Source organism: Dendrobates tinctorius, unplaced genomic scaffold (assembly GCF_039654945.1).
Source record: "Dendrobates tinctorius isolate UK_male_01 unplaced genomic scaffold, ASM3965494v1 ptg000102l, whole genome shotgun sequence".
NCBI lineage: Eukaryota > Metazoa > Chordata > Amphibia > Anura > Dendrobatidae > Dendrobates > Dendrobates tinctorius.
The window spans coordinates 15,464,657-15,753,014 of record NW_027361770.1 but is presented as its reverse complement, the minus strand read 5'-3'; the positions used below and the strand labels follow the sequence as shown (position 1 = coordinate 15,753,014).

General features: G+C 43.6%; 1 protein-coding gene across 7 annotated transcripts; it reads right to left on the bottom strand.

Annotated features, from left to right (window-relative positions):
- Positions 1–88,142: 88,142 nt before the first annotated feature.
- TMEM245 (transmembrane protein 245) lies at positions 88,143–255,259 on the bottom strand. 7 transcript variants are annotated; one of them, XM_073587757.1, is made up of 18 exons: positions 254,562–255,258; positions 238,004–238,121; positions 220,488–220,589; positions 214,928–215,041; positions 213,789–213,983; positions 193,418–193,587; positions 191,614–191,637; positions 170,828–170,932; positions 170,214–170,296; positions 153,543–153,633; positions 151,806–151,904; positions 151,298–151,429; positions 150,034–150,156; positions 143,467–143,612; positions 129,977–130,077; positions 110,546–110,720; positions 92,669–92,863; positions 88,143–90,881 (listed from the first exon to the last, which is right to left on the bottom strand). In XM_073587757.1, the coding sequence occupies exons 1-18, from the start codon at positions 255,183–255,185 to the stop codon at positions 90,830–90,832; spliced, it is 2,649 nt and encodes an 882-aa protein (XP_073443858.1). In that variant the 5' UTR covers positions 255,186–255,258; the 3' UTR covers positions 88,143–90,829. The 7 variants fall into 7 exon arrangements, with proteins under 7 accessions (XP_073443858.1, XP_073443859.1, XP_073443861.1 ...); XM_073587758.1 differs by having other exon boundaries at positions 213,789–213,980; XM_073587760.1 differs by lacking the exon at positions 191,614–191,637 and having other exon boundaries at positions 213,789–213,980.
- Between the last annotated feature and the right edge of the window lie 33,099 nt (positions 255,260–288,358).

Genomic DNA, 288,358 nt, shown 5'->3' with positions numbered 1-288,358 from the left:
TGTTATCAATCGCCACTACAGGAAAAGGGGATGATAAAGGTACAGACTCAATCTTATACTTGTCTAGAAATTGTTGAGCAATCAAACTAAGTGCAGAACCACAGTCCACCATCACATGAAAATCGATAGAATGGCCACGAGAGGTAGAACTACCAGAAAAAGAAACTCCTGCGGATCGTAAAAATGCAATACGAACAGGAGGGTTACTCTGATTGACCTTTTTTCTTCTTGTTTCCTTACTTATGTGTCCTTGATTAACAAAGAAAAAAGAAATAGGCCACAAAGCAGGGGATCACCCTAGGCAGGAGAGAGCATAAACAATTCAAATTTTATTCAACACAGAAAAACAGACAAAAAATTGCTAAAAACATTAAAAATGGTCAAATATATGACACATATACACATTGCACAAAGCTCATAGAGCATACCACCTACCACTAAACACTCCACAATGGGAAAATGACCCTAGGTCCATGTAAACAGCATACCAGAGTGTGAAACAATACACCCCCTCAAATAGAAATATTTAACCATGCAGAAGGTAGAAAACACTCTCTGTGTAATAAAGGTGGACAATAAATTAATTACCTGAAAAGTGGGTTAACACTAATACCATAAGTCACCACAGATAGAGATATACTGTATAACTCATGGAGTGTCTTGTCCGAATGCAATAAAAAAGAGAATGTTAGAGGCAAACGGTTTAAATCACCCCCTTTAAGAACATATATTGCACTGCTTCAGAAATACACATGAAGCATACAAATAACCCACATGGTCTAAGCCCCTGAAATAAGGAGAGAGAGGTATAGGCTAAAATAGCCTCCTACAATGGTCAGCACACGTTCACATTAGCGATATACAAAACCCATGTAGAGAAAGGTATGGGCAGAAATAGCCTCCTACAATGGTCAGCACATGTTCACATTAGCGATATACAAAACCCATGTAGAGAAAGATATAGGCTGAAATGGCCTCCTACAATGGTCAGCACATATTCACATTAGCGATATACAAAACCCATGTAGAGAAAGGTATAGGCAAAAATAGCCTCCTACAATGGTCAGCACATGTTCACATTAGCGATATACAAAACCCATGTAGAGGAAGGTATAGGCTAAAATAGCCTCCTAGAGTGGTCAGCACATGTTCACATTAGTGATATACAAAACCCATGTAGAGAAAGGTATAGGCAAAAATAGCCTCCTACAATGGTCAGCACATGTTCACATTAGCGATATACAAAACCCATGTAGAGAAAGGTATAGGCAAAAATAGCCTCCTACAATGGTCAGCACATGTTCACATTAGCGATATACAAAACCCATGTAGAGGAAGGTATAGGCTAAAATAGCCTCCTACAGTGGTCAGCACATGTTCACATTAGTGATATACAAAACCCATGTAGAGAAAGGTATAGGCAAAAATAGCCTCCTACAATGGTCAGCACATGTTCACATTAGTGATATACAAAACCCATGTAGAGAAAGGTATAGGCTAAAAGAGCCTCCTACAATGGTCAGCACATGTTCACATTAGCGATATACAAAACCCATGTAGAGAAAGGTATAGGCAAAAATAGCCTACTACAATGGTCAGCACATGTTCACATTAGTGATATACAAAACCCATGTAGAGAAAGGTATAGGCTAAAATAGCCTCCTACAATGGTCAGCACATATTCACATTAGCGATATACAAAACCCATGTAGAGAAAGGTATAGGCAAAAATAGCCTCCTACAATGGTCAGCACATGTTCACATTAGTGATATACAAAACCCATGTAGAGAAAGGTATAGGCTAAAATAGCCTCCTACAATGGTCAGCACATGTTCACATTAGCGATATATAAAACACATGTAGAGAAAGGTATAGGCTGAAATTACCGCCTACAATGATCAGCACATGTTCACATTAGCTATATATAAAACCCATGTAGAGTGGAGCAGGCAGAGTGGAAAGACCCACGCTTGGTGGCTTCGTCAGGGGTACTGACTGCCTGTCTGCTGTGCCAATATACAGTGGCATGCAAAAGTTTAGGCACCCCTGGTCAAAATTACTGTTATTGTGAACAGTTAAGCAAGTTGAAGATAAAATGATCTCTAAAAGGCCTAAGTTAAAGATGACACGTTTCTTTTGTATTTTAGGCTAAAAAGTAATACACATTGTCATTTTTTCACATTTTAAAAATTACAAAAAGAAAAATGGGCCGATGCTAAAGTTTGGGCACCTTTGGAGATTTCAGATAACTTTGACCAAGGTTTCAGACCTTAATTAGCCTATAATGGATATGGCTTGTTCACCCTTAATGTTAGGAAAGGCCAGCTGATGCAGATTCCACAGGTTAAGAAACACATAGCCTCCTCTAACCTTGTGCGAAAAAACAGCCACCATGGGTTCTTTTAAGCAGCTGAATAGCACTCTGAAAATGGTGGAGGCCCACAAAGCAGGAGAAGGCTATAAGAAGATAGCAAAGCGTTTTCAAGCTGTCCTTTCGTCAGTTCAATATGTAATTCAGAAATAGCAGTTTACAGGAACAGTGGAGGTCAAGATAAGGTCTGGAAGGCCAAGCAAAATTTCAGAGAGCTGCTTGTAGGATTGCTAGAAAGGCATATCAGATCCCCCACTTGACTGCAAAAGACCTTCAGAAAGATTTAGCAGATTTTGGAGTTGTGGTAATTGTTCTACTGTTCAGAGACACCTTATCAAATATGGCCTTCATGGAAGAGTCATCAGAAGAAAATCTCTCCTGCACCCTCACCATAAAATTTTGCATCAGAGGTATGCAAAAGAACATCTAAACAAGCCCAATGCATTTTAGAAACAAGTCCTGTGAATCGTTGAAGTTAAAATAAAACTCTTTGGTCTCAATGATCAAAGGTATGTGCAGAGAAAAAATTGCATAGAATTTCAGGAAAAGAACATCTCTCCAACCATTAAGCATGGGGATGGATCAATCATGCTTTGGAGTTGTGTAGCAGACAATGGCACAGGGAACATTTCACAGGTAGAGGGAAGAATGGAGTCAATGAAATTTCAACAAATTCTTGATGCAAACATAACACCATGTGTAAAAAAGATGAATTTGAAAACAGGATGGCTTCTACAAATGGATAATGATCCTACACATCAAAATCCACAATAGACTACCTCAAAAGGCGATAGCTAGAGGTTTTTCAATGGCCCTCACAGTCCCCCGATTCGATCATCATTGAAAATCTGTGGCTAGTCCTCAAAATAGCAGTGCATGCAAGACGACCCAGGAATCTCACAGAAATGGAAGAATTTTCCAAGGAAGAATGGATGAAAATCCATCAAACAAGAATTGAAAGACTCTTGGCTGGCCACTAAAAGCGTTTACAAGCTGTGATATTTTTAAAAGGGAGTGCTACTAGGTACTAACTATGCAGGGTGCCCAAACTTTTGCATTGGCCTATTTTCCTTATTGTAATTTTTAAAATATAAAAAATGACAATATATAATTTTTTTGGCCTAAAATACAGAGAAAATGTGTCATCTTTAACTTTAGCCCTTTTAGAGATCATTCCATCTTCAACTTGCTTAACTGGTCACAATAACAGTAATTTTGACCAGGGGTGCCCAAACTTTTAAATGCCACTGTATGTGATTATTTAATTAATTAATCAGGGGCAGCTGCGCTGCTGCTTACCATTGAAAGACCAGTGATATGAGACATCTGATAGCTGGTAGCCCATTATCCCATGGTATCGGCGTGTTACATCACAGCTTGTGTACAACAGCGCAGGCGTCGGCGTCCCGAGGGCCAAACACACTTCCAAAGAGAGGCGGAAGTGAATAGACAGTCACTGACTGCGCAGGCGCATACAGCCATAAGAACGAAAATATGTCATTTTGTTTGCAGCTCCATCGCTGTGGCGACTGACTGTGTGGGCGGAGAGCAAATAAACACTCAAAAGGCAGGAATGGGAAGCCCAACCACACAGGCGCCAGAAATCAAACACAAGGGAGGCGCCACAGAATACAGACCCGCAAAATATCAAAACAGATTAATTCCATGATGCAAGTGCATATCCAATATCCAAATACAGCATTATGATTTTTATAAATAGCACTGTGTACATAATAGTCAGAATAGCATATAAATGGTTCAATTATACAGGCGCCGATAATCTAATAGAAAGAACATTCCATCAAAAAGTCATATAACGTTAATGTAAATAATAAGAACGAAAATACGTAATTTTATTTACAACTTCATTGCCATAGCAACTGGCCATATGAGCGGTGAACGGGAAAATACTCCAAAATAGGGGTGAAGAGCCCAAACACGCAGCCGCCAGATGTAAGTGCAAGCCAGAAAAGTGCCAAAACAGATTCCATTGCGCGAGCGCGGCGCACGACCATCATACAAGCACCAATACACAAATAAGGCATTATTGTTCTGATAAAAAAAAAAAAACTAACATCAGATATACAAAACCCATGTAGAGAAAGTTATGGGCAAAAATAGCCTCCTACAATGACCAGCACAGGATCACATTAGTGATATACAAAACCTATGTAGTGTGGAGCAGGCAGAGTGGAAAGACCCATGCGTAGAAAATGTTATACTTGTACTCAGTTGTGCTACACACGCACACCATAAAGTCAGACATACGTTGTTGTATTATGCAGATACCAGTCTCAAGCAGTATAAAGGCGCCGAAAGAGATATAGTATAGTATGAACATAGGGGGGAAAAGGGTATATTGTCAAATATACAAACAATGTTAATATTGGGGTTGACTCCACTATAGGTGAAACAATAATATGAAAAAACTACTCCACAAATGGTTCTTGAGGTTACACAATATGCATAGATTTATATAGATACCTTAATCAGGGACTATTATCCATGCCGAGGAAGCCTGGAGACCCTATGTGCTATAGTTAAACATATCTATGGATGAGCGGAAGCACAACAATAGATTTAATAAATATAATACATAGAATATTTCAAAAGGCCTCACTATAGATAATTATGCCCAATCTCACTTAGAAGAAAAGAGGAACCCAATATAATGAACCAGTATAATAAACCACCCCGAAGGCGACTAGGCCAGACCGCAACTGTGCACACTCAGTTAAAGAGACGCAATATTAATGGCCAATATGCAATGGCCAAAGTTTTAATAGCGCATAATGCTGTTCTAGAAAAAAAAATAGACATAATCCGTATTTAGAAACCATAGAAAATAAAATGAAGGCTACGCAAGCCGTGTACAAAAACTTGTTGCAAACACTTTACAACCATCATTCACAGGCATTGATGAGAATAAAGCACGAATATTTGGGCTAAAATGACAAATTCGGGCAAAAGGTCAAACCACATAGTACCTTGTTCACAACAGGTACATATACCGTGCTCATATGATCAAATATATATCCAGCACTATAGCAAACCTCTCTCCCAACCAAGGGATAGAGGTAAGAAAGGAATATTCAATTTATGTGTGACTAGGGTCAGGCTGAGTCTTAAATGTTATGTTATGGACATAAATCAATGGGTATACAACCATAGGACAAACCTCCCTCACGAAAGGTCCACAGAAAAACAATGGAACCCAGGAAAGGGGTAATGAGGAATAAATAAATATTCCTATGTATAGCCGCCTCAGTGGGAAAAAAGACCTCATAAGGTGAATGATAGAAAAGGCATACTTTATATTTATGTGTCCTTCACATTGCTTAATAAAATGGTCAGCCTTACCACAATAAAGGCATAGCCCCTCAGAGAACCTTCTCTCCCTTTCCTGGGAACTAGAGGACATCGCCCCAAGTTGCATCGCTTCCTCACAGTCAACGGGGCTCTCTTGAGAGATAGGGTCCAGCAAAATTGAAGCCTTCTCCTCATTCTGCCTACCTCTCAATCTTCTATCCACCCGTACAGCTAACTGCATAGCAGCTTCCAGCGTAGCAGGTGCAGGATATGCAATGAGTAAATCTTTAACCCTGTCATTCAAACCTGCTAAAATCTGACTCTTGAGTGCTGGATCATTCCAACTGACTTCTGCAGACCATCGTCTGAACTGGGTACAATATCTCTCAGCACTGCCAGAACCCTGTTTCAGCCATCTCAGTTCTGCCTCGGCTGTAGTGACCCGATCAGGATCATCATATAATACCCCCATAGCAGAAAAAAACGCTTCTACTGACATCAAACAGGGGTCATCCGGATGCAATGAAAATGCCCAAACTTGCGGATCTCCTCACAATAATGGCATAATAATCCCCACACGCTGTAATTCATCCCCTGGAGACCTTGGTCTAAGGCGAAAATAAAGTAAACATGCATTTTTAAACTGAAAAAGTTCCTGTCGTTTACCAGAAAAACATTCGGGTAAACCTACCTTAGGTTCTTTTGAGCGGATTCCAGGGCACTTACTCACGTGCTGTTGTAAGCTGGCAACTTCCAACGTTAACTCTTGCAGGAGTTGAGCAAGATCTTGAACGCTGTTCATATTGCAGAAATCCGGGAGGGTTTTGTTTTCTTTATACTTTGTTGGGCTGGACAAACTGTTACGGATCTGCAACACAGGACTAGGGTAGAAGGGGGAAAACTGACCCTGCACTATGACTAGGCTGATACCCTACGATGGAGTGGGTGACCCATTCCTTGCGAATAGACTCACCGACGATCCTAGGTTAATTTCAAGCGAAAACCTATAGATAGGGGGAGGGGGGGCCCTGAAAGATCAAAGGAATGGGCACAAAAACGGGTCACCTCCTAATAGAAAACACAGAGAAGGCTGCAGAAACCAACGGAATACAGGAACAAAGACTAGCAGAGCCAGAGGTCCCAGCACTGCACAAATTACATACACAGAAGCCAAAGCAAAGCACCAAGCCAGAACTCAAGCAAAATAACACTGTTGTCCAACAAGGACTGGGAGGCAGGTGCTGGGTAATAAAGAGAAATACCATCACCTGACCCAAGACAAACCCAGCACCAGAGGAAAAAGACCAGCAGCCAGAACACCACAAGAAAATGGCGGATAGTCACAAACTAAACATATTCTAACACCAGGAGGCACGTGGATACTGGTGTATTAAATTATTTGCCCAGGGCAGCACACAATGATGGTGAAGAAGCATATCCCCGAGCCTGGCCTGTTACCTCCGTTCAATACCCCGGGAGGTCAGGCTGCGTGCCCGTGTTGCAATTCAAATACTAATTGATGCCTGCACACCCCCCAATGACCCCACCCGTTTTTTTAATATTTGGAACACTGGCAACTTTCAACCAGAAATCAGCTTCAAATGCCGGGAATTTCCCAAGTGCAGGCTCAATCAGTATCTGAGTCACCTCCTCCCTATGTGCCAACACCACAGCCACATCCTCCCCAAACACTAAATTGGTCTACACAGGGCCAAATGTCAAGCTATAATGCACCTGCCCAATATGGCCACTTGATCAGACCCTCTGTGTTAGGAATGGCAGAGCGCACTAAATAAAAATAAATAATAAAGTGCGTTCGCCACTTGGGGTCCATCGTGCAGTAGGTGTTACACCGCTGCTAGGTAATGACAGACGAGCAATATGGCGGTATAATGCGCACGGGTTAGACTTCACCCAAAGTGCGCAAAGCGGGCTCTGTTCACACACAGAGGCGCCGCAACATAAACATACAAAAACGCTGAGCCTGTTAGTGTCAGAGACCACAGGGAAATGCACACATGGTATCTGGTCACAGGAGCAGGACCCAAGGCAGAGGAGCTGCATCCGTCTAGACCTACCGTGTGTGCGGCGTCGCTACTGCAGATGCCAAGGAGGGCTGCAACTGCAGCACGGCGTAGGGCACGGCCGCTAGTCGACAAAACTAGGAAACAGGCGCAATGTCGGATGCTAGAGTAGAGGTGCGGTGTGCACAGTGGCCTAAGGCTTGCCACTTACTGGCGCTGACTGCTGCACTAATTCCCTCTCCACATACGTAATATCAGAGGGAAGGCGTTTCAAATGAGTCAGTCACCAGAGTCATACATCCATCACCATTCACACATTTAGCTTGAAAAGTCTATACTAGCGCATGGCCGAACGGTCATGCGCGCTTTTTATAGCCGTGCGGGACCTTCCAGATCTCCGAGATGGACCAATGAGATCTGGAGCAGGACCTGGGCACATGACTCCCAATCTCCAATGGGAGATCGCCTCGTGAGCATGCCCAGGACGAGCACAGAGGAACTTACTCTCTGGAGCAGTCTGCTGCAAAGTAATCTTCTCTGCAGTAGATAGACAGCAGGAGACCGCAGAATGTGAGGCTTTGGATTCCTGCAGAGCAGACACAGAAACCAGACGCCTATCACTCTGTTGGAGGCTGGTCCCAACATGGGTATGGTCACATGGCCAAATTGGGGGTATGAACCACGTGGATACTCCAATCCACAGGAGTATCCTCTCCAGTATCCAACCTCACATTTATTGCCTCCACCACAGGATCCTGCCCAGATCCATCATCCGGGGTCATCATATGTTAATACCCCAAGTGAGATTCAAGTTGCGCCTCCAACGCAGCAAACACATCACCACCCCCAACGCACCATAACTTATAATTTATGTTTATTATGTTTTTTATTAAACGCAACTTTCTTGTTTATATTCTGCTCTAAGTTTTTTTGTTGTTAGTCGTCCCATTTGTATTGGGAAAAGAAACAATATGCTGCTAATATTGTTTTGTCTTATGACTCACAGTTTTGACAAATTGACAAATGTGTAATGGTCAATCTTTGCATTGTAAGGTAGCGCTCACTGAGGGTATTGGGGAACACTCACTTGGCTGCAGATAGACCAGATACGGCACAGGCTTTTTCATATAACATAGTCCATACGTTTTATTGTGCAGTATAAACCATAGCAGCATGAGGAAAATGATAACAGTCTTACAGCAGACAAAAACGAATGTGCATAGTGGAGCTCCGCTCCCTTAGCCCTGTGTTCACACAGGCTGTGCTTTATCCAGCAAACAGGTGCTACAGTCTCTCAGACAATTCCCCCCTCTGTCTGGGGTTACCTCTTAGTTGCTTCTCAGTCCTGACGTCCCTTTCCTCCTGAGGACTGGCCAGCACTCACAGACTGTTACACACAGGCCACACACAGTCAGCGGCGTCCACATGTGCGTATCAGAGAGGTAGCACACCTTCTAGCACGTCTGCCTTCCGGGACCTTCCACACAGACCAATCAGATCCAGGCATTCCCTCACGTGACCTACCCTGGTTCTTCACAACCACACACATAGGCTTTACTTCAGACCCACGCCTCAGGGTGGGTTTGTAGGTGACTGGTTCCACCCATCTCACCAGCCACCTGGAAGCTCTCCCTAATACAGAGTAACCAACCTTCAGCAGAATAATAGCGGTTCCAGCTTCCATCACAAGGCCACCCACCTTGTGATGCATAACGGTCATTTACCATCCTTTCTCCATTACAATAATGGATATGCCTGAGTGCATGACCCATACAGCGCCCTCTAGCTGTCACAGTGGTCACTGCACCACAGCATATAAACATTTGCCACATTATAAGGGAAATACAACACACACTTGAAACCAAAAAATGATTTTACTTAAACTACATAATTCAAAGTTACAACATAGAAATAGCATTGTGTTGCCATGGAGTAGCTTCATCTAGTGTAACAAAATAATTCATAAAAACATCCCGCACTTTTAATCCAGAGGGCTGACGACGGAGAGGTATCACATGTGTAATAGGCCTCACAACATTTGACAACACAACTTCATCACCTTCAGATGAGGAGCAGTCATGTATTCTTGTAAAGTTATGAAGGATCACACACGCTTTAATCACCTCATTTACATTGGATTCACTAAGCTGAATGGCTGACTGCAGGAATCATAGAATCATAGAATCATAGAATCATAGAATCGTAGAGTTGGAAGGGACCTCCTGGGCCATCTGGTCCAACCCCCTGCTCAAAGCAGGATTCGCTAAATCATCCCAGTCAGATGTCTGTCCAGCCTCTGTTTGAAGACTTCCATTGAAGGAGAACTCACCACTTCTCGTGGCAGCCTGTTCCACTCATTGATCACTCTAACTGTCAAAAAGTTTTTTCTAATATCTAATCTGTGTCTCCTCCCATTCAGTTTCATCCCATTGCTTCTAGTCTTTCCTTGTGCAAATGAGAATAAAGTTGATCCTTCTACAATGTGACAGCCCTTTAGATATTTGTAGACAGCTATTAAGTCTCCTCTCAGTCTTCTCTTTTGCAAACTAAACATTCCCAAATCCTGCAACCTTTCCTCATAAGACAGGGTTTGCAGACCGGTCACCATTCTGGCCGCTCTTTTCTGAACTTGCTCCAGTTTGTTGATGTCTTTTTTAAAATGTGGTGCCCAAAACTGGACACAATATTCCAGATGAGGTCTGACCAAAGAGGAGTAGAGGGAAATAATGACTTCACGTGATCTAGACTGTATGCTTCTGTTAATACATCCTAGAATTGCATTTGCCTTTCTTGCTGCTGCATCACACTGTTGACTCATATTCAGTCTGTGATCTATTAGTATACCCAAGTCTTTTTCACATGAGCTGTTGCTTAGCCCTATTCCTCCCATTCTATATATGCTTTTTTCATTTTTATTGCCCAGATGTAGTACTTTGCATTTCTCCCTGTTAAAAACCATTCTGTTAGTTGCTGCCCACTTCTCCAGTTTATTTAAATCTTTTTGAATCCTCTCTCTCTCTTCTCTAGTATTAGCTATCCCTCCTAGCTTTGTGTCATCAGCAAATTTAATCAGTTTACCCTCAATTCCTTCATCTAAATCGTTGATAAAGATGTTGAACAATACAGGGCCCAGGACAGAGCCCTGTGGTACCCCACTTGAGACATTCTTCCAACTGGATGTGCAGCCATTTACGACCACTCTTTGGGTCCGATCACTAAGCCAGTTATGAATCCACCTAACAGTTGCCTTGTCCATTCCATACTTAGTCATTTTTTCAATAAGGATTGTATGAGAGACTTTGTCAAATGCTTTGCTGAAGTCAAGATATACTATATCTACAGCATTTCCTTGATCCACCCAATCAGTGATACCGTCATAGAAGGAAATTAAGTTAGTCTGACATGACTTATTAGTTACAAACCCATGCTGACTCTGTTTGATCACTTCATTCTTATCCAGGTATTGACATACATGTTGTTTAATAATTTGTTCAAAGATCTTTCCTGGTATAGAAGTCAGACTCACCGGCCTATAGTTGCCTGGGTCCACCTTCTTCCCCTTTTTGAAGATAGGAACAACATTTGCTCTTCTCCAGTCTTCTGGCACTTCTCCTGTTCTCCAAGAATTTTCAAAGATTATGGAGAGGGGTTCAAAAATTTCTTCTGCTATCTCCTTCAGTACTCTGGGGTGTAATTCATCTGGACCTGGAGACTTGAATTCATTTAAGTTAGCTAAGTGTTTCCTCACTATCTTTCTGTTTATAGATATCCTGGATTCTTCTATTCCCTTAATAGGACAGTGAATAACAGTTGGTGTTACATTTCCTTTCTGAGAGAAAACAGATGCAAAATAGGAATTTAAAAGTTCAGCCTTCTCAACATCCTGTCTTACCATTTCATCATTTTCATCCTGTAAAAATCCTATAGCATCTTTGATTTTTCTTTTACTTTTGACATATCCCCAAAATCCTTTATTATTGCTTTTGACATCTCTTGCAAGCCTCAATTCATTTTCAGCTTTAGCTAATCTGATTTGTGCCCTGCAGGTTCTGCAGACAGCATTATATTCTTCTTTAGATATGCCTCCCTCTTTCCATTTTATAAACATTTTTTTCTTCCTTTTTAGCATGTGCTTAAGTTCTGTGTTCACCCATCCTGGTTTCCTTAAATGCTTCCTATTCTTCCCTCTTTTCGGAATTGTTAACAACTGTGCTTTGAGAATTTCATTTTTCAAGATTTCCCATCCTTCCTGGACATTTTTGTCTTTAAGGATATCCAGCCATTGGATCCCTCCAATTATCTTTCTGAATCCCTTAAAATCTGCCTTTCTGAAATCTAACCTTGACGTCTGAGTCTTCACAGGTCTTCCACCTCTAGTTATCCAAAATTCTAAAATAGCATGGTCGCTACCTCCTAGGGTTCCAGCCACTTTTACCTCCTCAACCATTTCCTCCCTGTTTATAAGGATTAGATCCAAGGTAGCAGTTCCCCTTGTTTTCTCCCCTACCTTTTGGAAGATAAAGTTGTCAGCAAGAGAGGATAAGAATTTCCTTGACCTGTTAGTTTTGCCTGAGAGAGATTCCCAACAAATGTCTGGATCGTTGAAATCTCCCATGACAACTATGTCATATTTTTTGGAGAACTTGGCCATTTGATGCATAAAGAGTTCATCCATATCTTCAGCTTGCACAGGCGGCCTGTAGTAAATGCCTACAATGGTGTCCTTTCCATTTTTCTGTCCTTGTATTCTTACCCAAACAGTTTCCACAGAACTCCCAGTCTCTGAAGCTTCAATCTCTGTGCAGATATACGCGTTTCTAACATACAATGCGACACCCCCTCCTCGTTTATCAAGTCTGTTTCTTGCAAATAAGTTGTATCCTTCTAGTCTTGTATTCCAATCATGTGTATCGTCCCACCAAGTTTCAGTGATTCCAATGACATCATATTTCTTTTCCTGTGTTAGTAGTTCCAATTCTCCTTGTTTGTTGCCCATGCTTTGTGCATTAGTATAGAAACATTTTAGTTTGTGATTGGTTTCTCTTTCTCCAATATTTTTATTAATTAGATTCTTTCGTCTTTGTTCTTCTTTTCCACTTCTAATAGCAGAGTTCTATGCCAAAGGCACACTCAACCTTGCGCGGGATAGGCGTAAGTTAAAAATTCTGTGCCGTAGTCTAGGCCTCTGCGGGGATAGGGCCTCATGACATGACGTGTTAATTGAAAGGCCTCATCAGAAACCAAAAGATATGGCACAGCAGCCATAGTGGACCCTGGTAGATCACATTGGGGTGGTAGGTCCAGCTGATTATTGCGCAGCCGCTGACCCATAATGGAAGAATTGAAGACTCTGGAGTCTCCCATTCTTCCAGAGGCCTCAACATCTACAATTATAAAGCTGTAGCCACTGTCGACCAGGCCAACAACACTACAGAAAAATATTGTTTATAATTATAATATTGGGACCCTGAGTTTGGCGGCTTACGCACACGGATGTGCTTCCCATCCAGGGCTCCAATACAGTTTGGAAACTGGCATGTTTCCTCAAACCCACGGGCTATATGCAACCGATCTTCCATTTTTGTCTCAGGCCTAGAAATCTATTGGGGCTGCAAAAACGGCACGCAAAAACACTTCAAGTGTAAAAGAACCATAATAGTAGATATTGGTGCCTATGGAAGAACTGGAGATTCTAGAATCTTTAATTCTTCCGTAATGGGTCGATGGCTTATAGCCAATCAATTGGCTGTACCACCTCAAGGATACTCCCAGGCTCAAGTGGGGAACCAGTTCCTTTTGTTATTGTGGCTTTTCAGCTCACACGCCATTTGATGAAGACTTATCTGTAGCATAGTCTTGACTGATGTCGTCGGTTTTTGAATTACACTTTGTTACCAAGGTTTTGTCCCTCGCACAATTATGAGTGTTCCTGATAGATATTTTCCTGCTGATTTCAGAAATGACTTCAGATTTTTCCTATCACGTAAGGTTTTTGAGAAATGATATGAAACATTATAATATTCTGTTATAATTCTAAAAACTCATATATGAACTTTTTCTAAAACAGTATATTCTGAATTTTCCACTGAAATAACATAAATCGCTGATCTACACATATGCAAGCACTTATTATGCGAATTCCGCGCAGGCGCAGTGAATCATTTGGCTGACCGTGTACAGAGCATACCATATCTCCTGGGCAGGGGAGGAATCAAAAGACAATACTGACATACTTAAAGCATGGCTGAATGGATCATGACCTTCAATGCCATTGACTGTCCCAATGATATGGAGAGAGCAGAGAGATCATGTAACAGATTGCTATTTCTGCCTTACAAATGTAACAGGATATTCAGCAAAGAACAAGAAATCTATATCCTAATCTTCCTTCAGCCATAAGACCAGTGCCACACGATGAAAGTCTTAGTGTTCCAAAGCCGCCCAAAGTATGGAAAATGGAGGACGATGAAGATGAACTAACAATCTCAGTGGAAAATGAAACTGCTGCAGATACAGAGTTGAGCCTTCTACATCAAATCCACATCTGTTCAGTCAAACTGATGTGAGTGACTTTGTCAGAGATTTGAAATTGTCAAAGAGGCAGGCAGAATTTTGGGGATCAAGGCTACAAGAGCGGAATCTCTTTTTGCCAGGAACAAGAGTTTCTATTTTTCACAGTTGTCAAGAAGACCTTAATCAACTTTTCAACCATGTTGACAGTTTAACCTTTTGCAGCGAAGTCTTGGGGTTGTCTGGTGCTCTTGGACGCGAACATGACCTGAAGGAATGGCGACTGCTCATTGACTCGTCAGTTTTAAGTCTGAAGGCTGTTTTACTACACAACGGAAATATCTATCCTTCTATACCTATTGGACATGCCGTACACATGAAAGAAATGTATGAGAATATGGAGTTGCTGTTAACCCACATTAATTATAGAACAGATAACTGGAACATATGTGGTGATCTAAAAGATACAATAAAATTTTCTCAGGGGACAAGAACTTCCCTGAAATTTGTTGCGCAGTGTTACAGGTTTACTCAGGTATGACATCTGGTTGAATGCGCCTTCGGCATTTTGACCGCTAAATGGTGGGCTTTGCTTACTGCTCTCCAATTAAGTGAAAATGTCAATGATATCATTAAGTCCTGTGTAATTCTACACAATTTTACCTTATCCACGATTCGCCTGTGTCTGTGGATGGAGGAGGGAGGATTGGCTACCAATCCTGGTCCAATTGCACAGGTTTTGCCCACACTCAGGGATTTTTCAGGCCTCAGAGTCTGTGAAATTGTTGCAGTTTATTTTTTGACTCCTGAGGTATCCATACTCTGGCACGAAAATGTGGTGATATGATATTCACACTCTGATTTGTGTTGATAATGACTCTTGTAATAATCCTACTATGTGTAATCTTTATTATTATTATTATTATTATTATTTTCATTTTTATAGCACCATTTATTCCATGGCGCTTTACTTGTGAAAAGGGGCAAATATAGACAAGTGCAATAAACATGAGCGAAACAAGGCACACGCAAGTACAGAAGGAGAGAGGACCCTGCCCGCAAGGACTCACAGTCTACTTTATTTTCACTTTTGTGTGCACAATACAGACAGCACCTATTATGAAATGTGACAGTTATTTTGCTTATTCGTTACCACTATACACTTATGTTCCTGTCAAATTTTTGACCAGACCTAATAAAGTCTTGATTTTTAGCTAATTTAAGTATTTCAATTGAATAATTTTCGCATTTTTATATTGCATGTGAACCTGGTTGTTTATAAACAAATGAAAAATGGAAAGAACAACTTACTTTTTATTTTTTTGTGTCAAAACATTTAACATGGCTTTATTGGAATATTTATGCATATTGCATATTTAACGATGATGCTTCAGAACTCTGTCTGTATATGTCCTCTCTGCTCTCTCCAGCTGGACTGAAAATGAAACTGGATAGACTACTATGGCAATTGTCTACTGATAAGATAGAATAAATCACCCCCCACCCTTTAGGATAAGAGCTCAGAGTAAAGCAAACACACTTTTTGGACAGAATTTATTAGTTCTCCTTCAGGTCAGCAATTTACAGAAATTAGATCAGGGAACAGAAGTAAAAAAAGAGATTATGTTCATTTACAGTATTAAATGTTGAGAACTGAATTGAACTATTTTACATGAACAGCAGGGTAAAAATATTTGGCACATAACTATACTGGAAGGTAATCCATCAGCAGTATTGTAATGAGAAAATGTATGTATGTGTAAATCTGCATGGACCAAAAGGACCTAAATAAATTGATAAATAGTAGTAGATGTAATATATAGTCCAAAATGAGATTATAGCTCCTTTATTTTACTCATAAAATGGCTGGAGATCACTATAAAAGGCTATCGGTCATCTTTGACCGAACAGCACAAGTGTATAGAAAATTGTGGAGCAAAAAGTAAACAAAGGAAAAAAAGTACCCATAGTAAGAACCCCTCAAATGAGGAAAAGTCAATCAACCACAAGTTTCAGAACCACATCATGAATATTTTAAAAAATATTAAAGTTCAAAATCGGTCGTTTTTGACCGAACATAACAGCAGGGTTAATATTTTACAAAGTTAAAACAAAAATAAAGCTTTAATTTAGGCACATTTGTCAATTTGTAAATTTGGACAATGTATGTGATGATGATGTAATGTGGAGGGAGGGTTGACTGGAGCATGCTTGGGGTTGGTTAGTTTGCTAAGGGCTTGGTTGATATGGCACAATGTTTGCCAGGGTGTTGTTGAGGGGTGGATTTTATGGTTGTTGACTGGGGACAAAATCAACCAAAGCAAAATAATACCAATCAGGATCCCGTGGAGTTGGCTAAAAGGATATTTGGCTGCGATGGCCAATATTGTAGGAATGGTGGAGGGAGCCATGATTCCAGCCGTCGCCTTGCCTAGCAAACTGTGGTTGTATGCAGGGTGGTGCATAGAAGTAATGCTGCCCATAATTTGTTTGTGGTGAGCCACATGCTGGCTGAGTTCCTGTGTGTGGCTTTTGTCAAGAGGAGGTTTCGTTAGGAGAGCTCCCTCACCGCTAGAGCGCAAAGACTGGAGCCTGGTCTCCACGGTGGTATGGATACTAACGGTCCTGCCACAGATACCAGAGGAGAAGGAGGCTGTAAATGCCCTGCTCTCACCAAAGACTTGGGACACAACAGCAATTGAATAGAGAGCCAGGACTCAGGAGAGGAGTCCCCGAGAGAGGCTACAGCTGTCTGTCATACAAGTAAAGTTCTAGGAACATCTGAAGAGAGGCATTTCAGAGTAACTAAGTACTGGAGTGCTTCACACTACAAAGCGCTAGGAAGGAGACTGCACAGCCCTTCTGCTGAGAGAGAATCCTGATCTGCTTCCAGGCTAACCTGCTCAAATACCATCTGTAATCAGGACTCTGGACTGCATATACTCAGTAAAGGTACAGAAACTACAACCGCTGTGTCTTGTCTGTTCCCTACGCTTTCGGGCACTGCTACATCCCCATGCCAGCTACACCTACACTGCCCTGGGACTACAGTTCCACCTGTGGGGAGCTTTACCATCTAAGCTGCACATACCATCAGTCCCAGCGGATCTGTATGCAGCGTTGGCCTAGCACCATATTTGCCAAACACCACGGGTGGCGTCACAAACTATTCTACCACTAACTACATCTCCCCATTGCTTGGGCGCCCAGGGTCACGGACCGGGTCATGGACCAGGTCACCGCTGCTGTGACACAACCCCCTGACACCGGTCCGGTACCGAGTACCCCACAGCCCTGGGAGGGTGACCCAATTTGGCATCACGAACAGGATTACGGATCCCGGTATCCCCGGGTCCTCTGTGCCATAGACTGTGATTGTGAACTGTGTGAATTTGGCGCCAGAAACTGCCATTGCCGAGCTGCTTGGCGCGCGTGGGAAGAAAAAGGGACGGCCTTCGTGGTCGGAGCCTGCCGCAGAGCGCGAAGAAGAGAAGTGCCGCGCGGGAAGAGAGGAGAGCTCATGAGAGGAGGAGGAGCTGAGGCCTACAGCCTGGGGCGTTGGGCCTGTGAAGCGGCCGCCAGAGAGCTCACGCAACCCCCCGGCCCTATTTAACGTTAACTAGGGGGGAGAGAAGATGTCGGCACCAAATGGCGATGCGGCAGGCGCCATTGCTAACCCTGCGGTACCGCCAGGAGGAGCGCCTGCCGTACTGGGTCCCATAATGCTGTTGACCATGCCCTACATACCGGATCGGCTTGGCTACCGCAGTACTCGGGTGAGTCGCATACCCTGAGTGAATTTAAAGTTTACCCCCTGTCTGAAAGCCAGAAAGTGAATATCCTGATTGGACAGCTAACGGGTGCCGCACTGAGGAGGAGGCGCGGTGAGCAGTTAAACAAGTTGACCCTGACAGTGTAAAGGAAGAAGATCAACTGTTAAAGGAGCAGTTCATTGAAGGGCTCCTGTCCAGCACCCACAGAGGGCAGTTACGTATTCTAACCCTGCAAGACCATGATCTGGACTTTGCTAATTTCAAGGACAGGGCTATCCGGGTACTGCAGGAATCCTCTGACAGCCGTCCAGCGCCCCCTAGGCACCCAGCGATCACCTACTATCAGGAAGCTACATCCTTTCCTTCCATCCCTGTGGAGGCTGATGCCCAGACCCTGGATAAAGATCCAACAGAGGAGCTGCGTCTTCAGGTCCAGGAGCTGACCAAAGGAATGGCTGCACTCACCAGAACCGTGCAGTCCCTGCAGGATTCCTCCAAAGAAAAGGTCCAGCTTGCTTCCAGTCCAGAGGATGTCCCGTGGCTCTGGAGGAGGAGAACCCCGCCACTTCGAGGAAGGAACAATGATCGCTATGACCAGGACGGACGTCCCATCTGTCGGCGCTGCTACAAGGCAGGTCATCTGGCCAGGTACTGTCCTTTAAACGAGCAACCCCTGGGGAAAAGGGCCAACCCCCAGGAGTAGGATCACCGGGCCCAAGGAACTGGAGAGCCAAGTATGTGGGAGGGAGACCGATCCTCCCTGTGGTGTTTGACGGTATCCCCATGAACGCTTTGCTGGACACTGGCTCGCAGGTGACCACTATGCCATATATTTTGTACAAGAGGTACTGGGCTGATTCTGAACTCACCCGTGGCCCCACTGATGAACTAACTGTAGTTGCTAGTAATGGTCATACCTTGCCGCAGATTGGATACAAGGAAATTTCTGTTAAAGTGGGACCGACGTGAATGTAATCCCATGATGTCTCTTGGTACAAATGTAGTTGAAAACTGTCTGTCCGAGGTTATTGTCTTGTTACAACAGGTGGCTGAGACTGCTGGTTCCGGTGAACAATGAGTCCTGCAGAAGGAGATCCGAGCCCTGATGCAAAGGCAACAGGTAGAACTCTCTGGCGGAGAGATTGGCAGCGTCAGAGTGAGTGATGCTTTTCCCATTGTAATACCCCCCACATGTGAAATGTTGGCTTGGTGTCGGGCTGCCATAGGGCTCAGAGGGCAGGATTACCAGGCATTGGTAGAGCCACATAAAGAAAGGAAATCAGTGCATAGACGTCCAGGATAAGGTGTAAAGTCACAAATCTTTATTAAATAACACAGGTTTAAAATTGGCACAAATGGCGAAGGGGTGACACAAAAGAAAAGCCGAGCAGCAGGGACCCCAGTGTCTATAAAATCCCCATACCCATAATCATGTGTAATAACAACTGGTAGGGTGAATACAAGCAGGTCTATTTGCCTAATATCTGATTACAATAATCCCCCGCCACCATTGGAGGTGACAAGCAAGCCAGTGTAAACCATAGTACGGAGTATAATCCCCACCTAGGCTGCACCGTTCAAGGGGTGAAGAGATATGGGCAAGGAGTAGAACAGAAACCTACCAGGGGGGAGGACACAGGACCCCAAGCTCAGCAAACACCGACGTACGTTTCGGGGTGTGTCAATAAGCTGTAAGGTGCAGTATATAAAGGGAGTCATAAACTACCGTGCCAATCAGTAGGGGAGACGCTAACAAGCCCCCCACATCCTCCCATGCTGCCTGGGCTGGTCGCTGACATTACATGGGGCCCCGTGACGTCAGACGCCAGACCACAAACAGACGGAGGCGGGGCGGAAGCGCGTCAACCCGCACATGCGCAGATGAAGAAAGGGACAGCCGCGGCCATCTTAGATATGGGAAAACAGCAGGGAAAATCATGAAGCTAAATGTGAAAACATATCACGCTCCACATACACAATAAGGGGGCACAACAGGAGCGTCAGGCTAGAGGGTAGAATAGGCAGCGCATAATAAAACCGCATAATCAAAATGAAGATACACAGCAAGAGCTAATTGATGTAAAATACAACATAAAGTAGAACATAACAATGAAATGAGCAGCGTATAATATGACCACATAAATATATACAGTCCAGGGGCACAGCAAAGGATAATTAATATGAGATACATCACAAAATCAGACTTAATGATAGAATAAGAATCGCATAGTATAACCACATACTATATTAGCAGACATATAGAATAATTCGCCAATATATAGTGCCTGTTCATGTCGTATCATCCAATATATAAACAAGGATATAAACGAGAAATAACGAAATTTCCCAATACAGGAAGAAATAGCCCTGAAAGCTCAAAAAAGCTGTACCCACAAAAAAATAGAGACGCATGACACCAAATAGCCGACATACATACTATTATCCCCAATGTATATATTTTTATATAAATACATATAAAAAGACAAATTCCTAAGTACAAAAGCCCACATATATAGGAAAAAACATTTTAAAACACATTAGGGAACATATGTGCCACCAAATATATCCAAAGAACCCCCCCTGGGCCTAGTCATTTCTTAAGAAGATGAAGAAATAGGGCCGCCAATCTCCGTCTTTATATTCCATCCCGTCCACCGGAAAAACCGCAGCCCAGCCAGGAAAACAGTGCCAAACAAGAAACTGAAATAAAAACAAAAGATAAAACAAAGACACAAAAAAGTGACACCCTAATGATAGCAGCAAGGATTGGGGAGAAGGGAAAACATAGAAGAAAAATCACAAAAACGGAGCAAATGATAAACATTCATTGAGACCCTTAGGGTGGACCGTTTTCAATTTCCAGATCCACCTTGATCCAATTGACCCAGCCTCTTGGATAGGCTTCCACCACGTATATCTATTCTTAGGGCCTCAATGCCCCATACTTTTAGTAGCGCTGAGTCACATCTATGGTAATCTTTAAAGTGTCTGGGAATAGTTCTCAGGGTGGAGTCATCCACATGGCCCTGTGCCGCCTGGATCCCCAGTACATGTTCCCTTACTCTGACTTTTAGTTGACATGTAGTTAAGCCCATGTAGATGAGATCACAAGGACATGTTGCGTAATACACCACATATCTTGATGTACACGTAATACAGTCATGGCCAAAAGTTTTGAGAATGACACAAATATTAATTTTTACAAAGTCTACTGCTTCATTTTTTCTAATGGCAATTTGCATATACTCCAGAATGTTATAAAGAGTGATCAGCTTAACAGCAATTACTTGCAAAGTCAATATTTGCCTAGAAAATTAACTTTATCCCCCAAAACACATTTCAACATCATTGCAGCCCTGCCTTAAAAGGACCAGCTAACATTGTTTCAGTGATTGCTCCATTAACACAGGTTTGGGTGTTGATGAGGACAGGGCTGGAGATCAATCTGTCATGATTAAGTAAGAATGACACCACTGGACACTTTAAAAGGAGGCTGGTGCTTGGCATCATTGTTTCTCTTCTGTTAACCATGGTTATCTCTAAAGAAACACGTGCAGTCATCATTGCACTGCACAAAAATGGCCTAACAGGGAAGAGTATCGCAGCTAGAAAGATTGCACCTCAGTCAACAATCTATCGCATCATCAAGAACTTCAAGGAGAGAGGTTCCCTTGTTGCCAAAAAGGCTCCAGGGCACCCAAGAAAGACCAGCAAGCGCCAGGACCGTCTATTAAAAGTGTTTCAGCTGCGGGATTGGGCTACCAGCAGTGCAGAGCTTGCTCAGGAATGGCAGCAGGCAGGTGTGAGTGCATCTGCACGCACTGTGAGGTGGAGACTCTTGGAGCAAGGCCTGGTCTCAAGGAGGGCAGCAAAGAAGCCACTTCTCTCCAGAAAAAACATCTTGGACAGACTGATATTCTGCAAGAGGTACAGGGAGTGGACTGCTGAGGACTGGGGTAAAGTCATTTTCTCTGATGAATCCCCTTTTCGATTGTTTGGGACATCTGGAAAACGGCTTATTCGGAGAAGACCAGGTGAGCGCTACCACCAGTCTTGTCTCATACCAACTGTCAAGCATCCTGAAACCATTCATGTGTGGGGTGGCTTCTCAGCCAAGGGAATGGGCTCTCTCTCAGTCTTGCCAAAAAACACAGTCATGAATAAAGAATGGTACCAGAATGTCCTCCAAGAGCAACTTCTCCCAACCGTCCAAGAGCAGTTTGGCGATCAACAATGCCTTTTTCAACATGATGGAGCACCTTGCCATAAAGCAAAGGTGATAACTAAATGGCTCAGGGAATAAAACAGAGATTTTGGGACCATGGCCTGGAAACTCCCCAGATCTTAATCCCATTGAGAACTTGTGGTCAATCATCAAGAGACGGGTGGACAAACAAAAACCTTCAAATTCAGACAAAACAAAAGCATTGATTTTGCAAGAATGGACTGCTATCAGTCAGGATTTGATCCAGAAGTTGATTGAGAGCATGCCAGGGAGAATTGCTGAGGTCCTGAAGAAGAAGGGTCAACACTGCAAATATTGACTTGCTGCATTAACTCATTCTAACTGTCAATATAACCTTTTGTTACTCATAATATGATTGCAATTATATTTCTGTATGTGATAAAAACATCTGACAAACACACATAAAAACCAGAGGGCATCAGATCATGTGAAAATATAATATTTGTCATTCTCAAATCTTTTGGCCATGACTGTACACTGTTTAATGGTATAGATTTGATCACCATCAGAATTAGTAAAATTATCACAATGAAGAATATTGGGGCAAGCAACACAGTGGCCACATGGAACACAGCCACCCCTAAAACTAAAGCCATCCAAAAATGTGGGTTTATGTCCACCAGTATAATGACTGGAGACCAAATGATCTCTCAAACTTCTTGCCCGACGAAACGCCAAAGATGGTCTCTCTGAGACATATTTACTAATAACAGGATCAATCCGGAGGATTGGCCATGCCTTTTCCAGGGCAAGTCGAACCGCATTAGATCTAGAATTAAAAGTGGTAACTACCCTCACTAGCTGTCCACCCCTAGACTCCTCTGATGATCCGGATTTATATAGCAAATCCTACCTAGAGGTATATTTAGCCTGATTAAAGGCTCTCTTAACTGATCTACGACTGTATCCACAATCTAAAAAGCGTTGGCGAAGCTCTTCCGCCCGATGTAAAAAGGTATCATCAGTGGAGCAAATACGTCGTAGTCGTAAAAATTGTCCGATAGGGACTGCTTCAATAATATGCTCCGGATGTGACGATGTAGCGTGAAGCAAGGAATTAGTGGCAGTGGTTTTCCTAAAGATGTCCATCTGCAAAAACCCGGCAGGGTCCCTCCTCACAGTGACATCCAAAACATTTGGATTATAAACAAACGTAAGATGAATATTGCGGTCGTTGCCATTCAAACTGGATACAAGCTGCTCAAGGTCGACGGGCGTGCCCTGCCAGATGAAGAAAATGTCATCAATGTACCGCATGCAAAAGGGGACGCGGCACATTGACACACCCTCATCTGACAGAAAGAGGTCCCTCTCCCACAGCCCCAGGAATAAACCAGCGTAGGTGGGCGAGAAGGCCGCCCCCATAGCGGTACCCTGGAGCTGCAGGTAGAAGGACCCCTTAAACAAAAAAAATTGTGTGTGAGAGTGAACTCTAATAGCTCCAGCAGATGGTCCCTCAGGCCCAATGATAGACCAGATGTACTGAGAAAAAATCTCACGGTTCTCAGACCGTCAGTATGTCTAATGTTCATATAGAGGGATTCGACGTCTGCTGAAACTAGAAGAGTGTCAATCTCAAGGCAAAGCCCGTCGACCCTGCGCAGCAAGTCTCCAGTATCACGGAGGAAGGAAGGGAGACTAGTGACGAGAGGCTGAAGATGATAATCTATCTATTAATGTTCTCCAGAAAATTGCCCCGTCCAGATACGATAGGTCGCCCGGGTGGTACGGAGGCGTTTTCATTAATCTTAAGGAGTAAGTACAACGTAGGAATCATTGGTTCAGATACCAATAGTGCCGAATATAATGGCTTAGTGATAATGTTGTCCTGTAGAGATCTTTTCAAAATAATTTCCAGCTGAGAAGAATATGGAGAGAGGGGGTTGTATGTCAACTTCCGATAGCAAGTCTTAGCCTTTAGTTGATGGAAAGCCTCCCTCTCGTACATCTCAACTGGCCACAGGACGACATTACCACCCTTATCAGCCGGTTTAATTAATACACCTGGCAATTTCTGTAAAAAACTCAAAGGACGTCTTTCCTCCCTAGAGAGATTGTCTCCAACAATGAAGTTGGGGATTTTATACAACTCCCCCATAACCACCCGGACAAACATGTCTATATTGGCACACGAAGATAGAGATGGAAATTTAGTAGACCGTGGACGGATTGAAGGAGGAATCTTACCTCCATCAGGGCAATTTTCCAAGGAGAGTTCCTCAAGTATATTCAAAGCCTCTTGTTCCTCCTCTGTGGGAAACAATGAACAAACATCATCAGTATCAAAACGTTTTTTGAAAAGCAACGACTGGGCAAACAGATGTACATCTTTGATAGTTTCAAAAAGATCAAAGTGGGATGCCGGACTGAAGGAGAGACCCCTGCCCAGGAGACGCAGATGAACATCAGACAGATTCAAACCACTTAGGTTAATCACCTTGTTATCACGCTTCATAGTTGGATGATTCACGTTCCTCCTACATGGGTGGAATGTATGATCACGTAGCCTTAAAATCTCGTTATTTGCCGTAGTGGATACAGGAGAAAGATCCGAGCATCCGCTCAGGGATGACACAGAGAGAAGAGGATGCCTTACGTAGATTTGAATGTTGAGCCACATTCTTCCTCCACATATATACCTTTTTGGACTGATAGTCCTTAATAATTTTATTATTTGATTATCTTGAATTTTTTTAACCAACAAGTCCATAGATTTATCTAGATCCTCTTCAAATTTCTGCAGTTTGTCGGCAGGACACCCACTACGAAGCTCACTGAGTGCTGAATCAATGGACGTATCTAAACTAGCAATGGTGGAAGTGTTATGTTCAATTAAACACTGTATGAGAAAAAATGAACAATTGTTACATGACTCCTCCCATTTGGTTATAAAAACCTCATCCTCAATGGGAAATGAGGGGATAATCTTTACCCTAAGGCCTCTTGGAATTATTTTGTTATTTTTATATTTTTCAAGAAGTGTGCGATTCCACCATAACTTAGATCGTTTAGCTAATAGTGTTTTAACTGAAATAAATTTATCTTCAAATTCCATGTCCCCAGATTGCTGCGATCCAGCCATGTTGGCACCAAACACCTGGCCCATTTGCGTCAGCCAAGATTTTTCTTTGGCCCGGAAATCCATATGGTCAGTCAAAGGTCCTGTGCATAACACAGCAAAAATCAATAATAAGTGAAAGTGACAGACCACAGGGCTGAAGCAGAATAACATCCTATATCATATATAAATATCAATAACAGTAAAAAGTACTTGTGTCAGCCCATAATAGATCAGTGTGGGACACACTGCAAACAGATACACATAAAGAGCCAGTAGAGCCAGTATATTCAGATAGCAGGCCCACTGTCCTGACAGCCAGAGGGGTGGTTGATGTATGAAAGGGGAGAGTACCTGTACGCCTTCTGAAGTGTGGGGAGGAGGAAGCCACAATACCTCGGTACGCCACAGTTGCTAAACTGCTCACTGTTAATAACAACTCATTGCAGGCAGCAGAGCCTTTGGTCTCATCCGATCCAGTGGAGGACAATGGCCCTGTGAAGCAGCTAGAAGAGTGGTGCCAGCAACTGCAGGTGGGAACTGACTCTACACCTTCATACCAGAGAAATGGGGTTTACAGAGTGACACAAGAGTATGAGTGGGTATTCAGCAAACACCCACTAGATTTTGGGCAGGCAATAAGAGTATGTTGAAAGAGATGATGGAAGCTGGGGTCATTAGGGACAGTTGTAGCCCATGGGCAGCTCCAATAGTGTTTGTAAAGAAAAAGGATGGCACTATGAGAATGTGTGTTGATTACAGGAAAATTAACTTTATCACACATAAAGATGCCTACCCATTGCCTAGAATTGAAGAGTCATTAGCTGCACTTAAAACTGCTAACTACTTTTCCACCTTGGATCTCACCAGTGGGTATTTGCAGGTTCCCGTGGCAGAGTGCATTTACCACTCCGATGGGTCTCTGTGAGTTCAATTATTTGCCCTTTGGACTCTGCACTGCTCCAGGAACATTTCAGCGGCTGATGGAGTGTTGCCAGGGACACATGAACTTTGAAACAGTCCTGTTGTACTTGGATGATATCATTGTTTTCTCCAAGACCTATGGAGAGCATCTGGAACACCTGGCCGAAGTGTTTGAAGCTTTGTCCAATCTTGGCCTGAAAGTGAAGCCTTCAAAATACCACCTCCTGAAGCCTAAAGTACAGTACCTCGGTCATGTGGTCAGTGCAGAAGGTGTGGCACCAGATCCTGACAAGGTCACGGTCATCCGGGACTGGACAAAGCCCAGCAACCTCCATGAGGTACGCCAATTCCCTGGGCTGGTAGGCTACTACTGGAGATTCATCAAAGGCTTTACTGAAATAGCCACCCCGATGCAAAACCTTCTGGTGGGGCAGTCCAAGAAAGGCAAGCAGAAGAATTCCACATTTGAATGGACTGAAGAGTTGGAGAGGTCTTTCACAAGACTGAAGATGACTCTCACAGGTGACGAAGTTCTGGCCTACCCAGATTATGACAAACCCTTTGTGCTGTACACGGATGCCAGCAATGTGGGATTAGGAGCAGCACTGTCGCAGGTACAGAATGGAAAAGAGAGAGTGATCTCCTACACCAGCAGGAAGCTGCGTCCCACTGAGAGGAACCCTGATAATTACAGTTCTTTCAAGCTGGAGTTCCTTGCCATAGTCTGGGCTGTCACCGAAAGGTTCAAGCATTACCTAGCTTCGGCCAAATTTACAATCTTCACGGACAACATCCCGTTGACCCACTTGGACACTGCCAAGCTAGGAGCACTGGAGCAGCGATGGATGGCTCAGTTATCCAATTATGAGTTTACCATCAAGTACCGGGCAGGGCACAAGAATGCTGATGCGCTATCCAGGATGCCTAATCTGCCAGATGCAGGAGAAGACCCTGAGGCTCTGGAAGAGGTAGAATTGCCTCCCTTCCACCGGCCACTGGTGGTCCAATGTGCTCAAGGAGTGAGAAACAGGCGGCCTGGCTTGATGGAAGTCACTCTTAATCCGTTGCCCCATCATGATTGGGCAGAAGCACAAGATAATGACCCTGCAGTCCGCCTGGTGAAAGAGCTGCTGACACAAGGTGTCTCACGCCCAGAGTTGAATGCTCCTGAAGAAACTCATCAGTTGAGGAAGGAAAGAGGTCGGCTGTTCATTTATGAAGGGAAGCTGTGTTGGAGGAGTATCAATGCCCGCACACATGAGCTGGTCTGGCAGGTGGTGGTCCCAAAGAGAGATTCATCAATGGTCCTAGGAGCATACCACAATGGAGCTGGACACTTTGGATGGAAGAAGTTGGAAACATTGCTCCGAGAGAGGTTCTACTGGACTGGCATGCGGAAGGCCATTGAGAGGTGGTGCTGGGAGTGTGGACAGTGTAACCTGCGCAGAAAGGTTCGAGACAGCCAGAGTGCTCCCTTACAGACAATCATCACCAAACAGCCCCTGGGGTTGGTAGCCCTGGACCATGTGAAGCTGGTTCCAAGCCGGTCAGGCTACCTCTATGCCCTTACCATTGTGGACCACTATTCAAGATTCCTGGTGGTTGTGCCCGCTAAAGATCTAACGGCCAGGACAACGGCCAGCGCCTTCCAACAGCACTTCTGTAGACCACATGGTTATCCTGAGAGGGTGCTGACAGACCAAGGTCCAGCTTTCGAGGCAGAAGTGTTCCATGAATTTTTCAACTTATATGGGTGTAAGAAGATCCGGACAACACCTTATCACCCACAGACCAACGGCATGTGCGAGAAGATGAACCAGGTAGTGATTGATTTACTGAAGACATTGCCCTTGGAGGAGAGAAATCTGTGGCCAGAAAAGTTGCCCGATCTGGTGGACCTCTACAACCATATCCCAGTGAACTCTACCAACTGTACTCCAGCGTACCTGATGAGAGCAAGGCCTGGTAAGCTGCCTATTGACTTGGACATGGGAGTCCTGACTAGTGTTGAGCGATACCACCCGATACTGAAAAATATCGTATCGGAATGGATCAGCCGATCTAAAAAAAGTATCGGGTATCGCCGATTCCGATCCCGGAAGTCCCATTCAAGTCAACGGAACTGAAATATCAGAATTAAAAAAAACCCTTTCTTTCCCTGTAGGTTAATTCTACATGAAGAAACACTACTAATAATAATGTAGAATGTATTGTGGGAGGTGTAGGAGACATTAAAGCCATAGAGGTTTAGCCCAATCAAATGGAATAGCAGGAATTAAACTTTTTTTTTTAAAGACGTTTGGAGTTACAAAGATATTTACTATGTTAACCTCTTTTATATTTTGTCAGATATGTATGTTTCACTACTTCCATGCTCTTCACCTTCTTTTTTTACTTCTCCCACACTTTCTCCTTCATCATCCTCAGCAGCTTCTTCTTCTTCTTCTTCTCCTTCACCTTCACCTTCACCTTCACCACCTTCTTCACCTTCTTCACCTTCTTATTTGTGTCAGGCATTCCTGTAGTTGTAATCTATAAAAGTTTGAAGATTACACCTTCCGTTCAGCCTGTGACAACAGATTTACAACAGGATTTGTCCGCGTTCAGTTTGGCCTACAGCAGCAGGCCTTTTCCAGGGGCTCCACGAGGAGGAACGGACTCACCCCATACACTGCTTAGTCTTCTTCTGCTTATAAATTAGATAATATCATTTGCTCTGATTTTTAGTCTTATGCTTAATGTTCTGCTTTTGTTTTTTATGCTTCTTGGTCTTCTGTCTCTTGTTGTTCTGCATCTTGGTGGTTGTCTTCCTGTTCTTTGTCCTCTTGGTCATCTTTTTCAGGGTCATCTTTTAGGTATTCTTCTGTGTGGTCTTCAGGTTCGTCGTCTTCAGGGTCATTGTTAGGGAGATCCAGAGTGAGAATCAAAAACCATTTCCACAAGCTTGAACTTGGAAAAGTAGCAGAAGGTACAAGAAGGCTGAGGAACTGCCGAGAACCAGCTGACGGTACTGGAACCCGGAGGGGCAGCAGAATGAACAAGAGCCAATGGCACAACCGTGGACCAGCTGATGTTGCTGGAACACGGTTACTAAGCAGGAGGTACCTGTGCTCCAAAGCACTACCAAGGACCAGTAGACGTTGCTGGAACTCGGATACCAAGAAGGAGGCACCTAGGTCATAGGCACTGCCGAGAACCAGCTGACGATGCTGGAACCCGGATGGGTAGCAGAAGCTGCAAGAGCAAATGACACTAGCGAGGACCAGCTGACAGTGCTGGAACCCGGTGGGGCAGCAGAAGGAAAAAGAGCCAATGGGACAACTGTGGACCAGCTGACTGTGCTGTAACACGGTTTCTAAGCAGGAGGTACCTGTGCTAAAAAGCACTACCAAGGACCAGCAGACATTGCTGGAACTCGGATACCGAGAAGCAGGCACCTAGGCCAAAGGCTCTGCCGAGAACCAGCTGACTGTGCTTGAACCCGGATGGGTAGCACAAGGTACCCATGATCAACAAAGTTGCAGGGCAGCGAGCAGGACGCAGTTTTCGAAACCCACAGTCCTACAGGGGGTGCTTGTCCTATTGGCACTACGGAACCAGCCTTTATTACCAGAACCCACAGCCCACATAGGAAGCACCAAAACTGCAGGCACCATAGACTCGGCTAACCCGACCGCAACACGACAGGACAACGTATCGGTGGGAAAGTGACGTTGACACTACCCGGAAACAGCAGGCGTGCTGGAACCAGGCTGGGCAGGAGGGAGTGCCCTGCCAAAGACACTTCCGAGAACCAGCTGACGGTGCTGGAACCCGGATGGGTAGCATTAGCTACAAGAGTCAATGGAACTACCGAGAACCAGCTGATGGTGCTGGAACCCAGAGTGGCAGCAGAAGGAACAACAGCCAATGGCACAACCGTGGACCAGCTGACGGTGCTGGAACACGGTTACTAAGCATGAGGTACCTGTGCTACAAAGCACTACCAAGGACCAGCAGACGTTGCTGGAACTCTGATACCAAGAAGGAGGCACCTAGGCCAAAGGCTCTGCCGAGAGCCAGCTGATGGTGCTGGAACCCGGATGGGTAGCACAAGGTACCCAGGAAAAAAACAAAGTTGCAAGGCCGTGAGCCGGCAGCAGTTACCTAAACCCACAGTCCTACAGGGTGTGCTTGTCCTATTGGCACTACGGAACCAGCCTTTATTACCAGAACCCGCAGCCCACATAGGAAGCACCAAAACTGCAGGCACCATAGAATCGGCTAACCCGACCGCAACACGACAGGACAACGTATCGGTGGCAAAGTGACGTTGACACTACCTGGAAACAGCAGGCGTGCTGGAACCAGGCTGGGCAGAAGGGAGTTCCCATGTCAAAGACACTTCTGAGCTGCAACTGGGATGTTGGAGCCCAGGGGTCAATCATGTAGCAGGCTGAGGCCTACTTGGAGCGAGTTTTATATTGTTTGTATACAACTACTGATTTTAACCGGGCTCCACTTAGGCCTCTGGCTCTACTATCTCTAGTATTTCCCCTGGCCTCCAACCCCGCCAGTCGCTGCTCTGAAGTGGCGTGTGCACAATACACACTTGTTCCTGTGTGACTGGGGCTCATTTACATCAGTTGATCCACTGATGTGTGTCTGGCAAGGTCTCCTGCTCTGTCCACATTCCCACTACTAGTAATGGGAATGGGGACAGAGCGGGAGACATTGCCGGACACACATCAGGGAATCAACTGACGCGACTGAGCCACAGTAACTCAGGAACAAGTGTGGATTGTGCAGACGCCACTTCAGCGCAGCGACTGGCGGGGTTGGAGGCCAGGGGAAAAACTAGAGACAGTGGAGCCAGAGGCCTAAGTGGAGCACGGTTAAAAATCAGTAGTAGTGTGAGTTTGGAGGCAGCAGGAGACTTTGCCATCCACACAGCAGGGGAACAGCTGGTGTTACTGAACCCCACAGACACTGGAGCGAGTGTTTCAATCTATGCAGACGGCACTTCCAGGCTACAACTGGCTGTGTTGTAGCCCAGGATCAATGCTCCGAGCAGGCTGAGGCCTACTTGGAGTGAAGAGAAAATACGATGTAGTGTGAGTTTGGAGGCAGCAGAAGACTTTGCCATCCACACAGCTGGGGAACAGCTGGCGTTACTGAACCCCACAGACACTGGAGCGAGTGTTTCAATCTGTGCGGACAGCACTTCCAGGCTACAACTGGCTGTGTTGTAGAGCAGGATCAATGCTCCGAGCAGGCTGAGGCCTACTTGGAGTGAGGAGAAAATACGATGTAGTGTGAGTTTGGAGGCAGCAGGAGACTTTGCCATCCACACAGCTGGGGAACAGCTGGCGTTACTGAACCCCACAGACACCGGAGCGAGTGTTTCAACCTGTGTGGATGGCACTTCCAGGCTACAACAGGCTGTGTTGTAGCCCAGGATGAAGCATGCAGCAGGCAGAGGCCAACTTGTGGCTGGTTTTATAGAGGTTGTAGACTACTACTGATTGTAACCGTGCTCCACTATGGCCTCCGGCTCCACTGTCTCTAGTATTTCCCCTGGCCTCCAACCCCGCCAGTTGCTGCTCTGAAGTGGCGTCTGCACAATCCACACTTGTTCCTGTGTAACTGTGGCTCAGTCACGTCAGTTGATCCCCTGATGTGTGTCTGGCAAGCTCTCTTGCTCAGTCCTCATTCACACTACTAGTAATGGGAATGTGGACAGAGCAGGAGACCTTGCCGGACACACATCAGGGGATCAACTGACGTGACTGAGCCCAAGTAACTCAGGAGCAAGTGTGGATTGTGCAGACGCCACTACAGAGCAGCAACTGGCGGGGTTGGAGGCCAGGGGAAAAACTAGAGACAGTGGAGCCAGAGGCCTAAGTAGAGCACAGTTAAAAATCAGTAGTAGTTTGCATGTGGATGGAGCAGGAGACTTTGCCGTCTACACAGCAGGGGAACAGCTGGCATTACTGAACTCCACAGACACAGTAGCGAGTGTGTTTTTCTCTGCGAAGAAGGCACTTCTGAACACCAACTGGCTTTGTTGGAGCCCAGGATGAGGCATGGAGCAGGCTCAGGCCTGATGTTGTTGGCATGTGGAGGCAGCATTAGACTTTGCTGTCTACACAGTAGGGGAACAGCTGGCATTACTGAACCCCACTAACACAGGAGCTAGTGTGTTTTGCTCTGTGAAGATGGCACTTCTGAACACCAACTGGCGTTGTTGGAGCCCAGGTTGAGGCACGGAGCAGGCAGAGGTCTGATGTTGTTGGCATGTGGATGGAGCAGGAGACTTTGTCGTCTACACAGCAGGGGAACAGCTGGCATTACTGAACCCCACTAACACAGGAGCTAGTGTGTTTTGCTCTGTGAAGACGGCAATTCTGAACACCAACTGGCATTGTTGGAGCCCAGGTTGAGGCATGGAGCAGGCTGAGGCCTGATTGTTTAGGCATGTGGAGGCAGCAGGAGACATTGCCATCTACAAAGCAGGGGAACAGCTGGCATTACTGAACCCCACTAACACAGGAGCTAGTGTGTTTTGCTCTGTGAACACGGCACTTCTGAACACTAACTGGTGTGGTTGGAGCCCAGGTTGAGGCATGGAGCAGGCAGAGGTCTGATGTTGTTGGCTTGTAGATGGAGCAGGAGACTTTGCCGTCTACACAGCAGGGGAACAGCTGGCATTACTGAACCCCACAGACACAGTAGCGAGTGTGTTTTTCTCTGCGAAGATGGCACTTCTGAACACCAACTAGCGTTGTTGGAGCCCAGGATGAGGCATGGAGCAGGCTGAGGCCAACTTGCAGCACATTATATAGAGGTTATAGACTACTATTGATTGTAACCGTGCTCCACTTAGGCCTCAGGCTCCACTGTCTCTAGTATTTCCCCTAGCCTCCAACCCCGCCAGTGACAGCTCTAAAGTGGCGTCAGCACAATCCACACTTTTTCCTGTGTTACTTGGGCTCAGTCCCGTCAGTTGATCCCCTGATGTGTGTCCGGCAAGGTCTCCTGCTCTGTCCTCATTCACACTACTAGTAATGGGAATGTGGACAGACCATGAGACCTTGCCGGATACACATCAGGGGATCAACTGACGTGACTGAGCCCCAGTAAGTCAGGAACAAGTGTGGATTGTGCAGACGCCACTTCAGAGCAGCAACTGGCGGGGTTGGAGGCCAGGGGAAATACTAGAGACAGTGGAGCCAGAGGCCTAAGTGGAGCACGGTTAAAAATCAGTAGTAGTTTGAATGTGGCTGGAGCAGGAGACTTTGCCGTCCACACAGCAGGGGAGCAGCTGGCATTACTGAACCCCAATAGCGCAGGAGCTAGTGTTTTTCTCTGTGCAGACGACACATTTGAGCGACAACTGGCTGTGTTGAAGCCCAGGGATTATAGTTCAGGTGGTAGAAACATGAACACAACAGGAGACCTGGATACAGTTGCCAACCAATTATTTAGTCGGGAAGAGGACTGGCAAATTCTGGGGAGATCCAGGTCTTGTTCATTTTCAGAAAAGTAAGCCGGTCGACGTTATCGGAAGAAAGTCGCGTGCGACGGTCTGTTAGTACACCACCTGCGGCACTAAAGACGCGTTCCGGTAATACACTGGCAGCAGGGCAAGCCAGCACCTCCAATGCATACTGGCTAAGCCCTGGCCATGTATCCAGCTTAGAGACCCAAAACTTGAAGGGGGAAGAGCCATCTGGGAGTACACTCACAGGGCAAGACATGTAGTCTGTCACCATTTCACGGAAACGTTGCCTCCTGCTGACTGGAGCTGTCAGTGATGGTGTAGACAATTGTGGCAGACACACAAAACTTTGCCACATTTGGGCCATAGTGGTCTTGCCTTGTGCTGAGGCGCTGCCTCTGCTCCCTCTTTGTGCCGAGTTTCCTCCACTGGCTCGACGCACAGAGGTGCTTTGTAAAGCACTAGCACCACTGCTGTCGGGTGGAATGGAAAACATGATGGACTGCACCAGTGTGTCTTGGTACTCCCACAGTTTACGCTCCCGGTTCAACGTTGGTGTGAGGGTTTGCAAGTTGTCCCAGTAGCGAGGATCTAGGAGGGTGTACACCCAATAATCAGCCGTGTAGAGAATCTGGGCGATGCGGCGGTCGTTTCTCAGGCACTGCAGCATGAAGTCAACCATGTGCTGCAGACTCCCAACTGCCAAAGAACCGCTGTCCCCTGTTTGAGGCGTGATCTCTGCCTGCTCTGCATCACCCCATCCTCGCTGTACACACTGACTAGAGCTTTGTGTACCTCCCTCCTCTGGAGAGATGTCTTCCTCCTCCATCGACTCCTCCTCATCCTCCTCACAAAGTGTCCCCTGCCTAGGCCTTTGTGAGGAAGCACGTAGCACAGACTGTCCAGAAGCAGATGGCATTTGGGACTCCTCATCCTCCACCTCTTCCAAAACCTCATCCCTTAGTGCTTGCAGTGTTTTTTGAAGCAGGCAGATAAGGGGGACAGTCATGCTGACTAGTGCATCATCTGCACTCGCCATCCGCGTGGAATCATCGATGGCATGCAAAACGAGGCAGATGTCCTTCATAGAGGCCCACTCAGTGGTGCTGAAGTGTGACCGGCGCACAGTGCGACTTGTTTGCGCCTGATGCAGCTGGTACTCCATGACTGCTGCCTGCTGCTCACACAACCACTCCAACATATGTAACATAGAATTCCACCTGGTGGGTGGGTCACATATGATGCGATGTTCCGGAAGGCGTAATCGGCGCTGCAGAGCAGCAAGGCGCGACTTTGCCGTGCTGGAACGTCGCAAGTGAGCGCACTCTATGCAGACCTTGTGCAGCAGTGCATCAAGATCCAGATAGTCCCTCAGAAAGCTCTGCACGACCAAGTTGAGCACATGTGCCAGACACGGGATGTGAGTGAGGTTGCTAAGGCCAAGAGCTGCCACCAGATTTCGGCCATTGTCACACACTACCAAGCCCAGCTGGAGATTCGCTGGCAGAAACCACACGTCGCTCTCCTGCTTGATGGCATTCCAGAGCTCCTGCGCTGTGTGGCTTCGATTCCCCAAAGAAATTAATTTCAGTACGGCCTGTTGACATTTGGCCACGGCTGTGCTCATATCGGTCGTAACAGGCTCCTGCTGCGCTGTTTCAGAGGAACTTGAGTAGGAGGAGGAGTCAATGTTTACAGACTGGATTCCTGCAATCTGTGGAGTTGTCAGAACACGTAGAGCGCCACTCTCCAGATCTGTACCCGGCTCCACAACATTGACCCAATGGGCAGTGAGGGAAAGGTATCGTCCCTGTCCATGGTTACTGGTCCATGCATCGGTGGTCAGGTGGACCTTGCTTCTGACGGCGTTTAGTAGCGCATGTTTTATGTTTGCCTCCACATGTTTCTGCAGGGCAGGGACGGCTCGCCTGCTGAAATAAAAGCGGCTGGGCACGGTGTATTGTGGGACTGCCAATGCCATGAAGTCGCGGAAGGTGTCAGTCTCCACCAGCCTGAATTACAGCATTTCAAGTGCCAGTAGTTTGACAATGCCAGCATTCAGAGCCTGTGCTCGGGGATGGTTTGCCGAGTATGGCCGCCTATTCTCCCATGCCTGTGCTACCGATGGCTGTCGAATGGCCTGGGAGTGTGAGGATGACTTGGAACATGGTGCTGTCGGTGGAATGTCTCCGGACAACAGTGCCAGAGGTTCTTCCTTGGCGATCCTGTGAGGAAGCCGAACCAGCTGTGTGTGAGCTGGAGGAAGAGGCCCCAACACGAGTTGAAGAGGTGGTAGGTGGTGCTGTACCTTGGCCTACGTCTTCAGTGTGTCTGTGTAACTCCACCTCGTGCTTGGTCCGCAAATGTTTCCACATATTAGTGGTATTGAGGTTGCTGACATTTTTCCCTCTTTTGACTCTCTGATGACACAGCTTGCATTTGACAAAGCAAATGTCATCTGCAACTGTGTCAAAAAAGGACCACGCACTGCACGTCTTGGGAGCGCCCGTTTTGCCTTTTGAAAGTGGAATGCTCCTAACGGGTGCAGAAGTGGAGGCTACAGGCAACCAAGTCTGCCCCCTCCCTCTCCCTCCGGTTTTGGCCATTCGGGGAATCTCTTCCTCAGAGCTGCTCCCACCACCTTCCTGTTCCTCACGCCATGATGGGTCAAGGACCTCATCATCTACACTCCCCTCTTCAAACACCTGCTTTTCCTGGGTTGTCTCGCCAGCACCATACGCAACAGAAAGTGGCAACTGTGTCTCGTCATCATCTGATGCGTACTGAGGTGTGCTGACCATAGGCACTGGCCCACCCGCCTCTTCAGATTCAGAGGGACAAAGAAGTTGCGCATCACTGCATACTCCCTCTTCTTCACATTCTGGAATGCTGCTTGGCTGGCCCCCTCTTTCCAAACCAACAGATTCCGAGAACAGAAGTAGAGACTGTGATGGCTCCTGTCCAGGGCTCTCTGACTGCCTGGGCACTTTGGCAGGTGGTGAAGAGACAGATGGTTGCTCTTCGGTGCTCTGGCCCTGAGAGGATGTGAAAGTAATTGAAGTCGATGCGTTAGCTGCCATCCATCCCACAACGGCTTCAATTTGTTCCTCCCGCAGCAGTGGGGTATGGTGAGGTCCTACAAAGCTGCGCATAAAGGACTGTTGACTGCTAAAACTGGGGGATGCTGACTCACTGGTGCCAACAGCAGGCACAGAATCCCCACGTCCTCTCCCTGCAGAATCCCCACGTCCTCTCCCTGCTGAAAATCCACGCCCACGCCCACGTGCCTTACTCCCTGCCTTCTTCATCTTGCTAGACTGAGAAGGATAGGCAGAGAAGTACAAAGGGGGGCCTTAGTGTGCTTATTCCTGAACAGCTGGTTACAGGTTTAAGAAACACTAATTTTATGCAGTGTGTGTGTGTCGACTACACTTTAATGGGAGCTAATGTGACCTACACAACTTTCAAATGTAGTGTTTGGTGAACTTTGTTTTTTTTTGGGGAAAAAAAACTAAAAGGATGTGACCAAAGATTTGAAAGTGAGAGTATCACCAACTTTTTGGAGCTATTACAATGCAGGCAGGTAACCTACAATGCAAAAGATGAGGCTCCAAAAAAATTGGGTAATACTAATCTGGCTGCAGCTGAAGGGCACAAGCCAGAAAAAAGGCTCCTCTATATACTCCTATATAGTGTTTGCAACCAACCAATGTAGATGGATATGGATGGATGCACACTAATAGGAGAAGAAAAAATGAGCTGCAATTAAAGAAAAATATGTGTGAGGCAGTGACGCACGCTGAGCGGCCTACAACCAGACGTAGCTGCAGGACACACTACTCAGCATGAGCTGTACTCACACACAGTCAGAGACCTCTCAGACAGCCATGAACAGTGCAGCTAAGTGGGCACTAGCACTGAAAGGCTGCAGAAAGGCTCCGCTGTCTACTACTAGTGTTTGCAACCAACGTATATGGATACGGATAGAAGCACACTAGATAGAATTTTTTAAAAATAAGCAGCTCAAAAAGAAAAATATGTATGAGGCAGCAGTGAGGCACGCTGGGCGGCCTACAACCAGACGTGGCTGCAGGACCCACTCCACAGCGTGAGCTGCACTCACACAGCCCTTGCAGACAGCTGTGAACACTGCTGCTAGGGAAAAGAAAGCTACAGTGGTGGTTTATGTAGCCTGGGTAAAGCACAATATTGTTTTGAGAATCGCTATTTCTAACTGTCCCTCAGTCTTCAACAGCAGCCTGTCCCTAACTGAATTCACAGCAGAGTGACCAGAAATGGCAGCGGCGGTGGCTTTTATAGTGCATCATGACATCATTTCAGCAGCCAATCACAGCCATGCCAATAGTTAACATGCCTACATGCCTAACAGGATGTGCCCACACTTCTGAGGATTCCCATTGGCTGAATCAAAGCGAGCAGGCTGATAGCATTATGGGAACTTCCGATTCCGGTATCCGATATGAAAAAAGTATCGGAAGTCAGTATCGGAATTCCGATACAGCTAATATCGGCCGATACCCGATACTTGCAGTATCGGAAAGCTCAACACTATTTGTAACATTTCAAAAGTACACCGGTGGTGTACAAGGTAAAAAAACACAACACTTGGTAACATTTCCAAAGTACATTGGTGGTGTACAAGGTAAAAAAAAACAACACAACACTTGGTAACATTTCAAAAGTACACCAGTGGTGTACAAGGTAAAAAAAACTCAACACTTGGTAACATTTCAAAAGTACACCGGTGGTGTACAAACACTTGGTAACATTTCAAAAGTACACTGGTGGTGTATAAAGTAAAAATAACACACTTATTACCCACAATTTGTACAATTTGTATAAAAAAAAAATTATACCATGTCATCTTGCCAGTCAAGTTTTCGCTCTGGTGTCAGAAAATAATCTGCAAATGTGTCCCCCATTCTTGCCACTGACCCAGTACTCCAAACAATACTTGGGAGATGTTCCAGCAACTTCGACCAAAGGATGAGTAAGGACCCTCTAGTCCGAAACGCGTAAGCGTCTGTCACATTGGTGAACCATATGTTTTTTATGCATTTATTCTGTTTTTAATCATTTTTTTGGAATAAAGTCTTTTGATTTTAACCATCCTTTGGTCGAAGTTGCTGGAACATCTCCCAAGTATTGTGCCTACAAGATTTTCCGGAATCCAAGTTCCCTGCACCGCCCAGGATTGATTGCATTCCTCCAGACTTCGCATTTGCTACGGTTTGGTGAGCTGACAAAAAACTTTTTCCTTCCAGTACTCCAAACAGTTGGCTGCTGACAAGGTGGTTTCAGAAAGATTTTCTTCCATGGAAACAGGTTTCTTTGAAAGTACAAAGTTGTGCAGGATGACACATGCCTTCACCACCTCATCCACAGTCTCTGTTTTCATTTTTATGGCCATTAACAGCACTCTCCATTTTGCAGTTAAAATCTAAAAAGCACACTCCACCACTCTTCGCGCTCTGGTCAATCGATAGTTAAAAATTTTTTGGCGGTGTGTCAATCCACGACTACCATATGGCTTGAGAAGGTGTTTGGACAGCTGAAATGCATCATCACCAACACACAAATGGCATTGGTGGGCCTGTTGTTCCAGGGAGTGGTTTTGGAGGTGGGAAGTCAAAATTGTCTCCATACAAACGACGGCCCATTGCGGACATCTTGAAGACCTGAGAATCGTTTGAACGCCCATACGCACCAATGTCCACGGCAATAAATTTGCAGTTGGCATCTGCAATGGCCATAAGTACAATGGAGAAGAATTTCTTGTAGTTGTAAAATTCTGATCCAGATCCGACGGGTTTCACAATCCTGGTATGCTTCCCATCTACAGCACCAACGCAATTTGGAAACTGGCAGATTTGTTGAAAGTTGTCGGCAATCTCCAGCCACCTCTCCTGTGTTGGCTGTAGGATGTATTCCTCCTGTAGACAATCCCAAAATGCCCGGCAGGTCTGTTGTACAATTCCAGATATAGTTGAAATACCAAGGCAGAACTGGTAATGGAGGGAGGTGAAGGATTCTCCAGTTGCCAGGAAACTTGTAAAAAAAAGGGAAAAAAGTAAAATTAATACAAACTACAAGCCATAAAATAACAATAAAAGTCTGCAGAATCTGAAAACTTTTAAAAAATAGATAACTTACTGAAGGGTCACCATCAAACGCTCCGCCGGTAAAATAGAAAACCGCATGTAGGTGTCCCTTCTCCGGATTTGTGCTCCAACACGCTCCACCAATATCTCGAACAAGTCCTGCCTCATGCACACACAGTTAAAGAACTTGTCCGGGTTATCCCTCAATTCCAGGTATAGTGTAGAAAACACGCCAAAGGCAAAACTCTGTGCATTTATCGGATGAATCCACTGCCGTCGTCTCCTCAGACGCAGGATTCGCAGTCTTCTTTTCTCCCTCTGGAGAGCAATAATTGCCAACTGATTGCAGTGAAGATCAAAGTCCACACAGAAGCTGGTAATACTCGCAATAACTCCTTCCATCGCTGCCACTAGCTCTAAAACCTTTCAGAGATTTTGTATTACAACACCCTAGATTTAGTTTTCCCTAGTTTCCAGTATCCAATCACATTTGGGATCATTTTCCAAGAGCCAATCATATTTGGGAGCATCCCATTTTGGAGGTGTGGAAAAACGGATCTGCCAGAAAACGGATCCAACGGATGGAAAAAACGGATGCCAGCAGATGGATTGGATCCGCTTTTTGACGGATCCGTACAAAAATCCGTATAGCGGATCCGTCAAAAAATGGATCAGTACCATCAGCTGGCATTCGTTTTTACACATTTTTAGCGGATCCGCCATTTTCACTTTTTGGCGGATTTTGACTGATTTGAAAAAACTGATGTGTGAAACAGGCCTAACCTAGTAGCAATAGCAACAGTAGGCATGGAGGCCACGATAAAGATGTCACAGATTGCAATAACACAAGATCACTGCAGTACACTAAAAACTACACTGTTGCCTAGTCTGCTCAGTCTGTGACTGGGATGCAAAAGCCATTGGAGAGCCATGACTTGCTCATCTTTATGAAAGTTAGGCAGTCTACACTTTCAAGAGACAGCTGGATGCGCACCATCAGTAGCGTTGAAAAACATGTTCTGAGAGAATGCTGGCTGCCAGGCATGGAAAAACCTCCAAAGTATGACAGGTGAGCTCAGGTGACTGTTCTATTTTTGAAGAACAAAATGCAAAAGGGTCCATGCTCCCCTAATGGCATTGATCGTTCACAACGTGTCACAATGTGTCAGACTTGTGCTCTGTTCTGCTGGTGCACGGGCTGGTCTAAAAAATGTGTAAAATAACTCATATATTGCTTCTGCCACTTACATTGCCACTGGTAATGTTTTTGCATTGACGACTAGACATTCACGGGTGTAGAAGTCTATAACGGTGATGCACACTATGTGGCTCACTGCTGTCTTGGGGAAATCCACACTTAAGATTGTCTACAGCATGCGCGCGTCCCTTTTCAGGGAAGAGAGTATCCAGCAAAATTTAGTTTTGTACTGTGAATCTAACAGAGTGGTAACCCAGTACTCAGCATTATTTCTAACCCTAAGAATACGGCATCATGTTGCAAATAGTGCAGCAAGAACGTCCTCATGTGTCAGGTGCTTCCATGAGGTTCAAGTCCATGGTGTGTTGGTGGCGAGGTAACATTCAAGCTTGCTTCCTTCGTCCCCTCCAGCCAACCAGGGACAACAGTGAAGTGATCATTATCCTCTTCATCTCCTGACTGTTGCGTGCCCACCACCTCTTACTCCTCATTGCCCTCCATTTGTTCCTCGACTCCTTCAATAACAGTTTGTTTGGTACCATGGGGCCTCCTTAAGCGCTGTAGTCCATCCTCCCATGGCACAAGCATGCGTGATGACAGTCCGCAACTTAGAGATATTATTATCCCTTCCACATCCTACTCTGCTTACACCTCTACCTCTGGTACCACCACCTCTTTCCACAGACTCATCAAAGTGTGTTCCAGCATATAGATGACTGGAATAGTGATGCTGATGATGGCATCATCAGTGCTAACCATCTTAGTAGCCATTTCAAAACAGAAGTGTGCAGAGGTACTTCAACTGTGCCCACTCGGCAATAGTGATTTGCACCACATCTGTACTGCTTTGGCCCAGGCTATGCAAAAGGCCATACTGCACCAGGGCTGCCACAGTTGCTGCAACATGTGTGGAATTCCGTCATGTTGGCACATCGCATGTCAAACAGTTAACTAGTAGGCAGAAAGACCTCTGAAGCAATGCAAGTTCGACAACCTGTGGGGTGTGAAGGGCGGAAGTGAGCACACAATGACCATGCTTTCTGCAGCAGCACATACAGTCCAGGCCGGGATGATAGTGGTGGACAAAATGCTGCACCACCAGGTTGAGGACATGATCCATGCAAGGTTGCCCTAGAATAGGGCCGCCACCAGATTTGAACCATTATCACACATGGCCTTCCCTGGCTCCAGGTTCAGTGGAGACAGCCAATGCTCAAATTCAGCCTGGATAGCTGTCTACAATGCTTGAGCTTTGTTACTGTGCTCTCCAAGGCATATTAATTTAAACACTGTCTGATTGCAGTGAGTCCTGGCTGCACAGTACCAAGGTGTGGGGGATTCTCTCTGCATTGTTGGAATGTGTATCTCATTAAGGCCGGCGTCACACACAACGTATAAAAATACGGACCGTATTGTACAGCCATAATACGCATAAATGGTCCCTAAATAGTGATCCGTATGTCATCCGTTGTCAGGGTGTGGCCGCGTATTTTTCCCATGTAAGCATCCGTATGTAATCCGTATGGCATCCGTAAGCCGAGATTTTCTTGCAGGCTTGCAAAATGGACATATAATGGAGCCCAATGACAGGTTTTCAAATACAAACGAAAGAATAGATATAGACACATAGAATGCATATTATATATATATATATATATATATGTTATAGAGACACACACATATATATATATATATATTTCCAGGACGTCCACCTGACAGCACCATGGAGGACGTCCTCCTCCTCCTTACAGGGACAGGAAACACACGAGAGGTTAAAGGTCACGTCCCACCCCCTCTTCCTCAGTGTTTTTCCTGTCCCTGCACGGAGGGACACACGAGAAGCTACCGGAGGGGCTCAGGGGATCGTACGGCCAGTCCAAGCCTTCCCCTGTCAAGAGGTCCCGGGGCCGAAACTCTCCAGGGGGGAGTCCCTCTGCCCCAAAGGCCAGGAGCAGGACGACGCTCCTGGAGGGAACCGTTCCTCCCTATGGGAGGCTCTCGGCTCCAAAGACTCACCGCATGGCAGGTGATCATCGGCTCCCCGCAGGCTGCAGGCGGGGCGGGCACCGACGGACGACCGGCGCAGCGGCACTGGGAGGCAGGAACGAGGCCTCCGCAGTCCGCCATTGCAGGCGAAGAGGCCGGAGTGGCAGTCTGACGCTGACAGATGGGGGTCGGCTCCCCACGGCGCAGGACAGAGGAGGCCGCCATAGTCGCGCGCAGAGCAGGAAGTGGGGGAGGCGGCCTAGCGCGAGAGGCCGCGCGTCACATCCGGTGACGTCAGACGCCGCCCCCTGAATCCCGGCGCGCGCTTCTGACAGCCACTGAGCGCTCGCCTCTGAATGCCAGACAGCGCTCGCTATTGAGACTCGCCACTGAACCACACATCGCTCGCCTGGGGGGTCCACATCGTGTGCTCCTAAGGCAGAGCGCGCTTCTGGAGCAGGGAGCAAGCTTCGGTGACTGCGCCAGGATGGAAGGGGTCGCTCCAGCAGGTGGAGGGGTAAGTGCGCATAGCACAGACCACCCTCCCCCGCCCATTACCCCAACCCAGATCTGAATAGGTGCCCCTTCTGTATTATTAGGAGAGGGGAGCCCCGACAGAATCCCCCTCGGGGACGAAGGACCCGGCAAAGGCCACCTCCAAATCGGTCAAGTGCCCAGTATGCAGGGTAAAGCTGCCAGACGCATATAACAAGACCCTATGTGGACCCTGTACCTCAAGGGTCGTAGGCGAAGAACAGCCATCCCTCCTAGCCGAAATGAGATCGCTGATAAGGGAGGAGGTTCGGGCCTCTACATCCAGCCTCGCACGGCGTCAGTCTCCCAGCCCAGGGCCGAGTCGCAAACGTCCAAGGTGGGAAGCGGACCCAGAGTCGGAAGAAAGCCCTAGTGAGGAGTCCGAATTCCGGGATTCGGATCAGGAAGAAGAAGGCGAGATTCGGGGGGATAGACAGGATCAGAGCAGGAAATACCTATTCAGACGGGAGGACACAGACGAGTTGGTCCAAGCAGTCAGAAATACTATGCAGATAGAGGAGGTCCCTAAACCACAGTCCAGACAGGACTTAATGTTCGGAGGACTGGTGGCCCGGAGACAGGTAGTGTTCCCTGTAAGTGAACACATCAAAACGATGGTCCAGGAGGAGTGGAAGGAGGCAGAGCGTCGACTGACACTCTCCCGAGACTTTAGAAGCAGACTGCCCTTTGATCCTGAGGAAACCCGGGCATGGGAGGAAATTCCTAAAATAGACGTCCCAGTCGCTAAAGTTACCAAAAAGACGGCTATCCCATTCGAGGACTCATCAGGTCTTCGAGACCCGATGGATAGGAAAGCAGACGTCTTACTAAAAAGAGCGTGGGAGACGTCGGCGGCTCTTATTAGGGAAAACATAGCTGCCACCTCGGTGGCCAGATCTATGTTTTTGTGGATGGGGCAGTTGGAAGAGCACCTAACCAACAAGACCCCTAGATCAGACATCCTGGCATCTCTTCCGCTCATGAAATCGGCTACGGCGTTCCTATCAGATACGTCGGCCGAATCGGTAAAATTTGCAGCCAGAAACAGCTCCCTCTCCAACGCGGCCCGATGAGCAGTCTGGCTCAAATCCTGGTCGGGGGACAATGCTTCAAAAACTAAGTTATGCGCCATCCCCTTCTCGGGCCTGAGGGTATTCGGGCCAGCCCTAGATAACATTCTAGAGTCGGTGTCCGATAAAAAGAAGGGATTCCCGGCGGAAAAACCCAGGCGGCCCCAGCCCTTTCGGAGAGGCCCCTTTCCTAGGAGGCAGACCGAGTTCAGGGGTCGGGCAAGGTCCAGTAGAGGCTCCTATAAAGGCTCCTTCAGCCAGACCGGAAGGGACAGAGGTCCCCCATTCTCATCAACCTCTAGATCAAGGAGGCAATGACGCCATAGGTATTGGGGGGAGACTTCGCCACTTCGCAACAAACTGGTCCCGAGTTACCCACAATCAGTGGGTCCTCAAAACCATCGCGGAGGGCTACAACATAGAACTTTATTCGCCTCCCCCCGAAAGATATATTACCCCCACTGTCGTCCTGGAAGACTCCGCAATGTGGACGGATCTTCAGGACATGGTAAAATCAAAGGTCATAGTACCAGTTCCCCCGTCAGAAAGAGGGAAAGGGCACTATTCGTCCCTGTTCTCGATCACAAAACCGTCCGGCGAGGCCCGTACCATCATAAACCTGAAACCACTGAATGCCTGGGTCAGGTACAAGAGATTCCGGATGGAATCGGTCCGATCCGCAACCCTGCTGATAGATCGGGACGCCGTCATGTGCACCCTAGACCTAAAGAAGGCCTACTACCAGGTCCCTATCCATCCCTCATCCCAGAGGCTGCTAAGGTTTGCGGTCAGTTTACCAGCCCGGACCTGCCACTTCCAGTTTCAGTGTCTTCCATTAGGGTTGGCCTCAGCTCCCAGAATCTTTACGAAGCTGGTGGGAGAAGTAGTGGCCTACCTGAGAGATCAGGGTATTGTGATCATACCCTATTTAGACGACTTCCTACTGGTGGCAAGATCCAGGGAAGCGCTCGTTCGCGACAGAAACCGAGCGACTACGGTAATGGAGTTCCTTGGATGGGTGATCAATTGGGAGAAGTCGAACATCAGGCCAGAAACCAGGAAAATATTTCTCGGGGTCCTCCTAGACTCAACCGACAGAATATCCTGGCTACCCGAACAGAAGCAGAGGATTATTCAGACCAGAACCAGAGACCTGCTGAGACGTCAGTGCTCCATAAGAGAGGCGATGGAGGTCCTGGGCCTCATGACGGCCTGCATCCAGTGCGTCCGATGGGCACAATTCCACTCAGGATCACTGCAGAAAGAGATCCTTGCGAGGTGGGACAGAAGTCAGGCGTCGCTAGACAGACCCCTAAGGCTGCCAGAACAAGTAAGAGAGTCCCTTCGGTGGTGGACACGGTCCAGAAACCTTCAGGTGGGCGTACTTTGGACAGCCTCTCCATACGTGGTAGTCACCACGGACGCCAGTGTGTAGGGTTGGGGAGCCCACATAGAAGGGAGAATCTTCCAGGGGAAATGGCCAGTAGACATCAAGACCAGATCCTCCAATTTCAGAGAACTCTACGCGGTCTGGGAAGCGCTACGGCGGAACCGGTCGATACTAGTGAATCGTCACGTCCGTATACTATCCGACAATATGACGACAGTGGCATTCCTGAAGCACCAGGGAGGGCCCAGACATCAACCTCTACAGGACCTAGCGGAAAAAATATTCGCTTGGGCAGAAAGAACAGTCCAATCAGTGACCGCGGTACACCTAGAAGGTTCCCAAAACGAAGTAGCAGACTACTTGAGCAGACAACGGATCCGCCCGACGGAATGGGAACTGAACGAAGAGATCTTCAACCATCTCTGTCAGCGTTGGGGGACCCCCAGCATAGATCTCTTCGCAAGCCGAAAGAATTCAAAAGTCCCCAGGTTCTATTCCCTGAATCCGACGGACCACCCAGAGGGTGTGGATGCCCTGAGTCAGACCTGGGGAGAATCCCTCTCCTACGCATTCCCGCCACTGGCCCTCATACCGGCAGTGCTCAGGAAAATACGCGAGGACCACGCACGAGTGATGCTGATCGCTCCATGCTGGCCGAAGAGAAGCTGGTTTCCCCTCCTAGGAGCCATGGCAGTCGGAAATCCAGTCGAGCTACCCCTGTGGAAGGACATCATCCACCAGGGCCCGATCTACCATCCAAACCCAGCAAGACTTCATCTATCGGCTTGGATCCTGAGAGGGACATCCTGAAGTCAAAAGGATTGTCAGACCAGGTCATATCCACCCTACTGGCCAGTAGGAAACCGGTGACATCCGCAATCTATAGAAGGATATGGAAAAGATTCTGTCTGGAGGGTGGCAGGTCCGATCTCGTGGCAGGCAGCCCCGACCTCCCTAGCATACTAAGTTTCTTGCAGGCAGGTTTTAATAAAGGCCTTAAACCTAGTACTCTAAAGGTCCAGATTTCAGCCTTAAGCGCCTTCTTCGATTACCAGCTAGCTTCACATCCCTGGGTAATAAGATTCATAAAAGCCACGCAGCGCCTGCGCCCCACGATTAGGCAGCTCACCCCGCCTTGGGACCTGGGCCTGGTACTCAGGTTTCTCTGTACAGACCCCTATGCTCTAGACGAGAAAATAACAATCTCTGCCCTCACCCGTAAAACGGCCTTCCTAGTAGCCATTACCACGGCCAAAAGAATAGGGGAGATCCAGGCCCTGTCCACTAAGGACCCATATTTACAGATAAGAGAGGATAGTATAATCCTAAGGTTGGACCCGGCATTTACCCCGAAGGTAGTCTCCTCAAAGAATCTAAACCAGGAGGTAGTGTTACCATCGTTCTGCGACAATCCCCGTAATAAAAAAGAACAGCGCCTTCACTCGCTGGACGTGAGGCGCGCGGTGCTAGACTATCTAGAAGCCACCAATAGCTGGCGCATCGACCCAAACTTGTTCATCCTTTTTGGGGGTAAAAATAAGGGGAAGAAAGTCTCTAAGGCGTCTATCGCGCGCTGGATTACCTCGGTAATCTCTGACGCCTACCAAGCCGAAGGCGTTAGCCCGCCAGGGTCCATAAAAGCCCACTCTACAAGGGCGGTATCAGCCTCATGGGCTGAACGGGCGGGGGCCTCGGTTGACCAAATCTGTAGAGCAGCAACCTGGGCCAATCTAAATACATTCTGCAAGCACTATAAGCTTGACGTGTTGGCTGGTCAGCAGACCGCATTCGGGAGAAAAGTTCTCCAGGCGGTAATCCCACAATGAGGAGGTGCTTTGGTACTCTCCATGGTGCTGTCAGGTGGACGTCCTGGAAAATAGGTATTAGACCTTCCGGTAATGATGTTTCCAGGAGTCCATCATGACAGCACGGGTACTTCCCTCCCTGTTATGTTATGCTATGTTGTATTTTGATATGTCATATGCTGTAATATGATTATTTCATTAAACTGTTATTAGCATCATCCACCTTGCGGTACTTGTCAAATCACTGAGGAAGAGGGGGTGGGACGTGACCTTTAACCTCTCGTGTGTTTCCTGTCCCTGTAAGGAGGAGGAGGACGTCTTCCATGGTGCTGTCAGGATGGACTCCTGGAAACATCATTACCGGTAGGTCTAATACCTATTATTTATATTTCATACAGTTCTACATAGCAGAATAGCAGCTTTGTTATTAACCCATTCGCCACCGCTACAGGGCAATGGGAATAGAGAGGATAAGTGCCAGAAAAGGCGCATCTTTTCTGGAGTGTCTGGGGGCAGATTTTTGTAGCCGGGGGGGGGGCAAAAACAATGGTCCCTCTCAAGGCTTTTAAAATCTGCCCTCACTCACCTGCTTTGCCTCTCTGGTTGACAAATTACCGCGGGAGCCCACGCAATTGTTGACAACGAATTAACCCCTTAAATTAACACCTACACCTCCCAAATTTTACACATAAACCCTCATCTAATTACTAGTGAAAGACATAAAAAAAAACATGAAATGAAATGGTTTACTGTATGTAAACCATGTGTCATTTCATGTCGGGTTGGGGAATGATTTTACAAAAGCCGACAATTGATTTTGCAGCTATTCTGCTATGTAGAACTCTATGAAATATAAATATATATATATATATATATATATATATTTACAGTACAGACCAAAAGTTTGGAAACACCTTCCCATTCAAAGAGTTTTCTTTATTTTCATGACTATGAAAATTGTAGATTCACTCTGAAGGCATCAAAACTATGAATTAACACATGTGGAATTATATAATTAACAAAAACGTGTGAAACAACTGAAAATATGTCTTATATTCTAGGTTCTTCAAGGTAGCCACCTTACTGTGGCTTGGATTGATCCAGCTATTCTAATCCCTAGATAGACAATCTCTTTCTCCTCCCAAATGAACTGGGTTTGGGCCTTTATTTTGTTAATTTCAGATTGTTTCATGTTTAGAGTTATAAATTTTGATTTGTTTGGGTTTATCTTAAAATAAGATGCTCTAGAGAATTTTTCTAGTTCAACTGAAAGGGCTTTAATGGAGTTTGCAGGATCCAGTAGCGTGAGGAATAGATCATCTGCGAATAATGCAATTTTAAAATTTCGTGATGGCAGTTCAAAGCCTTTAATATCATTGTTTATTCTTATTTTTTCGGCTAGGGGCTCTATGGCAAGCACATTTCTAAAAAAACAATAAAATTATTTGAAAACAAAGTAGCCACCTTTTGCTTTGATTACTGCTTTGCACACTCTTGTCTTTCTCTTGATGAGCTTCAAGAGGTAGTCACCGGAAATGGTCTTCCAACAGTCTTGAAGGAGTTCCAAGAGATGCTTAGCACTTGTTGGCCCTTTTGCCTTCACTCTGCGGTACAGCTCACCACAAACCATCTCGATTGGGTTCAGGTCTGGTGACTGTGGAGGCCAGGTCATCTGGCGCAGTACCGCATCACTCTCCTTCTTGGTCAAATAGTTCTTACACAGCCTGGAGGTGTGTTTGGGGTCATTGTCCTGTTGAAAAATAAATGATGGTCCAACTAAACGCAAACTGGATGGAATAGCATGCCGCTGCAAGATGCTGTGGTAGCCATGCTGGTTCAGTATGCCTTCAATTTTGAATAAATCCCCAACAGTGTCACCAGCAAAGCAACCCCACACCATCACACCTCCTCCTCCATGCTTCAAGGTGGGAACCAGGCATGTAGAGTCCATCCGTTCACCTTTTCTGCGTCGCACAAAGACACAGTGGTTGGAACCAAAGATCTCAAATTTGGACTCATCAGACCAAAGCACAGAGTTCCACTGACCCAATGTCCATTCCTTGTGTTCTTTAGCCCAAACAAGTCTCTTCTGCTTATTGCCTGTCCTTAGCAGTGGTTTCCTAGCAGCTATTTTATCATGAAGGCCTGCTGCACAGTCTCCTCTTAACAGTTGTTGTAGAAATGTGTCTGCTGCTAGAACTCTGTGTGGCATTGACCTGGTATCTAATTTGAGCTGCTGCTAACCTGCAATTTCTGAGGCTGATGACTAGGATGAACTTATCCTCTGCAGTATAGGTGACTCTTGGTCTTCCTTTCCTGGGGCGGTCCTCATGTGAGCCAGTTTCTTTGTAGCGCTTGATGGATTTTGCCACTGCACTTGGGGACACTTTCAAAGTTTTCCCAATTTTTCGGACTGACTGACCTTCATTTCTTAAAGTTATGTTGGCCACTCTTTTTTCTTTACTTAGATGCTTTTTTCTTGCCATAATACAAATTCTAACAGTCTATTCAGTAAGACTATCAGCTGTGTATCCACCAGACTTCTGCACAACACAACTGATGGTCCCAACCCCATTTATAAGGCAAGAAATCCCACTTATTAAACCTGACAGGGCACACCTGTGAAGTGAAAACCATTTCCGGTGACTACCTCTTGAAGCTCATCAAGAGAATGCCAAGAGCGTGCAAAGCAGTAATCAAAGCAAAAGGTGGCTACTTTGAAGAACCCTAGAATATGAGACATACAGTATTTTCAGCTGTTTCACACTTTTTTGTTAATTATATAATTCCACGTGTTAATTCATAGTTTTGATGCCTTCAGAGTGAATCTACAATTTTCATAGTCATGAAAATAAAGAAAACTCTTTGAATGAGAGGGTTTGTCCAAACTTTTGGTGTGTGTATATATATATATATATATATATATATATATGTGTGTATTCTATGTGTATATATCTATTCTTTCTTTTCTTTATTAAACCTGTCAGTGCGAGTTTACTGTATCGCGCACTGAATTGCCGGCTTTTCTAAAGGTCACCAGGTGTGTATTTCTCGCAAGTAACACATCTGGTCCATGTGTAATGCAGTTTTTTTGCGCACCCATAGACTTGCATTGGCGTACTACAGGCGTAGTACGCTGACAATCGCAGCATGCTGCAATTGGCATGGCCCATAAAATATACGCCAGAAATATACGGCTGATGGGAGCTACCCCATAGATAATCATTGGTCCGTGTGCAATGCGTGTTTTTAACGCCTCTCACTCGTCCATATTTCTCTCTAGTGTGACGCCGACCTAAGGAAGAGGTTGAGGGCAGGAGAACCTACAGGAGGTGAAGGAGGCAAAAGCAGTGGAGGAAGTGTTAGACACAGAGATTTGTCCTGTAAGGCTTGGGAATTCAAAGACTAGTGGAGCAGCCCATTGCCTGCCTGCCCCCACAGCTACCAGAATCACCCAGTGCTCAGTCAGCAACATGTAACGCCCCTGGCCATGCCTACTGGTCCAGGTGTCAGTGGTGAAGTATACCCTGGCAGACATATATTTTTTCAAGGAATGGGTGATATTGTCTGTGACATACTGGTGTAGCACAGGCACAGCATTCTAGAGAAGTAATGCAAAGTGGGCAACAAGTCCTGGGGGACTGCAACGGGCATCAGCTTTTGGAAACCATATGCATCCACCAGGTGGAAAGGCAGCTTTTCTGTGGACAATAGATTGGAGATGGTGAAGTTCAAGCTCTTACCTTTGGCATGTGTAGTAGGAAACATTATTTTACATGACCACAACTGCAGGACTGAAGGTTGGCTGCTGTGCTGAGAGAGGGGTGGAGTAGGGTGAACACGACACACTGCTGGACTGTGAGTGAAGTGCAGGAGGATATTTTTTGGTGGATTGAGAAAGCTGTGGGATGCTCATTGAAACATAAAATGCAGGCATCTCCACTTCCGTAAAAGCTGACAGACACTCACTCACCCTGACTGTAGGCGTTAAAAAAGTGGAGGTTCTGCTGCCATAGACCTATGTGAAAACACTTGCCAAGGTGACAAAGGAGAAGCAGCAGATGAGGTTGATGGGATGGCCAGTGGTTGGCAAGGCCAGCTAACCTGGAATTTAGTGCAGTGAGATTCTCTGACTAACACATGTTGATCGCACATCTACCCGTTCATTCACGTAGTAGTCAAATTATTGCAATTTTTGTCTCTACTGAGTCGTTTTTTGCAAAGTTGGCAGATAACTTGAATTGGGTTATCCTTTTCGGTCTCGAAAAAGGCCCAGGATAGGCAACCAAACTGCAGACCTGCGACCCCTGCTTGCCACAGCCAGAGTTGTGGCTGAGGATGCAGTGCATGTCATGGTTGCATCACTCCATGTCTGTGTGGCAAGCCACATGATAACCTCCTTGTCTTCTTCCTCCACCTCCTCTGTTGAAGTACTCAGCTGCATGTCTCTAGGTTGACACCAAGTGGGATCTACAACCTCATCATCATCCTCTCTTTTCTAACACTCCTCGCCCTGAGAGTCATCCTCCTCCTCCCCTCATGACCTGACAGCACAGTACAGACTGCATGTACCTCTGATATCTGAGTCTCATCAGGATCACATCCACCCCTGGTGGCTAACATCTGGTGATGAGGGTCTGGATTCTGCTCGGATCCTACTTCATCCAGACACTGATCCAACTGAAAAAAATTTGGGCATCGGTGCAGATGCTTTCCTCTACTTGATTCTGTGAACCTTTGGAGCAGACCTCTGATGCCCATGGAATAGAATGTGTGAACAGCTCTGCAGACTTGCCTATCTGTGGTTCCCCACAGTCAGTTGAGCAGTTGGAGTGTTGTGACTCGGGGGGGGGGGACAAGGGTGATTGGGGTGCAACATACTGAGGATTGTACTGTATGTGATGTTAAGGTGGAGGAAGAGGAGGAGAGGCCACTTGATGCAGCGCTTGCATCCACTGGAGCACATGCTCTTTCTGAGCCTCATCTGCAAGGCGTACGGCTGTTCGAGTGCCAATGAAAGGGAGTTGAGCAGTCCGTCCAGTAACAGATGTTGTCAGTTGTCTTTAGCTAGAACGAGCCGGTGTTTGTTCAGTACATCTTGAACACCAATCCTATTCCCCCCTTGCACCATGACCTCACTTTTTGCACATGTTGAATGTACGCTTCCCATGTTTTAAGTAGCTGTTTCACAACCCTAGGCCAAGACCTGTAAGTCACCTGTCACTAAGTTAATGATCAGTATTTATTTGCTGAGCTAGTGTGTCTGGCCTAAACTATTAGAAGAAAGGATTTAAATTCTGAAATGTGGACTCCTGGTTGGACCACACTATTAGCAGAACTCATTTAGATTCTGAAATGTGGCCTAGTGTACGGCCCACACTATTAGCAGAAAGGATTTGGATTCAGAAATGTGGCCTGGTGCCTGGCCCACATTATTAGCACAAACAATTTAGATTCTGAAATGTGGCCTGGTGTATGGCCCCAACTATTAGCAGAAAGAATGTAGATTCTGAAATGTGGACTCCTGGTTGACCCACACTATTAGCAAAAACAATTTATATTCTGAAATGTGTCCTGGTTTATGGCCCCAATTATTAGCAGAAAGGATTTAGATTCTGAAATGTGGCCTGGTGTCTGGCCCATAGTATTCACACAAACGATTTATATTCTGAATTATGTCCTGTGTGATAAAACACTCCGGGATCGGCTTTGCTGGGGTCAAAGGTCACGTGCGTTCAGCATCAAACTCAGGCGCAGAGCTGGGATTCGTGTATAACTGACCCTGGGTCAGGTTTATTAACGGTGAAAGCAATGCAAAAGGAAATAAAACATAAAACAAATCCTTGCCTGTCCGGCACTAACTAAACAATGGACAACCTAACTACCAACTGGCGGGCTTCTCCCGTCCAGCCAAACCACAGTTGCAGTGGGCACTGCTTCCACTCACGTGTGTCTCTCACACAGACAGGCTCTCTGTGTTCCCAGGCTGAGACACTCACACAACCACCTGGCATCCTTTTATATCCACCTCCCATTATCCATTAGTAAGCAGGTGCGATACTGACCAGACTAGGCCACATAGGAAAGGAATCTGGGCGAGATATACCTGCCCTCATCTACTATTCCCACATGATTCTCACACCTGGTGTATGACCCACATTATTACCAGAAAATATTTAGAATCTGAAATGTGGACTCCTGGCTGGACCACACTATTAGCACAAACTATTTAGATTCTGGAATGTGGCCTGGCGTATGGCCCACACTATTGGCACAAAGGATTTAGATGCTGGAATGTTGATTTCACACAGAATTCTATCTGAACTATCTGACAACTTACAGCAGCAGGCGCAGCCTCTGTGCTATTACACTGTCAAAATGGAGCAAAAACAACATTCGCTTTTTATATGGAGAGGGACATGTGACTTTGGCAGCCAATGGCAGAAGCCCTTGTGCCTGGACATTGTGGATGGTCTCTGCTCCGACTGGCTGATACAGCACCGCTATCCTAGCTAGAGTTTTAACAAAAGCGCTAGTGGAAACTCAATCATTGACTTTACTTTGGACGAATTTCGCAGATTTTGAGGAAAATACTTGGGAATTCAAAAACTAATATGAATGTGCAACGTTTATGCTGACTTTGAGATTGGTTAACATTTTCCAAACAAGTTCGCTCATCTCTAGTTGTATGCTCCTCTCAGATCGAGCTTGGAGAAGATCCTGGCACCTCTCAGATGATCAAACAATTCTGGGATTTGTGGCAACAGATATTTGTTTTTAATCGTGATCTGGCTGAGACCTAAATAGTGTATACCAGGATTACGGGTGAGGATCGCGGACAGGACCAGGATTACTGTAAAATAAACCTGGCACTCAAATGGATGCTTTGAAGATAATTTTAATGCAGTCCACAAGAGCACAAAAACAACAAATGTTTCGGTTGATAAGACCTTCGTCAGTGTACCGACTGCTTTAAGTCGTGTTAGAGAAGTTTAGGGAATGTAAGGACACAGTGTCCAATTCAGTGGAATCCAAGCTAGTGATAGACTGGAGCTTAAGTCTGCACAACTAGCTGTGGATACCACGCTGATACTGGGAACTCCACGGGTATGTGGTTTGACCTGTAAACCAGCGATGGACTCCGCGGTCATAACTGCGATCACAGCACTAACATCTCCTTTGGATATTAGACGTACGGCTCTACCTTTAAAAGGTGGTGGACACCACATAGCCTCTGAAGCTCCAGTCTTCCTCATTAGCTTGGATTGATTCCACTGAAACAGACATTGTGTCCTTACATTCCCTAAAGGTCTCTAATATGACTTAAAGCAGTTGGTACACTGAGGAAGGTCTTATCAACCAAAACATCTGTTGTGTTTATACTATTGTGGACTGCATTAAAATTATCTTCAAAGCATCCATTTGAGTGCCAAGTTTATTTTACTATATCACAGTTTGGGGTCCTACCTGAGCACCTCATCCAGTAGTGCCACCGTTTACTTCTATATAGGATAAGGATTACTGGCAGAATGAATAACAGTTCAGATGGGATGGGTTCAGGATCAGAGTCCATGTTTGGACAGAATGGCTCATTCAGATAGGGCGGTTTCAAAATGACAGGACAGACTGTGGTAAAGGGTCGCAGGACAGATAGATAAACTCAGGACCTGACAATAAACTAGCAGTTAAAGACACTCCATTCATTGAAGTTGCTCTGGCACCTCCCTACACGGGAGGGTGCTTTAAATACTTAATGCCTCTCAGCTGGGGACATTTCCAGAGTATAAGTGCTGCCCCATTAAGTAGTGGGGAACGCACGCATGCCCTAAGTGTTTACCAGGAGACCTGTATGATGTGTGCAGGCCCTGGAACCTGAGAGCCATGGTGGAAGCTGAAACAAGAGATGTAGCTGGGCAGTCGTGGTGGTGAGCTTTTATTGATTATATAACTGTATCTTGAATATGTTTTGGCAAACAGCTTAAAATACCAAAACTCGTATCACTTTCCAAATATTTCTGGACAGATAGATCACTCATTATCATGTAGCCTTCACACTAATGCAGCACTAGACTATTAAACAGTTCAGTATATTTTGACAATATTCCTGCACTATTGTAATAATATATTTACTGTACAAAATTGTAAAATTGTGCTCAATGATGAACCTGCTATTCATTTTTATGTCATTTTCTTGTGCTCATTACAATACCTGGGTGCTGCTCAGTCATATACATTAATGCAATGCAATCTAATAACTGGATATTTTATATAATTGCATTGCTTGCACCAATTAAACTTGCAAACAAGTTCTGATGATGAACTGTACCTTTAGTTCAAGTCAAACATTTTTTAACCTATTTTGCCATCTAGTGAGCAAACGTGTATACTGCAATATTATACAACCAAGAAAGTTTTTATTTTACATTTTGCCTAATAGATATGTAACAATAGATTAGAGGATGAAAGTAGCACAGAGATGGCTGCATTGTTCAATAGTTCAGCAGTGAAAAAACAAACAGGCCGAAGCCACATGTGGTGGAACTAGAAGCTCAGTTGGTAGCAGTTTGTGGTTAATATACTCTATTAACAAAATTACTGTAACACAACTCTAAATAATTAAATTCAGGCTTTTCATCAAGCCACATTGACACATATGGATAAAAACCAGCCCCCATTTATGCAGTCTGCCTTCACAAACATTTGTGAAAAAATTGGTCTTTCTAAAGCGCTCACTGAATGTGAGTGCGGTACTGTAATAGAATAACACTGCTGCAACAAGTCACTTTGTAAAACTTCTCTCCTAAATATTCCACAATCAACTTTGGTGGTATGTGCAGACGATCAGTAAATGCTGCGGGTTGGAGCTGCATACCTTTGCAGCTGTAACATGGTGGCACGGGGGTGGTAGTCGTGGGCGAGTCCATTAAGCAACAGTCAGTGAGTACCCCAACACCTTGTACATGAAATAACAAATAAAGTCCTGGTACTGCTATACAGTTGTTTAGCTCTGATACTCCAGCTTCTGGCTTCTAGGTTCCAGGAAACACCACAGAGTCACAGTTCTTTTCCAACAGTTGAACTTTACTAGACAGCAGCATATTCATCTCACAGACAGCACAGTTCAAACACAGAGACATCTTCTTATCTGCATTCGTCACATCAGCAGCACAGTTCACACAGGGAAACGTTTCCTGTACTTTCCCTTCCTCTGCCATATGGGCAGACCCTAGTATCACTATCATTTCTCTCTCTTTACTCTCAGCATTTACAGCCATACCTCTAGCCATAATCTGTCCTGTCTGCGCTTTCTTTCCCTCTGCCATCCGGACAGTATCTTTGGACTGTTCGTGTCCCATCTGTACCTTCAGCATCATCAGCTCCCTGTCAGCCCCTTATCCGGTTCCAGTAGGGAAAGGTGCTGTGAATGCCATCTCAGCTGCTGCCACCCCGGTCGTAGACCCCGGATCCTTCTTTCGGATGATCCTGTAGAGCTGGTGCCCCACTGCACTATTCTTCAGCCGGGGTCACCTTACTGCCATCTGCAGACTTTTCTCCCACAGCCTGTAACTGTCTCACTGCATGCGTTCTGCCCCTTGGGCAGACTGCCATGGTGTCTGCCAGAACCAGGAAGTGTCTGTCCTATATCTCACTGCTCTGTGCTGCTCTGCTCTTTGCCCCTCCCATCTACTTAACTCCTTGCTGCCTGTGGCTAAACTAACACTCTTATCTATCCTTTTCACTATCTCTAATTTGCCCTCTCTATTCTAATCCCCCTATGGTGCTATCCTGTCCCTAAGCTTACGCACAGTATATAACAAATGTATCACATTACAATACATGAAACACATTCAGGAACATTAGGGAACCGCACATTATATTAGCATTAGTGAACATAAATAACTGTCAGGGTGCTGCACGTGACACATGTGTGAGCGGGTTGCTAGATGCAGTGACGGACAGGAGACAGAGCAAGGGTTAACGCATTTTACTTGAACAGATGTGTTCTCCACGCATGAAGATAAAGGGTTAAACAGGGATAAAGCAGGTAGTAGGTAATAAAGGGTATGCAGTTTGGGCAAAATGCAGGGGACAATGATGGTAGCAGTTCTCAAAATATTACTTATCCGATCTGACGACTTCCAGACTGTAGAGTCTACAAACAAGCGTTGGCGCCAACTACGGTCAGCGCGGGGTTAATCCAATGTAGTCCTGAAGACAACGACAAGCTGCGTTCTTCCGGCAGCAGTGAGTCTCTGATGCCTTCTGCAGGATCCTCAGTCCAGCGGGTGCTGTGGAGGGTAAGGCACAGGCCACAGCAATGTCGGAGCCCAATGTGACCTGACAAATATACATCTGGGGGGGTCAGGGTTCAGTTCACGGTCATACACCCAGGAGTTCTTAGGTGGCAAGAGTGCAGTACTCAAGAGCCCGGAGAATTTGGTACCTTGCTTTGCGGTGGCCAACGGGCACACAGTACGTCTCAGTTCACAGTCTCTGGAGGCAGCAGTGGGGATGCTGAAGTGCGGGCCTGAGCTTCTACGGTGCTCATGGGACAGAGCACTCACCTCCCCCTGCTGTGTGCTCAGTGTTCGTCAAGTCTGCCCGTTTCTGTGTGTGCTTTTTAGCCTCAGACACGCTCCCAGCTGCCAAGTGCAAAGGTTGGTGCAGTTCTTTAAGAGGAGACAGCCCCGACATTTCCGGACCCGACGCTAGAGAGGTACCCCCAGTCAGGTCCTTCTGCTTACTCATGTGCTCAGTGCTCAGGAGAGAGGAAGCACACAAGGGTCCCTGCCACCTCCTTACCCAGCACTCAACCCGCAGCATCCAGATGTTACAGCATAGTGGATGGGATTTTAAGAATTCCCATGTTCACTATGTGTCCACAGACACCTGCGGCTCACCCACAGACACTGAAATGCGGCGCTTCTCTCCAAACCGCAGTATGTCAATTTCTCTCACAGAGAAGTGATTCTCCGCAAGACAAATTTCAACTGTACAATGTATTGGATGCAGCAAATCAGCACAGTTCAGTGAACGCATGTGGATTCACCTCTGTTCAATAGCCAGCATCGCTTTGAACCGAGCGAACATAACGCTAGCAGGTTCGGATCATGGGCATTAACCCTGTGTAGTAGTAGTATTGAAAAATGGAAGCATTTAAGAAACACAGGAACTTAGCCACAAAGTTGCAGTCCACATAAAGTTACAGAGTGGACCCCTGAGTGCTGAGGTACTTGGTGTATTTAAGTTCACAATCTTCTGCTGACTCAATAGCTTCAAAGTTCCAAATTTGCCCTGGAAATTAGCATCAGCACAATAAATGTTAGGAACTTCATGGCTAAGCAGCTTTATGCCTTACATCACCAAGTACATGAAAGTCATGTTAACATTGGAAAGACGAATCATGCATCTATACCTGACAGTGTGATGAAAGCGTCTGAGTTTGGTCATTTTTTTGGCCAAATTTTGTGCTAAGCATCTCATGTGGTGTTTTTTCTATTGTTATTCACACTTCATATATTTCATATTGACATGCCTTAATGCAATTGAGTGCAACCATTTTTCTCATTTTGATATGTAAGCTGTTTTTTGGTATGCACCTATCCAGACTAGTTCTTGATGTGCCGTCAGTTTTTCTGTTATTTGTATGCTAGCTTTCTGACTGAGCACTCCGCCCTTCACCAAGCTGTGATTTTAATTACATCCAATCACATTTGGTTCCTATCTTCCTACAAATACAGGCTTTACCAAGTTATTAGCCAGAGGTAAGTGTTCACACTAGGCAGATAGATTAGGGACCCATTCGATCATGAGATTACCTTGACGTTGGTGAATGGGCTCACATTTTTTCAAAAATTTCAAAAGTCATTATGCTATTCACACTTCATATATTTCATATTGACATGTCTTAATGCAATTGAGTGCAACCATTTTTCTCATTTTGATATGTAATCTGTTTTTTGGTATGCACCTACAGTATACAGACTAGTTCTTGATGTGTCGTCAGTTTTTCTGTTATTTATAGGTTTGGTTAATGCCAGGAGAACTTTGCATTATATCAATTGTAAAATTTGATTTAAGAGGAATACAGCTTTAAGGTTGTTTCTAAGGGGTTTCTAAAAACCCAAAGAGACCCCAGTAGGTAGTTAGGTACAGTCAAACATACATATTATATTTAACATATATTACATAATGCCTTTTTGGGGTAAAATACCCTATTTATTACACACACTTTTTAAAATATAAATTTTATCTTACTGTCTAATATGAATTAATTTTTATATTGGATCTCTATATTGAATTGCTATATTATTCTCTGTGTTGTGCAGGTTAAAATAAAAGGCATAGGCTGCAACTATTTAATCAAATTATTTTTACTGGTGTTTTAAATAAAAGAAAAAAAAACACATATAAAGCAAACATAAAACACATATTCCCACCATTACATCATCTCCCCACCTAATGTCAAGTCCAATTATTTTGTATACAGCAACAGGTAATGAGTTATTGCACACAACATATATATCTCTATCTATCCATCTATCTATCATGAAAAAATTAATTTATTTCAGTTCAATACAAAAAGTGAAACTTATACAGTATATAAATTAGAGTTATCACAAAGAGTAATCTATTTCAAGTCTTTATTTCTGTTAACGTTGATGATTATGGCATCCAGCCAATGAAAACCCAAAAGTCAATATCTCAGAAAATTAGAATACGTTATAACACCAGCTTGAAAAATGATTTTAGAATCTGAAATGTTGGCCTACTGAAATGTATTTTCATTAAATGCACTCAATACTTGGTTGGGGCTCCTTTTGCATGAATTAATGCACCAATGCAGCGTGGTATAGCGGCGATCAGCCTGTGGCACTACTGAGGTGTTATGGAAGCCCAGGTTGCGTTGATAGCAGCCTTCAGCTCGTCTGCATTTTTGGGTCTGGTGTCTCTCATCTTCCTCTTGACAATACCCCATGGATTCTCTATGGGGTTAAGGTCAGGCGAGTTTGCTGGCCAACCAAGCACAGTTATACAGTTGTTATTAAACCAGGTATTAATACTTTTGGTAGTGAGGACAGATGCCAAGTCCTGCTGGAGAATTAAATTTCCTTCTCCAAAAAGCCTGTCGGCAGAAGGAAGCATGAAGTGCTCCAAAATTTTATGGTAGACGGCTGCATTGACTTTGGTCTTGATAAAACACAGTGGACAATCACGAGCACACAAAATAACTCCCCAAACCATCACTGATTGTGGAAACTTCACACTAGACCTCAAGCAGCTTGGATTGTGTGCCTCTCCACTCTTCCTCCAGACTCTGGGACCTTGATTTCCAAATAAAATGCAAAATTTACTTTCATCTGAAAGCAACAACTTGGACCACTGAGCAACAGTCCAGTTCTATTTCTCTTTGGCCCAGGTAAGATGTTTCTGGCGTTGTCTATTGGTCATGAGTGGCTTGACACAAGGAATGCGACACTTGTAGCCCATGTCTTGGATATGTCTGTTTGTGGTGGCTCTTGAAAAATTGACTCCAACAGCAGTCCACTCCTTGTAAATCTCCCCCAAATTTTTAAATGGCCTTTTCTTAACAATCCTTTCAAGGCTGCAGTTATCCCAGTTGCTTCTGAACCTTTTTCTACCACATTTTTTTCTTCTACTCAACTTTCCATTATATGCTTGGATACAGCACTCTAGGAACAGCCAGATTCTTTAGCAATGACCTTTTGTGGCTTACCCTCCTTGTGGAGTGTGTCAATGACTGCCTTCTGGACACCTGTCAAGTCAGCAGTCTTCCCCATGATTTTGAGCCTACTGAAACAAACTAAGGGACCTTTTTAAATGCTTAGGAAACCTTTGCAGATGATTTTTGTTAATTATTCTAATTTACTGAGATAAGGATTTTTGGGTTTTCATTGGCTGTAAGAAATAATCATCAACATTAGCAGAAATAAACACTTAAAATAGATTACTCACTTTGTAATGACTCTATATAATATACTGTATGAGTTTCAATTGTTGTATTGAAGAACTGAAATAAATTAACTTTTTGATACATGACTTGCATGATTTGGATTATGACATTTTACATCTGGATGTGAAGCATATGTAAATTTTGATATTGGTTATATTATATAAGCACTATAGCACTTTACAGTCTTCTTTTAGTCTATTATGGCTCCTCTTTTGCACTGCCATACGATTGGAGCCTATGTAATAGACATATTACAATTGACTGGATTATTATTTAATACTTATTTAATGATATGCCTATTTACAATGCTTTATTCAGGGATTTAATTTATAGATTGGTACTTGTATATACCTGGTATAATCTTCCCCTTTAGCTCTACTTGGTTTGCGGTACTCTAACTCAGGGTTCCCCAACTCCAGTCCTCAAGGCCCACCAACAGGTCATGTTTTCAGGATTTCCTTTTGTATTGCACAGGGGAAGCAATTATCACCTGAGCAATACTAAGGAAATCCTTAAAACATGACCTGTTGGTGGGTCTTGAGGACTGGAGTTGGGGAACCCTGCTCTAACTAATATAATGATTTTTTTGGTATAATTAATAAAAATATATGATTGTTAAAAATACTCATGACCTCATCTTGTGTTTTTGAGCTAATTGAGGTAATTTTGTTATATTGATCTTTGGAGATTTTCTACTTCTTTATCTGATTTGGGATTTACTTGTGTTTAAACTTGAGGACCTGCAGTCTTATGACCTCTGGAACATATAAAAGTTGATCCCGAACCCACATACCGTTCTTGAGAACTAAGTGCACATCATCAGTCGGATTAGCGAGAAATGGGTCAGTGTCATAGGCCTCCTTAATAGTCTTCCATAAGTTCTTATTTTGGATGACTCCAACAAAGTTGGCATCCAACAAAATGGTCTTGAACGGGGCCCCAGGTATGGAATGCGTGGCATGGATTTGGGACAAGGCATCTGCTTTCCCATTACTTGAACCTGGGTGGTATGAAATGACAAAATTAAATTGATTTAAAAATAGACTCCAACGAAACTGACATGGAGAAAGACATCTAGGAGATCTAAGAAATTCCAGGTTGCGATAATCTGTGAGTACAATGACTTGTTCTGCTGCCCCCTGCAGATGGTGCCTCCATTCCTTAAATGCAACGATAATATCTAGAAGCTCTTTATCTCCCACATCATAATTCTTCTCTATAGCAGAAAGTCTACAAGAGAAAAAGGCACACGGATGTAACAGACCTTTCTCTCCTGTTCTTTGTGAGAGGATGGCCCCCAGAGCACAATCCGAAGCATCCACTTCCACAATGAAAGGATGTGCTGGGTTAGGATGAATCAACACCGATGCAAAAGTGAAACGGACTTAAGACAATCAAAAGCCTCTTGAGCCCGTGTAGACAACAAGAAAGTCTTTTCCTTCTTTGTTAGCTGAGTAATAGGTTGAACTATCTCGGAAAAATTACGAATACACCATCTATAAAAGTTAGTGAACTCAATAAAACGTTGTACCTCCTTCACATTTTTAGGTGCTGGCCAATCAAGAATAGCCTGGATCTTACTTGCCTCCATGTTAAGTCCCAGTGGCGAGATGACATAACCCAGAAATTGAATCTCAGCGCAGTGGAACTCACACTTCTCATTTTTAATGTAGAGATGATTCTCTTTCAGGCATCTTAAAACAGTCTCCTGATATTCCTGCAATGAATTGGAAAAAATGAAAATATCGTCCAGATAGATTACGACAAAATGAGCTAAAAGATCTCTAAAAATGTCATTAGCTAAGTGTTGGAAGGTTGCTGGAGCGATGCGGAGACCAAAAGGCATCATAAGGTACTCAAAGTGACCAAAATGACATTTAAATGCAGTCTTCCATTCATCCCCAGAGGGGATCCGAATCAGGTTATAGGCTCCACGAGGACCTACTGTAACTTATTGAAGATCTTAGCGCGGTGTACTCTTTCAAGCCATTCAGGAATTAACGGCAGAGGATAACGGTTCCGAATGGTTACCTTGTTGAGCTCCCCGTAATCAATACAGGGTCTAGGAGTACCATCCTTCTTCTTTACAAAAAAGATGGGTGCTCCTGCCGATGATGAGGAAGGACGAATGAATCCCTTGGCCAGATTTTCATCAATGTATTCCTTTAGGGCCTGCAGCTTTGGAGCTGCTAATGGATAGACATTTTTGAATGGGATAGCTGCCACCGGAAGTAGTTCAATAGGACAATCATAACGTCTGTGATGAGGAAGCTGATCTGCCATTTTCTTATCACAAATATTAGAACATTCATCATAAATGGATGGTAACATAGAAAACTTAGTGGCACATTTCGTATCCAGAGAAATTGCCTGGCTTTTTACCGGTGTGTCCTTAGGTGGAAAAGTGATCTACTTGGTCTCCCAGTTGATGATTGGATTCTGCAACTGCAGCCAGGGAAATCCTAGAATTAAAGGGAAATGTGGTGAAGAAATTAACATAAAGGAAAGCATTTCCTGATGACTGGGTTCTAGAAAAATCTCCAGAGGTACTGTCTCCTGATCCACCGGTCCTGAAACTAGGGTGGAATTATCCACCGTTTCCATGGTTTCTGGGGTGGCTCTTTGTTGAATCTGTATGCCATGTTCTTTGGAAAAAGTTAGGTCCATAATGTTACCCCCCCACCCCAGAATCAACCATTGCTGTACAGGCGACATTGCCCGACACCCAGATCTTAATGGGAAGGGAGCAATGTGTATCTTTATCCTTTTGTGCTTTAGGAGAGGCAGTCACCGACAGAGAATGAAAGACAGCACTCACAGAAAAACTGGACCCAGAAACTACAGATTCAGCATCCTGATTCTCATACTCCCCTATCGCGGCTAGTACCTTGCGAGGCCGCTTGGGACAGTTAATAAGGAAATGATCTGATTGAAACACAAACTCTCACGAAAATGATGCTCCCTGCACTCGTTACACTCACGCCACTGTAAAGCATCCACTTGCATGGGAACTGGTTCAACTTCCCATGAAGATTTGCCAGCAGGTTCCTTAGGAGGAAGGGAAGAGTTAGTGACACGTTTAAAGGCTGCAAATTTCTCCTGTCTACGTTCAGTAATACGTATGTCAATACGCACGAAATGCTGTATGAACGCCTCTAACTCTTGTGGAGCCTCTGCATGTGCTAATTCGTCCTTTATCATACTAGAAAGTCCCCTCTTAAAAATGGGTAATTGAGCATAATGATTCCAAACCGTATCCACCGCCAGTCATCTAAATTCAGTAGCGTATTCAGTAATAGGGCGCTTACCCTGACGTAACAATAACAATGCAGTTTCAGCTGTAGTGTGACGATTAGGATCATCAAACATCATAGACATTGCAGCTAGAAAATCATCTAAGTTATTCCAATGAGGGTCACAAGTATTGATTAGCGGATTTGCCCAAGCGAGTGCTCGTGAGGTAAGTAACATGATTGCACATAAGACCTTGGATCAGTACAAAAGTGAGTGGCATGCACGTCAAAATACAAAATACATTGATTAATAAACTCATGAAATTTGTCGCCGTCTCCATTAAATCTAAATGGCAGCAACTTGGGTGGGCTAGTCGGTAGTAACTGCCCAAGTGGTAAAGGTGCCCGGGCTGTTACTTGATTATTTAAGTCTTGAAGCGCCTACCCGAAACAGACCTCCCAGTTAGAAACCTTGTTTTGCAGAGCCTCCATGCCCTCTTGTAAAGAGTTAATCATGGAGAACAGCTGATCCAACGTTGTCTCGGTCGTCATTATCCCAGCAGATTCCTTACTTGGCCTGAGTATCCTGTAACAATTATGAAAATACTATGGAATCCGATTGCATAGGATAAAAACGAATCTAGGACTGAAGTTGTGACAAAATAAACTGTATTAACAAGCAAGGTGTTAGGAACAGCGGAACGCACTAAATAAAAATAATAATAAAGTGCGTTCGCCGCTCGGGGTCCACCGTGCAGAAGGTGATATAACCGCTGCTAAGTGGTGGCAGGAGCAATATGGCGGAAATGTGCACAGGGTAAAACTTCACCCAGGTGCGCAGAGTAATCTCAGTTAATTCACAGAGATGCCAAATAAGTACAAACACAAAAGACTGAGCCTGTTGAGGTCACAGTACTCAATAAAAACGCACACACGGTATCAGGTCACAGAAGTAGCCCAAGACGGCGGCACTACGTCCGTCTAGACCTACCGTGTGCGGAGCGTCGCAACTGCGGACGCAAAGGGGCTGCTACTGCAGCGCAACGTGGACACTGCCGCTAAATGACAAGGCTAAGGCGCAAGCGCAATGTCGGATGCTATCAGCTGTGGATGTTGCAGCAGAGGAGCGCTGGCGCTGATTCTAACTCAGTCCCTAACCACATACATAATATCAGAGTGAAGGGGTTTTTTAATGAGTCATTCACCAGAATCATACATCCGTCCTCATACACACAGCAGCAAGTAAGTCTATACTAGCGCATGGCGGAACAGCCATGTGCGCCTTTTATAGCAGCCGGGACCTTTCACAAGCTTCCAGATCTCTGAGATGGACCAATGAGATCTGGAGCGGGACCTGAGCACATGACTCCCGATCTCCAATGCTAGATCGTCCCATGAGCATGCTCAGTAGGAGGACAGAAGGACTTAGCCTCAGGTGAGATTTGCTGCAAGGCAATCTCCTCTGCAGTAGACAAACAGCAGGAGACTGCAGAATGTGACGGTCTGGATCCCTGCGGAGTAAACGCAGAAATCCGACGCCTAAGACAAGGTGTACAACATAATCTAACAGAGATTATCCTGAGTTTACAGCGAAGTGCAAACAGCACAAAACCAAAAATGTCCAGCAACTATGTTAAATGAAGCTGAGTACGACCGACACTTATATGTAATGAAAATGTCCAGAAACTATGTTATATGAAGTAGAGTGCGACTGGCACTTATATGTAATGAAAACGTCCAGCAATTTTCATGGCAGTCCAGAAATATGCAGGTGATGTTCAGCAATGTGTACTACTTTAGGGCTAAAAAAGTCACGCTAAATCCAGCACCGCAGCCCGCACAGACACAGTTCAAGAATTAGTACACTGATAATAATAATGTCAAAAGTTCTAATGGACACAGCAGTTCCAGAAATGTATAACTCCTCACTTAGATGTCCTAACAAAGGCAACCACAGCCAGGATCAGGAAGCAGCATAGATGACTGAAGGCAACTGGAAGTGATGAGGCAGAGCATCAAGTAACGAGCACCAGTAGGAACTACAGAAGCCAGGAGGAAGCTCAGGAGCCAGCTGTACACAAAATACTCAGGCAAGGATTGCTTCCCAACCCGGACTTAAATAACAGGACAGATAGTAAGTTCAGGGGCAGGACGAAGTATCAGACGCCATCTTGGACAAGGGCAAAACAGGCTCCATGGAACATCCGGAATCCTTACACAGAGTATATTAAGTTATTTTTGTGACTATTCAGAAATAGTTCAGGTATAAGGTGAGATATCATTGTATCTCCCACCATTTTTCTAGTTGCCAAAATTTTAGTGTCGAGCCAAGGAGTCCAAAGTTTCTCAAATTCATTCATTATATTTTCATTGTGTAAGTTGTGTACTGGAGTGTGTTCCTCAGAATACAGTGAAGTCACAATGAGAAAACAAACTCCCACACCGGTTCATAGTAAACATTTCACTTAGTTATGTGAATGTGAAACTAGAGACTATGAGTGTCCTGAGGCAGAATACCCAATCTGTACATAGTCAATCATCAGGATATATTTGGGTGGAGATGTATCTGGACAGGAGCCTGCTGCATCTCAAGTTGGTGCAATATACCAGATGCTGGAGCCACCTGTTCAGCTTATTGCTTATGAAATGGACACCCATCTCATGGGCCTTTTGAGTGGCCGCTGGCCCCAATGACATGGGGATGACTATCTGTTGTAGGTACTGAAACTTCAACTGTAAGTAGACAGTTCGACACAGATGTCCCCGGGTAACACTAAGGCTACTTTCACACATCAGTTTTTTGCCGTCAGGCAGGATCCGGCTATTTTTAGAAAAAACGGATCTGGCATAAATTTTGGAGAACTGTAGAAACGGATCCGTTTTTTTGCTGGATCCGTCTAGCAGGTTATATCTGTTCCTGGGGGCTGGCCAATTGGATCTGAGCATGCGCAGACTTAAAAAAAACGGATCCGGTGGCTGGATCCGTCTTTTTCTGGATCCGGCGCATTCCGGCGCCCATAGACTTTCATTGTAGCAAACAGCTGGAAGCGCCGGATCCGGCGCTTCCGGCTTTTTCGCCGGAGACAAAAAACGTTACAGTAGCCGTTTTTTCCAGACGCCGGAATGAGACAAGTTGCCGGATCCAGCAAAAAACGGATGAAACGCAATGCCATCCGGCACGATCCGGTGCTAATGCAAGTCAATGGGGAAAAACTGGATCCGGCATTGCATTTTGCCGGATCCGGTTTTACAAAAAAAAGCCGGATCGCGCCTGAAGGCAAAAAACTGATGTGTGAAAGAGGCCTTAGGTTATCCCACTGTCTCAGCAGCTTATGATCCTCTGGGGTCAGACGGGCATGCTCTTCCGGCCTTTACCAGACCTTGATCTGGAACAACTCTTTCATTCTCTGTAGGGCCGGCAGTCATCCTGGACTCCTCTCCAATCAGCCAAGATCTATCCTAACACCATCGGCATCCCAGAAGCCAGTCCACATGAATGTGTCAAGTACCGCAATTCAGGTAATCGGCTGAGATTGGGGATTTCAGTGTCCTCTAGCTCCTCATCGACATCCTGAGTCAGCAATCACAAAGCAACTCAGCAGAGTGCATCAGCATTGTCGTTCTCTCTTCCCAATAAGAACCGGATGCGATATTGGTACTTGGAAAGGCAAGCTAACCACCTGTGTTCAAGAGCTCCTAGTTTGGATTTCTCCAGGTGCTCCAGCAGGTTATTGTCCTTTATTATGGTCACTTAAGCACCTGTCAGGTACTTCAAAAACAGTTTGGTCAAGGCCCATACCAGTGCATAAAAAGTGTCCAACTTAAAGGTACTATAGTTTTTGGGGTTGTGCTCCAACTCCCTCAGTGACCAGCTGCTGTAAGCAATTTCTCTTTCAAGTCAATTTTGAACTTGAGATAGCACAACCCTTATGTAAACTCCTGTCAGTGTACAAAAAAGAATGGGGCAACGAGCCATACATATGCCAGAACTGGAGCACTGGTCAGAGCCTTCTGTAGCACTTTAAAGGCTTTAAAGGCTGTGATACCCACTGGACGGGTAACGTTTTGCCCCCCCCCACCATGCCCCTCAGTAGCTTATCGGGTTAGCCAGATGAGTGAATTTGGGTATAAACCTCCTGCCAGACCTAAAAAAAAGCTTGCACCTACCGAAGGGTACTGGACCTAGGCCACTTCTCCCGGCAGCCTCCTGCACCCCCTCCAGGTTGATGACATGTCAAGTACTCAGTTGGCACTTCATAGGCTTGATCTTGAGACCATGGTCTCGCAACTGCCCTAGGATCTTTCACAGCTTCTGTAGGTGATCATTGAAGAAGGTCCCAAACACCACTACATCATCCAAGTATATTATTACCGACTCAAAGTCGCGGTCACCCAGACAGTGTTCCATCAACTGCTGGAATGTTCCTGGGGCTTTAAACAGTCCAAATGGCATCCGGGTGAACTTGTAGATTCCCATTGGTAGGATTAAGGCTGTTTTCACCTTGTGTTTCTCAGCCACTGGTAAAATTCAGTATCCGCTGGCCAGATCGAGAGTCAAGAAGAAGTTTGCATAACTAAGGGCAGATAATGACTCTTCAATCCACGAAAGAGGATAGGCATCCCAAGCAGTTTAAGTGTTCAGTTTCCACACAGAACTGGAATGATCCAACCTTCTCCTGCACCAAGACCACTTTCACTATCCTGAATCGCCCAATTCTCCAACATGCAGGCCACCATGTCTTTCACCTCCTGGTACATCTTGGGTGGTATTTGTCAATATCATTCTTGGAGTGGCGTTGATAGGGATTTTGTTAGGAACGGCGGAACGCATTAAATAAAAATAAATAATAAAGTGCGTTCGCCGCTCGGGGTCCACCGTGCAGTAGATGTTACACCGCTGCTAGGTAATGACAGACAAGCAATATGGAGGTATAATGCGCACGGGTTAGGCTTCACCCGAAGTGCGCAAAGTGGGCTCTGATCACACACAGAGGCGCCCCAACATAAACATACAAAAATACTGAGCCTGTTAGTATCAAAGGCATCAGGTAAATGCAAACACGGTATCAGGTCACAGGAGCAGGACCTAAGACAGAGGAGCTGCGTCCATCTAGACCTGCCTTGTGTGCGGCGGCGCTACTGCGAGCGCCAAGAAGGGCTGCAACTGCAGCGCGGCGTAGGACACTGCCGCAGGACGACACCGCTACAAAGCAGGCGCAATGTCGGACGCTAGCGCAGAGGTGCGGTGTGCACAGTAGCCAAAGGTTTGCCACTGACTGGCACTGACTGCTAAACTAATTCCCGATCCACATGCGTAATATCAGAGGGAAGGGGTTTTATAATGAGTCAGTCACCAGAAACATACATCTGTCACCATTCACACATAGCAAGCATAGTCTATACTAGCGCATGGCGGAACGGCCATGCGCGCTTTTTATTGCCGTGCCGGACCTTCCAGATCTCCGAGATGGACCAATGAGATCTGGAACAGGACCTGGGCAGATGACTCCCGATCTCCAATGGGAGATCGTCTCGTGAGCATGCCCGGTAGGATTACAGAGGGACTTAGTCTCTGGAACGGTCTGCTGCAAAGTAATCTCCTCTGCAGTAGATAGACAGCAGGAGACCGCAGAATGTGAGGCTCTGGATTCCTGCAGAGCAGACGCAGAAACCTGACGCCTAACAGATTTTGTGCTCAATAGCGATAGCACACCTGAAGTCCTCATCATGTCTTTTAGAACACCTCTTGGAATTCACACAGAGTTTGTTCTATAAGCTTTTGTTGTCCCGGAGTCAAGGTCCAATGTTCCACCTCCATCAGGACCATGATCACTTGGCCATTCAACTCTACTCTTGAGGTCTGCCTTCACTGGACATCTACGGAATAGGTCCAGATTGATCTCCTGGCAAAGTCTCTCTGGCAAAGGACTTCCCCATAGGGCACATAGACTTTAGCCAGCCGGATACATCCGGAGATAGTTAACTTGGAGTATAGTAAATTAATACAGCGTATGGCACATACCCATCTTTCACAGTGGCGAAGGCCTGGGCTACCAGTGGTCTGGTCATCTCCTACCCCTGGGTGGTGAGCACGATCAGGACCTTCAGCCCTTTTTGTTGTCGCCCAGCTCACACCAGAAGCATGAATATTTGTTCCTGCTGTGGCGGGATCTTCGCTGGAGTCATCGGCGACAGCCTCACTTGGTGCTCATTCACAGACTACAGCTCCTCACCATCTGCTGCATAATCTTTTAAGTTGAGAGATGTGTGGTTGCCAATTTTCTCTGGCATAGAAATGGTTGTCTGGGTGATTTAACACCTTCATACCCAGCATAAAAGATATACTGTATTTATTGCGTTGATGCATAGTGTTAAGTCCAATCCATGGGCACGACCCACTTCTTGCCAATGTCCTGCCCAAACAATCAGACTGGCATCCAGACTATTATTGGCAGCTGTCAGCCTGATAACATTTCTATCTTCAGGCTCCACCATGTGCACAAAATGTCTTTCGAAGAATTCCAGGGGTAGCTGTGTTATAAGGCAGGGTCCTTGCTGGAAAGTATCCTACATAAGTTGACACAGCTGAGTTCCTCAGGATACAGCGAAGTCACGGGTGACAAAACTAACTCCCACACCAGTTCACTCACCGTAAATATTTAACTCATTTTACTTAGTTATGTGAATGACTCAATAAGAAAGCACAGAACATTCAAAACATTATACAGACATTAAACCATGAGACGGAGGCCCTTGTGCCTTACAGTATGGCGCCCAATTTGTATCTACTATATTTACTATGAATCTACCTACTTTCATAGCAGGGCAGTATCACATCAAAATCAGCTTGTTAACATAACCAGGAATCACTTTTAATAAGGGACAGATCAGCACGTCAACATTGTTTTCTTTTCTAAACTCCTCCATGTTTTACACATCATACATACAGTACCTATTGCAGTCTTTCAGTTGTACTTAGCAAATAGCGGCCCCTGGTGGTCGAATAACGACATTGCTGCAGATGATTAAACTTCATTACAACAGGAACAGTATTATACTTGTGTGAACACATTTATACCACAATTCTGAAAGTTATTCCAAAATACAATCCTATTGCTCCCTTGCCACCTTCTCTATCTCATTTATGCATGTTGATAAAAGGTTATTCATCAAGGCGTTTTACATAAGAGAAGTTTACATAGTTAAGAGATCTAGCCCGACCTGTTTTCCTTCGATGGTATGAAGTATTGTATCTCCCTTACAGGCTGATATGCACAGTGAATTTGCAAGTACTGGTAGAAAGACTTGTGAAGCAAATTTTATTCCTCTAAGAGTTGCTGAAAAGTTTTGACTACAACACTTGGCAGTAGTTGTTTCACTCTTACAATACCTTTTGTTTTACAATTATCAAAGCCTACTACTTGAGAGGGTGTAGTTTTGCCATATTGGGGTAAATTTGGTATTTTCTTCTGCACCATGTATAACTTCAAATCATCCAGATCAAGTGGGACTACCCCAGTTTGAGGGAGCAGGCCAGCAGTTGCAGAAGGTCAGGGCTATGTCCTACTTTCAGTTCAGTCCATGCAATGTATTCACTCTGCATCTTCATTGCTCAGCAGCTACTCCTTCTCGGAGGCAGGTTCAAAATCTCTGCTCTGCACACATTTACATTGAATTATATAAACAATTTTCTTCTGATGTGGTCTCACAAATATTAAAACCCACAATCTATCATTGTAGGCAGTAGCAAAAGTTAGGAGGCACAGCCTGCACTGATGTGCTTGGCTATTCGGATGGATAGATTTCTGAGGGACAGATGGGTAATATCAACTGCTTCTGAGCCCTCTTTCTGGGACAAGAGTCCGGTGTTGGAGGAAAGGTCCAGGGGTGAACCTATACTTGCGGAGTTTGAGGAACCCATGCAGTCGGGATGTGCATTTACGTTGCATGTTTCTGTGGCGCCCCTGAGGGTTCAGTCGCCACAGAGGTACTGCACCTCCTACCTTCTCCAGGTAAGATGGTAACACCTGACCAGCCTCCAACTCCTGCATCCCACACAACATAGTAGTGTAGCAAAGCATCTTTGGTGGCTCCCTGCTTGGAACACGAAGAGTGCTAGGAGGTGGGTGGAGCTTAGACTGCACAAGAGAGCAGGAGAAGATTAGGACTAGGTCAGTCTGTGAGAGAAGATCCCCTGAGAGGGATGGAGTGAAGGAGGTGCTGCAGTAGACTTCTGTGACCTGAAGCTGCTGGCACGGGAAAGAGAAATAGAAAGCCTGATTCTCCAGAAGGAAGAAAGATTAGTGCGGAACATAAGGAGAAGAAGAGAACTAAGGACTAGGGTCGGAGTGGAGCCCTTCCTCAAGTTCTAAGCGCATGGCCGGGGTCCGGTCCCCGAGGTTTTATGGATACTGATGGTCCTGCAGCAGACACTGGAGGAATAGAAGTTGTCACCACTTTATTCCCACTTAAGACTTGGGGGCACAACAGCAACGTGAGTGAGCCGGGACTTGATAGCAAGGAGTCCCCGAAGTAGGCTACAGCTGTCTGCCGTACAAGTAGAGTTCTAAGGAACATCTGAAAGGAGGAACTTCAGTGTAACTCAGTACTGTGAGTACCTCAAATAAGTGCTAGTGTGGAGACATTCAGAACAGGCACACGGAAGGGAGAGCTGGAAAGGTTAATTCCATCTGCCTGGGAGTTGGCTGAGCCCCTGATCTGGAGACCGCAGCATTGAAGTGGGCACCTGTCTGTGGCAAGAACGTGAGTAAAAGAACTGGAACTGCATTCATCTGTCTCATTGCCTTCTTCCTGTGCCAAACCACTCAGCACTGCTACATCTCTGTGTCTAACACTGCACCATCTGTTTCTCCTCACTATCTCCTCATTTGCCAACCTCATCTACTCTGCCCTGGGACTACAGCCCTACCTGTGGAGGGCTACAACATTATTGCTGCACCACACCATCTGTCCCAGGGAAGCAACCCTGTAGCGCTGGTCAAACTGACCAGAAACCACAGGTGGTGTCACAAATCATTTCAATCACTTTATCACCATCACTCTACCCCCTTTTACATGGACGCCCAGGGCCAAGGACCGGGTCACCGCTACTGTGACACTTCCCTCTGAGATACCGGCCCGGTACCGAGTACCCCACGGCCCTGGCGGGCGATCCATTTCTCCTCACATTTGCAAGCAAAAGGTTGTTTCTTTGTGGGAGAAGGGGACATTTTATTGCGGCATGTCCTGCAATGTCAAAGCAAAAAGAGACTCAATTAACCCTTGGGAGCCTTGAGCTTGATAATCAAGGGGTGTGTTCGTCTTCAACCTGCAAGTCTCTTTTTATCCTGACAGCAGAGATGGTGCTAGAGAGCAGGTCTGAAAAAAATTCTGTGTTTGTAGTCAGTGGAGCTGGAGTCTGCATGGTGGATGCTGAGTTTGCTAGAACTCATGGTTTTGTCTTCTCTAACTTGGGCAAAACCTATTCTTATTTGCACCATCAGCTCAGGACCACTTGCACAGAAAACACTGACACAAATTGTCCATACCATAAGACTGAAGGTGGGGTCTTTTCATTATAAAGTAATCGCTTGTTATGTCCTGAAGGGTCTCCACACTCCAATGGTTCTGGGTTTGCCCTGGTTGGTGAAGCATAATCCAACTGTGGATTGGAAATCCAGAGAGAATACTGTCATGGTAACTGCCTTAAGGCCCCGTCACACTAAGCGATGCACCAGCGATCACGACAACGACACGACCTGGCAAAGATCGTTTGTGCGTCGTTACATGGTCACTAGTTAGCTGCCAAACAGGCAGATCTCCTAAACGATGCAGCAGTGATCAACGATCTGTATAACGACCTCGGCGGTCGTTGGGAGCATGTAGTGTTTTAACGATTCAACCTAGTCCCGCCTGCGCCGCAGAGATATGAGTCGCCAACGAGGCCGCTCGTCGTTTATAAAGGGTGTCAAACTCAGCGATTCAGGTGCACCAGCGGGACGCCAACGATCAAAAAATGGCCCAGGACTTTCAAGCATGATCAGCGACATCGCAGCAGGGGCCACATCGCCGCTGCATGTCACACATAGCGACATCGCTGACGATGTCGCTGTTGCGTTATCAAATCGGTGACGCTTAAGCGATCTTGCTAGTGATCTCGCTTAGTGTGACGGGGCCTTAAGCGTTTCCCCTTCTGCTGTATCTACAGGGTCTTTACTGGCATTTTTGTCTGACTTGTTGGACACTGCCCCAATTTTACAGCCTTGTACACTGACCTGGCATGTAAGGAGTTGGAGGCTCAGGGGGACGCCCCTGCCTCCTGCCCTTCGGGGAGGATATTTGTGCCGTCTAAATTCCGCCGAAAAATAACTAGAGAATTTCATAACTCTGTACTTGCTGGCCACCCAGGTGGTAAGGCAATCGTGGACCTCCTTTCTTGTCATTTTTGATGGCCTGGGGTTTCATCAGGATGTGATTGAACAAGTGGCTTCCTGCAATTTTTGTGCATGTTCTAAGGTACCACATACCCGTCCATCTAGTCCTGTTTCGCCACTACATGTTCCTAACAGGATCAGGGGAGACAGGTAAGAATGTCCGTAAATGCGTGCCAGGTCCGGACCTGAATGTGAATGACTTTGTGCGGTTTTCTACCAGGAATTTCAAGTTGAGAGTTCTTTCCTGGAAGTTGGCACTTAGATTCATTGGACCCTATAAGATAACCGCCGTCATTGGTCCAGCAGCCAACGTTTTATCTTGAGCTACCTCAGGCTCTTAAGATCTACAACATTTTTCACAGGTCTTTCCTCAATAGATATGTGGAACCCCTTCAGCCCTCACGCCTACCGCCTCCCCCAATAATGGTTGATGGTAACCTCGAGTTTCAAATTTAGAGGATGTAGATTCTCGCCTCCGACATCGTTCCATACAATACTTGGTGCGTTTCAGGGGTTATGGTCCAGAGGAAAGGATATGTGTTTCTGCATCAGAGGTGAACGCCCCCAGGCTGATATGTTCATTCCAAACCTGGAAAACCTGGTCTTGAGTGTCCAGAGGCCTCTCATAGAAGGGGGGGTACTGTCAATGATGTGTCAGAGGCTGCAGACAGTTTGACTGCATCTGTCTGCAGAAGGTCTCAGCAGTTTGCTTTGCAGACTTGTCTCCCTTGTTTTGTTTATCCTAGCTCTCTTTTGTGTTTAGTGGGGTTCGACCAGTGTTCACTGCTTCCTTCCCTAAGCAGGGCTTTCCGCTAGGGTCTGGCAGGGATTAGGCATCCTCCTCGTAATTTTTCTAGTATTGTCAAACCACTGACTGATCTGACCAAGAAGGGAGCTGATGTGATGAATGGGTCTCCTGAGGCTGTCTCAGCATTTCAGGAGCTTAAGCAGAGATTTACTTCAGCTCCAGTTTTACGGCAACCTGATGTCTCACTTCCATTTCAGGTGGAGGTAGATGCTTCTGAGATTGGTGCAGGAGCTGTTTTGTCCCAAAAAGACCCTGTGACTTCTAAGATGAATCCCTGTGCCTTCTTTTCTCGAAAGTTCTCCCCATCTGAACACAACTATGACGTGGGGAATCGGGAATTGTTAGCCATGAAATGGGCATTTGAGGAGACATTGGTTGGAGGGAGCTAGACATCAAGTTGTGGTCCTCACCGATCACAAGAATTTGATTTATCTGGTGTCGGCCAAAAGCTTGAATCCTAGACAGGCTAGATGGACCTTGGTTTTCACGCGTTTTAATTTTGTGGTCTCTTTTCTTCCGGGCACTAAGAATGTTAAGGCAGACGCCCTTTCTAGGAGTTTCTTTGCCGATTCCCTTAGTGTGACCGAGCCTACTACCATCCTAGGTGAGGGGGTAGTTTATTCTGCCATTTTGCCCGATTTGAGACGCGCACTGGAGGAATTTCAGGAGGATAAACCTAAGCGTTGCCCTATGGGAAAATTGTATGTTCCTGACCAGTGGAGAAGGAGAGTGATGTCTGAAATTCATTGCTCCGCATTGGCTGGTCATCCAGGTATTTTTGGAACAAGAGATTTGGCGAGTCGGTCTTTTTGGTGGCCTGCCTTATCTCGTGACGTCAGGAATTTTGTACAGTCCTATGGAACTTGTTCTCGGTCTAAACCCTGTTCTCATTCTAGTGGGTTGCTGATGCCCCTGCCGGTGCCCAAGAGGCCATGGACCCATATCTCAATGGATTTTATTTCTGATCTTCCTGTCTCTCAGAGAATGACTGTTATCTGGGGGATTTGTGATAGATTTTCGAAGATGGTCCATCTTGTACCACTCCCAAAGTTGCCATCTTCTGCTGAGTTGGTGCCCTTGTTTTTACAACAGGTGGTTCGGTTACATGGGATTCCTGAGAACATTGTGTCCAACAGGAGTACAGTTTGTTTCCAGATTCCGGAAAGCCTTTTGTTCCAATCTGGGAATTCAGTTATCCTTCTCCTCTGCGTTTCATCCCCAGACCAAGGGACAGACTGAGAGAACAAACCAGACCTTGGAGTCTTATTTGAGATGTTTTATATCTGCTGATCAGGATGATTGGGTCTCATTTTTGCCCTTGGCCGAATTCGCACTGAACAATAGAGCTAGTTCTGCCACTTTGATGTCACCCTTTTTCTGTAATTTTGGGTTTCATCCTCGATTCTCTTCAGGGCAAGTGGAATCTTCATCCTGCCCAGGTGTGGACACTGTGGTTGAGAGAATGCAGCAGATATGGGACCAAGTGGTGGATAAGTTGTCTCTCTCTCAGGAAAAGGCCCAGCGATTTTCCAACCGGCATAGGATCATTGGTCCCCGGTTTAAAGTGGGTGATATGGTTTGGTTGTCGTCTAAGAATATTCCTATGAAGGTTGCATCTCCAAAATTTAAGCCAAGATTTATTGGACCTTATAAGTTTTTGGAGATTCTTAATCCTGTTTCTTTTCGATTGGCTCTTCCAGTTACGTTCAAGATCCATAACGTATTTCACAAATCTCTGTTGAAGAGGTTTGTTGAGCCAGTGGTTCCTATGGCAGCACCTCCTGACCCTGTGTTGGTTGAAGGTAATGTGGAATATGAGGTAGAGAAAATATTGGATTCTCGTTTAGTTAGACGGAGACTCCAGTATTTGGTCAAATGGAAGGGTTATGGCCAGGAGGATAATTCTTGGGTCTCTGCCTCTGATATTCATGCCAATAGATTGGTTTGTGCTTTTCACCGGGCCCATCCTGATCGGCCTGGTGGCGTGGATGAGGGTTCGGTGACCCCTCCTCAAGGGGGGGTACTGTTGTGAGTTCATTTTCTGGTCCACCAGTTGTGAGTTCTCCTGCCAGGCTCCCTCTGGTGGTAACAGGAGGTAGTGAGGCTGATTTAATCAGTAGAGATCTGCCACCTGATAATGAGGATTACGATTGGACCTCAGGAATCTCAGACTGGATTTAAGACAGCTGACGCCCTATTCTGGTGCTGATGATTCCTTCTGGCTTGTCAGGTCTTGGTTTTCAGCTCTGTTCCAGTCATCTAAAGCTAAGTTTTTCTCCTAAAGTTCACACTTGATTTTGTTGGTCTATTCAGTTTCTTGTGTGGTCAGCCAGCCCCGGCTGGGGCTGTGCTGAATTTCCACTCTTATTTACCTGTATTTGCCAATTTGCTTTTGTCCCTTATTAGATTGGCCTCTTTTTGCTCTGTCTCAGAATATTTCAGAGTGCTGATATAGTGGGAGAAGTCTAGTGACTTCAGGGTTAATTTTGCTATCAGAAGTGTTGGACATTATTTTTGTAGGGTTTTTTGCAGATTGCAGTGTCTTTCCTTTCCTATCCTTTCTAGTTTGGGCCCCATCGTTTGCTCAGCCTATTTTCCTGCCTGTGTTTGTGCTTTCATCTTGTTTCAACGTCAATACATGCGTGGGGGCTGTCTTTCCTTTGGGGTCTGCTCTGGGGCAGTTAATTTTCCTCTTTTCTTGCTTCAGGCTTATGTAGTTCTCCAGCTGTGGCGAAGCGTCTAGGATCATCGTAGGTACGCGCCACGGCTGCTGCTAGTTGTGTGGTTAGGATAAGGGATCTGCAATCTGCATAGTTACCAACCTCTCTGGTTTTCTGTGACTTAGCTTGTTTCGTTTTTTTTCTCCTCGGTGACCCATTCATAACAGGCAACCTCAACCATGCCATCCACAAAAAAGCTGCACAGATTGCAAGCTTAATTCCGTTAACGAACGAGACTCAGGCATGCTCCCACGGTCCGCGTCCAGCTTACTAGAGGGACACGCGAGGCTCTGGCATGCGAGATCGGCAAATAACAGGTCTGTCATGCCCATACATGTCCGGGGCTGCACGCGTGCTACAATGAAAGGACCAGCGTGTATCGCTTACAGGTGCGGATAACACGCTGAACCCCGTTAGCGATGGGGATCTGGGATTACAATTCTTCCCCGCGAACAAGCATTTCCCAGTAAGTGCAGGTCAACCGTAATTCCGGAATTAGGCCTAAACAGCATTCCAGAAAGAATGTGAAAAAATTAAGTGTCCAAACCACAGGTGCTGTAGCTTGCTTAACAGCTGGGCTCCTCTGCTGAGTAGCACACAGTTCTTACATACACAGGCGGCATAGCTTGGTTCACGGGTGGCCAACTCTGCTGAGTAGCATACACAGTTACTAGGCCCAAAGTATTAAGTGGTGTAAATGCAGTCAAAAACTGGTTCTTTCATAAACAGGCGGCATAGTTCGGTTCACGAGTGGGCTCCTCTTTTGAGTAGCAGACAGTTACTAGGCCCAAAAGGTTTTTCAGGACAATATGCGGTAAAAAATTATTAGAAACACACATGGTGTAGCTCCTTCACCGGTGTACTACACCGCTGGCTACCAGACACCGCTACTATGCCCTAAAACTGTCTATTATCATTGAAAACCATTATTAATGTGAAAAAAAGATACGCTTTTGTTTAACGAAACGTTCTCGAACGGAAACTCGAACGGCCGAATTTTAATCAAAGTGTTGTAGTTCGACGAACGGATCTAACACCACCCAAAACAGCTAGAATTTGAACTTGGCCAACAGTTCCACTCAAACACCACTCATCTGTAATCAGGAGGCAGACTCAGACGGTCTCAGGCACAGTATGGATTCGACAAGATTGCAGAAAGTTGAGAAAGGGTACAGTATCACCAGATAACAGGCATATATAGCATAGTTTACACATTTAAAATCTCTGTGTTTATTTCCGGAGTACGACAAAGACTCACAGCCTCAGTATGGATTAGACAACAATCTAAAAAGTAGAAAAAAGGAAATGTCTTTGAAGCGTACACCAGTATACACTGTTGGGGTATTTTTAAATCTTCATATATATTTCTGTCTCAGTAAGACAGTCCAGACTCTCTGCAAGAGGAAACGAGATGGATAAAAGTACAGACATAAAGTCGAGTGACTGCAGAAATGTAGGAATTACTAATCACGGGAAAAGCTCCTGGGAGAATTCTCAGAGGCGATGTTGACCCTCAATTACTTTCTGCGTGAAGACAGCGAAAACAGTTCTTTATGAAGAAAGGGTTGCTGTATCGCAGTACCGTTGATCCCATCACCGTTACTCATCTCCATCAAATTTTGATCACAGGGAGAGATGTAGACATGGTCCTCATTGCCTATCATGATCTGTCAGGTAACTTTGGAGTGCAAAAGACAGAAGCCACAGGCTGTAGGCGATTCTGTTGGATTGGCATGAGAGGGCACATTTAAAAATGTGGGCAGGAATGTCACACGTCTGTGAGTAGGAAAACTGTGAAAGCTGATGATAAACCACCACGGCATCTCATTGTGAGTCGACGTCCATAAGAAATGGAAGCCATTGATCATCTGAAGCTAGAGCCCAGCCAGCAGGACAGGGCATAACTGCGTCTTAACCATCATCTATCAGTTCACCAAATTTGGAGTGGCAGTCCCAGGGAAGGATTTGACAGCCCAGACTACACAGCGGAGGAGCAGGGAGAGGTAAATATTACAAATGCTGGGGCCCTGCCCAAGCAAGGGGGGCCCACTCGTGGGCATCAGTACTAGCACTGGGCCCCTCATAGTACGCCGGTGTGTCTGACGGTGGGTGTGCACCCCCACCGTCAGAGACACTTGATTGCACTATGAGGGACCCTGTGCCAGTACCGGCGCCCAAGAGTCAGCCCACCCACCAGTCCAGGGCAATGGCACTCGCACGGTTGCATGTGCTAGGTGGTGTCCCCGGCCATGGGGGGGAGGCAGCCCAGTTAGGGAGGTTTAAAAAATGGCATATGTTGATGTTGGACATTCAGCAGCTGCAAATGGAGGAATCTGAGAAGTCCGAGGAAGAGGAGGACAAAAGCGAGCCATTTTTCTGGCAACCTATGTGTCATCAGGGGAAGGTGGGACAAAATCCTTTGAAACCCATGCAAGGTTTATTTTAATGAAGGTTAGATCATCAACATGTTGGGTCGACAGACGGGTCCTTTTTTCTGTCAGGATTGAGCCAGCAGCACTGAAGACTCTTTCCGATAGCACACTAGCAGCAGGGCAAGTGCGCTCCTGTTAAGCATATTGTGCCAATTCAGGCCAGGCGTCCAGTTTAGAGGCCCAATAGTCAAAGGGGAATGACCTGTGAGGGAGAACATCGATATGGGAGTAGTTTGTAACCATAGTTGACAACTGCTGTCTTCTGTCACTTTCAATCGATGCAGTATTACCAGTCGTGTGAGCGGGACTTGTAAAATCAGTCCACAACATGGTCATGAAATCCCTGTCTCCAACGCCACTTCTGATGTGTGCACCACGAACACCTCTTCCATGTTTCCCCCTACGGCTCGTTGGAGATCCATCACCGCTGCTGTGTGCTGGGAATGCCTCAAACAAACGGTTTACCAGAGTTGCTTGTTTGTTAGCCAATATTAGGTCAAGGTTCTCCTGTGGCATGATGTTTTGGAATTTGCCTTTATAGCGTGGATCCAGGCCAACCAGTAGTCGCCATCGTTCATCATTTTGGCAATGCGGGGGTCCCTTTTTAGGATCTGCAAGGCATAATCTGACATCTGGGCCAATGTTCCAGGTGTCAATGATGCATTGCGAGTGCTGGGTGGAGGAGCACTTTCTGGCAAATCCACATCCCTCCAGTCATGCACAAACCCTGTACCAGACCTTGCCACGCCAACACGAGAAGCATCCTCCTCCCCTAAATAATCATCCCCATCATCATCCTCCTCCTCCTCTTCTTCCTCCACCTCATCCAGGAGAGATCCTGGAGCAGACAATGGCTGTCATCAAGGCTTCCTTCCTCCTCTTCCTCATCCTCCTCGGCTGCAGACGCCTGCTCCTTAATGTGCGTCAAAGTTTGCATGAGCAGACGCATAAGTGGGATGCTCATGCTTATGATAGCGTCGTCTGCACATACAAGTCGTGTGCATTCCTCAAAACACTGAAGGACTTTACAGAGGTCTTTCAGCTTTGACCACTGCACACCCGACAACTCCATGTCTGCCCTCAAAGTGCCTGGCCATGTATCCTCAAACAAATGCATTACAGCCTGCCTCTGTTCGCATAGCCTCTCAACCATGTGCAGGGTGGAGTTCCACCTTGTTGCAACGTCGATAATTAGGCCATGCTTGGGAAGTTGGAGCAACCACTGCAGCTTCTGCATACGACTGGAGTGTATGGGTGACCGGCGGATGTGCGAGCACAGTCTTCGGACCTTCTGGAGCAGGCCTGTTAACTCCGGATAATTATTGAGGAAGCACTGCACCACCTGGTTCAAGGTGTGAGCCAGGCAAGGTATGTGTCAGAGTTTTGAAAGGGCTATGGCTGCCACAAAATTCCGGTCGTTATCACAAACTACCTTGCCTGCCTCAAGATGTAGACTGCCCAGCCATGACTCAGTTGGTCACTGCAAGTAGTCGGCCAGTACCTCTGCGGTGTGTCTGTTGTCGACCAAACACATCAACACAGCCTGCTGACGCTTACCACTAGCTGTTCGATAGTGGGACACCTCGTGTGCAACACTGGCAGCTGCGGATGGAGTGCTCGTGCGACGGAGCTCTGTGGACGAGCTTACTCTTCTGGAGGCGGGTCGAACGCCTACACTCAACTGTTTCCTATACCGTGGGCTAGGCAGCACTGTCCCACCGCCGCTGTCCCCTGTGGACCCTGCATCCACCACATTAATCCAGTGCGCAGTGATGGACACGTAACGGCCCTGGCCATGCCTACTGGACCATGCATCTGTTGTGAGGTGCACCTTTCCACTCACTGATTGCTTGAGTGCATGGACAATGCGGTCTTTCACATGAAGGTGGAGGGCTGGGATGGCTTTGCGAGAAAAGTGCCGACTGGGTAGGTCATAGCGTGGTACTGCGTAGGCCATGAGTTCGCGGAAAGCTTCGCTTTCAAACAACCGGTAGGGCATCATCTCTATCGAGATTAGTTTGGCAATGTGGGTGTTCAAACCCAGTGTACGCGGATGAGAGGATGAGTACTTTCTTGTCCTACTCAGTCTCTGGTAGGGTGAGCTGGACTTGAGAGCTGCATATGGTGGAACTAGCGGTGGACATGGCGGACTGAGGGTTGATGATGGTGATGGAGTTGGTGTTCTTTCTGATGGCCTAGATTCAGTCTTTTGTAGCAATAACATTGTGATTCCCTGACTGCTTTGGCCTTGCAACGACACCTCAACATTTGCTGCTGGTGGTGTGCTAACCGGTGGGCTTACAGTGGGGGAAACGATGTAGCGTTGCTGACTACCTTCATTGGGAGCAGTTGCACATGTGGTACGTGAGGTTTGGTAGTCCGTCCACGCTTGCAAGTGCATGGTTGTTAAATGTCTAAGCATGCAACTAGTATTCAAATTTATCAGATTTTTCCCTCGGCTAAATGTCTTTGCGCACTTCTTACAGATAACAAAATCCTAATGATCAGGCAAAGGTTAAAAAAAGTGCCACACTGCACTCTTCCTACTATGGAAGACATTTTCAGGCCTTGCAAGCTGTGCTAATTTGACCGTCTGGCCTAGCTGTCCTGCAACTTTTGTTTTTTGTAACGTGTTTTTGGACTGCTCCGAGCCTGCCAGATAACAGCTGTTGCGATGTCGATGCCTGCTGCGGATGCTTCTCCTCCTCTTCTGAGCTATTGGCAGCGGCAACCTCTTCCCCTAATGGATACCAATCTGGGTCAACAACTGGGTCATCCATCACCTCCTCTTCAATGTCATCATGTAAGGTGGTATAGTATGCAGGAAGGGGCACCTGAGTTTCATCAGGGTCAGATTCTGGCTCAGTACACTGCGAGGACAATGTAGTGCTCTGAGTGAATGTACCAGCAGATAAATTTAGCAGTGGCTGTGCATCAGTGCACTCCATGTCAGATTCTCCTTGGACTGGGTAATTCACGATTTGACTTGATAACCCAGGCATGGTATGTGAAAAGAGCTCCATGGGGTAATCTGTAGTGTGGCCGGCCGCATCCTTTACTTTTGGTAGGGGTGAAGGACACAAGGAAAGGTGTGGTTCCTGACCATGAGCCTCCAATGACGACTCAGTGCTTTTATTTTTTGAAAGTTCAGAAGAGGAGGCGATAGAGCTGGAGGCTGTGTCAGCAATGTAAGCCAAAACTTGTTCCTGAAGCTCCGGCTTTAAAAGCGGTTTACCTACTCCCAGAAAAGGGAGCCTTCGAGGCCTTGTGGAGCCAGACGATAACGCAGGCTCAACACCTCCTGCATTAGGTGTTATTGTGCTTTTGCAACTACCACCACCAACACCATCATTACCAGCTGGCAACCCACACCCACTTCCACGGCCTCTTCCAACACACTTCCTCATTTTTGGAAAAATGTACCCAAAATACCACCAGCAATATGGTACTGTAAAACAAGGTACAAGGTGTATATAGTATTGGGGAGAATTTGAATCTCCCTAGAGACTTGAGGACACTGAACTAATATCTCAGGCCCAGTGTAGATTACACCTCAATATAACAGGCTGAAATTGGTTGGTGTATAAAATGTCTACATGGGGAGAATTTGAATCTCCCTACAGACTTAAGGACACTGAACTATTATCTCAGGCCCAGTGTAGATTACACCTCAATATAACAGGCTGAAATTGGATGGTGTATAAAATGTCTATATAGGACTGGGGAGAATTTGAATCTCCCTAGAGATTTTAGCAAGCTGACAATGATGCTCTCAGTCCCAAGTATGGCAGCAGGCAGCCTAATAAGCAGGACTGCTGCACACAAAAGTGTGGAAAAATGAACACTTGGTAACTGGGCGAAAAAGAGGATGAAAAGTATTTTTGCTTTTAAAAAAGCAGTTTGCACAGCAGAGTGAAAACAGCACTGCAGTTATCAGGGAGCCTTATAAGGCAGCCTAATAATCACCAAAATATAGCCTCCCCTTGCACTGCACACTAACTAGTGTGTTGTACAGGCAAAATCGCTAGCAGCAGAAGTTTTTTGTATCTTCTTCCCTTCCTAACGCTCTCCCTACAGAATCAGCAGCAGCAGCAGCTCTCCCTATTCTGAGATCAGCAGAAGATGGCAGTCGGCATGCACGCCCTTTATAGCCCCTGTGACACCACACAAAGCAAGCCAATCACTTGCATGCCCTTCTCAAAGATGGTGGTGACCACTGCCTATGTCATCGCGTTGCCCACAGTGTGCGTCCTCCATCATTGGCTGAAAAAGGGCGCTAAAGCATCATTTGAAACGCGACATTGGCGCCATGGTCGCCGACCTCACGCTATGGTCAGGTTTCGTTTCATGAAACCCGACTTTTGCGAAATTGTACTAGTTAAAAAAAAAAAAACAGTCAACTCTGGGAAGCAGAAGGAATAAAGAAAAAAGGAGTGAGTAAAAATATTTGACCTTGTAGCAGGTCCTGTTTAAGGCTGACACCTCCGTGAATGACTGAATGACGGAAACTGTTGGTGTCCTGTAAATGTTTGGACATAGCCACAAGAATCAACCTATAGTCTGTAGTTAAGGAAATGTAGTTCTCCATCATGAATTATGAAAGTAAATTTCAGGTCTGTCATTGCTGAGGCTAAAGAAAAATCAACTAAAAGGTGTATTATCGCACATGCCATATACTTAAATCATCAATAAAGTGCCCCCAAAATACATTGTGGATAGAACAAAAAAGAAAACTGTGAAAACATGTTGATTTTTCCACCACCATAGAAAAAAAATCACTTAACTTGGCATGCAAATCGCACCCACAGCGGTGCTGTTTATTTGATGGTAAAAGATACCAAACTTGGCATGCAAATCGCACCCACAGCGGTGCTGTTTATTTGATGGTAAAAGATACCATGAAATAGATAATTGTGTGTCAGAACAAAATGCAACAGTGACAATACAAAACTGAAGTATGCTTTAAACTATGGAATTGTGTTTACATTGTTTAGCTCTATATCACGAGCTACGCCAAATATTGCAATACAAGGATTCTCCATTTATACTGGCTAAGAATATGTCTGACATATATGTGAGACTGTCGTTGCCTGCAATGTTTCATCAGTGTTCGTGCAAAGAGCTACATATCATGTATGCAGAGACCCCGTTAATCAACGTCAAATCGAAGCGCTCTCCTTCGGCTAAACTGAATCATCTCTGCGATTGGTGTGGTAAGTTCTCCTGTTAATCCCTTTTATTTTATGTAATTGTTTATGCTGTATTGTTTGTTCACCCTTGTAAAATCTTTTGTATATTTTTCATAAACACGGATTCCCTTTGGATTAAATATAATTCTTCTGTTCTGTAAACTATGCCTCGAAGCCACAAAGTTACCGTACGGTGTTCATTTGACCGAGACAGAGTGGTGGTGGCCACGAGTGGCCTGGGGTTATCAGAGCTAGCTTTGACCGTACCGGGGTGTACACATATATTCCCTGTGTTGGAATCCGGAGGTGTATATGCCATACGATCACCGTTAAATTTCCAATAGTCGCCCTAGTGAGGCAAACAGGCTGTAGTCTTCTCCGTTGATCGTCAGCCAATCGTGTAATTGTCCAGATGATAGGGGACAGCAGAGAGCGGTTTGATCCAAAGATGACAGCAGGTGGTACTCGTGACCTTCCTGGCCTGTGATATCAGGGATTTGTGGGATTAAGAAAGTCTTGACAAATCAATATTCCTGGCAATGAATATTATGTATTTTTTTTAAAAAATCACCTTCTGCAGTCAGGCACCTGCACTGCAGCATGACTGCATCTATAATGTGTATTTATTTTTATTTTTTTTGATAGCGTACATTAATTCCTAGAAAAAAAATCAGTCTGAAAATGGTGCCGCCATCTTACTAGAGAAAAAAATTGCCTCCTCCAAAATGGCACTGCCGGGGCTTGCATAGTAGCATCTATCAGATCGCTGCTAGATGGTACTGAGCAGGTGTGGCCGACGCCATTAAGATGGAGACAATTTTTTTTCTCTACTAAGATGGCGCTGCTAGCGCCTGTGCAGTAGCAGCTATTGGCGATCCAATAAATGCTACTGCGCAAGCGGTGCCGTCTTGGAGAAGGCAATTTTTTTCTCTCTAGCAAGATGGCGCCGCTGGCGCCTGCGCAGTAGCAGCTATCGGATCACCAATAGCTGCTACTGCGCAGGCATGACCAGCGCCATTTTCAGACTGTTTTTTTTTAAGGAATTAATGTATACCATAAAAAAAAATTAAGTACACATTTTAGATGCAATCATGGTACAGTGCAGGCACCTTCCTGCAGTAGGTGATTTAAAAAACAAAACAAAAAAAAAACATAATATTCATGTGCAAAATAGGGGGCAGGTCACTGAGGGATCAGTGACCTGTCAGAAGCCATACTAATGAATACTTAAACAGAGCACCACATGAAGACTCTCCCCACAGGCCGCCCCGGAGCACAAGCATATCATTAACTCAAAACTGCAAATAAATATTAAAACAACCACAAGACAGATTTTATCAACCCAGGTATCATTTTAATTAGTATAATGGCACCGACCTGATACTGTCTGTAGGTTACTGTGCACAATCCTGCTAACAGGTTCCCTTTAACATACTGGTGCGAATACAGAAAAAGTTAGGAATTCAGAATTCTGATTGTTTTTTGCCAAACAGACGTGAACTGTGTGGGTTCAGTGTAAATCCAAATTAGCACGCAGCAATAATAGGGACATTTAGTTAGTATTTAAAGATGTTTTATTCTGAGATACAAAATAGGCTTACAGTTTTTTAACCACAAAAAGAGATATCTAATTTTTTTTTTACCTAAAGCAATAAGTTAACACTGCAATGAGTTAGAAAGAAAATTGAGGTCATTGCCAAACATCAATCTCCATTGCACAAACTCAGTCAATGCTCATTCAACAATAAAATACAACCTACATATATAAAACATGTGATGAACACAAATTATGCATATTTAAAAATGCATACGTTTAATAAAGTGCAAAAGGAGAGTTGGCCACTGAAAACGCTTTTTTCTTTGAAGAAAAAAAGCCAGAATTAGATATATGAAATTCACTTTTGTTAAAATATTTTAGTCCTGAAAACTACATACACTATAATGCGCATTGCTAAAATTTTAAAGATTTTAGGCAGTCCTAACTAAAATGGTATATGGGTTATGGAGAATAAATTTATACAGGGAGTCCCCTAGGCTACAAACTAGGTAAGTTCCATAACTTTGTTCGGAACCTGGATATGTATGCAAGTTGGAACAGGGCCGGGAAAATAAATCACCTCACCACTTCAGACATCCCACTGTTCTCTTTCCATCGTTTGATATGCCGCATCTCTGGTCTTTTCACTATAGGCCAGCATTTATGATCGCGTCCAGGCCTTAGAGGTTACTACATATCATAGGGTCTTGACATCCTTCATGGCCTAGACGCAGACAGAAGCCTTGGAAATGTGGCGGGCAACGGTGGACAAAAATGAACTATATATGTGAACAGTGGAGCAGATGGAGAGGTAGTAGGTTTTACTTTTTTGAACCAATACTCTCCTCACTGTCTGGTCATCTTCTTCCCGCCGTAAGGCATGCTGCATCTCTCGTCTTTTCACTATAAGCCAGGACTTCCGGCCGCATCATAATGTTGCGATAATGACGCAACCTTATGACGGGCAGTGAGCTGGAAGTGAATGTAGCTGGAAGTGATGGTCTACAGTGAAGATGCCTGAGATGCGACAGAAAGTAGAGGAAAAGGACGGCGATCGGAGAGGTGAATATATAAGGGTTGCTTTTTTTTTTTTGAACACCCAACGTTCGTAACTAGGGGTTATATGTAAGTCCGGTGTTCATAAGTCAGTGACTCTAATTACTTGCGTTAACCCAATCTATATCCTAAAAGGGCATATTTGTCACCTACTTTATGCTGCACATCCAGTTGTCTGGTATAAATAAGTAGCCAATTATGATATATGCTATTCAGGAAACAGTTTGCAACATTTTTATTTTCGTCACTAACAGCATTAAAGAACAGTGGGGGTAAGACTTTGCAAATGAGCGTTGTCTCCTATGGGCTAACAAATTTATTCTCCTGCAAGATTAAAATTTTAGTGTAAAATATAGAGCAAATTTACATTGGCTTGTACAAATTTAATCAGGATCTGTCATCAGATCTAATAATATAATCTTTATATATCATTATACAGAATACCAAATCCTGATGAGGATAGTGAACTTTTTAGCAAATTCATCCAAGAATGAATCTTGAATCATTTATGAACACTTGGCATTCTATGAGCCATATGATACACTGTCTGATTTTATAGTGTCCAAGTGTATTCACACTGCTCAGCAGATGCTGACAAATGACCTGAGTTAATGCAGCCTGTGGACTAGGCAAAATGCATCAGATGTCAAGTTCTCTTTAAATGCCCACCTACCCGCCTTAAAGGCCACATTGTTCAAATGAGCATGAATGTCACTGTTACATGCTGCACTCAGAGAAGGCAATATAAATGGGATGCCTTTTTGGGTGGTTTTATACATAGTGTTTTCTGGGGAAAAAATGTTTTCATGCATTTTTTGGAATTTGTGGATTGAGAAGGAATGGGAAAAATAAAGATTACATGTGCTAAATAAGATAAAAAACAAACAAAAAACATACTTGCCTTCTGGACCAACTCCACTGGGTATGACAAGTGTGATGCAGTTCCCAAGTGTGACGTTCACTCTTTAGGCTACATTCTATAAGTCATCCTAATGGCCTACAGGATTCATGTGACATAAATAATCACCTGGACACAGCGCTCAGATGGGGTACCAGTCCAGGAGGCAAGAACTGCTTTTTTCAATTCTATACAGCAGATTGAAGGCATTTAAAAAGGGGTGGTCTACAATTCAATAACCCTTTTAAGATAACCTATGTCCACATTCTATGATCCTGGGCATATGGACTTCGAAAGGGAGTAGAATCCCATTTTGGACCCCTCACTTTAAGTCAGAGTAAAATGCTGCTAACTGAGAGAGTATCTCCTACTAAGGCAGGTGCCACCTGGCCATTTGATATTACCATGTGAAGCTGTGGTTATTCAAAACTTTCCATGCAAGTAAAAGCTGTTCAATGGGCCGCTCCTTTTAGATAGCTTGTTACTTTAATGAAACAACTCTTTTAAACAGATCTACCATTATAGATTTTAACTATGAATGGCTACTATAAGTCTCTTTCTACCATTGTAAGGCTTTTGGATGTTTTCGTTCAATCAACAAACCTTGTGTTTGAAATTCATGTGTTAAGTACACTTTTAAAAACTGCTATTTTTACATTATGAATTAAAATCCTTGGTGGTTTTGTCACAATCATCTCAGTTTAAGTCAACACAAGGTACAAAAAGGCCATCACTTTGAAGACAAAGTCAAGAAGTCTCAGATGATTGCTTCATCTCTGGAAGATGTTCTTTAAGTGGCCTAGGAAGAAATACGGGAAGATTAATAAAAACATTCTGATGTGATAAGGTATGCAGGCATAGTTATCATACTAAATTGTGGAGATATATACAATGTGTTCAGAATAAGGGCTCATTCAGTAATCAGTGATTGCTCTTGTACACAAAAAATAGATCCAGTGTTCTGAATTAGATTTTCATCAGTGTTTGGTTCGTGTGTCAGTTTTACTTGTTGCTGCATCCTCTCAGAAAATACACTGAGATACAAGCAGTAGAATCTCTGTATATGCAGTGAACCCTGTTATAACCATCGCAGAAGGGCACACAGCCAAGAAAAAGTAAAGTGGAAGCACCGATGTACACTAAACTGGCATTGGATTTCATTACATTGTGACTTCCTGTAGGCGGTTTATTACTAAATAAATAACATAATTACACAGAAATGATCTTTTTTTGTTCAATTAAGTTGTATATTCTAGAAGTCCACTTCCAGATTTTTCCTTTAAGATAATGTACAATACAAAATAATATTGTGGTACTGTGTTAGCCATAAAAATAGATGTAAATACTTATGTCCCAAAAATGGTGACAGGTTCCTATAAGTTATTTAACTTTGTTTTCATGTCAAGATATGCATTTTTGTCTGCTATTCTAACACCACTTCTGGCCAGACTACCACTGGCCATTGCCAATTCTCAGATGAAGACATTGCTTTCCTTGGTCTATGATGTTTAATGATGCCCATTTTATGAAACCCCAGTCTATTTTGAACCCTTTCCCTAGGAGACTTTGCTACCACGTGTCTTACTGTGTTTAGTCTTGCCATGGTGTGTGACTTGTGACATTATTGAAGAACAAAGAGTCCTGGAAGTAACGAAAAGTAATCATCTGCTCCGCACAGAGCCTGATCTCAACATCATCAAGTCTGTCAGGAATATCATGAAGAAACAGAAGGATTTGCCCAAGCCTACATCCACAGAAGATTTGAGGTTGGTCCTCCAAGATGCTTTAGAACAACTTCCTTCCTGAGATATTTTGAAAACTGCATTTAAATGTACTTAGGCTGGTTTCACACTTGCGTTTTTTTGCACTGAGTTTTGGCGCAGACATGCGCATGCGTTTTTTTCCCTATACTTAACATGGGTGCGCATAGTCATGCGTTTGTACGCGCATGCGTTTTTTTGTAGTGTGCGCCCGGGCGCACAAAATGCATCCTGTTGCATTTTTTGTGCGTCCGACCTGTCTCAAAAAAACGCATGCGCACGCAATGCGCAAAAAATTCACCCAAAAACCATTAAAGTCTATGGGAGCGCTGACGTGCGCATGGTCATGCGCACGTCAGTGCAAAAAACGCATGCTTTTTTTTGCAAAAAACTTTGAAAACGCATTAAAAAACGCATAATGCGCTTTTATACGCATTTGCACTGCGCACCCAGCGCAAAAAAATGCAAGTGTGAAAGTAGCCTTAAAATAATTCATGCCATTTTGAAGGCAAAGGGTGAAATCAAGTATTGATTTGATTTAGGTTTCTCTTTTATCAATCACTTTGAATTTTGTTAATTAAAAAAATAAAATTAAACACTTCTATTTTTCAAAGCATTCTTTGTTGCTTCATCTTTTCCATACCTGCATAAAAGTTTTGCACAGTACTGTACAGTGGATTTTGTTATATGTGTAAGTGGCAGAATTGGAACTTCAAATAAAAAAAACAAAAACTTACCCAAAAATTAAGGTGAACAATTAGAATAAAACACATTATAATCACTGAAGAACCTTAGCTATTTTTATGCATTAATACAGCTGGCATACCTGTGAAGTAGCAAAGGCCACGGAGTTGTTGTTGGAGTGGGTAACGTGGAGGTTGGACTTACTAACATGGCACGGTAAATGTTAGAAGCAACAACAAGGATACATAGAAGTATAGGTCCAATGATTGCTCCTTCCAGTCCTAAATAATAAGCACCACCTGCCACTGCAAGGCCAGTTAAGTAAGGATGACCCCCTCTGTATTACAGGAAACAAAAATATTATGTTCATTTACTATTCATTATAGTGGTAAACAGTAGGCACATGACAGTGTCTAATATACTACCTTCTTCATAGTGGTGGAGTCCTAAAAATTATCATTACTACCAAATATTATAATACAACATGAAATTTGAGATGCCACTGAGACATTTATATCGATGACAAAATAGCAGAAATAAACACCACATCAAAGTCTTGTTGCCTTAAGCTAATAAAATATTTAAAGAAAATGCTGGCTACCAATACAGCAGTGTAAAGAAGGAATAGAGAATGCCTATACGTGTGTTTTACCCCATTTTTGGCCACATGTGATAATCAGTCACAATGCTGAGAAAAATGTAAATGTTTAATAAAGATAGAAATAACTTCTGTTGCTGGAAGAAAAAAAAAAAGAAAATTCTCATGTAGCTAAAGAGGAAAATAGAAGTTTGCATAATGAACAAATACAACTTGCTTTGCCATCACTACTATGTCTTTTAAAAATAACCTTTGGGCCAACTATAATCAACTAACCAAAAGGAAACATTTAGTGAATGGCATTGCTGCTAAAGAGGATCTTCATGTTATCAGTTTTAATGGTTCACTTACATTCCCTTCCTGTACTGTAATTGTTTATTGTATGTATGTGGTATTTTATTAGTTAGGTTGTTTTGGTCTAGAACTATGATTTTGATAAAAAGATCACTTTTTTGTAATTAATGTAAAAATATAGTTAATTCCAAAGAGTTCAGTAAGTCTTGCCACTATAACTCTATATGATGCCACTTGCTAACAACATTATACATATAACAGAGATATAGCATTATACTTTATGGAGCTATTCATAGCAGGTGAATGGTTTAGTGAGAAATAAATGGACAGCACATGAATTGCATCAGTGTGCTCTCCATTTTTCAATGACTGGTTGGTAAGAGATGATGGGGAAAATCTTCATTCATATAAAGTATCTAAAAGAGGTGGGTCAGAGAATATTAGGGAATTGTTTATTTTTTGCAATACTCATTTAAATTTTGCAACTAAAAATATCTCTATTAAATCAGTTTAGGAGACAAAATGGCTTAGTTAATATTTTTCATTTGAAGCACTAAAATAAAAAAATATAAATAATTCCTCTAAATGTCCTGGAGCAAGTTTTCACTCTTAAAAATCTTGTGACTTTTGTTGTAAGGCTAATGGCAGAATAAGGAACTTTCCCCACCACTGGCTCCAATAGGAAACTAAGGACACTGGAAAATCATGTTGTAGACAAAGGCTGGGCAAAACTAATGTTCCCAAGGGCCACATGAGAGATAACAACTGTTGATGTGTCACGATCTCCACTCTGTTCCTGTCCGTTATGTTACTTTGTGTAGAGATTGTGGTGGCTTTGTGTAGCATCATCTGTGTTCACTTTCCTTGATTAGTCTTCAACTTAAGCATGCTAGCTCATTCACTCTGTGTCAATTGTACACTTGCTGTTGCATGTGTAACTATGATCACTCCGCCTGACTTTATTCCCTTCATGGACTTTGACTATTTGCTTGTGAACTAACTTCTCTTTTTCCTTCTAACTTCTTGGCCCCCCAGCCTAAAAACAGCAGCCCCCAGCTGACCAGAAAAGGCACATCTATTAGATTTAGATGTGCCTATTCTGGAGCTTTGCTTGGTTCTTCCCACTTGCCCTGTAGCGGTGTCAAGTGGGGTAATAAGGGGTTAATGCCACCTTAATTGTAAGGTGACATTAAGCCCGGGTTAGTAATGCAGAGGCGTCAATAAGACACCTATCCATTACTAATCCTATAGTAAATAAAGGGTTAAATAAGCACACACACAATAAGAACAAAGTATTTTAATGAAAGAATGCAACACACACATTTTTTAAATCTTTATTACACTGCTAATTCCTTTGCGACTCCCTCGCTTCCTGGAAAAAAAGGTGAAAATAATAAACCAAACATACATTACTTGTCCGCCGCTCAGTCACGTCCCACGGGGTATATCCATCTCGGGGGTTAATACATTTACAGGCAGAGCGCTGCTAATACAGCCGCTCCCCGACTGTACACGACTGTAGAATGAATGGATCAACCGGCGCATGCTCAGTAACTAGCGGTGACGTCACCGTTCATCACTGAGTCTGCGCCGACTGCTTCCATTCATTCTACTGTAGTAGAAAGCTGGCATTAACCCCTTATTACGCCACTTGCCACTGCTAAAGGGCAAGTGGGAAGAATCGGACAAAGATCCAGAATAGGCGCATCTAATAGATGCGCCTTTTCTGGGCAGCTGGGGGCTGCTGTTTTAAGGCTGGGGGGGCCAAGATCAATGTCCCCTTACCAGCCTGAGAATATCAGCCCTCAGCTGTCAGCTTTAGTCAGGTTGGTTGTCAAAAATAGGGGGGACCCCAAGCCATTTTTTAAAATTATTTATTTAAATAATTAAAAAAACAGCGTGGGGACAACTCTATTCTTGAGAACCAACCTTGATAAAGCTGACAGCTGAGGGCTGCACCTCCCAGCTGTAAGTTTCGTCTGTTTGGTTCATAAAATGAGGGGGACCCCACGTCAGGTTTTCATTCATTTTTCTCTCCTGCCGGCAGAGCAGGAGAGCAGAATATCAGCCGCGGTCAGCATCAGCCGCAGGGAACAGTGCTTACAGTAGCCACTTCTTCCCGGCGGCCGTCTGTGAGTACGGAGGACAGTGAAAACTCTTCTCCGTGTGCACGTGTGCAGCACGTGTTGCGGGCTGTGTGTCCGTGTTAAAACGGACATGTCTCCATGTTTTGCACATGGACACACCGTCCGTGAAAACACGCTGACATCTGCATAGACCCATTCATTTGAATGGGTCTACGTGTGTCAGTGTCTCTGGTATGTGAGAAAACTGTCACTACACGTAGCGGAGACACTGACGTGTGAAAGAGGCTTAAACTATATTGCCTTACTGGTTTTCCTGACCCCGGCTCGTGAATTGGATTTAGTCTCTGACTACCTCTTGTTGTACTGCGCAATTTCCTGGACCTGACCTCGGATCGTTTGACCTCCTTTTACTTATCCAGCAAGTAGTATTACATTACTATCTGTTATAGTAGTCTTTCTATCCATTTTTTCTAAAATTTCATCCACACCTGCCAGGAAAATTGTTTGGGATGCAAAGAAAAACCCATAAATAACATCTGAAATACTGGACTCTCGGAAAACTAGCAGTGTGGCTGTTTCAAGGTGCACAATAAGGAGGCATTTGAAGAAAAATGGGATGCATGGTCGAGTCGCCAGAACAAAGCCATTACCGTGCAAATGCCACAAAGTATTTTGCCTACAATACGCAAAACAGCACAGAGACAAGTCTCAAAACTTCTGGATCAAGGTAATTTAGAGTGATGAGACCATAATTGAACTTTTTGGCCACAGCCATAAACGCTACATTTGAAGAGAAGTCAACAAGGCCTATGATGAAAGGAACATCATTCCTACTGTAAAGCACAGGAAACTTGGTCAAAGTTGAAGGAAAGATGAATGCAGCATGTTATCAGCAAATACTGGAGGCAAATTTGCAATCATCAGCCTAGAAGCTGCGCATGGGACGTACTTGGACGTTCCAACATGACAACGATCCAAAACACAAGGCTATGCCGACCTGTCATTGCCTACAGCAGAACAAAGTGAAGGTTCTGGAGTGGCCATCTCAGTCTCCTGACCTCAATATCATTGAGCCACTCTGGGGAGATCTCAAGCACGCAGTTCATGCTGGACAGCCCAAGAATTTACAGGAACTGGAGGCTTTTTGGCAAGGCGAGAGGGCAGCTTTACCATCTGAGAAAATAAAGAACCTCATCTACAACTACCACAAAAGACTTCAAGCTGCCATTGATGTTAGAGGGGGCAATACACGGTATTAAGAAATGGTATATGTGAACTTTTCATCAAGGTCATTTGGATGTTTTGGGTTGTCATTATGATTTAAAAAGAGAAAGCACGGTAGTTTGACATGAATGGCTTCACCCAACCACTAACCATGAGTGGATAAAAAGTTTTGGCGTTACCATTCATATTCTCTGAAAAAACGTCAAGAAAGCAAAAAATCTGCCTGGGTATGTAAACTTTTGAGCAGAACTGTTTACAAAGTGTGATGTACGTGTGCCAAATGCCAGAATAGGATGCAGAATGGAAGATTTTTAGGTGCTAGATGTATAAAGGTATAGATGTCTAAATAGATACCCGTGAGATATCTAATTAGTGTTTTACATGTGTCGTTTACTGTACTTGTTAATAAATAATTGTAAAAAAAAAAAAAAAATGGGATCCTCCCCATTTTTGATAACCAGCAAAGGTAAAGCACTCAGTGGTGGGCTGATATTACCAGGCTGGGAATGTCCATGGTTATTGGGCCCTTCCTAGGATAAAAATACCAGCCTGCAGCCACCCCAGAATTGGAGCAACACATAAGATGCGCCAATTCTAGAGCTTTTCTCGGCTTTCCGGCTGCCCTGATTCGGTGGCAATCGGGGTAATGATAGCTGTGATTTGTCAAAAAACACAGCTGGCTTTAAGCCAGGTTAGTAATGAAGAACTAACTCATTAATAAAAAACACAGAAAAAAATGTTTTATTTAAATAAAGACTCCCCCACACTATCGCTCGTTCACCAATTGAAAAAAAAAATCCCATGCAGAAATAATCTGCAATAATCTAATGAATCCAAAGTAGTCCAGAAAAAAAACAATCATTCATCAATTTATTACTCAAAATGTTGCAATGTAAGTCTGATGCAGTCCACGTTCTTTGAATCTGTCTCCTGCGTCTGTGAATAGCAGTAAATTGATGGCTATTCACAGGGGCTGGGTAAGGTAGGAGGAGAGATGATCAATGGGGGAGCTGTGGTGGAAAAGATGGGGGAGGCTGACCTGTGGGAGAAGAGGAGGAGCTAAATCAGTAAAGCCATAATTAAGTGCTTTGTCTTCTCTGTCAAATAAAAGAAAAAAGAAAAGAATAAAGAATCATAAAGAATAAAGTACACTTCCTCTGCTGTCTGGTTATCTAGCATGTCTTTTGCATAAGATGAGACAGGATTGGGGTGATTGGACGATCATGTTGATTGCACCAGAGTGCACAAACACGATCTGACCTTGCTATGACCGCTCTGCACTTCCTCATTCTAGCTTCGGTTGTGTGCAGAGCAGTCATAGTGGTGACCTGTCGCGCTGTGCTGTGCCTTTTGGTGCCACAGACTTTTTAAAGACTGCCACCATAACTGCTGGTGTTGCTGTGCTGCTGTTGAAAAAAACTAGACATTCCTGATCCCTGATATTTCCTAATCCACCCCAACACCCTTCTTTCACCCTTTCCCCACCCTTCCCTTCTGCTGCCGTGTACTAATCAGCACTTGACCGCTGATCAGAAATTAATCACAGGATTTTTTCACATTTTTTTTTTGTTTGGCATGGATCTGATTCCTGATTTTGTGGTGCAATCAGGAAACAAATTTTCCACCACTGGTCTTACAGAAATGAACTTTTTCAAAGTCTTTTTCTCTGAGGATTTTGTTAGCCTCATGGTGTCCCAGACAAATTTGTACACCCAAAAATTGTCCTTCACATGGGGTTAGAGAAATGACCTGTAAACAATTTGAAGTAATCCACAAATTTTTGCATTACAGTGATAATGCACAATGTTCTCCCTGAGATGACCCAAACTTTGACCAACATTTCAAAGTTCGGCTGGACATTGATCACTTCAGCAACAAGTTTGCTGAAGTGTACGTTCCCCATAAGGGGTATCTGTGGAGATGACTCTGTAATATTTTTTAAGGGGATGCTCAAATTTTGGAAATACACACCAAGTAAGAGGGCCGGGTACGGAATTAAACTCTACGAACTGTGCGAGAGTACCTCACGTAACCCACAAGTTTAGAGTTTATGAAGGGAAGGACACTGGTATTAAGCCTCCTGAATGTCCCCATGTCCTGGGAGTGAGTGGGAAAATTGTGTGAGTGATTTGGTGAAACTGCTGCTGGATCAAGGTTATCACGTCTATGTAGATCCCACTCTTTAAGTCCCTCTCTGTATGAGTTTTCACAGAGTTTGGTACTGTCCACAAAAATCAGAGTGGCTTCCTTAGACGGTAATTGAGCAGCTGCTCAAAAAAGGAGACAATATAGTGACAACATGTTGGTGGTCAAGTACAATAGGGATGTCCTTTTCTTGACCACTATACATGGTTATGGCAGCACACCTACCACTGTATGATATACCGCTATACAGGTCACCAAACCAGACTGCGTACTAGAGTACAACAATAACATAGGGGGAGTTGATCTCGCTGATGACATCCTCCAGCTGTAGAGTGCCATGGGAAAAGCTAAAGTGTGGTACAAGAAGCTGATCATATACATCATACAGATGGCAACAAACAATGCTTACGTGATATCGCAATGTGCAGGCCAGACCAGTATGTACCTTCAGTGCCAGGAGGTAGTGATCAAGGTCCTAATCTTTGGAGATCAGGAAGGAGCAGGCCCTGGTACTTCCAGGACTGAAGGTGCTTGTATCGTACAAGGCCAACATTTCCCCGGTGAGATCCCTCAAACCACAAAGAAAGGAAGGTTGTAAAAGAGGTGCAGAGGATACAGAAAGGGGATACGCAAGGACACCACTTATCAATGCAACATCTGCCCCGACAAATCTGGACTTTGTATAAAAGAACGCCTCAAACTGTACAACAAATTTATGGACTACTAAATTCAATTCTGACTTGCATAACTCACATATACAACCTGACGTACACTACACAACTCATGTATGCCTACCTAACGCACTCTACACTACTCATGTAAGACAACCTGATGCACTCTACACTACTCATGTATGCCAATACATTACAACATTCACATACCAGGAAACACTAAATCAATTCCAATATGGTGTCACGTGTGGCGGTTTCCACTGTTTAGGCACATCAGGGGCTCCCCAAACGCGACATGATGCGCACTGTTCATTCCACCCAAGTCTTTTCCAAAATGTCAGTCTTTCCCTTCCGAGTCCTGACATGAGCTCAAACAGTAGTTTCCCCTCATATATGGGGTATCCAAGTACTCAGGAGAAATCGCACAACAAATTTTGGGGTCCATTATCTCGTGTTACCCTTGTGAAAATAAAAAAAAATTGGGGCTAAGAGAAAATTTTTTTGTGAAATGTTTGTTTTTACTTCCACACTGCTTCAGTTGCCGTGTAAGTACCTGAAGGGTGTTAATAAACTTCTTGAGTATGGTTTTGATCCCCTTAATGGATGCAGTTTTTAGAATCATGCCACTTTTGGGTATATTATGTCATATAGACCCCCCCAAAGTCACTTCAAATGTGATGTTGTCCCTAAAAAAATTATAAATTTTCTTGTAAAATGACAAAATCTCAGAATCCTTCGAATCCGTTGAAGCATTCCAGAGTTATTACCACATAAAGAGACACTGATCAGAATGTAAAAATTTGGCCTTGACATGAAGGTGAAAACAGGCTAAGGGGTGAAGTGGTTAAGAATTACTTCATCTGTCATTATTTTAAGAGCATTAACCCCTTCCTGACATCTGACGTACTATCCCGTTCATGGGACCCGGGCACCTATGCCTATGGACGGAATAAAAAGTCATAGCGATCAGCGGCGCTCATGGGGTCCAATTTCTCCTGTAACCCTTAGGAAAATAAAAAATTGGGGGCAAAAATATCATTTTTGTGGAAAAAAATATGATTTTTTTATTTTCACGCCCGGGCGTTATAAACTTCTGTGAAGCACTTGGGGGTTCAAAGTGCTCACCACACATCTAGATAAGTTCCGTGGGGGGTCTAGTTTCTAAAATGGTGTCATTTGTGGGGGGTTTCCATTGTTTTTGCACGTCAAATGGCGCTGCTTCTCTTCCGAGCTCTGCCATGCGCCCAAATAGTCGTTTACACCCACATATGGGGTATCAGCGTACGCAGGACAAATTGCACAATAACTTTTAGGGTCCTGTTACCCTTGAGAAAATAAAAATTGGGGGTGAAAAGATCATTTTTTGGAAAAAATATGATTTTTTAATTGTACGGCTGTACGTTATAAACGTATGTGAAGCCCTTGTGGGTTCAAAGTTCTCACCACATATCTAGATAAGTTCCTTGGGGGGTCTAGTTTCCAAAATGGGGTCACTTGTGGGGGGTTTCCACTGTTTAGGCACATCAGGGGCTCTCCAAACGTGACATGGCGTCCGATTTGAATTCCAGCCAATTTTGCATTGAAAAAGTCAGAAGGCGCTCCTTCCCTTCTGAGCTCTGCCATGCACCGAAACTGTGGTTCCCCCCCACATATCAGGTATCTGCGTACTCAGGACAAATTGCACAATAACTTTTGCAGTCCAATTTCTCCTGCTACCCTTGGTAAAATAAAAAAAATTGTACCTGAAGTAATTTTTTTGTGAAAAAAAGTTAAACGTTCATTTTTTTAAACATTCAAAAAATTCCTGTGAAGCACCTGAATGCTTAATAAAGTTCTTGAATGTGGTTTTGAGCACCTTGAGGGGTGCAGTTTTTAGAATGGTGTAACTTTTGGGTATTTTCTATCATATAGACTCCTCAAAGTGACTTCAAAAGTGATGTGGTCCGTAAAAATAAAATGGTGTTGCAAAAATGAGAAATCGCCTGTCAACTTTTAACCCTTATAACTTCCTAACAAAAAAAATTTGGGTTCCAAAAGTGTGCTGATGTAAAGTAAACATGTGGGAAATGTTACTTATTATGTTTTTGTGTGCCATATCTCTGTGATTTAAGGGCATAAAAATTCAAAGTTGGAAAATTGCAAAATTTTCGCCAAATTTCTGTTTTTTTCACAAATAAATGCAAGTTATAGCAATGAAATTTTACCACTAACATGAAGTACAATATGTCACAAGAAAACAGTGTCAGAATCACCAGGATCCATGGAAGCGTTTCAGAGTTATTAACTCATAAAGGGACAGTGGTCAGAATTGTAAAAATTGGCCCGGTCATGAACGTGCAAACCACTCTTGGGGGTAAAGGGGTTAAAGGGAATCTGTCACCCCTTTTTTCGAATATGAGCAGCGGCACCGACATCAGGGGCTTATCTACAGCATTCTGTAATGCTGTAGATAAGCCCCCGATGTTACCTGAAAGATAAGAAAAAAAGAGTTAGATTATACTCACCGGGAGGCGGTCCGGTCCAGCGCCTCCCATCTTCATACAATGCTGTCCTGTCCTCTTCTTTCCTTCCTGTCGTGGCTCCAGCGCAGGCGCACTGCTCTGCCAGGAGAGGGCAGAGCAGAATACTGCAGTGCGCACGACTGCAGGACTCTGCTCTGCCCTCCACAGGTTAGAGAAGTGCGCCTGCGCAGGAGCTGCAATAGGCAGCAAAGAATACATCACCATTAGAAGATAGGAGGCGCCGGAACGGTTCGCGTCATCCACCGGACCGGACTGCACCCCCCCCCCGGTGAGTATAATCTAACTCTTTTTTCTCATCTTTCATGTTACATGGGGGGCTTATCTACAGCATTACAGAATGCTGTAGATAAGCCCCTGACGTCGGTACTGGCAGCTCATATTCGAAAAAAGGGGTGACGGATTCCCTTTAAGCCATTGTATTTGAAGACCCCAGTCATGTGTCACAGGATGAGCTGCATGGGTGAGTATTATTTGTCCTATTTATGGCAGTACCGTAGTATTGCAGTGTATGGTAAGATAGATTAGATTCCCTTAGTGGACTAATAAATAAAGTAAAAAATAAGAAAAAACTTTTTCAAAATATTTATTACCCCTTAGTGATGAAGTTGATTTTGACCTTAATTATCAGTCCAAATTTTTTAATCCAGACCAGCGCCTCTTTATATGGTAATAACTTTGGAACGCTTCAATGGATCCCAGCGATTCTGAGGATATTTTTTCTTGACAAGTTGTACTTCATGTTATTTGTAAATTTTTGTCTATGTGATCGCATAGAATTATGAAAATACTGTAATGAAAAGTTGACAAAAAAAATTAGAAAATTTTGCAATTTTCAAACTTTAAATTTCGAGACCCTTCAATCATATAGTTATACCACACAAAATTATTAAATAACTTTTACCATTTAGAGATAAAGGAGCAGATCCAGCACTTCAAATAAAATCCAAAACTTTATTTCCATTAATTAATTAATTAATGGATGATCCATTTCAAAATGTGGATTCTTTTCTGGAGTCATGCTTTTATTGATGGATATAAAGTTTTGGTTTTTATTTGAAGTGCTGGATCTACTCCCTTTTTTCCCTTTATGGACTGCGTTTTCTTGAATTTGGGATCCTGTACATTAGAGGATTGGTGAGCTGATCATGCCATTTTTTCTATAACTTTTCCCATATGTTTGCTTTACATCTGCATCATTTATTAAACATTGTTTTATTTTATTTTGTTAGGATGTGAGGGACCTATTCAGATTTAAATGGACTTTGAGGGGCCTATATATTGAAAACTCCCCCAAATGATACCATTTTAAAAAGCGCACCCCTCAAATACTTCAAAACTGTTATCAGGAATTTTTTAACCCTTCAGGTGTGACATGGAAATTAATGCAAAGTGAAATGAAAAAAAAAAATAAGTTAATTGTTACCGCTAAAATCTTGCTTTAGCCTCCAATTTCTTAATTTTACAAGAGATACAGTAATAAAAAGTGGACCCCACAGTTTTGGACCCATTTTCTTACGAGTGAGACAATGCCCCACATGTAGTCAAAAAGTTCTCTTTGGACAAATGGCTCGTAATGGAAGGAGCAATATTTTGAAACATAAATTTGGCTAAAAGAGAAGGTGGGCATCAAGTTAAATTTACAGGGCCTCTAAAGTGCCTAAACAGCAGAACCCCCCACAAGTGACCCCATTTTGGAAACTACACCCCTCGAGGATTTTATCCATGGTATAATGAGCATTTTGAAGCCCAAGGTAGAATGTGTAAATATTAGTGCTAATTTTTGCTGGATGTACATTTTTTTAAAGCCAATACTATTATATGTAGCATTTAAATTAGGAGGCAGGTCATTGTAGGATCAGTGAGCTGTCATTAGCCCATAACAATGAGTATGAGAACAAAGTACCACAAAAAGACCCCTCCACCTCCACAGGCCCGCCTTAAAGCACAAGAATCTCATTAACTAAAAACTGCAAATACAGATTAAAAGGCAACCACAAGACAGCTTTCATCAACCAAGGTATGATTTTAATCAGTATAACAGCGCTAACCTGACACTGTCTGTAGTTTACTGAGCACAATCCTGCTGACAGGTTCACATTAAGGAAATGTGGTGTTGTGACCACTGTGTCTGCTATGTGGGTGTCCCAGGAGAGAGGATGAGTGGTAGGATACTGAATGACCGTTATGTATCTCAAGGTGGGTGGCCTTGGGATGGAAGCTTGAACATGTGTGTTGGTCAGCAGAGGTACTGCGGAGCTTCTGTTACACTGTGTCAGGGAGAGCGTTCCAGGTAGCTGGTGAGACGGGCGGACCAGCTACCTACAAATCCACCCAGGGGTGTGTCTAGAACGCCATAGTAAAGAATGTATGAATGCTTGTATGACCTGTGATGAGGTCATAGCCATGTGACCTGGTGGGCGTGGCTACGGACCCTATAAGGTGGCCAGGGTAGGTCACATGAGTGAATGCTTGGACCCGGTTGGTCCGTTTGGAAGGTCTCGCTGGAAGATGTGTCTGCTTTCCGGAAGTACCTGTGTGTTTAATGGCTGCACGTGTCTGAGAGTGCCCAGGGGAGGGAATGGACGTCTGCAGTGTGGTGAAGCAACCATGAGGTAACCCTGACGGGGTGAGATAACTGTGAGGCTAGAAAGCCTGCGTATTGGACATTGCATAAACCTGTGTGACTACAGGGTTAACAGAGTGACGCTCTGTCATGGACGCTATGCTGTTTGATATGAACTTTCTATTGCTTTGATTTTATGATGCTTGAATAAACCGCATGGACTGTTATTGTTTTATGGAAAACCCCTGCCGGATCTGGCTATTTGGCTGCAAAGCGAGTATCCCCAACCTGAATGAGGAGCGCTACCATACAGAAAGTACTGAGCATTTTAACCTACAGGTGATTCACAAAACTTTAACAAGAGAGAACAAACAAAAAATTTTCCACTAAAACATTGTTTTAGCACCAAATTTACAATTTACACAAGAGGTAAAGGGAGAAATGGGACCCCACAATTTGTTATGCAATTTATACTGAACGTGGCAGTATCCCATATGTAGTTGTACACTACTGTTTAAGCACACAGCAGATATCGGATGGGAATGAGCTGTACTTGACTCTTAGAATGCAGATTCCATTTAAATAGCTTGTGGGCTCCATTAGCCCAGGCCTTGAGGTGCTAGATCAGCAGAAAACCCCAGAAGTGAACCCATATTGGAAGTTTAACTGTCTCAGGAATCCATCTAGGGGTACTGTGAGTATCTGAATCCAAAGGTGCCTCACAGAATTTTATAACATTTAAACATGGAAATATAACATTTTAGTATTAGTTTTTTTATTTGCTGCAAATTTGTTACATGAAAGTTAATAGGTGAAACTGGACCCCACAATTTATTACACAATTTCTCCCAGACAAGGTGATATAACATCAGAAACTACTGTTCGGCCACACGGGCTGATACGCAAGGAGCACCATTTGGCTTTTGGAACCCTAGAATAGTTTGTGGACAACATTTGAGGTGCCCCTAAATTGCCAAAACAGAAGAAAAACCCAAAAATGACCCCATTGTAGAAAATGCAATTAATCTGCAGTGACTATTTTGTAACATTCACACTATGCTTTACTCTTAAGAATTGCAGATATGCCAGTTGAGTGCCCATACAGTGTACTGCCATCATATATTGTAGCGCCCCCATTCATTGTGCCCAGCTTGTGATTCTGGCGACATGCACCTCGTAAATTGTTAAGTGCTCTCTCCCCACTACAATAATGCCAAACATGATGTGGCCACTTAAATGGACTCAGATGGAGGGGGGCATATAGCTGGATCTCACAGGTCCGTATCTTGGGGTCATCACATGACCTCAGGGTACCATGCTAACCATCGGCACCAGCGATTCTTATCGTGGGGATCCGATGGTTACAGAGGTCTTCTAACTCCCTCTTAACCACTAAAATATCACTGTCGCGATTGACAGTGGTATTTAAGGGGTTTATCGGCCATGATTGGTTTTGAAACCTATTGTGGCTGATACCATAGGGTGTTAGCTGTCATATACAGCTGTCACCCACGAGAATTTCGGCGCTGAGAAATAAGGCTACTTAACCGTTGCCATTAAAAGGTGTATTGTCGATCTTTAAGGGGATAAATAAACATTTGGCATGCATAGAAGTCCAGTTTATCAAAATTTAAAATTAATTACGCACTGTAAAGAGAAAAAGAGAAAAAAAAATCTGGGCACCAGAATTGCAAAATGCAATAAAAAGTGATCAAAACTTTGTATGTACCTCAAATAGTTATCAATAAAAATGTCTGTTCCACCCCCCACTTCCCACCCAAAAAAAAGGCCCCACACAGCTCCATAAATGAAAGAAGAAAAATGGTTAGGATCTCAGAAAATGGCTTCACAAACAAATTTTTTTAAATGCATGAAAGTTTGCTATTGCCGTATACATGTTCACAGGCCATTTACAGTGCCTTGCGAACATATTCGGCCCCCTGGAACTTTTCAACTTTTTCCCACATATCATGCTTCAAACATAAAGATACCAAATGTAAATTTTTGGTGAAGAATCAACAACAAGTGGGACACAATTGTGAAGTTGAACGAAATTTATAGGTTATTTTAAATTTTTGTGGAAATTCAATAACTGAAAAATGGGGCGTGCAATATTATTCGGCCCCTTTACTTTCAGTGCAGCACACTCACTCCAGAAGTTCATTGTGGATCTCTGAATGATCCAATGTTGTCCTAAATGACTGATGATGATAAATATAATCCACCTGTGTGTAATCAAGTCTCCGTATAAATGCACCTGCTCTGTGATAGTCTCAGGGTTCTGTTTGAAGCACAGAGAGCATCATGAAGACCAAGGAACACAACAGGCAGGTCCGTGATACTGTTGTGGAGAAGTTTAAAGCCGGATTTGGATACAAAATGATTTCCAAAACTTTAAACATCCCAAGGAGCACTGTGCAAGCGATCATATTGAAATGGAAGGAGTATCATACCACTGCAAATCTACCAAGACCCGGCCGTCCCTCTAAACTTTCATCTCAAACAAGGAGAAGACTGATCAGAGATGCAGCCAAGAGGGCAATGATCACTCTGGATGAACTGCAGAGATCTACAGCTGAGGTGGGACAGTCTGTCTGTCTATAGGACAACAATCAGTCGTACACTGCACAAATCTGGCCTTTATGGAAGAGTGGCAAGAAGAAAGCCATTTCTCAAAGATATCCATAAAAAGTGTCATTTTAAGTTTGCAACAAGCCACCTGGGAGACACACCAAACATGTGGAAGAAGGTGCTCTGGTCAGATGAAACCAAAATCGAACTTTTTGGCAACAATGCCAAACGATATGTTTGGCGTAAAGGCAACACAGCTCATCACCCTGAACACACCATCCCCACTGTCAAACATGGTGGTGGCAGCATCATGGTTTGGGCCTGCTTTTCTCCAGCAGGAACAGGGAAGATGGTTAAAATTGATGGGAAGATGGATGGAGCCAAATACAGGACCATTCTTGAAGGAAACTGCTGTTCACAAACGATCTCCATCAAACCTCACTGAGCTCGAGCTGTTTACCAAGGAAGAATGAGCAAGAATTTCAGTCTCTCGATGTACAAAACTGAGAGAGACATACCCCAAGCGACTTGCAGCTGTAATCACAGCAAAAGGTGGCACAACAAAGTATTAAGTTAAAGGGGCCGAATAATAAAAAATTTTAAATAACCAAATAAATTTCATTCAACTTCACAATTGGGTTGCACTTGTTGTTGATTCTTCACCAAAAATTTACATTTGGTATCTTTATGTTTGAAGCATGATATGTGGGAAAAGCTTGAAAAGTTCCAGGGGGCTGAATACTTTCGCAATGCACTGTATATCCTACAATTAATTCCATAAAAACGAAGCCCAAAAAACAACGATGGAAATAGTTTATTGACAATATGTTTATATTAAACAGTATTTAAATTTTTGCCTCAGGCTAAAATCAGCCTTGTATGTAGCCCTTTAAGGGAACCTGTCATGTCCCCCATGCCCTCCAACCTAGAAGCATTCACTTATTTATGAATTCCCTGCTTAACCAGGTCGGTATAACGTTTTTCTGTAAAAACGAGGTTTTAAAAAAATCATTTATATTGTCACTGTTTCCAATCTTTATTCAGGTCTAGTCAATGGGACGCTAGTTGCCTCTTACTAGTCAGCCCTCGTTCCATGTTATCATTCCACTGTGGGCGGGACAACACAAGTTGCAGAATCTGTCGTCATCACCAGCTCCTGCAAATCTCGCGCACGAGTGCCGCACGTTTCGTCAGCGTCACTGCACCTCTGCAACCTCTGCAGCCGCTTTCCGGTTTCAGAGACGCATGACTGGCAGTTCAAAAGGCGGCTTCCAGTCATGTGCAGTGCGTCGCTGAAGCTAAAAAGCATATACCTGGCTGCAAAGGTGCAGTGACGCTGCTGAAATGTGCGGTGCGCGGGAGCAAGATTTGCAGGAGCTGGCAATGACAGAGCCTGCAAATTATGTTATCACGCCCACAGGAGGTTGATAACATAGAAAGAGAGTGAAACAATACACATGGGGATACACCAGTAGTCAGTACAAATAAGTAATACAATAAAGGAAAAAAAAGCTACTGACCAATGACACTGGGATCACCACATTAATCACAAAAATTTTATTAAATTCAGACAGACAAAAAACCTATTAAAAAGTCACTCCATGACAATTACAATAGACCCATGATGCTAATAATATAGCCCTCTAGACTCCCCTATCACAATGTTTAACATATATCTAGGCAAAAAAAACCCCATTCATTGCAGGATTAAATGACAAAATCACTTTGTATCATAAGTAGCATGCACATGGACTAAATAGAACCCAAATGGGTAAAACAGGTATCCAAAAGATCAAGATGTATGTACTACCATATAATTAAGAAATGCGCACACTACCCAGTTTCATAGAAATGACACAGTAGAAAGATAAAAAAAAACACCAAAAATGCATCTGGACTCAGATTAAAGGCGTCCAAGCAAGGGAATGCTCGTGTAAGATAGCGCATCACATGAGCGCTGGGTGCATAGGAATCATACAATACCGAAAATAGGGGGAGCCTGTGGAGACGCCCGTCGCGTGTCACTACCGCGAGGTAGCTTCGTCAGGGGCTGAAGATTTTCAGACATCACGGTAGCCAGAATCCGCTGATGCGCCTGGGCAAAACAATACCATTACCCATTCAAATTCTGGCTACCGTCTCTGGAAAGACCTTCTTCCGCAGGAATTGATGTCTGAAAATTAGTAACGCCTCTGGGCACAGACTGAGTATTCGGTCCCGCCTTTCTCCATATGCGACCGTTTAGGTATTGATCTCAGCTGCTACTTATTTTTTAATTTTTTTAATGTAAATAGCATATATATATATATATATATATATATATATATATATATATATATATATATATATATATATCTTCTTTCAGACTTAATCTTCAGCCCCTGACGAAGCTGCCTCGCGGTAGCGACATGCGTCGGGTGTCTCCACAGGCTCCCCCTAGTTTCGGTATTGTATGATTCCTATGCACCCAGCGCTCATGTGATGCGCTATCTAAGACGAGCGTTCCCTTGCTTGGACGCCTTTAATCTGAGTCCAGATGCATTTCTGGTGCTTTTTTTTAATCTTTCTACTGTGTCATTTCTCTGACCATTAGAGAAACTGGGTAGTGTGCGCATTTCTTAATTATATAGTAGTACATACTGTACATCTTGATCTTTTGGATACCTGTTTTACCCATTTGGGTTCTATTTAGTCCATGTGCACGCTACTTATGATACAAAGTGATTTTGTCATTTACAATGAATGGTTTTTTTTTTGCCTAGATATATGTTAAACATTGTGATAGGGGAGTCTAGAGGGCTATATTATTAGCCTCATTGGTCTATTGTAATTGTCATGGAGTGACTTTTTAATAGGTTTTTTGTCTGTCTGAATTTAACAAAATTTTTGTGATTAGTGTGGTGATCCCAGTGTCATTGGTCAGTAGCTTTTTTCTCCTTTATTAACATAGGAAGAGAGCTGACTAGTCTGGGACAACTAACGTCCCATAGACGAGTCAAAGCCCTAATTAGCATAGGAAATGGGGACAAAATAAATGCTTTTTTAAAAAACCTCATTTTTACAGAAAAACGTTATACCGACCTGGTTAGGCAGGGAATTTATTCATAAATAAGTGAATGCTTCTAGGTTGGAAGGCACGGGGGACCTGACAGGTTCCCTTTAATCAACACAACTTCAATATCTGAAACTCCATAATAGTAAAGAACCAAATAATGAGCATAAAATAAAAAATGATAGGTAATCTAGGCCTGTCAGGAAATCATTTCTATGAGATAGCTATAATAAAGAAGGTTAATTGGTTAATCTATGGTGTATGACAATTTGGAAATAGCCGCATTACTTACCCAGATATATCAGAGTAGATAGCAGTGTCTACACAATATGTTGGCAGTAAATGGCACACAAGAAGCAATACAGCTTTACAGCTCTCCCCCTGAGAAAACCACAGGTCCAAAACAGCAGGTACAGCAGCCCAGTAAGTCCCCAGAAAAGGCACTGCTCCAAGAATTGCTGCCAAAGCTTGTGCATATAAGGGAAAGAGCAGAAAAATAAGTAAAAAAAATGCTCCATTACGTGTCAGAAAGTGCCACAGAAAATACATTATATATTAGAAATGTGCCACAGAGAATGCATCTCCAACAAACGGAATTTGCTTCAGATGGAACAGCACAACTATTTAAGTGGGAATGTAGTTTAATAAAAAAGACACTAATTTACACCTGGTTTTACCTGTACTAGGATCCACTTGTAACTCATAATAGCCAACCAGTTTTGTGGCTTCCAATATATATTCATAGGTGAAATTCAAGGTGAAATGGAAGAATGTCCATTGCAGAGAAGTTAAATTGGGTTTATTAACTCTAGTACATCAGGAAAAAAGTGAATGCCTCCAAACTTCCTTCATGCCACTCAGAAAAATATTTGGTAGAGCTCCAAGAATTAACATTATTTTTTTCTTTTTAACCCCCTTTACACCCGAGTCTGTTTTCACATTCACGACCAGACCAAATTTTACAATTGTAATAGCTCTGGAACGCTTCAACGGATCCCACTGATTCAGAGCCTGTTTTTTCATGATAGTGATACAATTTATTTGATATGACTTGCGGAGTTTTTTGTGAGAAAATCGGAAATTTTGTGAATATTTGGAAAATGTCGCAATTTTCAAACTAAATTTTTTTGCACTTAAATCAGAGAGGTATGTCATACAAAATAACTAATCTATATACAGCTCTGGCAAAAATTAAGCGACCACTTTCAAATGTTCAATTTGTCTGATTTTTCTCTTTATAGGTATATATATGAGTAAAATGTAAATTGTTCTTTTAGTTTCCAAACTTCTGACAACAAGTCTCCGAATTTCCTAGCAATAAATTTTGTTTTGTTTTTTTCTGATAAAGAGAAATGGCCAAAATTAAATATAAAAACACAGTGCTTTCAAGACCTCAAATAATGCAAAGAAAACAAGTTCATAATCATTTAGAAACAACAATACTAATGTTTTAACTCAGGAAGAGTTCAGAAATCAATATTTTGTGGAATAACCATGATTTTTAAAAACAGCTTTCCTGCGTCTTGGCATGCTTTCCACCAGTCTTTCACACTGCTTCTGGCACAAAAATATAAGCAGTTCTTCTTTGCTTGATGGCTTGTGACTATCCATCATCCTCTTGATTACATTCCAGAGGTTTTCAATGGGGTTCAGGTCTGGAGAATGGGCCGTCCATGACAGGGTTTTGATGTGGTGGTCTCTTAATTTTTGCCAGAGCTGTATATAAAACTCAAAATCTGTACAAATCCACAGTTCTCGCCCGATTTGGGTGAAATTTGGCACGCCCCCTCTCCTCCCACAGGAGCAGAATACTGCGCACGTTACATCTCGCTAGCATCCCCCCCGTCATGAGATTGGGGCCCCTGAAGTTAGGTCCTATACTTATAATGGAGAAACATGAAGGTGAAAGTAAAAGTGCTGAGGGGAAAACAACAGTTGTGACTGACAAATTAGTAAAATGCCAAAATAATAAAAACTTAAAGTGGAACATTTTTTTTTTACTGTAGCACTATGAAAATGTCAATTTCAGGGTGACACGGAAAATTTTACTTTAGCTACCATAACCAAAAATTTAATATATTTTCCGCGAACAAAGCCGCAGGTATTCTACTAGTAAATAATATTTACTACATGTCTACTTTTACATCAACACAATTTTAATTTTTTTTTGTTAGGAAGTTATAGGGGTTAAAATTTTACCAGAGATTTTCTCATTTTTCAACAAAAATTACAAAAACTTTTTTTTTTAGGGACATCACATTTGAACTGCCTTTGAGGGGCCTATATAACAGAAAATACTCAAAACTGACACCATTCTAAAAAGTGCACATCTCAAGGTGCTCAAAACCACATTCAAGAAGTTTATTAACCCTTCAGGTGATTCAGAGATTTTTGGAATGTGGAAGGAAAAATGAACATTTAACTTTTTGTCAGAAAAATTTCACTTTAGACTCAATTTTTTTTTTATTTTCACAAGGGTAACAGGAAAAATGCACCCCAAAATTTGTTGTCAAATTTCTTTTGAGCATGCCGATACCCCATATGTGGAAGAAATCCACTGTTTAGGCATATGGTAGAACTTGGAATGGAAGGAGCGCCATTTGACTTTTTAATGTAGAATTTGTTGGATTCACTAGCGGACACTATGTTGCGTTTGGAGAGCCCCTGATGTGCCTAAACAGTGGAAACTGCCCACAAGTGACACCACTATGGAAACTAGACCCCCTCACGGAACTTATCTACCTATGTGGTGAGCACCTTGAACCCTTAGGTGCTTCAAATAAGTTTATAACATTGAGCAAATGAAAATAAAATAAAATTTAAAAGAAATTTTAAACAATAAAATCATTTGCCCCACAAAAATGATTTTTAGCCCCAAATTTTGCATTTTCAGAAGGGTAACATGAGAAATTGCACCATACAATTTATTTTGCAATTTCTCCTGAATGCGCAGATAACCCTTCCATTTGTAGGAAAAATAGAAGTGGATCCAGCTCACTCACAGGGCTCATTTGAAAATCAGCAAACGTTTATTGGGTTATCCTTTAAAAATTGAAGATTACAAACTGACATCTTAGGGATGACACAGCAATGACGGGGTGGTGAGTAATAAGGCCATACGCGTTTCGAACAACACGGCTTTTGAACACTGGTTACAAAGTGAAATATAAGCATGGATTAAATATACTACTGCACTAATGAGGAAACACAAAACACATGGGAAGGTATAAGGAAACCGACAATGAGGGGGGAAAAGATGCACAATTGCAAGTAGCATAATGAACAATTAAAAATCAAACAAATGAAGATATACTGCAAAACATGCAAAATATACTGAGTATGTATCAAAGAAATTTTTTTTATATACATATAATTTGATCTGGAAAAAAAAAAAAAATCACAAAAAGAGAAGATGATGATAACCTGTAATACATCAAAACCAAGTTTTTGCAATAGAAAACAACCATTTTGTATTAGGAAAAAAAAATTATTATTTTTTTCCTTTTGCTAATAGTGCAGCATAACTTCTCGTCTGAGATTTAACCCTGTGGGGGCATATGTACTCAGCAAAAAAATTTGGTACGCTTCTTTGTTGCGTACAGCATCAGTGTCATTGCTGCCTCGAATATGTTTAGCATAAACTCATAAGCCAGTTTTACTACGATTGTGATACTCAATGATATGTTTGGATACTTGTGACATATTTCTGTCAATAGACTCCTTGATGTCATAAAATGTTCTCAGATTCTGGTTCTGAACTTACGGATAGTAGAACCAACTTATTTGAGGTTATAAATCGAACATTCCATAATATATACCACATGGTCACTGTTACAGTTTAGGAAGCTCTTAATACTGAATTTTTTGCTGTGATCATGGTTGTAAAAATGGTTGGTTTTGAAAGATACCATACAGGATTTGCATGGAGACTTACCACATTTATAAAAACCTTTGAGGGATAGCCATGTTTGTGATGTAGGCCTATTATCATGAGTAACATGTAAACTAGGTGACAATGCATTTCCTAAGGTTTTTGCTTTCCTGGGCACTATTCTAATACCATCTTTCAAAATGTCTTTTGTGAGGCGTTGTTTGATGTTTGTAGACTCAATATCAAAACTTGCAGCAGAGCTGCAGTTTCTTTTTGCTGTAATAAATTCACCTACAGGAATTGCCTTAGTTACATGAGAAGAATGAAAAAAGCATGCATCGAGTATTGTTGTAAGGTTTTCTGTTTTTCCATTGAGCCTGTTTGCTCTTGTCCAAGGTGGAGTCTAGTATCTCACCCTGTCCTGGAACTTCCTGTCTGTCCTGCTATTTAAGTCCGAGTCAGGAGAGCCTCCTTGCCTGAGTATTTTGTTGCTGTCTGCTTCTGAGCTCCCTCCTGGCTTGCCTCTGGAGTTTGTGCTGCTGCTCATTACTCGGTGCTCTGCCTCTCCACTGCCCTTTGTCTTCAGTCCTCTAAGCTGCTGGGGTTACCTACTGGCCTACTTCTAAGACTTTGTGCGGGCTGCTGTGCGGGACTTGAGCAGGACTTTTCAGCCCAAAAAGGTACTCTTAAGGATCTTCTCCTTGTTATGCTCCACCCGTGTTTTTCTGGACTTCCATGAAAGGAGTTGTCTCTTTCTGCACAGTTCTTGACTTTCACTCATAAAGTTCCAGTCCCACTCTTGCCTCTAATTACTGCTGAACTTCCACGCATAAGTGCCGTCGCATTATTGCTCCTTGTTATTGCTGGACTACCACGTATAAGTGCTCTTCACACTATTGCTTGACTTCCACGTATCAGTGCAGATCACACTCTCGCGTTATATTACTGCTAGACTTGATTGCTTTAACGGACGCACACCGCTATTACGTTTGCTGGACATTTCTGTTTGTGCTGTGCATTTCGTGGTATTTGCAGGAAAGCCTCTGTTAGTTTTTGTTGCATTCCTTACTTTGTTAAAATACAGTTTATTTGTCTCAACTTTTACCTCAGATCCATTTATCCCACGCTATCAGATTCCATAGTATCTACATAATTGTTACAATTGTATTGCCAGAAGTACATTTCCTGTAAGCTTTGTTGACAATAGCACAGCCATCTATACCATTGAGTTCTAAGTCCAAAAAAGTGATTTTCTCACGGTGATGATTGCATGTCAAATGGAGATTGAACTGATTGTCATTTAGATGAAAAATAAAATTTTCAATCTCTGAAGTCTCTCCCACCCAAACAATCATGGTGTCTATGTACCTGGCATATAATTTTATAGACAAATAAAAAGGATTACAATACGTGTATATATCATATCACTCCTTCCACCACGACATAGTTAGATTGGCTATGGTTGGTGAAAATCTGGCCCCCATCGCTACTCCGCTAATTTGTAAGAAAAACTTTCCATTGAACATAAAATAATTATGTCAAACTAGAAAAGAGAGTGTAGATTTTATATACCGTATATACTCATGTATAAACCGAGATTTTCAGCACCTTTTTTTGTGCTGAAAACGCCCCCCCTCGGCTTATACACAAGTCATTGTCCAGAAAGCCAGTGGGGGGGAGGGGGAGCGGGGGATCAGAGGCAGGAGCCAGCAGCTGTGACATCATACTCACCGTCCTCGCACGGTCGCTGCACGTCCCTGCATCTCTGTTGTCCCAGCAGCTCTTCCTGTGCTCAGCGGTCACGTGGTACCGCTCATTAAGGTAATGAATATGCACGCGTCTCCAGTCCTATAGGCGTGGAGCGCATATTCATTACCTTAATGAGCTGTACCACTTGACCGCTGAGCATAGGAAGAGCTGCCGAGCCGGAACAATGGAGATGCAGGGACGTGCCCCGACCGCGCGAGGGTGAGAATGACGGGGGAGGACGCCGAGCCATGCATACAAGGGGGAGGACGCCGAGCCATGCATACAAGGGGGAGGACACTGAGCCATGCATACAAGGGGGAGGACGCCAAGCCATTCATACAAGGTGGAGGACGTTGAGCCATGCATACAAGGGGGGAAGGATGCCGAGCCATGCATACAAGGGTGAGGACGTGGGAGGTTGCCGAGCCATGCATACAAGGGTGAGGACAGGGGAAGGACGCCGAGCCATGCATACAAGGGGGAGGACGCCAAGCCATGCATACAAGGGGGAGGTCGGGGGAGGACGCCAAGCCATACATACAGCTAGGAGACCAGGGGAGCCACACATAGCAGGACAGGGATGAGGGTACAATGTATACCCAGCTGAAACCCAAGTCAGTAAGCTTACCCAGTTTTCCATGGCAAAATTAGATGCCTTGGTTTATACTCTGGTCGGCTAATACTCGAGTATATACGGTATTCCTTTAATTTGTCTGTGTATACACTGTACTTGTCTAAATGATGTTGAATGGCCAGAACTGACATATGTTGTGGAAGTATAGAGTGAGGAGACATCACATGTAATTCAGGTATATTCATGAGACCAAGTAAAATCTTGAAACATACGCAAGATATTGCATGAATCCTGTAAAAAAAACAGGTATACGCTATACTAATGGCTGTAGTGCACTGTCAAGCCATGTGCCCAAATGCTCACTTAATGAACCTATGCCGGAAACTATAGGTCTGATAGAAATAGGTGATAAAGATAATGACAGGAGAAGTTACTGTTAAAAAATCAGCTTCTTTTTTAGAAAAAATACCCACTTAAGCCTTCAGAAATTATTTTATTGATTTTATCTCTAAAAAAAAAATAAGGTGGGGTCACTGGTCAGTGCTAAATACATTTTTGTATCCTGTAGGTGAGTTTTTATAGCAGCAACATAATCACAGATGTTCAAAACTACTACAGAACCACCTTTATCTGACATCTTAATGACTAAGTTTTTATTTGTCATAAAGTTTTTCAGGGCATCATTTTCTTCTGCCGTTAAATTAGGCTTTTTATTTGGGTGAACGGTATCATGCAGTTTTTTGAGGTCTTTGGTAAAAATGTCTTGAAATTTGTCCATTGCAGGTGTTCTACTTTGGGCTGGATAGAATTATGGATAATTAACACTTGCTGCTCACAAAATGCAAGATTCTTAAATTAATTAACAATGATTTCAGCAGAACTGGCAACTGCTGATTCCTCTGACCAAAAATGTATTTTAATAGTCAAGACCCTAATAAATTTATTGATGTCTTTGTGTTGAAAATGTCCAATCTTTGATCAAATGGATCAAAGTTCATTCCTTTAGAAAGGAGACTATATTCCGATGGGGAAAGCTTGTGTGATGACAGATTAACCCCTTCACGACCAATGACGCCACATAGGCGTCATGAAAACTGGTACAAATCTGACCAGTGACGCCTATGTGGCGTCATGACTTTAAAGCCCCCCTGCGGGTCGGGTGACCTAAGTCACTGAAAGGTCACCCGACCTGCAGATACAGGGGGCTTTGTACTTCACCACGGGGGGCGTGGCTTCGCCCCCACGTGGCTACGATCACTCCGATTGGCTGTTAAATGTGAAACAGCCAATCAGAGCGATAGTAATATTTCATCAATGAAAATTGATGAAATATTACAATCCAGCCATGTCCGACGCTGCTGTAGCATCGGATATGGCTGGTGACAACGATCCGCCCCCCCCACAATTAATGGGGGCGATCTGCCCCCCGCCACTGAATGACAGCGGCGATGTGCCGCCGCTGTCATCATCTGCCCCCCCGCCTTCCAATCGCCCACCCTCCCACACCCCGGTACTCACCGAGTGCCGCTATGGCTCCCGGTGTCCCGCGGTCCCGGACCATGGGTGCCGCCATATTGGAAAATGGTGGGCGCATGCGCAGTGTGCCCGCCGGCTGCAATTTCCTTTCATTCATTTTGGTCACTGTGATAAACTCTCACAGTGATCAAAACAGAATGAAAAGTAAATAAACCCCCCGTTTATCACCCCCATAGGCAGGAACATCTAATAAAATAAAGAAATTATTTTTATTTTTATTTTTCCATTAGGGTTAGGGTTGGAAAGAGGGTTAGGGTTAGGGTTGGAACGAGGGTTAGGGTTGGAAAGAGGGTTAGGGTTGGAAAGAGGGTTAGGGTTAGAAAGAGGGTTAGGGTTGGAATTAGGGTTAGGGTTGGAATTAGGGTTAGGCTTGTGGTTAGGGTTATGGTTAGGGTTGGGATTAGGGGTGTGTTGGGGTTAGGGTTATGGATAGGGTTGGGATTAGGGTTAGGGATGTGATGGGGTTAGGGCTGTGGTTAGGGGTGTGTTGGGGTTAGGGTTGAAGTTAGAATTGAGGGGTTTCCACTGTTTAGGCACATCAGCGGGTCTCCAAACGCGACATGGTGCAACCATTGATTCCAGCCAATTTTGCGTTCAAAAAGTCAAACGGTGCTCCCTCCCTTCCAAGCCCCGACGTGTGCCCAAACAGTGGTTTACCCCAACATATGGGGTATCAGCGTACACAGGAAAAATTGCACAACAACTTTGGGGGGTCTAATTTCTCCTGTTACCCTTGGGAAAATAAAAAAATGGGGGCTAAAAAATTATTTTTGTGGAAATTTTTTTTTTTTTATTTTCACATCTCTGCATCATAAACTTCTGTGAAGCACTTGGAGGTTCGAAGTGCTCACCAGGCATCTAGATAAGTTCCTTGGGGGGTATTGTTTCCAAAATGGGGTCACTTGTGGGGGGTTTCTATTGTTTAGGCACATCAGGGGCTCTGCAAACGTAACGACGACCGCAGACCATTCCATCAAAGTCTGCATTTCAAAACGTCACTACTTCCATTCCGAGCCCCGACGTGTACCCAAACAATGGTTCCCCCCCATACAGTAGTTTTCTCCCACATATGGGGTGTCAGCGTACTCAGGACAAACTGGACAACAACTTTTGGGGTCCAATTTATCCTGGTACCCTTGTGAAAAAAAAAAATTGCTGGCTAAAAATCATTTTTTTGAGAGAATTTTTTTTTTTTCACGTCTGCGTTATAAACTTCTGTGAAGCACTTGGGGGTTCAATGTACTCACCACACATCTAGATAAGTTTCTTGGGGGGTCTAGTTTCCAAAATGGGGTCACTTGTGGGGGGGTTCCACAGTTTAGGTACATCAGGGGCTCTGCAAATGTAAAATCATGTCCGCACACCATTCCATCAAAGTCAGCATTTCATAATGTCACTACTTCCCTTCCGAGACCCGACGTGTACCCAAACAGTGGTCCCCACCCACATATGGGGTACCAGCGTACTCAGGACAAACTGGACAACAACTTTTGCGGTCCAATTTATCCTGGTACCCTTGTGAAAATAAAAAATTGCGCACTAAAAAATAATTTTTTGAGGAAATGAAAATATTTTTTTATTTTCACGGCTCTGCGTTATAAACTTTTGTGAAGCACTTGGGGGCTAAAGTGCTCACTATGCATCTAGATAAGTTCCTTAGGGGGTCTAGTTTCCAAAATGGGGTCATTTGTGGGGGAGCTCTAATGTTTAGGTACACAGGGGCTCTCCAAACACGACATGGTGTCCGCTAACGATTAGAAGTAATTTGCATTTCAAAAAGTCAAATGGCGCTCCTTCCCTTCCGAGCCCTGCCGTGCGCCCAAACAGTGGTTCCCCCCCACATATGAGGTACCAGCGTACTCAGGACAAACTGGACAACAACTTTTGGGGTCCAATTTCTCCTGTTAGCCTTGTGAAAATTAAAAATAGCGCGCTAAAAAATCATTTTTGAGGAAAAACAATTATTTTTTATTTTCACTGCTCTGTGTTATAAACTTTTGTGAAGCACTTGGGGGTTCAAAGTGCTCACCACACATCTAGATAAGTTCCATAAGGGGTCTAGTTTCCAAAATGGGGTCGCTTGTGGGGGAGCTCCAATGTTTAGGTGCACAGGGGCTCGCCAAACGCGACATGGTGTCCGATAACGATTGGAGCTAATTTTCCATTCAAAAAGTCAAATGTGCTCCTTCCCTTCCGGACCCTGCCGTACGCCCAAACAGTGGTTTATGACCACATATGAGGTATCGGTGTACTCAGGAGAAATTGCTCAACAAATTTCAGGAACCATTTTATCCTGTTGCCCATGTGAAAATGAAAAAACTGAGGCTGAAAGAAAATTTTTGTGAAAAAAAAAGTACTTTTTTTTTTTTTACAGATCAATTTGTGAAGCACCTGAGGGTTCAAAGTGATCATTATGCATCTAGATAAGTTCCTTGGGGAGTCTAGTTTCCAAAATGGTATCACTTGTGGGGGAGCTCCAATGTTTAGGCACACAGGGACTCTCCAAACGCGACATGGCAACCGCTAAATATTCCAGCATATTTTCCATTCAAAAAGTCAAATGGCACTCCTTCCCTTCTGAGCCCTGCCGTGCGCCCAAACAGTGGTTTATGACCACATATGAGGTATCAGTGTACTCAGGAGAAATTGCCCAACAAATTTTAGGATCCATTTTATCCTGTTGCCCATGTGAAAATGAAAAAATTGATGCTAAAAGAAAATTTTTGTTGAAAAAATTAAAATGTCCATTTTTTCTTTCCACGTTGCTTTAGTTCCTGTGAAACACCTGAAGGGTTAATAATCTTCTTGAATGTAGTTTTGAGTAGCTTGAGGGGTGCAGTTTTTAGAATGGTGTCACTTTTGGGTATTTTCTGCCATATAGACCCCTCAACGTGACTTCAAATGTGAGGTGGTCCCTAAAAAAAATTGTAAATTTTGTTGTAAAAATGAGAAATCGCTGGTCAACTTTTAACCCTTATAACTTCCTAACAAAAAAATATTTTGTTTCCAAAATTGTGCTGATGTAAAGTAGACATGTGGGAAATGTTATTTAGTAAATATTTTGGGTCGCATAACTCTCTGGTTTAACAGAATAAAAATTAAAAATTTGAAAATTGTGACATTTTCTAAATTTTCACCAAATTTCTGATTTTTTCACAAATAAACGCAAAAATTATTGACCTAAATTTACCACTAACATGAAGCCCAATATGTCACGAAAAAACAAACTCAGAATTGCTAGGATCCGTTGAAACGTTCCCGAGTTATTACCTCATAAAGGGACACTGGTCAGAATTGCAAAAGATGGCCTGGTCATTAAGGTCAAAATAGGCTGGGTCATGAAGGGGTTAAGGACATTCAGTGTCGTTTGTTCATGCTGCGGAGCTGTCTGTTCAACAGAGGATTTACAGGCACGGTGTTTACAGCCTTTTCTTCTGCTGCGTTTTTTGACGGTCAAGGATTTTTGAAATAATTTAGGCTACTTTCAGACTTGCGTTACCAGGCACAGAGCTCTGCCGCCGCTAAGCTTCACCCCCGGCCGTGCCCCCTCCGGTCAGCTCCTCCTATGTCGGCGCAGCGCAAAATCGGCGCATGCACCGGCAAAAACATACCAGCGCACGGCCAGCGTACCCAATGCTAAATATAGGGTACGCTGATCGCATGCAGCGTCATGCGACCATAGGAGCAGCTGACCGGAGGGGGCGCAGCCGGGGCGGAGCTTAGCGGTGGCCGAGCGCTGCACCTGGTAACGCAAGTCTGAAAGTAGCCTTAGCTGTTGAATTGGAGAAGAGGTGGCTGCAATCTCTTCATCCACAGACACAACAGAAACCACAGCCTCCAGGGAGGAAAAAGTAACTGAAGGTTTGTGATTCCTCTTCTTATTTTTATTCAGTGTGTGGTTTTTCAGAATGGATCTTGGGGTGTGGGGTGGCTTCTCCCAACTACCCCATTCACATACTTGGTCCTTTCCATAATCAACCACATCGCGATTGAATTTTCTCTTTTTAGGCTAGTTTCACACTAACATATGGCCGAGCTGCGGACTTCCTCTGTGAAGCTCTGCCTCCGGCCACACCGGTCAGCTTTGCCTACGTCAACATGCGGCATGCGTACCCTATCTTTAACATTAGGTACGCAAACCATGCCGATGTATGCGGATGCCTCCGCATGCGTCATTTTGACAGTGCGTCGAACGCAACGAGTTGCATTTTGTTGTGGTCGCAGCATCGTCAAAATGACGCATGTGGAGGCATCCGCATACATCGGCGTGGCCTGCGTACCTAATGTTAAAGATAGAGTACGCAGGCCCCAGGCCAACGTAGGTGGAGCTTCACAGAGGAGGTGCGGCCATACACTAGTGTGAAACTAGCCTTATAGGAAATGATCTGGTTTTCAAGATCATCTATTTTGCCCTCAATTTCCTTATTAAGAGATTCAAACCTTTCAACAGGTACAGTCGTTTTAAGTTTGTCCTTTTGTATAAAAATATCATTATGTACTTTTTTTAGTTCACAATCTTCATATCGGATAATTAATTGGATCAATATAATTGAACATTCTGATAAAATTATGTTCCATTCTAGGACGAAGTCATTAGAATAGACCGTAGTGGGGATTTTTTTTTTATGCGGAGTCCTCGGGGAATCATATTTTTTTGGAGATAGTTCTCCAAGGTAGTATAATCCCACCAAATGTGAGTCTCTTTTAGTGATAGTTTTTCCAGATCACACATTAGATTTTGTAAATCTGTACAAGTCTCAGTGGAACCAGCACGGAATAGCTTTTACACACCACCCCGTCATTGCTGTGGCATCTGAGATGTCCTTTTGCAACCTTCTATTTTTAAAGGATAACCCAATAAAAGTTTGCTGATTTTAAATGAGCCCTGTGAGTGAGCTGGATCCACTTCTATTTTTCCTATTGCTTTGGACACTATGCAGAAATAAGGATGCCATGCTCCTTCGTGTGCCTGGAATTAAATCTCAGGGGTGAGTTGAAATTTTTTTTATTATGTAACGGTATTTGTCCCTTGTATGTGGTATTACAGATCATTTAAAAAAATAATGTATGTGAAACATTGCCTTAAAGGAAAAAAAAGAAAAATATATCTAAAAAGAATATTGGGTATTTTAACAATATTTTAAAAAGGTCTGAGTAGTGTAGGGCCCTGACAAAAAGTCTACGTCTACCTCTTCGTGGTAGCAGGCTTAAAAAATCTTTTGTCCAAAACAAAATCTGATGGCTATGTACAGGTGCTTCTCACAAAATTAGAATATCAAAAAGTTAATTATTTCAGTTCTTCAATACAAAAAGTGAAACTCATTTTATAGAGTCATTACAAACAGAGTGATCTATTTCAAGTGTCTATTTATGTTGATGATTATGGCTTACAGCCAATGAAAACTCAAAAGTCATTATCTCAGTTTATTAGAATACTTTATAACACCAGCTTGAAAAATGATTTTAAATCCGAAATGTTGGCCTACTGAAATGTATGTTCAGGAAATGCACTCAGTACTTGGTTGGGACTCCTTCTGCATCAATTACTGCACAAATGCGGCATGGCATGGAGGCGATCAGCCTGTGGCACTGCTGAGGTGTTATGGAAGCCCAGTTTGCTTTGATAGCAGCCTTCAGCTCATCTGCATTGTTGGGTCTGGTGTCTCTCATCTTCATCTTGACAATACCCCATAGATTCTCTATGGGGTTAAGGTCAGGCGAGTTTGCTGGCCAATCAAGCATAGTGATACTTTTGTTTTTAAACCAGGCAGTGGGTAGTGACACTTTTGGCAGTGTGGACAGGTGCCAAGTCCTGCTGGAGAATGAAATTTCCATCTCCAAAAAGCTTGTCAGCAGAGGGAAGCATGAAGTGCTCTAAAATTTTCTGGTAGACGGCTGCGCTGTCTTTGGTCTTGATAAAACACAGTGGACCCACACAAGCAGATGACATGGCTCCCAAAACCATCACTGATAGTGGAAACTTCACACTAGGCCTCAAGCAGCTTGAATTGTGGCCTCTCCACTCTTCCTCCAGACTCTGGGACCTTGATTTCCAAATTAAATGCAAAATTTACTTTAATCTGAAAACAATACATTGGACCACTCAGTAACAATCCAGTTCTTTTTTTTCCCCTATTTTATAACCCAAAATTTGTGGTGCGTCTCATAGTGTGCAAAATACAGTATATGTCCCATCCTGGTATATGGTCCCTTATTCTTGGCTCCATCCCGGTATATATATCCCCCATACTGGTATATGTCCCCCGTTCTGCCGGAGTTCCTTATTATACAGAAAAGAAAATAAACCATTATACTCACTATGGGCAAACATGGAAGTCATGGGGTCCCATGGAAGAAGTATAATGCACAGCCATACAGTATGATGCGCCACCATAGTGATCCATGTAGTATAATGCACAGCCCATTGTCCTTCATGTAGCAAAATGCACAGTTCATACTCATACATGTACTGTAGTATAATGCACAGCCCCTGGTTATACACGTAATACAATGCACAGCCCATAGTCATACATGTAGTATAATGCACAACCAAAAGTCATACATTTAGTATAATGCAAAGCCCCTAGTCATGCATGTAATATAATGCACAAGAAATAGTCATACATGTAGTAGTATGGCCACGGGCACAGTATACTCACTGATTTAAATAAGAAACAGTTACCTTCCCTCCGCTTCCCTGCCGTGCAGTGTCCACTTCTGAAGCCGGCAGCCAACTTTAGTGTACAAGCGATGGGAGTTCATTATGTCACTTCCATTCCGAAGTCAGCTGTTGGCCTGTGATTGGCGGGTAGCGTATATTGCGGTGCACAAACCCATCGGGTCATCAATGACCCTCATTTCAGGAGTTGGTCCCAGAGTGTCTCCCTTGTGAATTGTCTCCCTCAGTGCCCTGTGTGATGCACGGGGCATCTGATCTGTTGTCTGCTTAGATGAGTAGTAATAAGCCGGCAGCAAAGCGGTGTCGCTATACCCGTCAGAAACCAGTGACGTCAACTGTGGGGGTGGCGCTAGTCCTCCTGCATGCTGAGTATACTGACACCGTCCTTCTGCTGGCTCATTACTAATCAGCTAAGCCGAAGGCAGACTGGACGCCGCGCTTATCACACAGGGCACTGAGGGAGACACTGCACACGGGAGACACTCCGGGACAGAGCAGGGACCAGCACCTGAAACTAGCGTCACTTATGACACTTTGCTACAGGGAGGGGGCAGGCGTTGTGATAGGGACCCCAGCCTATGCCCCCGATGATTTGAGTATCCCAAGTGCATGCTAGGATACTCAAACAAATCCTCATCACAGTCATCACACAGGAAATAAAGAAAAGAACAAAATTAGTTAGATAGTTTAGGTAGGGAATTTTTAAAGGACATTATCACGGGTTTATTACGAGAGAGAGGAGCCAGAATACTGCGCAGTCTGATTTCTCCTACTCCTGCACTGACTAAAAGCGCTTCTCCTTCAAATATTAATGATGCAGGTTTATTCTAGTACTGCAGGGTTTAATCTGCTTGGTTGAAAGCTCAGCTGTTCACTGTTAGCCACTCTCCTCTCCTATATTATCTGGACTCTGGCAAGCAGGCATTGCCATAGCTAGCTTCATTGCTGCATGGTTTAGGAGTTGGAGGAGAGTTGTTGTTTTTAGAAGGTGGATGTATTGCCATACAATATTACTCTTCTCTTCCCTAAGTATGGGGAGGGAATACAGTGAGGGCAGAGTCAGGAGATCTGCAAGGTACTTGGCCCGGCATCTTCAACCTTAGAAGTTTTACAGGAAACGGATAGCTAGAGTGCCCCTGACATTAGGGACAGGGAATGAGCCCCTAGTCCCGGGATACCCGACTACAGAATCATTTTTTGATCCCGCATGGATCCTATCACTGCTCTGACATGACAACTGCAGCAACTAAGTGTGGCAATGGCAGATCTACGCACTGTCGTTCTGCAGCACCCCTAAAGCAACAGGTTTGAGGACCGTGACTCCCAGATAACCCCTAATGGAGCCCAAGATGGTTTTGCCTGACAGGTTCTCTGGGGGGCATGACAAGTTTGTGGTTTTCAGGGAGGCCTGTAAACTGTACTTATGTTACATCCTTACTTCTCAGGAACCATGGAGCAACGGGTGCGGATAATAATCTCGCTCCTTCAAGATGATCAGCAAGCATGGGCATTTTCTCTCCCCTTGGCCACTCAGTAGATCCGGATGGTTGAGACATTTTTTCTTTTGCTGGGTCATATACACAACGATCCCGACAGCGTCTCCCTGGCTGAGTCCATGCTACGTCTTCTTATGGTATAAGTATTGCTTCGAGTTTCAGAGGTGGTCCACTGACACCAAGTGGAATGACCACGCCCTCCATAGCCAGTACTGTCAAGGGATATCTGTAAGGGTGAAGGATGCCTTTGCCTTGTATGAGACTCCGGTTTCCCTTGAGGCGGCCATGTCTCTGGCTATCCGGGTGGATCACTGTCTTCGCCAGAGATATAAAGAGACAGGCCAATTTTCAGGTGGTCTAGAGTCAAGGGAATCTGAGGAACCAATGCAGTTGGGTGGAGTGACTCGTTCTGTTGATCAAACTGTATTTCGGCGCACAGTGGGAAAGTGTTTTTATTGTGGTACAAAGGGTCATTTTGTGAGTGCTTGTCCTTCCCTAGCTCAACAGCCTCCGGAAAACTAAGGAGCCCGGGTTGTGGGGAAGTTAGCAACCCAGGTGTACATATCTCCTCCTACCGGCTGAGATCCATCTGGGCAAAAATAAGGTGGTTATTTCTGCCTTTCTGGACAGTGGGGCAGGGTTTAATTTGATCAACGCTAGGTTCGTCCAGGTCCAAGCCTCAAACCAAAGTCGTGACACAAGTATATTAGAAAGTAGATTAGATTAAGGGACTAAATAGATAATGAAAAATGCTTTGCCTTTGGACAACCTTTTTAATTATCAGAATGATATGATAAATATTTATTAAGGCATTTTTTTGATGGGGGATATTATACAGCACAAAGTTCATGTGACCATTTATAGAAAACCTTCTGTGGGCAATACAACATTAAAAGTAGATAGCAGTAATCGCAGACACACTTTGAATGCCATCCCCTATGGTAAAAAGGTTTGTGTTAAACGCATTTGTTCAGATTCTGAGTTCTCTTCTGAACAATATATGATTAAGGATAGCTTGAGACAAAGATGTATTATAAATTGGGTACAGTAGTACAGTGCAGGATGTGCTGTAAAAGTTTTCATTTGGGAAAGTTATGAAATGTCCTATAAATGTCTGTTTTATTCCTGATCTTCTAATCTCGGCTTGTAGTTGAGATGAATGTGTGCTGCACTTTATGTACATGCTCAGTAGTGTGGCAGTGCTGTGGCGCTGGAGTTGAAGTTGTGGTGTCGGGAGTCAGGGAAATAAAGGAGACTGAGTCAGGGGTTTGGCTTACCGACTCCACAGCCCTGGTTTACATTTTGGAATATTGTGTATATTTTGACATTTGAATTTATTGATCCACTACACTTGTTTGCATATAATTAGTTCTAGTGATGTCACTGAGGGGGAGTGTGTTAATGTTTTTAAAAGAGGAAGCAACTTACAAGGGACATTTTACAATTAAGACTGTTCAAGTACAAATGCATCCACACCAGAACACTGTCTTTTTTGTGACCTGATTTTAATGAAAGTGTAATAAACCTGCCAAAATTTTATTGGAGACGCTGGCTTTTTTGTTATTATATTGGACAAGAGGTAGTAATGGCAGACACTATAACAGCTTTTAAAAAAGGTCTGGATGATTTCCTCATTTACACAAAACATTGTGGGTTATACTTAATTTGTTGACAAGAAAATGTATAAATGGTGGAGGAAGGTTGAACTTGACAGATAGCTATGTAATATGTGAACAGAATCTAATAATCCATCAAATGTATAATTTACATAAAAAATATATCATATGGCTAGTGATGTCATTCTATAAATACCTTCACACTGAGTATTCATGGTGCCCACAGCAGGCTCAGAATGGCATATGAGTTAAAAAAAAAAAAGTGGAAAGAAGGCCAAATGTCACTTTGCTGGGTAAATTCCTGTCATATAACTAGTGAATGCAAAAGACCCATTCTTCTCCCAGCATCCATTTAGGATAAACATGTCAAACTCTAGACCACGGTCCAAATCAGGCCTGCAGGGTAAGTATATTTAGCGTGCAACACAGGTTCCCCCGAGTATATTTGACTTGCAACGTTTGGAGTCTATCCCGCACGGCATTAGACTATGCCTAACTATCTAACTATATTGAATATCGGCATCCTAGATACCGTTACAATTGAAATCAAAGATAATGCTCCCTCTCCCATTATTTCACCTATGCGTCTGACGTTTCAGAGTAGCGGGCACAATGACATCATTACAATGCACCCGCTGTACTGAGATATCCAGAGGATCTGAAGACACCATGAAGAGACAGGAGTAGCGGGGGAACAGGCAGAGGTGAGCATTTTTTTTTTAATGTGGGGCCTATTATAATATATGAAGCAATATGTAGGCCTATCATTCTGTTTGGAGCACTATGTGCTTCCATCATACTATATAGAGCACTGTGTGAGGTCATTATACTGTATTGATCACTATGTGGACCCATTATACTGTATTGATCACTATGTGGACCCATTATACTGTATGGAACACTTTTTGTGTCCATTATACTGTATAACGCAATGTAACACAGCCGTTAACGCTGCCATAGCGTGGTGCATTGCTAACGCATGTCAAAATCGGCATGCGTTAGCAATGTGCCATCATGCCGTGACGGAGCCTTGGCCGCGGTCTGCAGCATCCGAGGGTCCGTCAGTGCTAACGCAGATGAAGCATCTGCGCTGGCGGGAGCTCATAACGCGATCGCGTTATGCATTAGCGTTAACGCAGTCCGTCAACGCTATGCATTGAATGGACTGCATTAACGCAGTATGAACCTGGCCTTAGAGAATCATACTTTGATGGGGTCACCATTCTTAGTCGGGTGATTGAGGAAGGGTAGGGTCATCATACCATGCATGTTGATGGTATTGTGGAAGAATACACTGTGAGGGTATCATTCTGTGTTTGGTGGGCACTTTTGTTTGCATTATATTTTAATATCTGTATTATTCAAGAATTTTTATCATTTAATTACATATTTAAATTAGGCAATATACCTTCTGCTGCTCTTACATAACATATTATTCCACTATTTTATTCTTCAAGATTTATTCATTAAAAAATACTTTGTTCATGGGACAACCACTTAAAGTTTGTTTCCATAAGAAAAAAGTTAATTGTATGATAAGGAAAAATTGAACTGTAGAAATGTTTTCAATAAATTTCAAAGTTGGACCACAACTTTGTCCAAGCTTTTAATTTTTGCCCACTGTGTATTTGAGTTTGATATCTCTGATAGGAGGAGAGTATAAGCTGTGTTACAGTCCATAATTAATGCATACGCCTAAATAACAAGCAGGTAATGAGAATGTAGCATAAAGAGGTGACCCCCTATGTATCAAATGATGCTCACAGTAATAGATCATATTGCTAACATTGTCAGTATGGAGCCCTACTGCCTTATTTAGCCTCACAGACGTTTACTAGCCAAATTGTATTATGGATCCATAAACATATGCATTATTCAGTCTTCCAAAGTAGTGAAGCGGCTAAAAGAAGTGACCTGACCATTCTTCACTACTGACTTGTTCAGAAATTAACTCCTCTGTGCAGGGACATTCACAATGAATCTAGTTTTGCATTCATTTCCAAAAAATCAATAATAAAGTACTTCCAAAAAATCAATAATAAAGTACAGTAGGTGTCATAAATGGAAACTATAAAGCATTTTGTCTCCTATAGTAGGATTGAATGGCACATATTACAACTCTCTTCACCATATTGCAGTCATTCACACACAAATTGGGGTTACTTTACTAAAGCAACTTTAAAAAAAAAAGAAATTTCTTACCAGAAGGAATAAAGACAATGTTTATCCCAAAGACTGTATGAGTAAGCCAAGTATACAATCCATAGAAGCAAGCCATTTTTAGGGAGGCATCAAATACACCCCTAAATATCAAGAACAAAACAGGTAGATAACCCAAATACCAATTAGAATGCAGCAGAAGTATGACAGTATACGTAATGTATATTGGTAACATACATTCACATATAAATATACATAAAGCATATTGATATATAAAGGGATCAGTATTTCAGGGACTATTTTCTGTACTATATTTAGTGCTCGAATGTCTATATACACTTGATATTCAGTTACTGACTAGACAGGAGAAGGTATTGAGTTGGACTTTATTGACTAGATGCATGAAATGTGTTACAAAGAAGTGTATATATACAGACGTATATTAGCAGTCCATCTCCTGACTGTGAAGCACATCTTGCAAGTTAGTTTTTTGTGCTGCTTGAGATCTTATTTATTTTACATGTCCTTTAAAATACATCCCTTTATGGCTAAAAACAGAAGCTGAGATGTGACACACATCCATATAGGCAAGGTCAAATTCATATCAGTCAATTTCCTGATAATTCAGACATGCACAGAAGAAATAAAATAATTAAGTAAGCTATATATTGAATTATGTAGCTTGTATGGGCAGCAATGCAATAAGCATAGTGTTATGGATGTAGTATAGGCAGACAGGTGAGAATCTGATGGTTCACAAGAAATGTGGAGAAATCCAAAGAAATCTCACAATGTACTATCAAATAAGCGTGCTCCATAAAAATGACTAAATGACTGATATTGAGGTGAGTGTACAACATACATAAACTTCTCATACAAAAGCTGCAATAAAGTGAAAGCAGAATGGGTTCAAACAATGCAGATATCATAAGATGCATCAACCGCAAAAAAAAAGCAAGTAACAAGCAGGCCCACGTGCAAACACTCATGTGAAAATATCGCACATACTAAATTGCACCAAGACAACCTGCAACTTAGTAATGTGCAATATCCCCACCGGAGTAAGCAAAAAAATAAAAAGGAGTAGAAGGATACAATGACATGTATCATTCAGGAAAAGAACATGCTGCAATGGGAAAGAGGTAATTTGTTATGCAAACATGCACATGCCAAAAGATTCAAAGGTTTCAATGGCAAATAAAATATTTCCAATATTTCCTAACTGTACCCATAGAAAATGTAGACATCTAAATATTCTACACATCAGAAAAACTAGAATATCAAAGAAGCTAAATTCTGATTGACCATTTATTTGAAATAGGAAGAGAGTAACCCTTAGGGCTCATACTCACATGCGAGAAACTCGAACGAGTCTCGCACGCCAATACCCGGCACTCGGATCGGAGCGTTCAGCTGCATAGAAATACATGGAGCTGAACACTCCGATCCCAGTGCCGGCAGCAGTGCCGGGTATTGACGTGCGGGACTCGTCCAAGTTTCTCGCATGCGAGTATGAGCCCTTACTCAAATAATCCTGAGATTAACAATTTACCAATAGTGAGAGTAACCTTTTCCTAAATAGTCCTGAGATTAACAATTTACCAATAGTTTAGAGTAATAATTAGTGTTGGCTATTTTTTATTAAGTGCTGACGTTAAAAATCTACTATATAATCGTCTAATTCTGTCTGTCTATAACGGAAATCCCAGGTCGCTGATTGTTCGCATCTGGCCGGCCAAGACCAATCAGCGACAGGTGCAGTCCGACCGCAAATTGGCGTGGAATTCGAACGATGCACGCCACCGCCGGGAGATCTGCGGCGCTAGCCGCTGATCTCCCGACAGTTGCCGCGGGTCATCTCCTGCAGCACGGAGGTCAGCGGCGATGCAGCCGGGAGATGACCGGCACAGTGCTCAATGTGCGGATGGTACCCAGGGTCCAGAGGAGAGGAGACTCTCCTCCAGGCCCTGGGCACCATAAACCTGTAAAAAATAGAATTAAAATAAAAAATAGTGATATACTCACCTTCCGACGGCCCCCGGACTCTTTCCCTCCTCTCACCACGCGCTCGGCATCTTTCGCTCCCAGTAATGCTATGCGCGAAAGACCGCTGATGACGTCGCGCTCTCGCGAGAGTGACGTCATCTCCGGTCCTTCTCACTAAGCATTACTGGGACCGGAAGATGCCGGGAGAGTGGAGAGGAGATCAGGGGCCGTCGGAAGGTGAAAATAACTTTTTTTTTTAATTTTTTACATTCTATCTTTTACTATTGATGCTGCATAGGCAGCATCAATTGTAAAGAGTTGATCACCATTGTCAAATACTATGCTTGACAAGTGTGACCAACCTGTGAATCACATTCCAAGTGATGTTTCAAATCGCTTGGAATGCGCTTGAATTCCGCACGAGAAAATCACGTGAAAAACACGTTTTCCACGGGAAAATGCATGCAAATTTGCATGCTTTTTCCCGCGGCGGGAGTTGCGGAAATTATTTCTGCAACGTGGGTACTTAGCCTCAGTATGACACGCAGCAGCGACCAGGCCCCCGCTGTGAGATCGACGATCGTGGTGGATCGTCCTGGACCATCTTTTGAACGTCAGTCTCCCGCTGGCCATATTATAGAATACCTGATGTGTAAGAATCAGGCCACCATCTAGTAAAAAATAAACAATAACAAACTTTCACTCGTTGATTCTTTATAGTTCATGTTTCCATGTTGTCTGGTTTCTACCTGTCTTTACAGGCTCCATTGATGAAATCCTATCACGTGGACATAAGACAGATGCAGCCAATCACTTGCTATAGTGGGGCACCACGGCAACCAACGACAGGCTGCAGTGGTCATAGTGATAGGGATTTCATCACTGCAGCAGGCCGGAGAGAAAGGTGAGAAACAGGACACCATGGAATTGATGAAGTACTTTTAATTCCTTAAAAAAAACACTCCCCATAAAACTGTGTTAACTACCAGGGTGCTGTACACAGATAGGGTTGGAAGATGTTTTCTGGGCTTTAAAAATTGCGTAAAAGATTAACGTGCAGTATTATTAGCGACATAGTAAATGTAGTGTCCGTAGTGGAGAAGCCTTTGTCATTTTCCCATGCAGTCATATGCTATGCTTCTGGTATTTCCTATGTGTTTTATGCTCTGTCCTCTGTAAAGCAGCGGTGTCCACTCTGTGCAGTTGTGAGGCAGTCACCCCAGCAAGTTCAAAACAGAAAGGTTTTTAATGTCCAACAAAAACTCACTCAGTGCACAGCACGCTGTATCTTCTGGATCGCAGCCGGGTGAACAAAACGCCAGTCCAGGGCAGTTGCCGTGAGCGACGTACTACTAGGTATGCAGGGAGGGTTGCCAATCCCTTTGGCTCCGCTGGCCCTGTGTTAACTCACACAGGGCGTGCTCTGCAGATCACCTGCTTTGTTTCCTCACCAGAGCAACACTGACCAAATCAACCCCCCCCCAGCAGGGTTTTTTTTTTCCTTTTCCAACATGTGGCCATAGGCCACTCATATGACCTGGGCTGGAGGAAACGGACCGGACCCCACTACCTTCCTGCAGTCCGTTTCAAAAATAAAAGCCCATACCGGGTTTTCCTAAACAAAGTCCTTGGTCCAAATAGCTTGACCAGGTTCAAACTTCGAGTCACAGGTCCATTGCTGTGATCATAAGGCACTCCAGCAGATCTAATACATTTCAGAGCACATCCTGTGGGACACATAGTGACCCTCACATATGACACCGGTCACTGCCTCACATACCCCCCCCTCTTCAAGCTTGTGGGGTTGAACATTTTCCACTATACAGGGGGCCTGTGACAGGGCATCCGCATTTCCATGTGCCTTCCCCGCCGTATGTTCCACTGAGAAACTAAAGTTTTGTAGGGACAGGAACCATCTGGTGACTCGGGCATTCCTCTCTTTTGCGTTTCTCATCCAGACGAGAGGGGAATGGTCTGTTACCAAACGAAACTGACGCCCGAGCAAATAATAGCATAGGGACTCCAAGGCCCATTTAATCGCCAAGCACTCCTTGGTTCTAATACTATGTCCATCAGCCTCTGGAATGTGGCCGGAGCCCCATGTAACCCAAAAGATAAGACAACATAGTGAAACAGACCCTCTGGCGTGATAAATGCGGTCTTCTCTTTAGCCAATTCTGTCAGGGGAACCTGCCAGTACCCTTTAGTGAGGTCGAGCGTGGTGAAGTACTGGGCCTTTCCCAGTCTTTCAATTAGCTCGTCCACCCGAGGCATTGGGTAAAGGTCAAATTTTGACACCTCATTTAACTTCCTGAAATCATTACAGAAGCGTAACGACCTGTCCGGTTTCGGTATTAGCACAATGGGTCTAGCCCACTCACTCCGGGACTCTTCAATGACTCCCAATTGAAGCATTTGCTTCACTTCAGCCGCTATCGCTTGCCTCCTGACTCCTGGCACTCGGTACGGTGTCATGCGCACCCTTACCTGGGGCTCAGTGATAATGTCATGTTGTATCACCGAGGTCCGGCCTGGCAGCTCTAAGAATACAGCCGCATTCCTCTGCAGGAGGGCCCGAGCCTCCCGCCGCTGCTGTTTGGTGAGTCATTTATTTTAACCTGTCCCCCGGCTGTGTCCTTGGCCAGTGCCAGAGGGCCCTCTGTTGGTATCACCGGAGTCGCCTCCGTGACCAAACATTCCCAGTCCTTCCAGGCCTTTAGCAGGTTTACATGGTACAGCTGCTCGGGTTTCCTTTTTCCGGGTTGGTAAACTTTATAGTTCACTTCCCCCCCGTATCTCATAAGGCCCTTTCCACTTGGCCATGAGTTTACTCTCTGGGGTGGGTACTAGAACCAACACCCGGTCCCCTTCTTTAAAGGTCCTGACCATGGCCCTTTTATTATACGTACGGCTCTGAGCGGCCTGCGCATCCAACAGATGCGCCTTTAATATGGGCCGCACGACCGCAATCCGATACTGCATTTTTGCCACATATTCGATGACTCTCTTATGGGGAGTGGGCTCCTGTTCCCACGTCTCTTTGGCTACATCCAGCAGTCCCCTCGGGTGCCTGCCATACAGTAGCTCAAATGGGGAGAACCCCGTGGACGCCTGCGGTATCTCGCGGATGGCGAACATGAGATAGGGCAGTAACATGTCCCAATCCCTTCCATCCTTGGCGACCACCTTTTTTAGCATGGCTTTGAGGGTCTTATCAAACCTCTCCACCAACCCGTCGGTTTGTGGATGATACACCTATGTACGTAGCTGTTTAATTTGGAGAAACTTGCACAGCTCCTTGGTCACCATAGACATAAAAGGGGTTCCCTGATCTCTCAAGATCTCCTTGGGTAGCCCAAGGCGACAAAACATGGCAAACAGTTCCCTGGCTATTAATTTAGCCGAGGTATGGCAGAGTGGTATTGCCTCTGGATACCAGGTAGCGTAGTCTACGACTACCAATATGTGTTGGTGCCCCGGGCGGAATTTACTACCGACCCTATGAGATCCTTGCAATCTGCTCAAAAGGTACCTCTATAATGGGCAGAGGCACCAATGGGCTCCGGTAGTTCGTGGTGTTTGAGGTCAGTTGGCACTCCGGACACGTCTCAAAATACCTTTGGACCTCCGCGTAGACACCTGGCCAGAAGAACCACTGCAGTATGCGCTCCTGAGTCTTTTTGGCTCCCAAATCCCCTCCCAGCATGTGTGAGCCATGTCGAGCACCAACCGGCGGTAGGGCTGGGGCACTACCAGCTGTTCTACCACCTCACCCCTGATTTTATCCACCCTGTACAGTAGCTCCTGGTTGATTACCATCCGTGGGAAATCCATCTCCGCCCCCAGTTGCTGAGCCACGCCATTTATCTCAATTACTCTTACCCGTGCCAAAGTGGGATCCTGGAGCTGAGCTGTCCCGAACTTAGCAGAGGACAACTCTAGTTCAGGAATCGGTGAGTTCTCCTCAACTTTTCCTGCCAACACCTCTAGGGGAACCTATCAGGGTTACACTCTGTCCCTATATTGGTGACCCCTACGGCAGGAATCCCTGACACGGGATCTTCAGGTTCAGCGCCTGGAATACTTTTTACCCTGAGAGGGTTAACCCTGGTCTCCCATAGGGACCAGAACAGGGGAAAGTCTCTTCCTAATACAGTCCCATACGGAAGAGTCTTTACCACTCCCACCACGTTTTATCTCCCCACACGGGGTGGAGAACATGACCTCCTCAGTCGGGTACTCAGGGAGGTCCCCATTATTGCACACTACCCCCACCTTCCATCCATTAGGTCTATCCCGGCAACCAGGGACCCGTGTATCAGGGTCACCAAACTCCCTGAGTCCAAGAGAGCATCCGTCTGGTACCATTGACTAGTACCTCGCACCGCTGAGGTTCAGTACCGGCAGGGTCTGATGTGGCAGTACAGAATGGCTGGGCATGCATAGATACCAGACGGGTATACCCGCAGTCCATGGGTTCATTTGTTAGGGGGCACTTAGCAATCACATGTCCACGCTCTTGACACCGCCAACACTTAAGGACTGGTGCCTGAGGGAACCTTGTGGCTACGCTAGGGGACACAGGGCGGTTGACACTCTCCTTCCGAGATATCCCCTCAGTACGGGCACGATCCGTATTGGCCTTGGTGGAGGGTTGTAGACTTTTCCCAGGCTCCTGAGCTGATGGGGACTTACGTGACAGCCGAAGTGGGGCAGTGTCCCGTATAAAGTCTTGAGTGGCTGTATACCGCTCAACCAGTCCTACCACCTGGTCCAGAGTGCCCGGGTCTCCTTGCCCCACCCAATGCTGTATGGCGGCTGGCAGGGCCCTCACCAGCCAGTCGACCACCACCCTCTCTACCATCTGGATCGGGGTTAAAGTCTCAGGCTGTAGCCATTTTTTTACCAGTTGCAGTAAGTCATAAGCTTGAGACCGAGCCGGGCGGGTCTCAGAAAAGGACCACTGGGACACCCGTTGGGCCCGCACATACGTAATAACCCCCAGTCGAGCAAGGATCTCACCTTTCAGCTTCCCATAGTCCAGGGCATCGTCCCGACTGAGGCCCAGGTAGGCCTTTTATGCATCTCCCGTCAAGAAGTTGGAGACCACCTCAGCCCACTGAGCCACCGGCAAGTTCTCCCGCTTTGCAGTGCATTCAAAAATGGTGAGAAATGCCTCCATGTCGTCCTCAGGTACCATTTTCCTCAGCGCTGAATGGACCTTGTACCAGGCTTCCAATCGGTATGTGGTGACTGGGGATCCTGCCTCTTGCAGAGCCGCAATCTGCTGCAGAATTAAATTGTTGGTCTGTTGCTGCTCATGTACAGTTGTGGCCAAAAGTATTGACACCCCTGCAATTCTGTCAGATAATACTCAGTTTCTTCCTGAAAATGATTGCAAACACAAATTCTTTGTTGTTATTATTATCTTCATTTAATTTGTCTTCAATGAAAAAACACAAAAAGAATTGTCCTAAAGCCAAATTGGATATAATTCCACACCAAACATAAAAAAGAGGGTGGACAAAAGTATTGGCACTGTTTGAAAAATCATGTGATGCTTCTCTAATTTGTGTAATTAACAGCACCTGTAACTTACCTGTGGCACCTAACAGGTGTTGGCAATTACTAAATCACACTTGCAGCCAGTTGACATGGATTAAAGTTGAATCAACCTCTGTCCTGTGTCCTTGTGTGTACCACATTGAGCATGGAGAAAAGAAAGAAGACCAAAGAACTGTCTGAGGACTTGAGAAACCAAATTGTGAGGAAGCATGAGCAATCTCAAGGCTACAAGTCCATCTCCAAAGACCTGAATGTTCCTGTGTCTACCGTGCGCAGTGTCTTCAAGAAGTTTAAAGCCCATGGCACTGTGGCTAACCTCCATAGATGTGGACGGAAAAGAAAAATTGACAAGAGATTTCAACGCAAGATTGTGCGGATGTTGGATAAAGAACCTCGACTAACATTCAAACAAGTTCAAGCTGCCCTGCAGTCCGAGGGTACAACAGTGTCAACCCGTACTATCCGTCAGCATCTGAATGAAAAGGGACTGTATGGTAGGAGACCCAGGAAGACCCCACTTCTTACCCCGAGACATAAAAAAGCCAGGCTGGAGTTTGCCAAAACTTACCTGAAAAAGCCTAAAACGTTTTGGAAGAATGTTCTCTGGTCAGATGAGACAAAAGTAGAGCTTTTTGGGCAAAGGCATCAACATAGAGTTTACAGGAGAAAAAAAGAGGAATTCAAAGACAAGAACACGGTCCCTACAGTCAAACATGGCGGAGGTTCCCTGATGTTTTGGGGTTGCTTTGCTGCCTCTGGCACTGGACTGCTTGACCATGTGCATGGCATTATGAAGTCTGAAGACTACCAACAAATTTTGCAGCATAATGTAGGGCCCAGTGTGAGAAAGCTGGGTCTCCCTCAGAGGTCATGGGTCTTCCAGCAGGACAATGACCCAAACCACACTTCAAAAAGCACTAAAAAATGGTTTGAGAGAAAGCACTGGAGACTTCTAAGGTGGCCAGCAATGAGTCCAGACCTGAATCCCATAGAAGACCTGTGGAGAGATCTAAAAATGGCAGTTTGGAGAAGGTACCCTTCAAGTATCAGGGACCTGGAGCAGTTTGCCAAAGAAGAATGGTCTAAAATTCCAGCAGAGCATTGTAAGAAACTCATTGATGGTTACCGGAAGTGATTGGTAGCAGTTATTTTGGCTAAAGGTTGTGCAACCAAGTATTACGCTGAGGGTGCCAATACTTTTGTCTGGCCCATTTTTGGAGTTTTGTGTGAAATGATCAATGTTTTGCTTTTTGCTTCATTCTCTTTTGTGTTTTTCATTTAAGACAAATTAAATGAAGATAATAATACCAAAGAATTTGTGATTGCAATCATTTTCAGGAAGAAACTGAGTATTTATCTGACAGAATTGCAGGGGTGTCAATACTTTTGGCCACAACTGTAGCTGCTGCTGTTCCTCTTGCAGCTTCTGCTGTCGCACTTGCGAGGCAGCCAACAGTCTCAGTACTTCCTCCATCTTATCAGTCGACTTAAGCTGCAGCTTTGCAGGCCTAATATACGACATGCAGCACGCTTTGGGTATGCCTCAATTCACACTGCCCGCATTCTCCACCATATGTAAAGCAGCGGTGTCCACACTGTGTAGTTATGAGGCAGTGACCCCAGCAAGTTCAAAACAAAAAGGTTTTTAATGTCCAACAAAAACTCACTCAGTGCACAGCACGCTGTATCTTCCGGATCGCAGCCGGGTAAACAAAACGCCAGTCCAGGGCAGTTGCCATGAGCAACGTACTGCTGGGTATGCAAGGAGGGTTGCTAGACCCTTTGGCTCCGCTGGCCCTGTGTTAACTCACACAGGGCGTGCTCTGCAGATCACCTGCTGTTTCCTCACCAGAGCAACACTGACCAAATCAACCCCCCCAGCAGGGTTTTTTTTTTCCTTTTCCAACCTGTGGCCATAGGCCACTCATAAGACCTGGGCTGGAGGAAATGGACCGGACCCCACTACCTTCCTGCAGTCCGTTTAAAAAATAAAAGCCCATACCGGGTTTTCCTAAACAAACTCCTTGGTCCAAATAGCTTGACCAGGTTCAAACTTACTTTTATTCTGCCCTGCGAGTCACAGGTCCATTGCTGTGATCACAAGGCACTCCAGCGGATCTAATACATTTCAGAGCACATCCTGGGGGACACATAGCGACCCTCACATATGACACCGGTCACTGCCTCACACCTCTGAACACTTCGGAATCTCCTCTATGCCCCTTTACATAGTACAGAAGCCACACATCAGAGGTCTACTACACGCGCTCCTCCCTCCCAGTCTCAGGAAGGGGATCATATTTTGCATAACGTTCAGTAGCAGATCTGTGTTGCGTGTGAAGACAGTCAGTAAGTAATTTCAGCAACAGCTTAGGCTAAGTTCAAATGTCCAGTAATCATCTGTCAGAACAAACCCAGCAGCAATCCGTTAACAAAAAGACTGTGCAGTCACAACTTATTTTTCTGCCAGAGAAGTACTGATTTCAACTGGATCCATTTTTTTTTTTTTTTTTTTTAACACCGAAGTCTATGTAAAACGGATCCTTTAAATATCCATCCTTTTATCTCCCATTTTAAAAGGATCAATTTTTTTGCTTACTGAAGGTGGAAAAATAAATATGTAACACATAATACTGGACATGTGAACTCCTAAGTAATCACCCATTTGAAACTGATCAAGTAAAAAAACAACAGTTCCATTTCAAATGGGAAAAAAAACAAATGGCTACTTAAAGGGAACCTGTCACCTCGTGTTTGAGCTATGATCTGCGGCCACTGCCTTTCGGGGCTTATCTACATCATTCTAGAATGCTGAAGATAAGCCCACAATCTAACCTGAAAGATAAGAAAAACAAGTTTTATTATACTCACCCGGGGGCGGTCAGGTCCGGGTCCGGCGCCTCCCATCTTCTTGCAATGTCGTCATCTTCCTTGCTTCATGTTGTGGCTCCTACGGAGGTGTACTGATCTGCCCTGTTGAGGGCAGAGCAAAGTACTGTAGTGCGCAGACGCTGGGGAAAGGTCAGAGAGACCCAGCACCTGCGCACTGCAGTACTCAGCTCTGCCCTCAACAGGGCAGGTAAGTACGCCTGCGCAGTAGCCACAACACGAAGCAAGCTAGATGATGACAGCGCAAGAAGATGGGAGGCGCCAGACCCGGACGTGCAACACCCATCGGACCGGACCGCCCCGGGTGAGTTTTAAATAACTTGTTTTTCTTATCTTTCAGGTTAGATCAAGGGCTTATCTACAGCATTCTAGAATGCTGTATATAAGCCCCGAAAGGCAGTGGCTGCAGATCATAGCTCAAAAACGAGGTGACAGGTTCCCTTTAAGTAGCCATCTGTTTTTTTCCCATTTGAAATGGAACTGTTGTTTTCTTACTTTCTTATAGCTGAAAAACGAGGTGACAGGTTCCCCTTAACAGATCCACTTTCCATAGACTTCAATGTTTAAAAAATGGATCCAGTTGAAATTATTTTGTTTCAGGAGGACAAAAAGTTGTGTCTGCACAAACTTTTGCTCAGTGGATTGCTGCTGCATCCATTCTAACTGATGATTATTGGACATGTGAACACAGCCTTACAGCTTGTAATATAAGAGTATGGATGTATATGTAAATAAAGGCAGTAACAGAGGGGAGATAAAATCATGGAACTATAGTCCATGGTAATCCCATCACAGCGAGTCTGCACAGCACCTAAACAGAAGTGCATCACAATCACCGAAATAAAAAATATCTACTTTTGATTCATGGTGGCATCACATTTAGATCAGTTTCTATATATTTCTATGCTTGAAAATGCCATTAAAGGGGTATTCCCATCTCCAAGGTCCTATCCCAATATGTAGTAGGAGTAATAATAATATTAGCAAATACCTCCAATTAGAAATGTAGTATAGTTCTAATACTTCGCTATATCGTTTTCCATATGTGCATGTTTATGGCCACTAATAACTACCGATGCTTCTCATTAGAATATCATTAAAAAGTTAATTTATTTCAGTTCTTCAATACAAAAAGTGAAACTCATATATTATATAGAATCATTACAAACAGAGTGATCTATTTCAAGTGTTTATTTCTGTTAATGTTGATGATAATGGCTTACAGTGAATGAAAACCCAAAAGTCATTATCTCAGTAAGTTAGAATACTTTATAAAACCAGCTTTAAAAATTATTTTAAAATCCGAAATGTTGGCCTACTGAAATGTATGTTTAGTAAATGCACTCAATACTTGGTTGGGGCTCCTTTTGCATCAATTACTGCATCAATGCGGCGTGGCATGGAGGCGATCAGCCTGTGGCACTGCTGAGGTGTTATGGAAGCCCAGGTTGCTTTTATAGCTCATCTGCATTGTTGGGTCTGGTGTCTCTCATCTAACTCTTGACAATATCCCATAGATTCTCTATGGGGTTAAGGTCAGGCGAGTTGGATGGCCAATCAAGCACAGTGATACTTTTGTTTTTAAACCAGGCATTGGTGCTTTTGGAAGTGTGGACAGATGCCAAGTCCTGCTGGAGAATGACATTTCCATCTACAAAAAGCTTGTTTGCGGAGGGAAGCATGAAGTGCTCCAAAATTTTATGGTAGACGGCCGCGCTGACTTTGGTCTTGATAAAACACAGTGGACCTACACCAGCAGATGACATGGCTCCCGAAACCATCACCGATTGTGGAAACTTCACACTAGACCTCAAGCAGCTTGGATTGTGTGCCTCTCCACTGCTAGTTCAGACTCTGGGACCTTGATTACGAAATTAAATGCAAAATTTACTTTAATCTGAAAGCAACACATTGGAATACTGAGCAACAGTCCAGTTCTTTTTTTCCTTGGCCCAGGTAAGATGCTTCTGGTGTTGTCTAGTGGTCATGAATGGCTTAACGCAAGGAATGCGACAATTGTAGCCCATGTCCTGGATATATCTGTGTGTGGTGACTCTTGAAGCAATGACTCCAGCAGCAGTCCACTCCTTGTGAATCTCCCCCTGGCCTTTTCTTAATCATTTCAAGGCTGCGGTTATCCCAGTTGCTTGTGCATCTTTTTCTACCACACTTTTTACTTCCACTCAAATTTCCAATAATATGCTTGGATACAGCACTCTGTGAACAGACAGATTCTTTAGAAATGACCTTTTTTGGCTTACCCTTCTTGTGGAGTGTGTCAATGACTGGCTTCTGGACATCTGTCAAGTCAGAAGTCTTCCCCATGATTGTGGGGCCTACTGAAACAGATTAAGGGACCTTTTTAAACATTTAGTAAGCCTTTGAGGGTGTTTTTGGTTAAATATTCTAATTTACTGAGATAATGACTTTTGGGTTTTCATTGTCTGTAAGCCATAATCAACATTAACAGAAATAAACACTTCAAATAGATTACTCTGTTTGTAATGACTCTATATGAGTTTCACTTTTTGTATTGAAGAACTGAAATAAATTAACTTTTTGATGATATTCTGATTTTGTGAGAAGCACCTATAACTGTCACTATATGAGTGGTCTTAACTATGGATGACTAAGCTACTGCATGCCCTGAACATAGGGTAAGGCGACATAGCTTACCATATAAACTATAATACATTTCTAATTAGAGGTATTTGGCATTCTTATTGCACCTACAACATATTGGATAGGATCTTGCAAATGAGAATACCCCTTTAAATACATAGCTAGAGCCATCTGAGTAACAACCAAATATACATGAGAGAAATCCTGCCCACAAGGACTTACAATCTATCCGGGAATTAAAAAAAAAAGTTTTAAAACCATCTGGGGACGGGAAGAGAGTAATGGTGGAGGTGCCTACTGCTCACTCAGGCACATCCATGGTCTTGCCCTGGGCTTGGATGATTCCAGCACACTTTGTGGACTGTACAGTGATAAGTATAATAGCCGATATGGTCAGACATTCAGTAATGAGCGTTTTCAATTTAACTTACCGCTACTAAATAAAGCTATGGATTGGAGTTTTATACTACCTTATAGCCTCTTCTACTGATTGTCCAATAATATTGGAGGACGGGCCAGGTTGAGAGAGGGGAGTCAGGCTTATAACCCATTTGACTGGTTTGTAGTACTCATCACTGGAGCTCAGTAGATAGAACAACGTTGTAAGAAAAATGACCTGAAACACAGCAGTAAATTATTCCTTTGTTCACACAAACCAATGAATCATTTTAAAGATTTGTAACCATTTAATACAAACTAATCTTATTAAAAATGAAATTGAATATGGTGGAATAATCAGAGGCAAGCAACAAGGGAGCTAAATGCAAAATGCACCAGAAAATTGTCACGCACGCCGTGCAAAATTTTATGTATGTCAGGCTAGTTTCACACTAGCTTATTTTCCACGCAGCGCTCGGCGCCGCTAAGCCCCGCCCCCTGCCGCCTCCCTGCCCGCCCCATCCGGTCATCACCGCCTACTATCGCACACGGCTGCATGCGATCTGCGCACCCTATCTTTAGCATAGGGTGCACAGACCGTGCGCTAGTAGGATTTTAGCGTGCGCTGCGCACTTTTGAAGGTGCGCCGAGCGCGCCAAAATGCAACATGGTGCGTTCGGCGCACACCGGCGCACCTTCAAAAGTGCACAGCGCACGCTAAAATCCTACTAGCGCACGGTCTGCGCACCCTATGCTAAAGATAGTGTGCGCAGATCGCATGCAGCCGTGTGCGATAGTAGGCGGCGATGACTGGATGGGGCGGGCAGGGAGCTGGCAGGGGGCGGGGCTTAGCGGCACCGAGTGGAAAATAAGCTAGTGTGAAACCAGCCTTAGACACTTTTCACGTTATAAGTCTGTTTTTAAAAGTGTCTAGAAAATGGGCCTATATTAGGAGGAATTATCATTTATTAATAGAGGGAGTCATTATATCGTGGCAAAATATTGGTGTAAAAAAGCCAAGTAGTGGGATATCAAAAAGTGTCAAACATGTCTCCCAGCTTTTAAATTTCTCACATAGCATGTGCCACTCTGACAAATTTGCTAGGTTCTACCAGTCAAATCTAGTTGTACGCGGTCTAAATTTTATGATGGTTATAATAAATTTTCTTCTGTTTCAATAGGAATCATACATGCACAAATGTAGTGTGCATGACGCTATGCGGCGGTGTACAGATGGTACTATAGGATTGCAGTATTAGGCTAGGGTCAGACAGCCGTAGATTCCCTCAGAGAAAATTGGCCGACTATGCAAATGACTCCCTGATCAGAGTTTCTTCAGTGTCAGCATGGGGCGGTTTGATTCTCTTGGATGAGAGAATTAGAGCACTGTGAGGAGAATATAGAGGACAAAATTTTTTCATCTTCTCTATTGTGCACAGAAATCGGACTAAACGTTGATGTAATCCGAGTGTAGCTTAATGTTTTCCATGCACTTGCTGATTTACATGGCTGACTGCTATCATAATATTGGATCAAACTCAGACATGCTGTGATTTTTTTTCCTCGCACTGGATCAGTCAGAAGAAATCAGATATGTGCACGGGCATATAGACTAATCTTGGCCATAGTGCAATCAGATGTTCAATATGGTGGTGTGAGTCCTTAAGAGAGTGTCATTTCAATTCTTGAATCTCATATTATTTGATTGGATGGTTTCCCAGGCCAATATGCAAAAGATTTGTCAACATATTGCATAATGAATCTGCTGGTGCCTTTGTTTATATTTCCTCATTTATTTTACATATTGTGTACCCCATAAAGTCATAAAAGACCCCAGAAGCTACACAGTCATGTTCTGTTGCTCTACTATGCACTGCAGTGACATTTTAGAATGACACTGCAGAGTAGGACGCAAACCATCCCTGGACAATTAAAATCAGTCAGCATGTAGTTAAAGGGGTTGTCCTACAAACAAAGTACATTTTAAATAATAGATCTTGACATAAAGATAAGTTCCACAATTGGACAGGATAAAAAAAATGTTCCTGTGCTGAGACCATGAAGACATACCACATCTACTGGCCAATGGAGGAAGTAGAAGAGAGTATAGACATTACAGCAAAGGATCACAGCTGATTTTATTGTGATATAAATAATTTGCTGCTTGTTTTTAAATACCGTATATACTCGAATATAAGCCGAGATTTTCAGCCCATTTTTTGAGGCTGGAAGTCCCCCTCTCGGCTTATATTCGAGTCATATACACCAGGGGGTCGGGGGTGTCAGCTCATACTTACCCGTCCTAGCACGGTCTCTGCAGCCCCCAGCTTCTCCGCGATCTCCCTTCCTTCCTTCAGCGGTCACATGGTACCGCTCATTACACTCATGAACATGCGCACATTCATGAGTGTAATGAGCGGTACCACGTGACCGCTGAAGGAAGGGAGATCACGGAGAAGCTGGGGGCTGCAGAGACCGTGCCAGGATGGGTAAGTATAGCGATACTCACCTGTCCGGGGTCCATCGCTGCTTGCTGCTGTCTGGCACGTCATCTGTCAGTGACATTCAGACAGCAGAGGGCGCGGTGACGTTGTTAGTGCGCGCCGCTCCCCCTGCAGTCTGAACGTCACTGACAGATGACGTGCCAGACAGCAGCAAGCAGCGATGGACCAGGGGACAGGTGAATATCTCAGGTGCCAGCAGCGACACCAGCACCTGGCCCCAGCGACTGAGAGGTATGTTATTTTTTTATTTTTTAAATGCAGCAGCACATGGGGGCCTATTCTATGGAGCATCTTATGGGGGCAGCATATGGGGGAATAATCTATGGAGCATCTTATAGGGGCAGCATATGGGGGCATAATCTATGGAGCATTTTATGGGGGCAGCATATGGGGGTATAATCTATGGAGCATCTTATGGGGGTAGCATATGGGGCATAATCTATGGAGCATCTTATGGGGGCATAATCTTTGAGGCATCATATGGGGGCATAATCTATGGAGCATCTTATGGGGGCAGCATATGGGGCCTATTCTATGGAGCATCTTATGGGGCATAATCTATGGAACATCTTATGGGGCCATAACCTTTATGGAGAAGCATATGGGGTATATTATTCTATGGAGCATCTTATGGGGCCCATCATGAACTGTATGGAGCATTATATGGGGCTCCTGATTCAATTTGGATATTCAAAAACATTTAACCTACTGATGTCTCAATTAATTTTACTTTTATTGGTATCTATTTTTATTTTTTAAATTTACCAGTAGCTGCTGCATTTTCCACCCTAGGCTTATACTCGAGTCAATAAGTTTTCCCAGTTTTTTGTGGCAAAATTTGGGGGGTCGGCTTATACTCGGTCAGCTTATACTCGAGTATATACAGTATGTTTTACCTCACATAAATTTGTGATCCCATGCTGTCCTGTCTGTATCCTCTCTTTTGCATCCTCTCCTGCCCAGGAGATGCGGTATGATCAGACCACATTCCAGCACGGTCAGACACAGCCATTACACAGGTCATAGCAGGGGCACATTTACAAGATTTTCTCGGCAAAGGAACATTTCTTTAACACATCCAATTGTGATACTTATTTTTATTTCAAGATCTATTTATTAAAAATATACCTTGATAGCGGGAAAACCCCTTCAAAGGTATACAAGAATTGTGGATAACCAACTAATTATACACTGCTCAAAAAAATAAAGGGAACAGTAAAACACAACATCCTAAATATCACTGAATGAAATATTCATGATCCTGACTGCATGATCCTGATGAGGCGGCAGATGTTCTCCTGAGGGATCACCTCCCAGACCAGGATTAAAGCATCAGTCAACTCCTGGACAAAGTGGCATTGGTGGATGGAAAGTGACATGAAGTCCCAGATGTGCTTGATTGGATACAGGTTTGGAGAACGGACAGACCAGTCCATAGCATCAATGTGTTCATTATGCAGGAGCTGGTGACACGCTCCAGCCACATGAGGCCTAGCATTGTCATGCATCAGAAGGAACCAAGGGCCCACTGCACTAGCCTATGGTTTTACAGTGGGTCTGAGGAGCTCATCCCGGTACCTAATGGCAGTCAGGCTACCTCTGGCTAGCACATGGAGGGCTGTACGGCCCTCCAAAGAAATTCCTCCCTACACCATTACTGACCCACTGCCAAATCGGTCATGCTGGAAGATGTTGTAGGCAGCAGAACGTTCTCTGCGGCGTCTCCAGACTCTGTCACGTCTGTCTGTCAATGTGAACCTGCTCTCATCCGTGAAGAGTCACAGGGCCGCCAATTTCAAATCTGCCAAATCTCTGCCAAATCACCCTGCACGGTGTTAGATTGTAAGAACAACACCCACTTGTGGATGTCAGGCCCTCATACCATTCTCAATATGTCTGTTTCTGGTAGTTTGAGCATTGACATAGATGTTGAAGGACTGCTGGAGGTCATTTTGCAGGGCTTTAGCAATGCTCCTCCTTGCACAAAGGATGTAGCGATCCTGCTGCTGGGTTGTTGCCCTCCTACAGCCCCCTCCACATCTCCTGGTGTACCGTCCTTTCTCCTACTATCTGCTCCATGCTCTCGACACTATGCTAACAGACACATCTATCCTTTTGCCAAAGCTCGCATTGATGTGCCATCTTGGATGAGCTGCACTACCTGAGCAAATTCTGTGGGTTGCAGACATCGCCACATGCTACTGTACAGGGTACCTCTGGCTAGCACATGGAAGGCTGTGCAGCCCTCCAAAAAAATGCCCCCTGCACCATTACTGACCCAATGTCAAACCGGTCATGCTGGAGGATGTTGCAGGCAGAACAGTTCTATATGGCATCTCCAGACTCACGTCTGTCACATGTGCTCAGTGTGAACCTGCTCTTATCCTTAAAGAGCACAGCACAAATGCAAATCGCCTTGCATGGTGTTGGGTTGTAAGCACAACACCCACTTGTGGACGTTGGGCTCTCATACCATCTTAACAGAGTCTGTTTCTGACAGTTTGAGCATTGAAATGGATGTTCAAGGCCTGCTGAAGGTCATTTTGCAGGGGTCTGGCAATGCTCCTGCTTGCACAAAGAATGTAGCAATCCTGCTGCTGGGTTGTTGCCCTCCTACGGCCACCTCCACATCTCCTGGTGTACTGGCCATTCTCTTTATATCTGCTCCATGCTCTTGATACTGTGCTGACACATCTTTCCTTCTTGACAAAGCTTGCATTGATGTGCCATTCTGGATGAGTGGCACTATCTGAGCAACTTCTGTGGGTTGTAGAAACCGCCACATGCTATTGTACAGTACCTCTAGGTGTGAGAATAATGACAAATTGTAAACATGACCAAAACCGCCAAAAAGGATGAACAGAGAAATGGTCTGTTGTCACCTCTTTCAGAACCACTCTTTTATAGGGGTCGTCTTGCTTATTGTCGATTATTTATACCAGTTGTCTGTTCCTTTTACACAACAGCAGGAGAAATTAATTCACAATTGGTGTTGCTTCATAACCGGCAGGTTGATTTCACAAAAGTGTGACTGACTTGGAGTTACATTGTGCTGTTTAAGTGTTCCATTTATTTTTTTAAGTAGTGTACAATATCAAATAATATCAATTCTACAATGTAATTTGTTTATTGCCTCATGTACAGTACATTTGACAATATGAGGGTTGTACCACTTGTATGAAAACAGAGCTCCAACATCAAACATACAAATATCAGAAGTGTCGGCAGCATTTCTTCAATTTCAACAGAAGTACAATGGTGATGATTCCTTCTAGTCTTTTAAATAGTAGAAAATGTTGACTGGCCGTTCTACATTGAAGGCTACTATACTGCGTATTTCTAGGATAGCTATATCACACACAGCACAGGATCTTATTTTTTACTATTACCTTCCTGTTCTTTCATAATTCTGCTTTAACACAACAGTGTTTCTAGGCCTGTTATACTGAGCATAAGTGTAGTTTTCAATATAACGTTTTCATGATTATTTGTACTTTAGAATTGAGCAGGAACATCATACTGAACACCAACATGTTTCTTAAGTTCTGATAGGCTCAGTCAACTTTTAGTTATACTTTGTTTTATTTCATGGCAAAAGGTTAAAAACAAGGATAAGACAAGAGACTCTTTTATACACAGTGGTGCTAGAGTACTCTGTTCTATACCATTTCAAGACAGAAAACTGGTGTAAAAAAATTACTCTTACCCAATATGTTATGTTCATTTGAGTTCAAGGCCTGAAACATTTTTGAGATGTGGCAGAGATTCCATTTTCAAAGGCAAAGTAATTAGAAAAATCTTTTGTGTAGAGTACATCGATGTGGATGGCTCATATTGTAATGTAGCACTGCATAACATCCATTTAAGTGAATCTGCAACCATTTCACACATGACTATACCAAGCTTCAACAGCGTGATCTATTTTTTGAAGAATCACTCAGCTAAAAGATGGGTGTCTTGAGTACGGGAAACTTTGCCTGTGTTCAGATGTCCTTTTAGGGTATATTGTAAGGGGTTATTAATTTTATGGGAGGACAGTGAAGAGCCTCAAACATGATTATGAATAGCAATAAAAGTAGCTTGGCTATGACAAATACAACCCTACTGAGATTCTATGCTGCACACAGACAGGCAACGTGAAAGTGTATCACATACCAAAGACAGGACAAAATTAAGGAGTGCCGTGCCACTGTAGATGATGACTGTAAAGAGTGTCGTTACTGTGGTAAAAAGTAAACTTAAATTGCGACTCATCACAATCCAGAGGGACTCCAGTATCTGATGGTAATAGAAAAAGGAAAATAATATCAACCCTAACTCCAAAAAATAACCATACATTTTCAGGCCAGCTATTTCGTGTCATTATGCGTAATAATGTGCTAAGGGTAAAGAGTGTTTTTAAAGGAAACCTGTCACCTCCTTTTTCAGCTATAAGCTGCAGCCAGTGCCTTTCGGGGCTTATCTACAGCATTCTAGAATACTATAGATAAGCCCCCAATCCGACCTGAAAGAGAAAAAAAACAAGTTTTATTATACTCACCCGGGGGCGGTCCGGTCCGAGGCCTCCCTCTTCTTGCGATGTCGTCATCTTCCTTGCTTCGTGTTGTGGCTACTGCGCAGGCGTACTTATCTGCCCTGTTGAGGGCAGAGCAAAGTACTGCAGTGCGCAGGCGCTTGGCCTCTCCGACCTTTCCCGGCGCCTGCACACTGCAGTAATTTGCTCTGCCCTCAACAGGGCAGATCAGTACGCCTGCGCAGGAGCCACAACACGAAGCAAGGAAGATGACGACATCGCATGAAGACGGAAGGTGCCAGACCCGGACCTGCGACACCCATCGGATCGGACTGCTTCCGAGTGAGTATAATAAAACTTGCTTTTTTTCTCTTTCAGGTTAGATCGGGGGCTTATCTACAGCATTCTAGAATGCTGTAGATAAGCCCCGAAAGCCACTGGCCGCAGCTTATAGCTGAAAAACGAAGTGACAGGTTCCCGTTAAGAAAATAATTCTGCACCAACTGCCTGCAATCTGAGGTTCTCCTGCTTGTCAGACGGCAGAAGCTGGTACTTGTAGAAAGCCTTGAGTTTTGTACCCACTGTTCTTACAACATGACTCTAGCATCTTCTTATAATTCAACCCCTGGCAATCTGGTAAGCTCCTAATAACTCCGCATGATCTGATTTTATAAAATCCACATGAAGATGACAATGCATGCTAAGTGAAGACCAGCATCTGCATCAGCTTAATGGCCAATGACGGTCTGCTTGCAAGATCTAAATACTGCATGCACTGTACAGGGATGGTACGTCACATTGACTGTAATCTTGGGTGCTTTAGTTATTTATTGAAAGCACATACAGCCACAAAGGACTACATAACCAATGAGAGGACAACATGAGAGAAAAAGCCTTAAGTCTTACCGATAGAAAAGTTTCAATGTTCTCATGAACAAAAGATGCAATATCTTGCCAGTCCAAAATATCCCCCAGCCAACTGTTCTGGCGCTGTATTGTCATCTTGTGACCCTTGTGCCTTCCTGAATGTGTCACGTTCTATCAAAAGCAGATAGAAGATAGTTACTATATAACTATCAAGTTATAATTGTGAAAAACATACATATATCTTTTCTGTATAAAGACAGGACTGAAGGCTACAGACATATGGTAATGGCAAATGTGCTGGACGTATATGGCATATGTGCATGTATAAAGTATCGCAAATGAATAACATCAACTGTATATGGCACAAATAAACAGACTGGGACATATTTAGTCAAGGTTAATGCACTGGTGCAATTTGACCAAAAATCTTGCACATTTTAAGACTGTCTAACTTTGCATTGTCTAATAAACAGCTTTGATAGAAATATCCCATAGTAGCAACTAGGATGCATACGAAAATCATACAACTGATTAAAACCGGAGTTACCTTTATGACCCAAGAGTGGTACAGTCTGTCCCAAAGCTCTAGGACTTGCTTCTCAATAATAGCTGTATTGTTCATCTTTTCCCCTAGCACCTTGTGTAGCTGTAGGAAATATGGACATTAGAAACCATACAAAAACAGTGTAATCCCCACTGGAGTTAACACTAACCCCAAGAGTCATAGAGTTGTCCGAATTATTGCAATTAAACGAAAACATGAAAATAAAAAATTATGATACAGCAATCGTAGTCGTTTTGGGCTGTTCCCCTGCCCCATCCCGACTAGCTTATCAGTTCTGTTTTCTCATGCTATGGCATTTATGTTATAAAAAGAAAATGTATGTCTTTTTTTTTTCAAATAAATAAATAGAGAATCTCCTTTGACCTTCACCGATAGAAAATAATTAAATAAAAAAAAATAAGCATATTTGGTATGACCTTGTCTGTAAAAGTCCAAGAAATCAAAATAGAACATAACCCATTTGGTAAAAGATGGAATGAGACAAACAAATTATAAAGAATTGTGGTTTTTCAGTCACCAAACCTACCTAAAAAATGGAATAAAATCCATCAAAATGTCATATGTACCCCAAATTTGTATGAATAAAAACGTCTGTTTACAATGCAAAGAACAAGACCTTACATAGCTCAATCGACAGAAAAATAAAAATGATATGGGACTTGGAAAAATAAAAAAAAAATCTATGCAAGTTCACGACTCTGTCATCATACTGGAATCACATAATTACGTGTGTACACAAGAAAAGATTAGCAACAACTTGGATATATTGTTTATATTACAATTATCTTTACCCACTAAGGGCTTCTTATTAGAAATTCAAAGTCAGATATCTTTAAAAACAAACACAATCCATCAGTTGTACCGATGAAAACAACTGAAACATACTGTGTTAAAGGGAGAGAGAGAGAGAAAAAAACGTTGCAAGCTCCGTTTTCAAATCTTTGAGGATGGTGACGAACAGCAACTTTTGGCGGATCCTCAAAAAAAACAGATGCAACGGACGGCAATCCATCACAATCCGCCATTAATGGAAGTCAATGGGGAAAAAAACGGATCCTCAAAAGAAAATTCAAAACCTGGCGGATTGTGACTGATTGTAAAAAACTGAAGTGTGAAAGAGGCCTTAGGCTACAAGTATGTAGTCACTATGTCACGCACTATCACACTGCGCGATGTGAGGATTCTCCGGGGCGGAGAGCAGCAGGTGCGTGACCACAAGTATGTGATTTAGTCACATGCCGACTAGCTGGGGGTGCCCTCACTCAATACAAGTGAATTGAGTGAGGCTGGACACAATCTAGTCACAATGTGACGGAAGTAAGCAAATCACATACTTACAGTCAAATGCAGGAGAATCATAGTGCATGCAATATGAAGATTTATTTATTTACTTATTTTACTCATTTATATTGCGCCATTAATTCCACAGCGCCTTACAAACATTATTGACACTGTCCCCATTGGGGATCACAATCTAGATTCCCTATCATTATGTCTTTGGAACGTGGGAGGAAACCGGAGAATCCGGAGGAAACCCACGCAAACACGGGAAGGACATACAAACTCCTTGCAGATGTTGAGGATTCGCAAATCTACACTCAGAGTGCAGACTTGTACTTCAAAGCCGGACAACCCATTTTAGTCAGATGCAATTTTTCTGGTGTTCGCATTCTGTAAGAAAATTTCATATGTAATATGTATCATATGCTACAAGTTTACCTTATTGGTGATCCACTCCCTGCCATACTGATACACATTGTTAGCAGCAGAGTTAAGAGCCTTCTGAATTACTTGTGCCTCAGGCAGCCAGCTGCATTATAACATAGAAAGAAATACATTGGCTTATTTAGTACAAAGTCCAAGTTCAAACAAAACTAATGCTTTCAATCTAACATATACAGTGGGTAAGTAAAGTATTCAGACCCCTTTAAATTTTTCTCTCTTTGTTTCATTGCAGCCATTTGGTAAATTCAAAAAATTTCATTTTTTTCTCACTAACGTACACTGTGCACCCCATCTTGACTGAAAAAAAAAAAACAGAAATGTTGAAATTTTTGCATATTTATTAAAAAAGGAAACCCGAAATATCACATGGTCATAAATATTCAGGCCCTTTGCTCTATATTGAGTAGAAGCACCCTTTTGAGCTAGTACAGCCATGAGTCTTCTTGGGATTGATGCAACAAGTTTTTCACACTTGGATTTGGGGATCCTCTGCCATTCTTCCTTGCAGATTCTCTCCAGTTCCGTCAGGTTTGATGGTGAAGCTTTGTGGACACTGGACAGTCATTTTCAGGTCTGTCTAGAGACGCTCAATTGGGTTTAGTTCAGGGCTCTGGCTGGGCCAGTCAAGAATGGTCACAGAGTGGTTCTGAAGCCACTCCTTTGCTATTTTAGCTGTGTGCTTAGGGTCATTGTCTTGTTGGAAGGTGAACCTTAGGCCAAGTCAGAGGTCAAGAGCACTCTGGAAGAGGTTTTCATCCAGGATATCTCTGTACTTGGCCGCATTCATGTTTCCTTCAGTTGCAACCAGTCGTCCTGTCCCTGCAGATGAAAAGCACCCCCATAGCATGATGCTGCCACCAACATGTTTCACTGTTGGGATTGTATTGGGCAGGTGATGAGCAGTGCCTGGCTTTCTCCACACATACCCCTTAGAATTATCACCAAAAAGGTCTATCTTCATCTCATCAGACCAGAGAATCTTATTTCTCATAGTCGGGGAGTCCTTCATGTGCTTTTAGCAAACTCATATATCTCTTGCACTGAGGAGAAGCTTCCGTCGGGCCACTCTGCCATATAGGTCAGACTGGTGGGGGGCTGCAATGATAGTTGACTTTGTGGAACTGTCTCCCATCTCCATATTGCATCTGTGGAGCTCAGTCACAGTGATCTTGGGGTTCTTCTTTACCTCTCTACCAAGGCTCTTCTCCCACGATTGCTCAGTTTGGCTGGATGGCCAGGCCTAGGAAGACTTCTGATGGTTCCAAACTTCTTCCATTTAACTCCTTAACCCTCAAGGGTGGTTTGCACATTAATGACCGGACCAATTTTAACAATTCTGACCACTGCCCCTTTATGAGGCAATGACTCTGGAACGCTTCCATGGATCTTGGTGATTCTAACACAGTTTTCTCGTGACATATTGTACTTCATGTTAGTGGTAAAATTTCTTTGATATAACTTGCATTTATTTGTGAAAAAAATGGAAATTTGGCAAAAATCTTGAAAATTTCACAACTTTCCAACTTTGAATTTTCATGCCCTTAAATCACAGAGATATGGCACACAAAATACTTAATAAGTAACATTTCCCACATGTTTACTTTACATCAGCAAAATTATGGAACCAAAATTTTTTTTTTATTAGGAAGTTATAAGGGTTAAAAGTTGAACAGCAAATTCTCATTTTTACAACGCCATTATTTTTAAGGGACCACATCACATTTGAAGTCATTTTGAGGGGTCTATATGATAGAAAATACACAAAAGTGACACCATTCTAAAAGCTGCACCCCTCAAAGTGCTCAAAACCACATTCAAAAAGTTTATTAACCCTTCAGGTGCTTTACAGGAATTTTTTTGAATGTTTTAAAAAAAAAAATGAACATTTAACTTTTTTTTCACAAAAAATTACTTCAGGTCCAATTTTTTTTATTTTACCAATGGTAACAGGAGAAATTTGACCCCAAAAGTTATTGTGCAATTTGTCCTGAGTACGCTGATACCTCATATGTGGAAGTAAACCACTGTTTGGGCGCATGGCAGAGCTCTGTATGGAAGGAGAGCCGTTTGACTTTTTCAACGCAAAATTGGCTGGAATTGAGATTGGACACCATGTTGCGTTTGGAGAGCCCCTGATGTGCCTGAACAGTGGAAACCCTCCACAAGTGACCCCATTTTAAAAATTAGACCCCCCCAAGGAACTTAACTAGATGTGTGGTGAGCACTTTGAACCCCCAATTGCTTCACAGAAGTTTATATCGACCGGGCGTGAAAATAAAAAAAAATCATTTTTTTCCACAAACATGATCTTTTAGTCCCCATTTTTTTATTTTACCATGGGTAAAAGGAGAAATTGTACCCCAAAAGTTGTTCTGAGTTGGTCCTGAGTAGGTCGATACCCTATATGTGGGGGGTAAAGCACTGTTTGAGTGCATGGCAGAGCTTGGAAGGGAAGGAGCACCGTTTGACTTTTTCAACGCAGAATTGGCTGGAATTGAGATCAGACACCATGTCGCGTTTGGGAGGCCCCTGATGTGCCTCAACATTGGAAACTCCCCAATTCTAACTCCAACCCTACTACTACAGCACACACACTCAGTGTAACCTGGAATACCAGTGACTGGTTTACGCCTCACAGCAGGGGGTTTCTTTGTCTTCAAAATGTGCTCAGCTACTCTCATAGACTATCATTAGAATCTGATCATTTGGTCATAAAAGGCTTGTGAGTTTAGGATAAAAATATGAAAGTTACATTTCTGCGACGTGCGCCAACAAGGCTTAGTAGCCTGCGATTTTCACGGTTCCAGCACCAACAGAACCAGAGAAATGGATTTCTCCTGGACGGTGTGAAATAACTAGTTCGGGTTTGGTTTTGAATGATCGTCAGCGACAAGCTGGAAAAGATGATACTATGTGCGTTTCTATACGAGGTACCCTCTGCAAGTTATGATTATTATAAGTTTTTAGCCAGATTGCACCTCTAAAAGCAAGGGGAGAGAGCAGGAAAAACCAGTCCCTTTAGTGATGTTACAAGCCCAAAGGTATAAGGTATTTTCCCTTACCCCCCATTATTTCTAGCTTGGGATGCCGTGGCAATAAGATCTCAAATGCATTGTGACGTTTGGCTCCTCCTCCCCGCATGGTTCTGCCTGAAATGATCTGACCAATATCTGAGTTTATTTCTTTCCTTAATCCTGTTTTAATTGCATTCGCATTGTACATACTTTTGTCTCATTTTTTGTAAAATCCTTTTTATAACTTATGTAAACACTGCCTACGCTTTTTTGGAGTAAATATAAAATTTATTAGTTCTGTCTCCTTGCTCTGTGACGAATTCATATGTGCCTGAAGATAATTACGCTACTAATTTGGGTTGACTTCGTACCCCTTTATTAATTTTAAATATTAATAGAGAGAACAGAAGCTGGGGGCAGAGAAGTTTGTTTTGGCTAGGTGGGTAGTGCTGGCAGTGACTGAGCAGGTTTTATAAGCTGATTGTGTGGCTGCAGCCAAAGTATTTATAACTCCATCACTGCAAGCGGGCCTAATAGCCATTGCACAACAAGTAGCCCGTCCGGCGACTAATTATCCTAGGTACAGTTCTCTGACGGACCTGAGGGCAAGGGGGGCGCCGGCGAGCTGCGAGTTCCAAAGTGGAACTGGAAACATGGGTTTTTTTGATAACTCACCTTAAAATCCTTTTCTCCGAGACGCTCATTGGGGGACACAGATACTGTGGGAGTATGCTTCTGCCGCTTGGAGGCTGACACTAAGTGAAAAAAAGAGGTTAGCTCCTCCTCCGTCGTATACACCCTCACCCCTATTGCGGGCGGAACTCAGTTTAGTGCCAAAGCAGTAGGAGGACAACAAAATCAGCCTTAATACAACATGTCTAGAAAAGGACCACCCTTATATCACATAAATAAATGAGTATTAACTAAACAGAAACAGAATCAACTGGCTAATAGGGTGGGTGCTGTGTCCCCCAATGAGCGTCTCGGAGAAAAGGATTTTACGGTGAGTTATCACAAAAATCCATGTTTCTCCTTCGCCTCATTGGGGGACACAGATACTGTGGGACGTCCTAAAGCAGTCCCTGGGTGGGAGATTGACTCCACCGATCCAAGCTACATGCACTGAAGTGAAGAAAAAAATAACTAAATTTTTACCAACAAAATGTAGTTTTAGCCCCAGATTTGACATTTTCACAAGGGAAATTGGCAAAAAATGGCACCAAAATTTGTCCCACAATTTCTGCTGAATGTAGACATACCCCACATGTGGCTGTACAGTACTGCTTAGCCATATGACGAGACTCGGGAGGGACGGAGCACTATATGCCCCCCAGATAGCAGATTTTCCTAGAATAGTTTGCGGACTCCGTATACAGAGTCCCTAAGTGCTAGAAAGCAGAATCCTCCTTCAAGTGATTCCACTTTAGAAATTATACCCCTTTGGGAATTTATCTACTGGTGTAGTGATGATTTAGGTCTCCATGTGTGCTTTCCAGAAACAAGCTGTAGTGGATGTTGCTGAGAGAAAATTGCAAACTGCCATTGTAGTGACAAGTATGTTTTGCCCAGCTCAAGATTCTGGAGAAATGCACCTGTAAATTGGACACCAAACTTGCTTTTTTTTTTTTTTTTTTGGGGGGGTGTAGGAGCTATATCACTTTTCCAGAGCCCTTGCACTACCAGTAATGTTGAAGCCCCCTAATAACAAATAACAGACCTGATTTGCTTTCTTGTGGATTGATTTGAAGCTTTTTTTGAGAACATTTTACATAATATTTGGGATCACATTTATCCTGCACTTTACGCTGAGCACTTACATCATGGTTTCCATCTAAATCTCTGAGTTACGTGATGCAGATGAAACCCCCAGAGGGATCCATTTTCTATAATGAGGCAGCAGAGTTACTCTCAACTCTGTCTGGCCTCTGTTCAGCGTTGTCCTTTTCAAAACTGCACAAAACTGTGGTTTACCACGTTTTTATGCACGCCTAAAAAGACGGAAACCGACAGATCACTGGCCAGACGGCATCCACAGTGCCTCAATCTGTCTCATTATCTTTTATCAATTTCAGAAATTTACACGAAAAACAGGGGCAAGCGTTCAGCGCAGGATAAATGTGAGCCAAGCCTTACTTCGATTTTTGGGAGGCAAAATGAACAAATCAACATCATGTCACCAAGGCAACAATAGGTCCCCCCTCGATGTCATCGGGGGACGCTGATTTGAGGGCAGCGCGGTCTCCCTCGTTCTGCCTGCCCTCTAAATGCAACCTGGATGTATGGATACGTCCAAGGTTGTAAATGTGTTAATAGCCTGGGAAGGGGTCCCCAGGCTACCAACATCAGCCCTCAGCCACCCCAGAAATAGAGCATCCATAAAATGTGCCAAATCTGGCACTTAGCCTCACGGTTCCCACTTGTGACATCAAGTCCAGGTGTTCATAATGGGTGGTATCTATAGGACGCCCCCATTACTAACACCATAGTAAGTTTGGAAATAAGCACTGAGCAAGAATGAAATCCTTTATTTGAAATAAAATGCCACATCCTGTTTTACGCATTTATACTCACCTTTAGGACTAAAGGTCACCTGATAATACAAAGGTGACATCAACCCCAACCCCATTACTCCACTTGCCACCGCCACAAGGCAAGTGGGAAGAGCGAATATTATATTTGTGCAATTTCTGGGGAGGCTGAGGGCTGGTGTTGGTAGCCTGGGGGAAGAGGTTGAGGGGCAATATCTCAGACCCCTTCCCAGGCCATTAATATCAATCCATAGCTTTCTGTTTAGTCTTTGCTGGTTTGAAAGTATAGGTCAACACCAAGTCATTTTTTTTTTCTGGCGTCTCCTGTTAATTCACCAGGAACTTTATGGTCCCTTTTCACAGATTATGGTATCGCTGAAAACGTCATCTTGTCATGCAAAAAGCAAGCCAACGTATAGCTCCAGAGGAAAAATAAAAAAATTATAGCTCTCAGATTAAAGCGATGCAAAAATAAATATTTTTTTCTATAAAATATTTTTTATTATGTAAAAACGCCAAAACATAAAACTATATAAATGGAGTATCACTGTAATTGTACTCACGAATAAAGTGGTCTTACCAGTTTTACTATGTGAGGAACGGCACAAAATAAAACAATAATAAAAAAAAAAATCCTGAATTGTTGGTTTTTTGTTTATTCTGCCTCCCAAAAGTCAGAATAAAGTGATCAAAAAATGTCATAAGCCCAAAAATTGTGCCAATAGAAAGTCAACTCTTTTCGCTAAAAACGAGCCATCACATGAATTTGTCAGCAGAAATATGCAAATTATAGCTCTCAAACTATGGTGATGCAAGAACTAGTTTTTGAAAAAAAAAAAAAAAAAAAGCGTCTTTTAGTGTGTGACAGCAGCCGAACATAAAAAAAAAAGAAGATATAAAACTGGTGTTGCTGTAATAGCACTGACCAATTCTTCACTTGCTGTTGATTTGTCATTCTGCACCCAAAGCAGTAAGGCTCGGCTCACATTTATCCTGCGCTGAGTGCTTACTCTGGTGTTTCCTCGTAAATCTCTGAAATAGGTGATTCAGACTGAACCCCTAGCGGACGATTCCCTATAATGAAGCAGACAGGGGAACTGTGGACGCCATCTGGCCTATGATCCTGAGGTGTTTTTTTATTAGGAGTGCATAAACGTGCCATCGGCCACAGTTTTGTGCACCTCTGAAAAAAAGGACACCGCTGAACAGAGGCCAGTCAGAGTCCAGAGTAACTCTGCTGCCTTATTACAGTGAATGGATACCTCGGGGGTTTCATCTGTATTGCGTCACTCGAAAATTTAAAGGGAAACCCCACTGTAAGTGCTCAGGATAAATGTGATGTAAAACGTTATGTAAAACTTTCCCAATAAAAGCTTCAACTCAATCCACAAAAAAGCAAGTCCCCACTCAGGTCCTTCATCTGTTAATGGAAATATAGGGGGGTTTCCATGTAACTGGTAGCAGAAAGTCTCTGGAAAAGTGAAATGGCCCTTGGCCCCCCAAAAGAAATTCAACAAATTCTGTGTTCCCAAATCCAAATGCACCCCTCCCTTCTGAGTCCTAGTGTACCTAAACTGCAGTTAGGTGTCCATATGTTTGGCATTTCTGTGGCGATGAGACCGCCTAATTTACGGGTGCATGAGCTGGGCACAATGTATGGGCACTACAGCGTACTGCTCACTACTGGTCCAAAATGGGGTCACTTGAGGGGGGATTCTGCTCTTCTAGCACTTACGGACTCTGTACATGGAGTCCACAAACTATTATAGAAAATTCTGCACACCAGGATGCCTAATGTGCCATTTTTACCCATTTCCCAATGTGAAAATGTAAAATCTGGGGCTAAAACTAAATTTGGGTGGTAAAAATACAATTATTTTTTTCATTGCCCAATGGTATAAAATTCTGTGATCGACCTGTGGTGTCAATATGATCACCGCACCCCTAGAACAATTCATTGAGAGGTGTAGTTTGTAAAATGGTATCTCTTATGGAGGGGTTCTGCTGTTCTCGCACCTCAAGGGCTCTGCCAATGTGACACAAAACGTTTGAACCAGTCCAGCAAAATGTGAACTCGAATATGGCGCTTCTTCCCTTCTGAGCTTTGCACTGTGCCTCAAAAGTAGTTTTCGAAGATATATGGGGTATCGGCGTACTGAGGAGAAATTCCACAACAAATTTTGGGGTCCATTTTCTTCTATTTTCCTACTATCCTTGTGAAATTAAAAAATTTGGGGCTAAAATAACATTTTTGCGGGAAAAATATGATTTATTTTTATTTTCCTGACTACATTATAAACTTCTGTGAAGCAGTTGGGGTTCAAGGTGCTCACTACATATCTAGATAAGTGACCTGAGGGGGTCTAGTTTATAAAATTATGTCACTTGTGGGGGATTTCCAGTTAAGCACATCAGGGGCTCTCCAAACACAACATGGCATCCGCTAATTATTCCAGCAAATTTTGCATTCAAAAAGTCAAATGGCGATCCTTCCCTTTCAAGCCCTGCCGTGCACCCAAACAATAGTTTTCCCCCCACATATGGGTTCTCAGCGTACTCCAGAGAAATTGAACAACTAACTGAATAGTGCAATTTCTCCTGCTACCCTTATGAAAGTGCAAAATTTGGGGCCAAAAAAAAACATTTTTGTGGGGAAAAAGTTACTTTTTTTTATTTTCATGGCTCAACATTATAAACATCTGTGAAGCAGCTGGGGGTTCAAGGTGCTCAGTACACATCAACGGTAGGGATCTAGTTTCCAAAATGCTGTCACTTGTTGGTGTTTTCCACTGTTTAGAAACATCAGGGGCTCTCCAAATGCAACATAGCATACACTAATTATTTCAGCAAATTTTACATTAAAAAAAGTCAAATGGCACTTCTTCCCTTCCGAGCCCTGTCGTGTGCCCAAACAGTGGTTTTCCCCAACATATGGGGTATTGGCATGCTCAGGAGAAATTGCACAATGCATTTTGGGGTCCACTTATTGATATAGGATGCACAAGCCAAAAATTGAAAGAATTGTGGAACTCATTTACAACATTAATAAACTTTTTGGAGAAACATGATGAAATTTAGAGTATTTCTGTTTTTTTTTGTTTAAAAAAAACAAATCGAGGAGGCAGTTGACAGCAAAAGCATTGTATGAGAGAAGCTTTTTGGATCATTTCCCTAGATACTAAGCAACCAAAAGGAATGAACTATAGAAATGACACAGTGTTTAAATATTGATGATTTTTTTTATTTATCTATTTAATTTTTTTTTTTGCAGTACCAATTTTTTGGTTTTGTTTCTCTTGGTTTGCTTGGTGTTTTTTTTGTTTGTTTTGTTTTCACATTTTTGTGATGATCAGGTTTGGTATTTTGATCATAATATTGTGACAAAGTCACTGGTAAAATGCTGGAGGGGAAATATGTTTCACTACACTTAATGGCGTCAGTGATAGAAAACCCAGAGATTTTCCTTCAGCACACTAAGGTGAGGGGTTCACAGCTAATTTCTACAATGTACAGTATGTACTGTAACCTAGAAAAGCACAGTAAGGCCTGTTTCACACTTCAGTTGTTTGACGTCAGTCAAAATCCACTGTTTTGCAAGAAAAACGGATCCACCTTTTTTTGGCGGATCCGTTTTTTTTCCCATTGACTTGCATTAGCGGCAGATTTTGACGGATGGTCATCCGTTGGATCCGTTTTTTGATGGATCCGCCAAAATTTTGTCGTCCGCTGACAGTGGACGGACAATGAAACGTTTTTTGTCTGTGTCAAAACAGCGGATAGCAATGGATCCACCGCTATCCGCCATTCATTTTAATGGCCGCCTATGGGCGGTGGATCCGTTGCCAACCACTTTTTGACGGAATCCGGCAACGGATCCGCTTTTTGACACTGAGCATGCCCGGAAGAATTTCCTTGCCAGAAATTTAACCCCAAATTCCGTCCTGGCGGCAGAAAAATTCTGTCTCTCTCTCTCCTTTTTCCCAGACTCATTTTCCTTTAAATTTCAGTCACTCACTACTAAAGCGGATCCGTCAAAAAACGGATCTGGTGGCATCCGTTTGTGCCACAACGGAAACGAATCCGTTTTTTCACAACCTGGCGGATTTTGACTGACGTCAAATAACTGAAATGTGAAATAGGCCTAAAACAAACGTATAAAAATACTCTGTTGTAAAGAATTAACAGTAAACAGCAAGTGCTAGTAAAAAGATGATAAAAAACAGGGTATTTGGTTGATACATTTTTTGCAAAAAATGTATGCTTAACTGCTTTACCAAACGTCAAGGTAACCCATATCAGAGCAGTCCCTAACTGATGTATTTAAAAAACTGGTCATGTGTATAATACCTATATGAGCAGGATTCAGACAGGTAATGTCCGATGTGGACACGCTGCAGAGGACGGCCTTTATGTGCATGGTCTTTTTTTATGTTTTGGCGCTTTTATGCAATGAAAACAATTTTATATAAAAAATAATTGTTTTTACATCGCTTTATTCTGCGAGCTATCATACTTTTATATTTTTTTGCTGATGATGCTGTATGGTGGCTCGTTTTTTGCGGTACAAGATGACGTTTACTTATATTTGTCTTTTTGATCGCGCGTTATTGCACTTTTTGTTCGGCGGTATAATGATAAAGCATTGTTTTTTTGATTCTTTTTTTAAGGGGTTAACTAAAGGGGTTACTAGTGGGACAGTTTTATAGGGCGGGTCGTTACGGACGTGGCGATACTAAATATGTGCATTTTTATCGTTTTTTTATTTACAAGAAAAATAATTTTTTATTTATTTGGGGATTTTTTATAATTTATTTTTACACTTTTTTTTTTTACTTTATTATATTGTCCCATCACTATAAGGTGTCAGAGCACTGATCTGACAGTTTAGACAGCACTCTGTCAGATCAGCGATCTGACAGGCGCTGCTGCAGGCTTCCTTGTGCCTGCTCTCAGCAGGCACTGTGGAAGCCGCATTTCTGCAGGCCCCCAAAGGCCTCTGCAGCCATATTGGATCCGGGGGCCTGCAGAGAGAAGACACGGAGGGAGCCCCCTCCCTGCGCGTTTCTCTATACCCCCCGGGACACTGCGATCATGTTTGATCGCAGTGTGCCAGGGGTTAATGTGCCGGGGGCGGTCCGCACTGCCCCTGACACATAGTGCCGGTGGGCGCCGCTGATCGCTATTACGTACCATCCCGGCCTTGGGAATTAAGTCCCAGAGGGCACATGGACGGGATAGTACGTCATATGGCAGAAAGGGGTTAAAATATATAGCTTTAGAATAAAACATGAAGATTTTTTTTTTTTATCTTTGGATGTGCTTATGTACTTTTTTTTCTCACTTTTGCACATCTAGATAAGTAACCTGAAGGGTTTAGTTTCCAAAATGGTGTCACTTGGTGGTGTCCTTCCCTTCCGAGCCCTATCATGCGCTCAAACAGTGGTTTCCCCCAATGTATGGGGTATCAGCGTACTCAGGAGAAATTGCATGATACATTTTGGGGTCCATTTTTTCCTGCTATTCTTGTGAAAAAATTGGGTCTAAAGTAAAGTTTTTGTGATAAAAAGTTAAATGTTCATTTTTTTCCTTCCACATTCCAAAAATTTCTGAAGGGTTAAACACTTTTGGGTATTTTCTGTCAAATATTCCACTCAAAATCACTTCAAATGTGATGTGGTCCCTAAAAAATGGTTTTGTAAATTTTGTTGGAAAAATGAGAAATCGCTGGTCAACTTTTAACCCTTTTAACTTTAACAAAAAAAAATTATGTTTCAAAAATTGTGATGATGTAAAGTAGACATGTGGGAAATGTTATTTATTAACGATTTCGTGCTATATAACTCTCTGAAACAATCTCAGTATCAGTGGGATCCGTTGAAGTTTTCAACAGTTATTATCTCATAAAGTGACAGTGGTCAGAAGTGTAAAATTTGGCCTGGTCAAGAAAGTGCAAACAGCCTTGTGGTGAGGTTTGGAGAAGCGGGTTAAGGTGCAAAAACCGAAACCACCTTAGGGAGGAGGAATGAAACAGATCTCAACACTAACTTATCCTGGTGCAGGATGATGTAAGGAGCATGACAACAGAGAGAGCTGCAAGCTCCAATATTCTAATAAAGGTGAAGGTTATAAGGAAAGCTATCTTATGAGCAAAAAATTATCTGATGGGCTCAAGAGTTCAAGACTAGATTAAGGTCCCACAGATCAAGGGGAGGCCACTAGGGTGAGCGATACCTCTGAAAAAAGGTCCTGACAAGACGTCTAGAGGCCACATCTCTCTGAAACAAAGCAGACAAGGTGGACACCTGTTCCTTGAGAGTACTAACCAGCAACCCTAACTCCAGCGCCAACTGCAAGAAGGAGAGCAGGAGTAGCGAGGAGGGCTTCAGTGACCCTAACATGATTTGGATGACAGATAGTGACAAACTCGCTGCCTTCAGAATCGCGCCTTCAAAAGCCATGTCATTTATATGAGTGACTGTAAATTCTGGTGGAAGCACGGACCCAGAGACAGAAGATCTGGACAGTCAGTAAGAGGTCAAGGGACATCTGCGAAAAGACTGATTACGTCCGCATACTAGGCCCTTCTAGGCCAGTCTGGTGCAATGAGGATAACTGGAATCCCCTCTGCCTTGACCCTCTTGAGGACTCTGGGCAGAAGAGGTAGAGGCGGAAATAGGAAAATTAGCAAGAACTGGGAACAGGGAATTGCCAATGCATTGGTCGCGACTGCCTGAGGATCCTGAGACGAATCTTGACACATTGTGGTTTAGTTTGGATGCTAACAGATCCACATCTAGTGTGCCCTACCAAAGACAAATCTGATCGAACTCCTCTGGGTTAATAGCTCATTCTCCTGCTGCTACCTGCTGGTGCCTGAAGAAGTCTGCCACCAAGTTGTCCACTGGGTATATATGAACTGCTAAATTAGAGGAACATTGTCTTCTGCCCATTTCATATCTCCACCACTTCCGACATGGCAGATGGGCTACGCGTCTCTCCTTGATGGTTGATATAGACTACTGCCATGCAATTGTATGACTAAATTCTGATGGGCAAGCCTAGAACCAGGTGCTGCCAATGAAGAAGAGCCAGACACATGGCTCTGAACTCCAAAACACTGATCAGAAAGTGTCTCTCCTGACTGCTCGAGCATCCCGAAACCGTTAAGTGGCAGAAAATGGTCCTCCATTCGATAAGGCAGTCATCTGTGGCCAGAACATTCCACAGGATGAGGTGGAAAGAGTGGCCCTGGGCTAATACAAGCAACATCAACAGCCACCTAAGAGACTGAAGACAGTGAAGTCGAAGGAGGACTAGACAGTCTACAGACTCTATTGACCTGTCCCAACAGGCCAAAAGTGTGTTCTGTAGAGGCATAGAATGAAACTGAGCAAATGGGACTGTGTCGAACATTGCTACCATCTTTGCAAAGACTCTCATGCAAAACCAGACAGGATGTCTCTCTGGTCGCTTAAAATTCAGACTAAGTATTGCAGCACTAACCTCTTCTCCTCTGGAAGGAAGATTGATACCTGAACTGTGTTGAATATCAGCCATAGAAACAGGAGAGGCTGTGTTGGAATTAACGTGGACTTGGCCCTGTTGACAATCCATTTGGATTGTTTCAGGCAATGAAGAACAATCCGCAAACTTTCCAGATTCTGAGAAAAGAAAGGTGTCTTGACCAGAATATCATCCAGATAGGAGATTACCACCACCCCCTTTGTCGGGAGAACAGCCATAACTGAGGCCAGAACCTTGGTAAACACCCTGGATGCATTTGAAAGCCCAAAGGGAAGGGACCTGAACTGGAAAGTGAAGAAATCGCTGATGGGCCATGAAGATAGGAGTCCTGGATGTTTATCGAGGACAGAAACTTCCCGGCCTCTAAAGATGCCACCAATTGTGTCTGCCATCTTAGATCCGGAATGGGTCATACAGAACCCTCTTTTTGGGGGAAAGGTTTGAGTAGAACCCTCATAAGTGTTCTGAAGGAGAAACCCTCATTATTACTCCTGCTTGAAGCAAAGATGCTATTGATTGATTGAAAATAGTTCTTATACTGGGGCAACCGGGGGGGGCATGAGATCTGAAAACACATTCCAGCAGAAGAGCAACAAACTCTATTATGTAGCCAGAAGGGACAACCTCTCTGACACAATGATAGCTGATCGCACCCAGCCATGCCTACTTGAAGAGAATGCGGTGTCACCCACCCAGGAAGAATCTCCGAGTTGAAGCCGCCCATCAAATATTAACTCCTCTGAAGCGTATGGAACCAGAGGGTTCTCAACTGAGAGAATGCCCAGTGCTGGAATATTTGAGTGCTGGAAACTGATGAAAGGGGAGGAACTGCAAGGCCGTCTCGTCTCTGAAATGCACGCCTATGGTGTCAGCATTGATCTTGTCCAATTTAGCACTGAACAGGCACCACCCCTGGAATGGTAAACCCAAAAGGGACTTCTTTGAAACCAAATCTGCACTCCATATCTTGAGACACAGAATACGACGAAATTCTACACAATTGCTTGCCACCTAGACAGAGCATTCAGCCATGCCTAATGCTGTTGAACATAAATATCTGCCTGCCTTCGCGTTCTGATCCGCAATATCCGCTTGCTTCACCTCTTGGGAATCAGCCAGAATACTACATCGCAAATGTTTCACCCAAGCAGTAAGTGCCTTGGATACCCAGGTAACAGCAAAATCAGGGCAGAGGGCAAAGCCCGCTGCTTCAAAAGCGAACTTATCAACAGACTCTATACATCTGTCTATGAGTTCTCTAAGTGCCACTACCTCAGCCAGAGGTAAAGTAATAGTCTTAGAGACTCCCTTATCTCTCCTTTCTAACACAGGTGGCATGGAGCAGGATGCCACCAACTCTGCTGAAAATGAGTACAACACTCCATATGACTGCGTTTTTTTTTAATTGCCTGTTAGAGTGCTCCCATTCCTTCTGTAGGACTTTAACAAACTCCTTGTAGTTAGAAAAAGATCTAGCAATGCGCTCTCCTCTTCTAAAGAAACCTGTTTCACTAAAGGGTGGGAGGGTCCTCTGACAACACCCATAGGGAGGAGTCAACAACCAACATCAGACTTTCCACCGTCTCCCTCAGCTTAACCACCTGATATGGGTCTAACCCAGACTGAGCTGGAACTAGAGTACGACTGTTGGGGGGGTGTACTTCCTGACTGGGGGGAAAAAGATCTTGGGCGTCTTCCCCGAGAGTGAGACTTGAATGATCAGGTAAAGCGAGACGGATCTTGGCCAAGGCCGGCTATACTGGTGCAGTGTAGCAGGATGGCTCAACTAACTCGCTGCAGCAGTATGAACTTGCGGATTGCAGCCGCCATTGACAAATGCTCCAGAACAGTAACTAGAGTCCTGGACACCCTAATTCAGCTACCAACTGGGCTAGATCACAGGCCCAAGTACGTGGGGCTATTATCTCCTCTGACATTATAGAGGTCTCCTGAGCAGGTATAAACAGGGAGAGGGGCGGAGGAGTACAGGAGGCCACCGATTGCCCAGTGGAAAACATCTTATTACAGGCCAAGCATGCATAATAAAAAACTAGTGTGGGTTGCGTCAATGGGAGTGCATGATCTTCTTTAGACTCTGCCATTATAAGAGCCATAAATTAGGGAAAAAATGCAGTGTAATGCTTTACTAAAAGTTGCTGAGGAGAATCTCAAATCAGCTCCCAGATGTCAACAGCATAAGCTCTCCGCGGTCCCAGCAAAAGCACCCGTGCCCGCTGGTGTTCATTATGCTTCAGTGAGTGCCGGAAGCAGGACAACGCGAGTGAAGATGCCACGCAGGTGTCATAAAATACTGCCATGCGATATACCGTAGTCCTGCATTGGAAAAAGAAGGGGCATGGCTAAAGGGGCATGTACCAGGAAGTGCTGATTTGAAAAGCAGAACGGACGTGCACAGGTGGGTTATCTACAATGCTACCACAGCAGCGATGCCAGCCGCACAGGACCACCAAGCCAGGATAAAAGCGATGCCCTCAAGCAACAGCCGCCACGCGGTCCAACTCACCCAACTTAGGTAATCACGCGACCCCAGCATAGTGAGAATAGAGGCGATCCCTAAAGGCCAGCATGGTTGACCAAAGCGGCACACGGCCACAGCAGTGAATTGGCTATCCCGCCAAAGTAGTGTAAGCCTTTGCTGCCGGCTGTACTCAGAAGTCGGACACCACAAGCCTGTGCCTCTCCTCCATGCCACCGAGCCCCTGTCGTAGCTGTCCCCACATTCCCAAACGATACTAGGAGACAGATAGCGGGGAAGGAGAAATCAAAGTGAAGAAGGTGGTGGGAGAAAAGGTTATGGGGAAGGTTCTGAAGACTCAAAATCCTATCTTTTGCTCCATGCGTCACGTGTGCTATATGAGATGGGCAGGCAGGAGCTAGCTGGCTTGCTTACAGGCCGGCGCCCTATATTGATCCGACCAACGGCTATGTCTAGGTACTCTGGTCTGGCTATAGTGACGAGAGAGGATACAGACTGTTACCCTGAATAGGATGGAGCTGAAAGACAGAGAGACAGTTAACGCCTAAACTAACAACTAAGACAGGTCTATGACAGACCTTGCCTTCAACTGACACTACACAAAACTGAGGGAGCCTGAGGCTAGCAGGCGAGGTATAGGATGCTGAGGAGGAGCCGTTTACCATTTTAGCATGTAATAAAGTTAGCCTCCAAGTGGAAGCAGACTTTCCCAAGTTTCTCTTAAAAGTGAAAGAAGTAAAAAACTAAAAAAGCTATGCAAGTTTGGTATAGCCATAATCGTGCTGACATGAAGAGTCATGGTTCCAAATCATTTTAACCAAAGTATGAACGCCACAGAAACAAGCAAAAAAAATGACAGAATTGATTTTTTCACTATCTCACTGAGCTATTTAATAGCATCAAATGTTTTGCCATTTTCCAATACGCTGTATAGTAAAGTGAATCGTATCATTCAAAACTAAAGTTGCCCTGCTAAAAACAAGCATGCTATGTCTAATAAAAAGTTATAGGTCTTGGAAGAAGGGGAGGGCAAAAATGCAAACAAAAAATGAAAAAAATTGTCTGGTCCTTAAAGGGTTAATTTATACACATAGTTCCTTACTTTGCCCATTCTGGATGATTGGACACAGTCTCGTTAATTAGATTGCTGGTTACTTCAATGATATGCACACTTTCCTCGTGCACCTGTTGAAAAGTATTAGAAGAAATAATTAAAAAATGAACAAAATACAGGTACAAACTGAATAAACATGTCACACTAATACTGTTATGTTTGCTTTTTATTTCCTAGTGGCAACGTTTTTTCTTTTTACGCTGTGTGCCCACGTAAGCGTTTTTTTTCGCTTTTTTTAAGCGTTTTTTCCATGCAAAAACGCTTAAAAAACGCATACATTAAGCATCCTATTCTTATAATGCATTCCGCAATTTTTGTGCACATGATGCGCTTTTTTCCGCAAAAAAAACGCATCGCGGAAAAAACGCAGCATGTACATTAATTCTGTGGAAAAAACGCATTTCCAACTATATTCAATGAGAATGTGGATGCTCTGGAAAAAAAACGCGCAGAAAAATAAAAATGCGGATTTCCTGGGAAGGAATCAGGTTTTGCGCAGGAAATTTCTGCATACGTGGGCACATAGCCTTATTGCTATTAAAGAAACTGGTTACTAAATTGTACAGAGGTAGCATTATTTTCTGAAAAAAGATGAATGTTACCTTTGCTGTTAAGAGTAAGGCTAAAAGGAGAGTGCCGATGACAAGCAGGAATATAATGAATATGCTTATTATTTTGTCAAGAGTTTTCTCCAACCAAACAATCATCTGCAGAAATAGCAAGAAAAAAACAAAAAGGTTATTCAATGATTTTCCACAATACCTGCTCTGCATTGTTGAAATTAGTAGCACACAAACAAATATAATCCAAAGCAATACCCAAAAGACAGGCTTCACTAAAAATTCCTGCCAAGCAGCAAACACAACTTAGAGGACAGGGGTAGATTTAATAGGCTAAATGCACCCAAATTCTGACTCAATTTGTGCAAAGAAAAAAAATATTGTACTAGATTCATCACGTGTCTTAAATAATTTTCACACCTCAATGCATAGTTCTGAAGTCGGGAAAAGTGTCTAACACTCCTAGAAATATGAGCCAAATCAATTACATGGAGTGTGTCACTGATAAGTTTGGGACTAGTTTTACGCCAAGTTTCAGTTACGGTAATAATATAAATAATATAAATTAGGTAACATCTGAATAAATCTACCCCATTATTTCAGATAAATCTGGCGCAGAGCAAGTAATCAAAACTTTAGTAATAAACATTTTACAGAAGCATATCAAATTTTTTATCCTATTAATATATTGGAATCATCATTATACAGCACTGTATACTTAGAATAGGGCATTTTGCCCTTCTAACCAGCTAATTCTTTTCTTTTCCATTAGGTCTATGATATTACGTGATTAAACTGACTTGTTCTATGGAGCAATAGCACGTCATTTCTCCCTGTATAAATCATAAGTCACTGCAAAAGTCCCTAGCAGGAGGGAGAAACGGAGTAGCTGGGTCAGGAGTTGAAGAGGGAAATGATAAATGCAAGGACAAGAGACTTCCTGTTTCTACATAGAGCAAAGAGAAATGAGCAATTTTAAGTACAAGTTGCTATAAAATATGATGACTGCAATATGTTAACACCTTCACGACATGCGGCGTACATGTAGTGCGCAGGTCGTGTCCCTCCCTTAGATGTGGGCTCCGTCACTGAGCCTACATATTTCCTGGATTATGTCGGCTGTTTTGAACATGTGCCCCTAACAGCAGCAGGTGGAATCGCGATCCACACGTGGCTATTAACCCCTTAAATGCCGCTGTCAATCTCTGACAGCAGCATTTGTGATCGCGCCAGAAGCGCTGCACTAATCCCGCACATTCGTGACTGCGTCACATGATTGCGGGTCACTGTTGGGTCAGCATGACATCCAGAGGTCTCCAGCAGACCTCTATGGTTGTCATAGTCGGAATGCTATGAGCGCTGCCCGATGGTCGGCGCTCATTGCAAGTGAGCATTTCTGCTACACACAGGCAATCTGATAATCGCCTGTATCTGAGCCGATCGAGTTATCGCAACTTCTAGTCTCCCATGGAGACTATTGAAGCATGCAAAAAGTAAAAAAAAAAGTTTTAAAAAATATTAACCCCTTCGTGACCGGGCCAATTTTTTTAAATTCTGACCAATGTCACTTTATGTGGTCATAACTCTGGAATGCTTCAACAAATCCCAGTGGTTTTGATACTGTTTTTTCGTGGCACATTATAATTTATGATAATAGTAAATTTAGATTGATATGTTTTGTGTTTATTTATAAAAATATCAGACTTTGAATGATTATCCCTTTAATCCAGATAGTGATACCACAGAAAAACATGAATAAATAACATTTCCCACATGTCGGCTTTACATCAGCACCATTTTTAAAACTGTAATTTATTTTGAAAGCCTTTTAGGAGGTTTAAAAATGTAGCAGAAATTTTTCATTTTTTCAAGGAAATTTACAAAATTTATTTTTTTGACGGACCTATCCAGGTTTGAAGTGACTTTAGGGGTGCTATATATTGTAAAACCCCAAACGTGATATCATTTTAAAAACAGCACCCCCTGACATATTGAAAACTGCTGTAAGGGTCTGTGCACACGCTGCGGAATCCGCTTCGTTTCCGCAGCGGTTTTGGCCGCTGCGGACCCGCAGCAGTTTTAGCTGCGGTGTACAGTACCATTCAAATGAATGGGAATAAAAAAACGCTGTGCCGACGCTGCGGAAAAATCCGCGCGGATCTGCTGCGGTTTTGAATCCGCAGAAAGAATTGCATGTCAATTCTTTCTGCGGAAACCGCTGCGGGTTCTTATCTCCACCATTGTGGAGATGGTGAATCCGCAGGACCAAACCGCAGGCAAAACCGCAGATAATCCGCAGGTCTTTGGACCTGCGGATTATCTGCGGTTTTTGCAAAATCCGTGCGGATTAATCCGCAGCGGAATCCGCAGCGTGTGCACGCAGCCTTAGGTAGTTTATTAACCCTTCAGGTGATTTTTAGGAATTAATGCAAAGTGGTATAGCCGGAATGAAAAAGTGTTTGTTTACCACCTAAATGTCGCTAACTTCTGAACTGACCGCCATATCCAGGAGACTCTAAGGCCGCTATTTGGCCATGAACAGCTATGGCAAACATCAGGACCACACAATCATGATCTCGGTGTGTCAATTAGAATAAAGTGCAAGCCCCCACAATCTTTTAACCATTTATTTAATGTAGTCACTTTTGACAGCAGCAACTAAGGGGTTAAACAGTTATGGACGGTGCCAACACCAATCATTTGTGATGCAGCAAGTTGTCAGATATAGTGGACAGCCGAAAGCTGCTGGATTGTCACCTTTATGGGGATGATATTCTCCTATATCTCAGGTCAGTATATATACGTATAGGCGGTCTTGAAGGGGTTAAATAAAAAAAAGTTAAAATCACCCCTCTTTCACCCCAGTCAAAATAAAACAAAAAAAAAATTAAAAAATACACATATTTCGTATCGCCACGTTCAGAATCGCCCAATATATTTCTAAAAAAAAATAATCCCATCGATAAACGGCGTAGTGAATAAACAGTCAAACCACCAGAATTAAATTTTTTTGGTTGCCGTAACATTGCATTAAAATGCAATAACAGGCGATCAAAATATCGTATCTACACCAAGATGATATCATTAAAACCGTCAGCTCGGCACGCAAAAAATAAGCCCTCACCCAACATCAGATCACGAAAAATGGAAACACTACAGGTCTCGGAAAATTAAGCTTTTTTTTTTTTTTTTTTTTTTAAACAAACTTTGTTTTTTATTTCACCATTTAAATAAAAAAGAACCTATAGATGTTTGGTATCTACGTACTCGTAATGACCTGGAGAATCATAATGGTAGGTCAGTTTTAGCAATTGATGAACATTTCAAAAAAAAAATCCAAAAAGCCATTGTAGAATTGCACTTTTTTTTTTGCAATTTCACTGCACTTGGAATTATTTTCCCCATTTTCGAGTATACGACAAGGTAAAAACATTGGTGTTGTTCAAAAGTACAATGCTTCGCACAAAAAAACAAGCCCTCACATGGCCATATTGTTGGAAAAATTCAAAAGTTATGGTTCTGGGAAGAAGGGGAGCAAAAAACAGAAACACAAAAACGAAAAAGGGCTGCGGCGTGAAAGGGTTAAAGGGAACCTATCACCATAAAAATAACGTTATTAATTTGCCAGATGCCCGCAATTAGTTGAACTGCTGGAGGAATAAAATTAATTTTATCCCCCCTTTCTCGCAGTGTTCTGGTTTCAGTTACGGGGGCGGTTGGTACTGCTGAGAATACAAATTTCAATCTTTTCATTTTTATGCTCCTAAACCAGAGAGTTATGTCACACAAAATAGTCAATACATAACATTTCACAAATGTCTACTTTACATCAGAACACTTTTTGAAATATAATTTTTTTTTTTTTTTAAGAATTTAGAAGGGTTACAAGTTGAGTAGCGATTTCTAATTTTTACAACTAAATTTACAAAACCATATATACAGTATATATATTTTTCTTTAATTGGGACCACATCACATTTAACCCCTTCTCGACATTTGCAGTATATATACACACATCATGATTGAGAACGATTTCCCAATCAATGCAGTATATATACGTCATGGCGAATGTCCAGCCAGGTGTCAGCTGATTCTGCCCGCTGATACCTGGCTCTCACTGCTTCTGGCACCTTAACTCCTTCATGACCCTGCCTATTTTGACCTTAATGACCTGGCCATTTTTTGCAATTCTGACCAGTGTCCCTTTATGAGGTAATAACTCAGGAACGCTTCAACGTATCCTAGCGATTCCGAGATTGTTTTTCGTGACATATTGGGCTTCATGTTAGTGGTAAATTTAGGTCGATAATTGTTGCGTTTATTTGTGAAAAAAATGGAAATTTGGCAAAAATTTTGAAAATTTCGCAATTTTCAAATTTTGAATTTTTATTCTGTCAAACCAGAGAGTTACAGTTGTGGCCAAAAGTATTGACACCCCTGCAATTCTGTCAGATAATACTCAGTTTCTTCCTGAAAATGATTGCAAACACAAGTTCTTTGATATTATTATCTTCATTTAATTTGTCTTAAATTAAAAAACACAAAAAGAATTGTCCTAAACCAAATTGGATATAATTCCACACCAAACATAAAAAAGAGGGTGGACAAAAGTATTGGCACTGTTCGAAAAATCATGTGATGCTTCTCTAATTTGTGTAATTAACAGCACCTGTAACTTACCTGTGGCACCTAACAGGTGTTGGCAATAACTAAATCACACTTGCAGCCAGTTAACATGGATTAAAGTTGACTCAACCTCTGTCCTGTGTCCTTGTGTGTACCACATTGAGCATGGAGAAACGAAAGAAGACCAAAGAACTGTCTGAGGACTTGAGAAACCAAATTGTGAGAAAGCATGAGCAATCTCAAGGCTACAAGTCCATCTCCAAAGACCTGAATTTTCCTGTGTCTACCGTGCACAGTGTCATCAAGAAGTTTAAAGCCCATGGCACTGTGGCTAACCTCCCTAGATGTGGACGGAAAAGAAAAATTGACAAGAGATTTCAACGCAAGATTGTACGGATGTTGGATAAAGAACCTCGACTAACATCCAAACAAGTTCAAGCTGCCTTGCAGTCCGAGGGTACAACAGTGTCAACCCGTACTATCCGTCAGCATCTGAATGAAAAGGGACTGTATGGTAGGAGACCCAGGAAGACCCCACTTCTTACCCCGAGACATAAAAAAGCCAGGCTGGAGTTTGCCAAAACTTACCTGAAAAAGCCTAAAACGTTTTGGAAGAATGTTCTCTGGTCAGTTGAGACAAAAGTAGAGCTTTTTGGGCAAAGGCATCAACATACAGTTTACAGGAGAAAAAAAGAGGCATTCAAAGAAAAGAACACGGTCCATACAGTCAAACATGGCGGAGGTTCCCTGATGTTTTGGGGTTGCTTTGCTGCCTCTGGCACTGGACTGCTTGACCGTGTGCATGGCATTATGAAGTCTGAAGACTACCAACATATTTTGCAGCATAATGTAGGGCCCAGTGTGAGAAAGCTGGGTCTCCCTCAGAGGTCATGGGTCTTCCAGCAGGACAATGACCCAAAACACACTTCAAAAAGCACTAGAAAATGGTTTGAGAGAAAGCACTGGAGACTTCTAAGGTGGCCAGCAATGAGTCCAGACCTGAATCCCATAGAACACCTGTGGAGAGATCTAAAAATGGCAGTTTGGAGAAGGCACCCTTCAAATATCAGGGACCTGGAGCAGTTTGCCAAAGAAGAATGGTCTAAAATTCCAGCAGAGCATTGTAAGAAACTCATTGATGGTTACTGGAAGCGGTTGGTCGCAGTTATTTTGGCCAAAGGTTGTGCAACCAAGTATTAGGCTGAGGGTGCCAAAACTTTTGTCTGGCCCATTTTTGGAGTTTTGTGTGAAATGATCAATGTTTTGCTTTTTGTTTCATTCTCTTTTGTGTTTTTTTCATTTAAGACAAATTAAATGAAGATAATACCAAAGAATTTGTGCTTGCAATCATTTTCAGGAAGAATATTATCTGACAGAATTGCAGGGGTGTCAATACTTTTGGCCACAACTGTATCTGACACAAAATAGTTAATAAATAACATTTCCCACATGTCTATTTTACATCAGCACAATTTTGGAAACATTTTTTTTTTGTTAGGAAGTTGTAAGGGTTAAAAGTTGACCAGCGATTTCTCATTTTTACAACAAAATTTACAAAACCATTTTTTTAGGGACCACCTCACATTTGAAGTCACTTTGAGGGGTCTATATGACAGAAAATACCCAAAAGTGACACCATTCTAAAAACTGCACCCCTCAAGCTACTCAAAACTACATTCAAGAAGATTATTAACCCTTCAGGTGATTCACAGGAACTAAAGCAACGTGGAGGGAAAAAATGGACATTTTAATTTTTCCAACATAAATTTTCTTTTAGCATCAATTTTTTCATTTTCAGGATAAAATGGATCCTAAATTTTGTTGGGCAATTTCTCCTGAGTACACAGATACCTCACAAGTGGTCATAAACCACTGTTTGGGTGCACGGTAGGGCTCAGAAGGGAAGGCGCGCCATTTGACTTTTTGAATGGAAAATATGCTTGAATATTTAGCGGTTGCCATGTCTCGTTTGGAGAGTCCCTGTGCGCCTGAACATTGGAGCTCCCCTACACATTGGAGCTCCCACACAAGTGACCCCATTTTGGAAACTAGACCCTCCAAGGAACTTATCTAGATGCATAGTGAGCACTTTGAACACCCAGGTGCTTCACAAATTGATCCGTAAAAAAAAAAGGTACTTTTTTTTCACATAAATTTTATTTAGCCTCAGTTTTTTCATTTTCACATGGGCAACAGGATAAAATGGATAATAAAATTTGTTGGGTAACTTCTGCTGAGCACACCAATACCTCATATGTGGTCATAAACCACTGTTTGGGCGCACGGCAGGGCCCGGAAGGGAAGGAGCGCCATTTGACTTTTTGATTGGAAAATTAGCTCCAATCGTTAGCGGACACCATGTCGCGTTTGAAGAGCCCCTGTGTGCCTCAACATAGGAACTCTCTCACAAGTGACCCCATTTTGGAAACTAGACCCCCGAAGGAACTTATCTAGATGTGTGGTGAGCACTTTGAACCCCCAAGTGCTTCACAGAAGTTTATTAACGCAGAGCAGTGAAAATAAAAAATCTTTTTTTTTGTTCAAAAATGATTTTTAGCCCACTATTTTTTATTTTCACAAGGGTAACAGGATAAATTGGACCCCAAAAGTTGTTGTCCAGTTTGTCCTGAGTATGCTGGTACCCCATATGTGGGGGGGAACCACTGTTTGGGAGCACGGCAGGGCTCAGAAGGGAAGGATCATCATTTGACTTTTTGAATGGAAAATTAGCTCCAATCGTTAGCGGACACCATGTCGTGTTTGGAGAGCCCGTGTGCCTAAACTTTGGAGCTCCCCCACAAATGACCGCATTTTGGAAACTAGACCCCCTAAGGAACTTATCTAGATGCATAGTGAGCACTTTGAACCCCCAGGTGCTTCACAGAAGTTTATAACGCAGAGCTGTGGAAATAAAAATATTTTTTTTCCTCAAAAAATGATTTTAGCCCACTATTTTTTATTTTCACAAGGGTAACAGGATAAATTTGGACCCCAAAAGTTGTTGTCCAGTTTGTCCTGAGTATGCTGATACCCCATATGTGGGGGGGGGACCACAGTTTGGGCACACGTTGGGGCTCAGAAGGGAAGTAGTGACGTTTTGAAATGCCGACTTGATGGAATGGTCTGCGGGTGTCATGTTACGTTTGCAGAGCCCCTGATGTACCTAAACAGTGGAATACACCCTCAAGTGACCCCATTTTGGAAACTAGACCACCCAAGGAACTAATCTAGATGTGTGGTGAGCACTTTGAACCCCCAAGTGCTTCACAGAAGTTTATAACGCAGTGCCGTGAAAATAAAAAAATATTTTTTTTTCCACAAAAATAATTATTTAGCCCCCATTTTTTTTATTTTCCCAAGGGTACCAGAAAAAATTAGACCCCCAAATTTGTTGTGCAATTTTTCCTGAGTGCGATGATACCCCATATGTGGGGGTAAACCACTGTTTGGGCGCACGTCGGGGCTTGAATTGGAGGAAGCACTGTTTAACTTTTTGAATGCAAAATTGGCTGGAAAAAATGGTGGCGCCATGTCGCGTTTGGAGACCGCGTGATGTGCCTAAACAGTGGAAACCCCTCAATTCTATCTCCAACCCTAACCCCAACACACCCCTAACCCTAATCCCAACCATAATCATAACCCTAACCACAACCCTAACCCCAACACACCCCTAACCCTAATCCCAACTCTAACCCTAACCGCAATCCCAACCCCAACCCACCCCTAACCCTAATCCCAACCCTAATTCCAACCCTAACCGTTATTCCAACCCTAACCCTAATTCTAACCCTAATCCTATTTCTAACCCTAACCCTAATTCCAACCCTAACCCTAATTCTAACCCTAGCCCTAATTCCAACCCTAACCCTAATTCTAACCCTAACCATAACCCTAACGGAAAAATAAAAATATTTTCTTTATTTTATTTTATGTCCCTACCTATGGGGGTGATAAGGGGGGCGGTGATTTACTTTTTTTTTATTATTTTGATCACTGCGAAAGTGATCAAAATAAATGAATGAATCTGCAGGTCGCAGATTCCCGACAGGCGCGCTGCGCATGCGCCCGCCATTTTCCAAGATGGCGGCGCCAATCATCCGGAACGGCGGCAAACCGGGATGGCCAGAGGGACTTCGGAGCCACCGTGCAGGATAAGAGGGGGAAATCGGAGGGCGGGGGGGACCGGAGGGAAGGCGGGGGAGCAGATTTTGACAGCGGCTGCCGATCGGCGCCGTCAGATGGTGGCGGCGGCCGATCGGCGCTGTCAGTCAGTTGGGGGGGGTCAGTTCAGTGTCTCCAGCCATGCCCGATGCTATTTCAGCATCGGCCATGGTTGGATTTGTAATATTTCCTCAAATTTCATTGATGAAATATTACAATCGCTCTGATTGGCAGTTTCACTTTTAACAGCCAATCAGAGTAATTCTAGGCACGTGGGGGCTAAGCCACACCCCCTGTGGTTAACTCTAATGTGTCCTCTGTGTGCGGGTCAGGTGACCTTTCAGTGACCCCGGTCACCCGACCTGCAGGGGGGCAATCAATTCATGACGCCACATGGGCGTCATGGGTCATTTTGGCACGACTTTTCATGACGCCTATGTGGCGTCAAAGGTCGGGAAGAGGTTAACTCCCTAAATGCTGCGATCGAAGAATTTAGTGAGCAGGTAGAGGGAATAGGGACACCTCTCTGGCCTTGGATCTGAGATCCCGTAACCTCATTGCCATGTCCAGTTCGTTGTTATGGTAACTCGATGTCATCATGACGACATCCAGGTCACTAGGCACTAGTAAGGCTGGTTTCACATTAGCGTATTTGGGCGCAGCGCATCGTGCGCTATCGGGTGCATGCGCCATGCTCCCCTATGTTTAACATGGCGGGCGCATGGTCTAGCGCTTGCACGCGCTCATCAGCGTTTTCGTGAGCATGCGCTTTTTCCAGGTGTACGTCCAAACGCGCTAGACGCTACATGTTGCATTTTTTGTTCCACCCAACCTCGTCAAAAAAACGCATGCGATCGCGTGCGCATGGAATGCGCTAAAAAACACATTACAGTCTATGGGGTCACAGGCGTGCGCTTGGACATGTACACTCCAGCGCTTTTGAGTGCATACGATTTTTGAGTAAACAATGTCTAGACACTGGTTTTAACCACCTCCTAAACAAAGCAACATTGTTTGGGAGGTTGTGTACATAAGGTGTTTGCACTGGCAGAACAATACTCTACAGACAGCCTGTAACAGATCAGACAGCCTGCAATAGACCAGAGCCATTATTTGGATCAAAGCTGCAGCATAAAGAATGTGAGTATTCTAAAATCTAATGTCTGCTTGTCCTTTCAAATGTATTATGTATTAATGCCTTTTATTTTTTTTTTATTGCAGCATGTCTTCTGGGGATGAATATCGGCCGTCCCGTGGTGAACTGGCCCAAGCAGAGTGTGATGTATCTTCCTGCCCTACACTTTGGGTAAGTATACTTTAGCTGCTGCATCTACACATGTGTAAAATTAATTTTTGTTCTTTTTCAGACATCATCGGACACGGTTTCAGAGGCTGAATTGCAGGAGCAGCCGAGACATGTGCCGGCGGGGAGACGGCATGTAAGTATAGACTGACTTTGAATCTATTTTTTTTTCCCCTGCCTTTTTTTCTGTCCTGTTTTTCATCTTCAATCTTTCTTCTTTTCTGTATCTTTCTCTATCTTTTTCATTTACAAATATTTCCAAGACTACAATGGGTTTTTTTTTTCTAGGTACCACAATGGGATGAAGAAATCGTTCTGGACGAGGCCCTGATCAACCTGGTCTAGGAGCGTGTCCCATTGTGGGACAGCCATGACCAGCAGTACGCGAACACCATGGTGACCCGGCAGCTTTGGAATGAGGTGGCCGCAGAGCTGATGGATGGCTGGGACACTGCGTGTCAAAGGGTCCGCAAGGATTTTCATAAGTATTTCAATGCTCTGTGATGCCGCATTGACTCTTTGGCGTGATGACACAGGTGTGTGTCATGCTAGATATTTTCTAGCATGGTACACAATTGTGTTAGCATAGCCAACAGTGAGTGCATTGACCTATTGTATTGATGTGTGATGCCACATTGACTCTTGGGCGTGATGACACAGGTGTGAGTCATGCTAGATATTTTCTAGCATGGTACACAATTGTGTTATCATGGCCAACAGTGAGTGCATTGACTATTGTATTGCTGTGTGGTGCCGCATTGACTCTTGGGCGTGATGACACAGGTGTGTGTCATGCTACATATATTCTAGCATGGTACACAATTGTGTTATCATGGCCAACAGTGAGTGCATTGACTATTGTATTGCTGTGTGATGCCGCATTGACTATTGGAGTGATGACACAGGTGTGTGTCATGCTAGATATTTTCTAGTATGGTACACAATTGTGTTATCATGGCCAACAGTGTGTGCATTGCTGTGTGGTGCCGCATTGACTCTTGGGCGTGATGACACAGGTGTGTGTCTTGCTAGATATTTTCTAGCAAGGTACACAATTGTGTCATCATGGCCAACAGTGAGTGCATTGACTATTGTATTGCTGTGTGATGCCGCATTGACTCTTGGGCGTGATGACACAGGTGTGTGTCATGCTAGATATTTTCTAGCATAGTACACAATTGTGTTATCATGGCCAACAGTGAGTGCATTGCTATGTGGTGCCGCTCTGACTCTTGGGCGTGATGACAGGTGTGTGTGATGATCGAGATTTTGCCATCAATGCATTGTCTAATTTTTTTTCTTTGTTTTTCCCACAGTGAACAAAGTCAGAACCCATTGGCGCTCGATGAAGGACCACTTCAACAGGGATATTCGTGATGAGGGCCAGGTTCCCAGTGGTTCAGCGGAAAGGACCAGAAGAAAATACCACTATTATCAGGAGATGGCGTTCCTAAGACCTGTCCTTGCCACCAGAGCGTAAGTATTTTTTTTGTATTGTATTGCTTTTACGCTGTGCTTTTCTATTCCACAGCAGTTGGCGCATGTAAATGCATGATGCTAATGTTTTCCTTTTCTTTTCACAGCCTCTGGAGCAGCACCCTGCAACCTGTCCCTGGAGCAATCCTTCATCGAACGACCTCGGACCCGTCCCAGCCATCCGACAGCAAGGAAGCAGCTTGCAGGTCGGCAACACAAACAACTGGAGACCAGGAAGCTGGTATGTCAGGTCTTCCCCTGTTCCAGGTCTCTGCCACTGGTTTTGCGGGCACTTCCCGCCAGCGGCAGAGGGCCTTGGACAGGAATGTCATGCCTGAGTTCATGCACTTGAGCACGGCCTTTCAGAACAGCCTCAAGGCGCTGTCCGACAGAGTGGAAAGCGGTTTTGACCTCATGGAATGCGGTTTTAACCACATGGACCACCGCTTCCACTCTGTCAACAGTCGACTTGACCGTCTGGAGGCCGCTCTCAATAGACCAGCGCACCATTTTTTCAGCAAAATTGAACGGGCCATTGCGGAACACCTTAGTCCTGATCAACAGCTGAATGTGATGCAGGACTGCAACACTGCTTACTTGTAGGCTATGCAGCAGAGTCAATACGTGCAGCAGTCAGTGGTGTCATTTCCAACTGTGCCACCACTGACTCGCTTCACCACACTACCGACTTCTGCTGGATACCACTGCATGGCTACCTGCATTCCAAGCCAAGCCGGACACCACTACAGCACCCCAAGTCCAAGTGCAGCTGGACACTCCCCGGCAACCACCATGGTAAGTGCTGCTCCTGTCTGGAGCACCGCCACCGCTCTACCTGCTTGGAGCACTGCCACCGCTCCACCTGCTTGGACCACCACCAACAATCCTCCTGCTAGGAGCACCACCACCACTCCTCATAGGAGCACGACCACCGTCACCGCTCCACCTGCTTGGAGCACTACCACCGCCACCAATCCACCTGCTTGGACCACCGCCAACACTCCTGCTAGGAGCACCGTCACCACTCCTCCTAGGAGCACCACAACCGCCACCGCTCCACCTGCTTGGAGCACTGCCACTGCCACCGCTCCACCTGCTTGGACCACCGCCACCGCTCCACCTGCTTGGACCACCGCCAACTCTCCTTCTAGTAGCACTGCCTGCGCTCCTCCTCCTAGGAGCACCACCACCACTCCTCATTCTAGGAGCACCACCACCACTCTTCCTTCTAGGAGCACCGCCAGCGCTCCTCCTGGTAGGAGCACCACCCCGCCACCACCAAGCATCATCAGCAGAGGGGTGATACCCATTCCCTTTTTGTGCAAAGCCACGCAAGTTCAACCTGGTCCAACCGGTCACCAAGTGCCAAAAGGTCCAGGCAGGAGACAGAAAGAAAAAAAATAAATAAATAAAAATTTGTCCCTCCCCCCCTCCTCCTACTGTATCTCAACCTGCCTCCAGTTCCATCCCTGAGCTCCCTTCCCCCACTACTTTTGTCACCCCTTCCCCTAGAACCCCTTCCTCACCTTCTAGTTGTCTCTCCACACCCCCAAAGTGCCACCATCCTCCCCCAAACGTCGTTATTGTGTCTTTCGCCATCTACACAAACTGCGCCGTACACTTTGCGTTTTTGCCACCACATAGCTCAATTACTGACACATGTTTCTTGTGTCATTCCTGGATATATGTGTAGTCAAAAACACAAATATATGACTTGTATTTTCCACCACCATTAGTGTCTTCAGTCTGCTAATATTGCACAGACTGAATAGAGGGTAGTGTTGATTGCAAGGCATATCTATTGTTACCTTCCCAGGTATCATAAAAAGTTAATTGAGGATGGTGTGTTTTTACCATCATCATTTAACTATTTGTGACACAAGACCAGGGGATTGTAGCTATACCTTGTAATTAACCACATCCTCTATTCAGTATGCGGTGTATAAACTGAGATGATGGGGAAAATACACGTCATATGTACAATACCCTGGCCTTGTACCCTAACTATTTATCACAACTGGGCAGGTGAATACACATATGAGTTAACCTGCAGCGTCGCTTCAGTCTGCATTATCTATTTCACGCAGACTGGAGCGATGCTGCAGTTTATCTCATAACTGCCAAGGTGTGATAACATTCTGAAATCAGGATACGTTATTTTGGGCGTCCTCACTTCAGCATGACACCAGGCCTGGGGATTGTAGAAGTTGTATAAACTTTATTATCTCTCCAGTCTGCTTTCATACTCAAGCCACAGTTGTCATCCTACAAATAATATTTATAGTCACATGGTCAGGTGTCAAAGAGTGACAGATGTTAGTGCATCCCCAAATCACTATTTGTACCATCAAGCCAGGTGTATTATCTCCACCGTCGCTGTAAATTGAACACAAACTGGAGAGATGATAAAGGTCATACAACTTGTGTGTATGTAGTCACCTAGTCAGGAGTGCTAGTAAATTCATGATGCAAAAAACACAGCATCATGAATTCACTGGTACACCTGGGCAGTTGATTATTGTTTCAAGAATTTTGCAATGATTTTCATCCTGTGAAATGTGACACCTAGACAACGTATGTGCATAAAAAACGCAAACGCATGCAAAAACGCATACAAACGCTGCGTTTTTTGTCGTCATGCGCATGCTGATGCTTAAAAAAATTGCTGCGTTGATATGCGGTTTTTCATTGCGTTTCATGTGCACACAAAACGCTGCGCAAAACTGCGCAACTGTGAAACTAGCCTAAGTTATTTAGATCATGCGCAGCACATGATCTAATTAACTGGTGTCTGTAGCACTGGCAGGTTATCAGATATAGCAATGCTCCTGCATTGCTATACCTTATAACTGCAATAAGACTGCAGAAAGTGAAAGTCCCATAGTGGGACTAACTAAAAAAGTGAAAAAAATTGTAAAAACATATTTATTTAAAAAAAAATAAATCACAAAATAATAATGATTATATACACACGTGGTCAAAATTGTTGGTAACCGTCGTTTAATGACAGAAAAAACCCACAATGGTGACAGAAATAACTTGAATCTGACAAAAGTAATAATAATAAATCAAAAATCTATGAAAATGAACAAATGATAGTCAGACATTGCTTTTCAACCATGCTTCCACAGAATTTTTAACAAACTAAAACTCATGAAATAGGCCTGGACAGAAATGGTGGTATCCTTAATATTTTGCTGCACAACCTTTTGAGGCAATCACTGCAATCAAACGATTCGTGTAACAGTCAATGAGACTACTGCACCTCTCGACAGGTATTTTGGCCCACTCCTCAAGAGCAAACTGCTCCAGTTGTCTCATGTTTGAAGGTTGCCTTTTCCAGACGGCATGTTTCAGCTCTTTCCAAAGATGGTCAACAGGATTTAGGTCAGGACTCATAGAAGGCCACTTCAGAATAGTCCAATGTATTCCTCTTAGCCATTATTGGGTGTTTTTTCCAGTGTGTTTTTGGTCATTATCCTGTTGCAAGACCCATGACCTGTGACTAAGACCAAGTTTTCTGACACTGGGCAGCAAATTTCTCTCTAGAATCCCTTGATAGTCTTGAGATTTCATTGTACCCTGCACAGATTCTAGACACCCTGTGCCAAATGCAGCAAAGCAACCCAAGAACATAACAGAGCCTGCTCCATGTTTCACAGTAGGGACAGTGGTCTTTTCTTGATAAGCTTCATTTTTCAGTCTGTGAACAGAGATCTGATGTGCCTTGCCAAAAAGTTCATAGGACATTCTCCCAGAAGCTTTGTGGCTTGTCAACATGTAGTTTGGCAAATTCCAGTCTGGCTTTTTTTATGTTTTTTTTTTCCAACATTGGTGTTCTCCTTGGTCGTCTCCCATGAAGTCCACTTTGGCTCACATAACGACGGATGGTGCGATCTGATACTGATGTTCCTTGAGCTTGAAGTTCATCTTTAATCTGTTTAGACATTTTTCTAGTCTTTTTTATTACCATTCATACTATTTGTTGCTTTGATTTCTCATCAATTTTCCTATTGGGGCCACGTCCAGGGAGGTTGGCTACAGTCCCATGGATCTTAAATTTCTATGTGCAACCATAGTCACAGGAACATCAAGCTGCTTGGAGATGGTCTTATAACTTTTACCTTTAACATGTTTGTCTATAATTTTCTTTCTAATCTCGTGAGACAACTCTTTCCTTCGCTTCCTCTGGTCCATGTTGAGTGCGATATGTCACCAAACAGCACAGTGAGTATCTGTAGCACTCTATACAGGCCCACTCACTGATTCCAAGATTGTAGACACCTGTGATGCTTGATTTAACATATCCCTTTTGACACATTATTTTCAATGATACCATAATTTCTGTCCAGGTCTATCTTATGAGTTTTATTTATTTTTTTAATCATATGGAAGCATGGTTGGAAAGCATTATCTGACTTTCATTTGTTCATTTTCATAGATGTTTGATTTATTATTACTTTTGTCAGTTTCAAGTTATTTCTGTGACCAATGTGGGTTTTTCTGTCATCACACGAGGGGTACCTACAATTTTGACCAAGTGTGTTGTGAGATCATTTTCTGGTCTACTAGTTGTGAGTTCTCCTTCCAGGTTCCCTCTGGTGGTAACAGGAGGTAGTGAGGTTGATTTAATCTGCCAACTGATAATGAGGATGACGATTGGACCTCAGGAATTTCAGACTGGATTTAAGTCAGCCGACTCCCTATTCTGGTGCTGGTGATTCCTTTTGGTTTTCAGCTCTTGGTGTTCAGCTCTGTTCCAGTCAGCTCAAGCTAAGTTTTTCTGCTAATATTCACACTTGATTTGGTTGGTCTATTCAGTTTTTTGTGTGGTCAGCCAGCCCCGGCTGGGGCTGTGCTGAATTTCCACTCTTATTTATCTGCATTTGCCAATTTGCTTTTTGTCCCCTATTAGATTGGCCTCTTTTTGCTCTATCTCAGAATATTTCAGAATGCTGATATAGTGGGAGAAGTCTAGTGACTTCAGGGTTAATTTTGTTATCAGAAGTGTTGGACATTATTTTTGTAGGGTTTTTGGCAGATTGCAGACAGTGTCTTTCCTTTCCTGTCCTTTCTAGTTAGTTTGGGCCCCATCGTTTGCTCAGCCTATTTTCCTGCCTGTGTTTGTGTTTTCATCTTGTTTCACCGTCAATACATGTGTGGGGGCTGTCTTTCCTTTGGGGTCTGCTCTGGGGCAGTTAGTTTTCCCCTTTCTTGCTTTAGGATTATTTAGTCCTCCGGCGGTGACGAGGCGTCTAGGATCATCATAGGAACGCTCCACGGCTGCTGCTAGTTGTGTGGTTAGGATCAGGGATCTGCAATCTGCATAGTTACCAACCTCTCTGGTTTTTCTGGGACTTAGCTTGTTTGTTTTTTTCCTCCTCGGTGACCCATTCATAACACACGTGTGTTTATATGTGTATATATATATATATATATATATATATATACATATATATATATATATATTCTCAAGAAAAATAGGCAGCACTCCAAATTAAATGTGAAAAAAGTGGATACTTTACTGATCCTCAAGTGGAGACGTTTCAACGGTGACCCGTCTTTATCAAGCCAATATATATATATATATATATATATATATATATATATATATATGTATATATACATACATATATATATATTTTTCCCACCTAATTTACGGGTGCATAGGCTGGATACAACATAGTGGTCACTAAAATGTCAGCTTATAATTTTCAGTCGGCAACACCCACTGCTGCATGTTTCTGGAAAACACCCATGGAGTCAAATCGTCATGACACAAACTGTTATAGATCTGTCCCTCCCGAGTCTTGCAGTATAGGTAAACAGTACTCTACAGCCATATATGGTGTATTTCTACATTCAGCAGAAATTACTGAACTTTTGGTGCCATTTTTAACCATTTCCTAGTGTAGAAATGTAAAATCTGGGGCTAAAACTTAGTTTTGGTGGTAAAAATGTAATTATTTGTTTCTTCATTGCTCAATGGTATAAAATTCTGTGACCCAATTGTGGTGTCAATATGATCACTGCACCCCTAGGTGGATTCATAAAGAGGTGCAGTTTGTAAAATGTGGTCTCTAATGGGGTGGCGGGGGGGTTCTGTTGTTCTGGCATTTCAGGGGCTCTGCCAATGTGGCATAGCACCCTCAAACCAATCCAGCAAAATGTGAACTCCAATATGGTGCTCTTCACTTCTGAGCTTTTCACTGTGCCTCAAAAGTAGCTTTCAACCACATATGCGGTATCTGCATATTCAGGAGAAATTGCACAACCAATTTTAGGGTTCATTTTCTCCTGCTATCCTTGTGAACATAAAAACATTGGGGATAAATTATATTTTTGTGGGAAAAATTTATTTTCACGGCTCAATATTATAAACTTCTGTAAAGCACCTGAGGGTTCAAGGTGCTCACCACACATCTAGATAAGTGCCCTCAGGGGTCCAGTATTCTAAATAGTATGACATGTGGGGGGGTTTCCACTAAAGTTTTTGCAACAGTTAATTGTTCATTTTTTTCCTTCCACATTTCTATAATCCCTGAAGGGTTATTAAACTTTTTGAAAGTGGATTTGAGCATCTTGAGAGGTGCAGTTTTTAGAATAGTGTCACTTTTGGGTATTTTCTGCCATATAGGCCCCTCAACGTCACTTCAAATGTGATGTGGTTCCTAAAAAAATGATTTTGTACATTTTGTTGAAAAGAATTAGAAATCGCTGGTCAATTTTAACCCTTATAACTTCCTAACAAAACAAATTATGTTTCAATGTTTCAAAAATTGTACCGATTTAAAGCAGACATGTGGTTAATGTTATTTATTAATTTGTGTGACATAACTACCCGATTTAAGGGCATTAAGATTAAATTTTTGCCAAGCATTTGTTTTTACACAAAGAAATACAAGTCATATCGAAGAACAATATGTCATGCAAAAAAAAAATCAATCTCAAAATCAGTGGGATCCGTTGAAGCGCTCCAAAGTTATTAACCATATAAAGTGACACTGGTCAGAATTGCAAAATTTGACCTGGTCATGTGGGTGCAAACAGCCTTGGGAGTTAAAGGGGTTAAAGCAATGTGTTAAGTAAAAGATGAAAACGTAAAATGTTCCCATAAAAATGTTGCTTTAACCCCAAATTTTCTGCAAGGGAAACACGAGATAATGAACTGTATAATTTGTTGACCAATTTATCCTGAGCATATCGATACCTCATATATGGTGGAAATCTACTGTTTGGGCTGGAACAGATAGCGGACGTCATGTCACATTTGTAGAACCCATGATATTCCTAAACTGTAGAACCCACCCCCTCCACAAGTGATCTTATTTTGGTAACTACACCCTCAAGCAATTTATCTAGAGGCCTTGGTGAGCACCTTGTACCCCCTGGTGCTTCACAGAATTTGGTAACTTTGAGCCATGAAAACAGAAAAATACATTTTTCCCACAAAATTGTTGTTTTAGCCTCAAATTTTTCATTTTCACAAGAGTAATAGGAGAAATTGGACTCCAAAATTTCTCCTGAGTACACCAATACCCCTTATGTGGTGGGAAACTACTGTTTGGACACACCCACTGCCTGAATACTTGCTGCAGTGCTGTTGGCGAGAGGTCACCGCTGCAAACAATAACATACACTAGGAGCAGAAGTGGAGACTTAGAGCTGAAACCGGGGAGGGGGATTGAAGATTAGTTTGTTTTATTTCAAACAAAGTGGAAGTACAATGAAGAAAGGGTATTCCAAAACATGAAAACCCCTTTATGTGAATATGCAAGGACACAGTGGAAAGACTTCAGTGGCACAGGCCTGCTACAGTTTAAAGTTGAAGTGTGAACGCAGCTTTAAAGAGAGTCCATCACCTCAGTATGCATTTTAGTTGGGCTATACTTGGTTGCTGGGCAGTTAGTCCCTATAATAACAATACTATCAATGTTCTTGTCACTGGTACAACTTTTAATTTATTTGCAAATGAGGAGGATTTGGTGCAATTTTCGTGTGGCCAAGAGTCTGATGCACCATAACAACTCCTCATTTATATATTGAGGCCCTTCCTCCACCTCTTACTGACAGTGCTTGCTTCCCAGAGCGAGCACTGTCTGTATGTTGCCAGCTTGGGCAGTTAAGAGCGTTTTCTCCCGGTTTCCTTTCTTCTTTTGCTGCTCCCTGCACTTTCGAGTGTCAGTGTAGTGAGCAGCATCAGAAGAAAGGAGACAGGGAAAATGTACGAGGCCAGACACACCGGCAGTACTCACTCTGAGAAGCGAGCACTGTCAATCATAAAAGGAGGAAGCACCCCAATATGTAAATGAGAAGGTGTAACTGTGAACCACACTATTGGCCATGCCAAGGGTGCACCAAAGCCTCCTCATTTGAATAGTAACTGAAAGATATTTTCTGGGGCACTGTACCAATGAAGGGAAGGTTGTTATTTGGGATAAAATACTGTATAGCCCAATGAAAATGCATTTTGGGGGTGACAAACTCCCTTTATGGTGGCTATATATTAGATGGCTAAACAACCATTTACAGAATGATCATCTGGTAAATAATCAAAAACAGGTGATGACTGTCCTCAGTAGCCTGATTGTTGAAAAAATGTAACCGATGAATAATTTTTGGGGTTGAAATTATTAATATTTTTAAACTTTAATGTGTATGGCCATCTTTATAACAGATACATAGCAAACTAATGTTTGTGTCAGTGCTGTATAAAATGACAGCTACTGCAGATGTACTAAAAGGAACAAATTGAATTTTATTAAAGTTAAGGCCTTCAATGAACGTTTGTTAATCTTATACCTGGCCATACGATAGATAACTGTCAAAGGTTTGCATCAATTACACTGATTTGTGTATTGCCAGCACAGTGGCTCAGTGGTTAGCACTGTTGCTTTGCAGACCTGAGGTCCTGGCTTGCACTCCATTCCACTGTTTGCTTTGGTTTCCTCTCACACTCCAAATAAATACTGATAGGGAATTTAGATTGTGAGCCTCAGTTTGGACAGTGATGACAATATCTATAAAACACTTTAAAATTTGATGTAGCTGTACGAATAAAATACATAAATGTCACAAAAAGACCATGATGGTCAGCAAAAGATGATGAAAAATAGCACTATTTCTGCAATCCAAAATCTCTCGTGTGGCGCCAGCCTAAGGTGCATACAGCCACTTCTTGAAGTGTGTGAGCAGTTTGTGTTAAACACATGGACAGGAGCTTATTTCAGAAGACAAACAGTTCAATAAGATGTTGCTTTACCTGCTCATTAAGCCAATGCCACAACTTTATGTGGACAAGAAAGTGCAATGGAAAAAAAGAGGCAAGGAGAAAATGGGAGGAAGAGAAGACAGCATAACATTAGTGAATAATATGCAAATACAATGCGGCAAAAACAAAAGGGCACACACGTAACAGGGGATAAATAAATAGCAAGACAGCGCTATATATTTCAACAACAACCCTAATCAAAGCCTACATTGATGGCGATAACTTAGGTCGTGCAACATGGTGAAACCTCCAAAATCCATGTAAACATAGAATATAACATTTGACTGTATACTATGTATAAAACTCATATTCTGCAAATACAATTTAATTTTTCATAAAGCATTTACACCAGAGGGCCTGCGGGCCGCATGCGGCCCCTGAGGCAGTCATCTGCGACCCGCGGTGCACCACATGTCTCACCCCCTGAGGCAGGTAGAAGGGGGAAGGCACGCAGCCATCCAGGAGCACGCGATGGCTGTGTGTTCTGTGTGCAAAGGACCTGTGATGAGGTCACAGGAGGGGGAGGAGTCAGGGGGTCACATGATCAGGGGCCTCAGTGTCTGCAGAACACTGCTGTCTTTGTCTGTGCTGGTTGTCATGGTGCTCTGGGTAAGTTTCTGTGTGGGGTCAGGAGGGGTATAAAGGGGGGATGTAGCAGAGCTGTTTGTGTATGAGATGTACGGAGAGGAGCCATGTGTGTACGAGGTATACGGAGCGGAGCCGTGTGTGTACGAAGACCGAGGTGTACGGAGCGGAGCTGCGTATGTACGAGATGTACGGCACGGAGCCACGTGTGTACGAGGTGTATGGAGCGGAGCCATGTGTGTACGAGGTGTACGGAGCGGAGCCGCGTGTGTACTAGATGTACGGAGCAGAGCCGCGTGTGTACGAGGTGTACTGAACGGAGCCGCATGTGTACGAGGTGTAAGGAGCGGAGCCGCGTGTGTACGAGGTGTACGGAGCGGAGCCGTGTGTGTATGATGTGTATGGAGCGGAGCCGTGTGTGTACAAGGCCCGAGGTGTAGGGAGCGGAGCCATGTGTGTACGGAGCGGAGTCGTGTGTGTATGAAGTGTATGGAGAGGAGCCACGTGTTTATGAGGTGTGTGGAGCAGAGCCGCGTGTGTACGAGGTGTACGGAGTGGAGATGTGCGTGTATTTTGGCATGGGGTGGGCCCCATTTGAAAGTTCGCACCTTGGGCCCATAACTTTGTAGTTACGCCACTGCTCACGCTAGAAGAGAGGAGGAGTGCGCCGCTCCGTAGTGGCTGTGGCCCTGCCTGATGACATCCCTCTGGCGCTGTGTAATGACATCACGCCAGCGCGCAGACAGCGGAGGCGTGACTTTCCCCCCATTGCTGGATTTTGCAGGTGACTGTGACTGCGTGTACAGTGAGATGATAGCCCGGCTCACATGCAGAGCCGACACTATCATCCGCTGAGGTAAGCTGTACATCGCAGCTGACAACCTATTTGAACGGCCACGATCGGTATTAGCACCTATCGCGGCCGTTTAACCCCTTAGATACCGCTATCAATTGTGACTGTATTAAGTTTGAAAGGAATGCAGCCCGCCAGCTTAAATTTTTTTTTATGTGCAGCCCATACACTCTGCCGAGTTTGAGACCCCTGATTTACACTTATCAAATTTTTGTGGCACTTAAATATAAAATAAAAACAACATCAGACTAGGAAGATACCGTAAGTAAAAATTAATATATGATGTGGCTAAATAAAAACTACATTTTGAATGCCGTATGCCAGTCATATGCACTGAACAAAACAAGAGGCACTTACCTTACTGTCAACTTTCAGAACAAATTTTCCCAGTCCTCGAATTGGTCTGGGTGCCAAAGCTTCTTTACGTTCCCTCACAAACTCTCCAATCACTTCCCACCAGCAGCCAAAACGATTCCCCAAAAAACCAATGATTCCGAAGTGGATGACCAGCTTTTTAACTGCAAAAACTAATACAAAAAGGAAACACAACCTTAGTTCTCTTTAGCAGAGCTTTTATACAACATTTGCTCTGCTATTCTAAAACTTGCCTGCAATGGGTTTTGACCTTTTCACGACATGCAATGCATATATGTCATATGACATATGTCATATCCCGACACGACATCTGATTTGATCAGTTGTCTTGTGCCCCTAATAGCTGTTAACATTTTAAATGGTTAAATTTCTGACACTGGCATTTAACATGATCCCGCCGGAAGTGCATCACTAACTCCACCCATCAGGCGCTCTGCAATAGGAGTGGTTGGCATGACAACAACCGGGAGTGTATAGGAGACCCCAGTGGTTGTCATTGCCGATCTGCTATGAGCACTGCCCCGTGGAAGGCGTTCATAGCAGATGAGCATTTCTTCTGGAGTCTGCTATGTGTAGCACAAGCGATCAGAACATCGCATCTTTCCTAAGGAGACTATTGAAGCAAGTAGAAAGTTTAAAAACATGTTTTTAAAAGAAATTTAAGGAGTTCAAATCACCCTTTTGCCCCATTCAAAATAAAATTAAAAAAAATTATAAAAAAAAGTACATTTATTCAGAAATGCCTAATCTATCAAGATATATGCACAGGCGATCAAAACATCTTGTTTACCCCAAAATCAATAAAAAAACGTCTGCTCGGAGCGCAAAAGAATAAGCCCTCACCCAGCCCTAGATACCGAAAAATGGAGACGCTATGGGTCTCCCAAAATGGCACTTTTTTCTTTTTTACAAACTTTAGATTTTTTTTTTACCACTTAAATAAAAAAAGAACCCACACATGTTTTGTATTTGTGAACTCAAAATGAACCGGAAACTCATAATAGCAGGTCAGTTTTAGCATGTAGTGAAATTGGTAAAACCCAAACAACAAATTGTAGAATTGTATTTTTTGCAATTTCACTGCACTTGGAATTTTTTTCCCCATTTTCCAGTTCATTATATGGTAGAATCAATGGCGTTATTCAAAAGTACAACTCGTCCGGCAAAATGCAATCCCTCACATGGCCATATTGATGGAAAAATAAGAAAGTTATGGTTCTGGGAAGAAGGGGAGCAAAAAATGATAACAGAAAATGGCCCGGGGTCAATATAAAAGCATATAATTTGAGTAACAGGGAAGGAGGGTTTGTCCAAGCTCTAAGTAAATTCACTATCAGATACATTCTTTCCAACGATAGACCTAGATTGTCTCTGAAAAACACCCTCTATTTACAATTCTGGGTAATCCCAGAGGCAGAGGATCCTTTGATCAAAACCTCACCTCCATGACCCAAAAGGGAGAACCACACTGAGATTTCCGAAATGGAAGCTGCTAGCACAAAGTTTATGAATTATATGGTGGCCATTCATCTGAGTTTTACCATGTGGAATAACATATTCCGCCAGCAGCAGCTGTGGTAGAAATGCTTGGATAGCAGATAGTGCTGAGAACTGCCATTTGAAAGGGGTTGCCTCTAATATGACAACTGTTATTAGCTGTCTGTACGCTGTGATTTTTGTCAGACGAAAACTTGTCTGCAAATACAGAATTCAATTTAGCAGTAATTCGATTTCTAGGAACCCTCGACAGCACACCAGGTGATTGACTCCATACCATAATTAGGGATAGGAAACAGAAACATGTTAAATGGTCACTCCTCAGGGTATCACCAAATAACCAGATCAGAGTGATCAAATTATTTAAAGGGAACCTGTCAGCAGGCTTATGCACAGTAACCTACACAAAGTGTCAGGTTGGCGTCGTTATACTGATTAAAATGATACCTGGGTTGATTAAATCCGTCTTGTGGTTGTTCTTTAATCTTCTTTTTCAGTTTTGTTTTAATGAGATTCTCGTGCCTTAAGGCGGGGTTGGTGTATGGGAGCACTGACTAGATATTCATAATGCAGACTGCTGACAGGTCACTGATCCCTCACTGACATGCCCCCCCACTAGTTTGCATAATGAATATCTGTATATACTTAAAAAGAAAAAAAAAATGCTTTTGCAGGCAAGCGCCAGCCATGGCACCTCCTCTGCAGCAAAATTGCATATTTTATGTGCCAATAATACCTCAAATAATCAATTTGAAAATGGCACCGCCACGCCTGCGCAGTAGCTTCTATCGATGTCAAGCTGTGATCTGATAGATGCTGTTGCGCTTGTACCATCTTACTGGAGACGGAAAAAAAAATTCCTCCTTCAAGATGGCAGTAGCAGCTCTCGGAGGTAGCTTTAATAGAAGAGAAACATTTGTGCTGTTTTAGAAGGTTTCTTGAAACCAAGTTACCAGTAACCAAATTCAATTTTTTTCAAATCACCCATCATGACCGCCTCATACAAGACATACCAAATAAGAATATTTAGAATGGGACAAAAGCATAGAAGATTTTCCTTTCACATGCAAGATCTCTAAAATATATTAATTCACAATGTATTGAAAAAGCATGGACCAAAGGTCAAGTGGTGGCTCAACACATCTACTCAATGGAAAAATGTATCCTGTCAGTCCAGATGACAGACAAGGCTCTGGTGGTCTTACTTCTCTAGAGGAGATAGCTCTTGATCTCAGAAACCTTTATAGATAGCTTACTTAATCCAGTTGACAATACTATTTTGAGACACTATCTTTCCCTTATTAGGTCAAAAATATTGGGTGAAGAGATTCAGATATTTTCTCAAGGAATACGTATCTTTCTGGGTAGCAGAGAATAATTCTGTTCAATTATAAAGAATTAAACTCTTTATTGTTGAACAGATTTTAGAAAGAAGACAGAATGATCTTCTGAGCCATATGGAACTCAGAAGACACTTTTGGATGGATCTGGGTGAAGCATAATTTGATGTTACCAAAAAACATATGTGGCTTTAGGGTTGTTTAACCCCTTCAACCCCAAGGGTGGTTTGCACGTTCATAACCGGGCCAATTTTTACAATTCTGACCACTGTCCCTTTATGAGGTAATAACTCTGAAACGCTTCCATGGATCCTGGTGATTCTGACACTGTTTTCTCGTGACATATTGTACTTCATGTTAGTGGTAAAATTTAATTCATATAACTTGCGTTTATTTGTGAAAAAAACGGAAATTTGGCGAAAATTTTGTAAATTTTGCAATTTTCCAACTTTGAATTTTTATGCCCTTAAATCACAGCGATACGGCACACAAAAAAACTTGATAAGTAACATTTCCCACATGTTTACTTTACATCAGCACAATTTTGGAACCAAAATTTTTTTTTAGTTAGGAAGTTATAAGGGTTAAAAATTGACAAGCGATTTCTCATTTTTGCAACACCATTTTATTTTTATGGACCACATCACATTTGAAGCCACTTTGAGGGGTCTATATGATAGAAAATACCCAAAAGTGACACCATTCTAAAAACTGCACCCCTTAAGGTGCTCAAAACCACATTCAAGAAGTTTATTAACCCTTTAGGTGCGTCACATGAATTTTTTGAATATTTAAAAAAAAATGAACATCTAACTTTTTTTCACAAAAAAAATACTTCAGGTTCATTTTTTTTTTATTTTTACCAAGGGTAACAGGAGAAATTGGACTGCAAAAGTTATTGTGCAATTTGTCCTGAGTATGCTGATACCTGATATGTGGGGGGGAACCACTGTTTCGGCGCATGGCAGAGCTCAGAAGGGAAGGAGCGCCATTTGACTTTTTCAATGCAAAATTGGCTGGAATTCAGATCGGAGGCCATGTCACGTTTGGAGAGCCCCTGATGTACCTAAACAGTGGAAACGCCCCACAAGTGACCCCATTTTGGAAACTAGACCCACCAAGGAACTTATCTAGATATGTGGTGAGAACTTTGAACCCACAAGGGCTTCACAGAAGATTATAACCTACAGCGGTACAATTAAAAAATCATATTTTTTCCACAAAAATGATCTTTTCACCCCCAATTTTTATTTTCCCAAGGGTAAAAGGACCCTAAAAGTTATTGTGCAATTTATCCTGAGTACGCTGATACCCCACATATGGGGGTAAACCACTATTTGTGGGCATGGCAGAGCTCGGAAGGGGAGCAGCGCCATTTGACGTTTTTGGCTGGAATTGAGATCGGACACCATGTCGCGTTTCGAAAGCCCCTGATGTACCCAAACAGTGGAAACCCCCCACAAATGACACCATTATGGAAACTAGACCCCCCAAGGAACTTATCTAGATATGTGGTGAGCACTTTGACCCCTCCAGTGCTTCACAGAAGTTTATAACGCCCGGGCGTGAAAATAAAAAATTTGTATTTTTTCCACAAACATGATCTTTTAGTCACCAATTTTTTTATTTTCCCAAGGGTACCAGGAGAAATTGGACCCCAAAAGTTGTTGTCCAATTTGTCCTGACAACGCTGATACCTCATATGTGGGAGAAAACTACTGTGTGGGCACACGTCGGGGCTCGGAAGGGAAGTAGTGACGTCGTGGAATGCAGACTTTGATGGAATGGTCTGCGGGTGTCATGTTGCCTTTGGAAAGCCCCTAATGTACCTAATCTGTGGAAACCCCCCACAAATGACCCCATTTTGGAAACTAGACCCCCTAAGGAACTTATCTAGATGTGTGGTGAGCACTTTGAACCCCCAAGGGCTTCACAGAAGTTTATAATGCCCGGGCATGAAAATAAAAAAATCGTATTTTTTCCACAAACATGATCAATTAGTCCCCAATTTTTTTATTTTCCCAAGGGTAACAGGAGAAATTGGACCCCAAAAGTTGTTGTCCAATTTGTCCTGAGTACACTGATACCCCATATGTGGGAGAAAACTATTATATGGGGACACGTCGGGGCTCGGAAGGGAAGTAGTGACGTTTTGGAATGCAGACTTTGATGGAATGGTCTGCGGGTGTCATGTGCGTTTGGAGAGCCCCTGATGTACCTAAACTATTGAAACTCCCCACAAGTGACCCCATTTTGGACACTAGACCCCCCACGGAACTTATCTAGATGTGTGGTGAGCACTTTGAACCCCCAAGTGCTTCACAAAAGTTTATAACGCCCGGGCGTGAAAATAAAAAAATCATTTTTTTTCCACAAAAACGATATTTTTGCCCCCGATTTTTTATTTTCCTAACGGTAACAGGAGAAATTGGACCCAAAAAGTTGTTTTGCAATTTTTCCTGAGTAGGCTGATACCCTACATGTGGGGGTAAAACACTGTTTGGGCGCATGGCAGAGCTTGGAAGGGAAGGAGCACCATTTGACTTTTTCAACTCAGAATTGGCTGGAATTGAGATCAGACGCCATGTTGCATTTGGAGAGCCCCTGATGTGCCCAAACAGTGGAAACCCCCAATTCTAACTCCAACCCTAACGCCAACGCACCCCTAACCCTAATCTCAGCCCTAACCCTAGCCCTAACCCTAACCCTAGCCCTAACCCTAATGGGAAAATGGAAATAAATACATTTTCTTTTAATTTTATTATTTTTCCCTTACTAAGGGGGTGATAACGGGGGGTTTGATTTACTATTTATGGCGGTTTTTATATTTGGCAGCTGTCATACGCTAAAAGACGCTTTTTATTGTAAAAATAGTTTTTGCATCACCACATATTGAGAGCTATAATTTTTCCGTATTTTGACCCACCGAGTCATGTGAGGTCTTATTTTTTGCGGGACGAGTTGACGTTTTTATTGGTACCATTTTCGGGCATGTGACATTTTTTGATCACTTTTTATTCCGATTTTTGGGACGCAGAATGAACAAAAACCAGTGTTTCATGAATTTCTTTTGGGGGGGTGCGTTTACACCGTTCCGCGTGCGGTAAAATTGATAAAGTGGTTTTATTCTTCGGGTCAGTACGGTTACAGGGATACCTCATTTAGGTCTTTTTTTATGTTTTGTCGGTTTTATGCAATGAAAACTATTTTATATAAAAAATAATTATTTTTGCATCGCTTTATTCTGCGAGCTATAACTTTTTTATTTTTTCGCAGATGATGCTGTGTGGTGGCTAGTTTTTTGCGGGAAAAGATGACGTTTTCAGTGGTACCATGGATATTAATATGCGTCTTTTTGATCGCGCGTTATTGCACTTTTTGTTTGGCGGTATGATAATAAATCATTATTTTTTGCTTCATTTTTTATTTTTATTTTTTAAGGGGTTCGCTAAAGGGGTTAACTAATGGGACAATTTTATAGGGCAGGTCGTTACGGACGCGGTGATACCTAATATGTGTACTTTTATTGTTTTTTTTTTTGTATTTCCAAAAAATGGATTTATTGGGGAATTTTTTTTTTTTCTTAATTTATTTGGCGATTTTTTTTAAAATTATTTTAACACTTTTTTGTTTTACTTTATTACATAGTCCCAGGTGGGACATCACTGTCCTGTGACAGATCGCTGATCTGTCACATCACAGATCACTGTGACAGATCAGCAATCTGTCACAGGCACTGCTGCAGACTTCCCCATGCCTGCGCTTTGCAGGCACTGAGGAAGTCGGCTCCCTGCAGGCCCCCGTCGCCATCTTGGATTGGGGGCCTGCAGGGAAGGAGCCCCCCGCAGCAGCGCTGCACATTGCGCTGCCGTAGGGGGCTCAGGGAAGCACGGAGGGAGCCCCCTCCTTGCCGATGCTTCCCTTTAACCCCTGGTACACCGCGATCATGTTTGATCGCGGTGTGCAAGGGGTTAACGTGTCGGGGAGGTCCATGGCTGCCCCTGACACATTGTGCCGGGTGTCAGCTGTGATAATTAGCTGACACCCGGCCGCGATCAGCGGCGCTCACCACGTGGACGCCGCTTATCGCTGAGACGTACTATCCCGTCCATGGGCATAGGGTCCCGGGTCCCATGGACGGGATAGTACGTCTGATGTCAGGAAGGAGTTAATAGAGAGGGACTGAATTACAATGACCTTTTTTGCTGTAGTGATTACTACTAAGGCCTTTTTCACACTTCAGTCTTTTAGAATCAGTCAGTGTTTAAAAAACAGATCCTGTGCAGACTGTAAAAAACTGATGCATTGGATCCGTTTTTTTTTGACGGATCCGTCAAAGCAGCAGTTGCAGGTAACGGGATTTTACAGAGCCCATGACAGCACCACCTGAGAGAGGGTATCCGCCCACTAGGACAAGAAACCTACAGAATAACAAGGAAGTAGCTCTCCTCCGCATCAGTTTACGTTTCAGAGCATGAGAGGACCTTCAGACAGTTAGTTGCATACATTTTTATTAACACCCTTAAAAGTGCACACCACAAGTGATAAAGCGGGAGAGAGAATATAAGGGTGCTGTTATGGGCTCTGTAACTTCTCGTTACCGGTAAGTAACTAAAATTTTTTCCCTTCTCCCATGACAGTACCACCTGAGAGATTTAAATAGATCAAAGCACCCTAGGGAGGGATCACTGCTTGCAATACCTTCCTCATAAAGGATAGGTCAACAGAAGAGGACAGTTTAAGGCGATAGTGTTTATAGAAGATGGAAGGGGAAGACCACGTGGCTGCCTTACATATTCTGTCATTCGACACCTCCACGCTTTCAGCCCAGGAGGTTGCCAAGGCCCTAATGGAATGGGCCTTCAGGTTTTCAGGAACTGACCTATTACTAGAGGTGTATGCCAAGCTAATGGCATCCCTAATCCATCTAGCTATGGTTCCCCTTGTAACAGCAAGCCTCTTCCTGATCCCCTGGAATGACACAAATAAGGTCTCACTTTTCCTCCATTGTCTTGTCATGTCCAAGTATTGTATCAAGGCCCTCCTAACGTCTAACATATGAAGTCTGTGTTCTTCTGCAGTCTTTGGTTTTATACAGAAGGAGGGAAGAACTGCCTCTTGACTTCTATGAAATTTTGAAGCTACCTTGGAGAGATAAGCCGGATGTGGCCTCAAGATTAAACTATCATCCGATATCTCCATAAATGGATGACTAATGGATAGAGCCTGTAAATCACTAACCCGGCGGGCTGACATCAGGGCCACTAACATCACTAATTTTAGTGTTAGTACTTTAGCTGGCACCTCATGCAGGGGCTCATAAGGCGATCTTGTTAATGCTTCAAGCACTAAATTTAAGTCCCAGGGAGGCTTCTTTGGAGCTGGTATTGGTCTTGACCTGTGACATGCTATAATGAACCTAACCACCCATTTATCTGCCGCCAGGCTATAGTTGTACAGGGCCGCTAAGGCCGATACCTGTACCTTAAGGGTGCTGGTGGCTAGGCCCATCTCCATACTCCTTTGAAGAAACTCTAATATAGCCCTGATTGGGACTCTACTTCCAACAGACTGCCCTGAAAAAGCTAAAAACTTAGCCCATATCCTGCCATATATCCTAGTTGTTATAGGCTTCATACTCTGCATCAGGGTAGCCATTAAGGCCATGGAGAATCCTTTCTGTGTTAACAGTGGCCTCTAAAAATCCAGGCCTTCAAATGTAGACCTGACCTCTGAGGATGTGACATTGGGTCCTGACTGAGGAGACTCGGAATGTCTGGGAGAATCCAGGGATCTGATAAGGACATCTTCCTCATCCAGGAGAACCATGGCCTCTTGGGCCAAAATGGAGCAATGAGGATGACCTTTGCTCCTTCCTCCCGAATCTTTCTTAGGACTGCTGGGATCAACATCTTGGACAACTTGGATTGAGCATCTCCCGGCCAGATTTTGAGCCATAAGGTTCTTCGTGAAGAATTGGATAGATTTGCTGATCTGGCTGAATGGGCTGAGGCGTCAGCCAGGAAGGCAGCTGCCCCCTGAAACAGCAGAAGGTCCGCCAGGATCTTTCCTCTAGGGGTGTCGTCTCTAAGCTGGTCCTCAAGCTGCTGCAGCCACACCAACATAGACCTGGCCGTGCAGGTTGCCGCTATTGCCGGCTTTAATGACCCTGCTGATGATTCCCAAGTCTGTTTTATGAAAACTTATGCCTTCTTATCCAAGAGGTCCATGAGAGCTCCTAGGTCATCAAAGAGTAACACTGATTTTTTAACTGACGTTGTAACCGCCAACCGAGTCTTATCCCCAATGCCTGTCTCCTCTTCATGAAATGGATATCTCCTCTTTGAAGCAGATGGTAGCGGGCCTTTCATCTCCGGCTTCTTCCACTATCTACTAATGAGCAACTTAAACTTTTCGTTAATTTGAAACAAACGTCTCTTCCTCTGCTCCAGGTCACTGAACATAATGTCCTGCACCGTTCTAGTAGCCTTGGGCTCAGCTATGCCCATAGTGGACCTGATTGCCCTAACCAGCCTGTGTCCTCAGGAATTGTTTTTGCCCCAATTTTTTATTTTCCCAAGGGTAACAGGAAAATTTAGACCCCAAAAGTAGTTCTGCAATTTGTCCTGAATATACTGACACTCCATATGTAGGGGTAAACCACCGTTGGGCGCATGGCAGAGCTCGGAAGGGAAGGAGCGCCGTTTTACTTTTTCAAAGCAAAATTGGCTGGAATTGAGATCGGACGCCAGTTGCATTTGGAGTCCCTGATGTGCCTAAACAATGGAAACCCCCACAAGTGACACCATTTTGGAAACTAGACCCTCTAAGGAGCTTATCTAGATGTGTGGAGAGCACTTTGAACCCCCAAGTGCTTCACAGAAGTTTATAACGTAGAGCCATGAAAATAAAAAAAAATATTTTTTACTCATATTTTTTTAACCCCTTCATGACTAAGCCTATTTTGACCTTAATGACCAGGCTATTTTTTGCAATTCTGACCAGTGTCCCTTTATGAGGTAATAACCCTGGAACGCTTCGACGCATCCTAGCGATTCTGAGACTGTTTTTTCGTGACATATTGGGTTTCATGATAGTGGTAAATTTAGGTTGATAATTTTTGCGTTTATTTGTGAAAAAATGAAAATTTGGCAAAAATGTTGCACATTTTGCAATTTTCAAATTTTGAATTTTTATTATGTTAAACCAGAGAGTTATGTGACACAAAATAGTTAATAAATAACATTTCCCACATGTGTACTTTACATCAGCACAATTTTGGAAGCAAATTTTTTTTTGTTAGGAAGTTATAAGGGTTAAAAGTTGACCAGCGATTTCTAATTTTTCCAACAAAATTTACAAAACCATTTTTTTTAGGGACCACCTCACATTTGATGTCACTTTGAGGGGTCTATATGGCAGAAAATACCCAAAAGTGACACCATTCTAAAAACTGCACCCCTCAAGCTACTCAAACCTACATTCCAGAAGATTATTAACCCTTCAGGTGCTTCACAGGGACTAAAGCAATGAGGAAGGAAAAATGGGCATTTTAATTTTTCCAACAAAAATTTTATTTTAACATCAATTTTTTCATTTTAACATGGGCAACATGATAAAATGGATCCTAAAATTTGTTGGACAATTTCTCCTGAGTACACCGATACCTCATATGTGGTCATAAACAACTGTTTGGGCACACGTCAGGGCGTGGAAGGGAAGGAGCACCATTTGACTTTTTGAATGGAAATTAGCTCCAATCGTTAGCGGTTGCCATGTCGCATTTGGAGAGCCCCTGTGAGCCTAAACATTGGAGCTCCCCCATAAGTGACCCCATTTTGGAAACCAGACCCCCCAAGGAACTTATCTAGATGCACAGTTAGCACTTTGAACCCTCAGGTGCCTCCCAAATTAATCCGTAAAAAAAAAAAAGTGCTTTTTTTTTAAAAAAAAATTCTTTTAGCCTCAATTTCTTCATTTTCACATGGGTAACAGGGTAAAATGGATCCTAAAATTTGTTGGGCAATTTCTCCTGAGTACACCAATACCTCATATGTGGTCATAAACCACTGTTTGGGCGCACGGCAGGGCCCAGAAGGGAAGGAGCGCCATTTGACTTTTGAATGGAAAATTAGCTCCAATCGTTAGCGGACACCATGTCGTGTTTGGAGAGCCCCTGTGTGCCTAAACAATGGAGTACCCCCACAAGTGACCCCATTTTGGAAATGAGACCACCCAAGGAACTTATATAGATGTGTGGTGAGCACTTTGAACCCCCCAAGAGCTTCACAGAAGTTTATAACGCCGAGTCGGGAAAATAAAAAATCTTTTTTTTCCTCAAAAAATGATTTTTTAGCCCGCAATTTTTTTATTTTCACAAGGATAACAGGAAAAATTGGACCCTAAAAATTGTTGTCCAGTTTGTCCTGAGTACGCTGGTACCCCATATGTGGGGAGGAATCACTGTATGGGCACACGTCGGGGCTCGTAAGGGAAGTAGTGACGTTTTGAAATGTCGAATTGATGGAATGGTCTGCAGGCGTCATGTTACATTTGCAGAGATCCTGATATGTCTAAACAGTAGAAACCCCACCCCCCCCAAGTGACCCCATTTTGGAAACTAGATCCCCCAAGGAACTTATCTAGATGTGTGGTGAGCACTTTGAACCCCCAAGCGCTTCACAAAAGTTTATAAAGTAGAGCCGTAAAAATAAAAAGTCATATTTTTTTTTCACAAAAATGACCTTTTTGCCCCATTTTTTATTTTAACAAAGGTAGCAAGAGGAAATGGACCCCAAAAGTTGTTGTTCAATTTGTCCTGAGTATGCTGATACCCCATATGTGGGGGTAAACCTCTGTTTGGGTGCATGGTAGAGCTCAAAAGGGAAAGAGCACCGTTTGACTTTTCAACACAGAATTGGCTGGAATTGAGATCGGACACCATGTTACGTTTGGAGAGCCCCTGATGTGCCTAAATAGTGAAAACCTCCCCCAAGTGACACCATTTTGGAAACTAGACCCCCTAAGGAACTTATCTAGATGTGTGGTCAGCACTTTGAACCCCAAAGTGCCTCACAGAAGTTTATAACACAGAGCCATGAAAATAAAAAAAAAAAATGTTTTCCTCAAAAAAGATGGATTTTTGGTTCTTACCGTAAAATCTCTTTCTTGGAGCCTTCATTGGGGGACACAGATTACCATGGGGTGTATGCTGCTGCTGCTAGGAGGCTGACACTATGCAAAACAAGAAAATTAGCTCCTCCCGGCAGTATACACCCACCGACAGGCACCAAGCACCTCAGTTGGTGAGAAAGCAGTAGGAGAAGCAACGAGAAAACGCTAAACATATGTACTAACCCAACAAGGGTTTCAAAGACCCAACACGGTACAACTTAAACAGGGCGGGTGCTGTGTCCCCCAATGAAGGCTCCAAGAAAGAGATTTTACGGTAAGAACCAAAAATCCATCTTTCTTTATCGCCTTATTGGGGGACACAGATTACCATGGGACGTTCCAAAGCAGTCCCAAGGGCGGGAACAGCAATAAGGAACAAAAGAATAGGAAAGGCTTAGGTCGGCCGGTGTGCCACCGCCGCCTGCAGTACCTTCCTACCAACAACTGCATCAGACGAGGCCTGGGTATGAACCCTGTAGAACCTCACAAAGGTGTGCAAGGACGACCAGGTCGCGGCCTTGCAAAATTTGTAAAGCTGAAGCCTGGTGACGAACGGCCCACGAAGCCGCCACAGCCCGGGTGGAGTGAGCTCTCACTCCCGGAGGGGGCCGTTTTTCCTGAAGTCGGTAAGCTTTCAGAATGGTAGAACGAATCCAGCGAGCGATCGTGGATTCGGAAGCCCTTTCCGGCGACCTTCAGAGATGACCAGCAAAGAATCGGACTGACGAAAAGAAGAGGTCCTGGCGAGATAGACACGCAAGGCTCTAACTACGTCCAGTTTGTGGAGAGACTTCTCAAGAGGGTGAGAAGGAGCAGGACACAAAGATGGGAGAACGATATCCTCATTGATGTGGAAAGAGGACACCACCTTCGGAAGAAGTGAAGGAACGAAATGACAAGGCCGCCAACTCAGAAACTCTTCTGATGGATGTAATGGCAATCAAGAAGGATACCTTCCATGAGAGAAGGGATAAAGGAATGTCCTGGATAGGCTCGAACGGCGCCTTTTGAAGAGCACTAAGGACAAGATTCAGATCCCACGGGTCTATCGGCGAATGATGAGGGAGAGCCACATGGGCGACCCCTTGGAGAAAAGTCTTAACCTGCGACAAGGAAGCGAGCTCTCTTTGGAAGACGATAGATAGAGCGAAGACCTGGCCCTTGAGGGTACTGATAGACAGACCCGCCTCTAAACCAGACTGGAGAAACCCAAGTATGGAAGAAATAGAAAAGGACATTGGAAAGATATCGTCACACCAACAGAAAAAAACCTTCCAGTAACTATGGTAAATGCGGGAAGAGGCCGGTTTTCTGGCTCTCATCATAGTCTGAATCACCTGGTCAGACAAACCTGATTCTCTCAGAATTGCGGCCTCAATGGCCATGCCGTTAAACTCAGAGACTGAGAATTCTCGTGGTAAAGGGGGCCTTGCAAGAGAAGATCCGGACGGTCTGGAAGCCTCCAGGGAACGTCCGCGAGCATGTTCACCAGCTCCGCGTACCAAGGATGTCTCGGCCAGTCTGGCGCCACTAGAATAACTGGTACGCCTTCCGTTCTTATCTTTCTGACCACTTGTGGGATCAAGGCAAGAGGCGGAAAAAGATAAGGCAGTCGGAACTGGGACCACGGAATTACTAGGGCGTCGCAAGTGACGGTTAGAGGGTCCCTGGACCTGGCTACGAAGTGCGGAACTTTGTGGTTCATCCGAGATGCCATGAGATCGATATCCGGTGAGCCCCAGCGCTGGCATATCTGATCGAAGACTGTGGGATGAAGAGCCCATTCGCCTGATGCTAGACCTTGATGACTCAAAGTTGGCTGCCCAATTTTCCACCCCTGGAATGTGAACGGCTGAGATTGCCAGAACGTAACATTCCGCCCAGCGCAGTATCTTGGCCACTTCTGACATTACTTGCTTGCTGCGAGTGCCCCCCTGGTGGTTTATGTACGCCACAGCCGTGGCGTTGTCCGACAATGCGGACTGGCTTGCCGACGAGGAGAGGCTGCCAGCGAAGAAGGGCCAGGAAGATTGCTTTGATCTCCAGAAGATTGATAGGCAGAAGAGACTCCTGTGGATTCCAGCGGCCTTGAGCCGTCTTCTGATGGAACACCGCTCCCCAGCCTAGAAGGCTGGCATCGGTGGTGATGACTTGCCACTGAAGCGGAAGGAAAGACCTCTCTTGTAGAACTGACACTGGCAATGCCCACCATGTCAGGGATTGCCTCACTCTGAGAGGGAGGAGAATGGGACGGTCCAAGGACAGCGTGGACTTGTCCCAGGCTGAAAGAAGGCATAGCTGGAGGGGATAAAGATGAAATTGTGCAAAGGGCACTGCTTCCATGGAAGCTGCCATCTTCCCCAGAACCTTCATGCAGGACCGAAGGGGGATGGGCGCTGGCCGTTTGAGGATTTTGATTCCCTTGGAAAGAGCCGTAAATTTTTCCCTCGGAAGAAACACCCGGCCCAGGTTCGTGTCGAATTCCATGCCCAGAAAAGTCAGACGCTGCGTGGGTATCAGAATGGACTTCTCCTTGTTGACTAGCCATCCGAGACGGCAGAGAGTGTCCAGGGTTATCTGAAGACTCTGAAGGCAGTCTTGGCGGGACGAGCCCTTGATCAAGAGATCATCCAGATAAGGGATGATGAGGATCCCCCTGGAGCGAAGGATGGCCATGACTGTTACCATCACCTTCGTGAAAACACGGGGAGCAGAGGCTAGGCCAAAGGGGAGAGCCGTGAACTGGTAGTGATTTTCCTGAATCGCAAACCGAAGATATTTCTGATGTTGCAAACAAACAGGTATGTGAAGACAGGCATCCCATATGTCCACCGAGCAGAGGAATTCTCCGGGTTCCATTGAGGCTCTCACCGACCGAAGGGACTCCATTTTGAAATGAAGAATCTTCACGTGGCGATTGAGCAATTTGAGGTCCAGAATTGGGCGAAGGGAGCCGTCTTTCTTCGGGACTACGAAGAGATTTGAGTAGAACCCTGAAACCCGTTCGTTTGGGGGGACGGGAACAATCACTCCGGCGGAAAGATGGGAGGAAATGGCCTGAAGAAACCCTGGAATCAGGGACCGCTGTCTCGGGGGTCGAGACAGGAAAAACAGTCTGTTTGGGGGGGAAGCAAATTCGATCTTGTAACCGGATGCGACGATTTTTCTGACCCCAGTGTCGTCGACAGCGGACAGCCAAGCATCGACGAAAAGGGAAAGTCTGCCTCCCACCCTGGAAAAACTTCCAGGTGGGGGTGACCCGTCACTTGGAGGAAAACCTGCCGTAACTGGCGCCTGAAGACCTCTAGATCTCCAGCGGGGAGCGGGTTTGTAAGAAGGTTTTTTTTTTTTTTTGCTGCTCCCGCTCCCTAGTGGTGGAAGAGCGATCTTGCTGAGCAGATCTTTCCGTGGAAGAGAAGGGACGAAAAGACCTGAACGGCCGAAAACCCTTTCTGTTAAAAAAGCATTTTGGTCGAGAAGTGCTTTTACCACCAGTGGCATTGGAGATTATCTGATCCAGCTTGGCTCCAAAGACCCTAGAGCCATGGAATGGCAGATTAGTAAGCGACTTTTTTGAAGTAGTATCCTCATTCCACGACTTTAGCCAAAGGACTCGGCGTATAGCGACTACGTTGCTGTTAGCCATAGCTACGCACCCGGCCGCGTCCAAGGAGGCGGCCAAAAGGTATTTACCCGCATGGTTATTCTGATCTGCCAGATCTGCTAACTTGTCTTGAGAAGCTCTCGCTAAGATGCCCTTGCGAAGAATTTTAGCCCAAGCGGAAATGACTTTCACCACCCAGGCGGATGCGAAAATAGGACAGAGGGAGGCGCTGGATGCCTCAAAGATTGACTTAGCCAGAGATTTAATCTGCCTGTCAGTAGGATCTTTAAGCGATGCCCCATCTGGAAGGGATAGAACCGTTTTTGAGGCTATCCGTGACACTGGGGGATCCACCTCGGGAGTCTTGGTCCACTTTGTGAGCAGGTCCGCATCAAAGGGATACAGCACGTCTAAATACCTGCGGCCTGAGTAACGTTGCTCAGGGCGCTCCCAGTGTTTGGACAAGGTAGACTCGAACTCTTTGTGATTGGGAAAAGTTCGAGATGGGGGCCTTGCTCGTTTAAAGAGCACAGAGCCTTCCTGAGGGGGCGCTTTATCTTGCTTAATTTTAAGGGTTTGGGAGATAGCCGAAATGAGACTATCGACCATGTCCCGTGTTTTAGATGCGATGTCGGCGTCTGAACTAGACCCCGATTGGGAGTCATCGCCTAGAACTCCTGCCCGATCTTTCCCTCTGAAGGTCGCGGTCAGGTGCGGACGACTCACCTTGAGAGGCGGTTGGTGCGCAGGTGGCTGTAGCTAGCTGAGGCAATCGTTCTAAGACGTGGATCAGAGACTGAGAAACTTTAGTCAAGTCAGACATTACCACGGCCCACTCTGGGGGAGGTGGAGTATCCTCATCCCGGGACTCGGTGTGCTCCTGAGAGGCAGACATAATGGAAGGTCTGCAGGACGGACAGAAGGGGGATGACTGACCTGAAGCCCACGTCTTATTACAGCGCGCACAAGCGTAGTGGGTAGCTGTGGGCCTGAAGCTGAGACCCCTTGAAGGGTTGGGCATAAGTAACCTGCGCTGAATGGCCAGACGAGTTAGGGAGAAAAAATGCGGAGAGGAGCCATTTTGAGCCGCAGAGCCTACCGAGATTCAGGCGAGCAGAGAAAGCCGAAGTGTCCCCCACGCAACACAGGAAGAGAAAAGATGACCAGGAACTACTGTATAGAGGAAGCGGCGGGCGGAGCTTAGTAGCTGAGCCGCGATTGGATAAGGGCAGCGAGGAGGGCGCGGGGAGAAAGGGGCTGGCTAGGCAAAAGAGAAAGGAGCCCTGTGATAGGATAGGAAAGGCGCGCAGGAAAGCGCGCTCAGAAGGAGGAGAAAGTGCGCTGAAAGCAGCTGAAACGAAAGTGAAAGTGAAACTGATGCCACCGCAGCCCGATGCCTGATAACTACTCGGGACAATAAAAACGCCGATATTAAGGTACAATGCCCGCAGATTCCCTTGAAATCCCTGCCCAGGCTGTGAATTGTTCTGTGCCCCCTGAATATAGATAGGAAGGCGCATGGCTGATGAGAGCGGTGCGCGGCAGGCAGGGGAGAGAGGCGGGAGATTCAAACAGGGAAGCCTGTAGATGTTACTGCCGATGGTTCTCTGGTAACACTGCGGGGCTGGAGGGATCGTACAGGCACTTACCTGACGTCCCTGAAGAGGATGATCACAGGGGCCCACGAGTATAAGGCAAGCCGCTGGGAAATGTCCTCTGTACCCGCATCCTGCAGAAGACAGCGTTAACCTCTTGTTGGATGAGGAGGATGCACTACTTGCGATCGCCGTCTTCCTCTCAGCCCTGTCCCGAGAGAGGGGTGAGGAGGGGGATTTGGCAAGGACCAGCCACCTGTCCACAACCCATAGCACCAGAAGGTGATAGGGAAAAAGTCCTGCCAGCGGTACTGAGAGTTGCGATGTGGGGTACGCCACACTGCTCGCTCAGCTGCCTGATATGGGAAAGCAGGGTGAAACTTACACCCTGTTTCCAGACTTGAATCTGAAAGACAAAAGACAAAGAATTAAAAACGTTCTACTAGAAAACCTAAGGGAAAAAAGTTAACTGCGGATCTGGGGAGATCCCGGTCCACCTCCTACAGACACTAAGCACAAACTGAGGTGCTTGGTGCCTGTCGGTGGGTGTATACTGCCGGGAGGAGCTAATTTTCTTGTTTTGCATAGTGTCAGCCTCCTAGCAGCAGCAGCATACACCCCATGGTAATCTGTGTCCCCCAATAAGGCGATAAAGAAATGATTTTTTAGCCCGCAATATTTTATTTTTACAAATGTAACAGGAGAAATTGGACCCCAAAAGTTGTTGTCCAGTTTGTCCTGAGTACGCTGGTACCCCATATATGAACTGTTTGGGCACATGTCGGGGCTCAGAAGGGTAGTAGTGTAGTGACATTCTGAAATGCCGACTTGATGGAATGGTCTGCGGGCGTCAAGTTACATTTCCAGAGCCTCTGATGTGCCTAAACAGTGGAAACCCCCCACAAGTGACATCATTTTGAAAACTAGACCCCCTAAGGAACTTATCTACATAGGTGGTGAGCTCCTTGAACCCCAAAGTGCTTCACAGAAGTTTATGACGCAGAGCCATGAAAATAAAAAATCATTTTTTTGTCACAAAATGATTTTTTAGCCCGCAATATTTTATTTTCACCAATGTAACAGGAGAAATTGGACCCCAAAAGTCATTGTCCAGTTTGTCCTGAGTATGCTTGTACCCCATATGTGGGGGGGAACCACTGTTTGGGCACACGTTGGGGCTCGGAAGGGAGTAGTGACGTTTTAAAATGCCGACTTGATGGAATGGTCTGCAGGCGTCATGTTATATTTGCAGAGCCTCTGATGTGCCTAAACAGTGGAAACCACCCACAAATGACACCATTTGGAAAACTAGACCCCCTAAGGAACTTATCTAGATATGTGGTGAGCTCTTTGAACTCCAAAAGTGCTTCACAGAAGTTTATAACGCAGAGCCGTGAAAATAAAAAATGATTTTTTAGCCCGCAATATTTTATTTTCACCAATGTAACAGGAGAAAATGGACCCCAAAAGTTGTTGTCCAGTTTGTCCTGAGTATGCTGGTACCCCATAAGTGGGGGTAAACCTTTGTTTGGGTACACGGTAGAGCTCGGAAAGGAAAGAGTGCAGCGTTTGCAGAGCCCCTGATGTGCCTAAACAGTGGAAACAGGTGTCATCATTTTGAAAATTAGACCCCCTAAGGAACTTATCTAGATGTGTGGTGAGCTCTTTGAACCACCAAGTGCTTCACAGAAGTTTATAACGCAGAGCCATGAAAATAAAAAATCATATTTTTTTCCACAAATATCATTTTTTAGCCCCCAATTTTTAATTTTCCCAAGGGTATCAGGAGAAATTAGACCCCCAAAGTTGTTGTGAAATTTTTCCTGAGTACGTTGATACCCCATATGTTGGGGTAATCCACTGTTTGGATACATGTCGGGGCTCGGAAGGGAGGGAGCACTGTTTGACTTTTTGGACGCAAAATTGGCTGGAATCAATGGTGGCGCCATGTCGCGTTTGGAGACCCCCTGGTGTGCCTAAATAGAGGAAACCCTCTCAATTCTATCTCAACCCTAACCCCAACACACCCCTAACCCTAATCCCAACCCTAACCCCAACCCCAACCATAACCCTAACCACAAGCCAAACCCTAATCCCAACACACCCCTAACCCTAATCTTAACCCTAATTCCAACCCTAACCCTAACTGCAACCCTAACCCTAATTCTAACCCTAACCCTAATTGCAACCCTAACCCTGATTGCAACCCTAACCCTAACCCTGATTGCAACCCTAACCCTGATTGCAAACTTAACCCTAATTCTAACCCTAACCCTAATTCTAACCCTAAAGGAAAAATAAAAATAAATATATTTTCTTTATTTTATTAAGTGTCCCAAGCTAAGGGGGTGATAAAGGGGGGCTTTATTTACTTTTTTGTATTTTGATCACTGTGATAGTTTATCATGTCATGTGATAGTTTCCCATCTTACAGTCTGAGCACGGATTCGGGTCTCCTGACCCAAGGTGTACACATTGCATGTCTTTTTACCATTTGGTTTGCCTTGCCACATTACGTGATCAACTACAAAATAGGTACAGTTCTCATCATTTCCTTTTGAAACTTCATAAGTATGCAAGTGATACCAAATCCACGAAAAAGCACCTTCCTTTATACCATTAGATAAATATAACATATAATTGTATTTTTGTGCTAAACCAGCATTAGACTGACTTTTTATTCACACTGAATTAAAAATAATTCTAGACCACTGAAGGCAGAAGTAAAGAAGTGTAAAGTTCGTCACACAGGCATGGGTGGGTAATGAAGGTTGTCAATCTAAACATCACAAGTTTAGAGTGAAAAATCGTTGACCAATCTTTGCTTCAGCCTCATATCGTAACCTGAGTTGGGGTGTCAGACATGGTTTTTAGGGTCTTTCCAAAAGTGTATGCACAAGTTCGGAAAAGATTTTATTCCCCATGTTGCCCAAGATACATTTATTATTTCTAATATCTCTTCAGAGAAAGAGCCTAAATTACAGTACACGAGATGAGAGTAACAATGATCTACTTTTCTAGCTATAACACCAGGTACCAAATATCAGCCCAGTAAGAGAATTCCACTGTCCCTTATTAATTTACTTTATAAAATATAGGTGTAGGGAGTCTGGCTCCTGATGAACTTTGTCATAGGTGCTTACCAGCAATAGGCACTGGAAGGAGCTGTACGATCCACAGATGAAGCCATAGCTGGACAATGACTATGGCCCATACAAGTAAAACAAAATAGATGTCGCTGGTTTTCTTTTTTTTAAGAAATCCTCCAATATCACTTCTTTGTCTTCCTAATGAAAATGAACTGGGTGTGGTTGGTGTCTCATTTCTAACAAATTCTTCTGAAAAATAAAGAAATAAATTAATTACATAAAATCAGTTTCCATAAATCATAGCATAGTTAAAGTACAAGCACCAAGTATTCCATCTACAGATCACATGCAGTCTGACCACTAGCTATGTAAATCATCACAACATCATGTTCTGTGAATTTAGCGGTTGTCCCAGAGAAAACAATTTTGAATATGTCCTTGATATAAACTATTCAGGTGCTGGAACATGCTCCAGTCTCAACCCTAAAAAATGGAAGGTTGTCATTGAAATAGGAATTACAACTAATTTTCCAAAATCCACCAAGTATGAAGAGCCAAAGTTACAGGGAATGATGACATGTCAACTTTTAATTGGCTGCATTAGTCCCTTATGCTGATAAGTCATTGGAGGGTTTTTTTAATCACAAAAATAAAAATTTACTGTTTGTCATTTTTTCTTCTTGTTCTCTAGAACACTATGCAGTAAAATGGATGGTATCATTCAAAACTACATCTCGTCCTAAAAAAAAAACAATAGCTAATATGTCAACGTGGATATAAAAATAAAACAGTTGTGGCGCTTAGAAAAAGAAGGGGCGGAAAAGAGTAAAAAATGAACAGGCAACAAAAATTGGCCATGTTGGGAAGGAGCCTAGGATGAAGAAAGTTTGAAATTGCAAAGTCTTCAAAATATTTGTCAAATTTCAGATATTTTCATTAAAAAAATCACATTGCTTTATATCTACCTCTAAAATAAAGTACAATGTGATACCGAAAAAAAAACTAAATCACCGAATCATTAGGATATGTGGAAGCATTCCACAGTTATTAGCACAAAATGATGCATGTCAGATTTGAAAAATTGTCCTGATCAGGAAGGTGAAAACTGGGTTAAACATTCACAAACATGATATTCTTATTACGTTTCTGATTATAACATTACAATAAACGTCATGGACAAAGTACTCAGTCACCTGGAGGTTGTCTTGTGGTCAGTTCTTCCTGGTATTCCTCATAACCTGTGATGGATATTGCCATGGCAATAGTTGATGCCGCAATGGTTATCATTTGGCCAGGAAGTACCGTGGCTACAAATGAAAAGTTAAAAAATAAAGTAAATGTCTCAAACGCAGTATTCTAATGTCTAAAAAAAATGAAAACTATCCATGGCGTATGTACTAAAATCACACATCATTTACCTAGTAATTACTGACAAACATGTATGCATACAATCCCAACTTTACATGCTTACTGTGGAAAGAAAATACAGACTAGATCACGTTATATTAAAGCACGGAATGGTTCTCAAATGATACCAGTATCGATATTCTCGATGCAATACTGGGAGTGCAGGAGTTCTTTTAGAATACAAGTCCATATACATTGACCACCTGACATCACGATACGACTGCTGATCAGTAAACCCGATCAGTGGTCCTTTAAACGACTATTTACATAGGCAGGAAATGATGTGCATAGAGCATATTATGTCACCCAATCAACAAGTGTTTTGCTCATGCACCGGGCGATATTAGCCTGTTCACTCTGAGGTCATGTTCACATGTTCCGTATTTGGTCAGGATGTCACCTCAGTATTTGTAAGCCAAAATCAGGATTGGGTGATAAATACAGAAGTGGTTTTGGTTACAAATGCTGATGTGAAATACTGACCAAATACTGAACGTGTGAACATTGCTTTAAAGATTATCATGTTTTTAAGAACACTTTTTCATGATTATCTTTCAGTGTAAGGCTAAGTGCACACGAAGCAGAAATTTTCTGCTGAAAAACAGGACTCCCTTCCCAGAAACCGCGCGTTTTTTCTGCATTTTTTTTTCCTGCGGTTTCTAGACGCATGGAAAAAGCCAGAAACGCGGAAAAAAAAGCGAAATTAATGAGCATGCTGCGTTTTTTACCGCGATGTGTTTTTTTCGCGGTAAAAAATGCATCAATGTGCACAAAAAGTGCTAAATGCATTGAAATTAATGGGAAGCTTCTTTTTCGCGTTTTTCCCACGGATTTTTTGGCAAATCCGCGGGAAAAACCGCGAAAAAAACGCTGTGTGTGAACACAGCCTAAATGAAGCTATAACTACACCAGGAGTTTATTTGATTTAAGACCCCATGTAAAATAAAAACAGTATATACTGTCGGCGTCATTCCATTGAGATCGGTACCACAGATCCTGGAGACTGATGTGACATTGTTGTACCATCGGCTGTGGCCAACTGAGTGGGCGCCCTGAAGGAATACTGATGCACTGCAGTTGACGAGTGGCTGTCCACTGGCTGCAACTGGCATGCGACACAATAACCTCTCATCAGTCTCCTAGAACAGCGGTACGACTTCGCTGGAACGGTGCTACTGCATGAGGTGGAAACACATCATTTTGTTTTATATGATAATCTCAATTGATTTAATTCAGGACATCTTGTATTGGAAAACTCATTTAATTCCTACTTGTAGGGGGTCTACAGAAAAATAAAAAAAATTATGGGTATCAGAAACTAATAATTTGTTCTCTTTCTTTGTTCTTTTGCACAAGTAGTAAAATAGAAAATAAATAAATTACCATAATTCTGGATTTTTTTAAACACCACTTATCATTTAATCTAATTAAAGAGGACCAGTCAGTAGGATTTTGGATTGTAAGGTAAATACATGCCTATAATGGCGATTAATCCAGATTAAATTTATATGTTTTTTTTTAAGAAATCTGTGTCGGCATTCTTCAGTAATCATCCATTGAAGTTATATGCTAAGGAGGCACAAGTGCAGACGGACAGGTCACAGACCATGATCTTCAGATTCGAATAATCGTGAAAGAGCATTCTTCAATGGAATGTCAGCTGTTCAGACAACGTCTTCTCAATCCTTATGTCTCCCCTTTTTAAAATACTAGAGCAGTACAATAAACCCGGTCAAAAAGGAGCGCAAAAAATGGAAAGGGGGAGTTAAAAAGCTTCTTTATTATCCACAACGCATTTCAACAGAATAATCCGTCTTCAATCCTGGTATGCATGGTCCTCTCACCCCTCTTTCCTGGTAAGCATGGTCCCCTCACCCCTCTTCCCTGGTATGCATGGTCCCGCTCACCCCCCCTTTCCTGGAATGCATGGTTCCGTCACCCCCCTTTCCTGGTATGCATGGTCCCGTCACCCCCCTCTGCTGGTATGTATGATCACCCTCACCTCCCTTTCCTGGTATGTATGGTCACCCTCACCCCCCTTTCCTGGTATGCATGGTCCCCCTCACCCCCCCTTTGCTGGTATGTATGGTCACCCTCACCCCCCTTTCCTGGTATGCATGGTCACCCTCATCCCCCTTTCCTGGTATGCATGGTATGCCTCACCCCCCTTTTCAGGTATGCATGGTCACCCTCATCCCCTTTTGCTGGTATGTATGGTCACCCCCCTTTCCTCGTATGTATGGTCCCCCTTACCCCCCTTTCATGGTATGCATGGTCCCCTCACCCCCCTTTCCTGGTATTCATGGTCCCGTCACCCCTCTTTCCTGGTATGCATGGTCCCCCTCACCCCTAAGAAACTGCACACATACAAAAAAAAAACAAAACATTTATACTCCCCCATCTTTCCTGTGGTCCAGCACTGTCCCGTTCTGCCAGAGGCTGGGGGAGCGGGGAGGAGTGTGGCACTGGCGCCGAAGTACGCGCATGCCCATACCGCGCTGTCTGGCTCCATTTTCCTGAAGACACACTGCAAATGTGTCTTCAGGAAAATGGCGCCGGATAGCGCTATGCGCATGTGAGATTCTCATGCGCACTCCTGCCCCGGCATCTTCAGGACCCAGTAAGGCTTAACGCGAAGGACCGAAGATGAGAGAGTGCGACATCATCAGTGGTCTTTGGCGCAAAGCATTACTGAGACTGGAAGGTGCCGGGCACGTGGAGCGTGTAGATCGGGGGCCGTCGGAAGGTGAGTATATACCGTAACTATTTTTTATTTTAATTCTATTTTTTACATATTCTAACCTTCCGACGGCCCCCAATCTCCACTCCACGCGCCCGGCACCTTCTGGTCCCAGTAATGTTTTGCGCGAAACACCGCTGATGACGTTTCAGCGGTATTTCGCGCAAAGCATTACTGGGACCGGAAGGTGCCGGGCGCGTGGTGAGAGGAGGAAAAGAGTCCGGGAGCCGTCGGAAGGTGAGTATATGGCTATTTTTTATTTTAATTCTATTTTTTACTGGTTTATGGTACCCAGGGCCTGGAGGAGAGTCTCCTCTTCTCCGGACCCTAGGTACCATCGCACATTGAGCGCTGCGCCCGACTACGCCTGTCGCTGATTGGTCGCGGCCTGTGGGTGCCTGTTCAAAGCAGTTAAAACTGGTTTGAATCACTGACTGGTAACCAACTTACGATTTTACTTAAAAAAAATGCTTTGTCCCAATTAATTTGCACAGCACTGTATATATATATATATATATATATATATATATATACATACACACACACACACACACACACACACATACACTAGCTAAAGAGCCCGGCGCTGCCCGGGCATAGTAACTAACTGTCATTAGTTATAGCAAATTATAATTATCCTCCATCCCATAGTCGAGTGCTCATATACCCATCATACATATCCACGATCCCATAGGCCCGTGCCCATATTCCCATCATACATATCCCTCCATTCCATAGTTGAGTGCCCATATACCCATCACACATCCTCCATCCCATAGTCCCATGCCCATATACCCATCACACATCCTCCATCCCATAGTCCCATGCCCATATACCTATCATACATATTCGCCATCCCATAGTCCCATGCCCATATACCCATCACACATCCTTCATCTCACAGTCCCATGCCCATATACCCATCATACATATCCTATATCGCATAGTCCCGTGCCCATATACCCGTCATACATATCCTTCATCCCATAGTCCCGTGCCCATATACCCGTCACATATCCTCCATCCATAGTCCAGTGCCCATATACTCATCACACATCCTCCATCCCATAGTCCCGTGCGCATATACCCATTATGACATCATCATCAGCATGGCAATTGTTATGACATAACCGTCACCATTGCAACCTATGATGAATCAGCGTCACCATGGCAACAATTGTGACATCACAATGAAGGGCAGGGCTTGATGCACACACACTTTTTCCCCATTATGTAGATAGGGGCAAAATTGTTTGGTGAATTGGAACGAGCGGGTTTAAAATTTTGCCTCACAACATAGCCTAGAACACGCTCGGGGTCCAGACGTGTGACTGTGCCAAATTTTGTGGCTGTAGCTGCGACGGTGCGGATACCAATCCCGGACATACATACATACATACATACATACACACACACACACACACACTTGAGCTTTATATATTAGATATATATATATATATAAATATATATATATATATATATATATATATATATACACACACAGTATATATATATATATATATTTATTTTTGAGAATCATAATAAGACAGCCATGAGTTTTTTCTGAGTCATGAGCATTCTTCTTTGCATAAGGCTGGCTTCACATTTGCATATGGAGGATCTGCGGCCGTCTTTGGACTTCCGTGAAGCTCCACCCACGGCCGCACCTCCACCGGTCATCTCCGCCTACGGCCGCATACTTCTGCATGCGGCCTGCATACCCTATCATTAGCATTGGGTACGCAGGTCATGCCGCTGTATGCGGATGCCTCCGCATGCGTCGTTTTGACAATGCGGCGACCCGCGTCAAACGCATCATGTTGGAATTTTATGCGGGCGCCGCATCGTCAAAACGACGTATGCTGAGGCATCCGCATACATCCGCACAACCTGCGTACCCAATGTTAAAAATAGGGTACGCAGGCCACATGCGTCGGAATTTTTTTTACAGCAGAGTATTTTTTCACATTTGTTGTACTGTGTTGCTCTGTGTTCTAGACTAACAACTGTAGATTTTCTCTCTTTTGGGATGGCTACATTATTTATTTCATTTTATGCGAAGAGGATTTAACGAAAATTGCAATTCTGCAATGGTTTTTCATATTTTGTTTTATTTGGCATTCACCCTGCAGGATAAATGATGATATACTTTTATAACATGTTCCATGTACAGGCTGACTAGCAGACCGTGATCTATGGCAAACCATATAACAGCACCCCACAATCACATTGCAAGGAACCAATAACGCGTCAAGAAGGAGCAATCTCATGCTGTGACTCCCTATTCTTGAGGAAGTTGCTTTGTCCATAGCAAATAAAGTGTTGAGAGCAGCAAACTCTGGCACCACTCAATCCCTCTGCTACAACTCCGAAACTACACTGCCTTTTCAAGTTTTAATAGAACTGACCATTAGGACATGAAAAGGCAGTGCAAGGCCGGGAATGTGTTATTGCCGATCAATGATAGGTGAAAGAAAAAGTGGAAACCACATAGATTGTACCTCCATGGTCACCTTCAAATCTTTATATCTGTGAATCAATTTGAAACGTCTATTAGCATTTTAAGAAATAACAAGTCACAATTTGGGTTTTTTACATCTCCTTACCCGATGACCCTTGAACAGACTGTTTCTCATGCAGTGTACCCACTGTCATCAGGAACACGATTATGAGAAAAACTGGAATCTTCCAAGACCCAGCAACAGATGCTGAAAAAGAACACAAAATACAACACGTAAGTAGAGAGTATATTCACAGCATAAAAATAACAAGCAAATAACAGTATTTTATATCATTACACGGAACATATCTACATGGAGCTATGATTTATAATGTGTCATAGAGACCAATGCTTGCTAGTATGAAGTAGCACAGAACTCGTGTGCCAGCATGGGTGTCTGTACTGCTGAAACTCAGAAGGACTTCACGGTTACCCCTACCAGACAATATCCAATAGTAAGTCATGGCGGGATAACAGTTTGTGTCATCCACGGAACTATTTTAGAGCACTTGTGGTACTTCTGTGTACAGTATGTTAATTCAACCCGTCTGAGGACCGAGCTCTCTTTTGCCACGAATAAGCGAGATTTTGGAAACAAACTTACAAAGTCAGGTTTAAAGCACCAAGTATGGGCATACATCTTAGTGATGTATTAACATATCGAGGACTAGGAGGCATGCAACATATAACAAACCGACTACTTACAGCTTTCAGAGCACACTAGCTTCATAAACTTATAGCAGACAACATTGGGGGAATACAACAATAAAAATTACATGTACAGAAAAAGTATATGAACATTAAAAATGTAATGGCCATCAAGAGATTGCATATTTTTGCATCACCAAAATGAGCTGACCGATTCAACTTAAAATTAGATGAGGAACAGCCAATCTCTGCTACATAGATGAGGTTGTCCAAGACAGTGTAATGTCTCTGATCATGCACCATGACAATACTAAGCACAGCAACAGCATAAAGGCAGTGTGACAAAGTCACTGGCAAAGTACTGGTGGGGAGATATGTTTCACTGTGGCTGTTAGCTTCAGTGATCTGAAACCTAGAACTTTGCTCCAACACACCAGGTGCTGAGATGGGTTAATCGGCCATTTTAAGGGCTAGGCTTATTAGTGAACTGCTGAAAAGCTGGTGGGAGGCTGTTCACCTCATCTCCTCTCCAGGGTTGGGTTTAAAAGGTAGTTAGACAGCCATCTTAGTCATTTGGGGTTCGGTGTGTCTGGTGTCAGCAGCTCCAGAGAAGTGTTTGTGTTAAACCGTACTGAACCTGGTTGTTATATCGTGAGTGGGCGGACCGCCGCAGCTGCAGAGACTGTATGTACACCATTTTGTTTTGGTCTTCCTATTTTGCTCGTAGGGTTGTGTTTATTTTCACTCAGCACTGGTTTATGCTGCATACAAATAATAAACCAGTGGAAGATTTAAAGAGACAGTGTACCTGTGTCTACCTCCAAGTGCAGCCGAGTGAGCCAATCTTCCACAGTAGTTATACTGCATCAACACAGTGTGTCTCAGGCAAAGATTTGAAATCAGATTTGGATTTCAATACGTGCTGTTCAAGCCCTTTTGAAAAAAGCATCATGAAATACCGTAGGCAACATTCAACACAGTAGACTAAGTGGTTAGCCAAGGAAATTTAGTGCAGCAGATGAAAAAACACATCATGCTTACTTTCCTTTGAAATCAGGAGCTGTTTAGCAGTGCCATCAGCTCAGAACTGACAACAGGATTAATAGTGTCATCAATGCTAAGAAATTCAGGCAAATTACATAATGCACTACCATTGACTGACCACGTGAAAAGGCAGTGCTGAAATGTGCGTTGAGCCTGACACTATTGCACTTATACAGGCACATTCTGGTATGCGTTCATTTTTTGCAATTTAATCAATCATGTTTAGTATGTGGAATCATGTTCATGTGATATGGCATTAGGCACTTTAATCTTGATAAGCAATGGATCATTTCTGTACTTATGCACTTTGTGTTTTATACCCTGATCCATACGTCACTATTCAAGTAACGCATGATACATGTAGCACTGACATTTGTTCACCTATTATACCACTTGGTATATTATAAACATGCATGTACTTATTATCACATTTTACAATTACATCATTGTGCATTTATGTCCTATTCCTTTAAGTTATTTGCAACGCATATCACGTATTGCTCTACATTTCCAGTATTTATATTCTTCGTTATGTCATCTCTTTGACCACTGTGGTTTCTGTTTTAAAACCAAATATTTAAAAAAAACTATCATGCTGTTGATCTAATAAAAAATATATATTTTTTTTATTAACCCCTTTCCGACATCGGGCGTAACAGTACGCCGATGTCGGAATCCCTCCCTTTGATGTGGGCTCCAGTGCTGAGCCCACATCAATTCTGGCACATATCAGCTATTTTCAACAGCTGACATGTGCCTCTAACAGCCGAGGGTGGAATCGCAATGCACCCACTGTTGTTAACACATTAAATGCCGCTGTCAATCTCTGACAGCGGCATTTAACTTGCGCTTCCGGCTAGCGCGGCAGAAATCCCACACATTGGTGACCTCATCACGTGATTGCAGGTCATTGATGTGTCAGCATGAAAACCAGAGGTCTCCAGCAGACCTCTATGTTTGTCACTGCCGGATTGCTATGAGCGCCGCCCGGTGGTCGGCACTCATAGCAAGTGAGTAATTCTGCTAAATACAGGAAATCTGATCATCGCCTGTATGTAGCAGAGCCAATCGGACAAGTGCAGCTTCTAGTCTCCCATGGAGACTATTGAAGCATGCCAAAAGTTAAAAAAAAAAAAAAAACTTTTAAAAATATTAAAAATATAAACGTTCAAATCACCCCCCTTTTGTCCCATTCAAAATAAAACAATAAAAAAATCAAACATACACATATTTAATATCGCTGCATTCAGAATCGCCCGATCTATCAATATAAAAAAAAGAATTAACCCGATCGCTAAATGGCATGACGAGAGAAAAAGTCAAAACGCCAGAATTATGTTTTTTTTGGTCGCAGCAATATTGCATTAAAATGCAATAACGGGTGATCAAAAGATCGCATCTGCACCAAAATGGTATAATTAAAAACATCAGCTCGGCAAGCAAAAAAATACCCCCTCAGCCAATCAGAGATCACGAAAAATGGAGACGCTATGGGTAATGGAAAATGGCGCAATTTTGTTTTTTGGTTTTTTTAATTTAAAATTTTTTTCATTACTTAGATAAAAAACAAATATCATAGTCCTTTTTTAGAAAGGCAAAGTCACTTCAATACTGAGCTCAACATATTCCACAAGAAGGTACAGTTGTGGCCAAAAGTATTGACACCCCTGCAATTTTGTCAGATAATACTCAGTTTCTTCCTGAAAATGATTGCAATCACAAATTCTTTGGTATTATTATCTTCATTTAATTTGTCTTAAATGAAAAAACACAAAAGAGAATGAAGCAAAAAGCAAAACATTGATCATTTCACACAAAACTCCAAAAATGGGCCAGACAAAAGTATTGGCACCCTCAGCCTAATACTTGGTTGCACAACCTTTAGCCAAAATAACTGCGACCAACCGCTTCCGGTAACCATCAATGAGTTTCTTACAATGCTCTGCTGGAATTTTAGACCATTCTTCTTTGGCAAACTACTCCAGGTCCCTGATATTTGAAGGGTGCCTTCTCCAAACTGCCATTTTTAGATCTCTCCACAGGTGTTCTATGGGATTCAGGTCTGGACTCATTGCTGGCCATCTTAGAAGTCTCCAGTGCTTTCTCTCAAACCATTTTCTAGTGCTTTTTGAAGTGTGCTTTGGGTCATTGTCCTGCTGGAAGACCCATGACCTCTGAGGGAGACCCAGCTTTCTCACACTGGGCCCTACATTATGCTGCAAAATTTGTTGGTAGTCTTCAGACTTCACAATGCCATGCACACGGTCAAGCAGTCCAGTGCCAGAGGCAGCAAAGCAATCCCAAAACATCAGGGAACCTCCGCCATGTTTTACTGTAGGGACCGTGGTTTTTTCTTTCAATGCCTTTTTTTTTTCTCCTGTAAACTCTATGTGGATGCCTTTGCCCAAAAAGCTCTACTTTTGTCTCATGTGACCAGAGAACATTCTTCCAAAACGTTTTAGGCTTTTTCAGGTAAGTTTTGGCAAACTCCAGCCTGGCTTTTTTATGTCTCGGGGTAAGAAGTGGGGTCTTCCTGGGTCTCCTACCATACAGTCCATTTTCATTCAGACGCCGACGGATAGTACGGGTTGACACTGTTGTACCCTCGGACTGCAGGGCAGCTTGAACTTGTTTGGATGTTAGTCGAGGTTCTTTATCCAACATCCGCACAATCTTGCGTTGAAATCTCTTGTCAATTTTTCTTTTCCGTCCACATCTAGGGAGGTTAGCCACAGTGCCATGGGCTTTAAACTTCTTGATGACACTGCACACTGTAGACACAGGAACATTCAGGTCTTTGGAGATGGACTTGTAGCCTTGAGATTGCTCATGCTTCCTCACAATTTGGTTTCTCAAGTCCTCAGACAGTTCTTTGGTCTTCTTTCTTTTCTCCATGCTCAATGTGGTACACACAAGGACACAGGACAGAGGTTGAGTCAACTTTAATCCATGTCAACTGGCTGCAAGTGTGATTTAGTTATTGCCAACACCTGTTAGGTGCCACAGGTAAGTTACAGGTGCTGTTAATTACACAAATTGGAGAAGCATCATATGATTTTTCGAACAGTGCCAATACTTTTGTCCACCCTCTTTTTTATGTTTGGTGTGGAATTATACCCAATTTGTCTTTAGGACAATTCTTTTTGTGTTTTTTCATTTAAGACAAATTAAAGGAAGATAATAATAACAAAGAATTTGTGTTTGCAATAATTTTCAGGAAGAAACTGAGTATTATCTGAGAAAATTGCAGGGGTGTCAATACTTTTGGCCACAACTGTATATCATGTGGGAAAAAAGTGAAAATAAGAGAAAATATTGATTGTTAAATGATTCTTTATTAAATATTATTAAAAGGAGAACTTAAAAAGTCAGGGCAAAAGGCCTCCAAAAAAAGGGGGATACGCTGCGGCAAAACAGTATACAATGATGTAAAAAAATAATAATACACACACAATAATAACCCTGTAGATTTAAATATAAATACAAAAATGGTTCTTGCATGCAAAAGTAATAATAATAATTCCTGCCAGAGTCAGTGCATCATAGTAGATGACAATGAACACATTGCTTGTTACTACTAGGTTTTGCAAAAAAGGCAATATTGCACGTTGCCCGTGTGGCTATGGAAAAAGTAGATGTAAATTAGATGTAAATATAAAGAGGTATTGACATGCAAAATAATCACTGCAGGGTTCAACATGCCTCAGTAGACAAAAGCCATTGTTTATTACTGCTGAGTATCTGCAAAGGAAACAGTATTGCACATTGCCCATGTGACAATTAGTGTCCTGAGTGTGCTAAAGGGTTAATGAGTAAATTGTGCCAGGGAGCTGCACAGAGTATAATAGACACAGAAAGAACACACAGTATGACAAACGTGCATAAATACTCTGTTGTAAAATATATGTAACAGCAAGCAGCAAGTGCTAATAAAAGATGTTAACAAAACCAGGGTATTTTGTTGATACTTTTTTTTGCAGAAAAATGTACGCTAAGCCACTCCACCACGTCACAGTATACCCTTCTCGGAGCAGTCCTATCTAATATATTTAAAACCTGAACATGTGAACCATACCTTCATGAGCAGGGTTCAGAAAGGTGCTGCCCGGTATGGGCTCGCTGGGCAAAATGGCTTTTTATGTGCATGTCCCAAAAGTTCTTGGGTGGTGTGAACAGGGTTTTACTAACCTGTTCATTTTCTGTGCATGTGTCATGTGTTCTGAATCTATTGATTTCTTGCTTATGCAAGCTTTGGGAGATCCCCGCCTCTCTCTTTTGGGACATGCACATAAAAAACCATTTTGCCCAGTGAGCCCACTCCGGGCAGCACTTTTCTGAACCCTGCTCATGAAGGTATTGTTCACATGTTCAGGTTTTAAATATATTAGATAGGACTGCTCCGAGAAGGGTATACCGTGACGTGGTGGAGTGGCTTAGCGTACATTTTTTTGCAAAAAAACGTATCAACAAAATACCCTGGTTTTGTTAACATCTTTTACTAGCACTTGCTGCTTACTGTTACATATATTTTACAACAGAGTATTTATGCACGTTTGTCATACTGTGTGTTCTTTCTGTGTCTTAGTTCTTGGGTGGTGTGAACAGGGTCTTACTGACCTGTTCATTTTCTGTGCATGTGTTCTGAATCTATTGATATCTTGCTTATGCAAGCTTTGGGAGATCCCCGCCTCTCTCTTTTGGGACATGCACATAAAAAGCCATTTTACCCAGCGAGCCCATACCGGGCAGCACCTTTCTGAACCCTGCTCATGAAGGTATTGTTCACATGTTCAGGTTTTAAATATATTAGATAGGACTGCTCCGAGAAGGGTACACCGTGACGTTGTGGAGTGGCTTAGTGTACATTTTTTTTGCAAAAAAACGTATCCACTGTTAGCGTGGGTGGTCAGGAGCGGGAGCTCCGAGAGTGGACCCTCTGGACCGTGGCACCGAGGGACCCCGGGCGAGCTGCCAGGTGGAACCGACCCCTATACAGGGACCGTTAGGAGCAGGCCCAGGGGTTCGAGTACCACGGTAGCCGGTACCGAGAGGGGCGGCTCAGGATGGACCGGAGTAAGACTGAGACTGGAGTAGGACGGCAGGAGCACTGAAGACAGGACTGGAGTAGGACGGCAGGAACACAAGGCAGGACTGGAGTAGGACGGCAGGAACAGTGAAGGCAGGACTGGAGTAGGACGGCAGGAACAGTGAAGGCAGGACTGGAGTAGGACGGCAGGAACAGTGAAGGCAGGACTGGAGTAGGACGACAGGAACACGGGTAGCAGGACTGAGAAGCTGCTGTGAGGAGCAGCCGAGACAGGAACTGCAGGAGCAGAGTGTGCACGATGGAGAGAGGCCAGAGTGTCAGGAAACACAACGATCAGGCGCCTCCCTCAGGGGGAAGCGGCCTGATATGGCCCCGTCTGGTCAGCCATTGGTCCAAATGTGCTTCCGGGTCAGGGCACAGCCGGAGCATAAGAAGCAGGAAGGAGGCGCGGCCGCGGCCTATGGCGCATGCGCATAGCATGCAGGGAAGGCATCGGTCGCGGGTCTGTCTCAGGTGACCGCCGCGGCCGTCGGGTGGAGAGAGGCTGCGGCGTGGGAGCGGAGGGCGACTGCGGCGTGGGAGCGGAGGCCGGGTGAGTATGGCGGAGCGGTGTAACATCCACAAAATACCCTGGTTTTATTAACAACTTTTATTAGCACTTGCTGCTTACTGTTACATATATTTTACAACAGAGTATTTATGCACGTTTGCCATACTGTGTGTTCTTTCTGTGTCACAGAGTATAATAGAAATAAAGTGCCTGGTATAAACCGGGGACTGGTCACGCCCCTGGAAGAAGCTACATAGCGAAACGGCGCTCGTCGGGCGGGGGGAGACTCCAGCAGCATTCCCTCAGCTGTTACCGGTGGATGCTGCTCCGAATCCGGCACATTCTTCTAACTCAGGTATTAACAACCAGTCCCCGATTTCTACCAGGCTCTTTATTTCTATTATACTCTGTACTCATTAACCCTTTAGCACACTCAGGACGCTAATAGTCACATGGGCAATGTGCAATACTGTTTCCTTTGCAGATACTCAGCAGTAACAAACAATGGCTTTTGTCTACTGAGGCATGTTGAACCCTGCAGTGATTATTTTGCATGTCAATACCTCTTTATATTTACATCTAATTTACATCTACTTTTTCCATAGCCACACGGGCAACCTGCAATATTGCCTTTTTAGCAAAACCTAGTAGTAACATGCAATGTGTTCATTGTCATCTACTATGGTGCACTGACTCTGGCAGGAATTATTATTATTACTTTTGCATGCAAGAACCATTTTTGTATTTATATTTAAATCTACAGGGTTATTATTGTGTGTGTATTGTGCCGCAGCCTATCCTCCTTTTTTTGGAGGCCTTTTGCCCTGTCTTTTTAAGTTCTCCTTTTAATAATATTTAAAAAAGAATCATTTTTTAACAATCAATATTTTCTCTTATTTTCATTTTTTCCACATGATATACCTTCTTGTGGAATATGTTGAGCTTAGAAAAAAAACAACCTAGACATGTTTGAGGTCTATGAACTCGTAATGACCTGGAGAATCATAATGACAGGTCAGTTTTGGCATTTAGGGGCAGCACAGTGGCTCAGTGGATAGCACTACAGCTTTGCAGCGCTGGAGTCCTGGGTTCGAATCCCACCAAGGGTATGTTCTCCCTGTATTTGCGTGGGTTTCCTCCGGGATCTCCGGTTTCCTCCCACACTCCAAAGACATACTGCTAGGGAATTTAGATTGTGAGCAACATCGGGGACAGCGATGATAATGTGTGCAAACGCTGCGGAATATGTTAGCGCTACATAAAAATAAAGATTATTATTTAGTGAACATGGGGGAAAAAAACCCCCATTGCACTTTTTTGCAATTTCACCACACTTGAAATTTTTTTTACCATTTCCAGCACAAAACCAATGGTGTCGTTCAAAAGTACAAGTCGTCCTGCAAAAAACAAGCCCTCACATGGCCATATTGACCAAAAATTAAAAAAGTTATGGCTCTGGGAAGAAAGGGAGCAAAAAGCAAAAATACCTCTGGAAGTTAAGGAGTTAAAGTGCTTTTGAACTCAGTTCTTTATAGGTTTAAGTCATGCACTACCATCAGGGAAGTATTTGCTTGGCTCCAAATTTATTCTGTAGCAGGATGACTAAAAACATACAGCCAATGTCATTAAGAACTATCTTCAATAATGTAGTATAATAGAGAACAAGGAGTCCTGTAAATAATATGGCATTTTGAGGGTTTTTGTTTTGTTCTAATTGTTTCTGTGTTTCTCACAGCTACCCGTTCCAAGCCCCATATGAACTATAAGGCACGGGAGCAGGCCTGGCTGTCTCACATCGATGACGTTTTTAATGATACTTCCGGAACAAACGTGGCAGGTGTTGGTAGAGATGTCAGAGAGGCAGGCAGGAAGCGCAAGTCTCTATTGAATAGACGCATCAAGGTTTGGTGGAATTGCGCCTTTCTGAATAAATATATTGAGAAGGGTTTGATCCCACGTGGTCTACGGGTCCAAGTGTTTCCCTCTTTTTTGGTCAAGGATGTAGATATAAGACAGAAATGGGAGGACCTGGCTAGTGGATGCTCCAAAGGCTTTATGGAGTTACTTATTCAGTTGAATAGGAGTACTATCACAGCCTTAGATATTGAAATTGAGGAACTGCAAAATACACTGAAAAAGGATATGTCAGCGGAAGAATCGGCAGCCCTCAATCGTGAATTGGATGCTGAATTTTTAAAATGGGAAAAGGAAATCTGTGAATTAAAGACAAAAAAATTCCAAAGAGATGTGAGTGACCACCAAACTAATTCTGTGTATCGATGGAATCGCAAATCAAAACAATCCAAGAATTTTTCTCAGACGAGATCCACGTCAATCACCTCTTTTGCTTCCAGTGAGGGATCTATTAGATCCAACTCAAAGTTTGTCGAGTCACGCTCTGGCACCAATCGTGACTCTCAAATTAATAAATCCAAGGGGACTGTTTTTAAAAAAAACTTGTAAGGCTAAAAATCAGATTCCACAGGTAATTAACCTCTCTACCTATACCTTAACTCCAATTCAGGTTGATGCACTGTCAAAAGGTTTAACCTTTTCTCCCACTAACCAATTCGATCCTTTTACAACCATAAAGGATTTGTATCTGTTTTCACGAAAGCTGGTTTGTAAAAAGCTATATGGCGGTGAAAAGCAGGATCCCCTTACCGATAGTCAAGTGGAGGATGAGGCTCTGTCAGCATTGGAGGAATTATTGCGGGAACAGGACATTGGTCTTTCAGTTATGTTCCCTTCGTCAGTTTTACCTCGATCAACTAAATTCTCGCCCTTGTCCTTATGTCCCGCCGTGGAAATATTTACCAGATTGGTTGTCGAGGATTTCCGGAAAATCACTACGAAATGGAGATCCGACAACATGACCGCCAAGCAGCGCTCTGCTTTAAATGAATTGCGGTCTTATTCAGATACAGTGATAAAATCAGCGGACAAGGGGGGAAATATAGTGATATGGCCTCTAAATATGTATGACTTGAATATACTAATAGATCACAGACTGAATATGAGTCAACAGTGTGATATGCAGCAGCAAAAAAGGCAAATGCAATTCTAGGATGTATTAACAGAAGCATACAGTCTAGATCACGTGAAGTCATTATTTCCCTCTACTCCTCTTTGGTCAGACCTCATCTGGAATATTGTGTCCAGTTTTGGGCACCACATTTTAAAAAAGACATCAACAAACTGGAGCAAGTTCAGAAAAGAGCGACCAGAATGGTGACCGGTCTGCAAACCCTGTCTTATGAGGAAAGGTTGCAGGATTTGGGAATGTTTAGTTTGCAAAAGAGAAGACTGAGAGGAGACTTAATAGCTGTCTACAAATATCTAAAGGGCTGTCACATTGTAGAAGGATCAACTTTATTCTCATTTGCACAAGGAAAGACTAGAAGCAAAGGGATGAAACTGAATGGGAGGAGACACAGATTAGATATTAGAAAAAACTTTTTGACAGAGTGATCAATGAGTGGAACAGGCTGCCACGAGAAGTGGTGAGTTCTCCTTCAATGGAAGTCTTCAAACAGAGGCTGGACAGACATCTGACTGGGATGATTTAGCGAATCCTGCTTTGAGTAGGGGGTTGGAACAGATGGCCCAGGAGGTCCCTTCCAACTCTACAATTCTATGATTCTATGAGAAGGAAGCCTTCAGACAGCTGAGGGACAGGAGGACATACCTTAGACTGGACCATAATCCTGTAAGGGCTTTTTCCAATGATTTGGAGGAAATCCTTTCTGCAGCATTGGATAAAGGGATTATCCCTAAGAAAATCTATGATCGGTTATTGACCAAATTCCCCAAAATAACCACCATATACTTCTTGTCCAAAATCCATAAGGATCCTTTGGATCCACCAGGACGTCCAATTGTGTCAGGCATTGGGGGCTTGTGCGAACCTCTTTTAAGAAAAAAAAAAAAATCCCAACTTGTAGGGTATAGAGCAATACTTCACAAAAATTTTTTTTTTTTAATAATCAAGATACCAGGGGCAGCTATGCTCACCCTGTTAGACCCTAACAGATCCCTTCCTGACTGCGGAGGTTGGCACCCTAGTTGACGATGTGGCGCCCCTGCTCAACGTCGGTAGCCCTAAAACACCCTATTAATCCCTGCTAAACAGAGAAGGATACACAGAAAAAAAACACAAACATACATATACACCCAAAAAAAACCCTAGTGGAGAAACTAAATGATGTCTCTTAGGAAGATGCAACAGTGCTGAGAACTTATCTCGTAGTATAAAAATAAGCACTCGACCCACAAAAATAGAGTAGACTCATCTCAAAGTAAAAAAAAAGCTTAAATAATGCAGCTTATATATCTTATCTCGGAGTAAAAAGAGCTTCTGCTGCAAACAGATGACAGACCAATAAGAATTTTTTACAAAAAAGCTCAAACGTCTACACATAGAACATATGATGAGACTGGATGAAACAATAGTCTCAAAAAAACAATCAGTATTACATAATCATTGCACTCAGAAATGGATCATATAGAATATTGCACAGTTATTACACTCAAAATATCAGAATAATCCACCAGGTGGATATCACAAAAATGGCTTGAAAATGCTGATTAATAGGTCCTGCTGGGTATAATAGTCCATACAGTGACAAACAAATGCAACATAAGCACCCCATACACTCCGGGGTATCACAATGTCTCAATGCAAAAAAACCATGCCTGTTGCAAAGCGGTCTGTCAGCAAACACAAGGTTAATACTTATCAGCCATTAATGGATAGGAAGCCCAGCCTGACGCGTTTCCCCCTCCATGATGCAGAGGGTTCATCAGAATCAGAGAAGATGGCGTCTCCTTCCGCCAGCCGAAGGATCAGTGCAATGTGCGGAGTGTTCACTATGCCTCGGACGCTCAGATTTACCGTGTCCAACTTGCGACGTCACTTCCGTTCACATGTAATAGAGGTGTGTTATTAGTGGAATGCAACTTGCGTCCCAGGCACCGGAGAAGCGTCACAAAAGGGGCGGGTCGCATGAAATAGACATCATGCATTCACAGGCTAGCGGCGTCACTCCCAGATGAATGTGGTGGAGATGTAACGTCAGTCACGCCGCAGCTAGCGCTCCACAGGGTATCACAGAGGAATGTGAGAAAAAACAAGATGGCAACAAATAACAATCCCTCCTAATGACCACACAAACTGTGACATAAAAGAGCAAATGAGCTAGAGCGCAATAACAAACAATATGTAGTACAATCTTAATTATGAATAGTTGACCAACCAAATTAACCCCTAAAGAGAGACATATCTATGTATCCAAATATAGAAATAACTCAATATCATAAATAAAGGACAAAATTATCACTGCTCACCAATGAGCCAAAATCAAGTATGCTGGATCTGTCAGGTACCACATTTTATAGATAACTCGTAAAATTTAATTGTTCATTAAGGCCCTGTGATTCGAGCCAAAAAATCCAACGTGTTTCTCGTTGTAGGATTTTCCTGTCCCAATCTCCCTGCCTCACTGCGGGTTGAATTCTCTCAATGTGAACTTGTGCGAACCAGTCTGTAAATTTATTGATCACTACCTCAAACCGTTGGTCGAAGCACTGCCCTCTTTTGCCCGTGACACAATGGACGTCCTGGCAAGGATTGATGGGATGTTCCTCGAATCTGATATGATACTAGTCACAGCTGACATAGAATCATTGTATACTTGTATCTGCCACCAGGACAGTATTGAAGCCTGCAGGTTTTTTCTGAGGGGCAGCAACTTGGATGGCCCTATTTGTGATTTGGTTTTGGAGTTACTTGAGTATATCTTAACTCATAATTTTTTTATTTTTAAAGACTTATTTTATTTACAGCAATGCGGCATTGCCAAGGGCGCAGCCTGTGCGCCCTCTTTCGCTGGCCTTTTCCTGGGTTTCTGGGAGAGGGCGTGCGGCTGTGGACCGTGTGCAGTGCTGGCTACGTTATATAGATGATCTTTTCATCGTCTGGCAGGGGTCGCAACATCAACTTTAATGTTTCATGGAGGAACTTTATTCTAACAGATTCAACATCAAATTGACGTATAGTCACAGTCAAACAGAGGTGAACTTCCTGGACATCAAAATTATAGTTGATCAACAACTATATGTCCAAATGGATGTCTACAGGAAGCCCACCGCCGTCAATTCTCTCCTCCATGCGCACTCCTGCCATCCATATGCAACGATTAGGGCCATCCCAGTTGGACTATTTCTGCGCATGTGGCGCATCTGTTCTTCTGATCAGAAATTCCAGCAGCAGGCACGAGGGGTTACAGCCACCGTAGTATTAAAAGGGGCTATAATCGCGCCAAAAAATTTGAACGTTCTGCTCTTTTGCATCCTCCACCAAAGAGGGAGTCACGGGACACGGTGAGATTTATTTCCACTTTTAATGGGGAGTGGGACACAATGAGAGAATGCCTTGATAGACACTGGGACATTTTGCAAACTGAGCCCAGTTTAAAGAGGTTTCTCCCGAGGCGTCCTATCATGACGTACCGCAGAAGTCCCAACTTGGGAGACCTGTTAGTGCATTCCCATTATATCCCTTATAGGAAAAACGCTTTTGATTCCCGTGGCCCTCCACAGGGATGTTTTCCCTGTGGTCATTGTGTGGCCTGTAAAAACGTCCTGCTGACGTCTACTTTTCAATCAGCTGACGGAGTACGCACCTTTTCCATCCGCCAGCACATTACATGCAGCACCACCCAGGTGGCTTATTATGCCACCTGTGGGTGCTCTAAAATATATATTGGCTTGACGTCCCGTCAGTTTAAGGTGGCAGATGTCTCGGATGTATCTCAATTGAAAACCATACCCCGACATTATAAGATCTATCATGACTGTAATCCCAAATCCTTCATGGTGAGGGGCATCCAGCACATTAAAAGTGGGATCACGGGCGGTGATATAAAACGCCCACTGGCCCAGAGCGAATGTAGGTGGATCACCATCCTTGGCACTATGACCCCCCATGGACTCAACGAGTCCCTGGGCTTTGTGTCATTTTTGTGAGATTTTTTTTAGGGTTTCTCTGCCTCTCTGCGTCCCTGCCCCCCCCCCCCCTTTTTGTATATTTTTTGTATACTTTGGTTTTAATATTGTCTGTATGTTTTTAGTTTATTTTCTTGGTGCCCATAGTTATCTACCCGTTTTTCCTGCCACGTCTCGTGTCACTTATTATTTTCTACCTGCATCTGGTGACTCTTGGACTCCTTCTTATATATAAATGGGAATATCTGGTGACTTTCGGAGTTTTTCCTCTTTTGAAGCGGGAATATCATGAGACAGAATTTTGGAAAAAAAGAGAAAGAAGATCTTTATTATTTGTTCTCTGTCCATTACTTTGACGTCTATATGGACTTGGATATGCACATCTATATGTTCTGAAATGCATATATATTTATCCTTTTTTGCTCTGATGTCTTTGGTCTGAGGGATGCGTGCGTGCGTTTGTATATGTGTACACACAATTGTGTGTGCATGTGTATACACGTACATAACACAGATTACCTGAGAGCTATTATGTATTTATTTTTTATTATGATTTTTTCCATTTATAATCTGTATGCACACTTTTTAGGAATTGTCCTATTGTTATCTGGTTTTTATGAACATCAGTCTCTGGACCCGCTATATATGATATATAACTGAAAAAGATAGATGGTGGCTTATATTGTAAATGAAGTATCGTTGTTTGATTAGGGTGCATATTTGTTGCCTTTATTTCAGCTGAACGCCGTGGAATGGAACTCCTCCTCCCTCCCCTGCTGCCTTTTCGGGTGTGCTCCGTTGCTGGGTGACGGCTAGGCGCCAGCCGTCCCTTCTTCGGTGTCACTTCCTGTTGGGGCAGTGAGGGCGGAAGTACCGGCTTTCCTCCACAGCGCAGGTGCGACTTATACCCATCATGATTGGACAACTGATCTCATGTGACCGACGAGACCGGGTATATAACAGGGCATGTGTCATTTCTTAAGCTACGCCTCCCGAAGAAGTGGGTGTACCGCGAAATGTGCGTTGGGGTCTCCCTGGATAGCGGTGTTTTCAGTGGGTGACATGATGGGTATGTCCTAACTTTATTTATGATCATTACACCGGGCTATGTGCAATAGGTGATTAGACACTGTTTCTCTCTATAACTCCGCTTTGCCTATTTAGGAGTTTTATATCTCCATATGATTATATTAATTGGAGTTTAGAAAGTTTTTGTTATTATACTATACATCATTTTTGCCAGCCTTAAATGAGGGACTTTTATGGAACTTACCCTTATGTACCATTGACTACACTGCTCAGGTTTCTTTTTTGTATCCGGTGATAAAAGACATTGTTCTCTTTCATCTGATTTTATTAGTGCTTTCACTTGTCCTGCTCCCTGTATTTTCTTGCTGGAAAAATAAAGCTGTCATTTTCCATGTAGCTCTGGACTCAGTTTCTCCCCTTTTTTCTCAGTCTTTGTGAGTCGTTCCTACCTCTTTTATTTTGTTTGGGGCATTTTTGTGCACTTGCACAGTATGAATTAAAATGCATTTTGACGGTTTTTGCTTTGTTCCAAATTTATTCTGTAGCAGGACGACTAAAAACATACAGCCAATGTCATTAAGAACTATCTTCAATAATGTAGTGTAATAGAGAACAAGGAGTCCTGTAAGTGAGAATATGGCTCGCACAGAACTCTTATCGCAACATAATCGAGTCTGTATAAGGTTACATGACAATACAAAAAGGATTCATCCATATGAGATTAGCTCTCCAAGATTTTTAGAACAACTTCCTACCAAGTTCCTTCTAAAACTGTGGGCATTCAGTTTTCATTTGGTTCACTGATAAAAATAAACTATTAACACATCTAGTTTTTAAAATATTCTTACTTTGTAGCATTTTTTCCCAGTCCTGTACCTCAAATATTGCCACTTTTTTTTGTCAATTTTGTGAGGGAAATAAAATTTGTCTCACAGAAGAGGCCTTATATAGCTATAATGGAGGAAAATAATGACGACTGGCATTATAAGACCATGAAAAAGTGAAAACGAAAATCGAACATACTGAAAGTAAATAAAAATTTTATTCTCAAGGGGTTAAAGTTTAAAGAGAATACCACAGTACGTTTTCACAATTTTTAAGGCAGGATTTACATCACGCTACTGGGAAGAAGGGACATTAGACTGATCCAGAGGCACACACTAAGGAGCTTTATTTAATGAATATACATCAAAACAGGGCAGAAATATGATTCAAACATGGCCCTAAAATAAAAAACCTTGTCCAGGAAACACGGGATACGGGAAAAATAACAAACTCCGCCATAATCGCCTACCAGGACGCACCTAAATTACTCCGAGGTCTATGCAGACACAGGAAGTGATTACGGGAAGTCATCCTTCTACCACCAAGCTTCGGCCTGTGATTGGCTGCAGCGAACTGCTGACACTGTGCAGTGATGTGCTGCTCAAGTTATTTGACTGCTGCAGGCAATCACAGTCCATAGTGAGCAGGTAGAAGGTACAATGGTGAGAACACAGATTCCTGTCTCTGCGCAGACTATAAAGTGGCCTGCATTGGATCCCGGTGGGTGTCAGTAGAGCAGTATGGCCGAGTTTGTTATTTTTTACATATCCCGTCCTCTAGGGAAAATGTTAATATTCCCGGGTATCCCTTTTAACTACTAAGGCAGCCAGATCCCTAGAACATGTAAACAATCTTAGGAATCACATGGTAGCAATATAATACGGATTAACTGTAAATACCCAGCCTTAAGCCTCAATCACATAGCCAGGTGATATATTATTGGAAAAGCAGCTTAGTTTGCTGTTTTGTTGTCCTTATTAGTGATGAGCGAGTATACTCGTTACTCCAGATTTCCCGAGCATGCTCAGATGATCTCCGAGTATTTGGATGTGCTCGGAGATTTAGTTTCTGTCGCCGCAGCTGCATGATTTGCTCCTGCTAGACAGCCTGAATACATGTGGGCATTGCCAGTTTGTTAGGAAATCCCCACATGTGTTCAGGCTGTCTAGCAGCCGCAAATCATGCAGCTACGGCGACAGAAACTAAATCTCCGAGCACGCCAAAATACTCAGATATCACCCAAGCATTCTTGGGAAATCTCGAGTAACGAGTATACTCGCTCATCACTAGCCCTAATGTATGTTTGTTCTGTTTGATAGTTTCTATTGTTGGTCTGAGCAGTGATATTAGTAGCAGTAACTGATATTACACATTTTTACATTTTCACCAAATAGTTCAGTAACATGCTGATTTTTTTATCTTCACAGAAAAGGTCATAGCAGCAGCACATTAATAAAAATCATGAAATATTTACCCAAGTGGAAGAGCAGTATGAGCCATACAGGAATAGAAAAGGCAGTAAGGTAGCGCTGAGTATCTGCATTCCACTTAAATGAGACTGCCAGAGCGTACCCAATAACCAGCGTCCAAATCTAAAAAGAAATCACCTATCAGTACACATAGATCACAAGAACAATGGTAGCATTAAAAGTGTGGACATTCCTGGGCTTAAAGGGAATCTGTCACCCATTTTTAGAGATATCATGTAAAGATATCACCCAATTGTGCGTCCCATAAGGATTCTATTAGGACCTTTGATGCATAAATACTTTTATCTTGGTGGAGATGTATGGAAATCGCCGCGGTCCGGTCCAATGGGCAGGGCTTATTCGCCTTCTCCCCCCTCTCCTCGGCTTGCTGAACGTAATCTTCATCTGTGAATATCACAGATGCCGTAGTTTTCCGCGCTTGCGCAGTATGCTTTGCCCAACTGTGGGCAAAGCATAAAATCAGTACTGCGCATGCGCCGGTATTTTTCAGCGCGGTCTATGCCCCGGAAGTGAGTCCTGCATGTGAAGACTTTTCAATGCGCAAGCGCGGAAAACTATGGCATCTGTGATATTCACAGACGAAGATTACGTTCAGCAAGCCGGGGGGAGGGGGGGGGGGGGTGAATCTTTGAATGATTAGCTCACTAATCTAGTCATACCACGTACAAACATTATTAAATAACATTTCCCTCATGTCTGCTTTACATCAGCACCATTTGTAAAATGTTGTTTTATTTTGTTCGCATTTTAGAAGGTTTAAAATTGTAACAGTCATTTTTCATTTTATGCAAGGAAATTTACAAAAGTTATTTTTTTTAGGGACCTATTAAGTTTTGAAGTGACTTTGGGAGTACTATATTTTGGAAACCCCCAACAGTGATACTATTTTCAAAACAGCGTCCTCAATAGATTCAAAATTGCTTTTAGGTAGTTTATTAACCATTCAGGTGTTTTTCAGGAGTTATGCCACTCTGAATTAACTGGAATGCAGAAATGTATTTTTACCATCAAAATATTGATAACTTCTGAACAGGCTGCTGTAGCTGGCAGATTTTAATCACCCACTGGGACAAATGACCTATTAATATGGGCATACACGTTAGACTATTCCTCCCTATGTGCCTCATATGAATGGTCTAGTTGTGGAGAAATGTTATATATTCTGTCTTTACGTTAATGATTTCTTCCAGGCTCCTGGGCGTGCGGTGCTGTAAGAAATCCCTTCTCTTGTATTTGCCGTTACATGGTGTCGGGCGCCTGCGATGTGACAACAGTTCTCAGGCATGCGCAGTGCGCGCTGCCCGGGAACTGCCATCAAGCTATCGCGCCTGCGTGCTTCTGCGTCCCAAGATTCCCAGCCCCTCATTGTGAATACTGCAATAACAAGCATCTTTTAGTGTGTGACAGCTGCCAAACAAAAAAAAAAAAACAGCTATAAATAGTAAATCAAACCCCCCTTTATCACCCCCTTAGTTAGGGAAAAACAAAATAGAAAAAAATGTATTTATTTACATTTTCCCGTGTTAGGGCTAAATTTAGGGTTAGGGTTGGAGCTAAAGTTAGTGTTAGGGTTACGGTTGGGATTAGGGTTGTGTTGGGGTTAGGGTTGGAGTTAGAATTGGGAGGTTTCCACTGCTTAGGCACATCAGGGGCTCTCCAAACGCAACATGGCATATGATCTCAATTCCAACCAATTTTGCATTGAAAAGTCATACGGCGCTCCTTCCCTTCCGAGCTCTGCTATGCGCCCAAACAGTGGTTTACCCTCACATATTTGGTACCAGCATACTCAGGAGAAATTGCACAACATCTTTTAGGGTCCAATTTTTCCTGTTACCCTTGGGAAATTAAAAAACTGGGGGCGAAAATATCATTTTTTGTGGAAAAAATGATTTTTTATTTTTACGGTTCTACATTATAAACTTCTGTGAAACACTTGGGGGTTCAAAGTGCTCATCACACATCTAGATAAGTTCCTTAGGAGGTCTACTTTCCAAAGTGGTGCCACTTGTGGGGGGTTTCCACTGTTTAGGCACATCAGGGGCTCTGCAAACGCGACATGGCGTCCGATCTCAATTCCAGCCAATTTTGCTTTGAAAAGTCAAACGGTGCTCCTCCCCTTCGGAGCTCTGCCATGCACCCAAACAGTGGTTTATCTGCATATATGGGGTATCAGTGTAAAATAAAACAAATTGGATCTGAAGTAATTCTTTTGTGGAAAAAAAAGTTAAATGTATTTTTTTTAACATTCCAAAAATTCCTGTGAAGCACCTGAAGGGTTAATAAACTTTTTGAATGCAGTTTTGAGCACCTTGAGGGGTGCAGTTTTTATAATGATGTCACTTTGGGGTATTTTCTATCATATAGACCCCTCATAGTGACTTAAAATGGGATGTGGTCCCTAAAAAAAAAAAAATGGTGTTGTAAAAATGAGAAATCGCTGTTCAACTTTTATTCATTATAACTTCCTAACAAAAAAAAAATTTGGTTCCAAAGTTGTGCTGATGTAAACATGTGGGAAATGTTACTTAAGTATTTTGTGTGACATATCTGTGTGATTTAAGGACATGAAAATTTAAAGTTGGAAAATTGCGAAATTTTCGCCAATTTTCTGTTTATTTCACTAATAAACGCAAGTCATATCAAAGAAATGTTACCACCATCATGAAGTACAATATTTCACGAGAATACAATGTCAGAATCACCAGAATCTATGGAAGCATTCCAGAGTTATTACTTCATAAAGGGACAGTGGTCAGAATTGTAAAAATTGGCCTGGTCATTAACATGTAAACCACTCTTGGGGTAAAGGGCTTAAGGTTGTTATTTGGCCTTGAACTGTCACGGCAAACATCAGGGACCACACAATAAATATCTCAGTGTGCCGATGGGGTTAAAGAGGGAGCCCACACACTGTTAACCATCTAGATGCTGTAGTCACTATTGACAGCATTTAAGGGGTTAAATGACTGTCATAAGTACCAAATCAGTAAAAAGCTGTATTGGGTCACTAAGGGGTTAAAGTGAACCTTTCAGCAGGACTGTGACCTAGCCTACAGACTGTGGCAGGCTGGTGCAGTTATGATAGCTTGGTTGAGGAAATCCGCCTTGTGGTTGCTGTTTAATCTTTACTTGAAGTTTTCAGTTAATGATATGCCCGTGCTCCGGGGAGGGGTTGGGGGCTTCATGTGGTGCTCTGCTTACATCCTTCACTGACCTGCCCCCTATTTTACATACTGCATAAAAGATTGTTTGAAAAAACTTAACATTCATCATGCAGGCAGTGGCACCTGAGCTGTAGCATGATATGAAGGATACTATACATGTATTAATTTGATTTAGTCATATAGCTTTGTTGGGAAAAAAAATAAAAAAATTTAAGTCAAAAGGTCACTGGCGGCCACGCCTGCGCAGTAGCATCTATAGGAACGTGATCGCGAAGTGGCATCTATCGCGTCCCGATAGATGCTACTGCGCAGGCGCCATTTTGCTATAGAAAGAAAATTGGCTCCATCAAAACAGCACCAGCAGTAGCATCTATCTTGATTCAGACTTTACGTATGTAGCAAATGAATACATGTATATTATCTATCAGGCTACCACGCAGCTGGCTGCCTGATGAATGTTATTTTTTTTTAAACAATATTTATGCAGTATGTAAAATAGGGGGCAGGTCACTGAGGGATCAGTAACTTGTAATAAGCCTATAAGGATGAATATGTATGCAGAACACCACAGAAAGACCCCCCAATCACAAGACTGATTTCATCATCCCAGGTACCAGTTTAATCAGCTTACTGAGCACAATCCTACAGTTAAGTTTTCCAGGCTTTTCTATGTTTCTGCAGTCACTGTCAGGATTGACCATTATGAAATCACAAGGTTAGCAGTGTGCACTTCACTCACGGTCATGACTGCTTGAATGGCGACTGTCAGTATCTGCCTACTGACAGTCACATGCCGACTAGAATATTATCCACTTTTCTCAATGATCCTGCTAATCAAGGAATAGTAATTGGAGAATTGCAGCGGTTCCTATACATTAGACACCACTGATCATAAAGTAGTGGAATACCCCAGTAGTGCACCCTCACCTAAAGTGGTTGTCCTCTTTCCGCAAACTACCACACACAGGCTGTTATTAAAAAAAAAAAAAAAAAGACAGGCCTCTGCTTGTGTAGAGACACGAGCCACAAAGCTCAGCAATTGTCTGTAACATCACCATTGCAATCATACAAAAGACACCAAGACAGTGCTGGAGACAATATTATCTTTATTCACATCCAACTGAACCTGCGGGAAAATGTTTGCTGAATGGGATTGTCTTGGGGCAAATTAAAAAATGTAACAAAGTTCCTAAATAGCAAATCTAACTTTTTCTCTAGGAAGGTAATGGCTGCCAAGTTACACCGACACCCTGTCCTTGAAAGATAAGGAGCAAGTGCAGTATTCAGCTCCTCTGCAGTGGCCTCGACTGTTTAGACCAAAATCATCTCCAGGTCACAGCAGTGCTGCCGAATACTGCAGATGCTCAAAGGCTCCTGTCCTAGCAGTCTACGACAAGTGTCTGTCAGTGAAACAAGATGGTGGAAATTGCAATGTGCTATAGAGAATATGTCCCGAAAAACATTAATTAGCAAATGACAGTGGATTCAGGATTTTTTTTCCTATTCCAGAAGCACCCATTTAAGATGGGACATCATCTATGATAGTAAAACCTTCTGTCTAGTGAGAAAAAAAAACCCACTAGGACCTAGTCTGCCTTGTTTCTTACAACTACTGTCACACATAAGTCACCCAATTCCAAATTGTTATTTCATTAAGTAATTTGTTAGATTTCATGTACATCAAAAGGGACAGACAACGCTCTGCCTTGTAGCGAGTGTTCCATAGAAAATACTGGGATAACAAATGAGAGGCCAGTTGAATTGACTTTATTACTGCAACTCCAAGTAAAGTGTTCAGTGCCAAGCATTATAGGACCATGGCACTTTGCCAGCCACATGCAAGGAAAATCCAACTTTAATTTGTTAAAAAAGATCAGATTAGTAATTGTAACATTTACTTGTTTATGCTTTTACAAAGTCAAATATTTGGTAATTGATTCTAGGACAATTTTACTTCATCAGGGTAAGTGCACACGTAATTTTTAGGTTGTGTGGATTTTGTTGAAAAATCCGCAGGTAAATCCAGCACCTCATAATGATAAGGTGTGACACCACACAAAGAATTGACATGCTGCGGATTGTAACCCGTGGAAAAATCCGCACCATGTGCACTGCGTTTTTTTTCCACAGGAAATAATGGTACTGTACAACGCAGCAGAATCTACTGCAGACCCACAGAGCCAAAACCGCTGCGGATCCACAGCGTATGCACATACCCTAAGGGTTTGAAGTTTTTTGTTTAATGGGGTTGTCCACTACTTGGACAACCCCTTCTTAACCCTTAGTGACCAGGCCAATTTTTTTTTTTTTTTTTTCTAAATCTGACTAGTGTCATTTTATGTGGTAACTCTGGAATGCTTCAACATATCCCATTGATTTTGAAATCGGTTTTTCGTGACATATTGTACTTAATGATCAACTTGGCATTATGTCGATATTTTCTGAATTTATAAAAATATCCAAAATTTTACAAATATTCCTAAAAATTAGCAATTTTTGAACTTTGAATGATAATCCCTTTTAATAATACAGTCATACCACATAAAAGAGTAATTAACCCCTTTACCCCAAAGGGTGGTTTGCACGTTCATGATCGGGCCAATTTTTACAATTCTGACCACTGTCCCTTTATGAGGTAATAACTCTGGAACGCTTCAACGGATCCCGCTGATTCTGACATTGTTTTCTCGTGACATATTGTACTTCATGTTAGTGGTAAAATTTCATTCAAATAACTTGCATTTGTGAAAAACACGGAAATTTGGCAAAAATTTTGAAAATTTCGCAATTTTCCAACTTTGAATTTTTATGCCCTTAAATCACTGAGATATGGCACACAAAAAACTTGATAAGTAACATTTCCCAATCAGCACAATTTTGGAACCAAAATTTTTGTTTGTTAGGAAGTTATAAGGGTTAAAAATTGACCAGCGATTCCTCATTTTTGCAACACCATTTTATTTTTACGGACCACATCACATTTGAAGCCACTTTGCGGGATCTATATGATAGAAAATACCCAAAAGTGACACCATTCTAAAAACTGCACCCCTTAAGGTGCTCAAAACCACATTCAAGAAGTTTATTAACCCTTTAGGTGCGTCACAGGAATTTTTTGAATATTTAAAAAAAAAAATGAACATTTAACTTTTTTTCACAATAAAAATACTTCAGGTTCAATTATTTTGTACTGCAAAAATTATTGTGCAATTTCTCCTGAGTACGCTGATACCTGATATGTGGGGGGGGACCACTGTTTCGGCGCATGGCAGAGCTCAGAAGGGAAGGAGTGCCGTTTGACTTTTTCAATGCAAAATTGGCTAGAATTCAGATCGGACGCCATGTCGCGTTTGGAGAGCCCCTGATGTACCTAAACAGTGGATACCCCCCACAAATGACCCCATTTTGGAAACTAGACCCCCCAAGGAACTTATCTAGATATGTGGTGAGAACTTTGAACCCACAAGGGCTTCATAGAAGTTTATAACGTACAGCCGTACAATTAAAAAATCATATTTTTTCCACAAAAATGATCTTTTCACCCCCAATTTTTATTTTCCCAAGGGTAACAGGACCCTAAAAGTTATTGTGCAATTAGTCCTGAGTACGCTGATACCCCACATGTGAGGGTAAACCACTATTTGGGCGCATGGCAGAGCTCGGAAGGGAAGCAGCGCCATTTGACGTTTTTGGCTGGAATTGAGATCGGACACCATGTCGCGATTGGAAAACCCCTGATGTACCAAAACAGTGGAAACTCCCCACAAATGACACCATTTTGAAAACTAGACCCCCCAAGGAACTTATCTAGATGTGTGGTGAGAACTTTGAACCCCCCAGTGCTTCACAGAAGTTTATAATGCCTGGGCGTGAAAATAAAAAAATCTTATTTTTTCCACAAACATGATCTTTTAGTCACGTTTTTTTTATTTTCCCAAGGGTACCAGGAGAAATTGGACCCCAAAAGTTGTTGTCCAATTTGTCCTGACTACGCTGATACCTCATATGTGGGAGAAAACTACTGTATGGGCACACGTCGGGGCTCGGAAGGGAAGTAGTGATGTTTTGGAATGCAGACTTTGATGGAATGGTCTGCGGGTGTCATGTTGCTTTTGGAGAGACCCTGATGTACCTAAACTATTGAAACTCCCCACAAGTGACCCCATTTTGGAAACTAGACCCCCCACAGAACTTATCTAGATGTGTGGTGAGCACTTTGAACCCCCAAGTGATTCACAGAAGTTTATAACGCCCGGGCGAGAAAATAAAAAAATCATTTTTTCCACAAAAATGATTTTTTACCTCCAATTTTTTATTTTCCTAAGGGTAACAGGAGAAATTGGACCCCAAAAGTTGTTTTGCAATTTGTCCTGAGTAGGCTGATACCCTATATGTGGGGGTAAAACACTGTTTGGGCGCATGGCAGAGCTTGGAAGGGAAGGAGCACCATTTGACTTTTTCAACGCAGAATTGGCTGGAATTGAGATCCGACGCTATGTTGCATTTGGAGAGCACCTGATGTGCCCAACCAGTGGAATCCCCCAATTCTAACTCCAACCCTAACCCCAACACACCCCTAACCCTCATCTCAGCCCTAACCCTAATGGGAAAATGGAAATAAATACATTTTTTCATTTTATTTTTCCCTAACTAAGGGGGTGATAACGGGGGGGGGGTTGATTTACTATTTATAGCGGGTTTTTATGTTTGGCAGCTGTCATAGGCTAAAAGACGCTTTTTATTGTAAAAATAGTTTTTGCATCACCACATATTGAGAGCTATAATTTTTCCATATTTTGACCCACCGAGTCATGTGAGGTCTTATTTTTTGCGGGACGAGTTGACGATTTTATTGGTACCATTTTCAGGCACGTGACATTTTTTGATCACTTTTTATTCTGATTTTTGGGACGCAGAATGAACAAAAACCAGCGTTTCATGAATTTCTTTTGGGGGCTGCGTTTACACCGTTCCGCGTGCGGTAAAATTGATAAAGCGCTTTTATTCTTCGGGTCAGTACGGTTACAGCGATACCTCATTTATGTCTTTTTTTTGTTTTGGCGCTTTTATGCAATGAAAACTTTTATATAAAAAATTATTTTTGCATCATTTTATTCTGCGAGCTATAACTTATTTTTTCGGTGATGACGCTGTGTGGCGGCTCGTTTTTTGCAGGACAAGATGACGTTTTCATCGGTAACATGGATATTTATATGCGTCTTTTTGATCGCGCGTTATTGCACTTTTTGTTCGGCGGTATGATAATAAATCATTATTTTTTTTATTTTTTAAGGGGTTCGCTAAAGGGGTTAACTAATGGGACAGTTTTATAGGGCAGGTCGTTACGGATGCGGCGATACCAAATATGCATACTTCTATTGTTTTTTTCTTTTTTTATTTCCAAAAAATGAATTTATTGGGGAATATTTTTTTTCTTTTCTAATTTATTTAGCGATTTTTAAAAAATTATTTTTACACTTTTCTTTTTCTACTTTATTAGGTTGTCCCAAGGGGGACATCGCTGATCTGTCACATTACAGATCACTGTGACAGATCAGCGATCTGTCACAGGCATAGACGCAGACTTCCTCATGCCTGCGCTTTGCAGGCACTGAGGAAGTCAGCTCCCTACAGGCCCCCGTCGCCATCTTGGATCCGGGGACCTGTAGGGAAAGAGACCCCCAGCAGCAGTGCTGCACATTGCGCTGCTGTGGGGGGCTCAGGGAAGCACGGAGGGAGCCCCCTCCCTGCCGATGCTTCCCTTTAACCCCCGGTACACCGCGATCGTGTGATCGCGGTGTGCAATTGGTTAACATGTCGGGGGCGGTCCGTGACCGCCCCTGACACATTGTGCCGGGTGTCAGCTGTGATAATTAGCTGACACCCGGCCGCGATCAGCGGCGCTCACCACGTGGGCACCGCTGATCGCTGTGACGTACTATCCCGTCCCTGGGAATTAAGTCCCAGGGCACATGGACGGGATAGTACGTCACATGGGACGAAGGGGTTAAATAACATTTCCCCTAGGTCTGCTTTACATCAGCACCATTTGTAAAATGTTTTATTTTAGATATAAAAATGTAGCAGAAAATTTTAATTTTTTCAAGGAAATTTACAATACTCTTTTAGGGACCTATTTAAGTAACATAGGGGGTCCTATATACTGGAAACCACCAAAAGTGATAATTAAAAAAAAAAACAGCACCCCTCCAATATATTCAAAATTGCTTGCAGGTAGCTTATTAACCCTTCAGAAATGAATGCAAAGTAGCATAACAGAAATGAAGTTTATTTTTACCATCTAAATGTTTCTAACTTCTTAACAGGCCACTGTAGCCGGCAGACATTAGGGCCATTATTTGGTCATGAATCGCCATGGAAACAGCAGGAATACACGATCAAGATCTCAGGGTGCCAATGAGAATAAGGGAGCCCCCAAAGAAAGAGAAAGCTACTGACCAAAAAATGGGATCACCACTATATGACAACACGTACTATTTTTATTGAATGTCAATCAAACCCAAAAACACATTAAAAACATTAAAAGGTCACAAAATGACACATTAAACCCAGATGGGTTACTAATATAACCCTAGCAGGCTCCAATCATCTAAGGAATAGATGGTAAGCTTACTACTGGTCCTAATTTAAAGCAACACAGCCATATCATATAAAGCACAGAAATTGTACATGTTGTTAATAGAAAGCCTCAGTAGACACATAAGAGTTATTAGACTGTTGAAAATAGAGAATCCAGCACAATAGAAATACAATGGAACCAGAATACATGTAAATGCAGCATGCTGAACCACGCACCAGCGGTTTCTATGGGGGTGAAAAAAGTGTATCTACGCCCTGAAACAGTTAGTTCAGAACTAAGTAGACAACCCCAAGAAAGTGCATGAAATGTCCACTAAGTGCCGTGGCAGTATACTGTACCCAAGATGGGAGGAGCCTGTGGACATGCCCGACGCGTGTCGCTACCGCAAGGTAGCTTCGTCAGGGGCTGAAAATTAGGTCTGAGAGACGTCATATAAATATACATAATAAAGAGCACAATAAGCGGCAGCTGTGGTTAATACCTGTGCGGTCACGTATGCAAAAGAGGCGGGCAAAAACTGAGGGACGTTCTCAAACGTCACTTCCGGCGGAAGAAGGTCATACCGGGGGCAGTGACTAGAATCGGCTAGTGCGCCTGTGCAGATACACATAGAGATGGGCGGGAGCGGATCGCTCCATCAAAGCCCTACATATGCAGAGGAGGTGGAAACTAAGGGACGTTCTCAAACGTCACTTCCGGCGGAAGAAGGTCATGCCAGAGGCAGTGACCAGAATCGGCCAATGCGCTTGCGCAAATACACATAGAGAGGGGCGGGAGCAAATCGCTCCATCAAAGCCCTGCATATTCTCACGATCATCACTTTCTGCGAAAGAAGGTCCTTTCGGAACCAGCGACCAGAATCGACCAATGCGCCTGCGCAGATATGGTTCTCATATTAAATGATAATAATATGCTATTGCGCATGTGTCCTGACATGAATAACGAATTCTGATTAACGAAACGTCGTATAGACTGTCAATACAGTTCATATCTTATCACATACCATATTTGGGTTAGGTAGTGGTATCAATAAATAGAGTCACGGTACAATAGAAAGTAGGCACATCTGATTTAATCAACTAACCGCTAGCAATCCCATGCGCAAAGATTATAAAACAGTCATATAAACATATAGACTCCAATTATAAAAGGCTGCCCCTCACACAGGGTCGGGGGCAGATCACTCCATCAAAACCCTATATATGCTCACAATCATCGCATTCTTGCGGAGGAAGGTCCTTTTGGAACCAACAACCAGAATCGACCAATGCGTCTGCACAAAAAAGGTTCTCATATTAGATGGAAATAGTATACTGTTACGCATGTGTCCTAACATGGACTGCGGACTGAGATTAACCAAACGTCACAAAGAGTGTCAACACAGTGCATATCTTATCATCACATACCATATTTGAGTTAGGTAGTGGTATTAGTAAACGAAGTCACGGTGCCATAAGAAATGGGCACATTAGGTTTAGTCAACTAGCCGCTCACAATCATAAACGGCCCATGTGTAAAAATTGTAAAACAGTCATAGACATATAGACACCAATCATAGAAAGCAACCCTTCACACCAGTATAAGATGTAAAGCAATACATAAATATAACCAGAGAATGGTGTGCCAGAGGAAAGAAGTCCTAAGACGCATGTTTCCATAAAAGCATATCAGCTTTATTGGACTGAGAATAGTACAGTCATTATTGACATACCCAGTCAACCCTGAGAGGTATATAGGAGTGGTAAAGTCAATGATATAACAGACATAAGGACAACGTCCACAGGCCCCACCTCAAAGAGCGCATAAAGATGCAACATGCTACTACCACCACCCAGTTTTTCAACCCCAAAGGAATTAGACCCTTCGACTGCCGGAGTCACAAATATGTCATATGAGCACCAGAACTTTGACAATTATAAATGATAAGTTATAAAAACTAAGCCTAAGTCTAAAGATAGAAGTGTCGGTCCACAGGCTCCACCCAGAACTAGATTAGATGAGAATACAAAATGACTCACAAAAAAAAAAAAAAAAAACAAAACTGTGAGGATGGACTTAATAGTTAAAGAGACACAAATACAGAATCGAAAAAAAAATATATATACAACAGTCATATGACATATTTGTGACTCCGGCAGTCGAAGGGTTGACTGGGTATGTCAATAATGACTGTACTATTCTCAGTCCAATAAAGCTGATATGCTTTTATGGAAACATGCGTCTTAGGACTTCCTTCCTCTGGCACACCATTCTCTGGTTATATTTATGTATTGCTTTACATCTTATACTGGTGTGAAGGGTTGCTTTCTATGATTGGTGTCTATATGTCTATGACTGTTTTACAATTTTTACACATGGGCCGTTTAGGATTGTGAGCGGCTAGTTGACTAAACCTAATGTGCCCATTTCTTATGGCACCGTGACTTCGTTTACTAATACCACTACCTAACTCAAATATGGTATGTGATGATAAGATATGCACTGTGTTGACACTCTTTGTGACGTTTGGTTAATCTCAGTCCGCAGTCCATGTTAGGACACATGCGTAACAGTATACTATTTCCATCTAATATGAGAACCTTTTTTGTGCAGACGCATTGGTCGATTCTGGTTGTTGGTTCCAAAAGGACCTTCCTCCGCAAGAATGCGATGATTGTGAGCATATATAGGGTTTTGATGGAGTGATCTGCCCCCGACCCTGTGTGAGGGGCAGCCTTTTATAATTGGAGTCTAAATGTTTATATGACTGTTTTATAATCTTTGCGCATGGGATTGCTAGCGGTTAGTTGATTAAATCAGATGTGCCTACTTTCTATTGTACCGTGACTCTATTTATTGATACCACTACCTAACCCAAATATGGTATGTGATAAGATATGAACTGTATTGACAGTCTATACGACGTTTCGTTAATCAGAATTCGTTATTCATGTCAGGACACATGCGCAATAGCATATTATTATCATTTAATATGAGAACCATATCTGCGCAGGCGCATTGGTCGATTCTGGTCGCTGGTTCCGAAAGGACCTTCTTTCGCAGAAAGTGATGATCGTGAGCATATGCAGGGCTTTGATGGAGCGATTTGCTCCCGCCCCTCTCTGTGTATTTGCGCAAGCACATTGGCCGATTCTGGTCACTGCCTCTGGCATGACCTTCTTCCGCCGGAAGTGACGTTTGAGAACGTCCCTTAGTTTCCACCTCCTCTGCATATGTAGGGCTTTGATGGAGCGATCCGCTCCCGCCCATCTCTATGTGTATCTGCACAGGCGCACTAGCCGATTCTAGTCACTGCCCCCGGTATGACCTTCTTCCGCCGGAAGTGACGTTTGAGAACGTCCCTCAGTTTTTGCCCTCCTCTTTTGCATACGTGACCGCACAGGTATTAACCGCAGCTGCCGCTTATTGTGCTCTTTATTATGTATATTTATATGACGTCTCTCAGACCTAATTTTCAGCCCCTGACGAAGCTACCTTGCGGTAGCGACACGCGTCGGGCACGTCCACAGGCTCCTCCCATCTTGGGTACAGTATACTGTCACGGCACTTAGTGCACATTTCATGCACTTTCTTGGGGTTGTCTACTTAGTTCTGAACTAACTGTTTCAGGGCGTAGATACACTTTTTTCACCCCCATAGGAACCGCTGGTGCGTGGTTCAGCATGCTGCATTTACATGTATTCTGGTTCCATTGTATTTCTATTGTGCTGGATTCTCTATTTTCAACAGTCTAATAACTCTTATGTGTCTACTGAGGCTTTCTATTAACAACATGTACAATTTCTGTGCTTTATATCATATGGCTGTGTTGCTTTAAATTAGGACCAGTAGTAAGCTTACCATCTATTCCTTAGATGATTGGAGCCTGTTAGGGTTATATTAGTAACCCATCTGGGTTTAATGTGTCATTTTGTGACCTTTTAATGTTTTTAATGTGTTTTTGGGTTTGATTGACATAAAATAAAAATAGTACGTGTTGTCATATAGTGGTGATCCCATTTTTTGGTCAGTAGCTTTCTCTTTCTTTGTGTATTATGTCTTTATACTGACTATTGGTGTATCCCTATTATATATTATTGGTGGTGCCCTCCTCACTTCTTGCTATTTTAATAAGGGAGCCCCCACAATCTGTTAACCATCTAGATCTTGTAGTCATTATTGACATCAGCATTTAAGGGGTTTAACGACTATAATCGGTACCAACACTGATCGTTGCTGATGCAGCAAATTGTCAGCTATAGTGTACAGATGACAGCTGCTGAATTGTCACCTGTATGGGAATGCTAGTCTCTTGTATCACAGGTCAGTAAAAAGATGCATTGGCGATCACCAAGGGGTTAATCAACATGTTTGCTCCTGTAAAATAACACTTAGGCCACATTCAGTATTGTGCATCAGTATTCAAGTCAGAACCAGGAGTGACTGAAAACTACAGAAGTGGTGACGTGTTTCTATTATACGTTTCCTCTTATTATTCCACTCCTGGTTTTGGCTTACACATAGGAGCCAAATACACATGTACTTACACTCACCTCTGGTGCCAGCACTCTCTCCCCCAGAGCTCATGTGACATGGTTGTCACGAAATTCCCACAGCCAATCAGCATCGGCTTTACTCTCCCCTTCTACTGATGTATCAGATATCAAAAGAAAGCAAGTAGCCAGCTGAAGCTCTGACTTCCTATTGATATCCAAAGGCGGGGAAAGTGAAGCCAACGCTGATTGGCCACAGGTATCATGTGATAACTGTCAACAACTGCGATCCCAGAAACAGAAATGGCACTGTCAGTGAGCTATTTCACAGGGGCAAACATGCTGATTAAGAAAGGGTTGTACTACTAGTGGACAAGCCTTTTAATACAAATATCCCTCTAAAGCACAGTAAAATTGTCTTTTAAGCATTTGTGCATCACTATTCCATCATTTTGTAGCATGAGCGAATTTGTACCAGGAAGAGGGAAGGGCACATAACACAACACTCTTAGTACTTGCTTATGACTGTTATATATCACCTGTACCTTGCTATCATTCTCTGTGATAAATCTGTGTCGATATGTATCGCTTACATGCATCCATGGATGCCGGAGGTGCAAGAGCCCTCCCTAGGGCAACACGTCCCGTCCATGGATGCCGGAGGTGCAAGAGCCCTCCCTAGGGCAACACGTCCCGTCCATGGATGCCGGAGGTGCAAGAGCCCTCCCTAGGGCAACACGTCCCGTCCATGGATGCCGGAGGTGCAAGAGCCCTCCCTAGGGCAACACGTCCCGTCCATGGATGCCGGAGGTGCAAGAGCCCTCCCTAGGGCAACACGTCCCGTCCATGGATGCCGGAGGTTCAAGAGCCCTCCCTAGGGCAACACGTCCCGTCCATGGATGCCGGAGGTGGAAGAGCCCTCCCTAGGGCAACACGTCCCGTCCATGGATGCCGGAGGTGTAAAACTCCTCCCTAGGGCAACACGTCCCGTCCATGGATGCCGGAGGTGCAAGAGCCCTCCCTAGGGCAACACGTCCCGTCCATGGATGCCGGAGGTGCAAGAGCCCTCCCTAGGGCAACACGTCCCGTCCATGGATGCCGGAGGTGCAAGAGCCCTCCCTAGGGCAACACGTCCCGTCCATGGATGCCGGAGGTGCAAGAGCCCTCCCTAGGGCAACACGTCCCGTCCATGGATGCCGGAGGTACAAGAGCCCTCCCTAGGGCAACACGTCCCGTCCATGGATGCCGGAGGTGCAAGAGCCCTCCCTAGGGCAACACGTCCCGTCCATGGATGCCGGAGGTGCAAGAGCCCTCCCTAGGGCAACACGTCCCGTCCATGGATGCCGGAGGTACAAGAGCCCTCCCTAGGGCAACACGTCCCGTCCATGGATGCCGGAGGTGGAAGAGCCCTCCCTAGGGCAACACGTCCCGTCCATGGATGCCGGAGGTGCAAGAGCCCTCCCTAGGGCAACACATCCCGTCCATGGATGCCGGAGGTGTAAAACTCCTCCCTAGGGCAACACGTCCCGTCCATGGATGCCGGAGGTGCAAGAGCCCTCCCTAGGGCAACACGTCCCGTCCATGGATGCCGGAGGTGCAAGAGCCCTCCCTAGGGCAACACGTCCCGTCCATGGATGCCGGAGGTGCAAGAGCCCTCCCTAGGGCAACACGTCCCGTCCATGGATGCCGGAGGTGCAAGAGCCCTCCCTAGGGCAACACGTCCCGTCCATGGATGCCGGAGGTGCAAGAGCCCTCCCTAGGGCAACACGTCCCGTCCATGGATGCCGGAGGTGCAAGAGCCCTCCCTAGGGCAACACGTCCCGTCCATGGATGCCGGAGGTGCAAGAGCCCTCCCTAGGGCAACACGTCCCGTCCATGGATGCCAGAGGTGCAAGAGCCCTCCCTAGGGCAACACGTCCCGTCCATGGATGCTGGAGGTGTAAAACTCCTCCCTAGGGAAACATGTCCCATCCATGGATGCAGGAGGTGTTCATCACTCCCTATGGTAACATCACATCCATTAGAAGAGGCATTGCTCTATCCCCTGCAGTCCCTGACTACATCTTTCATATGGCAGCCTATTCTCTGCCAAACCTAATGCTCTGCACATCATCTCCAGGATCATTAGTAAACCCATCACGAAGATAGAGTGTAACTGTTGCTCATAACAACCAGTGTGAGAATTGAGTAAAGAAGTCCTTCGGCCTGGTTGGTCACTACAGTTAACACCTTCGGTTCCCCATGCCCCCGCTCTGTATGTAGCCTGACAGTACAATGTGGTGGCACATGTGCCCCTCCTCACCCACAGTGAGCTGAAGTAGTCCAGAGCCCCGCAGATCAGGCCGCACACATCAGCCAGCAGCTGCCGCACCCCGAGGTAGCTTCCGGCCAGGTACAGCAGGTAGAGCAGGGGCGCCCCGGCCAGCACAGGGACCAGCACCCGCAGCCTGCGCGCCACCAACTCCCCCAGGGCCTCCAGGCTGTGGTTGACGAAGCTGACGGGCAGCAGCAGAGTTGCCAAGACGATCGGAGAGCCCTGGCGCTGGAGGCGGCACAGCCAGCCACGGCACACTCCTGTCAGCGAGTGCTTGAAGGGGTGCAGGAAGGTGCCGCACAAGGCGGCCCACAGCAGCGGCCGCAGGAAGGCCTCCAGGATGAAGTAGACGAGCACCGCCGCCCCGCAGCAGCCGGCAGCGAACAGCAGCGCTCCGGTGTTGTAGAAAGCCTGCTTGATATTCCGATCAAAGCGGAGCGGCAGCCCGGAAGGCAGCTGGAGTACAGCGGGCGGGCTGCGGGAGGAAGTCTGTGCGGGGTGCATGGCCGCTGTGGGGGTATCGCTCGGCTGGAGAGGGGTGCCAGCCCGGGAGTCATGTCCGGGGCTACAGGGTAGAGTGGAACCACGACAATAAGCCTCGTTCTCTGCCATGGCTCAGGTCGTCCGCCCCGGCCCGACTCACTGGTACGGGTCTGGTGCGCCACTCCCACCAGAGACCGAGCAAGGCCCCGCCCACAAGAGCTGCTCACGTGATAAAGCGCGGGAAACTTGTCCGTGTCTACACGTCCTGCATCTAATAGACCTGTAGTGATGGGAAATCGAGTCCATTAGGGTGATTAGATCACTGAAAAGATTAGTTGCTTTAGTTCAGTATTTCTCTGGATTCTGCTGAGAAGAGATTGATCAGTTTTAGTTCGTCACACAGAAGCTGTGGCTCCAAGGGTGAGTAGTTCATAATGAACTAATCTCTGTCAGGATGGTGAACTAGATGAACTAGTTCACTCTGAAGATTAGTTCATTTTGAACTACTCACTCACGAACTGTTAGGAACGGCGGAACGCACTAAATAAAGTGCGTTCGCCGCTCGGGGTCCACCGTGCAGTAGATGTTACACCGCTGCTAGGTAATGGCAGACAAGCAATATGGCGGTATAATGCACACGGGTTAGACTTCACCCGAAGTGCGCAGAGCGGGCTCTGTTCACACACAGAGGTGCCGCAACATAAACATACAAAAACGCTGAGCCTGTTAGTAGCACAGGCCTAAGGTAAATGCACACACGGTATCAGGTCACAGGAGCAGGACCCAAGGCAGAGGAGCTGCGTCCGTCTAGACCTACCGTGCGTGCGGCATCGCTACTGCGGATGCCAAGGAGGACTGCTACTGCAGCACGGCATAGGGCACTGCCGCAGGACGACACCGCTACAAAGCAGGCGCTATGTCGGACGCTAGCGTAGAGGTGCGGTGTGCACAGTGGCCTAAGGCTTGCCACAGACTGGCGCAGACTACTGAACTAATTCCCTATCCACATGCGTAATATCAGAGGGAAGGGGTTTCTTAATAAGTCAGTCACCAGAATCATACATCCGTCACCATTCACACATAGCAAGTATAGTCTATACTAGCGCATGGCCGACCGGTCATGAGCGCTTTTTATAGCCATGCGTGACCTTCCAGATCTCCGAGATGGACCAATGAGATCTGGAGCAGGACCTGGGCACATGACTCCCGATCTCCAATGGGAGATCGTCTCATGAGCATGCCCAGTATGAGCACAGAGGAACTTAGTCTCTGGAGTGGTCTGCTGCAAAATAATCTCTGCAGTAGATAGCAGGAGACTGCAGAATGTGAGGCTCTGGATTCCTTCAGAGCAGACGCAGAAACCTGACGCCTAACATTACCCCCCCTCCTAGGGCCCCCTCCCCTCTGAGCCTTCCAATCCACCACCTTGTGCCCATCAGAGGCATAGCCCTCAGACTTGTCCAAAGGTATGTCTGATGTCCCGGTAGGTGACACAGAAAACCGGGACACGTGGAAGGTATCAGAGGCGACAAGATCGCCAGGTTTAAGAAGGGAGACGTGGGAGACAACGGGAGCGGCAAAACCTCCCGGAGCATAAGTTGAAGTGGAACGCCGCGGTGTGTCAGCAGACGTCTCCACTCTCTGATTAAGTAGGCTAACCCGAGCACATGAGGCGCATGCCTGAATATATGTTTTAATGTCCCGAGCCCTGTGCGGCCACCAATAAGACCCTGCCAGGAGTTTTGTGGTCTGCATGTAGCCACAGTGACCACCCGCCCTGGACGCGTGTGCCCACGCAAGAACCTTCGGCCGAAGGCAAAGGGGGACAAAGGTCTCGCCCAGTGGCACAGAGTTTGGCCATTGCAGGGCCCCGTTATCCTGGGGAACAGCGTGTTGACAAAGATAACCGCAAATGGAGTTTTGTGCCGGACGCACCTCGAGAACGGCGCGAGACACCTCCATGGGCTCTGGGAGTGGAGTCTCTGGCTCGGATGGTTTCAGAGGCTCAAAAAAGTTGGGAGCCGAGGTAACCTTCCATTTGGATTGAGCACGCTCCAGGCCGCGCTCCGAAAAACAGAGATCAATGCGGGTGGAAATGGCTATCAGCTCTTCTAAACTTGCAGGAACCTCTCTGGTAGATAGAGCATCCTTAACATGCACTACCAAACCTCTCCAAAACACAGGGATGAGGGCTTTGCCAGACCACTCCAGCTCGCAAGCCAGTGTCCGAAAACGAACGGCATACTGACTAACCGAGAGGGATCCCAGAGTCAAAGCAAGTAGCTGAAGAGAGGTGTCATGCGTGACCCGTGGTCCCAGGAAGACCTGCTTAATAGCTGTTAAAAACTTGGCAGCGGTCCGAACCTCTGGGTCACCACGCTCCCATAGTGGCGTAGCCCACTCCAACACCTTGCCCGACAGAAGGGAAACAACCCCAGCTTGGCCCGTACCGTAGGGAATCGCGCAGCCAGTAACTCCAGCTGGATAGAGCACTGGCTGACGAAACCCCTACAGGAGGCGCCATCGCCAGAAAACTTAAAGGGCAACGGGAGGCGGGTAACTGTCGGCGCGTGGGAGGACGTGGACATACGTGAAACCACGTCTGCGATTGCCTGTACAGCAGCTTCAGTGGATTTCGCAGCTGAGATAGCACTCAAGAGTAGCCAACCGGCCTCCAGCTGCTGAATATACTGTAATAGTTGCTGCTGTTCTGCCATCACTAGCCAGACCCTGGCGCTAGTATAATGTTAGGAACGGCGGAACGCACTAAATAAAAATAATAAAGTGCATTCACCACTCGGGGTCCACCGTGCAGTAGATGTTACACTGCTGCTAGGTAATGACAGACAAGCAATATGGCGGTATAATGCGCACGGGTTAGACTTCACCCGAAGTGCGCAAAGCGGGCTCTGTTCACACACAGAGGCGCAGCAACATAAACACAAAAACACTGAGCCTGTTAGTATCACAGGCCTCAGGTAAATGCACACACTGTATCAGGTCACAGTAGCAGGACCTAAGACAGAGGAGCTGCGTCCGTCTAGACCTACCGTGCGTGCGGCGTCGCTACTGCGAGCGCCAAGAAGGGCTGAAACTGCAGCACGGCGTAGGACACTGCCGCAGGACGACACAGCTGCAAAGCAGGCGCAATGTCGGACGCTAGAGCAGAGGTGCGGTGTGCACAGTGGCCTAAGGCTTGCAACTGACTGGCGCTGACTGCTAAACTAATTCCCTATCCACATGCGTAATATCAGAGGGAAGGGGTTTCTTAAGTCAGTCACCAGAATCATACATCCGTCACCATTCACACATAGCAAGTATAGTCTATACTAGCGCATGGGCGAACGGTCATGCACGCTTTTTATAGCCGTGCGGGACCTTCCAGATCTCCGAGATGGACCAAGGAGATCTGGAGCAGGACCTGGGCACATGACTCCCGATCTCCAATGGGAGATCGTCTCATGAGCATGCCCAGTATGAGCACAGAGGAACTTAGTCTCTGGAGCAGTCTGCTGCAAAGTAATCTCTGCAGTAGATAGACAGCAGGAGACCGCAGAATGTAAGGCTCTGGATTCCTGCAGAGCAGACGCAGAAACCAGATGCCTAACACGAACTACCCATCACTATAGACCAGCTGGCTCTATAGTTATACCACTGCCTGAGGAGAAATCCCAGCACACTGCTCTATAGTAATAACAGTGCTTGAGGAAAAATCGCCAGCACATGGCTCTATAGTAATGACAGTGCCTGAGGAGAAATCGCCAGCACATGGCTCTATAGTAATAGCAGTGCCTGAGGAGAATTCACCAGCACACTGCTCTATAGTAATAACAGTGCCCGAGGACAATTCGCCAGCACCCTGCTCTATAGTAATAACTGTGCCTGAGGAGAAATCGCCAGCACATGGCTCTATAGTAATGACAGTGCCTGAAGAGAAATCACCAGCACACTGCTCTATAGTAATGACAGTGCCTGAGGAGAAATCCCAGCACACTGCTCTATGGTAATGACAGTGCCTGAGGAGAAATCGCCAGCACACTGCTCTATAGTAATAACAGTCCCTGAGGAGAATTTGCCAGCACACGGCTCTATAGTAATAACTGCCTGAGCAGAATTCACCAGCACACTGCTCTATAGTAATAGCAGTGCCCGATGAGAATTCGCCAGCACACTGCTCTATAGTTATACCACTGCCTGAGGAGAAATCCCAGGACACTGCTCTATAGTAATAACTGTGCCTGAGGAGAAATCGCCAGCACATGGCTCTATAGTAATGACAGTGCCTGAGGAGAAATTGCCAGCACATGGCTCTATAGTAATAGCAGTGCCTGAGGAGAAATCGCCAGCACACTGCTCTATAGTAATGACAGTGCATGAGGAGAAATACCAGCACACTGCTCTATAGTAATGACAGTGCCTGAGGAGAAATCGCCAGCACACTGCTCTATAGTAATGGCAGTGCCTGAGGAGAAATCACCAGCACACTGCTCTATAATAATAGCAGTGCCTGAGGAGAAACCGCCAGCACACTGCTCTATAGTAATGACAGTGCCTGAGGAAAAATCCCAGCACACTGCTCTATAGTAATGACAGTGCCTGAGGAGAAATCGCCAGCACACTGCTCTACAGTAATAACAGTCCATGAGGAGAATTCACCAGCACACTGCTCTATATCGTAATAACAGTGCCTGAGGAGAAATCATCAGCACACTATAGTAATAACAGTGCCTGAGGAGAATTTGCCAGCACACGGCTCTATAGTAATAGCAGTGCCCGAGGACAATTCGCCAGCACACTGCTCTATAGTTATACCACAGCCTGAGGAGAAATCGCCAACACATGGCTCTATAGTAATGACAGTGCCTGAGGAGAAATCGCCAGCATATGGCTCTATAGTAATAGCAGTGCCTGAGGAGAATTCACCAGCACACTGCTCTATAGTAATAGCAGTGCCCGAGGACAATTCGCCAGCACACTGCTCTATAGTAATAACTGTGCCTGAGGAGAAATCACCAGCACACTGCTCTATAGTAATAGCAGTGCCTGATGAGATATCGCCAGCACACTGCTCTATAGTAATGACAGTGCCTGAGGAGAATTCACCAGCACACTGCTCTATATCATAATAACAGTGCCTGAGGAGAAATCATCAGCACACTGCTCTATAGTAATAACAGTGCCTGAGGAGAATTTGCCAGCACACGTCTCTATAGTAATAACTGCCTGAGGAGAATTCACCAGCACACTGCTCTATAGTAATAGCAGTGCCCGAGGAGAATTCGCCAGCGCACTGCTCTATAGTTACACCACTGCCTGAGGAGAAATCCCAGCACATTGCTCTATAGTAATAACTGTGCCTGAGGAGAAATCGCCAGCACATGGCTCTATAGTAATGACAGTGCCTGAGGAGAAATCACCAGCACACTGCTCTATAATAATAGCAGTGCCTGAGGAGAAATCACCAGCACACTGCTCTATAGTAATGACAGTGCCTGAAAAATCCCAGCACATTGCTCTATAGTAATGACAGTGCCTGAGGAGAAATCGCCAGCACACTGCTCTATATCGTAATAACAGTGCCTGAGGAGAAATCATCACCACACTATAGTAATAACAGTGCCTGAGGAGAATTTGCCAGCACACGGCTCTATAGTAATAACTGCCTGAGGAGAATTCACCAGCACACTGCTCTATAGTAATGACAGTGCCTGAGGAGAAATCCCAGCACATTGCTCTATAGTAATGACAGTGCCTGAGGAGAAATCGCCAGCACCCTGCTCTACAGTAATAACAGTCCCTGAGGAGAATTCACCAGCACACTGCTCTATATCGTAATAACAGTTGCCTGAGGAGAACTCATCAGCACACTATAGTAATAACAGTGCCTGAGGAGAATTTGCCAGCACACTGCTCTAAAGTAATGACAGTGCCTGAGGAGAACTCACCAGCACACTGCTCTATAGTAATGACAGTGCCTGAGGAGAAATCGCCAGCACACTGCTCTATAGTAATAGCAGTGCCTGAGGAGAATTTGCCAGCACACGGCTCTATAGTAATAACTGCCTGAGGAGAATTCACCAGCACACTGCTCTATAGTAATAGCAGTGCCCGAGGAGAATTCGCCAGCACACTGCTCTATAGTTATACCACAGCCTGAGGAGAAATCGCCAACACATGGCTCTATAGTAATGACAGTGCCTGAGGAGAAATCGCCAGCACATGGCTCTATAGTAATAGCAGTGCCTGAGGAGAATTCACCAGCACACTGCTCTATAGTAATAGCAGTGCCCGAGGACAATTCGCCAGCACACTGCTCTATAGTAATAACTGTGCCTGAGGAGAAATCGCCAGCACATGGCTCTATAGTAATGACAGTGCCTGAAGAGAAATCACCAGCTCATGGCTCTATAGTAATAGCAGTGCCTGATAAGATATCGCCAGCACACTGCTCTATAGTAATGACAGTGCCTGAGGAGAATTCACCAGCACACTGCTCTATATCATAATAACAGTGCCTGAGGAGAAATCATCAGCACACTGCTCTATAGTAATAACAGTGCCTGAGGAGAATTTGCCAGCACACGTCTCTATAGTAATAACTGCCTGAGGAGAATTCACCAGCACACTGCTCTATAGTAATAGCAGTGCCCGAGGAGAATTCGCCAGCACACTGCTCTATAGTTATACCACAGCCTGAGGAGAAATCGCCAACACATGGCTCTATAGTAATGACAGTGCCTGAGGAGAAATCGCCAGCACATGGCTCTATAGTAATAGCAGTGCCTGAGGAGAATTCACCAGCACACTGCTCTATAGTAATAGCAGTGCCCGAGGACAATTCGCCAGCACACTGCTCTATAGTAATAACTGTGCCTGAGGAGAAATCGCCAGCACATGGCTCTATAGTAATGACAGTGCCTGAAGAGAAATCACCAGCACATGGCTCTATAGTAATAGCAGTGCCTGATGAGATATCGCCAGCACACTGCTCTATAGTAATGACAGTGCCTGAGGAGAATTCACCAGCACACTGCTCTATATCATAATAACAGTGCCTGAGGAGAAATCATCAGCACACTGCTCTATAGTAATAACAGTGCCTGAGGAGAATTTGCCAGCACACGTCTCTATAGTAATAACTGCCTGAGGAGAATTCACCAGCACACTGCTCTATAGTAATAGCAGTGCCCGAGGAGAATTCGCCAGCACACTGCTCTATAGTTACACCACTGCCTGAGGAGAAATCCCAGCACATTGCTCTATAGTAATAACTGTGCCTGAGGAGAAATCGCCAGCACATGGCTCTATAGTAATGACAGTGCCTGAGGAGAAATCACCAGCACACTGCTCTATAATAATAGCAGTGCCTGAGGAGAAATCACCAGCACACTGCTCTATAGTAATGACAGTGCCTGAAAAATCCCAGCACATTGCTCTATAATAATGACAGTGCCTGAGGAGAAATCGCCTGCACACTGCTCTATATCGTAATAACAGTGCCTGAGGAGAAATCGCCTGCACACTGCTCTATATCGTAATAACAGTGCCTGAGGAGAAATCATCAGCACACTATAGTAATAACAGTGCCTGAGGAGAATTTGCCAGCACACGGCTCTATAGTAATAACTGCCTGAGGAGAATTCACCAGCACACTGCTCTATAGTAATGACAGTGCCTGAGGAGAAATCCCAGCACTTTGCTCTATAGTAATGACAGTGCCTGAGGAAAAATCGCCAGCACCCTGCTCTACAGTAATAACAGTCCCTGAGGAGAATTCACCAGCACACTGCTCTATATCGTAATAACAGTTGCCTGAGGAGAAATCATCAGCACACTATAGTAATAACAGTGCCTGAGGAGAATTTGCCAGCACACTGCTCTAAAGTAATGACAGTGCCTGAGGAGAATTCACCAGCACACTGCTCTATAGTAATGACAGTGCCTGAGGAGAAATCGCCAGCACACTGCTCTATAGTAATAGCAGTGCCTGAGGAGAATTTGCCAGCACACTGCTCTATAGTTATACCACTGCCTGAGGAGAAATCACTAGCACACTGCTCTATAGTAATAAGTGTGCCTGAGGAGAAATCATCAGCACATGGCTCTATAGTAATGACAGTGGCTGAGCAGAATTCACCAGCACACTGCTCTATAGTAAAGACAGTGCTTGAGGAGGAATCGCCAGCACACTGCTCTATAGTAATGACAGTGCCTGAGGAGGAATCGCCAGCATACCGCTCTATAGTAATAGCAGTGCCTGAGGAGAATTCACCAGCACACTGCTCTATAGTAATAACAGTGCCTGAGGAGAAATCACCAACACACTGCTTTATAGTAATAACAGTGCCTGACGAGAATTCACCAGCACACTGCTCTATAGTAATAGCAGTGGCTGAGGAGAATTCGCCAGCACACTGCTCTATAGATAGTTAGGTCCTTATATATTTGGACAGAGACAACATTTTTCTAATTTTGGTTCTAGACATTACCACAATGAATTTTAAACGAAACAATTCAGATGCAGTTGAAGTTCAGACTTTCAGTTTTCATTTGAGGTATCCACATTAAAATTGTATGAAGGGTTTAGGAGTTTCAGCTCCTTAACATGTGCCACCCTGTTTTTAAAGGGACCAAAAGTAATTGGACAATTGACTCCAAGGCTATTTCACAAACAGGTGTGGGCAATCCCTTCGTTATGTCATTCTCAATTAAGCAGATAAAAGGCCTGGAGTTGATTTGAGGTGTGGTGCTTGCATTTGGAAGGTTTTGCTGTGAAGGAAACATGCGGTCAAAGGAGCTCTCCATGCAAGTGAAACAAGCCATCCTTAAGCTGCAAAAACAGAAAAAACCCATCCGAGAAATTGTTACAACATTAGGAGTGGCAAAATCTATAGTTTGGTACATTCTGAGAAAGATAGAAAGCACTGGTGAACTCATCAATGCAAAAAGACCTGGGCGCCCACGGAAGACAACAGTGGTGGATGATTGCAGAATAGTCTCCATGGTGAAGAGAAACCCCTTCACAACAGCCAACCAAGTGAACAACACTCTCCAGGAGGTAGGCGTATCAATTTCCAAATCTACCATAAAGAGAAGACTGCATGAAAGTATATACAGAGGGTTCACTGCGCGGTGCAAGACACTCATAAGCATCAAGAATAAAAAGGCTAGACTGGACTTTGCTAAAAAACATCTAAAAAAGCCAGCACAGTTCTGGAAGAACATTCTTTGGACAGATGAAACCAAGATCAACCTCTACCAGAATGATGGAAAGAGAAAAATATGGTGAAGGCGTGGTACAGCTCATGATCCAAAGCATACCACATCATCTGTAAACCACAGCAGAGGTAGTTTGTTGGCTTGGGCATGCATGGCTGCCAGTGGCACTGAGTCACTAGTGTTTATTGATGATGTGACACAGGACAGAAGCAGCCGAATGAATTCTGAGGTATTCAGAGCCATACTGTGTGCTCAGATCCAGCCAAATTCAGCCAAACTGATTGGTCATCGTTTCATACTACAGATGGACAATGACCGAAAACATAAAGCCAAAGTTACCCAGGAGTTTATTAAAGCAAAGAAGTGAAATATTCTTGAATGGCCAAGTCAGTCACCTGATCTCAACCCAATTGAGCATGCATTTCACTTGTTAAAGACTAAACTTCAGGCAGAAAGGCCCACAAACAAACAGCAACTGAAAACCACCGCAGTGAAGGCCTGGCAGAGCATCAAAAAGGAGGAAACACAGCGTCTGGTGATGTCCATGAGTTCAAGACTTCAGGCAGTCATTGCCAACAAAGGGTTTTCAACCAAGTACTAGAAATGAACATTTTATTTACAATTATTTAATCTGTCCAATTACTTTTGGTCCCTTTAAAAACAGGGTAGCACATGTTAAGGAGCTGAAACTCCTGAACCCTTCATCCAATTTTAATGTGGATACCCTTAAATGAAAACTGAAAGTCTGAACTTCAACTGCATCTGAATTGTTTTGTTTAAAATTCATTGTTGTAATGTCCAGAACCAAAATTAAAAAAATGTTGTCTCTGTCCAAATATATATGGACCTAACTGTAAGTGCTCAGCGTAGAGTGCATGAAAAATGTGCTTTTTTAATTTTCATGGCTTAACGTTATAAACTTCTGTGAAGCACCTGGGGGTTCAAGGTGCTCAATGCACATCTAGATCAGTTCCCTAAGGGGTCTAGTTTCAAAAATGGTGTCACCTTTTTAAGCACATCACGGGCTCTCCAAACGCGACATTGCGACTGCTAATTATGCCAGCAAATTTTACATTCAAAAAGTGAAATGGCACTCATTCCCTTCCGAGACCTGCCGTGTGCCTAAACAGTAGATTTCCCCCACATATGGGGTATTGGCATGCTCAGGAGAAATTGCACAACAAAATGTATGGTCCATTTTCTCGTGTTATCCTTGCAAAAGTAAAAAAAAAAAAATAGGTCTAAATAAATTTTTTTGTGAAATAAAAGTAAATGTTTATTTTTTTTCTTCCACATTCCAAAAATTCCTGTGAAGCATCTGAAGGGTTAATAAACATCTTGAATGTGGTTTTGAGTACCTTGAGGAGTGCAGTTTTTAGAATGGTGTCATTTTGGGGTATTCTCTGTCATATAGGCCCCTCAAAGTTTCTTCAAATATGAGGTGGTGCCTAAAAAATTGGCTTTGCAAATTTTGTTGTAAAAATGAGAAATTGCTGGTCAACTTTTAACCCTTATAACTTCCTAACAAAAAATTATGTTTCCAAAATTATGTTGATGTAAAGTAGACATGTGGAAAATATTATTTATTAACTATTTTGTGTGATATAACTCTCTGATTTAAGGGCATAAAAATTAAAAGTTTGAAAATTTCAAAATTTTTGCCAAATTTCCGTTTTTTAACAAATAAATACTAGTCACATCAAAGAAATTTTATGACTATCATAAAGTACAATATGTCATGAGAAAACATAATCACTGGGATCCTTTGAAGCGTTCTAGAGGTACGACCTCATAAAGTGACAGTGGTCAGAATTGTAAAAATTGGCCTTGTCAGGAAGGTGAAAACAGGCTTCGGGGTGAAGGGGTTAATACATAGAGGCCAGGTCAGTTTTGTGCCACATAAACAGGCCTCGATAATATACGCCAAGTCTCACATCTGCTACAACACTGGAGGCAACACATGACTCTGTCTTTTAAACTTACTTGCGGTGCTGTGTAGATGGGGGTTCCCTGACATTTCACATCTTGGATTTGTGTCTTATACAATCAGCCAACAGCCCAAGTACGTTAAAATAGCTTCTCTTCAGCTTATTTTGTAATTATAAGAGGCAGTCATCAATGCTGCCCCCTCTTGTCATTGCTTTTCTAACTTGATATTGAACCCTTGGCCATCAGCCTTCAAGAGTTCAGGGTGTTGAGATTGCATCAGCCCCACATAAACTCTTTATGCTCGTTGACTATATCCTTCAGTTCCTTACCTCACTCCAAACCTCACTCCCCGCCCTCTTACGGACTGTATCCAAGTTTGAGTTAGTTTCCGGCTATAAAATCCATTGGTCAAAATCCCATGCTCTGAATGTTTTTCTTTCTTCTTCTCTTATTAAGCAATTGAAACATAATTTTCTTTTTCTATGGACCACTGACCAGCTTAATTATTTAGGTAGCACGTTGACAAACCATGAATTTATCTTTTCCGCAAATTACCCTCAAACACTATACCAAATTAGCTCACTATTACTAACGTAGGACAAACTACCACTCTTATGCATACCATTTATATTACATTAATCCCCAATTTACTGTACTTTAACTGTGCCCTTTCAATCTCAGTAACATCTCATGTTATAATAATACAATTCTTAATGAACTCTATTGTCACGATCCATTTTTGGACCTGTGGCAGATCTGCATTCTCACATTAAAACCTTTTTCCTTTCAGGCCATCGGGGGTTAATATCAGTTTTTCCCCCGGTGGCCACTGGTGTAATTAAATGGCTGGTCAGTTTGCTGATGCAGGTGGTGACCACTCCCACATTCCTTTAAAGGGTCACCTGGTGCATCAGCTGATGGTTGGTTATATAGGTCCTTTGAAAATCAACCGTGCTGAAGAAAGGAGCTTTCTGGTGCAGTAGTGCTTCAGCTGAATGCTGTGATCGGGTGCCTTACTCTGCTGTGCGGTGCATTGCAACAGAGAAAACTAAGTGTTGTTTGTCTTACCTTGCCTGTTATATTTTCCCTTGGTGTTGTATTAGTGCAGCGGTGGTACCAGTGTCCGCACTTGCTAATTCCCTATTGAGGGATAAGTGCAGGGCAAGTGAGGTCTAAGGCATGGCGACGGTTTGAAAGAAGCCGTATAGGGACGTCAGGATAGACCAGGGCACAGCTTCAGGGGAGTGCAGGAGGTGTCCATTTCCCCGTTTCCTATAGCAGGGCCCACCATTGTAATTGTGTCCCCGATGTTCCCTTGTTTGTTTACCATTTAGTGACCGACCGATTGCTGGGTCGTGTCACACAGAGCCAGTCACTTCATGATATTTATTGTTTGGAAAGGAGGCATATGTTGCATAAGAGGAAACCATGAAAGGTTATTAAGAGCTGATGTGTGGCAATCCTGGGCTTCCAGAGTAAGCTAGAGAGAGGGTTCAAAGGATGTATCATATAGAGTTAGTTGGGCAAGCTGCATGGCAATATTTAGTTAAGTTAGGAACCCCTAATCTGCCTTTAACCCCTTCACCCCCAAGGGTGGTTTGCACGTTCATGACCGGGCCAATTTTTACAATTCTGACCACTGTACCTTTATGAGGTCATAACTCTGGAACACTTCCATGGATCCCGGTGATTCTGACATTGTTTTCTCGTGACATATTGTACTTTATGTTAGTGGTAAAATTTCATTCAAATAACTTGCGTTTATTTGTGAGAAAAACGGAAATTTGGCGAAAATTTTGAAAATTTCGCAATTTTCCAACTTTGAATTTTTATGCCCTTAAATCACAGAGATATGGCACACAAAAAACTTGATAACTAACATTTCCCACATGTTTACTTTACATCAGCACAATTTTGGAACCAAAATTTTTTTTTGTTAGGAAGTTATAAGGGTTAAAAGTTGACCAGCGATTTCTCATTTTTACAACACCATTTTATTTTTGCGGACCACATCACATTTGAAGCCACTTTGAGGGGTCTATATGATAGAAAATACCCAAAAGTGACACCATTCTAAAAACCGCACCCCTTAAGGTGCTCAAAACCACATTCAAGAAGTTTATTAACCCTTTAGGTGCGTCACAGGAATTTTTTTGAATATTTAAAAAAAAAATGAACATCTAACTTTTTTTCACAAAAAAGTACTTCAGGTTCAATTTTTTTTATTTTACCAAGGGTAACAGGAGAAATTGGACTGCAAAAGTTATTGTGCAATTTGTCCTGAGTACGCTGATACCTGATATGTGGGGGGGGAACGACTGTTTCGGCGCATCGCAGAGCTCAGAATGGAAGGACTTTTTCAATGGAAAATTGTCTGGAATTCAGATCGGACGTCATGTCACGTTTGGAGAGTCCCTGATGTACCTAAACAGTGGAAACCCCCTACAAGTAACCCCATTTTGGAAACTAGACCCCCCAAGGAACTTATCTAGATATGTGGTGAGAACTTTGAACCCACAAGGGCTTTACAGAAGTTTATAACGTACAGCGGTACAATTAAAAAAATCATATTTTTTCCACAAAAATGATCTTTTCACCCCAATTTTTATTTTCCCAAGGGTAACAGGACCCTAAAAGTTATTGTGCAATTTGTCCTGAGTACGCTGATACCCCACATGTGGGGGTAAACCACTATTTGGGCGCATGGCAGAGCTCGGAAGGGAAGCAGCGCCATTTGACGTTTTTGGCTGGAATTGAGATCGGACACCATGTCGCGATTGGAAAACCCCTGATGTACCAAAACAGTGGAAACTCCCCACAAATGACACCATTTTGGAAACTAGACCCCCTAAGGAACTTATCTAGATGTGTGATGAGCACTTTGAACCCCACAGTGCTTCACAGAAGTTTATAACGCCCAGGCGTGAAAATAAAAAATTCGTATTTTTTCCACAAACATGATCTTTTAGTCACCATTTTTTTATTTTCCCAAGGGTACCAGGAGAAATTGGACCCCAAAAGTTGTTGTCCAATTTGTCCTGACAACGCTGATACCTCATATGTGGGAGAAAACTACTGTATGGGCACACGTCGGGGCTCGGAAGGGAAGTAGTGACGTTTTGGAATGCAGACTTTGATGGAATGGTCTGCGGGTGTCATATTGCCTTTGGAGAGCCCCTAATGTACCTAAACAGTGGAAACCCCCCACAAATGACCGCATTTTGAAAACTAGACCCCTAAGGAACTTATCTAGATGTGAGGTGAGCACTTTAAACCCCCAAGGGCTTCACAGAAGTTTATAACGCCCGGGCGTGAAAATAAAAAAATCGTATTTTTTCCACAAACATGATCAATTAGTCCCCAATTTTTTTATTTTCCCAAGGGTAACAGGAGAAATTGAACCCCAAAAGTTGTTGTCCAATTTGTCCTGAGTACGCTGACGCCCCATATGTGGGAGAAAACTACTGTATGGACACACATCGGGGCTCGGAAGGGAAGTAGTGACGTTTTGGAATGCAGACTTTGATGGAATGGTCTGCGGGTGTCATGTTGCCTTTGGAGAGCCCCTAATGTACCTAAACAGTGGAAACCCCCCACAAATGACCCCATTTTGAAAACTAGACCCCCTAAGGAACTTATCTAGATGTGAGGTGAGCACTTTGAACCCCCAAGGGCTTCACAGAAGTTTATAATGCCCGGGCATGAAAATAAAAAAATCGTATTTTTTCCACAAACATGATCAATTAGTCCCCAATTTTTTTATTTTCCCAAGGGTAACAGGAGAAATTGAACCCCAAAAGTTGTTGTCCAATTTGTCCTGAGTACGCTGACGCCCCATATGTGGGAGAAAACTACTGTATGGACACACGTCGGGGCTCGGAAGGGAAGTAGTGACGTTTTGGAATGCAGACTTTGATGGAATGTTCTGCGGGTGTCATGTTGCATTTGGAGAGCCTCTAATGTACCTAAACAGTGGAAACCCCCCAAAAATGACCCCATTTTGGAAACGAGACCCCCTAAGGAACTTATCTAGATGTGTGGTGAGCACTTTGAACCCCCAAGGGCTTCACAGAAGTTTATAATGCCCGGGCATGAAAATAAAAAAATCGTATTTTTTCCACAAACATGATCAATTAGTCCCCAATTTTTTCATTTTCCCAAGGGTAACAGGAGAAATTGGACCCCAAAAGTTGTTGTCCAACTTGTCATGAGTATGCTGACACCCAATATGTGGGAGAAAACTACTGTATGGACACACGTCGGGGCTCGGAAAGGGAAGTAGTGACGTTTTGGAATGCAGACTTTGATGGAATGGTCTGCGGGTGTCATGTGCGTTTGGAGAACCCCTGATGTACCTAAACTATTGAAACTCCCCACAAGTGACCCCATTTTGGACACTAGACCCCCCACGGAACTTATCTAGATGTGTGGTGAGCACTTTGAACCCCCAAGTGCTTCACAGAATTTTATAACGCTCGGACGTGAAAATAAAAAAATCATTTTTTTCCACAAAAATTATATTTTTGCCCCCAATTTTTTATTTTTCTAAGGGTAACAGGAGAAATTGGACCCCAAAAATTGTTTTGCAATTTGTCCTGAGTAGGCTGATACCCTACATGTGGGGGTAAAACACTGTTTGGGCGCATGTCAGAGCTTGGAAGGGAAGGAGCACCATTTGACTTTTTCAACTCAGAATTGGCTGGAATTGAAATCAGATGCCATGTTGCATTTGGAGAGCCCCTGATGTGCCCAAACAGTGGAAACCCCCAATTCTAACTCCAACCCGAACCCCAACACACCCCTAACCCTAATCTCAGCCCTAGCCCTAACCCTAGCCCTAACCCTAGCCCTAACCCTAGCCCTAGCCCTAACCCTACCCTAACCGTAATGGAAAAATGGAAATAAATACATTTTTTTTATTTTATTATTTTTCCCTAACTAAGGGGGTGATAACGGGGGGGTTTGATTTACTATTTATGGCGGTTTTTATGTTAGGCAGCTGTCGCACGCTAAAAGACGCTTTTTATTGTAAAAATAGTTTTTGCATCACCACATATTGAGAGCTATAATTTTTCCGTATTTTGACCCACCGAGTCTTGTGAGGTCTTATTTTTTGCGGGACGAGTTGACGTTTTTATTGGTACCATTTTCGGGCACGTGACATTTTTTGATCGCTTTTTATTCCGATTTTTGGGACGCAGAATGAACAAAAACCAGCGTTTCATGAATTTCTTTTGGGGGCTGCGTTTACACCGTTCCGCGTGCGGTAAAATTGATAAAGCGGTTTTATTCTTCGGGTCAGTACGGTTACAGCGATACCTCATTTAGGTCGTTTTTTTTATGTTTTGTCGGTTTTATGCAATGAAAACTATTTTATATAAAAAATAATTATTTTTGCATCGCTTTATTCTGCGAGCTATAACTTTTTTATTTTTTCGCTGATGATGCTGTGTGGCAGCTCGTTTTTTGCGGGACAAGATGACGTTTTCAGCGGTACCATGGATATTTATATGCATCTTTTTGATCGCGCGTTATTACACTTTTTGTTTGGCGGTATGATAATAAATCATTATTTTTTGCTTTGTTTTTTATTTTTATTTTTTAAGGGGTTCGCTAAAGAGGTTAACTAATGGGACAGTTTTATAGGGCAGGTCGTTACGGACGCTGCGATACCTAATTTGTGTACTTTTATTGTTTTTTTTTATTATTTTCAAAAAATGGATTTATTTGGGGGAAAATTTTTTTTTTTTTTTTGTAATTTATTTGGCGATTTTTTTTAAAAATTATTTTAACACTTTATTTTTATTTTTTTTTACTTTATTAAATAGTCCCAGGTGGGACATCACTCTTCTGTGACAGATCACTGATCTGTCACATCACAGATCACTGTGACAGATCGGCGATCTGTCACAGGCAGTGCACAAGGCTTCCTCATGTCTGCGCTTTGCAGGCACTGAGGAAGCCAGCTTCCTGCAGGCACCCGAAGGCCCCCGTCGCCATCTTGGATTCGGGGGCCTGCAGGAAAGGAGCCCCCGGCAGCAGCGCTGCACATTGCGCTGCCGTGGGGGGCTCAGGGAAGCACGGAGGGAGCCCCCTCCCTGCCGATGCTTCCCTTTAACCCCCGGTACACCGCGATCATGTTTGATCGCGGTGTGCAAGGGGTTAACGTGTCGGGGGTGGTCCGTGACCGCCCCTGACACATTGTGCCGGGTGTCAGCTGTGATAATCAGCTGACACCCGGCCGCGATCAGCAGCACTCACCACGTGGGCGCCGCTGATCGCGGTAGACGTACTATCCCGTCCATGGGCATAGGGGCCCGGGTCCCATGGATGGGATAGTACGTCTGATGTCAGGAAGGGGTTAATGTGGTGGTGATATAGTGTGGCCCTGTTTACCCTTTGTATATAATAGGAAACACCCAAAGCTTGTTAAAAACAGATATTTTATTATACCAATATAAACCATATACAAACAATACATTCCTTACTTCAGAAAAATGATTGTAGACTTTATATCACAGATTCGGTAGAGATTTTCCAGACAAACCTTTTATATATCTGCATCTCAAAGCACAATAATAACAGCACAATTATAAAGAGCTACCTGTATAAACAGTCTTATGCGGGACAGGGAATAATGTATGAAAATATATCTTAAAGAAATAACAGCCATTCTTACTTGTTACTATTTTATTACAATTACCAAACATTTTATAAAGCAGTACAAACTAGATCTGTAACCAAACTTCTTAACCTAGGGCTTGAGACATAGATTAGGGTAAATTGTATATTGGGATTTGAGTTATGCTTCCAAAATTATCAGTGACAATATATTAAATCTGTGATATAGAATATTGCAGATAAAGAAGAGATCTATGACTACAATAAAGCTTCACTTTATTTGGATTACATACATATAACCAATGTAATAAGGCTCTGTCCTATGACCCCTACACTTCTACATCTATACCCTTGGCTTGGGACAACTCATAAAGTCCTATGGCTTCCAGTACCATCTATACGCTGATGACACTCAGATCTACCTCCCTTGCCCAGACGTCACCTCTATGCTGTCCCGTATCCCGGAGTGTCTATCAGTTATATCCTCCTCCTCTTGCTTCCTCCAGCTCGATGTGGACAAATATGAATTCATTATCTTTTGCCCATCTCACGTATCTTGCATATCTGATCTATCACAATAAATGACACCCACTTTCCCCTGTACCTAAAGTCCACTGCCTAGGAAAAACCCTTGACTCTGCTCTGTCCTTGAAACTGCACATCCAAGCTCTCGTCACCTTATGTCACCTCCAGCTCAAAAATATTTCCAGAATCCGTACTTTGCTCAACCCTCAATCTACCAAAATGCTTGTGGATGCCCTCATCTCCCGCTTCGACTACTGCAACACCCTGTGGTCTACCTGCTAACATTCTCGCACCTCTCCAGCCCATCCTTAACTTGCTGACTGACTAGTTTATCTCTCTCCTTGATACTCCTCAGCTTCTCCCCTTTGCAAATCTCTTCATTGGCTCCCAAATCCCCAGCTTATCCAGTTCAAATGACTAACACTGACATACAAAATCCATCCATAACCTGTCTCATCCGTACATCTCAGAACTAATCTCCTGATATCTTCCCTCATGTAATCTCCGGTCACCCCAAGACCTCCTTCTCCCCTCCACACTTATTCGTTCCTCACCCAATCGCCTCCAAGACTTCTAGCGAATACCCCCCATCTTCTGGAATTCCATGCCCCATCGTGTCCAATTATCCACCACATTTAGAAAGAACCTGAAAACCCATCTCTACAAGAAAGCTAACAACATGCAGTGATCACGCTGTCACCTCAACACTAGGGATCGGCAAACCCAAACTGTAAAGTTCGGGACCATACCGGGTTTTTCCGGCAGTGTTCGTGCGGTGACGTCACCGCACGAATACTGCCAGAAAAAGCCGAAGACTGCTGAGTGCAGTGAATACCGGCAGAAGTTAATGAGCAGCCCCAGAAGCAGATGCGTCCGGGAGACAGCGGGATGGGAGGATGCGTCGCTGGACAGGTAATTATAATTATAATGTTTATTATTAATTTTCTGCTTGTTTTACAACTCCCCCCGCCCCATCCCATATCTGTAAAGTCCGAGTTCGGGGTTTGGACACAAGTTCACGTCATCTCCGGCTCCAAACTCGAACTTTACAAATAAACTCGGGCGAACCCACCGACCCCAAACATCGGGGGCTTCGCCCATCACTACTCAACACCACTGGAGCTACAGCAACAAACTAACAATGTACAAACTAAAAATGATACAGGATGATGGGGAACGAGAAAATAGGTTGGGGGAACCTACTGTCTCTTTCCTAATCATCCAGTAGTATTTAAGCCTGCTAGGGCAGTGTCTTGTTTCCTCTGCTCAGTTTATCATTGGTAATTTGCTTACTACCCTGTTTCCCCGTAAATAGGGCGCCCCCCGAATGTAAGGCATGCTAGGGGGAGCACCGTGCCTGCTAATATAAGGCACCCCCCGAAAATAAGGCATACCTTGTTCTGTGCGTGGGGCATGCAGTTGTGTCTCGCTCCCGCTGTCCGGTGCCCGCCACTGTAGCCGCGCTGTTCGCAGGAGTTAATCACAGCCTCGGAGCTATGTGCCAATCTCCGCCCATGAGCCCTGCACCAATCACAGTGCAGGGGAAGCATGGGCCAGCTGACGTCATCCATAGCCTCTGATTGTTCCTGCGCTCTGATTGGCCCAGGGCTCCTGCACCACCAAAGCACTGAAAGCAGCACCGCGGAGGAAACCAGAAAGAAAATGAAAGTGTGTGTGTGTGTCTGTGTATGGGTGTGTGTGTGTCTGTGTAAGGGTGTGTGTGTGTGTACGGAACACACATGGGAGGCTGCAGTGGGATACTGTGATAATGGGAGGCTGCAGTGGGATGATGTGGGATGATGGGAGGCTGCAATACTGTACTGTAGAATAATGGGGGCTGTAATAGAATGATGGGGGTGCTGTATTTGGGACTGTAAAGGGATGATGAGGGCTGCAATGGGATGATGGGAATATTTGGGGCTGCAAAATGATGATGGAGCTGCTATGGTAAAGAAACTGCTGTGGGTGATTGTTACGGTAGAGGTACAGTGTCCAGAAAGTGTGTGGGAGTCATTTTAGAGCACTTATGTTTTGTGGCCCTGTGTGGGAGTCACGCAATTACAGTTGCGTACCGTAGTGTTTTACTTTGATTTGTTGTCTGCTTTTCTGCTGAACCGTCTACCGTAAAGTACCATACTGTAAAAGAGATACTGTAAACAATGGTGATACAGTATATTTTTACCCCTAGACATGAGCGCTAAAAGAAAGAGCTATTCCGTTGAGTACAAAAAAGGAATCGTGGAAGAATCTTGGGGCAAAAATCTTACTGAATTCTGAAAAGAGAAAATGTTGAGTGTCCGATTGGTCCAAAAATGGCGAGCAGATTACGGTAACCTCAGTCAACAAGCGGACAGCGGAAATGCTAAAAAGCGCAAGGTTGGATCTGGTCGGCAACCATTATATTCCGAGCTGGAAGACCTGATCTGTGAGTGGGTTGCTGACAGGAGAGCAAAGACATTGGTAGTGACTAGGACTTAGATTCAAGAATTTGCCCTTGCAATGGCACCACAGTTTGAAATTGCCCCTGAAGAATTCAAGGCATCACAACACTGGCTTGGATAACTCCCTTCAATGAAGTGAACTATCTTTGAGAAGATCCACAACACTCTTTAGGCTGGAAGATGCTGAAATTATTAAACGCGCATTTGCATTCAAGACCTTTGTTGATGACAAAGGTCAGTATCATCTTTATGCTGATGACACACAGATCTACATCTCTGGACCAGATATCACCTCCCTACTAACCAGAATCCCTCAATGTCTGTCCACTATTTCATCCTTCTTCTCCACTAGATATCTGAAACTCAACATGGACAAAACAGAATTCATCATCTTTCCCCCATCTCACGTGACCCCCCCTACGAACCTATCAATTACAGTAAATGACTGCCCACTCTCCCCAGTCCCACAAGCTCGCTGCCTCGGAGTAATCCTTGACGCTGATCTCTCCTTCAAATCACATTTCCAAACCCTTTCCACTTCCTGCCGACTTCAACTCAAAAATATTTCACGCATCCGTTCATTCCTCACCCAAGAATCTGCAAAAACCCTAGTCCATGCCCTCATCATCTCTCGCCTTGACTACTGCAACCTCATGCTCTGTGGCCTCCCCTCAAACACTCTCGCACCCCTCCAATCTATTCTAAACTCTGCTGCCCGACTAATCCACCTGTCCCCCCGCTATTCCCCAGCTTCTCCCCTCTGTCAATCCCTTCACTGGCTCCCAATTGCCCAGAGACTCCATTACAAAACCCTAACCATGACATACAAAGCAATCCACAACCTGTCTCCTCCATACATCTGTGACCTCGTCTCCCGGTACTTTCCTGCACGCAACCTCCGATCCTCACAAGATCTCCTTCTTTACTCCCCTCTTATCTCCTCTTCCCACAATCGCATACAAGATTTCTCTCGCGCATCACCCCTACTCTGGAACTCTCTACCACAACATATCAGACTCTCACCTACCATCGAAACCTTCAAAAAGAGCCTGAAGACCCACCTCTTCCGACAAGCCTATAACCTGCAGTAACCACCGATCGACCAAACCGCTGCACGACCAGCTCTACCCTCGCCTACTGTATTATCACCCATCCCTTGAAGATTGTGAGCCCTCGCGGGCAGGGTCCTCTCTCCTCCTGTACCAGTTATGACTTGTATTGTTTAAGATTATTGTACTTGTTTTTATGTATACCCCTCCTCACATGTAAAGCGCCATGGAATAAATGGCGCTATAACAATAAATAATAATAATAATAATAATAATAATAATAATGACGCTGACTTCTCTAAATACAATCTTTCCAACATGATTGCCATGGATGAAACTGCAGTGTTTATGGGCCAAGCATCTCAAACAACAATTGAACAACGAGGTGCCTCCTCAGTGTACGTTCCCTCCACTGCTTATGAAAGTGCACGTGTTACCTGTATTTTGGTGATGCGTCTGGATGGCACTAAAGTCCCACCTTTACTCATTTCAAAGGGCAAGAAAGACAAGATTGAACATGTTTCAGGCATTTATATTCTTGATACTGAAAAAGCCTGGGCCACACAAGCAGTTATAAGGAAGTGGGTCGATTTAATGCTGCCGCTTGTTATGCGAGGGAGCCAAAGAGGAATGCTGATCTGAGATGCAGCCAGCACACACCACGCCAAAGACATGAAGAACTTCCTTCATGAGAGAAAAATAGATCAAATAATGATTCCTGCAGGAATGACGGCTTATCTCCAGTCTCTTGATATCGCCATTAACAAGCCATTCAAGGACAATTTGCGTGTGGAAATCAATGACTACATTGAAAATAGAATGGAGAGAAATCAACGTGGAAACTTTGTGAAACCTAAACTGCCAGAGATTGTGACTGGGGTGAAGAATTCATGGGAGAAAATCACTGACACTTGCATTGCAAATGCACTACGAGCAGGCTACCTTGACAAGAAGTGCTCATTTAAGGACAGTGCTATTGCTAGACATGAGAGATATGGGCCAATGATTCAGAAAGAAATGGAGTCACAAGAAATTCCACAGGAACTTCAGAGTTTGGATTGTTATGATGATGTTCCAGAAGATGATGACATGTTGTCATTGAATAAAATCTTGTTTTGTGTTATTAAATATTGAGATCAGTAAATGAACCATTGTTCGTTGTTTTACATGTTGTACGTGGAAATACCATAATTATACGGTAGTAACAAGAAATTCTTGATACGATTCACAGTTTATTTGATTTTACTGTTTTGTGATGACTACTGTTCAGCATACGCTGGTATGTTAATAAATGTTAATTTTTTTGTTCAAAAAAAATTTGTCAATTCTTTTTCTTGAGAAAATAAGACCCCCCCCCCCCGAAAATAAGACATGGTGCAACTTTCAGAGCAAAAATTAATATAAGACGGTGTCTTATTTTCGGGGAAACAGGGTATAAGTGATATCCGTATTTTGTATGCAACCTCTTCTCATGTACAGCACCATGGAATCAATGGTGCTATATAACTAATTATAATAATTTAAAACAAGGATACCTCATATAGGTACAAACTACTCATGTATGATTTGTTGAATCATGTATGATTTGGGCGGCACGGTGGCTCAGTGGTTAGCGTGAGTCCTGGGTTCGAATCCCACCAAGGACAACATCTGCAAGGAGTTTGTATGTTCTCCCCGTGTTTGTGTGGGTTTCCTCCGGGTACTCCGGTTTCCTCCCACACTCCAAAGACATACTGATAGGATATTTAGATTGTGAGCCTCATCAGGGACAGTGATGATAATGTGTGCAAAATGTAAAGCGCTGCGGAATATGTTAGCGCTATATAAAGATTATTATTATATTATTATTTGTTCAAACTTCTGGACAAAGAAATACATGTAAGTATATACAGTATAAACCACTAATAGGAATAGTTAATAATAAATGCTAGTGCAATAGTATTCCTATGTAGTTAGCATTGTCCACAATTTGCATATCTCATGAAGTCCTTCTGTAGTAAAACAATTTCTTTTAAATTACCTTAGGAATAATGAATCTATTATAGGTTTTTACCTAGACAAGAGTAGGTTATTGTCCGCAATAGGGTTGATACAGCATGGCTGGTCTGGTCTATCCCTGTTACACTGCTGCGTGTTTTGCCTGACTGGCTTCTTCCTGGGTAAAAACCTATTAATAGATCCATTATTCCTGAGATAATTTAATAGAAGTTGTTTTACTAGAGAAGTATTTTATGAGATATGCAAATTTTGGACATTGCTAATTATATAGGAATACTATTGCACTAACAGTTAGTATTAACTACCCCTTTTTTTTTTTTACTATATGACATACTTTTTTGCTCCAAAATTTTGGAGGAAAGTGGGGGTGTGTGTCTTATAGTCCGGATGAACCTATTAGATCTGGCTGTCGCTTTGGGGGATGGAAAGCGGCAGTGCCGGAGGAGAGGGTCATAGGAGGCAGGAGCTGGCTGCTGTAGCCAACACGTGTGCATTGCTGTTAAAGAGAAAGAATATTCACTGCTTCCAATGCCCATAGTCCCTCCCACCTCTATGAACTGAAGCCAGTGCCTAGAGGTGGGCGGGACTATAGGCGTTTTAAGCAGTGAATATTCATTCTCTTTAATAGCGGGCACATGAGATCGCCCAGCTGCTGCAGCGGCTGCGGCTAACATGTGTGTCTGCTTTTAAAGAGAATGAATATTCATTGCTCCACATTCCCATAGTCTCGGGGATTGAGAGCAGTGAATATTCCGAAAGCTGATCTCGGTGAGTGGGGGATGTACGGGAGTGACATCATGCGAGGCTTACACGCTGAAATCAGATGCTGGCATCAGAACCGGACTTCGTGCTGCGAGGGAACAGAGGGAAGGTGAGTTGAATTGCTTATTTTTTATGTGTGCAGCTTGATAGGGGCCATGTATACCAGGATGGGGATGGTAGCCATGTACACCAGGATGGGGATGGGGGCCATGTATACCAAGACTGGGATGGGGACCATGTATACCAGAGTGGGGCCATGTATACCAGAATGGGTGACCATGTATACGCCGTGTATTCCAGAATGGGGAAACATGTATACCTGGACGGGGGGCCATGTATACCAGGATGGGGATCGTATACTGTATATCAAGATGGAGGCATATATACTAGGATGGGTATATATATATATATATATATATATATATTTACGCACACACACAGGGTGGGCCATTTATATAGATACACCTAAATAAAATGGGAATGGTTGGTGATATCAACTTCCTGTTTGTGGCACATTAGTATATGGGAGGGGGGAAACTTTTCAAGATGGGTGGTGATCATGGTGGCCATTTTGACGTCGGCCATTTTGGATACAACTTTATTTTTTCCAATGGGAAGAGGGTCATCTGACACATCAAACTTATTGAGAATTTCCACAAGAAAATCAATGGTGTGCTTGGTTTTAACATAACTTTATCCTTTCATGAGTTAGTTACAAGTTTATGACCACTTGTAAAATGTGTTCAAAGTGCTGCCCATTGTCTTGGATTGTCAATGCAACCCTCTTCTCCCACTCTTGACACATTGATAGCAACACTGCAGAAGAAATGCTAGAACAGGCTTCCAGTATCCATTGTTTCAGATGCTGCACATCTCGTATATTCACAGCATAGACAATTGCCTTCAGATGACCCCAAAGATAAAAGTCACAAACAAAGAGAGTCATGCTGGCTCGCACGTCGCCCGTATTAACAAGGTTAACATCAGATGTCGAGGACCCAGGACAATCTCGTGATAAATGGGCTACTGGAACAAACCATTCATGGACAAGGCAAGAGAACCTGGATCTGATGAAATGCTACTATAACAGCAAACAAAATGAGAGAGGATATATGAAGCGTATGAGGAAATTCTGGGTGGATAGAAGACCTGCATGTTCACTGACTCAACCTTTCAATATTATAAAGAGAAAGCTATTATTGCAATTTTAGATGGATCAACGGCAATGCAGATCCACCCCACATGAAGACCAACATGTGCAACCCCCTGAAAATCCTGATCCAACCCTGCAACTAGAGAGCATTGCAGCTGGTCTGAAACAGAAGATCTTAGATAGACTAAATACCAGAGATTGACTGCCAAGGCCCAGCAAAGAAATAGAGTGCCAATAGAGCACTTGCATCAATACCTACCGCCATAACTCAAACTAATAAACTGATCTATGCTACTCCCTCAGCAATCATGGAAATGATTGGCTATACAACCAGCAAGAACAACAGAAGTACGTGCCCCCCTTGGAAAAGAAGACTGGAGAAAAAGATCAAGGTGACACAAAGGGAAGTCAGCCAACTAACAAAAATAAAAAAGGGTGTAATGATCAAGAATAAGACCAAGCTTGACAAGTACAAAAGACCCCAACTGAAGCCCTAGAGACTGCTAAACAAAGGCTCACAGTACTCGCTGCAAGACTAGAGAGAAACACTAGAGAAGCTGAGGCCAAGAAGTTAAATGCCCTGTACTCCAAAGAACCATCCAAAATGTACTCCCAACTACAGAGTAACAGCACAAAGGCAGCAACTCCACCAATAGCAGAGACTGAAAAATACGGAAGGAAAATATGGGAGAAGGAAAAAACACACAACATCAGTGCAATTTGGCTGCAATATCTGAGAATGAAATACAGCAACCACCTAGAGCAAGAACCAGTTGTTATTTACAGAAGCAGACATCCGACAGCGGGTCTAGAACATGAAGAGCTGGACAGCACCTGGCCCAGACATGATCCACACCTACTGGCTAAAGAAATTAACAGCAGTACATGGCAAAGCAGATGAACCAACTGCTAGAAGAAGGCCACCACCCAGCTTGGCTAACACAAGGAAGAACAGTGCTGATCATGAAGGATCCTCACAAATGAACAGTTCCATCCAGCTACCGCCCAATAACCTGCCTTACAACAACATGGAAACTTCTGTCAGGCATCATAGCAACCAAGCTACAGAACCATATGGACCAGTACATGAATCCAGCTCAGAAAGGCATTGGGACAGACACCAGAGGCTCTAAGCACCAGCTCCTAGTAAACAGGGCAGTCGCTCAAGACTCAAAATCCAGACAGACCAATCTCAGCACAGCGTGGATTGACTACAGAAAAGCCTATGACTCAATGCCACACACATGGATCTGTGAATGCTTGGCTTTCTACAATGTCAACAGGAAATTAAGAACCTTCCTCAGAAACTCAATGGGGCTATGGAGAACACTGGAACTCAACTCAAGACATCTAGCACAAGTGACCATCAAATGCGGTATCAAGGTGATGCACTGTCCCCATTGCTGTTCTACATAGGCTTGAACCCCCTCAGTCAGATAATTGCAGAGTCTGGCTATGGATATGTAGTGCTAAGATATTAATGACCATCGGGAACCCATATTGGTATGCTGTCCTTAAAGACCTCTTTAAGATATTAGATAGTAGCAGTTCAGCTCATATTAGCCTTATAGTTTTCTATAATTTTCCTAACACCTGGGGACTCTATAACTGTCAATATTTAATGAGAATGTGCATGTTTATATTACTCACCCAATTAACACACAGTTCTTTTCAATGTGTTGATAGTCACAAAACCTGGACAAGGAAAGTGGTAACATGATCTAACACACAGGTGTTATCTCAGAGAGTAAAAAGTCTGTTCTTTCTTTTTAGTGTCTAATTCAAATTTGGAGATGGTGGCTGATCGGTTTTACAGGCATAGTCCTTTTGGTCTCTGTCATTACCTAACTGTTGTATCAACAAGGAGAAGAATTGCCAGTCAAAGAAACTGTGGCATTGTGGAAAATTAAACAGAACCTATGGAGTTATTTGGCACAACTGATGAACATCAGCCATTTTTGTATGACAAAAACTGCTACCGCTACCAATATACTAGAATCTTGCATGGTAGCTATACCTACCCCCTTACAACTGTGGACAAAACTGATAGGGGGTTTGTCCAAGATGAGGACATTGAAGAAAAAAATGTGATCCAGAATTATACATACAATCCATATTATGCTTGTATAAACTGTACTGGAGAGGATCTTCTTACTGAAGACATGATACCTGTAATGATTCAAAATAATGCATCTGCTGAGTTATGTTACCAAATGACTTGTAATAGCAAATAAAAATAGAAGGTAAAAAAAGGCAGAATAAAGATAATATCATGTGCGGTTCACGTTCAGATAAAAATTGTAAGAGAATGAGGGAGGGGAAAAAACATGAAGTGTAGCAGAAAAGTAATCTCTCCCTCACATATATAACAAGTAAAATTACAACTTTTAATTATATTTCAGCTAATATAACAGGTGGGCCATGTGTTATTTCTAGATTAGGCCTAATGATGTAGGATTTCCTGCCATAGCGCATATACTGCTATGGCTGTAGGAAGATTATCTTGTCCTGTAGCTAGATCAATAAATGATATATGGTTTCTCGACGGTCAAGTGCTAAGATATTAATGACCATCGGGAACCCATATTGGTACTACCAGTAGAGCCTTAGAAGATATATTATTAGATATACAAAGTTACCGAAAAGCTATCTTATAGAATAGAGCAACTATAGATTATTTGTTATTAATTCACTATCAGGGGTGTCAAGAGTTTGAAGGTATGTGTTGTTTTAACTTGTCAGATCATAGCCAGGATTTGCAGTCTCAGATAGACCAATTACATGATGACGTGATTACTTCACACAAAGAAATGTTAAATAGTGGGATTGGTTTTTTTCCTGGTTGCCCAATTTTAGTTATTTACGCTATATTTTAGGAGTAATTTTTGCATTAATCTATGCTTGTTTTGCCTTATGCATATCAATGTGTCGCTTATCTGATGAAGCTATTCCCTTGGGATATGGCATTGTATAAAAATGATATATGGTTTCCTGATGGTCAAAGGTGGATTTTAGTGCTAAGATATTATTGACCATCTGGAACCCATATTGGTAGCCTGTCTTTAAAGACCCCCTTTAAGACCTCTTTAAGATATTAGATAGTAAGTTTAGCTCATATTAGCCTTGTAGTTTTCCTAACACCTGACGACTGTGTAACTGTCAATATTTAATGAGAATGTGCATGTTTATATTGCTCACCCAATTACCAAATAGTTCTTTTATCGCTGTTTGGTGAGAACAGGGTATGTTTATATTCTTCAGTGAGAAAGCGTATGTTTATAATATTCATCCAATTACTTCATAGGTTTGTTATTTATGTTTGGTGAGAAATGCCATGTTTATAGAACAGTAGAACATCCATAACCAGGATGGTTTCTTTGCATGTCAAATCCGATGAAGCATTTGTCCAATGTACTGTAATTTGACATTTGAAGAGCTGGCTATTCAGAAGATAAATATTATATTGGACAAATAGAATTTGTTAGAGTTTGTGTAACACTTAGTTATGCATGTATTGTTGTATCTAAACAATACATAGCTGCAGTCTTCTCCAGCTTAAGTGCTCATACTCACTTGCGAGAGACTCGCACAATTCTTGTGCGAGTCTCTCGCATGAACACCCGGAGACCAGATTGTGCGGCTGCATAAAAATACATGTAGCCGCACGCTCCGGTCCCAGTGCCTGCGGCTGTGCCAGGTTTTCATGCGAGAGACTCGCACAAGAATCGTGCGAGTCTCTCGCAAGTGAGTATGAGCCCTATGACAGAAGCCTGTTAATCTGTAGACCAGAAGGGACACCCATGTGGGTCTATAGTGTGGATATCCCAGAAATTTCTCTGTCTTCGCCATTTCACTTCTCACGGTTGATGTTTCAGACGGATGATGTTGCTATTCCTGGTGAAGTTTTGCTTTTTGCTTATGTAGTGTGCAATGTAATTATATACAGTAAGTACTTTACCTTTGTGATTTATATTATGCAAAAGTGTACACAATATCACACTATTTCCTGTTTTCTGTAATCATTTAGTTACTGTAATAAAATGAATCGCCTTCTTTAAAGCCGTATCTGAGCCCTTTAAGTACTTGGCAAAGCAGGATAAAAGTTCAAGAGAGGAAGCACCATCAGCCACCTCCTCTACATGGATGACATCAAGCTGTACTCGAAAAACGAACAAGGCATCGATTCACTGATTCACCTGACAAGGATCTACAGTGAAGACATCGGGATATCCTTTGGACTGGAGAAGTGCGGCCGGAATGTAATAAAGAGAGGCAAGGTAGTCAAGACTGATGGAGTGGAATTACTATCAGGGCACATAGCATATGTACAGACATGCTACAAGTACCTCGACATCCCACAGGGATACGGTAACCATGATGAGGAGGAAAGGTAAGCAGGCAAGTAAAGCAGCAACAACCAAATACCATCAAAGGGTAAAACAGGTCCTGAAGAGCCTGCTCAATGGGAAAAATAAAATCTGCGCCATCAATATATATGCCCTACCAGTTATCAGATACCCTGGTGGCATAGTGTACTGGCCAAAAGAAGAGATGGAAGCTGCAGATGTGAAGACGCCAAAGCTCCTCACTATGCATGGAGGTATCCACCCTAAGTCTAGCACCCAAAGATTGTATACCAACAGAAAGGAGGGTGGTCGAGGCTTGATAAGCAACCAAGCCACGATCACAGATGAAACAAGGAGTATCCAGGAATACATTAGAAAAATGGCACCAAAAGATGAGATGCTGAGAGAAAGCCTAAGGGAGCAAGAACAACAGATCTGGAAGGAAGAACAGGAACATGACACGCCATGGCAAAACAAGTCACTGCATGGGATGTACCATTGACAGATAATGGAGGTGGCTGACATGGAGAAATCCTACCAATGGCTGCAGAAAGCTGGATTCTGAGACAGCACAGAGGCACTAATCATAGCAGCACAAAAGCACGCACTAAGTACCAGATCCATAGAAGCAGGAGTCTACCACACAAGACAAGATCCAAGGTGAAGACTATGCAAAGAAACCTCAGAAACCGTCCAAAACATAGTGGCAGGAAGCAAAATACAAGCAGGAACAGTGTATACTGAACGCCACAACCAAGTAGCGGGAATTGTATACAGGAATATCTGCACAGCATATGGGCTAAGTCCAGGTGGGAGATGACAGAAAAAGTGGTGGAGAATGAAAGGGCTAACATCCTGTGGGACTTCAATATCTAGATGGATAAGCAGGTGTTGGCTAACCTACCAGACACTGTCATAGTAGACAAGTATCAAAAGACAGCAATGATAATAGAAGTAGCAGTGCCAAGTGAGAAGCTGGAGAAATACCAGGGCCTCAAAGGAGAACTGGAGATGTGGAAGGTGAAAGCAACAGTGATTCCAGTGGTGATAGAAGCACTTGGAGCAGTGACCCCTAAGTTGGAAGAATGGCTACAACAGATCCCAGGAGCAATATCTGAGCTCTCTGTCAAGAAAAGTGCAATCCTGGGAACTACTAAGATCCTGCGCAGAACCCTGAAACTCCCATGCCTCCGGTAGAGGACCAGAGAATGAGGAACGACAACAAAGACCACCACCAGTGTGGGTGAGAGTTGTGTTTTATATATATATATATATATATATATATATATATATACACTCACTGGCCACTTTATTAGGTACACCATGCTAGTAAGGGGTTGGACCCCCTTTTGCCTTCAGAACTGCCTCAATTCTTCGTGGCAGAGATTCAACAAGGTGCTGGAAGCATTCCTCAAAGATTTTGGACCATATTGACATGATGGCATCACACAGTTGGCGCAGATTTGTCGGCTGCACATCCCTGATGCGAATCTCCCGTTCCACCACATCCCAAAGATGCTCTATTGGATTGAGATCTGGTGACTGAGGAGGCCATTTGAGTACAGTAAACTCATTGTCATGTTCAAGAAACCAATCTGAGATGATTCGAGCTTTATGACATGGCGCATTATCCTGCTGAAAGTAGCCATCAGATGTTGGGTACATTGTGGTCATAAAGGGATGGACATGGTCAGCAACAATACTCAGGTAGGCTGTGGCGTTGCAACGATGCTCAATTGGTACCAAGGGGCCCAAAGAGTGCCCAGAAAAAATTCCCCACACCATGACACCACCACCACCAGCCTGAACCGTTGATACAAGGCAGGATGGATCCATGCTTTCATGTTGTTTACGCCAAATTCTGACCCTACAATCCGAATGTCGCAGCAGAAATCGAGACTCATCAGACCAGGCAACGTTTTTCCAATCTTCTACTGTCCAATTTCGATGAGCTTGTGCAAATTGTAGCCTCAGTTTCCTGTTCTTAGCTGAGAGGAGTGGTACCCAGTGTGGTCTTCTGCTGCTGTAGCCCATCTGCCTCAAAGTTCGACGCACTGTGCGTTCAGAGATGCTCTTCTGCCTACCTTGGTTGTAACGGGTGGCAATTTGAGTCACTGTTGCCTTTCTATCAGCTCGAACCAGTCTGCCCATTCTCCTCTGACCTCTGGCATCAACATGGCATTTCCGGCCACAGAACTGCCGCTCACTGGATTTTTTTTCTTTTTCGGACCATTCTCTGTAAACCCTAGAGATGGTTGTGCGTTAAAATCCCAGTAGATCAGCAGTTTCTGAAATTCTCAGACCAGCCCTTCTGGCACCAACAATCATGCCACGTTCAAAGGCACTCAAATCACCTTTCTTCCCCATACTGATGCTCGGTTTGAACTGCAGGAGATTGTCTTGACCATGTCTACATGCCTAAATGCACTGAGTTGCCGCCATGTGATTGGCTGATTAGAAATTAAGTCTTAACACACAGTTGGACAGGTGTACCTAATAAAGTGGCCAGTGAGTGTATATATATATATACATACAGCTTTGGCAAAAATTAAGAGACCAATGCACAGTTTTATAAAAATCAGCTTCTCTACATGTCTGGCAGCCATTCCATTCCAGTGTCAGTTGAATTCCGACTGGAGTACACCTCATTCTACTTAATGTGCTTCTAATTAGGTGATCACTTGAACCAAATCTTATTTAACAAAGGAAAGTATAAAAAAACTCTGCTGTGGTGTTTACAATCCTCTTGCAGTAGGACAAGCTGGATGGCAAAACAAGTGCTAGTAATATCCCAAAAGTAATAGGAATGAAAAAATAACTTTTAACCATGCCAAAGAAGTTGAAAAGAAAAGTCTTGAGTGAGGAAAAGAAGGGCTCAATTCTGGCTTTACTAGCAGAGGAATACAGTGAGCGTCATGTTGCCTCCATCCTTAAAATTTTTAAGACTGCAGTCCATTACAACAAGGTCAAGCAGCAGACAATGGTGACAACAAAGCTACAGACCGACAGAGGGCGATAACGACTCTCCACTGACCGGGATGACCATTATCTTATTTGAATGTCAATCAGCAACAGCAGGATGACATCAAGTAACCAACAAAAGGAATGGCAAATGGCAGCTGGGGTGAAGTACATGGCAAGAATAGTTTGTAACAGGCTCCTAGAGGCAGGGCTCAAGTCATGTCAAGCTAGAAAAAAGCCTTTCATCAATGAGAAGCAAAGGAGAGCCAGGCTGAAGTTTGCCAAAGACCATAAGGAT

Excerpts from the sequence above, each read along its gene's own strand:
- TMEM245 (XM_073587757.1), bottom strand. The coding sequence starts at position 255,185 with ATGGCAGAGAACGAGGCTTATTGTCGTGGTTCCACTCTACCCTGTAGC. Across the intron at positions 153,634-170,213 it reads AATCATCCAGAATGGGCAAA|CTGGCTGCCTGAGGCACAAG; the intron begins GTAAGGAACTAT and ends GTTATAATGCAG. Across the intron at positions 90,882-92,668 it reads TGGCCTTTGCTACTTCACAG|GCCACTTAAAGAACATCTTC; the intron begins GTATGCCAGCTG and ends ATTTCTTCCTAG.